At 41.6% G+C, this 230,567-nt stretch overlaps 1 protein-coding gene across 1 annotated transcript; it reads left to right on the forward strand.

Moving 5' to 3' along the window:
• Positions 1–4,081: 4,081 nt before the first annotated feature.
• BMPER (BMP binding endothelial regulator) lies at positions 4,082–150,506 on the forward strand (the record flags this gene model as incomplete). The annotated part of the gene is made up of 15 exons (XM_082479218.1): positions 4,082–4,193; positions 5,106–5,191; positions 28,693–28,792; positions 40,150–40,232; positions 41,764–41,854; positions 42,668–42,750; positions 78,917–79,016; positions 82,339–82,448; positions 83,074–83,214; positions 85,695–85,799; positions 91,277–91,322; positions 100,325–100,654; positions 107,323–107,659; positions 144,394–144,524; positions 150,281–150,506. 15 exons carry the CDS (start codon positions 4,082–4,084, stop codon positions 150,460–150,462), a joined length of 2,037 nt encoding a protein of 678 aa, XP_082335344.1. The 3' UTR covers positions 150,463–150,506.
• Positions 150,507–230,567: the final 80,061 nt, after the last annotated feature.

The following is a 230,567-nucleotide window of genomic DNA, read 5'->3' on the forward strand; positions in this document are numbered from 1 at the left end:
CGTGTTAAAATAATGCGTATCAACATAAGAGTAATAAAAGTGGGGACACTCCCAATGCTGATGTATACACGTTCCTATGCAGCATGTTTATTGCACACTTTCTCGCGTGGTAAGGGACCCTAAGGAAGGCCTGTGCCCGAGACCTAGAAGAGTTAATTTCCTAAACAAAAGAAAATATGTGTGAATTTTAGTGATTCAGTGCCTTCCTCCGCTTCTGGAAGAATTCTGTAGCCCATGAAGAATGGGCTTTCTAGCGATTTTGACTTGCCAGTAAAACTGATAATCATGAAGACAGATGTGAATGTGATCACCGCCATCTTCTTCACTGTTACTATTGTTAACCATAAAGCTTTTTTTTTTTTTTCCTTTTTAGGTGGGTGCTAAGTTGAACCTTTATTACGACCAGCTAATGGCTGACATTGTTTAATGGCTGACCGCTGAGACAGCATCACTGAAGAAAGTGCCGAATAACATACGAATTGGTATTTGTGAACAGCGACCGCTCTGCCAAGCTGGATGAGCCCAGGCTGACCAATAAACAGAACTAACGAACGTATCCTTTCAATAACAACTGATACCATGTAATGCTTATGCAAAAGAGGTAAGTTTTTTTTGATGACGTGACTTCTATTTTAACTGCTGGCATATAACAAAGTCACTATGCATATTCGATAGCAGGGGACAGTTTTCAGTGTGACCCTCTGATTTTGCTAAAATTACCACAGCTTTGGATGTTGCTTGGGAGAGTAAGGACCTCTTCAAACAGGGATGCAAAAGGGGAAAAAAACCTCCTTGAAACTGTACTTAACGTGGCATTACAACCAGAAAGGATGCCGATAAGGTAGACTTGGGAAACAGGGTAAGGGAGAGGTAAAAAGCTGAGACAAATACCATACCTGTAGCACTGAATGGGTGAAACTAAGGTGGGAGGATATTTCCCTCCCAGGCTGGGTTTTACTTCATGAGAGATTTAAATGAGAGAGTGATCTTCCTTCGTGACATGTCACCATTATCAGTATCGGGAGGAAACAGAGGCTGCTGCTAATGACGAGCATCTCCCCTCTTCCCCGATGAGAGGGGAGATAGGGAACCCCAGGGCATTGGGAGACTTGGAGACAGACGACGGCCCTCAGCAAGCTCTTTTAGTGTCTGTGAAGTGTGGCGTAGGCATGGTACGGGGAGGCTTAGAGTCCCATTTCAGCAGGTGTTTCAAGCAAGGAAGACGGACAAATTCCTCACCCCAACGCTGGCGCTACCATGAAAGAGTCACAGACCCAGTGAGCTCACCCCACAGATGATATTTTCATGCTGTAGATGTTGTTTCAGAGGTAAGTTTTAGGCCTAATCGGAAGGTGCTTTAGTGATGATCACACCTTTTATTTATTTATTTTCACTGGAAAAGTAAACGTGCGTAAGAAACCTGTGTGTATTGCTCTGTAAATGCCCTGCCTTAGGTATGATTTCTTGATATATTCTTATTAACTGAATGAGTTATGGCAGGGATTGAGCGTGAATTTCAGTTGCTGTCGCCTCTTGTCTTCATTTTATAAAGGACATGAAACTTTTTCCATTTTCAGAGTATTTTAGCAAGTTCCCCGCTGTTATTTGGATGCCTGAATTGTTATTTGATGCCCTCATTGTGATTTGTATGTTTCTCACATTGGGCGACGTTAATATTTAATGAATTTTAGACCATCATGAAGAGAAGATTTGATGCACGCAATGATATAAGTACTCTCCTGTGGTAGTTGTCACTTGAGAAATTATTAGGGTAGATTTTTATTTTTTTTTTTCCTACGGCTGTTGCTTTAGAAGGGCTGTGGCTGCACTGGAATTAGAAAAGGGAAACATAGCCACTGATTACAGATAGAGAAGTAAGAAAAAGCCTGTTTGCCAAAAGACTCAGTACATCTTTCCAATGGAAAAAACACTCGGACATGTGAAAAATCTCTTCTGGAGTACTGCGTAATGATATGTACCCCAACAGGCTCATCTATGTTTAAAATGCAGGGAATTGTGAAGATGACATTGCCCAGAAAAGAATATATCCAGGTTACGCACATTATACTTATGTACTGAATTTGTTATGCATTCTATGCAACGTGAAGCAAATTTTGTATGCCCCCTTTTTTTTTTTTTATTTTTAGGGAATATAAACCCCTTTTAACAGCATCTAGATTATATGCAGCTTCAGCCTTACGTATTGAGGTTGGGAGATAAGAAAAAGTTAGGCTTTCTTTTCTCATAGAGAGGGATTTTGCTAGTGATGTCTACAAGTTTACCGGTGTCAGTTTTCCATAGTCCCTATCATAGGTGCGATCTTAGATATTTTAGGACTTTTGCTTCCTACCCTCAAGGTAGGTGACAAATTGTGTTGGAAATGAAGTGTACCTATCTCACTTCTTAGAACAAAGATGCAGGCTTTCAGACGTTTGGCTTTGGGGTTTTATTCTTCAAATGAACAGGCAAATCTAATTGTCTTGCATCTTACTGGGAAGTGAAATGTATTTAGAGTAGTCCTGTACGTACCAGCCTGCCGTGCACCTGATTTGCCACTACCGTAAGCTTTCTTGAAATAGCAGTTCACATTCACCCCCGCAAAAGAAAGAAAATAAGAACGTGTATAAATCTGAAAATGCTTTTCGGCTTGTTGTCAGACTAGTTTATTTCAGACAGCATTCATTTCCCCGAAATGAAACATTACATTTTGAAGGAAAATGATTTGTACAACAGGCTTGGGAAGATCTGCCACAGAAAAACCTCCTGCCACCCGCCAGAAATGTCATCCCCGTCCAGACCGTACGTGCATTTGTGCGTGCAAAAAAGCTCGGTTTCGGTGATGTCTGTAGCTAATATTACCCGTGTTTACACCGAGGATAGCAAAGCGTGGACCTGGAAATGGCAAGTGTTAAGGAGGAGCTGCATCAAGCTACAGCCCACCGGGGAGCGATGGACCGAGGGACGCGCAGGGCAGGTCAGGCTCGGGGAGGGACAGCGCGGTGGCTGTCACCCTGCGGCTCCCCGGCCGCAACCCCGCCGAGCCCCGATGGGGAGCGGGAGCCCCGGGGCTGGGCGCGGAGGGAGAAAAGCCTCTTTCGGGGCGCAGCGGCTCCGGTAAGCGGCCGGCTCCGGCTGCGGGAGTTTTGTGCTGCGGCTGCCGTGAGAGAGAGGGGGCAGCACAGGGGACGAAGAGGCGGGAAGGGGATGCCGGCGGCCCGGCCCGGGCGGGAAACCGGGGAGCGGCGCTACCCGCGAGCAGCCTCCCGTGTCCGTGTGTCCGTCCGTCCGTCTCTCGGCGCTTCCCTCCTTCCCCCTCCCGGCTCGCCGACGGCCGGTGAAACCTGCCCGCAAGCACAAGCGGTGCCGAGACAAGCCGGGCGACGGGGACGGGGACGGGGACGAGCCGTCCGCAGGCAGCCGGCGCCACCGCTTCCCTCGCCCAGGTACCGGGGTTTGCGCCGCACCGGACCTCTCCGAGGATCCACGCTTCCTCCCCTCCTACGCGCCTTCCTCTTTTACCTTTTCCTCTTCTGCTTCTTTCCTCCTCTTCTCCTCCAGCCTCCTCTCCCTTTCCACCACCCCCTCCCCGGCTCCACCCGCCGAGCGGCCGCGGGCGCAGCCCCCCGACGCCGCCACCGGCGGCCCGGGCGGCGCTCGGCGGGGCCGGGGGGAGGGAGTGGCCGGGCATCTCCCGGCAGGGAAACGGGGTCTGGGGCTGGCAGCCTGTCTGTGCGTGTGTGCGCCGGGGGGGGAGGGAGGCATGGGGGCCGGGGGGTGCCGGAGGAGGGACTATGGGGAGAGGAAGGTATAAGAAGGGATGCGGGCAGGGGAAGGGGGGTGATGGAAAGAGGGGGTGCGGGGCCGAGGGGCAGGCGCTGACAGCTGCTTTCCCCGCACCCACAGTCCCCTCCCCCGCTGCCGCCGTGGGGTGGGACTCCCCGGCGGGCCACTATCTCCCGTCCTGCTCCCCACCCCCACCCCCCGCTGCTCCCCGGTGCGGGGGCGGCCGGGCTCCGCCGGACCCGACGGCGCGTCCCGGAGGCTGCCCCGCGGCCGGCGGGCAGCGGCACCCCCCGGGATGATGCCCCGGCTCGGCGGGGGTTGTCCGGCCGCTGCCATCGCCGCCGCTGCCGCCGCCGTCCTCCTGGGCGCCCTCTGCCTCCCCGGGTCGCTGGCCTCCTCCCTGCTCACAGGTAAGGGGGTGCGGAGCGGCCGCGGGGCGCGCAGGCTGCGCGGTGCCCACCTGCCGCCGGGACCCGCCGTCGGGCGCGGGGGCTGCCCGGCACGGCGCGGGAAGGGCGGACATCCCGGAGGTGTAACCGCGGGGTTTGGGGCAGGTGAACACCAGAACCATGCTTACCACCCCCCCGCCCCCGGCCCCTTTTTTTTTTACACCCTCCTCCCCCCCTTTTTTTTTTCCTGCTTCCCCTCGAGGGCTATATTTTCCTGCTTCCCCTCGAGGGTTATATTTTCCTGCTATCTGGGCTACAGACGGGGAAACGTTGAATCAATTTCTAGTGTAAGTGAGGAGCCGTTAGATTTCGATAAGTGATTCCAATAGGACACAATACCGGCTAATCAGCGTGAGGGCCATAAAGGGGTTTCTAATTTGATTCAGTTTGACAGTCAGCCTGCTAATTTTGAGTCATTTGCCAGTTGGCTGTCGTGCATTAAAAGGATGCTTGGTTTAGGGCTCGTGCTGTACTCCTGGTCCAAGTCCTCGGGGTCTAATGGACAGCTTTCCGCTGATTTCAGTGAGCTCTGGATCTGCCGTTATAGAAGTATCCTGCTTTGCATGGAGTACTCATTATTCTCCACACGTCATCGGAGAAGAGAAAAAGCGTCCTTCTTTGCTATAACTGGGGCACAAAGAAAGTCTAGGTTTGTGCGGCAATAAAAGGGCAGTCATTTCCCAGTTCCCTTTGGAATCTTATAGAAAAGCTTAACATCCTTGCTTGCTTAAAATGGGCAAATTAAGGCAAGATTTAAAATTGAAGGCTAAGAATGGAGCAGGGGTTAAATGTGAGTGCAATGAGGACAGTTTCCAAAACCAGCTGGGGGAACTGAAATATGTCAGTATTTAAAAATTTTTATTTCTATTTCAGGATCCGTTGCAAAATGTGAAAATGAAGGGGAAATTCTGCAGATACCATTTATCACAGACAACCCTTGTATAATGTGTGTTTGCCTGGTAAGTTTGGATTTCAGATAGTAAGAACATTCACGCCTGTACTAAAAAGTAACTTCACGGAGAGGGGAATATTTCACATAATCAAATCTTGGGTGCCACGGTCGCCTTTATGTAACACAAGGTTATCTCAGAGCTGAGCTAATGGAAAGTAATCCAATCCATGATTTGGCAATCATTTCTTTGACTTTAAAACTCTCGGGCACAAAGTTGTACGTGACTTTAATATGACATTGTGAAACCGCATCTACCATGTGAATTTGGAGGGAGGCTGTTTTTTCACAAAGTCAGGGGTGCACGTGAAAGTCTTTGTGTGTAGCTCAGCAAAAGAGGGTGAAAGGTAAGGTTTGGAATCGTGGCTGCTTCGAGCTCCCGCGTGCTTAGTTTCACATGCCAGCGGCTGAGGAGCTGCCCAAGGGTGCAAGGTGAAGGCTGCAATGTGACTCCACACGCTGTAAGGAGACGACAGTGAAAGCGCCAGTGATGCTTTCGTCAGAGCGCTTTGTTCCAAGGATGTCACTGCCTGCTGTGCTGGGAATTCAGTGGTTAATAATGTCCCTAGCTGATACACATTTTGGGGAGATACATTGCCTTGCCTTGTAACTCTGCTTTGGAGTTGAGCATTTTTGGGACCAGTTCAGCTGGACAAGCCAAGGCTTTAGGAGTTACTGAAAAACAGTTGTTCTAAATAAAACTTTGTACAAGATATTTAAAAGAAAGCCATAAACCTTAATTTGCTATTGAATGCGAAGAAAAGTATAAACCAGAAAGCACTACATTTTACGTTTTGGAAGTTAGAGAGTAGCTGAACGTACAGAAAGTGTTCTAATTTAGAAATATCAAGATACTCTCTCCCCCCTTCTATTATTGCTGTTAATATTACCATTAGCTGGCATTATTACAAGTCTATAAAAAACTTAAAGAATTGTTTCCGACTGCCTCTTAGAAGGCAATTTTGGCAACTGTAGGACCCTGATCTTGAGCCCCGCGAGGTTGATGTATATCACTGCATTGAGTTCAATAGATTTTAAGTGAGACTCAGTGATAACTTTTTAGCTAATAGTGATAAATAATTAGTTATTGATTCTTCTGAGTAGAGGGGGATGGGGAAAGGAGGAGCATGGGATGTGGTGAGTGAAGAAATCAAAGGGAAAACAAAAAAAGACACGAAGCTGTGTTTTATCATGGATCACCTTCCCAAATATGTCTGCCACCACTCTTGCTAATGGAAGTTGGTGTTAACCAGTGAGGAAGCAATTTATCTGTGAAGGAGCAGAAGTTCAGTCCTGGGCATCAGGGCAATAATGCATCAGGGTAAAATACTTGTATTTATAGATCTCTCTAGACCTTGGCTTTATTAAATCAATGAACACCCTTTTAGCGCGTGAACATGAAGAACTGCAAAAAACATTGGATGTAAGAACTCTAAATCTATGCGATTTGTAGGGTATTCTTTAGCGAAATGGTAACTGAGGGCATTTGGCTCCCTTCTGTGCAAGGAGGACGCTACGTTTTATTAAGAATATGGATTCCTAGCGAGTTACTGCAGTTACTTGCACCGGATACGCTCTGTTTTATTTCTGCCGAAGGATAAATGAGATCTCTCTTTCTTGAGTTGGAAGCTGGGAGACCTGGTAGAGGAGAAGGAAACCAGTCTGGAGATACTGACTTTAATGCTGTGCAGCATCCAAAGCAATGACTTATTGGACAGCCGGTTGCTGAAATCTTTGTTCAGGCCTGCCACAAGGGAAAAGATCAATTTTAAGAGGTCTGGGGAGAGCAGAAACAAAAGCAGCGATGTGGTGATTTGTGACCAGGAGGGAAGAGAGAACCAGGTTTCCTTACATCCAACTAGAAATATTGATTGTTTAATAGCAATTCAGTGAGGAACTTTCTCTGGAAGGCTGATCATACTCTTCAAGGGCAAACCTGATGGATGTTCATATCGTAAGAAGTGAGCAACTAAAAAGAGAGCTTAATCAGCTGTTCCAGGAAGGAAGCAATTGCTGTCCAGGAGCGGACAGAAAATTCAACAGAGGGCACTTGTGTTGAAAACACCGGTAAAGCGAGTAGCTGAAATACTGGTTTGGATTATGGCAGGTCTCCCTTAGCAGTGATACATTTCCATGACTCCAAGCTGCCATAAATAACTGCACAAGTTACAGAAATCTGAACAGCTCTGGGAAGAGGAGGAATATCTAAATAACTCCCTCCCAGGACTTTCCCATCTCACAAATGAGAGGAGACAGAACTGAAACGTTGGAACCGAATCATCAAGTGTTTGACAGAACTGACTGCAGGTTGTGTCCCGCGGAGCACGGGGCTGCAAGAGGGAGAGGGGCAGGCAGCAGAAGCAAAGCAGTCTCCAGCTTTCTCTTAACAGGCTAAAGCAGTTGGGAGGGCAAAGTGAGGGGTAGCACTCTAAGAGCAAACGTGGCAAAAACTGGAAACTCATAGGTTATGAGTAAGTTGCAATACTGCAACGAAGACTGCAAAGACCAGTTACAAACGCGATTCCTTATACACCACTGAGAAGTCTTGGTAGGAAGACCAAAACCCAAAGTTGTCTTTTCTCATTGGTTAGCAGAGACAGGGCAGGCTGATTTTCATGATAGGAACATGAACAGGAGCAAGGCAGACGGAGCAGAGACTGGCTTCTGGGGGCGCTGCTTTAATATAGCTTCTAGCTCTTGTTTGAGAGTTATTGGTGACAGAAAACCCTGAATCTTGAATACAAAAGGGAAGCTGGTGGGCATCTCCTAGAGACCGCCAAGTCTAGCTACCAGACAAGATGAGTTCATTCTTGAGCATCTGCTGTAACATGTGGAAAGAGAAGTCGTGGCGATATGGGAATTCAGACTGGGAGACATGTGCTGGAGATTTCTTATATAGTACACAGTAAATCATTCACTTCTAAAGTATAGGTAATGCTTTTCTAATAAAAAGGCACAGCACCCACCATGAGATAACTCTGTTTTGGGCTTCCCTACTTGTCAAAATGAAATGTAGTAGAGTGCACGGAACAGCACTGATGCTTGCCCTTAATATAAGGAAACAGGTAAGACTAAAATTATGTATGCGTGTGTGTAAATGTACACTGTAGCTCTGTATGCAAGAGCTACCAGCTGATCAAGCCACTATGGCTAAAATCTAGAGTTTCCTAATTTGTAATTTATATGTCGCTACTTTATGGTCTTAATAACACCCATAAAAATGGTCATTTTTAACATCTGTAGGACAATAGTTTCAATGTGAGCTTTTACAGTTACAACACTTTAGCAATGGTATATTGCTGTCCAACTAATCATCTCTAAGCACTTAATAAACATGGATGGATTTGATTTCCAAAGAAGTGGTCATTAATTACAGTTGTCTGCAAGAAGTGGCCATTTTTAATTTTTTTTAGAGAAAAACATCAAAGTCAAAGAAAGATTGTGGTTTATCCACAAGGAATTTCTTGTAGGACTGTGATGAAAGCTCAGGTCTCTTGACTCCTCATCTAATGGTTTAACTACAAAGTCATCCCCTCTCACTTCGTGCACTTTCACTTTACGAGTGGATGTGGGTGGTATAGTCGCAGTATGAACATACTTATTTTCTTTTTTTTTCTCTCTGACAGTGGGCAGGCTGCACGATACCAGGTTTATGGCGTGTCTGCTCTTCCGAGCTTGTTCTGAAGCATAATGGGCAAAGGCAAATTCAGGCTGGCTTCATGATCCAGAGGTTTTGAGAACTGTGATTTAAGAGGTGCTGTTGCTATCTGCAAAATGCTGTTAGAGCTAGTGGGCTTTGGTCTTCTGCCCACTTCCACTTTGAATGTCTGTGGTTGCGCATCTCTGAGGAGATACGCTGCCCCTGGGAAGCTACCATGCCACCTGGCTTTCCAGAAGGTTTGAGATACTGGACCAACACAAAGCAGGCTGAAGGCAACTGAAAGGATGTGCTTTCTTGTGCATTCACTTTCTGTGCTGTTAAACACAGAAGCTGGAGAAAGCATTGGCATCCTTAGTACTCAGAGCTAATGAGCAAAATAGAAATACAGATGTTGCACTGGAAAATTGCTGTTCCGAAGCTAGGTCACATAAGGAGTGCAGGTAGACCTGCTTGTGAAGTGCCAGTGTAGTACACCGTGGTTGACTTGCCCATTGCAACCATGCAAGTCTTTATAGCTAAAGACTCCTCTGGTGGAAGGGATGGAAAATGCTCTTAAGCTGCAGCAGGCTCTGTATCAGAGGAAAGTGAACAACTGAAAGGAAATGCTGGATGTGACAGGCGGTAACAAGGACCATGTAAACCAACGCTGTGAAGAAAAAATATTGTCAAAAAAAGGGAAGCTCTTATTTCAGATAACGACGTGGCCCCTGACAGTACAAAAGAAGATGTTAGAGAACATGTAGCTGTGAAATTATTTTATGCTTAGTGTTCAATAGTAAGAAGATCTCGTGTCCTGTTTTTTCTGAAAGTCAAAGTAGTGAAACTGTGGGTAATGAAGTGGACTGAAAAAAAGTTTGGGTTTTAAAGAACTTGTCTGAATTGGCATCATGATTATAGGTAAAAATATATAATCTTGATGGCATTCATAATGGAATTACATTGATTCACTTTGAGAAATGGATTTTTTTATTCCAGTTATTAAATGCTTTAAGGCTGCAAGTGATTATAACTACACTACATAATGCAAAAATTCTCTTCTAAAAATATTCTCACGCATCTGTGGGAAAACAAGTTTATTTCAATCCGTAGGAGCATTTCACACACCTTGTGCAGCTTGAGGAACCCAAATATGTCATGTATGGCACAGTCAGATCTTTATAGTTCAGATGTGAAAGTTTTAGGCTGAGGGTAGCGAAGGCACGAGTGAATTTCTGTGAGTAGAAACAAAACTTCATAAAAATGAGAGCACATTTTGGTAAGTTTTGGACTTTCTGTATATTGAGGACTTTTAAATGCTAGGGGGAAAATGCTATTAACAGAATATTGGAGAACTTTTGATTAGATTTCTTTTATATGGTGGTCAGCATATAAAATAGGCATGGAATATTTAAGTTCAACTCTGGTACAAGTACGGTAAATGATCAAGTGCAGCAGAGTTTTTGTTGGTACAGCTTTTTGGCTGGAAGGTATCTAGAACTCAAAATAGAAGTAGACTCACACCTGATATTATGGCATTTGCTTTCAAGAAATATATACCTCAACATACACGTGGAAAAGACATAAAAATGCTACAGTCCGTCGGAAATAGGTGAAATGAGAACCTGTGCATAATTGTAGGACGAGAACGTAAAAACCCTACAGAATTAACTTAGCCTGAATTAAACTTCTGAGTGCTGAGTTTTTTGAAGGTGAGATGAGCTCAGCAGTGACAACGATGACAGATGGTGGTGCCAGTGGTGGTGAGGAGAGCCATGTCTTTTCATGCTTATTTATCATCTTCTGCATGGACCCCTGAGCCCCTTGACAGAAGCAAGGAGAGATCCAAGAATAACCTATCCATTGGCCAGTGGTGGATGTAGTTTTAAAACTGAATGTACCAAAAGTACCAGCTGAAAGGGACAGGTGAGAAGCCAGGAACTGCAAGGAAATAGATAAGTATACCTCAGCAACAGTGGCATTCTCATTGCAAGAGCTTTGGGTTTTTTTATTATTTTTTTTCCAAGAGAATGAAGGGGTTTATTTTCAGTGTGTTCTTTGTGGGGAGAAAAGGTCTCTTATATTTTTATTTTTCCAAAATACTTTAGAACAAAGTGAGTTGTGTCAAGAAACAGCTGATAAAAGCCAGTAGTGATCTTGACAAACCACATCTAAACCAGTGCCATTTCCCCCACCTTTTTTCCTCCCCCCTTCCCTCATGCCTGCACCTCAAACTTGCCAACTGCACCTGAGGAGTGGTAATCATATGTCTCAACCTTTTATCACCTAAATCCAGAACAGAAGGAAATAAATGTGAGCCAGAAAGTGTAACCAAGTGTTGGAAACCTGAGGAAAGTTTGGAGACAGGAGCTCAGGAAACTAGAAATCAGAGCTTTGCTTGGCATAAGTTTTATTCAGCATGAAACATCATTCTGCAGTTTAAATTTCCGCTTTTAAATCCAAATGTGCAATGTAGAATTTGACCTTTGCTCATAAAAAATTATGTTAAATTTGTGTTAGAAGATCCAGTGTTCTACCTCGCTTGAACCGATGGAGTAGGTGCTGAGTTCAAGCAAAGGAAAAAATGGAAGAAATAACCTCTAACCTTGGTCCTCCACACGCCCCCCCAAAAGCCCCATCTCCTCCTTGCAGGCTAAAGCAAGAAAACTACTAGATTTGGGGGGGTTCTTTACCTATAGCATAGCTGATTTCTGTGGCACAATACACAAGTTGAAAGCGCGTAGCTAGCCTGAGAGCAAGTGTTTGACACATGTTCAGTGAAGATGGCAGTGTTCTAGTACATCAGGATTCAATTGTTGTTGCGTCAAGGTATAATGCGGCCCAGATGACTTTTAGTGGAGCAGTGCATATTAAAAAAAAAAAAAAAAAAAATCATCAAACAATTCTTTCATACCTATTTGATTTAATTTAATTTCAATAGTTTACATACATCAACTACAGAATCTACCAAGACTGCATCTTCTTTCAATTTCAATAGTCTTGATCTTTATTACTGTATAATATAATCAGCTTTCTCTTCACCCACAAAAATAACAAACAGAGAGACAAAAAAGCCCAAGATACAGTAGTGTACTGGTAGTTTTCACCCCCATATTACTGCAAAAGAGAATGCTGTTTTGATCGGTGTTTGAAGGGTTCCTGGAACACAAACATGCGCCAACATGATGAAAGTTTTATTAGTTTCTGCCCAATTTAAAAAAGATACAGATGTATATTCCATCTCTTAAATGAAAAAAAAAAAAAAAAACAACACCCCACACCCCGAAAACAAACCCTGAAATCAAAAACCAGTCAAAGCTCCATGTCTGGTGCAGCTGGGTGTCCCATATGTGCTTTGTTGCTGAGACCCGAGAACAGTGTATATATGTATGAGGGTGGTATTGCAAGTGAGAAGTGAGTTGAATCGAGAGCCGGAGCTGGTTAATTACCTGTTGTGGAGGTGATTCCTTTGGTAGGCTCTCCTGAAGGATGATTCAGGTAGATTCAGTTGCACTTGTTCTTAATTCGTGCAACACCTTTTATGTAAGACAGGACTTTGGCCAGTCTGAGAATGAAACACAAACTACTGATGGCAGAAGATGGTTACTCCAGCTTGATCCTCTAAGTTTCCAGTAGCAGCGTTGAGACAGTGTTCAGGTCAGTTTAGTGCCATATACAGATATGGACACCCTGGCCATGTACTACCATGTGCAACATCTCATCTCATTTAATTTTTTCCTCTGAGGAGTGAGTACGGATTGTATAGCTGGGTGTTGTCTGTGCCATCTGTGGACCTTTTGAAGTCCACTTTCTGCACTTTGCTTCACATCCCAGAGCTGCCTCAGAGTGTGGCATATCCCTACGCAGGTATGTTTGCCTTCAACTCGCTGTGCTTTATCGTCACATTTATTTTGGAAACATCATGCACAGTTGTATGTGACAGCTTATGATGAAGCCTTTCTGGAAATCTGCAGGCTTGAAGAAGCTATTTCATGTTGTTCTCAGACCACGTGGGATAGTGAAGAGTTCACTACTTGCACATTTCTAACATAGAGTCAGCTGCATTGAGCAAACATACATGTGCTCAAAGTGCTGAACTGATTATAGGTCTTGGCAAAACTCTTCTGGAAGAGAGCTGATGATATGTCACTGTAACGATGATGAAGATCCAGTCCATCAAGTATGGAAATGAGATTCTCTTTGGCATAATTTAAAGGATCAGAGAACTCAAATACAAAAGAACATATTTAAAATGTGTAAATAATATGTGGAAAAGTATGAAGGGCACAAAACCGCCATAAACTAAATGGAAAAATGTAATACAAGTTGCAAATGTCTTTGGAATGTGTCTACAATAAGTGCAAAATGGATCAGTCTAAGTTAAGGCACTTTTTTATTGCCAATAAGAAAAACATTATTAAAGAGCTGGTCCAATATCAAAATGACATTTTAAAAGCATACGGTTACCTGTATATCGTTTTTATTAGCTTTCAAGTTTCTTCCATTGAGTTGTTAACAGTCTTTTTAAGAATTATGGTCCTGTAAGTGAATGGTTCACAGTGTCAGTACTTCTGCTGTTCTGCTTTGTGCTGCCATATAAAAATAGATATTTTTTCCCCACCAAATATCTGGTTTTATTTCCCCATCATGTTTTAATAGAAATTTTTGAGGGAAGAGAAATATTAAGCAGCAACCAAAAAATCAAATGAAAATGCAACCTTTTTATATTGAGCTTATGGTCAAATAAAAGGCCATTGTGAAGAAAAAACAATATTGTATAAAAGCTTTTGCTTGTAATACTACTATTAAAATGACTATCATACTGGTACTTGCTCATATTGTACCTAATAACTGCTGTAATTGCTTCCTCTGAGGCCTCTTGGCCTCTTCATCTTGTGCATTAAGCTGCAGCGAAAAAATTCCTAGTCTGACCGTTTGTCCGATTGAGCGCTGTGCAGCGTTTTGCATCCAGCTGAATCAAATTCTGAGCTCCGGATCCAAGTAGAGCATGGACCTCATCCCCTGTCATCCCCAGGAGCTGACCTAGTGTGCTGAGACCTGGATTTCATATGCCTTTTTGTCTGTCTCTCCCATTTCTTTATTAGATTTTTTTTTTTTTTTTCCGTTTTACCCCTGTGTCTGGAATCCACTTGCTCTAGATGCTGTACCACCACCTGACTGAAAAAATAACATGTCTTCATGCATTATCTATGCTTGCATCCTCTTTACTTATTTCCTCATCCGTTCTACACATCAACCTCCTGGCTGTAGTTTTCATTTTCTGTATTTTATTTTAGATTTTTCAGAGAAGGAAGCTTTATATATTTGTGCTGTAAAGTGCTATGGCAAAAGGCAGTACTGTGAAATAGCATTAGAGTTGGAGATCTATTTGTTCTTGTGAGCACAAAGGATGGAAATGTGATAAAATGCCATTTGGAAAAATGATGCAAAAGATGTGATGTTTTTCCCTGATGAATTGAGGCCCCAGTGTTTCTGAATCCCCGCTTTAAGTAAACCTTTTTGCAGAGCTTCAAGGTTAAAGATTGAATCAGGTCGTCTTTAACTCTGCCTTAGAGTTGTGCTTCCATGGTTACACTGCGTTTTGCTCCAGGGCAGGTCTAGTTCACATAGGGCACCTGCGGTCAGTTGCACGGTAGCGATGCTGCCTTACGTACGTGTAAACCCTAACCTGCAGTGCTGAAACTTTCTGTAAATTGGATATTTAGTGCAAATTCCTCAACCATGTAGACACTTCCATTTCAGTTTTATATTTCTATGTGCTGAGCACTGCGTTGGCTTCAATGTCCAGAGCTGTGCCAGACTTGAGAAGTTGAAGGCTGCCAATTCTATTTCACACCGAAAACCAGGTATTGCTCAGCCCTGGGCTATTAGGGTGCTCAGCGTAACCCCAGGCTCCCTTCTTGGCTGCAGGGCCAGCTGCCCCTTTCTCCAGATGGCCATGGTATGGCTCACCTCCTCTTTCGTAGCTAAAGATCTCGCTTGAGGCATGGAAGCAGTAGCTCTGCACTCCTCCTTACCCGGGGGGTGCAAGCCAATGTGTCATAGAGCCCTGTCTGGGAAAATCAGATTTCTGACAGTTCATAGGCTAAAAGTTGTGTCTTTTGGGTTTTGTTTTCTTGGTGGTTTTTTTTTTTTTTTTTTTTTTTAAGCTGTTCTTGACATCTTTATATTCAGTTGTATTAGGTGGCTTCAATGGGAAGCCCCCATCAAAATGTATTCTGATGGCCAACTAGAGTCATACATTTGCATCTGTTTTTCTGGTTTGTTTTATGATTTATTTGTGGCTGAAGAATAACAGACCTTGATTGTCCTGAGGTTGTCTCCTCCTCCTTTTTTTTTCTGTCTGGGTGGTGATGTGCAGGTGAAGCATGGTTTGGCAGAGGTGGGGAAGAGCTGATAAACGACCTCTCTATAAGGCTACGTAGTGGTTATGATCTGATTGTGCCAGTTAGCGAAACACCTTCAGGTTGTGCCGCTTGGAAATCATTGGGGCAGGAAGGAGCCAGGCAGGGTGGCTGGGCTTGAGATAAGGCTATTAGCTGAAGGATTGCCTCTGGGACCTAAAATACTGATAAGAGCAACAGGCTTGGCCACTACAGGGGACTGCTGTTGATCATTTGCTTGTGACAGAGAATAATTTTTTTTCTGTATATGGCAGTGCACAGCTGATCATTTTCATATTTAGCCCTTTACCCACCCACCCCCACCCTCCCCAAATACTCAGTTCTGGGGAGAGCTGGAGCAGTTAACTGGGTTAGGTGGACTGGTGATTCAATCTGGCAAATGCTTTTGATTAAAATAAATGAATAAAATTATGTTGGCAGGCAGAATGCAAAGCATGCAAGCCTTTTAGCCTGTAAACCAAGGGTTGGTGGATGGGTTGTTTGTAAAAGCAGTGGATAAAAAATGCTGGACAATTAAAATCATTATGTATTACAATGTTGACGGTGCGGTAGTCTAAGAAACCTTTTTAACAGATGCATGCTTGAGGCATATTTTATCTATGATCTAAACGCATTAAGCATTTCTGGAGAAACTTGCTGATGTGGACATTTAAGATGCAGCGTAGTGCACTGATACTGAACCAGAGCTTGTTTAACATGAAAACACAGAGGAAACAGAAGCAGCATGCAATTTGTATCGCTTCTGGAAAAATGTCTGTCTACGTCTGATTTAACTTGGCAAGGTTTCCAATCCTCAAGCAAAAACTATTTGACCCAAACGTCAGTCTGAAGTAGAAATTTCAAACATATCTAGAACTCTAGCCCATGATAGTAAGAAATTAGAGTGAGTTTATGTAATTGTTGCTACACTAAGGGTACATATTCGGTGCCTAAAACTGTATATAATCATTTTAGTATAAAATGAATACCTTTGATGTCACCAGATTTCCTGGTATAATTAAACCAGTCCACGTATGGAGACGTACGAAGGTGAGAGCCAAAAAGTAAAAAAAAAAAAGCAAGCAAATCACCTACAACAAAAGGGAGGTTCACTGGAAGGCAGCCATCTGGAGAGATGAGGAGGCGGCTCCGGCCTGTTCACTGGGCATTACCTCTTACATACGAGACAGCACCAAAACTACTGGTGAGACACAGCTTTAGTTGAGAGTACGTTAATATGATGTGGCTTCAGGAAAGCTATGTATGACTCCGGAACCAGAAGTCTAAAAGGATTTTAAGGATCTTCTGGACACTTAATTTTACTACTGTGTGTTTGTGGATAACTTGTGACTTGTGGCCATAAGCTCCTGTTACCATCAAAAGATTTAGGTTAACCCACTGAGTAATGCTTAGGTTGGGCTGTTGGCCCAAGCAGCCCATGCTAACTGTCTTGTCTCCTCCATTGTGAAGACAACTCAGAACAGGGATTTCTTTACAGCCGACGTACCAAGCAGAGAGCTGACCGGAGCTGCTGAGTACAAGGCTATACCCTAGACCCCTCTTGTCTGTTTTGGGGCCAAGTGCCTCATTCTGTGCCCTTTAGGGTTCACTGCTCTGATCTGGGTGTCAGGAGCATCTCCTCTGATGTCATACATCTTAGTAGTTGGAGCCTGTGGGAGAAAAGCAGTTTATTCTAAAGTACATCAAGAGCCATTGATGCAGAAATCTTGGTTAGGAAATTTCCTGCTCTTCTCTAGGCTAGAGAAGTGTGTTTCAATTGCCCATGTAAAATGCAGCAGAGTGGCCAGGCTGGATGAAACCTCGTTCTTCTTCCAACCCAGGTTGGGCTGTGACTTGGCAATAAGAACCTTCTCTTATTGCAGGGGAAGGTAGAGTTAATAACAAATGAAGTTTCTAAGACCTCAGCTAGTCACTTTTTAGTTTTCAGCCCCGGGTTCTCATTTTTACGCGGCGCTTGAATCTCTCACCATAAAGAGCTCTTCTTATGCTAAAGGTGTGAAACCTTTGGATTTCAAACCATCTTTCCACCTCGCCTGTGTTTTCCCCCAGCTGCCCAGGCAGTAGGGTTGCTGCCTGAGTTCTTGGTCTTCAAAGAGAGCAGTGCTGTCCCGCACAATGAAATCATCTCTGGCTGCCTCATGGACTTCCAGCCAGGCATAATCCCTTTCCTGACATTTGGGTCTCATTAATTGGGTTAACAAGATGCTATCTGCGCTCCATACTCATGTAAATATAACCTGCTAGCAAAGATCTTAATGGCACCTGATATATCACACTGCCTTTACATTTATCAAGAGGTACCACTGCAGCAGTCACTTCCAAAAGCAGGTTGTGTTCTTGGTCTCATGGGTCCCTTTATAAGCTGTAAGAAATGCTGGTGGTCAAGGCCAACTGTTCAGATGTCTTTACAACGTCCCGCTGGTGACCAAAAATCGCTTTGTCAAGATGACAAATGGCTTGCACATACCCCGTTCACCTTATAGCTTTGCTCTAATGTCAGCTCCATTTACTTGTCAGAAACAGGTATTTTTTTTTTTACTTCCAGCAGTGCAAATGAGGCAGGGGAAAGGAAGGAGTGAAGGGAACACAGGCTGAGGAAAAATCTGCTTCCATTCAATGTGTTATTATAGTTGAGATTCACAAGCTTTGGACATACCAGAATCTGTTTGTTTATACATGTACAAAACAGAAAGAAGGGAATTTGCTTTTCAGAAGTGAGAACTGTCCCTGCAGGGCTACGATTATGCAAAGACATGTTTTAACCACTGGATTTTTCAAGCAGAAAGTGGTTGTGCAATATTAATTTCTTATTTTGGACAGCAAATTTCTTTCCAGAGCAACATTTAAAAATAACTGTTTAATTAACTGGGTCTACCCAGTACAGAGGGCATTGTGCATGTGTCTGCGCTGAGGAGCTCGGCTCAAACCTCTGAACTCGCGTGGGTGGTTTCATTGACTGCAGTGGTATTGTCATGTGGCTGAGCGATCACTGCTGTGAATGAGGGCTGCTACGTCTCACCCAAAAGCAGCCAGGGCCAGGCCACAAAATATGGTCAAAGTCAGCTCAAGGTCTGTGAAAGTGACTTTGACAGCTTTGGCTTTTAGTTTCCTCTCAATGACTTCCATATCGCTTTTGCTTAGTTCACAAGTCCAAAAGTACGCTTTTTCTCCTAGTAGCTACAGCGTTGGCTGAAGTTCTGAAAGTCACAATCTAAACTTTATTTGGCAATGGGGTTGATTGCACCAAAGGAAAGCTTTTTGCTCCTTCTCTCTGCATCCGGTGGAAGCTTTGCATCCATCAGTAGCTTGAGTGGGTATGAAGTAGAAACACGTAGAAATGAGATGTGTCAAAACATCATTGTGGCATAACTTTTCCTGACTAAATTCTCCTGTGGCCTGAGCCTTCTCTTGCTGGTAGCGACTGGATGAAGCTCACTTGAGGATGACTGCTGTCACGATCTGTCCATGATTTAGGATTCCTTCTTGCCCCTCTAAGATGTTACTAGCACAGAGCAGTTGCAGCAAAAAGGCGTAAGCCCCAGTGACTTGAAGGCAGCATTAAAAGACATTGAAAGCCCTTGCCTCCTTCAAGGAGTCCTGGCTGAAACGCTCTTGGACCTTGTCTCTTCCCGCTCCTCTCTGCAGAGTGACAAGCTGGTGGCTGCCCCTTCTCCCTGCAGACCGCCGTGACTAACCTCCTCTTTTTTCCTATTACCGCTGCGTAGCCCAGGCAAGATCACGTAAGAAAACAAATGCGGGGTCAGCGCTCAGTTTACTTGCGAGTTCATTAAAACAGCGGTGTCTGGAGGCCTTCTTGCCTAAATAATTTTATAATAGAAAACAGACTCTTGTTGCTTTCTTTTGGGCTACTATTTTTATTTGGTTGTTGTTCCTCAAGCATTTTGGTCCTATTTCAAAACTCGCTTCAATTAGAAGGGGCTTTTTTTGGTGCTTTCCAGTTTAAAAGCTGTGCTACTACTGTGAAACTTCTAGGAGTACTCTGGATTATGGAGCTGGGATTGACAGGGATTTTCCTGACAAAAGAACAATAAAGAAAAAAATCTGTAGATTAAAAATTTGAAAGAAAATAAAAAACCCTCCCTCTTCCCTCCCCCAGCCGAGATCTCCTGTTGCTGCTTCTGGCATGCATCACATCTTTGAGGATACAGTATCATGAGAAAACTGTCACTTGGTGATGTATTAGGGTAATATATCATGAGAGCATCGTTTCTTTAGAGGATATGGGCAGTAAAAGACATGATTCTGGCCAGACAGAGCAGCAGGGGACTTTGCTTTTTTTTCTTCCGTTTTCTTTAATCTAGCCCTGGTTTTGTGTTGTACAGAAGTGAGTTTCTTCATGGGATATGACTTGTTGCAGAGTAAGTTAGGAGGCCCATTGGGCTTTTTAAACTCTTTAAGAAGTACATGGCCTCAAGGGCTGCTTTGTTCTAAGTTTCTAGAACAGGCTCAAGCCCAAAACTGGAGCATTTGCCCACTGCCTAAATCTCCAGTGCAAGGGTCGAGTAAGCAGACTTCAGAGGGAGAAGGCAGTAAAGAGGCAACGACAGGTAACTATTGTTTGGATAATATATTTGTAGATTTAGCCCATCAAACTGTGATGAAATTATATGTATAAAAAACCCCAACGTTAAATGCATCTCTTTTAAATAAATGTCAAATGAAGTTTTAATTCACGACAGTAGAAGAAAAGTTACGATCGGTCAGTATTCAGTCTGTAATAGAAGATACAGTTATCTCCTCCAAAAGGAGGAATTCTGAACTGATGGACTCAGATTTTGATGTACTATTTTTTTGTTGTTTTCATGGGTTTGTTTTTCTATCATTGGCAATGCCTGCTGGAAAATAAGCTGAACACAGTCTGTAGGACCGGGATGGCAGTAGTTAAGAAAAAATGGTAGAGTATTTTTAGGACGCTCTTTTGATGGGACTGAGTTAATTTTTGAGATGGAACAGAATATGACACTGTGGCTTGATCTACAGTTTGTTGAATTCAAATGATTTAATCATTTATTTAAAACTTTTGGCTTTACTCTCTATGAAACTAGCTTGATAATTCATCAGTGCCATCTTCAATAATTTTTGGGGCTGGAATTTACTTAGTTTTCAGACCAGTTTGGCTTGGGGATGGTATGAGCAAACTCCTCCTTCCCCAACCCGTCTATGGCACTTAAGGGGGATCAGCAGCAGAGCAGCATGCTCCGGGAGCTAATACACCCAGGGCAGCGATGCTGATCCACATCTGCTGACTCCAGCTGTGTGCAGGATCAAGCTAAGGTAGTGGAAGGTTTTATGGCCTTAAGCTTCCTGTCCCTTCCCTGGGAGAATGAATTCTGCCCTGTTGGCTTCAGTCAGGGTAAACCAGGCTAGGCTGGACCACACTTCCAAGATCACTCATTTCGCTCAAAATGAGTTGGGCAGTGATCATCCAAAAAGTTTTGCTGGCTGATCTGAGTGACTGGGAACATCCAGCAAGGGGTAGGTAGATGGTAAGCTCATAGGCTTGGGTCAGTGAGCTGTAACCTTTTCCAGCAGCACGGGTACAGGTTTGCATCCTGTGCTTCAGATTGACAGGTATTGCCTGTGACTACTGTTTTCTTAGGTATTGGCATCAGATTTGTGTGACTGGTAATTTTTAATACAAATACAATACTGGTAATATTTAATACAAATTCTTTATTGACAAAGTAGAAAAACCATTCATTTGGGTTTTGTTTGTTTAAAAAGACATTTAAAAGTCACGGGAAAAGCCATGAATTTTAAATGCGTGCACCTCGTCAAATGCAAAGGTGTGGTCTCCCGCAAGAACCCCGGTGTGTACCCCTTTCCTGAAACCTGGCTCCTGGATTACTATAGGTAGCTTTTTGGACTACGGTACGAACCTGTGAAGACTGCGTCTCTTATTGATAGAAGACCATCATGCTATTTTGTTGACACGTAGATTTTTTGCTTTTAACTTTACAGCTGAAGGACTCCAGTCCGAAGTGGCACTTGGCGGTTGAGGTGGAGGCAAGGAGATTGAGAGCTAAGCAGTCTGGATCCTGCTCTGGCTTTCTCGCTGACTTAATCTGCAGTTATGGTCATTTTGCCTGGCTGTGCCTTTGTTGATAAGCTCACTGGAGCAGGGATATACTCCTTGCGTGTGCTTATACGATGTCTGATGTAATGGGACCCTGATCCCAGCTGCAGCCTCAGCAGTTGCATTAATGCAAACGAATGTAAGAGGAAGAAAGCGCTTTCTTTTCACCGCATAGTAGGCAGTGGGCTGCTGTCAAGGAGTGTTGGGATTGCAGCAGGCCAGCGAGGTCACTTTCCTCATGCTGGTGAACATCATTAGGCACAGTGGAAAAAAAAAATAAATAATCTGTTCAGTCTATAAGGGGTTTTGAGTGATGTGTCCTGAATGACTCGCACATACTCGTGCCTTCCTCACAGCGGTGGGGAATACCCCTGTGCAGTGAAATTCGGTGTCATCTTTCAGCGAGGTCTTTGTTTTAATCATCTTTCCTAGGGAGCGGGCGGGGAGAGCTCGAATTATGAAGGGGGATGGTTGATGCTGGCTGAGCACCACCGCAGGGAGAGCTGCAGCCTCCTCCCTGCTCGTCCTCAGAGAGGCCAGATAAGCTAAAGAGATTACAGGGATGAAGGGATAAATTGGAGGCTACCGTGTGTTCTGCTCAAAAAAGGAAAAGGAGTCTCTGTGGACTCTGTGTTCCTGATGAAATACCGTCATTTGTATCTAATGCAATTCATGCTGAAATCACGGTTGTGTTGTGCCATGGGCAAGGACCTAATGCTGAAAGTACTGAAGCATATGTTTGGCTTCACTCCTATGAGTTGTCCTGTTGAAATTGAAGATGTGCTTAAAGTAATAGGACTTCTCTGTCTGTGGGGTGAAGCGTATGCCTCGGTGTTTGTAGCTTTATGTGGGTAAACAGAGACAGCCGTATCATTTTGCAGAAAACAATCATTGTTTCATAGGGAAATATTTTTTCCACCTTGAATTTAAAAACGCACTTAGTGTGCTAGACCATATTTGTTACTGTACCCACAAAATCTGTTTCTGCAAGGAAAAAAAAAACCAACCCAGATAATCGGAGGGGAACAAGGGAAATGAGACCTTTTTCTCATCTCCCTCTACAGTGGTTCGAAATGTCTGCAAACATCTCTCCTTGGGGAGTGGTCTCTCCTTCCTGAAGCCAAATTGTATGGCTCTTGCTCAGGCAGGGAAATGCTCATGGAAGACGGCAGTCCCACAGTATTAGCAGGGATTGCTCGCTTGTATCAATTCCGCCAATTAAAGGGAAGTTTGTAAATCGGACCTGAGACGCTGAGTTCCAGGCAGGAGTGCCAAAGGAGCAAGGGTAGTATTTTTGGAAAGCGCCTCAGGATTTGTCTAGACAATGAGTTACACACGTGTCTGAGCCTGTTCTCAAGTTCAAGTTGGCCCAAAATTGGGGTTGTTTGCACAAAAGCATAGGTGCAGGCATGCACTTGGGAGCCTGGTGCTCTCGAGCTTTGCTGAGGGACAGAGCCCGTGGCCAGCGCTGGCCCAAACCTTTGCTCCTGTGTGGACTGAGTGTGGCTCCGCATGCACTCGAGAGGATGCTCTGGCCACGTAAAGCATGTGGCAGAGAGCCAGTGGCGTGGCTGGAGAACACGTGTCCAAGCCTGCCCTATGCCTTGCAGTGGAGGTGTTGCCTATGTGACTTGAGTGCACTTGTTGCTGTAATTTTAAATGGCTTTTTCTTCTCCTAAGGTCGTATGTGCACATTTGAAAGCTGCATCCCAAATTCCCTGGGAGTAACTTTTGCCATTGTTTGAAAATTGTTATTGTTTTGGAGGATGATCCCGCAGGCTTCTCCTGGCAGAAATTTAAGGGCACTCTGAACTGCTTGGTGAGTTCTGTCAGAGTTACTTAGGAGGACTGTGGTTAAATAATGGTAAAAAAAGAATGTTTTCAGGATTAGCCATTAATGGTAGTTTGTATTTCTACCTAATCTGTCCCTGTTGCTTTTATTATTTTTCTCTCCACAGCCTTTTTTTTTTTTGGTTAAATGAAAGTTTAAGCAACATTTTTCCTATTCAGTATAAATCGTTAATAACCTCAGGATATCAGAAATGCTGTGTGAGCCTCCTAAAAGTGTTTTCAATACAGAAAAGAAAAAAAAAAAAAAAAGTAGTAAAAGCAGACTCTCACAGTGGAAATCTAGCTTCCTAAGAACCTGCATCTGCAAGGTCTTCAGCAGCCAGCTGACAGCACAACAGTGGGCTCAGGGTACCACTGATGGAGGAGCTCCGGGTGCAGCCCTGAAGAAACAAAGCAGACTCCGTTTTTTTTGGTGTTTTTTATTTTTTTTTTTTTTCCCCTTTTCCAAGCCAAATCCAGGTTGAAAAGAGCCATCCTCCTGGTGGCTGCTGTGAGCCGGCAGGAGCCCAGTGGGGAACCCTGTAGAAAGTTGGCTGTGGCTTCCAAGCTGTGGTTTGGCACACGTCCTCTCCAAGACCTCTGCCAAATATTCAGATTTCTTTTTAGTGTTGTTTTTGTTGGTTTTTTTTTTTTCTTTTCATGTTGGCATTTTATTTAACTGTACCACATGAGTTTAAGGCTGTTAGTTTGATATATTTTGTCACCAGAATGGGCTATTTTGTTTAAAGTTCTTTGATAGAAGGTAAAAATACAAGGTGTACGTAGAAGGTGAACAAATTGTGTTGAGAGTAGGTTGTAGTAAAGGTAACATGAAGCAGTAACACTGGTATTAGGTCTGGTTAGTATATGTCTCCTGTATGGGAATTTGACAGCACCTTTGCATGCCAAGTTAAAGAAACCTTTGGTTCTCACTGGCAAAGCGTGGGAGAGGGGAGAAACATGGGCACGCAACAAAACTTTTTGATCTTTCCCAAAACGCATTAAAACGTGAGTTCTCTGGCAGTTGAGCTCAGTAAGCGCAGGAGATGAGTCCGGGGTGATTCTCCGGCACTTCCCTAAATTTTCTTTTCCTAGGGAGTCTGGGATTCCAGCGCGAACCATTCGCCGTGCCAAGCGCTGACTGGGGAGTTGCGTCAGCTGTGGCAGCATTGTTCTGGATCAGCCTGACCTCTTTTAAAAAAATACGGATTTTTCCAACACTAATAAAAACCTTAGCTGAGGTTCTCTCCCTTTCTGTGTGTGTGCCTGAGCACTAAATTAAAAAAAAAAAAAAATCCCAGATGTGAATCTATAAACCATCTGTTTAAAATAACTATTGTGCAGGACTATAATTAAAAGTTATTTATTATGAATCTTGGGATCCTATTATGGATTTTGACTGACTCCCAGGTTTCTGATTTAGCAAATGGTTTATGTATTTATGAGCCATGTGTCTCTTCCGCACTTCTCGGTGCCAGAGTGCATGTCCTTTAAACAAAAGGAAAAAAAATCCCCTACCCTCCCGTAACTGTTGGCTTCTGAATGTTGCCGTCTAAGAAGTTTTCTCTGAAGAACAGCAAAAATCAAAGTATCTGAGAGCTTTCAACAACTCCAGAGACGCTGTTGACAACACAGATGGAGGTTTGGTAATACAGCTCTCTTCATGCAGCTACTTAGTGACTTTAAATGTATAGTTGGGACAAGTAATGAAATGTTATGATTACTGGGGGGAGGAGGGGTCATATTTGGAAGGAAAGGATTTGTTGCTAAAGTCCATTTGCTCTCGCCCTCTGCTTTGCCCTTGTGAAATGGGAGGGAAGGAGGCAGCAAAATTGAAACAAGCAGATGGACAGTAGACATTAAGAGCAGTGTTTTGGGTGACAGGGTGAAGCAAAAAAAAAAAAAAAGCTCCCGATGACAATTGCTCTTTGTTTTATCTTTGTACTTTTACACCCAGTGGGCCTAGGAGATCTGCACTGGATAATTCCTGACTGCAATAGACTAAACAATGATTTACCAGCCCTGTTTTATCTGCTGCTGTCCTATGATTGATCAGCATGGTACATTAACCCTTTCCTCCACATCTGCTTGCTTCGTTTTCCACCAGATGCAGTGTTAAGATAAAACAACAGGATTTTTTGGAAAGAATTTTGGGATTAAATCCGGTCCTAGAAGCGGCAAGAGGCACTTGGATGTGCTTCCCTGGAGCTGCGCTCATCTCTGCATAGTAGAAGGGGGATTTTGCTATGAAGGCTATGCGGGGCAGTACGTTGCAATTGTGGCTCTACCATATGTTTGTTCAGCAAAAAGCCCCAAAAGGAGCAGTAGGGGCTGCAGCCCCGAGTGGTGCTGTGCCTCGCACCCTGGAAGACCAGCCCAGCCCCGATGTCAGGGAGTTAGGCACCACGGGGTGGCATCTGAGACAGCCACTTTGGGAGCCGTCTGGGGCTTGCCTATAATACCAGCTATAGAGGAGGAACGCCAGCTTTGCAAATCCCACCCTGCTTAAGTGCTTAGCTGCCCTTCTCCTGCTGGCAAAGATTGGCTCTGTTTACCTGGGATACACGGTCCTGTCCCTGAAGGCAGGAGGGTGCAGCTTCTCCTCCAAGGGACAGAGCTGATCTTGCTCTTTTCTTTAAAAAAAAAAAAAAGAAGAAAAAAGGGGGGTGGGTGAGGAGGCTGGTGAGTGGGGCACCTCCTGCCCACCCTTTAGCACCACGCTGTAACAACTCACCTTTGAGACAATGATCCAGGTTCAGTGCCCTCCATGTCCAGAGGCAATTCAAAGATTCATCTCCCATTTTCCCCACAAGCATCCTTGCTGTCAGGACTGGTGGCTTTTGGGAGTGTGAGCAACAAGCCCCTCTTGTGCTGAAGCTGGGCCACCGAGCGGCAAGTAGTTCAAGGTCTGCTGGGATAAAGAAAGGAAATATGAATCTGTAGCCTACTGCTTAAGATGCCCTCCAAGGCGGGGAGGACCTTTCAGTTCCCGTCACTGCACCGTGGGCCACTAACGTGCTTTACATGGAACAGCTGCTTAATGTAAAACAGCCCTTGGCACCAGGACATGAAGTCCTAAATCTTCCCTCTCACAAAAGCTCCCAGCCACTAGGCTGTACAGCCTGGCTCAGTTTTGCTTTCTCTTTCCTTCCATCCTTATCTATAATGCAGGTCCTGAGTTTGGGGTTGAGCCACCAGCGTTGTTCGTGATAAGGGAAGAAGAGTAAGATTCAAATTTGGCTGCCCCCATGGGTTGGCTCAATGGTACCAAACTTGTCACTGGCAGAGAATATTTCTGATTGAAGTGATTTGGGCCTTCTAGTTAGGAACGGTAACTAGCAAGTAGCTCCTGTGTGAAATATGTGTGTCGAGGTCATCCTTAGGAATATTTTGTGTTGCCAACAAGAAGCAACCGTGTGGAGATGTACCTGAGGGTAGAGGGATGCAGCTGGAGCTCGGGGGAGAGGGGGAGAAGCTGAGCTGCATGAGTCATTTGCCCCAGAAGTCTCTTGGGAATCAGGCAGCCAGAAGAAATATGGAGTTGCTTTCTACTTCTTGTTCCTCTCCCTGCCATCCGTAATAATGATTTCTCCTTTTGAAGAGGGAGTCCGATGGGTAGCTGCCTGGTGGACCCCTTGATATGGGTCCTGCCCAGCTAGGTTGGCCCAGAAGGGCACCATGCATCTCGCAGAGGTCCACGATGGATGCTGCAGCTGGGTAAATCATGTTCTCCAAAGGAACATACGCTAAACTGGATTTTGCCCTTCCTTCAAACCATTCCTTTCGCCATGCAGATTTTCCCGCAGATGAAGGTAACAGGGCTGCTAGGCTTATTAAACCTTTCTTTGAGCAAACTCTCATTAAAGAGAATCACGTCTTAGCAGAACCCTTTAAAATACAGACTGTGTGCAGTCAATTTGGTGAACTTGATTCGGCTGCCCTTCAACAGGTTTTAAGGTGGCAAAGTCGGGGGGCACTACGTTCATGTAAAGGGAATTGGGATTTCGCCCTGTGCATTAAAAAGTTGTTGAGTCAGTTGCACTGCTGTGCCGTGGCTGCTTTGTGCCAGTCTGGAGCTACAGACCTGCCATAAATTCAGTTTAACTCGCCAGTCAAATTGCATTTATGGTTGGTCTGCAATGCCGGAGTGACGCAGAGCAGCCAGCACGTAGCAGTGACCTGGCTTTTTACAGTAGTCATTTGTGTCGCTGCAGCTGCGCTTTAGGGCCTGATTCTCATTTGCTGATTTCACACTGGCTTGGCGAGAGCGATTCCTCATTTACACTGATAAGATTGAAGTGCCTTTATAGCTCCCATCAGATCAGGCAGTGACTTTGAAGAAAATAAACCTCTGATTTTAGACAAAGAGCTGGAGTGTAATAAAAGCTGCGTGTTACCCTTCACAGGCACCTTGAATAAGGCCACAGGGAGCAAAAGAAGACGACTGGAAAGCACAGTTTCTTTTCCTTTAGTTTTATGATTTACATTTTTCTAGCCCTTTGATTTTTTGGTCTCTAATTAAAGTCATAAGATTGGGTGAGGTGGGTGCTTGCATCTAGTAAATGGCCACCTGTGTCACTTAATGAACTGAGCTACTAATTATAGGTGGAGGTCACTTCAGAGGGCTACTTTCAGTCAGGAATTTCAAGTAGCAAAATTTTACTGAAAGAAACCCCCAAAGTATTTGTTTTCTGCCCTCATTTAAAGGCAGAGATAACCAGAAGGGCTGACACCACAGGGGCAAGCCAGGCTACAAAAGGAATGTTTCTCCTGCCAGCTGCTGCACATCCTCTATTGACATTCCTTAATGTGGCCGATGTGGTCCTTGGCCTTGGCCATCGCTGGCTTTTTGCTGTAGCGACACAACACTATAATGTACAGTGATTCTGACTGCTTGTGTTATTTCATCGATTCTCATAATTTTGGGGAGAAAGATGAATTATAGTAGTCTCTTTTCTAGTATAATATATAGTAGGTTCTTTTGAAGACCCTCTGGGTAGCTAGGTAGTACCACCAGCTAAAAATGACTTTCAGCGGTGGCAGAGAGGGGTTTTTTTGGTTTTGTTTTTTTGTTTTCTTTTTTTTTCTCTGAGGTTGCCACCTCTTCCTCAGCCATCTGTCCTTTTGTCACTGTGAGAAATGATTCTTGAGCTGTGCGGGTCATGAGGCAGCACCTCAAGAGCCTAAGGATATTTTAACAAGCGCATCATGTAGCTAGTTGTTCATTTAAATAAAGTGGATTTCTTCAGTGGGGCACATTTTCTGTACTGTGATGTGTAGCAGTCATGAATTACTGTCTGAGTGGAGTTTAAACACCATTTAGTTGGGCTCCTGGATAATTCAGAAACTTTTTCCACTACGTTCCTTCAAGGGGAGAAAGGTGTTTTGAATTACAGGGATTCCTTGTGAAGCAAGAGAGCAGATTGCCAGCTTCATGTGTTATTTTCTGAGTTGCAAGAAAAGGAGCCATGGATTTGGTTTGCTTGCAATAGCTTTTATCTATTTTATTTTATTTTTTCCAGAATAAGGAAGTGACATGCAAAAGAGAGAAGTGTCCGATGCTCTCCAAGGACTGTGCTCTCGTCATTAAGCAGAGAGGAGCTTGCTGTGAGCGTTGCAAAGGTGCGGTTCCCTTCCTGTTCTTTGACTCTTTTTAAAATGTTATCAGTTCAAATGTATGTTGCCAGGGACAGGCCAGAGTTGGAATCTTCTCAGCTGGGACTTGACTGTCACCAGAGGCTTGAAAAGGGCAGTAACAACAATAAAATCAATATGTTTAGCTGGTGGAGATGCATAAATTCATATATTTTTCCTGTAATTATAGCTCTTGCACAACGACAATCCTTTAGAAATACATCTTTATTATACTTCATTGGTATGTTGTCAGTCCTTTGAGAAATATCTCCTGTTATAACTTTATCAGAAATATTTTAGGTCAAAATCAATCTGCTGGTAGTCACCAGTCAATAGGAGTTCCTTTTTGTGTGGTTCAACAGAATAGAAATAATACTTATGAGTAATAAAGAGCAGAATAATTATCCATGACTATTTTTATTTTTTCCCATACTAGAAACAAACCAACCAAATTCTATACATTTTACTAAATATTTCTTCATTCAAATAATAATATTGTGGAGTATTTTATTAAAGCCAAAATGGGCAACAATCTGAACACTGTATATTTATTTATTGACCAACACTGTATCTTCCAAGATCTTTAGAATGATGTAATTATCAAATATAAAGAATTAATAAAAGAATTGTATAAGCATGTATGATATGTAACTACCATGCTTATCCACATGAAAAATGTGCAAGTAGTTGAAGCTGGAAAGGTCTTTTTTAGATCTATACAGTAAGTAATATGCTCTAGAACAATAATTTTGCTGAGGGACTGCTGATGCAATCAATGAGGTGGAGAATGTCAGATTCTGACAGCTTTACTTTTCTTATTTTCCTCTGTTTTTCAATTCCCCAGTGATGATAGAGTGGCTTTGGGAGGGACATAAGGTAGGATGAATTGTTGGGAAATGCAGGCTTTTATTGCCTTCCCAGAGGAAATACAAATGCAAGGAAACAGATTACACTGAAATTCAGATGGAAGAGACATATGATGGATATTTGTTTTTCCTGGATGGTTGCAGAAGTGTTAGCTGCTGTGCTCATGATTTGCGTCTCTGGTGCAACTTTGGAATAGGTTTGGCAAGCCTCAATTCAAGGATTTGTCTAAAAGTATGACATTAAAAGAAAAGGAAATGAACTGGGAAAAAAAAATAAAGCATTACTGAAACAGTAAGAATTTGTAGTTACAAGTTTTACATAAATGAAATGTAATTTATTTCTTTTTCAAATTGTGTTTAGTGTCAGCTTTATAGCAAAAGATTCCTAAACAGTGGTTTGTTTAGGATGGAGGTTAATTCTCCATTTCAATAAAGGAATGTGTGGTTGGTCAATTGCATGAAAATTTTACGTATATACATGTGCATATGTGCATGTATGCATACAAAATAATTCTACATTAAAGAAGATTAATGTTTCAAAGTTGAGGATCAAGATATTAGTGTGTATGGGCTATTATCATTAGATGGAAATATTAATTCAGACTACTCATAAGAAGGCCAACCATATCCTGGGGAGCATCAAGAGAAGCGTGGCCAGCAGGTTCAGGGAGGTGATTCTCCCCCTATGCTCTCATGAGACCCCACCTGGAGTACTGCATCCAGCTTTAGAGTCCTCAGCACAAGAAGGACATATGTGGACCTGTTGGTGCAGGTCCAGAAGAGGGCCATGAAGATGATCAGAGGGCTGGAGTACCTCTCCTATGAAGACGGGCTGAGAGAGCTGGGGTTGTTCAGTCTGGAGAAGAGAAGACTCCGGGGGGGGTACCTTATAGCAGCTTTTCAGTATCTGAAGGGCACCTACAAGAAAGCTGGAGAGGGACTTTTTACAAGGGTATGTAGTGATAGGATGAGGGATAATGGCTTCAAACTGAAAGAAGATAGATTTACATTAGATATCAGGAAGAAATTTTTCCCTGTGAGGGCGGTGAGACACTGGAACAGGTTGTCCAGGGAAGTTGTGGAGGCCCCATCCCTGGAGGTCTTCAAGACCAGGCTGGCTGGGGCTTTGAGCAACCTGGTCTAGTGGGAGGTGTTCCTGCTCATGGCAAGGGGTTGGGAATTAGAAGATCTTCCAACTCTAACCATTCTGTGATTCGATGATTATATGATATTCTGTTTATCCTGAATTGGGGTTAGTTCCTATGGAATATTATTAGTAGGCTTGAGCCTGTCATCTGCAGATTGATATGCTTGACAGCTCTGACACAAAAATTAATAGAATCTGTTCAAACATAGGATTGGGAAACACTTGGATAGTTGCAACATAAGGGAGAAAAATTATGTCTTATAAAAATGCTAGTCATTTGAATTTATGATACATATATGGACAGAGAGATCCAACTGATGATGTCTTCCTGGATTTCTATTGGCATCCAATGAGATCCCTCGCCAAAAACTACTAAAGAAACTAAGCAGTTTGTAGAGAAACTCTTCTCATCAATGTATAACTAACAGGTGGTGACAATGAATGGTTATTTTCGTCATGGAAAAATATTTCTAGCAGATCCTTGCAAAGATCTCAACCTGTCAGTGTTCTCAAAAATGATCTAGAAAAGGGGTGAAGAGGGACACAAAGACTGCTGCTAATGACTTGACCTTTATAAAGGAGGAGAGCTGCCTGCAAGAAGTTGCAAAAGGTTCTTGGAACACTGAACAACTGATGACAAAATGGCAAAAGAAGTTAATGTGGATGAGAATAAATGGGTGCATACAGGACAAAACAGTCCTAACTGTACAAATATAATTCTGGGCTCTGAGTTGACAATAACCTATTAACAACTGTTTCTCAGTGTTATAAAAGACACTTCTGTAGCAGGATCAGCTCAACCATCAGTAGCTCTCCAAAGGGAAAACGGACTTTTGGCTAGAAGGACATTTGGTCTGATCCAAGATGGCAGTTCCTATGTGCTTAAGGTGTAAGAACTGCTTTAAATTTCAGAATTTTTTAAAAAAGGGCTCTTGAGGGGTTAAATTTCAAAGTAAATGTGAAATTTCTGAGTAATTTTTTCTGCTCTTTCTGAAAGGTAAAGCTAAATATGCAGCTGTATAACTACAGCAGTCCCAACACCACAGACTGTCACCAGGTTGTTCAGGTTCTGTGGGAAGAGGACAATGGAGCCCCCTCTACACCTGAGGAGGCTGCTTGCTCTCCTGCCGCTCTAAACTCTGCTGAAGCTCCTGCTTCATTCTGTGCAAAACCCCAAATGAGTGTTCCGGGGGAGAGTATTTGGGGAATCAGGGGTGCAAATGCCAGCCTAGCTGTGTAGCACTTCAACTACTCCCTTTGGTGTCCCAGCAGCTCCCCGGCATTCCCTGCGTGCAGCTCAGCTGCAGCCGGGACTTGGCCCTGCAGCGCTTGTTCTCAGTTACTATTTTGTCAAGCTGCCAGAGTGCCCATGGGGAATGCAAGCAGGAAAAGGGAAACAGGGATTTTTAATTTTTTTTTTTTTAACTGGTTGCATTTCACCTAAACCCGAACAAAATGTTACGAAGAAAAGACATCAGAACCTGATGGCTTTTTTCTTGGATTCGTTCCCAAAGCCTAGAAAAACTTAATCAGGCCTTACGGGCTCTTGCCAGCTCTCTTTAATAGCTTCACGTCTTACTACCTTGTGAAGGAATGAATGAATGAATGAAAGAATGAATGGCTGCTGTCATTTGAGTACAACATCAGGGGGATAACATCAAGACCAAAGGGTATGTTTCAAGAATTGGCTTGTGTAGGAAGGAAACCACCGCTCGTGAGTCATTTGTGACACTGCTGCCAGGATATTTTATTCTATTATGAGGAGTGCATGAGGACTGGGTATGTAGGCCCAGTATCTGATAGCAAAGAAGTAGTCTGAAACAAATACTATATGCTGACGAAGGTGTATCCAGCTGAAATCCCGTGTTTAGAGCTTTGCATACAGGAGAAACTGAGCTGTTGGTAGAGAATTTTTCCTGCAAATGGTTGTGTGCTGAGCATAACTTCCTTGCTTCCGTTTGGGTATTTGTATACTACTTAGATAATCTCTAGCACTTTTTTCCTTTTTTTCTAATAAACAAAAAAATAAGAAACAGCAGCAATTATAGCTTTTGCAATCAGAAAATTCATTGTGGTGGAAACACGTTATCCCTAATACATTAAGAGATTTAGCTTTATTTAAGATTTTAATCCTCCAGACTAGCAATGTGTTTTAACGCTGTTCTTGACTTCAGGCTCTTAGGACCTCAGATAGTAAAGTCAGTGGGGCAAGGCTTTTTTTTGCTGTGTGTTTGTGCAAAGTCTGGAACGGAGAAATGTAGGCCCATGATTATGGCTCCCTGCTGCAAGGAGAATGCAAACAACTAAGTATAATAGTGAAAACTTTCAGTGAGATTATTCTTCTGACAGATACTTACTGTAGTTTATAAAACATACTGTATACCTCTAGCATACTATTCATTTTGAAAATATTAAAAAATTAAGCCCTCTTATTACTTTAGCATAGGATAAATAGGGCACTTTTCATCTCTCGTTTTATTTAATATGTTTAATGAAAACATATGAGATCATTGAGATTATAGAAATAGATTTGGCAGCATTTTCTTATTTAGTTGGATGGAGACCTGTCACTTGGATGTAGAGCTCTCTACACCTCTAATAATAAGTTATTTGCTCTCTGAAGAAGTGGTATTACCAGCTCAGGGCTGCATAAAGTTTGCATTTCTAAAATTGTGTATCATATTCTACTCTTTTATCCTAAGAATTTGAATCCTTCATGGGTGCGCAAAGACAAAACCAGTGGGTATTTGTTACAACAGATACGTTTTGTTGTTCTGAAGGTTCTTTCACTTCCCATGTGCCATTTTGCCTTTTCTGCCTGTGTTAACTTTTGAGAGTTACTGTGGGGTTTCTTGTTCTGTTTTTTGTTGTTTTTTTTGTTGTTGTTTTGTTTTGTTGTTTTTTAATTAATTAATGATCTTAGAGGTTCACATGCTGTGCTCCATTGATCTGGAGAGTCTACCAGAGAATGGAATCACAGCCCAGGCAACAGCAGCGCTAGTTCCCCTGAATATTGAATATCCAAAGGTATCTTAGTTAATTGTGCATTACTTGGAAAGGATATCAGATATTATGGTTGAGGACTGCAGCCAATTTCAACTATTAGAGCTGGCTTGCAAAGGAAGTTAGAGGGAGGTTATGAGTTTATCAGTGTTCTGGCTCTCTACTAATGGCCTGCAGGAGCCATACATATGTTGGGCACTTTGTTCGCCTCTGGACACCCCTAGTATGAGATACCTGATACCAGTTTGGTGCCCTGCTGTAAGCAGGAGGGTGTGTGTGTGGGGTGAAGATGCGTGAGGGGCTTTGTGTGGGGCCCTGATGGGGCACTATAACTTGCAGCGCATCCTCGTATGTCTTAAGGCAAGCTTGTAGAGACAAGGGTGCGTAGCACTTCATGATGGAGGGGTAATGGGCTAGGAAGATAATAATATATTTTCCTACTAAAATCCTTTTCGCCCTCATCTGAATAATCTGGTCCTGGTATCTGAGAGAGACTGGTTGTGGAAAGAGATGGTTTGGGGACTTAATCAAGTCTAACTTTTCTCTCAGCCTTTTTTCACTGCCTCTCAGTCCTTGGTAATGTGGTCCAGCTCTGTTTCTTGAGGCTGGAGGTACAGGTTCTTCTCAATGTTCATTCAGTTTCTAGCTTTGTATTTCAAGTAAAGGGTGGGATTTTGAAGAAGTGATATATAGCTACTAAGGATAGTATCATCCAGTATCATCATGGTGTCAGCCTCGGTTGCTTCTGGTTATGCCGAAGAAGAGGTCTCTATCTCTCCACCACTTCCTTTGAGTTAACTCTTTTTGCAAAGGTCTTAGCATATACTTTTCATATCTCTTGAATATCTGGTGTATATTATAGCATACAGTAGTGCTTCAAATTTCAGATTTTCTTGATACCTTGATTACTATAATTCTTCATTTACCTAAGAAACTTTTATGAACTGTCTTGTCATAAATACTTTTGCAGTCAAACATCAATTATCCAGACTTTGACTCTCAAAGAGTAGTTGTTCAGGACTCTTGTATTAGGAAACAGCACAAGACTTCTGTGGCGATAAGTAGATGCTCTTGTACCTTGTGTGTGGGCATTGTGTTCCAGTGTAGCAAACTAAAAGGAAATTGAAGATCAGGATGGAGGCTTTACGCAACATTCATGAGTAACATTTGTCTGGAAGAACACAGTAAACATTTTAATACACTTAAGACTGGAATAAGAATTTCTTATACTGTTTGACTTGGAAGCTGTAAGTTGTACTGATCATGAATTATTTTGCTGATGTAAGGAAATCGGGTATAAATGGCAAATAATTGTATCACCAAGCAACATCATTCATGACACTTGTCACAGCCTTGAAAGGTCACAGTTCTCCAGTTGCCAGGCTTGGCAAGCACATCAAATATGAGCTCAGGAACCAACAGCAGCTCTAACTACATGGCATTTTGGATGGCGAGGTTCTTATGGACCCTGCAGAGTGACTTTCAACCCCACTCCCAATACATTGGTGACATTTGAGAAGGTGAAATTCAGTTCTAGTGGGGTGTAGGGGCAAAACCAAAGCAACGGGAGGAGGTGATGTCTTTGTTTCTGCTGCTATTTGCTCAGTGACCGTGAGCTGTGTTGCATCACATGCCTGTGAACTGTGCAGTCCCAGCACAGCTCACCCCCAGAGCCATTTTACTCTGCTGTGTTGTACGCCCTTTATACGGCCCATCCGCCTCTCATCCCTTGGGTATTGTAATTGCGATGGCTCAGCTGCAAATAGGATTGATTGTACTCAATTACCGAGGAAAGAGTTGGATCTTCACTGTTTAGAGACTTAATAAGCATGGGAGATTTTGTATATATTTTCATGCTTCTGTGTTGACAAATGAAGACCAGGGTTACCCAATAGGAAATTTAATTTTCTAGTAGCTGTCAATGGTTTTACCATCATTAAGACATGAGAAAATCTATTTTGTAATAGGTGTATGTGTGAGTCACAGTTCTCTTAATTTGACCAACAGAATTCATGTCAGGAAAATATGCAGAATGTGCAAGTTATTGTTTTGGGTTTTTTTTGTTGGTTTCTGGGTGTGTTTTTTTGGTTCTTGGTTGGGTTTTTTTTTTGTTTTTTTTTTTTTTTTGGCTAGAACTGGTATTTAGTGTTAGCATGCCTGGATACTTCCCTGAGGATTAATTTATCAAACACTAAATAAAACATGTCTTCTGACTGTTTTCTTTTTCCTAATGTTTATTTTCCATGCAATAGAGAGGTTACTTTTTTAAATAGAAAGTGGAGGGAAAGCAAGAAAAAGACTTAATAGGAGAAGAAAGGTGCTGAAGAAATGAGGGATGGGGAGTTAGTCTATTGTGCACTAATCTATCACTTTCTCTTGGGAGAATACGGAAATGACTTGTCTATAAAATTCTCATTAGCCTAAAATAAGCAAAAATCTCTTCTGGAATCTTAATAGGCAACGTCAAATTGAGTAATAAAGGCTTGTTTTTAATGAACTCCTGAGGACACTGGTTGAGCTTTAGCACTACTAAACTGTCTCTTGCAGTCAATTTCTCTGTCTTCATGATACTGCTCTGTGCTGGGGTGTCTGGGAAAGCAAAAAAAGGGTCATTTAACAATGTTACTGGATTTGGAAAGACAAATGACTTCCTGATTGTCAAATTGTCCACATGACAATAACAAAATCTGCTATAATTTTCCTCTTTTGTTATTCCAGTCCAATTCCATGTGAGGATGCTTGTTTTGGAATTAAATTGCTCTCTTGCAAATTAAATCAGTCAAAGGTTAGTTTATTATGTTTGAAACTAAGGTGCTCAAGTAAGGCATGCACAACATTGAAACAAAGTAGCTAACTTAGTAAATTAGAAGGGATTTAACTATTTTATCATCATTTTTTATTCAGGAATGACTCAAGTCTAGAGGATCATTTTGCCCTTATGAGGTGACTAGAAGGTAATTAGCAGTTTCCACTGAATATACAACAATTCACCAACTTCAAAGTATTCAGTGGTTTGGTTCGATTCAGATAAGCAACTTTCAGCTTGCATGTTTATCCAGGACTTATCTGAACTATTTGGGCTGAAGTAGGTAATAGGAACAAAACCTACAACTAACTGAAAGTTAATATTTTACATTAATAAAACACCAACTATTCTTAAAGAAAGAAGCAGGAAAGACTAAAAACTTAAGACACACACCTTGACTGATATGGATCACCTTAGCGACATTAAAATTGATATAGATCACTGATATTTAACTTCCTACTGTATGTGGAATCCTACAGGTTTTCCTTATGGGGTATATGTCATGGGATCAAATTTACCTGTTCATGTTGAATCTTTTACTTTTCATGTACTTACTAGAACATTCTCAGGCTTTTTGTGTTCCCCTCTTGAGAACCTCCTCTGTAGCCCTTTCTTTTAAAGTTTTGTTTTAAGTATGTATTCAGGCAGAGTAAATGGATGGTGTTTAAGAGATTGCACTAAGCTCTGATCTTTCTTGATTTATTCTTTTCTCCTGCTCTCCCTTTCAAGTGGTGGATGGAGACAGTAAGTTAATGTAATATTTCCAAAGGGAATTAAAGTGGCTTTTAGGAACTTGAAGTATGTTCCGCCATACTTGGTTGCAGAAATTAGCATCGGGGACTTTGCTGATGCCTTTGGACATGAGATATTCAGTGACTGCTACTTTCCAAGCCAATTACGATGGACCTTTAAACATGGATGAGCTACAATGGCTCAACTGAGTTGGCACATGAAGGCAGGAAGGTTTCAACTCAGCTGAATTTCAGTGAGGCTCATAACAGGGACAGAAGCGGCTCGTGGGCAAGTGGAGTTCAGTTTCCCTCTTTGCTGCTTTCCACAGGGAAAATGTCTGGTGCTGTGGGGCAGAGGATTTTGTAGCATAGCTTGGATATGCACTTCAAGCAAGAGCAGTGTGACTGCACGGATGGAGCACCTTCCTGCTTTCTCAACCAGACTAATCCTTGAACTGAAAATTTCAGTTTAATATGCGCATCTGTACATGCAGATTAGCCCAGGGTCATTAGCTTTCTTACAGAGAAAGCACTTCAAATTAAAGAGCATAATTGGTGAGCAAATATGCAAGGTATTTTGCAGTCAGTAGTAGTTTCCAGCCTGGCCCTTGATTCTGCACAGTGCTGAAGACACCAGACCCATCCAGTAAAAATCACACAAAGATATTTAACAATACAGCTTGTTCCATCTTGAGAGTCAAGCACATGCGTAAACTCTTTCTTAGACTGGGACCAGTATGCCAGCGCACCCTGGGTTTCTACAACTTGAGGATGCCAAATTGTGTTGAGCAGGTTCTGCTATTCCTCAGAATTTGCAGTGGGCAATAAGTAGAGACTGTGCTACTGTATTTTTCAGAATGGACTTCAAAATACTCAAGAGGAGTATAGGGCTTTATGTTACTCTTTTGACATGTTGCCCTGCATGTATAAGACCTCATGCAGAACTTTATTGATATGGTGAGAATCAGAACTCTTGTTTTATTATTCAAAAACACTTCATGGGGACTTTGCTACTTAAAAAAAGTGAGATTCAGATGTATACTTTGTACCTTTCAATATTTGTGAAAGATTAAATTATCACAGCCAGCTCTTAGACTACTGATCAACTCTTAAAAACATACCTGTTTCAGCTTAGGTAAGTTGAATGGCCACATCGTCTGCATATTTCTCCTGTGTTGCTCTGTACTTAGCCTGGAAAAATGGCTGAGTCCTGCAAATCCTGAAGTGTGAGTCTTCTGTTGTTTAAGATCTTAACTGGAAGCAGTTAACATATTTGTAAATGATCTCTGTATGTCAGATTTCCTTTAAATTTGAGGTTGAATACAAAACAATTGCATCAGTGTTTTAAGTTCCTCAGCTGTGACATGCAAGTTTTCTTATACAGTGGGCTCAAAGTTTTACTGGTGTAGGGCTGATAACTTGCCTTTATTTTCAGAAGTGCACAAAATGTAGCCCAAAGCAGATCAGGACAGTGCACCCTACACAGCTGAGAATGACTTAGAGTAGCTGCTGAGGTAGGGTGTGGAAAGCGAATGGTGCCGTGGGCATCATTTGACTGATTGTAGTTTTGTGCTTGGTGACAAAGTCTCTGGCAAGACTCCTGTTGGTTTCATGGGCTCTTTGATCAAGCTCATTTTGAATAAAATAGACTGGGAAAAAAACCCTCAGAGCAGTAAATGGAAAATGGGCATTTTTTCCTGCAGAAAATGGGGTATGTGTTGCTTCTAAAATTTTTTTCTCAGAAACACTTTAGCTCTCCAAAGAATTAATTTTTAATTGAAACAATTTTGCATTAATAAACCAACTCTTTTAAATAAAATATTTTATTTCCACGTAATATGTCTTTTCTAGTTTTGCTTTTCTGGTAAGTTATTTTATTCTTTTCTTTGAGTTCCTTTTTGGTTTTCCTTTTTGCAAAATACCAGAAAACAGTGAAAGAATGGGAAGGGAAACTAGAAGGAACATGTAATAACAAATGTGAAAATTAACATGCGTGTTTTTTTTTTTGTTTGGTGTTTTTTTTTTTTCCAAATGGCTCAATGAAACTTCGTTTTGCACAAAAAATGCATGCTGATCCTGTGCACAGGCAAACCAACTTATTTTCTGCTAACAAAGTTGTCATGTAACACACAAAGACATATAAAGTCTTTTATATATAAAGATATATAAAGTTTGGAGTCCCAAACTCTGTGGGACTCCAAAATGTCCCCGCTCAGAGATTCACCACCCACACAGGAGAGCCTGATGGCTTTTAGTTTATGCGGATGGTGATCCCTTCTGTTATGAAAATGAAAAGGTACAAAGGAGCAGTAGCTCTGCCATTGTCAACGTACCCATGCTGATCTGCACTGGCTGCAGACCTCTCCTCCGGTGTTTGGTTAATGGATGAGGATAGAACAGCCAGGCTGGATGATGAACCTTTCCAGCTCTTCTCTTACACTCTCTCCTCCCTCTCCCCCCTCCAGTGCATGGGTGGCTGAGCAGCTCCCGAATGGATAGCAGAATAGCCACTGACACCCATTTTTAGGTAAATTGTCACTGATTTCGGTTGGTCTTCAACAGTCGTAGTTTGTAAGGAGTTTGGCCAGTCACGCACCAGGAACAGACATCTGGGAGGTGTTGCCGTCAGCCCTCCCGGGGCATGATCCCTCTTGTCAGTCTCAGCTCTACCCCTTCTGTTAACCCAGGGGACAGGATCAGGCACATTCAGGATGCTGTTCTGTGATCCTCATCAGAAACTTCCCACAGGATCATTGTGTTCTGCTGGACTGACGTGCTTCTGTCTCTTCTAGATTGCAGTTTTGGAGGAAACACCTACAACAGCTCTATGAAATGGCACCTCCCTAGCAACCCCTGTGTTACGTACCAGTGCCAGGTAAGGATGTCATCAGCATCATGCTAATTGAGTCGCAAGCTTTTCCCGTGAAATTCTGAGCCTTTTTTATCCAATCCAAATAAGCTGTAATATTCTACACCCAAAGGACAATATGGACTTTGCACTTAAAATAGTTTAAATCCACTCAAATGTGGCCAGCTATAACCAAACATTCAGAAGGATAGGTTTTATGACTTGAGTACTGTGATACCCAAACATTGCTGAAGGATAATTATGCAGCCGTGCCATTTCCTGCTGTCTTGACATTGAAATGAGTCCTCTTTTTTTCAGCATGCTAAGACTTTTGGGAGATACAAATTATTATTTTAGTAATTGGACACTTTTGTGTGTATGTGTCCATGGGTTTTACCTGGGATAGTCTTTAAGAGAAACCCACAACCTTTTCCTAGGCTCCTGTGCTGTTAACACTGTGGTTTTTTTGGCAGCTTGCCTATCTGCAACCATAACATTTGCAAGATTGTCCATTTTCAAGCATAAAACAAGTAATTATGTAGGGAATTTTAGTTTCTGTCTGTGAACAGATCTGCAATTTTTGCTGATAAATTGATCAGTTTTAATAATAACACTCAGACAGCTACTAAGAATCGCAGCTGTTGGAAAGAGGAGAGATGAATGAGCATGAAGAGCTTCTAGAAACAGGGAGAGTGTCAAGATTTTTGTCTTTTTCTGTGATACTTCTGCTCTACAAAACCCACCTGTGTTTTTAAAGACAAGTGAAGAAGAAGACAAGAGAAGACAAGAGAAGAATGGAGTTGGAGCAGCAGTATTTTGTATCCTTGCACTTAATGAATGAAGTTACGGCTTGAATTTAGGTATTCTGATCACTTCTAGCTAACTGAAATGAGCAACTCTTTATTGCCTGTTTCAGTGTCTAAATGCAAAACTGGGTGACCCTGTTTACCCTAGACCCACACATTTATAAAACAGGTTTCCCTTGCCTCCAAATGCAAAGCTGCAAGCAGCAAAAAAAAGAAAAAAAAAAAAGTAGGAGCCCTTTGAGCACTGATCCTCACACCCAGATTTGTTCAGGAGGACTCTTGACTTCTCCAACAAGAAGTACAGGAAATGTTAATTAACTAATACTTATCAGGCAAAGCATCGAAGATAAGTGTCTCCCCTCTACAGAACAAGATGCTTTTATCTGCTTTCTAAGTCTTTTTTCCTCCAAGGGGGAGGGAAGAGAATGCCTTGTGTCTGGCCTGTTTTCACCAGAGCTGCATGGCAGATTACTGAGGCTAAGGATTCCTGATAAAGCAGGATTCCTTTTCCTAAGAAGGTGCTTGGTTTCTTACCTGATGCATTTTAAGGCAAATATTGTGTCTGGAGTCAGGGAGACTCAAGTGGATCTTTTGACTGTGGATTAACCTGAATCCTGATACCAGGCAGCAGGTAGAGAAAGAAAAGAGGTTTTGAAATCCAGTGCTCTGCAGCATGTGCCGTGCTTTAATTGTGGATCTTTGCTTGTTAAAGCAACCACAACGCTAACAACGAACATCTGCTTCTTTTTCAGGAAGGAGTGATAGTAGAGTCAGAGGTACAGTGTGTTGTTCATTGCAAAAACCCTTCCAAACTCATGGGAATGTGTTGTCCTGTGTGTCCAGGTGAGATTTCATGGGAAGATGCTGTTCCACATGTGCAACTGTATTTCTAATGATAACCATCATGACTTGGAAGGTTGCCTCTAACTTCTCCGTTATACTTGACAAGTTACTAAAACGTGGGCCAGCAGCTCATGGTGCACTAAATGACACGAGAAGAGCATGCTTAATATTTTTTAGTAGAGGACATGCAGACTAGGGGATTGCCAGTGGCAATATCCACGTATGTATTTACATCATTTTTCAGAGGGTCTGTCAGCTGGGTTTGCCTGGCTGATGACTGGGATTTTGTTAGGAGGGGAAGTGTAAGCATAATCCTAAAAAAAGGAGACTCACTTTTTGAAGGGGAGTGGGAATGGGTGGCCTTTGTGAAGCATGGTGGCAAATTAACATGATTTTATAGGCTAATTTGATTTTAACAGAGGTTTTGTAGGTAAGCATACTTATATAAGGTTGTGATATAATGGGTTGATTATATTGTAATTAGTTTTAATTTCTGCCAACATCTAATATAAACTCAGGGAGTAAGAATGAGTAGTACAAAGCAAACAGCTTAGAAAAGTGTTTCAAAGCCACTTTTAATGGAAGACCTACAGCCTTGACTTCATCGATGCAAATTTATCTGCTGTAGAAAGATGCTTTCTTTCCCCAAAAAGATATTTGGGGGTTGTCAAGGCCTTTGTAAAGGCTTCGGAAGTGATTTGTATCAGAGAGGATGGTATGATTTACTTTTCATATTGTCCTGTCGTGGAGTGTGTTATAGAGAAGAGGCAGCGTGCTATCCTGAGCTAAACTTATTCAAATGCTGTTTTTCAGGTTGTATATTTGAAGGGAGACATTACAATGAAGGAGAAGAATTTAGGCCTGAAGGAAATAAATGTACCAAGTGCTCTTGTATTGTAAGTATTTGCCTTTTGGCGTTGTATTTCCCTGTATGAACTTCAAAAGGCATGTTATTATTGCCATAACAAAGCAAAAAATATAAGGAATTCAACACTATTATGCATTCTTCTCTTGGAGTTCAAGTTTCTATTGAACATTTTACTGCACTGTATCACTCCTATTCTCTGTTTATCGTCTTTTTTTGACCTCACACTGTGTGCAGATAGCGCAGGATATTTGGGAGGGGCTCAATGTGCTAAATTAGTGATGCTATTTTTTTTTTTTTTGATGGAGTCATTCAGGAGGAGACAGAAAGCTTTTGGGGTTTCGTCTATTGACCAACATTTATTAGTTGTTTCCTTAAACTATCTTTCGCAAGGATTCCTCTCAGCTGCACATGGCAAGGGCCTTTGCTCTGAATTACTGAGTGAAAGGATGAGGGTAGCTTCCTTAGGCTGTCCCAGGTGGATTTTGGCTTGACGCTTAATGAAAAGGTCATATCCTGAATTTTACCCTTCACTAGCAACAATACAGAGAGGAAGTAATAATTGCATCCTTTGGGTCATGAATACAGGCTTCTCTTTCACTTCCATTAAGTTAGAAGATAATGCTATATGAGTTGGGGCAGATAACTGACTTCGTTGGCGTGATCTGAGAGAACAGTAAAATGCAAAGTTCAAACCACTGCTTTGGTTGCAATCTACAGGCTGGTTATCAGTGGAAAATGTAAGACTAGGGAAATTTACATTTCAGTAGAATGCCAAGAGTTTTGTCAGTACCAGACACAGCTCTCCTGCATCATGATAATAAAATAAAAAAGGGATGAGAGAGGGATAGAATTAAAAAATTAATATGTATTTAGACATAGACAGACACACACATTTAATGAAGCTGCTGTGGAGAACTTGGACTGTTTTGCAGGAAAAAATCCCAGTAATCTGCAAAATTAATTTACACTAAATCCTCACTGCTACTGTGGAGAATTAGCCTGCTCAGGTGGGTTTGTTTTTTTTTTTTTAGTGGTGTTTTTTTTTTCTTTTAAAGTTTTAATCCTGTAATAATGAAAATATGCTGTCACACATGTCACGGTGATATACGCCCTGGGCTCCTGCTCTGCTGAATGCCTCCTGTCCCAGGCTGAGGAACATTGCTCCTTCTGTACTCCGTGTACTTCCTCTCACTTCAGCTTCATCTGTAAAGCAGTAGCTTTACACTCCGGCTTTCCTTAGTCATGTTCCTCAGGGGAAGGCAGGTCTGAATGGTTGAGAAGTCTGTGGAGACATGCTTGAGTCTTTACAGGCTGTGCTTTGCTCTTTCCTAAGTACTGTACAGATATTGCCTATTGCCCAGTTGTTGGTGTGCCAATATCTCCTTGATCAACTTTCCTTTGTTCCCAAAATAGCAAAAGCAACTGTGCTGAGAGGAGTACGTGTGTGTATGTGTATCCAGGGGAGAAAAGATAAAGAAACACAGGGTATATAGGGTCAGACCCGAGGGTCTTTCCTTGACAGTTACCAGTCCCAGGTAAGTGAGAGAAGGAAACACATCAGCTACTGATAGTAAGAGATTTAAAGCCTCCAGCAAGAAGCTTACGAATCCCTTCCGAGCAAGGCGGTCTGACAGTTTTGGCTGTTAATGACATCTGTATAAAATGCCCAGCTCTAATTTTGAATCTTACCGACAGCAAAGAAAACACCATCTGTGTGTCAGGCATACCCGACCTCCTTTCTCTCTCTCTGGGATGCCTTTTTTTACTACCTCTTGCCAAATTCCTTCAGAATTTGGGCCTGTGTTAATTCCTATGTAATTTAAATTGGAAGCAACTAATGGGGGCATCCTCAGGGCTGTGATAGTGGTTTTCTGCCTGCTTTACGTCCATTCCCTTTTGGGAATTGGTCCCCAGTAAATCTCTTATTTAAGCAGTTGGTGGTTGTCTTATTTAAAGATACCTATCTAGTCATGCGATGTGATGTGGGAACAGGCTTGTGTGTGATGTGCTGTAACTTGTGCAGGCTTTAAATAGATGAAAGGTAGCTCTTCACCCCAAATTAGATTTCTGCTGGGATTTGAGATTGTAACTATTTAGTTACAATTTAGAAATTATAATCAAAGTATTTTGGGGGTGGTGGTGTAAGGGTTCCAGACACCCACTTCAGGGTGTATTCTGTAAAGTAAAGAGGGATGGCTGGGGTTTGTTTTCCCAGAGAGATGCAGGGCTGCACTGCACTCACTAAATGTATTAAAATGAGGAATTACTTACAAAAAAGGAATTTTCCAGTTGCAAAATGATGCACTCAAATGTCAGCAGGCCTGGGATGCGGGGCCCAGTCTTCGGCAAGCTCTTTGGTGGTCCAAGTTTGTGGTATTTGCAGCTCAAAGCGGTGCCTACTAGATACTATTGAGGTCCTAAAGAATGCCAAGTGGTTGTTAAGATGGTTTTGTTGTTGTTTTTAACACACATTGCTTGTGCAAATGAGGACAAATCGAGAATCTTAGGAGTTGAGGATCCCTGTTTCAGCCACGGCATGGCTACAGGCAGGCGATTCACTCGGTCCTTACCCGCCGTGTGCTCAACTCATTAATATGGTTTCTGTTTAACACAACTTGTGGTTCTAGTTATTGCCTACTGAAAACTGGACCAAACCCACCAAAACTCATTTCATGGAGGTCACTGAAACAACCCATTAGCTAATGACTTTTGGGTTGCTACCGAGCCAGGCCGCGCTTGCAGCAGTGAGATGGAGATGAAAGGCCCTGTATTCCATTACTGCTCTCCTGAGCGAGCTGCTCCTTGGGGCGACTAAGATTTCGTGCTGAAAATGAAAATGTATCACCTCTCACTCAATGCATATTGCCTGTCAGGAGCGAAAGAGCCGGCTTTTAATGACTTGGTTTCTCTGGGGAGAGGCATTTGTGTAAGAAAGGTGGACGGGATAATAGGGATCTCCTCGCACCCCGGCTGAAACCCAGCTGTCTCGCAATAATTCATCTGTCTGGCCCATTCCTGCTTTCCGTGATAGGCCAGCAGCCTCTTCTAGAGAAACCTTGGATATTTTCCCTACCATAAGCACCTACTTAAATGAAGGACTGGCTGCTTTAATCAAGTGTTATTTCTCAGATACTACTTTTATGAGGTCGAGAGTGTGTTTCTGCTTGCACAGTGAGAGCACTTGGCTTACATGTTTCCTTTCCTACAGCCTGCATTAAAATAGTCAGACTGTGATTATCTTAAATGTTTTCATTTTCTCTTTTGATGTAGCACGTTTGGAAAAAAAAAAAATATAGTGCAGGGGGAAGGAGAGAGTGCCGGGGAAGGAGAGAGTGCCAGGGAAGGAGGAGAGGAGGTTTGGCAGGAAAGTGACCTTGCACGAGAGCGGTAACCATGGAGAAGGTTATCTTTAAATGGTAGTATCCAAACTCATAACCAGCCCCTTTTGACTCACAGCACTGTTACCCAGACCATGGGCGCTGTGCCTTTCGGCATGCGAGGCATGCGGCGGTACGAAGTACCACCATGCTGAGAGCACTCAGCACTATGGAGACGCTGCAGCCCAGGACCCGTCTTCCTCCACACCCCTGTGGGGAGAAGGGGAGTGGACCCGTGTGGGAAACGGTTGGAGGCTGGATTACAGCATTGCTGGGATGGCCGAGGACTGGGATCAGGAAGGGTCGTGCCGTCTGTCTGTCCTGCAGGGAGGAATGTTGTGGGGACGACCACTGGCAGGGCGGTCACGCATGTTTTTTCCCCAGGCAGCATCATTTTGCTTCTCAGCAGCTCTTCCAAAACGCTTTTAGCAAGTGAAACCCGAATGGCTGGAAGCACAGCACAGAGCTTTGGGGCCCTTGGAGAGCTGAATTTAAAAGCATCCTCGGCTCAATCTGCTTTGCATCATCGGGGGCTTTTACACCGCTGCTCAGGCGTGCTCAGAGGGACTCAAGACACACAGAGCTCCAGGTCTGCAGGTGTATGCGTGAGCCTGTGCAGGAAATGTCCTGTCGCTTATGTTCCTGAGTGCTAGGGTGCAAAAACTGCATAATGAAAGTTTTGCACAAAGAAAAGGAAATCACACCAAGGAAATCTGTTCCTAAATCAATGAGTAGCAGGCGTTGCAACTGTGATAAGTAATGAGAAACTACATATGTTAGTGTTTTGGACACTGAGGGTGGAATTCATCTTGTCTAGCTCCAGCTATTCAGAAGTAATGTGTCTGGTCTGAGCTACTTATCTGGGCTCCTCTTCAGTTAATGGAGAGAGAGAGATGTGGGATGGATTACTCTCTGCAGATGCCTATCTTCCTCCACTAACTGCAGGGGGAGCCTACCCGGCTCCCTGGCCTCTGAGATGGCTGAAGATAGCTGAGATGGATCCCGCCCCTGCAGTCAGCTAGGTGATAAAGCACCCTGATACTGCTGTAACGGTTTGGCTTTAACAGATATTGGGAGCTGCTGAAATATGTTCCCAGCACAACAGTCAGCGGGGGGAGATACTCCCGTCTACTGGGAAACTCAGGGGAACACGCAATTAAATGTATCCTTAGTGAAGGCTGGTAGCAGAAGCTATCTCCGAATTCGAATTTCCATCCTCAGTGCGATGTCAAACACTGACCTTCCAAAATTTCCATTGTACTCTAGCTGCTTTGATTCAGCTCCAAACTCCATCAGACACTGTCTGCCCCCACTTTGGGGCCTAAGAAACTTAGACAAAGAGTTGTAGTCAGGGGTGGAAAAGCAAAGAGTTGGTCTTTTGGTAGGAGGAGTGTTCACTTTCTCAAAGTTAGTGATGTAAGTAGAAGTGGTTGACGTAGGGGTGGATGTAAATGGAGAGCAGTAAGCATTCAGAAATGGGATGCGGAGGGGTGCTCACCGTGTCTCTCTGGGAACCCCCCATAAGTTTGTCTGCAAGGCTAGAAAGTTTGTTTTTCTGACTAGGTGGGTGAAGAAGTACAGCTGTGCAGGTAGGTGTGAAGAGCAAGGACTTGATATGTGCTGAACTTCAGCAAGAAATATAATGCTGCATAGAGACATAGACAGTGTCCTGTTATTTATTCTTTTTTTATCTGATTTTCTTCAGACTTCAAAAAGTATACCCACTTCCACAGGGATTGTACACTACATGTGCCATGTCTGAAATATTAAATTTATTTCATTTTGGAAATATCAAAGTTAAAAAAAATAGTTTGGACATTAAACAAAAAAGGTTAGAAAATAATGTGAGGGTTTTTTTTTCTCTCACTGACATGCATAGCCATTTTTAATCTTTATTTTGATTTCTCTCAAAAAGTGCAAAAAATTTTTCAGAAAATATGTCTGAGAAACAGTTAAAAATAATTTTAAAAAAAGTCATGGAGTAAAGTTAAAAATAAAATTAATCACAGCTTTTCTGAAATACAAGTAAACTCTGGAATAGCAATGCAAGTGGGAATAATTTAGTGTAATTGTTCAGTATAAATTATTCATATTCATAAGCACTTCAAATCTCAGACTTTAGAAAGCATCTTTCTGTGGAATGGTCTAATTTCCTTCCTCTGTGGACATTTGAATTTCATCCCACATCTCTCTTACCTGCAGAGCTTCCTAGCTCACCTAGTCTGAGTGTGTTCCCAGCTCAGGCTGCAGAAACCCTTTGTCATACTTTTAATTTTGGTGAGGATCAAAGGAGTCTTTCTGTGCAGAGAGAGTCTGTGTCCGGTTTGGGCACATTTTCAGGGGAGCAGAAGTACTGAGCAGCTTCCTGAAGACCTAGATGACTCTTTAAGGATCGTGGGTCCAGAACATGCAGCATCTTTCTCGTATCTCTTCCTTCCTCAGAGCCCTTTGAGTGCCCCTCCTGCCCTTCAGGATTCAGTTCAAATTTACCTTCCAGGCTCCAGCATGGTCCGTGCTCCAGCATGGTCCACGCTTCTGTGGCTGTGCAGTCAGGAGGGTCTACCTCCACCTGTTCTTCTCCCTTCTTCTCCATCGTTTCACATAGGTAGCACTACACAGTTGTTGTTACTTCTGAGATGACATCTATGGCCACCAGTCAAGGATGAGTGCCCATTGTGCTTTACATTAAAAGGACATGTATTCTTGTCCCCAAGAGAAGACAATGTGGGAGAAGAATGTGAAGAAAGATAAAAAGGTGATTTGACGGATTTTTGCAGGGAATTTTTCCTGCTGGAAATGGAAGGTGGAAACACTGAAGAATTGGAGGAAGGAGCTCTGCCTTTATAAGGCTCTTATTTAGACAGAGACTGTCTTTCCAGTTTGATGATCCAAGATGGCATTGCGATAATTAATGAATTAAGTGATACTAGAAGCCATGAAAGACTTAAAAGCTTCCTGGGTACCTGAAGGGCCTAAGTAAATGCTGATTAACACCACTGCCTGACTGCGCATTGCGTGAACAACCTCTTGCAGTACACAGAAAATGTGTCCAGGACTTCTGGACATTTAAAGGAAATGAATGCACAGAGCAGGATGGGCTTCGCATACCTAAAGCATATAAAGAAAAATATCCTGCAGGTTGACCACTTTTAAATGATGATAATACAGGCATATACCTCGAGTATAAGTTGCTGTTGTTTTTGACAGCAAAGGAACAGAGCTTGTGCTGTCAGAAGTCTGTCCCCTGTCTCGTTAAACTTCCTAATTAACAGGCTGAGATTGATTGTTCTTATTGACAAAGAAGAATTAAGTACATAGAGCTTTAACAATAAAGGAGAGCTGTTAACAGGCAGCCTCTGATGAGGGGACTATTTTTTATTGGCATTGGGCTGCAATGAAGACTGCAAACATCTCTGCTATAACTCACTCCTTGCAAAGACGAGGAACAGTCCTGGGGGGAAAACAAAGCAGTAAGATGGCAGAAAACAAAGAACCTGGTTAAAGTAAGCAAACAAACAAACAAACAAAAAGAACCCACTGGCCAGCAGGGGATGAAAGGGTCGCACGTGGTTTCAGAAGTGCCCGGCGAAGACAAAGGTTTTATGTGAGACGGCTGTAGCGCTTCTTGTAAGTGGCTTTAAATGGGAATGCGTGTGGCATCTCGTGGGAACGCTTGTGTGAAGAATTGATTTGGGTCTAAAAGATTCCCACAAGTTGTGGTAGGAAGCAGTAAAAGCAATAGCTTGTCAATTAACAGGGCTTTTGTTTGCCAAACATTTTATGAAGAGTCCAAGACCCTTCTGGCAGGTCTTACAACGAAGGAAAGGCTGAGAAGAGTAGGAGTGCTTGGCTTTCATGTTTGTCACCCTTTCAGTTTAAATAAACTTGGATGTCGCAGGTTTGGGGGTTGTTATTGGATAACAATAGTTAATGATTTTAAACTTGCACACAGCCCTCTGTGTCCTGAGACAAGATGTCTTAGTACACACAATGCTGCCAAATGAATTTACAGGAGAGGGCTTAATTAACTGTGCAACACCTATTTGTTTTCCTTTGTCTGATTTTCAAAAGTAAAAATTAGAAAAAAATATTAAAGTTTGGAGGCGATACATTGCTACATGTGGGGCTTTGTGTTTTAGTTTTTCCCCCTCTCTCAAGTCTGACCCCTGCATCACTTTGGGTACCATAACTTTTTACTTAATCCTTCTGTAGCCATTAACCTTGTTCATATTCAATGTATTTTGTAGAAGACATAAAGTGAAACTTGGGATCATTACGTTTGAATTGCTGTTGAGATCTAGTGTGATTGCCGAATTCCATCTTGACTTGCTATCAGTCTGCCTAAATTCTCCTTGCTCTGTGTCCTACAGCATCGCTTTTGTTTTCTCTCCTGGAAGCGTTTTGCATTGATAAGGGAGCCAGTTTCCAACCCTGCCTGATAAACTGTTTTCCACCTGGGATATGGGATAAATTAACATTTCTTACAGCAAACCAGTCATATAAAAAGTCTCTTTGGATTCCATTAACTTTTAAAATGTTAATGAACATATTACTTTCGTTGCCTTATTTAACGTTGAGAGACAACTGCTGGATAGTCAAGGGGAGGAAAATGATACACAGCAAATTATTTTCAGGATTGTGACAGGCTGTAACTTTTTTATACAATTCATCCTCTTAGGCTGAGAGCAGGATAGGCAGAATAATTCATTGGCTGTCAAAACAGACATGGGAAACAGAAAAGAAAAAAAAAAAGAGTTCTTTAAGCCGTGACAGTGATTTACTTATTCTGCTTTTAACCTGTCAGAAATAAAATTTGACTAGGACCAAACTATCATAACATCTTTGGCACTCTGCTGGTATATCAATCTGAAGGAAAGATGCAGGAATCCTTGTGGGCAACTCAGGGTAGAGTCAGCAGTGGGATGTAAGCCCCCAGCTTCCACTGTGGGTGCTTAAATATGAAATGCTTTCTAACTCTAGTGATAGAAATTGCCTGGATGGCTTAACTTTCTTCCAGGAAGTCACGCTCTCACGGTACCTAAACTTCTGTCCCAAACATGACTAGAACACCATTGAATTTGACAATCCCAAGCTTCATTGAAAACCCAAGAAGTTTTCCGCTCTCTGCCAGAAGCTTTGTAACGAAGCATTGAGATTTTCTACAGAAAGCAGATGTGTGTGTGTGGGTTGTTGTTGGATTTTTGTGGGTTTTTTGGGGGGGTTGTTTTTTTTGTGTGTTTTTTTTTTTTTTTTTTTTAACTGGAGTTTAGTAGCATTACTCAGGATTTTGTGCTAAAATAATTGACATGGAAATTTTTTGTCACCCCTACTTGGATGTCAGAGCCAATGCAATTGAAAGTGCAAAGTCCAGATTTCCAGCAGGCTCAGATCTGATGTTTGAGGTGTCTGAGTCCAAAAGCATTTGAGTAGCTTGCATGCTTTTTGTGGTTTCTTTTCCCTTTTTTCTTTTCTTTCTCCAGAACACAGTACCAGGAGTTTTCTGAGAGTAGGACGGAAGCTAATGTGCCCTTGCCAATAGTATCTTTCTTGACAGGAAAAAACAGAGCTGGCCTCAGCTCTGAGAGCATAACAATGAGGAGAGTCGTGTTCCTTTTACTGTCTTGCGCGTTGCACCCAAGTATTCAACGTGCTGAACAAAAATTTGAAAATGAGACAATGTACGTGAAAATAATTAATTCCAAGAAGCCTAAGGATTTTGTGCTTTTAAGTGCTCAGCCTATTCTCTGCCCCCTCTCCTAGTTGCAGCATAACTTTCCTTCTCCTGGATGCAGCTGAATAGCAATTCTTCCTAGCAATCTCAGTTGCTGATGCACTATTTATTCTTCCAACAGCCAACTGAACTGCCCTGCTCTCTGTCTTTTGAGGTCAGTTTTTTAATTCCCCAAGGTTCCTGCAATTACCATTCCTCCCCCATCTAGGTTTTTTTAGTGCTGCACTTAAGCAAGTATGGGTATGTACATGTCTGGGACCATGCAAGGAGGGAAAATCCTATGTTTATTATACCTTCTGCTATCCACTCCTCTTTGTAGTTGACGTGCACATGTAAAATATCTTATCAGCAGTACTTGCACAGCATCTGCTGCTATGACTTTGTCTTTTTGACTGCGAACCTGATTCTAACGCAGTGAGCATTTTATAAAGTAGCTAAATGGGAATAGGGCCCATAAAAGTTGACACCTGGTGGAAACCAAGCCAGGGAGGCATTTTCTTTCCCCGTGGTGTTGTTACATTCCTTGTGGTCAGCAGTAATAGCTCTGCCTCCTGAAGTACGGGCTGTGGGGTTTTACTCCGTGTTCAAATGGGCACCGCTTGAAGCTTTAGCTTTAGTTTATGGTGTTTGGAGGACACATTCTTGTTTTCTGAGTGTTCAGTGCAGCAAAGCTAACAGCAAGCAATTATATAAAATGAGCCATAAGTTACAGCCTAATTTGAGGGCCGAGGGGGATGGAGGGAGAAGAAACATGCTTGTACATCAACAGAAATATCGTCAACCTGTGTAGCTCATTTGCTGTTGTTCCCCTGAGACTGTTTTTTGCGGTATTTCTCTGAGTCAGACAAGAAGCTAATAAGGATGCTATTAATACATCTAATGACCCAAAGTACTTTCTGCAGGTTTCATAATGAGTGCCTGTGTTTCTAAATATCTTATCTGGTGGCCTCTCATTGCTCTCACTCTGTGGGAAATCCTTTTTCTGAGAATTTCTTCAAACTTATGGAAAGAGAAGGTGGCAAGGTTCCCAAAGTAGTGTTGGATTTTGCTTGCTTGTTCCCTGATACTGCTCTTCAGACTTAAGCGAGTAGCCCGTTAACTTTGTTTATAATAAATTTTTTATTCCTGTCTGATTTTTCATGTAGGGCAATGGATTTCAAACAGAGAGGATGTCCCCTTCTCAGAATGTGACAAGGTTTTAGGGGAGGGGAGCCAAGTCATGCTTAGGGAATAATTTTTTTCCTTCATGATGTAGTGGTTGCAAAACAACATGTAAAGCGCACGGTGCTCCAAGGGGAGCAAGCAGGGCTCAGACTCACTGGGACCCTGGAGCTGCTACAGCAAGGGAAAAATGCCAGCTTGGCCATGAAAACCCAGGGGTATCCAGATGATAAAGAGATAAAAATCTGCAACTTCCAGCTCCCCGCAAATTCCTTCATCTTGTCTTCATTTTTGAACTCTGTCTTTTTTCTGAATACTTATGTTTATTGAAGTGGGGAAGCACACATAAGATGTGTCCTGGAAGTGGGCAGATTAAAGCAAAGGCAAAAAAGGAATTAATAATTTCTGAAATACAGAATTTATGCAGTATTTTTTCTCTTGCAAGTAAAGCAAACCAGTCATACTGGGAGTAGGAGCTTTAAGTCAGTATTACAAAAATAATTTCTAACATCTGATTTGAAATTCATATCAACTTTTATCAGATGGTAGACTTTCTCCTGGGGTAACACTTGCCCACGGAAGAAAAACTAAAATAAAATGTAGCATACCACACAGCCCAGCCAACAAGCATATTTGTGGTTCAACTACAGAATAAATAACAATTTAATATTATTAATTAAAAATTATTTAAGCACAAAATCTCTGGGTAGTGTATGATATCAAATGTATTAAACTCTGCTTCTCCATTTCCCCAATGCTGAACAGCAATTTGGATAAAATTTAGCCTTCTGTAATAGCTTACAAAATTACCAGTTTAATAAATCAGAATCAATACGTTGAAATGTGTAGGAGTGTGACAATTTGTCTTCAACAGCCAGAACACCAGAACGAGGACGTGTCAGCCCTATGAAATATTATCAAGATGTTTCTCTCCAGCCTGTTGACAGTAATTAAATGATTTTTTTTTTTTTTTTGAGGACTCAGAGTTTCAACATTTCAGTGCAGAAAGGAAAGCAATGAAAAGAAACAGGATGGAAACTTTCAAACATGGTAGCTGATGATTGTGCTCTCAGTTTTGGCTTTCAGTTCCAAAATTTAAATGGCCTCAAATAAGATAGTGCTGAACACCGCCACCTCACAGTCGAGTGAGAAAGTCTTAACAGCACTGACTTTGAAACCCTGGCCTGAGGGAAGAAGTTTGTTCTAGCCCTTTTAAACCCAATTTCACTTAGACTCGATGTCTCCTCCTTTTATCTGAATTAAACAATGCCGAACTTAAAAGGTTACAAATATTAAAACGAATGTGGTTTTCTCTGATAAAGTTGAGATAACTTTGTTTGTAAAAATGGAATCCGGGAGCTGGGTTGGGTGGTATAAAAATGAGAAACTAATTATGTCCACTGCATAATTTTATCACCTATTGCTAGAGAGCTGTCAAAACAGCAGACTGCTGCCTTTGGAGATTGCTATGTGCTATCTCTAAATTTTGAAAAACAAAGCTGTTTTTAATGTAATCCCGCATGACCCGTGATTTCCTGGTTTAATTGGGTTCATTTCGGTGGCGTTAACTCGAGGATAGATTAGAGTCCTGCGTTTGTAACTTACTATTTTGATCCTCAAGAGCAAACACTGGCAAACTTTATGGTGACATCTTGCGTAATGGCTTGGAGGCCAAGTGAAAAACTGAGTTTAAATGGATTGTTTTGCCATATTGCAAAAAAAAAAGTAAAATGATGGGGGGGGGGGAAGGATGACACACGACGCTTTTTTTTTTTTTTAAAAACCAAAACCAAAACCAAACCTGGAACATCCCCAGTGAAATGGATAAGGTGTGGTTGTGTGTACCTCTATATGTGTAGGTGAGTGTGTGTGTTTGAATGTATGTGTCTTGCACGCGTCTGTGTGCGTGGGTGCTGCTGTGTGCGGATTTGCCTGGGCGAGTGCGTATGCGCTTGTGCCCCTGCCTGTGCGTGTGTCCACGTAGGTCCCCGTGTCTCTCGGTGTCCTTGTCCGCCTGGCCCCGAGTGTCCGCCCCCACGCACCCCAGCGGGTGGCTGCGCGGCCCCGACACGCCGCGGGGCGGCGCTGTCGGGCGCGGCACCGCCGGGCGCGCGGGCGCTCCGCTCCGCGCTGTTGCCCAGCGCCACCTGGCGGCTGCGGGGGGTGTGTGTGTGACGGCCCTTTTTAAGTGTTCACCTCAAAACCAATATAGAAATAGATTTGTAATTGCAGGTTTTTTTTTTTTTCTTAAAAAAAAAAAAAAAAAACCACCCAAACAAAACGACCGTGAGCCATAAAGCGGCCAGAGAGCTAAAACTTCACCCGTGAAGAATGACTTTGTTAAAATGGCTGGCCACCTTCAGGTCGGGCTGCGGCAGGGTCACCTCACCTCAGCTGCACCTTGGTGGGCTCAGGCCTAGTTGGGCCTTCTGAGGAGACGTGTTCGCACCAAGGTGAGCACCGAGATCCCTCAGCACGAGGCAGGTGGGCAGGCGGCAGTGGGAAATGGCCGCCACGTTCTCCCCCAGGCCTGCCTGGAGCCCCTCATGGGGCTGCCTGGGGAGCCCTGCAGGTTTTGCCTCGCTCGCCCACCGAGCCTGGCCGAAGGGTGTTCACTTGCCTGGTTCCAGCGGTACATGGAGCTGCAGAAAGTGAAATCTTAATTTGGGATGATAATAAAGGAGAGGTTACCCCACGTGGAGGTAACTTACCAGGAGAAAGGCGCTGTGGGGTGCTACAAGCAGCCTGACAGGCTGACCCCGAGTACAGAAACAACTAAGCAGAGAAATGGCCAGCTATGACTAACTGGACAATTAATAACAGACATTTAATAAGAGCCATATTCGGAGGCTACAGCGGATCTGTTTCTGCATGCAGTAAAAACCCAATTTAAACATAATTCCCTAGAACCTGAAAGTACTTGACTTTTTTTGTGTAGCTGACTTCCTAGCTGGTGGTGTGTTTGTATGTGTTAGTATGTAGTTGTTTGAGTGATGCCTTTTAATAGTGCTCTTGTTCCCTGCTTTCACCTCTCCTCATAATAATTTCTCTGGTAATGAAACTTGAGTCAGCAGGGTAGAACTGTTGGATTTGATTTCTTGTGACAGTGCAGTTTTTGAAATAAACTTTTGAATATATAGACTGATAAAAATTTATAATACTCAAATGACAGGAATTAACATACGGCTTTTGGGTTTCAGCCTAATTAAAATGATTGGAGAATACAAAGGAAGGAAATCTAAACAGTTGTGCTCCACTGTGGAGTAAAAAAGGCTGTATTGAGTTGGAGTCCAGTCAGCTGCAAGTGCTAAGTTCAAGTTGCTATTTATTATCAGAATGAAGATAAATGAAATCACCAGTCATTAGCTTACAATGTGTAAAGAGCTCTGAAATGTCTTTGCACACACAGCAGACTCCCAAGCTGCTGCTGCAGCTAGCACCACTCAGCACAGACTCTCTGCTTCCTTGCAGCATTTAACAGGACGCAGCAGCTTTGCTGCAGGGTTATCCACACTCGACTTACCTTCTCTTCGGCTAATTTGATGTGTGAGGCGTGCCCACGAGTAAGCAAGCTGACAACAGCATGGCACGAGTTGCTTACTGAGTAGGGTGCTTTCCTTAGGAGGTGGTGGCTGGTTGGTAGCCACGGTCCTGCGTGGCTTAGCTAGTCAGTGTTCGTATCACCATTGAAGTCAGCACGTAGAGGACAAATTTAAGCTGCAACTTTAAACTCGGTAACACTTACCCTTTTGCAAGGCTGGGAAGGAAGTAAGGGACTGGAGATGTTTGTAACCACCCTAGTAAACAGAAAATAGGTTCTCGGGTGATGGGCTCTCATCTTTTAGACCTAAGGGGCAGGAGTGCTAGCAGGCACCTAGTCCCCTTGTTCTTTTAGGCTAGCTAGCAGGAAGATCCACCCATGAAGTAAATAATTAGGAGGGCCTGTGCAAAAGCACTATTATTATTTAGAAGGAGAAGCAATCTATGCCTTAGTAATTCCTATTCACATCGTTATTTCCCTCATCTCTGAAAGGAAGGGCCTGGGGATAGTATACTAGACATGGAGAATAAAATGTAAACATTTTATTTCTTTTTCCCTTTCCTTTCTCTGCTTTTTCCTCCAGCACAGAATGACTTGCTAATCCCGGAAAAAAGCTGCTCGCCTGAGTTTCTGTTGGGGCAACCCTGGCTGCTGTGTGCTTGACTCCTCATAGGGAGACAAGAGGGTTCTTTTCTTTGTCATCACTGCTTCACTCACAGTTGACTATTTAAAAAGAAATATCTTGGGCTACTTAACCAGTGTCTTTGTGTTAACTAGGACTCATGCCTTTCCATTGTGCATTTTGCTACATTAACCTGTTCAAGAGCTTTGTATATCTGAATCCTCTGTTTGCTTGCTCAGACACAGGATCCACAGACTGAGGCAGAAGAAAGGTTCATCTGGGCAAGCGGCTTGTCTCCAGCAGTTGCTATAAGGAGATGTTAATTTAGTATTCCTCCAAATACAATATATAAAGTTTTACCACAATTTCTTCAAGTGACTGTAAGAGATGCTGAGGCGAGGAATGTGCTAATTAAAAAGCATAGTAGACATACCAACTATAAAACCTTGGGTAAGCCAGATTGACTTCATCCCTACAGCATTATGTAGAGCCCCATCATGCAGTTACAAGAAGTCAGAGGGTCCAAGGCATTTTAGCTTTGGATGTAGTTAGAAGAAGTGTTGTGAGTTTTGCTCTAGGCCTTCATGCTCCTCTGAGAAGGTACAGTGGAAGATGGAGGCCAGTGCTATCTCAGGTAGCAGAAGCTATAGAGTCTGTCTCCAGGATGCAGAGGGAGACTGGCTTAATTTAGAATTGGAAAGTGCCTGAGATGTTGAGGCAGCTGAGGGGGTTCATTTGTTATTTGTTAAAAGCTTAATCATGCATTTGGGTTATATTTTTTATTGTATCTTTACTCCGCTACTGCTAGTCTGTGCTTTTAAGTAAACATAGTCTCTTAACGTTTGTTTTCTTTCACTGATAAGGCTGGTTCTGACTGATATGGCACATGTTTACTGTGAAGTGGGGGATCCTTTGACTGGGATAATGCGATGCTCTCAGTAAGTGCCAGCTCCCCAATGAGCTACTGCAGGGTAGCTGGAGCATGGCATTGTTTGCCTCCGCAGCGCCTTCTTGGTTCACTTACAGAGATGACGTTCCAAAAACTAGGAGAGGAAGAAATGTCTTCCAGTGACTAGCAATAACTGAGAAAACTCTGGCATATGGCAGGCTTTGAAAAGCACTTATGGTTTTAAGGAGAGAATGTGACATACAGATGTTGGGCTAGCATTAAATAGCTACAAATGAAAACTGGACATACATGACTTGTCATGACAAGTTCTGGGAGTTTGCATCCTGTGAGCAGAGCATTGCCTAACATTGAAGGAAATGTCCTAGCAGATACACCAGTTGCAAGAGGAACAGGATTAAAAATTATATCTGATTTTTCTTGAGTTTAACTGTGAATGGTGGAACACAATCTTTGTAGCTGTTAAAAATGACATAAATGTTTTCATATTGCTTTAGAGATAGCCCTAATGAAGAAGAATTTTAGGAAGTAGGGAAAGGTCCATATGACTTCAACTACAGCTATATCCCTGGACTGGTAACACCTTCTCTGGAGAAAATGGGCATGTAGCCAGCCAAGCTTAAGTATGAGCTCACCTTCCATGGGGACTGCCTGTCCTGCTTTCTTGAAAAGCATTTGTATGCAGGGCTTATTCACAGTGCTCTTTCCTTGGTTGGGGCTTGTCCTGTTGGAGACAGAAAAGGAAGCTTGATCTGGCTTCACACCTTATCCTTTCTCCCCACATGAAGGCAGGCAAAGAGCCAGCAGGAGAGCAGCGAAATACATTTCATGCTGGAACACTTAATCTCTACGCATTTTCCCAGGGAGCGTGGCTTTTCCCTTTTCTTGCACAGTATTTTCATGATACTGAACATTGCCCATTAATCTGATATCCTTGAGAACTGTCAAAAATAGAACACTCATGTGAGTTGCAGGATTTATTTACCTTCCCCTAAAACATGGAAAATTCTCAAAACACAGGAAATGTATTAGAAGAACGAATCATTATACTGAGGAATTTGGTAAAAGAATGGTTACTTTTTTCCCCTGCTGCTCCTCCTGCAATACAGACCGTCAGGAGCAATAGCAGAGATGTGTTTAGCCAAGCATAGAAAAAAACACAGCACAAATGTGTTTATCTTTCTCTGTTGGTAGAAAGCACATAATTTCTGTGTAATTTGCAATAGTGGAAAGGGAATTGAGAGGTGCCCTGAGCTATGCGATACTGAGCTGAAGGGGAGGCGGAAGAGGCGGGAGGTGAACAGACAGAAGTGCATTTGCTTGGGTAGCTGGACAGGATTTGAAAGAAGTAGTAGTGAAGCAGCCAGGAAGAGAAGTAGCTTCTTGTGTTCTCAGGCAGGAATTCCCTCTCCAGACTCAGTTATTTGAAAACTTTGTTGGCTAATAAGAGCAAGACAGTCTCTCGTTGATGTCATGAGAGTAGGAGAGCCTAAAGACATCACCAGTAGGAATGTGCGTGTTGGAGTAAAATAAGAATTGATTGCACCTCGGAGTGAAATAAACTACTGTGAGAGACAGGCAGTGTTAGCAGTGATTTCATGCTGGGTGAAGCCAGCAGTGCCTGGGAGGCATGAGAACAGGATATTTCCAGACCAGAAAGATTCCTGATAAACGCTGGGTGGTAAGCGTTTCCCTCCTGCCTGATACTGTTCTCACTGTAGCAATGCTGTAACATGGCTTTCTTGGGCAGGATTGGCATGAGACTTAAGATCTGCTCTGGGGCTCTGAATTTCCTAAATCTGGAATTCTCCATGTCTTAACAAACATCCTTTGACTGTGGTAGCATTTTCTTCTGCATGATGCATGGGTCAGTGCAGATGGGGTGTAGATGACACTGTTAGCAATGTCTAAGAGACTTGCCAAATCCTCAACGGCGCTTCGGAGCAGGCCCCAGACAGTTCATAAACAATGGCTTTGCCTCTGTATGGGAGAGCTGCTGGACAACTTAATTACTGGGTGGAAAAAGGCTTAAACATTAAACCGTGTATCATGTTCTTTAGGAAGGAAAGTAGTCTGAGGGAATCACATCATTATTATCCAACATATATGTAGTACTGATCATGCTAAAATGTCGCAGAGAATATTCTCCTCAGTGCTGCTTCCTCTCAGTTTTACTGTGGCTCATTTACACTAAATCTTGCAATAAAAAAGTTAGGTGTGCTTGATGCTGTAGTATACTCAAGTTAGCTTTGATATCCAAAGCAATCTAGCTGTGGCAACACAGAGCATTGCATGGGCTAATTTATACGGTAGACAAACTTAACCACAGACAAGGTACTTTCATAGTGAGGGAGCAGATACTTGTATTGCCTGCAGATGAGCCTGTGGGAGAGAGCATTTTCCTTTGCAAAAGGAGACCTGGGCAACAGACAGATGTTCACTTTGCCGGCAGCTGTGCTGGTTAAGATTCCCCAGATGTTTGATATTCCCATCTTGCATACGTTCCTGTCTCCTGAGCTCCGCCAATGGAAGGGAGCCAGGAAGCACTTGCTAAATGGGCTTCAGGCAAAGTCAGCTGTGTAAGCTCAGGCGGCTAATATAGGTGGCTTGAGATAACCCGACTGCCTTTGCCTGAAGCTCATGCAACCCTTCTTGGCAAACCCCTGAGTATGGGATAGCCTCCAGTTGGCAACGCTAAGATCTGGAAGGCAACCATCAGCTGGTGGTCTTAGAGTCACAACTGCCACCCTTATTTACACTTATCCTTTCCCTTGTGCTGGTCAGGAATGAGGTAAATGTTGTTTTAAGCCATCTTTGTGGTCCTTATGTTTTTGAATTGCTGGAGGCCTTGTTCAGGTAATGAATCTCACTCAGGGCTTCTCTGAGTTATTCCCTGTTTCTTAGGCCCCTCTTTAAGATTAAAATTAGGTTCTTGTTTGCTCCAGTGCTCAAAGCAAAACTGTCTTGGAAACCTTAAGCCGGCCCAGCACTGGGTGTGGAGGACCCTGTTGTAGCAATGGGGCCTTGGAGGGGCTGGTTTTGCTTGCAATGTTTGACGTTGTGAATTCTCCACCTGAGTGACGTGTGATCCCAACTCACCTGCGCTCAGCCTCCCCTCCAGTGGAGTGGGTAGCTGCCTCCTGGAAAAGATTGGGCAGACGGTTGCCAAATTCTGGTTCATCACCGTAGGCATTTGGAGTTTCCCAGCAGAAATCTACTGTGTACAGGGAAAGCATTTTTCTAATTAAACCTACAGATTTCAGCCACCTCCTTGAAGCTGTCTAGCAGTCTTGCCTAATTCGGCTCCTGGGGAACAGGCAGCTGAGTGAAAGGAAACAGAGGTCCAATGTGGCATCGCAATGGGAGAACTCATTTGGGGCTGGCTCGCAGAGCTGTAGGCAGCTCAGTTCCCAGCGATCCTGTTGCTGAGGCAAGCTCTCCAGGAACCCACCAGTGAGAGGCCTGTGATGATACTGCTGCCAGATATGACGCTGCTACAGGTCGCTTGGGCTCACTCTGGATGAGCAGGTTCATAGCGTCTGTAGTGCAACTGCATTGGGGGGGGGAAGACAAGCCAACCGAGGGGGATTGGGTCTGTGACATGAGATAAAATTGGCAATTTACAGAAGAGGGAGGGAGGGGGAGAGAAAAGGTTCAGAGAAAGAGAGAGGAAAACGAGAGAATCGCAGCATTGCAGTCATGTTAGAAGTCATGTTGTCCTGACAGATCTCAGCTTTTAAGGGCGCACTGAGTGCTAGTGCCTGTGTTTCTGCTTGGGTGGTTGTTCTTTACAAGCAGATGAGCTGTGTGAACTTTGCGTTGCGCTCATGTATCTGTGAGCTGCACTCTCGGGGCTACATACAAGTGGCAAAATTTCTCCTTCCGGATTTGCAGTGGTGAGGGCCTTTATGTCCTTTGGATTTCCAAGAGGGATCAGAGAAATGAAAGGCTTCATTAGAAACCCTCTTTTCAATTAAGAGAAAAGCAGCAAGGATGAATCGGAGAGGAATTTTTGCCAGCGCCGGAGATTCCTAACAAGGAAGTGCCACACAGGCTGTTCAGCAACAAATTCCCAACAGCGTGTCTCAATTCAACTCTTTTTATTTTTAAAATTTAAGTCCAAATAAACTTTACTTAGAAAAGAGTTTACTCAGGGTTTTACATCCTTTCCATTCCATTTATTTCACTTCCATCTGATGAAATGCTCCATACAAAAGAATTATTTGTTAAACAGTCTTGGTGGATTAGAAACACGGAGAAGTGGAAGTTGCAAATTTCTTTTTGAGCATTACTGGTGGGAGCAAGAAAGGGGAGGGACTGCTGTTTTTCCTTTGGAATTTCACAAGCGAAATGTTTCCTTAAAAATATATTAACTGTTGATTTTATAGTGCTCTTGGTTCTGCTGATTTTTGATGGAGAGGGGCTTTAGTAATTCTCTTCAACATGTACTGCAGGCAAATCTTTTTCCTTGTTTTGCTGCACCTAAAAATAGCTGCAAATATTGGATTCCTGTTTCATTATATGTCACTCTAATACCACTCTGAAACCCTGCTTATAATTAAAAAGTTTCACTCTAGGGAAAAAAAAAAAAGTGCTTTTTCTCTCTCTCTTTTAACGAATTTGCAAATGGGACAAATACATGGTGCAATCTGCAAAGAATTTACACCAAAATAGAAAAATCCCTGTTTATGAGTGCCTGACATCTGTACAGGTTTTTTTTTTTTTTCTCCCTGCCTCTCTTTCAGTCTTTTAGGAACAAAGAGTGAATAATTACTTCAGAAAAAGAATCCATTAAAATAACTTCTATCAAATTCAGCTTTGGTAAAGGAGCTGCTATTTCACTGTGTTCAAATTGCCTTCACGAGAGTGGCATTACTTTCTTGTGTGTGAATTTGGACATAAAACATTACCTGACTACTCTGGAAAGCTCCTGGACATTTCTTGAGAAATCCTTGCATTAGGAAATATCCTGTCCGTGGTCTCGCTTACACAGTGTCCATTGTATCTACGTAAAAGTTCTGGTGCTTTTGAAAACCTGAGTTAATTTTTTTTGAGCTTTGCAGTAAGGCTGGAAAGAAGGAAGAAAAAAGAAACATAATTCAGACCTGTCTTGACTTAATGAGATTATTACGGAATAGGCTGATTCCTTTAGGATTTGCCAGAAAAAAAAGAAAAAAAAAAGCTACAGGAAAAAAAGAAAAACCAAACGTAGCATCTATCAAGTTAGTTGAGTGTATAAAATTACACATGAGGAGTCCAGAGTTTGCCTCAGATACAGTAGTTGCCTCATACTCTAGAGTGATAACGTGACTGATCATCCTTCCTTGCTTCCTCTTAGAAAGAGGGGGAGAAAGAGAAAAAGAGAGAGTAGTAATATATCTTCTGTTGCTAATGCTGATATGCGATCTATAGGGATTTGAGCCAACTTGGAGAATGCTTTGAAACCAGCAGTAAAATTAATTAAGAAAGTTTGAAACGACTACGGATGGAAGGGATAACACGGAGAAGAATTCATTTAGCTTTGAAGAGGAGCCCTTCCTAAGCAAGTGTTTCACATTTGGGAGGAGGGATGGAAGGAGGATGAAAATGCAAAATAATCCCTTTTTCTTTACATTTATTTTAGTTACTCCAGATTGTTTAAAACAGAAGTGAGTTGAGGGGGGAAGTCTCACACATGCGCAAATCACAGCGTTGTTATCTAGAGTGATGCATTTTCTTCTGTGTGTTCACTTAAAAGACAATCCTCTTGTTTCTAGTACATGCACTTTCTTAAATGTTATGGGAAGAGGAGACAGAATTTTGAGGGATGCTCCCAGCAGGAATTTCTCTTCATCCTTATTTTGTTTCTTTTGTTTCATTTTTTTGTGAGGAAGAAACCATGTCATGCTGCCTATGCCAAAACAAGATCCATATGCTGCCTCTCCTAGGACAGGTCTCCTGTTAATGTCACCTGGACAATGCCTGGCACACGGAATTTGGTGGCTATCCTTAACCACTGAAAATGTCTGCTAAACTTTCCCTTCTTGAAAAGCAGAGTAGACTTCTAAGTAGATTTCGTTTCATTTTCCCTTTGCATAAGTCCTAATCAGTGCTGGGTAAGACAGTTTGCACTTTCAGATTACCATTTGGACAACCTTATTGTGTGACTTTTAGAGAGGCCTTGAGAGAAATGGAAGTCTCAAAGTCAAAAATAACCTTTTTATCTAATCTTCTCAAAATACAATGTTTTGCAAATCCTAACCAGGACTTAAAAGTGTACAGGATTTGGCAGAGTTATGCTTGCAAAAAATTCAGACCTATCTTTTTCTGCAATCTGAAAATGCATGAGAGAAAAAACATTTCCTACTCAAGAAGTAATAAAATTATTTTCAAAATAAAGTCCCTATAGAGTCATTGAACTACAAATAAAATGGAGTTGCCAGTCAGACTCCCCTGGTAGTATTGAAAAACTACCAGCTTAATGTCAGTCAAAATAACTTTTTTTTTAAATTAAATGCTTGATCGATCCTAAAAATTTAGAGTTCAGGAATATTAAGCATAACCAATAACAGAAGTGCTTGTCACCCGCAGAAAAGAGAAAAATAGAAAACCCTTAGCAATGGCTACTCTAATATCAATTTAACTTGGACACAAAATTGCAGAGACCTCATGCAGGCTGACTTGGCAACACTTAACTGTCTTCAGTCCTCTGTTTCTATCACCCATCACTATTTTTAGCCCTGTCTGTAAAAATATGTTTTTGCCAAGGAGCAAAGGCAGGATAAATTGCAGAAAGCATGTAAGCAAACAAAGAAATCACTAAGCTTACAGTACAGTCACAGTTGCAGTTTTCTTAAGCTGCTTCCCATTTGTTCCTTGGTTTTGTGTTACCTATGTAGATCATAAAGCTGCTAAGGCAAGAACTTTGTCTTTTGGCTGTTTTGTTTATGCTTAAAGCCCACAGCACATTGTTTGTACCTATGTAAATACATTATTTAATCTTACAGGAGAAGGTCTGCATTGCCCCACTCCAAGGAGAACTGGGAAAATTTTTTTTGTTAAGTCATTTAGCAACAGCACATCATACAAGCACCTATAATGGATGTGGGCAGCTTCAAGTTCTGAGCTCATGGTCTGCCTTTTCTGGGATGTACTGCCTAGGTACAGTGCCATGCTAAGAGGTCAGTGTGGCCTGCAGGCAAGCCAGGAGCAATGTCTCATCTCTGGCCAGCCCAAAATGTTGAAATAAGGAGATTTTTCAGCACCTTTCTGTGCAGCCATGCTGAAGACTGTCACTAAAATGTCTGTGGTAACAGCCTGAGCATAGTCTGGAGTGAAGTTAGCCGGCTGTGGAGAACAGCTACCATTTGGGGTAGAACAGCTTTTAGTTATTCAACATAGGCATTTTTGTGCTGTTGAGTAGCACACCTGGCTGCTTGCTTTTTTGCCGGGAAGGTATGGGTCTCCAGTGGTAAATCCTTTATCATATCTTCCAGTGCTATAGAAATGTCTTGGATGGTCACTGGTCGCAGGTGACACGGGCTAGTGATGTGTATGCGAATTTTGCACAGAGGGACTTCTTAGCTAGTCTGGTCCATTATTACATCTCTAATTTACTCTAACTGATCACTAATTGGAAGATAATTTGTCTTGAACTGTTGATGGTTAGCAGCCACCTTCTAATTGCTGTTTGTTCATATATCTGTGCATGGTTTGATTGTACATAATTATCCTTGAGCAATGCTTTCTTTTGGCATGTGTTTCTCTGGCAGGCAATGTGAGTACCACAGGGCTCCCCTGTGATGTAGGGTAAAGGTGTAGGAGGTGTTCTTTGTGTGTATATAGTGAGTAAGGTATAGGCCTTCATCTGCTGTATCTACTAACAGTACAATTATGTACATGATTAAAAGCACAACAATTACTGTACTAAATATACGAAAATGAATTATAGCATGCTAGCTGTGTGAGCAAGAAGGCTTGACTGCTTGAATTCAGTAGAAAATTTTGCTTTTGTTTTTTTTTTTTTTTTCCCTCTTTCCAGTAACCCCAGGAACTACATACAGTGCTTTTGTATGGCATCTTGTAACTTTAGCAAACACCGGTTCACAGAAATGGAGTAGTCAGGTAGAGAATTCCTGTAGGGGAAGTGCAAGCCTTCCTCATTCCATGAGGAGCTGGCTGTGGAAACCAGCCACTCTCTATGTCTAATCAGACCTAAAACGTGTAGCACCGGTGACATGCTAATAAAACTGTCAGGCCTTGGGACCAGTAATTTACACCCGTGTTTTTAGATTCTCTATAAGAAAAAAGAAACTCTCCTTGTGGATGAAAAATGATGTGTGAATCTGTAAGGCTAGGCTGAAAAGAAGCAGATGCTGACATTTCTAGAGTTAATATTTTTGCCTTAAAAACACATCTGTCATCAGCCTCCACTTATAAGAGCGGAGGAGCACTTATCTAAATAAACATGGCAGCTGTTTTAGATGATGGGACTGTTTTTTAAATAGTAAAAAATATTGTATCATTTTGAAAGGTATAGCTGCCTTTAGTGTTAATTTACAATAATAGGTTGGAGTGTGTAGCTGTTCTCTGCTTTAGAATAATTTCAAATGACACTTTCTCACATTATCTGAAAACCTCCCTGCAAGGCCAGCACAAGTAGAAGGAAGGTTAATAACTGGAAGTGCCTGCAGCTGAGAACACTGCAAATGCTGAAAACTTGCTGAGGAGAGAGTTCTGGATTGTAGTCTCAGGAGCATGTTAAAAAAAAAAAAATAGAAGAGTAGGGAAAAAAAGACAAGAACTTTTGGAGAAGTAAACTATCAGAGTTCTCTGCCTGTGGGATGAGGGTTACAATATAAACAGTTCACATTTTTTTAAATGTCTTTGCTGTGCTAATTAACTTGCTTTTTGCCAGTAGTTCAACAAATCCTATGCACAAAAATGTATGATTCTATTTCCTACGGGAATCTTTAATGAGTCACTTTACACTGATTTTAAGACCACTTTACATCATTAGACAGGTACAAAGGAGACTTAACAGGGCCAAGGAGAGACCTGCACTTGAAACCAAAACCAAATTTTATTTGCTTGCTTATTATCTCACTTAGGGACTACTAGTGGCTTTTGATGTAAGGCAGTAAGCCAAATATAAGAATGCATTGTAATTTGCATTTCAAATTGTATGGGGTGTTATCCCCATTCTTAGTCTTAATATGCTGTAAGTATTTTCTGAAACGCAAAATGCAGAAAGATCTTCCTGTGTGAAAAGTCTGAGAATGTGAAAAATTCTTCCTTTGGGGTATGTGCCTTCTTCACTAGGCTCTAGAAACATAATCCTTCTTTCTAGGCAACCTAATGGTTTCGTATGGAACTTTTCATTTTTTGGCTGCTCAGTGGTGTTGCATTATCAGGATGACGATGAAGTGCCTTCCCCTGAGGCTGTGCCTGTATTCTGAAGTGCTTTGGTTAGCAGATTGTTATTGGAAAGGTAGATAACAAGTATTTCCACCTCCTCTGGCAGTGTTTTTGAATGAATTTGGCCATATGCTGTGGCCTGAACATGGCCTATGCATATGGCCTTGCAAAGAATTTAGGTATGAGACTATCCAGTTTGACATTCATGTGAGCTTAGCTTGGAGATAAGAGCCAAGATGGTTGGCTTGCTGTAATATTACTGATCCAGGGCAAGAACAGCAGCAGGCCTTTAGGCAGGTGCCAGAAGAGATGGACTGGCCAAAATATAGTCAGCCCTGGAGTGCTATAGGTGCCTAAATGGTTAAATCCATATTTCTGTAGGTTCTGCATCATGCCTAACTGTCCCTGAGGAACCTACGATCTTTATAGATCTGGCCATCAGCCTTTTACAGATGCATTGCTGCCAGTGAGAAGCGAGTAATTAGCAACAGGATCCCACACATAAATTAACAGTAGTAGCTGGATGTAAACTTTATTGGGAAAGAATGGAAGAAAAGGCCTGAGTGCATGGTCGTGGTCCATGCAAGGGTGTGAAGGAGGAATGGACTTTGAGTTTCATCCACCCTCTACCCATGCATGTGCAAATGGTTTGCAAGCCAGGAAGGAGGGGAAAAACTGTGATTCCCCTATCAGTCTTGCTAGCCAGGACTGGGAAATGTCAGAATTTGCTGCTGATGTTTCTGTAAGTCATTACCCCTGGAGGAAGGAGGAAGTGGTAGAGGAACTGTGACTTGTAAACGATTCCTAATCAAAGTGCTTCCCAAGGCTATTACTGAAGAGCTGCAGATTCCTCAGCAACCCTTGCTCAGGCTTGTGCTTAAGACTAAGATGTGTTACTTGGCCTTGATCACAAGCCGGAGTGTGCCCTACCCTGGAGTAAACCCAAGCAGTATCTCCGGGGAGGGACAACTGTAGGTAGTACAAAGTGGTGTAATTGTGCACTGAGGTATTAGGGATGTTACTATAGATAAGTACTGTTGGCCTACAGTGAGTCTAATACTATGCCATTTCAGGTAGACTGAAGCTACCCCTGTGACTCTTTCACTGTAGGAATAGTTTTGTAACCTACTGCTTTCATAAAGGTAGCCTAGTTTTCCTAAAACTTCATTTCCAAGAAATCCTCTGAATGAGCTTCAGTTAAGCAATTTCTCTTGCTGAAGTCTGCGTAACACTTTAAAATGTATTTTTAACTCTCTTTGCTAAGTGCTTAGGACAAACAGGATCTCCTGTTAATAAAAATCTTTGATGGATGCATTAAGGAAGCAGTGCGTATGTAATCCTATATTTCCTGAGGCTACCTCAGCAGTATACGTGGAGCATAACATTTAAGGAGGGTAGGTGCACGTATAAAGGTCTTTTAAAAAGCTAGAAGTAGCATCCTTACTACTACTACAACAGTATGATTTATTTTACCATGGATATTTTACAGATACCAGTGTGCTTTATCATCAAACCTTCAGGCAAGGGCATCCATAAATTGTAGAAACAGCCAGTGGGATTAAGCCTCAACCTCTCCAATACCTCATTGCCCTGAATCACTGAAGGAGATTTGTTCTCTTTGCTCGTGAATGGAACAGTGATTTGGTGTGGGCTATTCTGGCAAGTTTTGACCTAGTTACAACTTTTCCCAATTCAGGTGTGTAGGCACCTTCTTCTAAATTGTGTGCCTTTTTTGTCTTCCAAGAACAACCCTAGTCGCTTTTATTCATGACCTTGTTAATACATTTGCACCTCCAAAAAATGAAGCTTCAAACCATGCGATGAAGTGAAGTTCATTTTGTCTGCAAGAAAGTATCTGCATCGCTGAGAATAATGCCTTTATTTTGTATCTAAATGCCAGATGTCAGAATTTGGGCATTTTGAGATTCAATTCACTCGAGTCTTGCAATTTAGTCCTGCAGATAAGGCGAATTATTTAAAACTAATGCTCTAAGGTGAAGCTGTGTGGATACATCTGTAGAGTTTCTTGTTGTGACCAAGTACTTTAAAGAATGATGATGAAGTGAGAGTCAGAATTGTCACCTTTCTCAGGACCACAATGGTACTAGTATTCTGCGTGTGCAAGAAACACACTGGGGACACTGGAGGGATTTAATAACTGTATCTCTGCAAATGGACTGTTCAGGAGGAAAAGCTGTTCTCAGAAGGGAGGCCAGTACTGTGCTGTAATGTGGGAGTTGGAAGTGGGGGTGAAGGTAGTCGCCGATAGCTGCCAAAGTGTGGGGTTTATAGAAGTACCGTTTACTGCAGGACATAGCAAGGAGAGCTTGTAAGGCAGTATCACAAAGCTTATGCTGCAGAAAAAGAAAAAAAAAAGGAAAACCTTTGTACAAGTTTATCTTATGAAAAGCAAGCGCTATTTATATAAATACATTGTGGCAGTGACTATCATTTTGCAAGCAGTGGGTTAGGACTTTGAAACGTTATGCAAATGCACTGGTGGTGTATACACAACTGTACACCCACTGGACTGTGCTTCATGTGTTCTTGATGCCAATGAAAACAAAGCAGCCTCCAACTGATTCAGGGGAAAAGTCATGGCTGTAAGAAGCCAGGACCTGCTTTACAGAGCTACTGCTCTGATTCTAATAACTGAAGTTAGGAAAGTCCCTTGGATTTAACCCTAACTTTCTTTATCTGGGATGGGACGTGAATAAGATGAAGCAGCTTGTTAGTGGCTTTTAATAGTTTTTCTGGCCACAGACAGTTTCCAGCATAACATGTTTTATTGCAATTTTTCATAGAAACAGTTCTTTTTAGAAGAGAAATAAATAATCATGTGGCTCATGACAAAACTTCCATAGTCACTGGAGACCTCTGGTGTAACAGCTAAATTAATCATGAATAGCTGAACTCTCTCCTGCAGTGGCATGCCAGAATAATTTCCTTGCCAATATCTTTGCTTCCCTTCTGCTGTCCCCATGAAACTGCTGCTCTTTACCTCCAAGGTGCTGCAGAGCTCTGCCCCTTTCTGCAGCGTGGGGCTGCCTTCCTAGTCCATTCCTACTGAAGTGGTTATCTGGACTAATTTTTCACCATTGCCCTGTGCAACTTCTGGGACTGTTCAAAAAAGCTGTCATTCAAAGCAGACTGAAAATCAATGGAAAGACTCCCACTGACTTGTGTGACATTTGACGCAGTCCTTGCCTACATCCCACCTTAAAATCTACCTCTTCCATGAGGTGTATATCTTCTAACCTCCAGCAATATAGAAAGGCATTGTGCTGTAGCGAGTGCTGTATGGCCCTAGATCCATATCCCCATTTTCCCTAGCAGCATTCAGAGAGATGACTTTGCACTGTTTGAGTGTGCCCTGTGCAGCAACTGTCACGGAAATTGGAGGGGAAAGCACAGCCTATAGAAGGATGTCTGGTTTATAGGAAACACCAAGACATGTGTGGAGCGAACATGCAGTGGTACCTGTGGTTGCATCATTTCTGTTAATAAAGAGCTAGTTTCAATTTCAGAAGTTTGAAGCCTTTTGTTATAACTAACCGGCATGAACCATATAAGGTGCAGTGGCAGCAATCAGTTTAATGAGACCTGCAGCAAGGAAGAGAGTTTGATCAGTAAGTGCGTGAAATCGTAGCAAGTGATGGAGGTGATGTGAAAGGGTTCAAACTAGAGGAAAAGCTGGAACTGAGATGCTGGCCAATCATCTCCACGCTGAAAGCAAGAACTAACCTGCTGTGTAGCACTGAGCATTGTGGGTAAAGTTGAGAAAATGAAGATAACATTTTAGATACTCTCTTGCTAGAGAAAACAGTTCTGAGAAGTAAGAGATGCTCTCTTGCTGGGAAGAGTGCCTGGGGTAATTAAACAGCCTGCAAAGGTGTTTGAGGTGCAGGGTGAATCGAGACAACTGAGCTGTAGAGAGATACTGTTGATTTTTTAAACTATCACCTAGCAGGAGGAGGAATAGGCACTCGTATTACAGAATTGAAAGCTCTGGCTTCTGCATGTAACTTTAGAGACGTTAAAGAGTACCTAATGAAAGACGGAATAAGTTGTGGGACAAATTATTTCAGGTTGCAGGAGAGATTTGTTGAGAGAAACAGATCTACCCTGGGAAAAAGCCTGAGCTGTTGAACTGTCCAGGAGAAGGATCAATAAAATAATAGCTCCCAAAGCAGAACAAGCATGTGAGCTCCAGCTGAAAACATCCAGCACTCAGGGTAGTTGCAGTCCACTCTGGACACAGGTATCATGAATCCATGTAGGTAATGGGAAAAAAAAAAAAACACAGGAAAGACAGGAAGAAAAATGCCTCATATCATGGGAACGATGCAATAGGTATGAGACGCAGACCTGCCTTCTGTTGCCCTGCTAACCTAGCAATAGAAAAAACTGTTTCAGGAGCAGCAGCAGTAGTGAAGCTCTGTCTCTGTAGTTGTGCGGCCCTTGCTCTTTTATCTGCCTTGACTGCAATAATCTGAGCTCTCCTCCAGCCCCTCCATGACACAAGCACCAAGCAAAATGCAGGAGGTCTGGGAGGTGCTGCCTGGACGGCCAGCTGCTGCTTCCTGGAAAAGAAACTGGGCGCTCTGTGCTCTCTTCAGCAGCCTGGTTTTGACAAAACTTGTAGGAACTTAATGTCCTTGAGATCTTAATGTCGTTTTGATTTTTGCTATTTTATCCCTATATACCTTTTTCAGAGAAGTCCCTTGATCATTTGTGGCTGGAGCAGATCAGGGATTCACAACCTACAGGTGTGACTGGTTTGTGCCTGCATAAGCTTTCTTTCCTTAGGTAATCAGCCTGAAAAGGGAAAACTACACACCGCAATTAAACCTTTCAAGGCTTCCAAGTGAAGAGGGGCTATTTACAACATCACTTTCAACGGAGCCAAGAGCTCAGTGTGTAAGCCCTGGAGGGGAGAGGGCTGCTGGCTGTTCAGCTGCTAGACTCTGCAGCTAGGCTTTTGGGTCAACGAGTGATTTGATTTCAGCCAGATTGTGAAGCCAGATGCAATATAATCCCAGCAACACTTCTGCACAGTGCTATTAGACCGGGGAAATATGACCAAGTGCTGGTTGCGCTGAGTCCCCCAGCTGAGAGCAGAGCACTGTGTGACCTTCCCGGAGGAGCCCTTCTGCAGTTCCAGCAACTGTGAAATTTTAGGAGCAGTGTCTCTGCCTGTGCGTACTTAAAGAAGGCTACTGTGCAACCCAAGATTTCATTTTCCAGAACGTTCCCTTTCACCCAAGGCATTAAATACCCCGTTCCTCCACCTCCTCCCACAAGAGACTTGGTGCACATTGTGTTTTGAAACTTGAAAGAACCAGGACCAGCAAGTCTCCAGCAGTCTAATTTCAAAATAGAGAGCTATACCCCAGAACAGCGTATTTCACTCTCTAGGAGGATGCTGTGGTATTTCAGCAAACAAACACAGCACACCACACCACTTGCCTCTGAAAAAGAGAAAATGTCTTTTCTTCATCTAAGCAATCCCAGGAAATGTGGCTTTCGAGAAGTGGAATAGATGGCAAGATTGGTTGGCTTGGCACTTAAACGGGTCACTTTGTACCCATGGTATTTGGTTGATGGAAAGCATGACAGTATTTAGAGGCTTCATCCTACCCTAAATTACTAACTAATGGATAATTTAGTTAATTCCTCAGCAGCTGGATTCAACCACATACAGATTAACTTCCAAAACCGGGAAGCTTTGCAGTTCCTCATTTTAGGTCAAGATGTTCTAACTCTGTGACACTTTGCAATCACTCTTGCAATTTGCTAGGAGCTCGGGGACATGAATTTACATTAGTTGGAGGAAACTAATCAAACTTTCCTATTAATACATCTTGTTGATGACAAACTACACCTAACTACTTGTATCATAAGGGTGCACATGGAGGGAGAGGTGGTAGAGTCAAACTCTTACCTGCTAGAAATGGATGGAATTCTTTAGATTTCTCTTGGCTGTGTCAAGAAAAGCCTTTGCATCAGACTGAGAGAAAACAGTGGGAAAGGGCAGTTTTAAGAACTGTGCCTTTACTTTGCCCCAGAGTTTGCTCTAGAAGTGTATTCATAAGACTCTTTCATCTTACAATTTCTAGTCTGTACAGATTTTAGGTAATATTTAAGACAATAATTTATATCCACAGTGCTCTTCATGATCTGGTATTAAAATGCAGGTGAGCTCTTTAGATCATTTGCTGCGTATGCGGTTCTTAGGCCACCACTTTAGACTGTCATTAGGACCACTTTCTAAAGCCTTCCTATAGCAGTGATATCTCAGCAAATAGGGTTTGAGATCTAGATCCAGAGTTTAAAAATCTAGCACACACAAGGCAGTATAAATACCTGTTGTTTTGAACTGAAGCTCAAGATCTCCCTGTTCTGAATTTTATCCAATACTTTCTAAAGAGGCATTTTTAAAATCCTAGTCTAGACAATAGATCAGGCTGCAGGGATGTGGGAAGCTCTGGCTTGTCTGTCTGTCTGTTTGCTGACCTGATTGATGCGCTCTTTGCTTTTATGCTGAGAACTGTTTTGCTACTTTGTGCATTTCCTAAAAACTTTCTCCCTCCCATGACCCTTCCAGGGAGCTCTCACTGGGCACAACATGGCTGTTTCAGGGACCCTGAAATACTGTGTAAGGGTGAACTTACTTCCAGAGGCTGTCTGCAACATACTGCACCAGCATTCTTATAAGAACTGCAGTGTCTTTCATCTAATTTGGGACAAACCCCCTATTTTATTTCCAAATTAAAGCCACACTCTGAATACAGTATCCTCTCACTTTTGTGCCTGAAGTCTACTTATGTGACACATCAGGGACTGTATATCTGATTGTAAACCCAAGGTATGGGTTTACAAGCATGTGATTCCATAGGCATCTTGAAGATGTTTGCACAGTACACGTTGCTGGCTTGTTTTATGTATTTATTACACATTGGGAGGTAGTTGAAGTCTCTACTATCACACAGTAGTTATACGTCAGACAGAGCTCCTGGTAAGCAACAAGTGTATGCAAGCCAATACACTATCCAATTTATGTAGGAAGCCTTATGCACATCAGCGAATGTGGTGTAGTAAAATAGGAGTCCTGATATACCTTAATTTTTTTTTGGTAATACTCATCATTATCTGAATCTCAAATGATATATCTACGTCTTTATCAGCAGATCAATATTCATTGCCTTTATGCCATTGCTGTCACAAAACCAGATAATGTCTCTTACTATGTTCATGGTGGCTGTAGTCACCTGCACTGTGCTAGAGTGGTTGAAGACAAACAGTCATACAGTTGTATGTTTATTTGGCTTCTTTTGCCACTGGCATGGGGCAGACTTGCTCAGTAGTGACCCTGTTGAACTTTCAAAGGTATTTTTCATGCTGGTGGCATAAATTCTTTATTCATAGCTGGAGACAACCTTGAACATCTGTCTTAGTTCTTAGAGCAACCCCTGCTGAGGCTACAGTATGCTTCTGACCTTGCTCTAAATGTCTGAAATACATATCCTGGAGTTGAGAGAAATGTAATTTGGTATTTCTTTATAATTTTCCTTTCCCCCTCTGTGAGGATAGCCACACTGGTAGCAAATGAAACTTTTCACGCTTCTTCTAGAATGAAAGTTAAAAATAAATGCCTACAATCCACTGTGGGGTGAATCCTAATGCCAGCACTTAGACAAAATATTCTGCAAAATCAAGGGAAATTTTACTTCTGTTGGAGGATTAGCAGAGTCTTTCAAGCACAAGGTGAACAAAGGGCAAAACTAGGGAGGAATCTTTTTTGGATGATTTATAGCTTCACTAAAGCTCAGAGATAAAGCCTGAAAGTGAAATGGAAAATGAGATGCCCACATGAAACATGGTTCTTGATAATACTGAAGTTAACTTTTAACATTAAATAACATGTATATAAAATATTATTAAGTTTAGACATACTCTTTATCAGTAGCACACAAATTGGGAGTATGGAAACCTCTGTCCTGAGATTTCATGACTGCTTTCAAAATCTGCTTATGACAAGGGCAGATCTGCTGGTGGTGGTCACTGTTCTCACCCTCATGGTAGATGAAGCCCAAGGCTCTTGGAGATTAATTGCAGCAGGCTCCCAGCCTTTGAGGAGTTTTTGGACAGACAGTTTTTTCTGCAGACATTTTTCTCTCTGTCTGCCCTAGCACGCAGGCTGCATACATGCTGTGCACCAGGCATGTGGGTAGCCTGCCTAGAAACTGGACTCTAGCCTTCATCCAGCAAAGTCAGCTGCAGCCTGGATGGGTGCATCTCTCGACTCTGTCAAGTTTCTTGTGTCCTTATTGAACAGTGAAGTATCATAGTTGAGGTAGGAGCTAAGCAGAAGTGGAAGGATGGGTTGCTCGACTAGATCCATGCATTCATTTTAGGAAAGACTCATTGTCTGTCTTTCTCAAAGATGGGAGAGTTAGAAAGTGCTATTTCATCTTCCTCTCTCTTCTGTCTCTTGAGGAAGCTGCTGAGAAGAGATGATACCTCAGTCTGTACTGCCCTTTGAGCTGATACCAGGGAGCCTCTTGCTTTTTTTTGCAAGATAAGAGGTGGCAGCAGAAGTTACAGTGTTTCTGTTTGTCTCTGAGGTGGAAAGTGAATCTTCTTATTGTAGGCTGTAGTTTCTTACAAAATCTGTTACCTCCAGAGGACTGTGGTCTGCAGCAGAATCCCCTGATTAAGGCTTCATGTAACTATCACTCAAGGATTTATTTCCCTAGCTCTTGAATAGCATTTCTCACAGGAAGCAAATGTCACTTGTACTTTATTGGTCTGTGCTGGCTTCCAGTTCAGGTTTGGTTTTACTGGAAGGTGTTGCTTTGGACCTGGAATATTCTGGCTGCCTGGAAGATGTTACGCTCAACAAGGAAATGTGAGCTAAAAGCTGTGGACGTAATTGGGAGGTGGAAGAGGCAAGGTGTTTACTGTGCAGTTCCCACCCTGGCCTAGGCCATCCAGACCCAATCTTTTTGCTCTCCGGAGTTATTTTTTCCCTTGATTGTTTTGTTGAACTTTTGTTGCACTGTTTTTTATACATGGCTCTATTCTGTGCAGTTTAAAGCACTGGCAGCACTAGCTAATCCTGCTTTGAAAGCTGGGATTCTGAATGCTTTGTAAGTTTTGAATTGTGATGATTGAGGCTTTTAAGAAAATAGAAATATTGTGTAGGTTTTGACATTTCCTTGTAGTGCCTAATGAACTATGTAAGCTGTGTAGGGCGAGTAGAATTATGCTTACTTTAAATGGTACAGGTTGATTTGTTTCAGACTGTTTTTGAACATGCAATCTCACATGATAGACGTGGTGCTTAGGGACATGGTGTAGTGGTGGTTTTTGGTGGTGGTAGGTTGATGGTTGGACTTGATGATCTTAAAGGTCCCTTCCAACCTAGACGATTCTATGGTATTCAAGCCTGGAAGAGCCTATCTGGCACAGCAGCAAGTTAGAAGATATTTTGGTGTTAAAAAGCAGCATTACAGCTGGAAGCAGGAGTAGCAGCGGGGTAAAGAGAGAGATGCAATCGGACTTAGTTTTGTGCAGAGGATGGGCCCATACAAAAGGTAAAAAAGGGCTGAAATGAAATATTTCATATTATCCGTGGCATTTTCCATTTAAAAAATATATGCAAAAGGCTGCAAAGGCAATGTCTTAGTAATGTGCTAAGCCTGATCTTTGATTCAATGTCAGAGAAGCAAGACTCCAGAGCAGTTCAGAGAGACATAGGATACGCAAGTACTAAATACAGAAGCAAGGTAGCAAGAAAGGACCTGTGCTCACCATGGGTTGGAGCATTGCTTTATCTTCCATGGATGTATGTCTTATCCTGTCACCAGACTGGCTGAGGTCTCCATGCCCTACTTTCTCATTTGGTGAATTGTCACCGAAGTTTGAACTTTGTCTCCTCTTAGCCCTTTTTCCTGGGCTGAATGACAGCACTGCTTCAGAGAGCCCCTTTTTGGTATTTTCTCCTTCATTCTGCACCTGTGTCTCTTCTCACAGAGCTATTCCCTGAGCGTCATAAGGAACATCAGTGAAGAATTCATTTCGTTTTGTTAAGTTTCTGGTCTGACCCTTAATTTAGAGCAGTCATTTCAGTCTACAATAAACTCTGTGTTCCTGCATGCCGCAGTGAAAGAATTACGAGCAGTCCTTAGCCATGTGCATTCAGGATGCTTTGGTGGCCCCCTGGGACAGGTAGACTTCAGTGCCTGAAAACTTATTATAGAATGGGGGTACAGTCAGTAGGTTATTTTCTGTATAATAGTGTATATGTATGTCTACCTGTATGTAAAAGCTTTTTACATGATTCACTGAGGCCATTAGGAGTGGAATGGCATACCATCACTTTAGGCACAGAGCTCTTCAGAATGAGCAGCTTTTTCCATAGCCCCAAGAGGCATACAGCATGTAGGTGGGAGGAGACTGTTCATAAGTCTCCCATCGCAGTATCCAGGAACACAAAGTTTATTGTTGGGGTGAGCCTGCAGCTCTGAGTGATAAATAAGGCAGGGAAATTAGATGAAAAGGGCTGACTTCTCTTGCTAAGACAAAGGTGGACCGATTTTTAAAGTTTAACAACCTGGACTTCTCATGAGCATATGGAGCACATGTTGGTAGAGGGTGCAGACTAAACACGGTGAAGTAATCAGGCAACAGAGCAGAATGAGAACAAAGATCTCTTTTGACTGACTGAATCTTAGGCATATATTCTGTGCTTTTGTCTTTGTTGTGCTTTTTGCCTCTCTCTTTTTTTGTTATTCCTTGATACACCAACATATATCCAGTCCAGGTTGCTTCTTTTTTCTTTTTTTTTTTTTTTTCCACATTCACTCTCAAAATTTCGTATACCCTCTTGGTTTTCAGTCCTCTGAAGAAAGCAGATCTTCCAGGCTTACATAGTTGGACTCGGAGGCTAACAAGAATGTGCTTTCTTAAGTGATTTTGGCTTATATGGTTTCTGAGGTCATGGACGTAGTGGAAGAACACCTGCTTTCATCTTGCTTCAGTGCTTAATCCCTGTCCCAGACAAGCCTAGAAGGGCACGGCACAGGAGGTGAAGAATAATGTAAAAAATTGCTCAATAACTTTTTTGAACATCCGGAAAGGTTCATAGATAATAATTTTAGTCTCCCTAGTTTTCTCATATCCACACCAAGAAATAAGATAGAAAGACACTGTTTCTTCAACTACTACATTCATTGCTTGAGAGAATGAAAAAATATGAATAATCCAAGGTCTCTGCAAGCAATATAGAAAGTGTTGAAGGACAGTTGCACACATTCCTTCTATACCTGATGCAAGCAGAAATGTCTGTTGCAAATACTGCTTTGGCTAAGGCTTGTTACCAGTCTGTGTGGGTGTGTGCATGTCTACTTGACATTTTGTTTTATTTGTTTCTAACTGAGCCTATTTTCCTTCAGGGTGGCATGACACAGTGCATCCAAGAAGTCTGCCCCATTCTCTCATGTCCTCAGCACCTCAGTCACATTCCTGCTGGACAGTGTTGCCCCAAATGCTTAGGTGAGTGGTTTTTTTTTCCTGGGAATTTTGTAATTACTATGATATGTTTCTGTGTGGCATCTTTTATACCAGTATTTCACAGTAATGGTAAATTCTGGGAGGTGGGAGAGACAGTATTGCTCAGTGGATTTTATAATCTACAGGTTTAAAGAAGTACTTGGGGTCAGCGTGTAGGGTTGTGATGAGTGGTACTAAGCAAGCAGCCACAGAAGAGCTGCTTAGAGACAAATGTAGAGATGTTTCCCACCTTCATTACATGTGTTTTACAAAGGAGGTTGAGGCGGAAGGAAATGTTTCATTGGAATTTGCCACAGGAAAAAGGCCTCACCCTCTCATATTTTTATTCAAGTGTACATTTGCATTCTTGGTTTTGAGGAAATGCAGGTCAGAGGAAACTTTGGGACTGAAATTGCATTCTTAGAAGCTGTTGTCAGAGAAGCTAGTGACCTCGGAGTCTGGCTCATGGTTGCCTTCTTAAGGTGGAATCACAGTTTCAGCCAGCAATATTTTCAATTACGTTTTTCCAACACATTTTAAAGGAGTAAGTCAGAGGCCTCTATGAAGGGCTAGTTCTTCAAAGTCATGCCAAGGAAGGCAGTGACTTTTGAGAGTCCTTATTTTGCTTTTGCCATGTCCACAGATCCCACAGGTTAACATTCCTCAGCACGTGTCCCTCTGTTTCATAAACAAGGAGTGCTTAAATCCTACCAAGTAAATTAGCTTTCATTTGGTCTATGAGTTTATAACTAGGTTTGGAAAATTTTCAGAGCTGATAATTCCCAGTTCTTCAACAGAAACTTTTTGTTATTTTGACCTCATCTTTACTACTATCCAAAGTCTGTTTCCAGGGCTAGGTTCGGGATACAGAGAGGTCCGACCTTGGAGGCAGCAAGCCAAAGAGAGTTCCAGCTTCTCATACTACATGACATGTTTGACTGCTTGAAAGAAACCTGAATTTATTTATTTATTTGCTAATTGAGAAGTGCTACAGATAAATATCTGCCTCGAACATTTAACTGCAGCACCAGAGAGTAATACAGTAGAGGAATGAAATGGAGAGTTGAACAGTCCAAATGCTGAGCTTCTATTTAGGCTGAGGACATTTCTCCTTTCCTTCTGTAAAAGCCCCTTGTCCTCTCCACCCCATGCTTTTCCCAACTGATCCTTCCCCTCCTTGATCTAGGCATTCAAAACCCAGTTTTAATTTTTGACTACTTTGTGGAGATTTTTTTACAGAGTATTTTTCCCCTCTTAGAAATGTCTGTAAATGAATTCACTAATAATAATGATTTTCATTTTATGTGGTCTTTGCTCTAAAGCATGTCATATAGCTGTGAATAGATAATGTCTATTCGCAGGGCAGTGTTGAAGTTTTTGGAGCAGAGGTAGAGCCAAAGGATGTGTAATACACTGCATGGCAGCTGGGTAAGAGAAATGTTTTCAGGGATGCTAATGCATGTTTTTTAAAGTATCATGTGGAGGACCTCCCTGCAATTGAATTCCTGATACTCAGCGTATATAGCTTAGAAGAATGCAGTGGACTCTACTGGGACTTGAATTATTAGTTTAACTAGCGGTTTTGAGCCAGGAAAGCCAACCATTAAGCCAATATCTTCATCACCACATCTTTTAAAGTGGTAGCTCCTTTGTCAGTGGTTTTTTACCAACTATTTGAACTGAGTTGGCCACCCGGAATTGCGCTGGGTGGTTTGCAAGGCATGGCAAGAGGGTGTGAGAAAGAACTGGACTTTTGTTCACTTGTTGACATAAGTTATGCAGTTGAAGTCCTGGCCTCACATAGGGCAGTAGAAGTGTTGTTACAGGCGGGACTATAGCTAGGCTTTGCCCAGAAGTGGTGCATGAATATAGAGCAGTCCCTTTTAGGGCTACTGAGCATCCTCAACTGATTTCTTATGTTAGTCCTACAAAAGCATTTAAGCCTTTCCAGAAAGATGCACATTCAGTAAAATGAAGGCTGGTTATGCAAGCACAGATTAGTCCAAGATAACTAATTTGCAAGAGAGAGATGTTCAAATAGTGTCTAGCTGAACAATAGCAGTTATTTCTTAACTTTTATTTAACACTTATTTTAACATTAGATTTGTAAAAACTCATGGCTAATCCAATGGATTTTGCTGTGTGATTATCCTTTCGTTCACTTATATCTCAAAAGGAATTGGAACCTTTTTCTTTCAAGCTGTCTACATTTATCAAAAATTATTGAAAAGGGAAGGAATTACAGTGTGCCAAGACCAGGTGGTTTGAGAGCTAAAGTGTTGGCCTAGTGCTTAGTGACTTCTTGTATGCACTTATAGTGACCATTCCCTACATTGGAATTGATGCCTATTTAACATCAGACCTCAGAAATGATAAGCCGTGAGACTGGCAGCCACTCCCAAAAGATCTTATTAGTTGGCTGCCACCAAAAGTAAACAGGGGAAGGTATTCAATACCAGGAAATATAGTGATTTAATGTGAGTTTTTTGTAAAGAGCTCGTGGTTATGTATCATAATGGTCACTTGTTTAAAAAAACATACTAGGATAGAAGCTAAGGAATAAAAGAAGCTTACAGAACCGCAAAGTGTGTTGCAACTTGGATCTTAAAGTCCTTGCACGGTTGCAGGTCTTCAGGAAGGATTTGATATTGATGCTGCCTTCCCTGTATAGTGCTCTAAACCTTGCCTCGCTCTCACGAAACCCAGATATTTTATGGGTTATGGAAACTAAATATCTTTTGTTGTCCTCATTCTGTTCATAAACAATGCAAATGCCTGTATTTCTTGCAACATTGTGTGAACATGGCACACCAAGCTATCTTAATGAGACTGGACAACACCTATGGGGTTTTTTTTTTGCATCAGTGTTACTGAGTTGATTTAGTTTGGCTGCTTTGAACCCCTGAAGTAGATACGCTAAAACCAGTTAAGGCTGCTTTATTTGATAAGTTATTGCATTAAGTTAAAGACTGTTTAAACTAGTTTAAGTGTACCTACCCCAAGAGTTTGCAGTGCTTACTTTTTATTCCTTTAGCTGCACTGTGCACTTTATGATGAGAAGGAGAAGAAAGATTTTTCCAATATAAACACGCCATAAATCATATTTATATTCCCTCCCATGGTAGAATTTGTAGAGATGAATGTGCGCTAGAAGAACAGTGAACTGTTAAAAGTACATATTTTTTTCACACCAAAATGGAAACACACAGCAAATGACACATTGCACATGAATTTGGTCTGGTGACAATAAGCCCTACTATTTTTGTTGACAATATGGCATCTTTTCAACCACATTCTATTTCTATTACTATTTATTTATATTCAGGACAGAGGAAAGTGTTTGACCTCCCATTTGGAAGCTGCCTCTTTCATAGCAATGTGTATGATAATGGATCCTCATTTGTTTATGACAACTGCACAATGTGTACATGCAAGGTAAGTCCACAGTGCTTTGGTATTGTGTGCTGCTGGTTTTCTGGCTTAGCAGTTACTTGTAGGGCTGTGGAACTGTAAGCCCTGATACTCTTCTTTGGCATCTTGTGTGGTCCCTGAGAATCTGATCTGAAGAGTACTTGCAGTTGTGCTAGGAAAGTTTAAAAAGTTGTTGACTGCCTCAGCTGAGACATGATGCCTGACTCAGTGTGATGCAAAATAAAGTTACTCAGATGATGTGATCCTTTTTAAGTTTGCATTACAGTGGAAGAGGAGTTTCTAAGTGGTGAATTACTACATCACTGCTGAAGAGCAGTGATTTTTTTTTGGTGCCTCTAGCATGACTGTGACTACTTGCACTTTTGCACCTAGGCAAAAAAATGAAAGGTTTGTCAAATCAGTAAGATTTTGCAGGCCTACAGAAGTATAAGCTGGGCTTTAGCTTCACAGACCATGAAAGATTCCCTTAATCCAGTAAATAATTTTTATTATTTGACCTATTCAACCAGTTGGGCTGCAGCTTGGGTGGATGCAATGACTGAGCAAGCAGAAATGTTATGGTAAGGACACACAGGAGCACAAACATGTTTGTGATGATTTCATGATTTCCTTTTGTCCTTTTACCTAGGATTCAACAGTGATATGTAAGAAGAGATGCTTACTTCCTGGTGAATGCAACAAAAACAAAGACCACTGCTGTAAGGAGTGTGTCTCGTATATGTCTCCTGAGGAAGTGAAAGTGTGCAAGTTTGGCAATAAGATCTTCCAGGTAAAGTTTCAGGTTTGGGTCAAGAATAGATGCCATTGTAACAGCTGAAACAGCATGAGTTTACTTTAAATTAGTATTGTGGCTTGTTTTATAGCTGAATCCTCACCATCCTCGATGATGGAACAATGCAGAGAAAAGCTTTGCAAAATTTGCCATTTTTTTTTTTTCTGAGTTCATGTACATTCTGCTGATACACAGCAGTTAACGATCAGTTCCTCCTTGATGTGACATGTTGTCTCCCTCTCCGTAGGGAGATTTAAGCTGCTGTTTCATGATACATAATGACTTTTTAGTAAGAGATAGTAATGCTCTGCTTTCCTAAACAAACACTGATATTCACGGAGAAGATATTCTGAGTGGTATGTAGGCTTTATCTGCTGAGCCAAAAAGTCTCTTCCATAGCTGACTCAACAGGAGTTGTGTGAAGTTCATCTTGGCTGAAAGTTACTCATCTTGATTTACTACATTTCACGTCTCTGCTAAGGACAGCACCCCTGACATCCTATATTGGGATAGCCATGTAATAACTGTTACCTACTGCACTCTCACCCAATGTTTTCAAATCACAAGGGATTCCCTGCAGAACACTTCTGCTATTGCTGAGACCCTGTTTGTTTTTCCAAGTGTAGGGCTTTTTTCACACTGTATCAGAAAAAGACTCTGTCACCTCATGGGCCATCTGTGAATTAGAAGACCCTTGAATCAGATCAAATGTTAAATCCTTTGTGAATACTTGGTTTGCTCAGCCAGAATCGCTTCCCATTTATTCCATCTTTTGTGTACATAGCTGAAGTGTTTATTCTGGAAATTACATGTGAACCTACTGTACGCTGAGACTCTACTCCATCTGATTGGCACTTTCACACTGGTGCTATTGTGCTTCGGGAACAAATGCCTGCTTCTTAGGCACCCAACTAAAATATTCTGCTTCTTGTGAAGATTTTATTATATTACTAAGTATTATATGGAGTAAGAAAAAATAACGAGACAGTACACCCTTTTCTGGCCTCATGTGCAAAAAGGTAAATCCACTGTTGCTGTGTTGAAGTTAATGGTCTAACACAGATAGAATGTGCAAAGCAAATGTTTTTGCACTCCTGTGCACTCCTGTGCAAAACTAGCTGTGAGACGAAAAAATCATGGTAAGTGCATGCAGTCAGCTGTGATTTATTCTGGTACCTTAGCAGATGCTTGAAGAGTGATCATTAGAGGCCCACAAGAATGTGCTGCATCAGGAACACAAGGCAATTGTAACATGGCCTGGAAACAAAGGATAAGGAAGAGGCAGCCTTTAACTAAATTCTTTACTGTGAGGATTGTGAGACAGGTTGCCTAGAGAAGTTGTGGATGCCCCATCCCTGGAAGTGTTCAAGGCCAGGTTGGATGGGGCTTTGAGCACCCTAATCTAGTGGAAAGTGTCCCTGCCTGTGGCAGGGATGTTGGAACTAGATGATTTTTCAGGTCCCTTCCAAATCTAACCATACTATGATTCTATGATTCTGTGCTGCACTGAATAAGTTAGGCTTCTTGGCATTTCAGATTTAGTCTGTTTTTCTCTCTGGTCAGAACGTCATGTTGAGGTGGGCACGTAATTGTTCACAGCTGTCTGGTTGGACTGCCTGTTCCTGTCAGGTCTATCCTCACCCTTCCTTCACAGCAGCCCTGTAAACACAAAACATGCACACTTTGGCTCTAAGTGGGCTAGCACAAGACTGTAAGTGGGTGAGACAGAATGTTTTAGGAACCACACTTGGCAAATGCAACACTATGTAAAAGGGAGCCAGGGCAGTTCCACAAGCAGTCCTTCCCAAGTAGGTGGGGACAATGCCATGAGGGATACTTTGCTCTGCACCTAATACTTTGGGAGCCATACGTAGACTGTCTTACCTGCTTTGCATTTGTGAAGTTCAATACCGTATCTCTTCTAAACATTTTCAGATGTTTAGCAGATCAAGTATCTGTAAAAGTGCTGTAAGTAATCTAAATTAGAATTCATTATTCAACCATTCCTGCCCTAAGTCAAAATGATGCTGCATCTGGGAATAAATTCACTATATGCTGACATCTTAATCAAATACTTTCACGTGCAACAACTTAAAGATGTCACTCAACCCAATGAATCAGGTTTTTCTAATTATATGAGCTTAAATGAAAATTTGTGGTAGGTGTGATCACATCTCAGACACATACTGGAGAGAAAACAATGCAAATAATCAGGACACTGATGAAAAATGCAAATGTGATTTGGTTAGCCTTGGAAAAAAGAATTTCTGACCTAGAGGGCCAAAGGGAAGAAAACCCGCTGAATTTGATCTTTATCTTTAATCCGACTGGCCATGGACAGACACCTCAAAATAATTTAGACTAAACAATGACACAATGCCAACAGGGAAAGTCATTCTTTCTTGTGCAATGATACATTGCTGAAATAGCTTCCTGTTGCCACCCCAGCTGATACTATATCATGTTCCCCCTTGCAGGATGGAGAGATGTGGTCCTCTGTGAACTGCACCATCTGTGCTTGTGTGAAAGGCAAGACAGAGTGTCGCAAGAAACAGTGCATTCCAGTCAGCAGCTGTCCTCATGTGAGTTTTTTAAAAGAACAGAGCTTTCATCCCTTTTTTTCGCCACCATTATATTTTTCAGTGTTTCTTGGAAGTGTGTGCATGGCAGTGAGGCATGCAGATTGTAAAGAAGGGATCTTCTGGCATATTAATTTAGGCTATTAATTTAGGCTGGTGTTCCCCAGGTGTGCTACTGCTACCCTGCATATGGGCTTCCTGCCTCTGTCCTTGCTCTGAAGACTCTGTGCTCCTTTTCTCCTCCTCCCTTTAACTTTCTCTGTCCCAAGTATCTACACTGGAACATGTCTTTCACATATATTTAATATCTTTATAGAGTGGTGAGATGCCATGTTAATATTTCAAGAGCATACATATTGTTAAGGCAAGCCACAGGAGGTTGTTCTACTTCCATTTCTCAGTGCATACTTGGTTGAAAATGTAAATCGGACAAAGCAAAGCAAATTATTTCAATCAAGCCATGCTGCTTTCTCGAAGGTTGCAGTCTGAGTATTTTTTATTTGAAAGTCTGAAGTGAGCCCAAAGAGTAGTGTAATTGTAGCTTTACTTAATTGCTTCAAAAATTAGCATTACTTGAAACCTTAAGCTGAAGTCAGCCTTTGTTTCTCATATTTCTGTCACTGACAAATTATTTTGTTTTAATGGCTCAAACTTTCAGAAGAGGGAGCTCTAAATAGCACCTCATGTAGGGGCAGATCTTTGAACAGAACTGCAGAAGAGAGAGCCAAGTCATTAGCATTACACCTTCTCAGCGTTTCCTTCTCCATCCTGGAAGCCAGTGGGGAAAATATGAGTCACAGACACCTAGGTATAAAATTTTAAATGACAAACTCCAGTTTGTAAAATTTTATACGTGTGAACTTTTGACAGCCAGAAGCAGTAGAATACAGAGCCTATACCTTGGCGCTCCCTGTTCTGCTGTGCCAGTGGGCTGCAAGAGTGATGCTTGCATCCTCAGAAGAGAGAACGTCCTTTTCCTGTCACTCTGGCACTCACTGCGGAGGGCAGTTTTCCTATTAATGGGCCTCATGTGAGATGTTGCATACATCTTAGGAAGTGTGAACAGATGGAGCTGCTCTCCTGGGAATCTGATGTGGCTCATGGCAACCAGGTTTGCTCAGGCCATTCACAGTATAAGCAGGAGGTGAGAACTTGGACCCTTCAGGTCTCTTCAAATGCTTTGTTGGCCGAGAACCTGGCACACTTTTATATTTTCCCTGTGCTGATGCTTTTCAAATGTTTAAGATGCTTCTGAGGTCAAATAACTGATATGGCTTAATATAGATCTTAAGTAAAATATACCACTTCAGCAGTATCCATATCCATATCCATCTCAATTTGAGCATTGAGATGAACAGTTGAAGTGGCTTCTAAAATGAAAAAAAAAGTGGTGGGTAAAAATTCACCATCTGCGGTCCTGTAGCAGCACAACTGACTGACTGACGAACTCATTCAGTGCTGCTACATGATCTGCTCCAAGGTTAAAGTCAAGTCCTAAACTGCCCTAGACCTCCAAGTTGAGTCCTGAGGAAAGGTGCAATTCCTTAGGGCTGAAAAGACCATCTTTGTTACACTGCAGCACCGTTCCCTCCAGTATCTAACCAGTCAACCTGCTCCCTGCCTTAAAATGTAGTCTACAGCAAGCTGCATGCAAACCCACCCTCCTCCACAGGTGCACATTACATTTCTGCTCTTCCGAGCTACATTGGAAGGACAAGTAGGAGAAAGAATGTAAACTCCAGAGTGAGTTTCATTTTTCTGTACCAAGTGGCTACCAAGTAATTTAAAAGCAAATACTGTATGCTAATGGATTTAAATCTTTTACTTTTCATGTGTGCTCCACTCTCTTTGAAGAGACATTCTGTCACAAATCTATAAACATTGATTAAACAAACCACATTATTCAAGATAAAGATATATTAGTGACTCTGATAGTGAAAATCTGGGTATCATGCATAGAGTTATACTGTTTGCTGTCTCTGCAAACTGTAGGGGTGTGAACTCCATTTCTTTTCTCTCTTCACAATATTTCTGGCAGTAAGCAGTCTCTACTGACTATTGAAGACTGCTGTGGAATAAAATGCTGTTTAGTGTCCCTTAGGGTGTCAGGCCACATAAAGTTATCTCATTAAAACTGTGTTATGGTACACACAACTGAGTGTGAAAGGATTGAAGATTCACAAGGAACTTACAATATTGTTCCTCGACTTAAATGCTTTACCGTGCAGTCTTAATATTCTTTGCATGATGTTGTGTTTTTTTTTTCTGGTGATGGAATATTATTTAATTTATCAACATAGATTTTGGCCAATTATTTCTTGAAAGGGTGGTTTCAAAGTGGTAATTCTGCAGAAATTTCCAATACCATGCAACCATTTATTATTCAATGTGTTGGTGGAAGGCTGACATATTTTTGAAGACTGTTTCTGCCCTTTCTTTCATTTTCTTCATAGGGTTAGGCATATTTTTCTGTTTCTTTTATTCTTTTCTTTTTGGAGCAGTTAATCCTGTATCAGTAATTACAGGAAGTGTCTGTCTTAGCTTCTTTTCATCTGCAGCAGAGGCAATACATCTCACAAATTCAATCCCTCCTGTCATATTTATAGTAAATTGGTTCTCCTTGGGCTTCTAGTGAGCCTTGTGGCTTGTGGTTTCTGTTTCTTACTTTCTGACTGCTGACTCCCCGTAGATATTCCCTCTCTCGTTTACCTGGAGTGTCAGTCTGCAAGGTGCAGTACACGCTGGCCCCCATCCAGCAAAGCTATTAAGCCTGTGTCCGGTCCTGCTGAAGTTAGTAGGCCCTCCATGTGTGTTTAAACTTAAACACATGCTTAAATACTTCATAGAAAGGGAGTAATCTCAACAGTTGGCAAGACTGAGCTTCAGAGATCCTTTAGACCTTTTCTTACCTAATTTGCTATTCACTTGCCCTAGCCCTGCTACAGCCTCTTTGTTGCCTGGTGCCATCTCCTTTCTGATTACCCATCCTTCTCATTTTCTGTCTCACCCTCTCCTTACGGCTTTGCATTCCCCACTAACAATGTAAGCCTGTGGTAATGGTCAGTGGTAATGGACATGTCTCTTTTTGTACTGCTAGAGGAGAGCCTGGTGAATTTTAAAGCACACAGCCTTTTCTGGGTTCCAAGGCTGTGCAAAAGTTAATAGAATTAAATTCATGGCATGTGAAGACATTTGCAGTTTGATTCTGTGGGTAAATTTTGAACCCGTGAACTTCAAGTGAGTTGAAAATTTATTCAGAACACGTTCTCCCATCTCTAGCACAGACTGCATTTAATGTTATACACATCTGTTATTATTACAAACAAAAAGTTGCTGTTTTTACTCTAGTGCCAAATGAGGCACAAAAAAACAACAGCTGTTGCTATTGCACAACCAAACAACCCCCTTCCCCCCCGCAATTAGTCTTGCCTTAAAAAAATAGAAAATAAAAACCTCAGACATAAAATTGAAAACCTCATAAAAAAGAAGAAAAATCCCAGAAAATAAATAGACTCAAATGTGGTCTGCTTATAAATATTCATAGGGAAAAATGGGATCACATCACTTAGCCCACTCCTAAGGGAACCCTCAATGCTAACGAACTCTTGCAGCACATGTTAGCAATAATGGGTTTCCTTATTCTACAAGACAAAAACAGGATCTCGGGCCAACATGGTGGCTCAAGTAACCAGCCTCAGCAGGCTGCCTTGGAGATTCCAATTTCACTTGAATTCTTGCCACTTCCAGCTCGACTGATGATTTCAACTCTTTTATTGAAATGGAGAGGTAAGGCTCTGCTCTGCTGTGCAGTGTGTGGCATTCAGCTGCACGTCGTCCGTTTGTTCAAATAAGTGTTGTCCAGCTCCCTGTTTCCGTACAGTTTCAACAGTTCCTCCTTTAAGGGGTTTTGGCCTAGCACGTGCTTGGAAGGTCTCCCTCTTGCAGCCTGGTCATTAGCTATTCTCTTTGCTCTGGGGCCTGGTAGTCACACAAATGTCTAAGCATTGCCCACACTGCCAGTGGAACTATGATCCAGCCCTTTTCTCATGTCCAGATGTGCCTCAAGTCAGTTCACATGCAGTTGTACGTTCAAAGATAAGCTTGCACTTAACTTTTATGCCCTGTGGATGATAAGCCCAAGCGCACTCATCACCAAGCTCTCATTCATGCCATATGGGTACATCAAGCATAAGCAGGACAGAGCATGCTCCATTCCAGTCTGCCAGTGGATACTTGGAGTTCATTTCTCCCCATGCCCATTGTCAAAGCTTGGCAGTGCTGTAGGCAGAAAGCAAGGCAGACAGCAATAGGCCTTGCTGCCTGTGCCCACTTCCCTGCTCTCTGCATAGACCTGCCACCTATTTCTTGTCTGTTTTCATGAGCTCCTCTGCACTGATGAGTATGTTGAGTGGGCAAAATAGCACAGCTCCGTTTTCTTGCTCTTGCTGTCTGCCTCTTGCTCACCTGCTTGGTGGGGAACAGGAGCAGTGGTCCCACAAAAGGGACTTTCTATTCAATTACTGTTGGAGCAAAGGGTCGGTGCTGGGGAGCAGCACAGCTCCATATGCCTCTTCTTTCCCTGTATGGGAATGCTAGTGAGCTCCAGTATCACCATAAGTTCTGTTATAACCCATGCCAGCTTTTGCTTGGAAAAACACATTGTTCAGTCTGAAATTTTCCAGGTTTATCCTCTAGCTTGACGGTTAGCTTTAGGGAATTTAAGTAAAATTAAATTGAACATCTTTTAATTCGATGAAGACTGAAAAGGACCATAAATGTATGTACACAGAGGAATGCCTTCTACTTTTAGCTAGCCTTGTATAAGACACAACCATAAATAAAATTGACCTGGGCAGAGTGGTAAATAAAGACTCGAACCTTTTGTTTGTTTTTAGATGTTGCACCCCCTTGGATGCATGCCCATTTACTTCACTGGGGAGATTGGTCCATGATAGGTAATATGATTTGGTGAGAGATACCACAAGATTTAGCCATGAAAGAAATCTGGCCAAACTAGATCTCTGCCAGTGCCTCCTTCCTTCCTTCATTTTTGTAGCAAAAATGAATGATTTGGGGGGAGCGCGGGTGTTCAGGAGATTGCCTCTTTGTGGCGACTAAAAAAGGGTGTGCATAGGAAAAGTATTGTATGTATTTTGGGAGGTAGGAGCGATCTTGTTAACCCAATGACTAGTCTGCTTTAGATATCCCTGAATACATGAGTCCAAAATTCTCTCACACTCTCTCTAAAGAGAAAAGTGGTAACAGAGAACCCTTTTAGTATTTCATTTCTTACAAGACTGCCAGGAAGCTCTTTGAATAGTTCTGTCTGTTTTTAGCACCTGATATTTGAAGCTGTAACCAGGGCATTGAGTTCAAACACAACTTGAACTATTTTCAAAGGCTTATCCAGCCTTACAACATAACACAGTCATTGGTCCAAAAACTCTTTCATTAAATCGGCCTGTCTTTCTCCCAATTAGGGTAAAATCCTGAACAGAAAAGGATGCTGTCCTATTTGCACTGAAAGTAAGTTCTTTCTTCACATTCTTTAAATTCTTTTTTACTCTTTCAGAGAAAATAAATATAGTAGAAGTATGTTTGCTTTTCTGCCTTCTTTTTTAGAGATGGCTAAAGGGCAGGTGATTATTGCTGACCACAGATTTTGCCTCCTATAAATCTGTAAATTTAAAATAAAACGCCTGGGTATTATTTTTTTTTTTTCCAAATGACACTGTTTTTGTCAAATCTGAGGTGCTGCTTCTTGAAGAATATAGTTGGCCTGTGAAATTTGTAGGTAATAAAATAAACAAATGAGTAGAGTTGTAACTTTTAGGACTGTGTAGCTTTTATATCTGTAAATAACAGCCTGGCTATGTGTATATATAGTCCACCACCTTTGCAGAAGATTTGTGAGAGTTAAAAAAAGGTGTGCAGAAATCTGAAACATAGTCTGGGGCAGCAGTGGAAAGTACAATAGAAAGGTATCCTTCTATCTGTATGATGTTTAGCTCAACCATCACCTTTTTATCCCTTTACTCTTCATTTCAGGAATGATCATTTTATGATATCACTTGTGTTCTCTGCTAGTCAGCAAAGCACTTACACAAATACTTATCTTTAAGCTTGTCTGATTCAAGTCAACAGGGAGACCTGTCTTAACTGAAGTTAATGGGATATGGCGTATTTCCTTCAGGACGTTTAAGTATTTTACCATATAGGGACAGACTGCTGGAATGGGGTTTTATGATTTATAGGAAGGCTTCTGAAAGAAGGAGCAGGTTTTTAAGGAGAGTGTTTCCTATTCTTTTGTCTAAAAGCAAATTGGTTTTGCTGATCAACTCAATTCTGGGTGCTCTTGGATTGCACACATTCCTTATGCTAAATACCTGTTTTTCCACTCTACAGCTCAATTATTTTGAAACATGTAACTTGTGATAAAATAATTCTAGTTTTCAAGTCTTCTGTATCAAACTGAAATTAAATACAAGTGGCAACCTCAGAAATACTTGAAATAATACTGAGCAGAGGAAGAAGTGAAAGAGGATTCGACTGACCAGCAGTTGATTTCATGTTAGCTCAATTTCAAGGGATAAGAAATTTGCATAGACTTCTGCTCAAACATGACATATTGTTAGTGTCATGAATTTATCGATCTCTATCTTACCTCTGTTCTTATGTTTCAGTCCCATTCAACTTTTCTCATATGTTCTTTTGTAACATGAGAGAGGGAGGAAAATAATGGGGCCAGCCATTCCCCCAAATCACTGGAGACCCTCTGCTTTAAGGGGTTAAAAAGAAGACAGTACAGTGACTCCTTCAGAAATGCTGCCAGACAATGATGACTTGTGATAATTGTTTCATGGGAGAAGGAGGCAAAAAATAGATTTCTTCAAAGTAAAAGTAACTCATCTAGGAACTGCGTTACCTAAAAAGTCAGAACTTCTCAATGATATAAAAGGGAATGGTCATGACTATAACATGTGAAATTCAGGGCAGACCATTATTGCTTGTCCTCCTGCCATGCAGCTCTGTAAAGAGCCTGGCTCCATCTTCCCAGTAACCTCCTTCTAAGTACTGGCAGACTACTCTTAGGTCTCCCCGAAGCTTTCAAGATAAACAACCTTATTCCCTTAGCCTCTTCTTATGGGGCCCATCTGCATTGCATTGACTGTATGTGAGGCTGGGAGGCTCGTTGCACTGTCCCCCCGTGACATGCTCCTCTATTGCACGTGAAAAAGGGGTGTCCTTTTTTTGGAGAGGTGTCTCACTATGGACCCATTTAGTATTTGGAGGAGACATGATGCTGAGCTGATTCTAAGCTTTTATGATTAAAGGCCGTTCCCAGCTTTTATCAGGTAACGTAATCAAAGACCTTAAATATCAACTGTCACACAATAGTGGTAGCCATTATTATTTTAACAGTTGCCATTTACAAGGAACTAATTCTACCTTTGCATCAGAAGCACTGTAAATCTCATCACGACATAGGACGGGCAAAAGGCAAAATCATGAGGATTTCAGTGATGATCACTATCTCAGATAGTAATTAGAAAATTTGCTAATTCAGCAATATCTGATGAGATAAGATGTACATGCAGAGCCCTTTCCCTCACCCACCCACTCATGTAGATTCTCTCTCCACATATTAACACACCAGATATTTCTGGCGGTCCAGCAGATATTAATTTTCCAAAGTAAAAACGACATAGGAGGTACAAGAACATACTGTACACAGGAGAGCTTTGAGTACAGTTTAAATGCAGCCAATTTCTATGAAGTGGGTCAAAAACAGTCACGTTGTTAAAGGATACACTTTAAACTGAAAAAAAAAATCAAAGGATTATTTTTCAAAGGAGTTTGTTACAGAGAGAAAAAGTACCTCGTCTCCTAAAGGGCTGGAGAGTCTCCTTTGTCTACTCTTGCTGAAGTTAACTATGGTTAGTTTTGGCATGTTGCTGTTTAAGCTCCATGGCTGGTGTACAGTTATCACTAATTAAACACAGTGGTCATACCAGTGGAAAATTCAACAGTTTAGTTTATCCTGCTGTAAAAATGTAATGAAATGTACTCTTTTGGGCTTGATTTAGAAAAATCACCACTGACGTCAATTCCATAAATTAGTAATCCTATGTTAGACCAAGGTCATTTTCATATTAAAAAAAGAAAACACTAAACCTGAGTTCAAATAACATTAGTATGCTACTCTCAACTCCAGACAAAGATGGGAATTTGCAGTGGAGGTTAAATCTTTGTTCTTGACAAAGAAGAATTGATAGGCCTTACTGAAATTAAAGCATGCAGTATGAAAGCTTCCTATTGCAACCATGTCGAGATATCATGATCAGTAATCATAACACAGTCTTACCCAACTCATTGTGAGGCTTTATGGATGAGGTTTTTTCAAAGTGGACTGCAGTCATCTAGGTCTAGAAGTATATATATAATTAATTTTGCAGTGAAGGCCTGTTTTGGGGCAGAACATTTTGTTCATCACAAATCATTCTGCAGCTTTTTTAATTGACAAAATTACCAATGAAGCTAAAGCAAACTCCAAGGCATTTGGACCCAGCCTTAGGAGTAAAAGGTTGGTACTTTCACCTGGTCCTGCCTCCTTTTTACGTGTTTCTATAGAAATATTGAAAAAACTGCTGACTCTTCGAAGGAAGAAAGAAAAAAGAATAAAAAATGTGGAGTTATGCATTGTAGGTACCTATGAGAGCAGGGAGTGGGAGTGAAGGACCACATAGGTCCTTGCTCGTCCTGTTTCTTGTGTTATTTCCTTGCCATGGATAAATACCTCAAGAAGACTGCAACTGCTTATTCATACTGGAATGCTGTTCATGATTTACCTCCTCAGCCAATTCAGCCATGATGGTTTACTGTATAAATATGTATTTGGACAAATTGGAATAGCTATTTTATTTATGAAATAGACCATAAAGACTCCTGTGGAGTTTTTGACACCACACCTTGTAATGTGTATTATATCAAGCTGCACTATGCAGCAGTTATGAGGAAAGTACTCTATGGCTATGCATTTTTTACAGAAAAGCTAATGAAATTCTATTATGCGTGTTCTGTAGCTAGTTTGCAAAAGTTAATAATGTGTTCTGTTTGATTTAGGGCTTAATTCAGCACATGGGCTAATTGCATTCAAAGTTTCATTTTATTTTTAAAAAGCTGAGATCTTTTTGAATTATAGATGTGCAACCAGAACACCCTTAACTGGTAAACTTGTATTTTTTCCTCCCTCTTCTTACTTAGAAAGTGTCCAAACCAATTTTAGTTATAATTTAAAGTATATTTTTCTTGGCCACTCTTAACTAGCTACAAGCCCAGAAGAGTGTGACCAGACATCTGGACATCTTGGACTTCAATTGACTGCTCTGATCTCCTGAAAAAATAAAACAAGCTATTCCATGAGCACCAGAGCTAACAGAGCCTGGTTTCCTATGGATTTGTGTCCCATTTCCTTTATATCCCAACAAATAATAAACCCAGCTAGAGACAATATATCCTGTGGCTGCTCTGGAGCTACAAGTGTGCTAATTGCCCAGCCAATACGCTCATGCTCTCCGGCTGGTCAGGATGTGTGTGCTGACTGTCTGTCTGGCCTCCACCAAGCAGTATATATATCTCGCCTTTCTAGAAAGGCTAAATACTGTCTACAGGGGTGGGGGCATTGGGTGGAAGGCAGAAAAGTACTTTTTGGCAACCACTTATTTCAATAAGTGGTTCTTACCTTTACTCGGCATACTACTTACTAGAAATGAGTTGTATTTCAGACTTTTATCTGTCCGTATTGACCAAAACAGGTAGTCATTTAATAATCTCTCCCCCCCCCCCCCCCGCCCCCCCCCTTAGAATATGTTAAAACTCGGGGAATGCTAAAATGTTCTTTTCCTTGCTGTTGCTTTTTCAGCTTCCTTTTTCATACAGATAAATTTGTTTGCAAAAATGGTGCTCCTTGCCCACAGTTACCTTTCCCGTTAACTTCTCTAATGAAAGTCAATATTTCATTTGAATTGGGAACATGATTTGTAAATGCAAGGAAAGTTTGCCAAGAGTTCTATAGTATTCACTTTAGCACCTAAATACTATTATTATTAGTTTGCAAGCAAGCTGTAGAGCCTTAGGTGGGAGCTGAGAAAACTGCATGAATCACTCATGTATTTTAAGATTGTCAAATGTAAAAGTGTGAAGTCCATATTTAGTTGCTTAAAAAACAAATGGGAAAACTGCTGAGCTCCCAGAAGCTTTTACAAAAGCCAGAAGTTTTGAATGCTGATTTGGGAACCTAAATGCAGGATTTCCATAAGAGGTTTAGAGGTGTTTGCAGCCAGCTCCCAATAATGTTTAATCAGAGTTGAGTGTCTAAGGCACTTTGAAAATCACAGCCTTCTGAACATAGCTCTGGGCCCCTCCTTTGAAAAGCCTGTGTTTTTCAGGGACAGAGAGGGAGTAGATATATTTGCCTGTAGATGAGCAAAAGAAGACATCAAAGATCATGAGGTTCAAAACAAGCAAGGGGAAGTGGTTCTTCATGCACCTTGCCCAAGGATGTTGTGGATGCTAAAAACATTTTTGGGTTCAAGGGGAGACTGGAAAAATTCACACAAAAGAAGTATATCAAAGGTTACTAAATAAAGAGAAACCATGTCTAGCTCAGAAAGTCCCTAAGCTGAAAATAGTTGGAGGTTGGCAAAGTCTTAGGGGGAAGTATCGTATATAATTGCTCTTACAGCTCATAGAGACAAGGAGTGTCCGCAATAAGCTGGGAACTGTTTACTGTAGGAAAAAAAGGGAAGGTTCTTCACCCGTGCCTTGTTAGCACAAGCTATCAAAATTCATACTCCAACGTTGAGAACGTAGTTTTGGTGATGCAGCAACACCTCTCCATCTGTTATGTCCCAAGAGAGGAGCAAGTCACACATGATCCTAACTAGAGAACTGGTGCTTCCAATAGATTTCAAAAACAGCCAAGCAGAAAGACTGCTTTGTTTCAGAAGGGGGGAAAAAAAAAAAAAGGCGAAAGAGAAAAAAGCAGCAAACGGTAAAACATGATGTGATTGAAACTCTCCCAAAAGGAAATAAACAGCAACCCAAAACCTAAAAATGGCAGGAACTCTTTTCATGTTGCCTGTCTTTTGCAGTCTTGTTACACCCAGTATTTAAGGTTTATTTCTAGGCCAATCAGTTCTTCCTACTGGCAGTGCCTGAGTTGTCACACACACTCTTGCAGGGTGTAGATTTTTTTTTAAACCCACAATTTTAGCAAACCTTTCAAGAATGTTTTATGCAGTGATATCAGAGAATCAATTATTCAGGCTGGTTTTAGGTAGATTTTCCCTCCCCCGTTTCCTTGGTTATTAAAGAAAACAGTGAAATTTGGATCAGACATCCAGCTATCCAGTCCAAAATACATTCTTTTTTATTTTAACTGCACTGTATCAAGTTGACATATGATGTGACACGATGTAACATAACATAAACCAACATTACTCTGCATAACACATTAGAAATTAAAAATAAATATTTCCTTTGGATCCCATTGGTACTATCAATTTTACTTGCACATCTCTAAATTATGTTTGTTCCTCTCATGTCTTGCCTCTTAGCCACTTAGTTAGGTGAAGAACCAGCCTCCCCCTCCTGATATGTTAGGTAATAACATGTATAACATCTCCACATTCTTGGCCTCTAGAAATGCAGCCAAAAACCAGATATCCTCTGAAGTCTTCACTGATGTTTGGGCTGATGTTTTTGTTGATAGTTTCCTTGTTTTCATAAAAGTTGTCAGTATGTTTAAAGAAAAATTAAAGCCTGAAAAAATGAAATAGAATCTGATCAGGTAATAAAATGTATCTTAATATTCATTATGCAGATGATTACATGAGTACATAAGGAATTCAGAAACAAGTTGGTATGATTTAGTAATGGTAAAGTCAGCTGGTTTCCATATAAAATCTATGGATTTTTTTCCCATTGGTAAAAGTTATGTTGGTGATCAAAAACTATATGGTTCCTGCTGATTTATTGAGAATCAATTAATCTTTTTATGGACTTTGGAAAACAGTTCTTGATAGCCTCACTGGCATCAGTGAGGAAAATGAGACTCACAGAAGTGTGTATTTTTAAAAGCACTCTCTTATCGAAGTGTCTTGGTTTTCAGGCTCTGCTTAAAGTCCTTTGGGCCTGATTTCCAGAGGTGTTGATCAAATGTGGTTCATTTTGACTTCTAATGGAGCTGTCAACAGGATGTCCTTGAGAAATCGGAACTTTTGGTCCCTAATTGCCAGACATAATAAAAAGGCATAATAATGATGCCAAGACTAGTTAGTGGCTTAGCTAAAGCAGCATGCATGTGGCAAGTTAGGGGTAAGTACAAATCTCCCAGGTGCTGGGTCTGTGATGACACTTCACTATGTGGTGTGGGAGACTGAGGTTAGACTTTAGAAAGACCTTACTCGCAGTAAGGACAGATGAGCGCTGCAACAGGTTGCTGGACGCAGCTGTGGAGTTGCTGTTACTACTGCTCTTTAAGAGCAGGTTAGATAAACGTCTGTCAGGAATAACATAGGCACAGGTGATTCTGCATTACAGATGGAGAAGGAAAAGGTAATGTCTCCTGAGGTCCCCTTCAGCCCCATTTGCTGTGTTTCCATGTAAGTATCCTTGGATGCTTTTTAACTACATCTAGAAACACGCCAGGAACATTATAGCTGCCTTAGCATAGCACTCTGCCTAGGCTGAAAAGCCCTGCTGAGAAAAGTATATTGCATAGTCAGAGCTGCATTGCACTCCACTAAAGGAATTCCCTGCCTCTTCTTCATAACATCCATGTCTCTTTCTTTTTTGTAGGTTTGAATTTGCCTTTTTTTAGCTGCTTTTTCAGGGGAGCCATTATTGGATAATTTTTTTTCAGTTAATAAATTGTATTCCCTGTTACTCTCCCCTCCTTTATTGGTGGGTTTGTTTCTTGGTTGGTTGTTTTTTGGGTTTTTTTTGTGATTGATGCTGTTCACAGCTTTCTGATTACTGAGTCAAATTTTGTTTGTGCTCCAAGCCCTCCCCCTAAACCAGGCATCATCTTTCAAAAGCAGTTTCAGCCCATGGGTATCCAGCTGGCAGTAGCAGTGTGCATTTCTCTGCCTTGAGACTACTTCTTCCAGGAAGAGCAGCAATGAGATGTGGTTAGGACCTATTGTTATACCAGAAGGCTGCAATGCAAATAAATTTGCTACTCTCTTCAATTGCAAGGCTATTCAATCAAATGCTGGGTAACTGCAGGGTAACTCAGCATCATTGACATGAGTGGGGAAACGTTCTGCCTATGAGCTGCAGCTTCTCTGACCAGTGTATGGCTGCAAACATCAATAAGATTTCTCCCTCAGTTTGTAATGACGCAAATGATTGGTAGAGATACAATGCCCTTAGATAGTCATTGTGTCATGTTGTTCATGTACTAGTGGCTTTTAGTTGGTTGCATGATATCAACAACTGCAAATCAGTTGTGTATAGACAACGTATGATAGCTTGTAACACTAAATAAAGATGCTGGTTCTAGAGGTAATTTGGGGAAAAAACATAGATATACCTAGTTGATAAATGTAAAATATTTATAAGTGTGTCTAGGTAAAATATGGGCAGAATCAGGTCCCAGTGAAGTGGTCTGAGGGCTTTTAATTTCAGGGGATCACCCCTGCCTAACTGGGGACATGAAAATTATCCTCAAAAATATACATGTGATGTTTTGAATTCTGCTTCTGTTAGTGGATTAGGCTTTGCTCCCACAACACAACTTAAAGGTGGGAGTTCATCCCAGGGGAATTTAACTGTCTGAGAGGAACGTCTGTAGCCTTAGATACTTGTTTGCACTCCCAGAGCCAGCAGCAGAGAGACAGGCTCCTCCAGAGAGTAATTCCCCACGTATTAAAAGAGGTGTCTAGAACTGATGAGATGAAAGACTTTCTAGTCACATCTGTTTCTCTCTGACAGTGAGAGGGAGACTGGATGAATTGCTTAGACTAGACATTTCATGTTTGGAAAGCTGAAGCTAGGTAGGAAGGCGCCCATCACACATCTCCATAGACGTGTTGGCTCTGCAAGCCCAGGGCTCTGCCTGCTCTGATATCATGAGTGGGGCTTGTATTTTCTGGAAATGAAATAATTTGAAGAATTTCACAGGCATTGTAATAACCTAAACTGTTCAAGTGGTACATTATGTTTAAGGGACAAACACATATGTTGGAAGATGTGTCTTTGGATCCTAGCTACAGGTTAGCCTTCCTGTGCTGCCCCAGGGATCGATTGGCATTTAGTTCCCACTGGCTTTGGGAAAGACTTCTACAAAAGCCATGAAGCTTCTCTTTCTCAAAAATATATATTTCTGGTAGGCGTCAGCCAGATCTGCCCTGTAGGGCAGATATAGGTTAGGTGAGAGCAGCATCCTCTAAGTTCTTATCAACTGTTTTTTTCAAATTTTGTTTGATTCTGATATGGTGCTTTTGTTTCTCACTCACCTGCAGAGCCTGGAGTTTGCACTGTATTTGGAGACCCTCACTACAACACTTTTGATGGACGGACATTTAACTTTCAGGGAACATGTCAGTACGTTTTGACGAAAGACTGCTCCTCCTCTGCCTCGCCCTTCCAGGTGCTGGTAAAAAACGATGCCCGTCGGACCCGTTCTTTCTCCTGGACAAAGTCAGTGGACCTTGTGTTGGGCAGAAGCACTATCAGCCTCCAGCAGCACCTCACAGTGAAGTGGAATGGGACCCGCATCTCACTACCTTTCGAGACACCACAATTTCAGATCGATTTGGATGGTTATTTGCTGAAAGTGACAACCAAAGCAGGTAGGGCAAGTGTGCATGTGTGTGTGTCTTCCCCCTGAAGAACTCCTCAAGTGCAACATGCACAGCAGTTAGCAAAAAAGCATGATCGCGGTAATAAATGTAGTTATAACTCTTTAGACATCTGAGGAACCCAAAGTGCTTTCAAAATCCCTGCAGCCCACAAGCAGACAGAGATCCCAACTGTGACTTTGAAGTCTTTGCAGAACATTTGCTAAGCTCTGTTTCATACTGCAGCTGACAGTTTACTGCCTGCATAGATGAATGAGCCATGATTTTCTCTTCCAGTAATTTGCAAGTGTCTTATGCAGGGTCATTGTTTGATGCTTATAGTTAACAACAGAGAGGAGATCAGTTTTTAAACATAACATTCAGTTTTTTTCCCAGGTGCAGCAACATGCCTTACAGTCTAAGTCAGCAATTATATAAAATTATAGTTACTAATGGTGGGAATGAGTTTAAGTTGCCAAATTATGGAAACATTTCAGTGGGGCTACCGAGTGAAATGGAGGTCCTGGTTTTAAAACCAAGGCCTAATTTGCTGTTCAGTGTTGTCTTGTTGGGCTTGCTCTGTGCTTAAGTAAGAGTTTGTCTTCAAGAAACAGAGAGCCCACAGCACCAAAAGCAAAAGGAAATCAGAAACTTAAAAAAATCTGGTACCTTATTTGTAGAAACAGGGAAGGGAGAGAGCAGACTGTCAGGTCTCTTGAGTCCTAGAAAATACATTAATTGTCAAAATGCTAAACCAGAAGACTTACAATTGTTTTGATAAACTGTTCTGAAGCTATAGTATCCTTGCATAGATAAATACTGAAGGGAAGTTTAAAACTTTCTCATTAGCATGTGTTAGGTACTACTATAGCCCTGAGAGATTTCGCTTACACAGTGAAGCACTGTTTCAGTGAGAATACTATTTACTGTTGCTTCAGTTAAATGCCATGTGAAAGCAGTGAAACCAGTCTTTCTTATGAAGTGATATGGTCACAGGCGTGACACATAGTCATACTCATTATCTAGCATAATTTTTTTTCAAGGGAGACACTAGCACCCACTGTTGAGCTGAGAATTTAGACACCTGTTCGTATAGCCCCTGGAAATGTAAGTCTGCATAATGTGGATCCCAGCTCTGGGCTCATTCCTCAAAGTGGCAATGCAGATTTTTGTGGCTGTCTGTAAAATGCACACAAGTTGACCATTATTCACAACTTCTAATTAAAAGCATCTTGAGGGTTTCTCTTTGCAGCCAGCTGAACGCTATGAATACTGGCGATGTGGATTTCATTAGCCAACCACAGGCCAAGGAAAGGTTTTCAGTCGAAGATGAATGACAGCTAATCCTGCTGCTATTCCATTTGTCTCTGGTGCAAGCTTAATAAATGACTACACACATCCTTGTCCATGTGTTGGCAGAGGGAGTGCAAACATGGCATATGACAACATACCAAACAGTGTGTAATCACTGCAAATTATAGCCTAAATAATTCCTCCTCTTAACGGAGCAGGATCAGGTTTCTCTTGCTGAATGCAGCACAATGGGCCAAGTCCTGCTTTCCTCAGCACATAAGGCCTGGAAAGCAGCAGAACGGCATGGCTCCATTTTGCTGGGACAGGAGAAGCAGCAGAGAGGCTGTAGAGAGGAGGAATGTGCTGAGTAGAACTAGTTTAAAGATAAACTTTTTGTTCCACAGGAAATTCTGAGTGCTGAGGGGGAATTGAGAATTTTCTCTGTTTCAGAATGAAACACGGATTTTTTAAAAAATATATGCTTTCCCAGTGTAGGCTGAAAAAAGAGGGGGATGGAGGAAGTAATGAATAATAAGCAAAACCACTGCTCTAGAAGCAAAATGAAAAGTAAAATTGGGCTGGGAAGTGCAGGGTCTGGTGCTTACAGCTCAGCCAGCGTTCCCACAGCTTTTGGTTTTCCTTTTGCAGAGCTGGGAGCTGAGCCCTGGATAGAACAGGGGAGCCCAAAGCTTCAGGAAGCCTTGTGGTCCCTGGCTACAGGGCAATCTGCATGGCAGGGCTGTCCTGGAGTTGCATACCCTGAAAGTCCAGGCTTCCAGGCAGCCCACCAGGCGAGCCGGCAGGAAACCAGCTTGGAGCTTTGCCTGTGCTGTGTTGGAAGTTCATTGAATCCGATATGTCTCCCTGAAGAATTTCAGTTCTGATGAATTGGCATTTTCCAGTGAAAACCTGTTTTGTTGCTAAATTCCTCACCAGCTGTAACCCTGGATGCCATGCAGCAGCAATTCTGGCACCCTGCACTTGCAGGTACTTCGTCATGCGCGTGGTTGGGATGGTGTTGAGTCCTTGTCTAAAATCTGTGTGTTAAAAAGACGAGAGAGCAGAGGGTCACAGCACTGTTGTTACTTATCTATCCCTTTAGTGCAGGAGCATTTTTGTTGTTTTTTCTGTGCTGATCTTTTGCACAACGCTGCTTTGCTGGGGTGTTCTGTACCACTTTGGCACTAGATCTTTGGGGAATAGTGATCTGCCAGTTCTCGAGGATGCCTTTACCATGAAAAATCATGCAGAACAATTGATGGGAGTTCCCAGCATGGGGAACTCAGTGACTGATGTGCATAAATCCAGAAGGAATTTTTTTTTTAAATGCAGTAGAGCACATAGTGTGCCAAGTTAAGAAATCACGTAACGAGTTGGTTAGGCATTCTTCAAAGAAAGGAGAAAATTGGAAAACCCTAAAATGTAACTCAGAGAATATTCCTTTTCTGCACATCCCCAGATGGGACAGATGCTGCGTCCTTTGGCTTCACATCTCTTGGATTCTGATCCTTGTCCAAGTGAATGGGAAACTCATCCATTTTGAGGGGAAAGAAAGGGGAGTAAAGGCACCAAGAAACTCTTCCAAACAATTTCTGTCTGCCCAGGACACCATTTCAAACATTTCTCCATAGCATAATCCTATCTGTCACAGCTCTTGTTGGTTTACAAAATCCAACTGATTTTTCTCCTTGTGAACAAACAAAAGGGCAGACACTGCACAGTGTGATCAGGCTCCAACAAAATTATCATGTATAGGAGTAAATAGCCTTCCTCATTACCCCAAAAGGTAATAAGCTCCATTATGGACAGAAACCTTTAGGCTGTTCATCAAAGCTAGAAATTACCCTTCCATCTGAGCAATTACAGCAGAATGTAGTGTAATTAAACAGTACCCAGCTAAAGCAAAGTACATCCTTTTGTGGATGTTAAACTGTGACTTAAACTATGAGTCTCTTGAATCAAATCCAGTAATCAAAACAGGTATCTCTAGATTTATAAAGTTGCATTTTTATATGCTGAGATGAAAAGTCATAATTTTGTTATTCTTGCCTGCATACCTAGAGTTCACAGAGCAACGTGTAACAAGTAGATTAACTTAACTCTCACAAAGGACACACAAATATTCAGGATAATTTTGGAGTTAACTTTTCATAATGAATGTGAGTAGTTTCACTGAAATTCAGTAAGTCTTGGCTTGAGAAAAAAAGTTGTAAAAGGAAAATTAAAATAGAATCACTAGTCAGTCTTTTGTGACTCTGCTTAAAGTCAGCAGCTTCTTGAGGGAGTTTGTTTGGGGAAGAAGTTGAACACCGCCTTGAAAACCAGAGTTATTTTCTGAAGAGAACTGTCTGAGAATTTGGATCTTGATGCTTCAAGCTTTGAGAAAGTTTATATGAGTCTCAAGTCTGAAAAAAACTTAGTTTATAAGTTAATGGCAAGGTTTTTCTAAATGCCAGCACAGCAGTATTAATCTGGTGTCTGTAAATCAAGCTGTGTTTTATTTTGTTTGGTGTTGTCAGAAGCAAAGACAGCTGGAATTTGAATTTGTCCAGCAATGATAATGTATGAAGCAGCTTAAAAGGCAGCTTTCCTCCTTGCCACTGTGCTGGCCTTGTTAACAATTGTAGTCTTGCACAATTTCTCTGTTGGCTGGGTGTAAAGTGCCTTTGGAGGAGGACACAGTGGCCCTATCTGTGCTGGGTTTATTAGATAATTTGAAACTGCTTTCAGGCATAGTCAGCTCAGGACCTATTTGTGGTGTCATTGCTAACCTATAGTGATAAGAAAACATGATGCAATAGGCTAGTGTGTGGTGACACAGAATTATCTGCACAACCTTGCTGAGGAAATTGTTGCCCAAACTCTTGGTGACATGGTGTAAACCACACAAGCCCCAGGACAGTATGTACCGATGGCAAAGGACCCCTTCTATAGCCATAAGTACCATTTGAGCCTCACCCTGTTTCTCTGTGGAGCGGGTACGAATTATCATAGGAGACAATGGGATGTGTTGCTAAAGGAAGTGTTCCAGCTTTGAACTGAGTCACTGGTATGTTAATTACTTACATGAGGATAGGGCAGGATTTGGATCACATAGTGACAAGCACTGATTTACAAGAGGAAAGGGTGGTGCTAAGCCAGCCCACACAGCAAATGTAAAAAGCTGGAGTGAAGCCCTAGTCCAGCACCGCAGAGTTATGCTGTTTGGTATTCTTGGCCAGGCAGGGAGAAGAGGGTAAAATCTGGATTATCCTATTTAAAAGCAGGTTTCTGTGTTTATCCTTAACTAACTGCTGCACACAGGTATGTTATGGGAATAAATTAACATCAGCAAAATGATTTGTCACCTTCAGATGCAGAGTTAATGCAGAGATGTGAAGTAGTAGCATTCATCAGACATTGGAAATACTTAAAAGAAAGGCCATTTTTGGGTAAAAGTTAAGCAGCAGTAATTTTTTGGTGTTGCTTTTATCCCATATGATACCAAAATTGCTTTCCCTTATGAAATACATGTTTGCTCCTCAAAGGGTGGATTTCATTTAATTTACAATCACCCAGGTAAAAACTAGAAGTTTAGTCTCCACCTGATCTCTGTGCCCTCTACAGTATCACTGGACAGAAAGGCATTCAGAAGGTAGTTTATTCCATCTGCGTTAGACACCCATGTTGTGACCTAGAGCTGTGTATTTCTCTCCATGAAAGAGAGGGCCCGGGCAGCTGGCTTATGCTAGACACCTAGCTTTTGGGTGGGTACAGCCAGATAAAATGGATTTCACCCACAGAAAGCAATTTTGATTCTGACGTACTAGAAGTGCAAAACCTCACTGTAAAACAGAATGTAGCAGAGCACTTACATCCCAGCCACTAAATGAAAGTTAGATGTTTACCATCATTCTTCAGTGTTGCTGACTTACAAAGACGACTTCAAAAGGTTGGTAATTAACACCTTTTGAATGAACAGTTTGAATCCAGTTCAGAATGCCTTCTTACAACAGTTTTCCCTGTCTGACATCTTTTTGTGATCATCTTTTTAACTCTCTTTATCCACACAAAATAAGGTACTTGTATTGGAACAGTTGTGTTCACCGAAAAGAGTGATCAGTGTCAGCTTTGCAGGCAAGAAAAGGATGTTTTCCATAAGGTGGTCGCTAGTGGAGTCTCATGGTGCATGGACATCTTTGTATGCCCATGACCAAGTGCCGGGTCCTGCACTTGAGTCACAACAACCCCATGCAGCATTACAGGCTTGGGGAAGAGTGGTTGGAAAGCTGCCTGGTGGAAAAGAATATGCAGGAATTGGTAGACATCTGGCTGAATATGTGCCAGCAGTGTGCCCAGGTGGCCAATAAGGCCAACAGCATCCTGGCCTGTATCAGGAATAGTGTGGCCAGCAGGACTAGGGAAGTGATTGTCCTGCTGTACTTGGCACTGGTGAAGCCCCACCTCGAGTACTCTGTTCAGTTTCGGGCTCCTCACTACAAGAAAGACATTGAGATTCTGGAGCATTTCCAGAGAAGAGCAACAAAGCTGCCTGGGGGTCTAGAGCACAAATCTTATGAGGTGCAGCTGAGGGAATTGGGGTTGTTTAGCATGGAGAAAAGGAGGCTGAGGGGAGACCTTATGGCTCTCTACGACTACCTGAAAGGAGGCTGTAAAGAGGTGGGTGTCGGTGTCTTCTCCCAAGTAACAAGTGATAGAGGAAATGGCCTCAAGTTGTTTCAAGGTATGTTCAGGATCGATATTAGGAAAAAATTATTCACTGAAAGGATTATCAAACATTGGACCAGGCTGCCGAGGGAAGTGGTTGAATCACCATCCCTGGAGGTATTTAAAAGACGGGTAGACATGGTGCTTAGATACATGGTTTAGTGGTGGTTTTGGCAGTGTTAGGTTGATGGTTGGACTCTATGATCTTGAAGGTCCCTTTCAACCTAGATGATTCTATGATTCTATGACCTGTGCAATGAGTGACAATGGCTGAATTTCTCAGCCCACTGAAAAATCAGCTAGAAATTTGCCCTAACAAATTAAATTTGCAGAATTTTGCAAGAGCTCTCTTTCAATGCTGAGAGTAGCTCTGCCTTGGCTCCAGACTTTTTAGGATAACCCCACTCATTATCAAGGATGAACAAAACAAAACAGAGATGGGCATCAGTGTATTGTAATTGACTGTGATTTAAGAAACACCACACTTGCCAGAGGCACTTACTACTGGGAGGCATATAGAAATGTAACATTATCAGAAGGAAGCCAATGGCTTTGTTTAGGTTCCCAGGAACACTGTTTCACAAACATAAGGCACAGTTTGTTATCCTCAATTTCTTCTTCTCTCTTTTTTTTTTTTTTTTTGTGTGTGTGTGCATGTTTTTGTGTCATCTCTTTATTAGGCTTGGAAATCTCATGGGATGGAGACAGTTTTGTGGAAGTCATGGCTGCGCCGCATCTGAAAGGCAAACTCTGTGGTCTGTGTGGCAATTACAACGGGCACAAGCGAGATGACCTGATTGGGGGGGATGGGAATTTTAAGTTTGATGTGGATAACTTTGCCGAATCCTGGCGTGTGGAGTCCAATGAGTTCTGCAGCCGCCCACAGAGAAAACCTGTGCCGGAGCTCTGTCATGGGACGGTCAGGGTGAAACTCCGAGCTCACCGGGAATGCCAGAAACTCAAAGCGTGGGAGTTTCAGAGCTGTCATTCAACAGTGGATTATACCACATTTTACCGGTAAGTGTGACTTGCTGCAGAGGGATATAGTAAGTTACTGTGTGAGGAGAAAAACCACAGTTGGCCCAATTTCAGTAATGTTTGAGCACATGCTTTGAGCTGCTTTTGCTAAGAATTAATATACAGGCCTAGAGTTACATTATGATGAATTTTTCTGAGTCAGGAATCAGAGGAAGATGGTCCTGAGCTAAAAAAGACCCAAGCAGCCAACAGGGATAAGGGCAGGCAGGTTTGTGATCACCTAGAGAAAAAGTACTTTTTGGGACTGAGGAGAGTGGGGGAAGAGACTTCAAAACATTTTGGTAAGGTCTTTCTGATTTCAAAGTCAGCTGTAGAGTTGAGGCTGACTTTAATTGTGGTCCAGAGAAGTGTGTCTTCCCAGGGAGTGTTTTGAAAATTACTTTATTAAAGCAGAGATATTAAATATTATCCTCGGATTGTCTAGTTTCTGGGTCGAGAGTTTGAAAGGAGAGAGTTAACAAAAAGTTCAGTGCATGCCCATCCTGCCCTGGGAGCAAAGGAAGACAGACGAGGATCTAGAAGCCCTGTCTGAGTGAATTAGTCAAGTATTTTTATCTTTAAAATGCTTCCAGTCTAAACCACAGAGACATCATTTCTGTTCTTTAATTGGCATGAGTTTATTTGCCCCTTACTCAGTAAATAAAATTAGCTTTTCTTTTGATTGCCTGACATAAAAGATAAAAGCAAGCCTAGTCACAGTTGTATGATGGCGGATGGCTGCCTGATCTCTATGCTCCCAGCTTCCCCCACTTGTGCACATCTGCTGAACTATGGGGCTTATTAGGAAAAGCTTTCTACAATGACTCCATTTCCCTTATGAATTGCCTTTCCTTTTCTTTTATAATGAGACAGAAAGACTTTTATCTACCCCAGCAGAGTACGTCTGGGACTGGGATATGCTAGAAGAAGATACTCAGCTTGACTTGTAGTCTATGTGCTTTTCTGCATTTAGTTTGCTGGAGTGTATCCCCGTGCTAGGAGTCTGGCAAAGAGTGAAGATTATATTGTGTGCAGGTTATAATACTTTATCTTTTCCAATGGCTGGAGGCACAGCAGAGAGCACTAGAGATGCTAACACACACACACACACACATACATGCACACGCACACACACAGGGTCTGTTGAATGCATTTCAGCAACATTCCCATCTCACTTCCATCGTCCTCTGAAGGTAAGTGATGACAATGCAAATGGAAAACAGGCACAGAGAGATTTGTTTCATTTTGCAGTGGATTTTTTGTCCCTTTTTTAAAGTAGCTCGTGATTAATTTAGTGCAATACACTTCCTGACACCACAGCAGAAAATGATTTATATTTTGGCTACAGCAGCCAGAAAAAAAATATCTCTACATGCTTGCACACAAGAATTATTGTAGAGCATTTCTGTTCCTTTAAAATTATGTCTTCTATTTGTCTGATAAAAACAATGAAACCAAGCAAGTATTTAATGTGATTATGTCCTTTTGTAGAAAAGTCTACTTTTCCCCTAAGGAAACTTTATGTTGAAATGACCATCATATTCTATCAGAAGTAGGTGTTCGTTTGCTTCCATTTAGATGTTGCCAGCTCTTAGAATGCTCAGCTCCCAATACAGGAATCAAGGATAATATATACATTAAAATCAAATAAAGCTATGTAGTAGAAAGCTACTTCTTGTTAGAAACTAACAAAGTTGTAGCAAGCAATTTATTCAATGACCATGGCCATTTTTCATACTACAAAATTCCCGCAAGTAGATAATGATTATGAGACACACATTCAAGAAATTTCTGGGAACCTTTCTAACATAAATCTTTACATATATAAATATGTGTGTGTGTGTGTAAGTATAAATATGAGTACCTGAGAAATTTGCATTTTTCATTAATTTTTTTTCCAAAGAACCCATTGCTGGTGATGTACTTTTACAGAAAATTTAAATTACCATTAAAAGAAAATTAAATTAACATTTAGAGCTTTTTACTGAGATCTTTTAGAAAAGCATATTTAGTCAATGTTCTCTAATTTCAGGCTAGGTTTACCTAAAATGTTTCCAATTCTGCTTTTCTGACTATAAACAAGCTCCTAGCAGTAAGAGAAATGAAGAGGCAGAATGGTAGGGTCAGGTTCTTTCATTTTTCTATCCATCTGCTCTTTGAATTGAATAGCTTCTCAGTTTTTATTTTCCAACATTACATATTATGGAATTTTTCCATTTGAAATACTGCATTCTCAAGAGTTAACCTTTCTTGGTCATTCTCGCCTATATTATCAACACTGCCTCGTTTTCATTATGCTGCTCTGGTAGTGACCTGCTGTTAATAAGAATTCTCAGAAATAGAAATAAACTCAGCAGGAACATTACGAATTAGGGTGTGTTTTCTCCAAATACCAAAAAAGGCAGCGAACAATGCATTGCAAACATTTGTCTGACATTGTGTTACTGAGGAGATTTCTGTGAAGACGTCTCAAATTCATTATAAGTCTCATTCTTTTTACAGCTGTAGTTCCTCCTTTTGTTAGCAATCCAAAAAACATATACAGCAAGATTGTCATGATTGTTAGGTGAAAAGGATATGGTTAATGTTTTAAAGAGTAGAATTCTAGCTGCGTGGTTGTGGGGTGAAGAACAGCTGACTCTTGAGCTTGACCTTGATAGATCTGTGAGACCTTAGGAGAAATGGTTGTGCACCTTTCCCTTAACCCTTTTTTTGATGTTGTGACTTTGGTGACTTGTGTATCTCTGCAAAGTGGATGGCAGAAAAAAGCACAATATAAGCACACAAGAAAGGATTTTGAAATAGTCCAGACTGCAAACTAACAATCTTAGCATCTAATTTTACACCACTTTTTTAATTCTTTGTTTTGTAACTAGACGCGTTTTATGAGCTTTTAATTGCGGTTTGTTTTGTTTAGTTTTGGGTTGGTATTTTTTGTTTGTCTTTAATGCATTGCTGGTTGTTCAGTACTCATGAGTAATACTCTAAAAATAACACTTAGGGTTGAACTTTATGGAGGCAAGTTCATTAAGCAGTGAAACAATTATGAATTTCCAGGATATTTTGGTAAAGCCTGGGTGAAGAAGAGATTAGCAGTGACAGTTATCACCACTGCCACTTGTCTATTTTGATATTTTAATATGGCTAAGCATCCTGGATTACTCCTTGCCAAAAAAAGAAAAAGTTACCAAGGTTACTCAGTAGCAGGTTTTTACAGAGGATACTTTGGCCTTGTATGCCCTAAAGCTTGCACTCAGATTCCTGAAGCTGCTCTTGACTATAAGCAGCACTAAAAATAGGTGATACCATCTGAATTTCTCATGCTGTGGTTGCCAGAAAAGCTCTATCACATTATCAAGAACTATTATGGTACTATTTAAGCTCTTGGATGAAATTTTGGGGAGCTTAGGTGACTTGAGGAAGGAGAAGAGGGCTTTCTGTGCTCACCACGTGCTACTCCATGGATTGTGTGTCTTTGGGCTGTGATGGAGCAGGGGCCTGGAGGTGACTGCAGTCCCTGTGAGACCAGGGAGCACCATGGCGTGGGAGGCAGGTCCCCGGTGTGCCCCCATGCCCCTTTGCTTGGCCGTGGCTGATACCTCTCGGGACCCTCCTTGGGAGGCACAGGAGCAGCCAGCCCCAAACAGGGGTGTGTGGACCACAGTGAGAGGCACAGCAACGCTACTCAATACAGGGACAGGTTGGGCTGCAGGAGGTATCATAATGGAAGGCTTGGCATTAATACTCCTAGTAACACCTGATCTTATAAGATCCATGGCTTTCTAGTAGGTTTTTTTAATAGTTTGGTATCACCAATGGATTTGGAGCATCGCATCAATATGATATCAGTACATCGCCCATCTCTAATACACCTACACAGCAGCTGAGTTCATAAATGACTAGTTAGACATTGCTTAAGACTCTCACTACTGCTGTAATTTTGGGAAAATATTCAATGTCTTGCTTTTGTCATGCAGTAAATTTCCCCATTTGAGATTGGAAAATTTGTGCTTCTAATTCTTGAGAAAAGTCTTTTTATTATTATTACTCTTCCTATTATTATTATATATTTTTTGTTATTGTTGCTATTGTTATTATTGTTACATTTTTAACAGACAACAGCATACCAAATAATTATTCTTCTCTCTTTTGTAATTGTCCTAAGAGGTATGTTTTCCTCTTAAACACTTGAATTTCATCATATTCAGTACTTTATGGCAAGCAGTAATTAACATAGCCTCATTTGTTTGAATCTGTTAATCAAATACATTCAGAAATTGCAAATCTACTTTATTGCAATTCTTGTCTTAAATGTTGCTTCTGACTGTGCTGACATTACTCCATCTTAGCTTTCAGTTAATCAGTTAATGAATTTCTATTTCTGTTAAACAATTAACTTTATGCAGTTAACTACTGCAGTCTTGCATTTTTTCTAAAAATTTCCACTTAACTAGAGAAAATATTATTGTTTAGAGTTAGAGTATAAATTGCAATGCTGTGTAGTCCATCAGCTGCTTGTTATTAAGTTTGACAGATATGCCATGAGTGGCTGCAGAGAGCATGTGAGCCATAGCATCGCTAAGTTAATTACAAGCTCTATTTAAAAGTCGGGCATCAAGAGTTTGTGGCTTTGAAGCAGAAGGTTTGAAGGTTTTTTTCCCTTGTTAACAATGATGTCCTACAGCTGTAAAATTCATGTGGTTATGCCCCTATGTTCACTCAGCAGGATGGTGCAAAAGAAATGTAGGCTGAAGAATGACTTCAGAAAAGCCCGTTTCAAGTGTTAAAGGAATGGCTGGAACTGGGACCTCTGGAGCCCTCTGTGTGCTGCCAAGGGTGCGTATTGCAAAATTCTCCCCACAAGGTTTTCTGGTCTTGGCTGTGCATGTGGGCACAGCAGTTGCCTGTGCTGCTCCAGCTGAGACCGGGCTGCTCCAGGGCTTGTCTGTGGTATAACTGAAGGGCAGCTGTAGCTCTGACTGCTCACCAGGGTGGCTCCTGCCCCAGCTTCTGCTCCTGCAGCAGCCTCCACATCTGTCTCTCCACATGCCCTAGGGCAGAGCTGGCCTGTTCTGTCCTTCAAGATAAGTTAGGGATGTTGGCTGGAAAAAATGACTGACAGCACAAAGCCATGGTCAGTCCACTTGCAGACCCAACACAGAGCAGGGCCTGTTGCTCCTATTTGCCCTTGTGCTAACATAGGGATGTTCCTACGCCTGTCAGACCGCCTGCCTAAAGTTGGCCCTGAGGCAGAGAGGAGCTCAGGATGAAACAATTTACTCTGCTTCTTGGGCAAATTGTCACTAAGCAGCTGTACGAGCCAGGGAGCTTGTGGTTAGAAAAGAATTTAAAAATATTTGAAATAATAATTGTATTTTTTTTTAAGCAAATCTGCACCAGGAGTTTCCTATGAGCTAGTTGCTCCATTTTCCAGTCTTGAGTTCTGTTCTTGAGATGCTCTGTTCAGCATCTTTGAGTCTTCCATCTATTTGAAGTTACCACTGGAGCTTTAGTTGCTTGCATTATTAAGTGCTTAATAATTCAAGCTTTCTGTAGAGAAATACTCTGCTTTATACTATTCTACTTATATAAGGTGATCCTTTGCAGATCTGCATTGGAGAAATGTGCAAAGGACTGAGCCTAAATGTGTAGGCACTGGGAGAGCCGGTGTTCCCAACCCTTACGAGAGCACTGGTGCTTGGGAACATATTCTCCACACATATCTGGCCGGGCTACCTGCTACCTTTACTTCATGCCCCTGTATGAATAGTCATTATTCCCCAAACCACTTCTAAATGTCAGCCTGTGCATCTTATGTAAGGCCGCAATGAACTCACTGAAGTCCAGGTAGGAGGCACTGTGACTTACAGTGCTAACAAATCGGAGAAAATGGACTTGCAAGTGTTAGATGCACTTTGGGATTTTTAGCAGCAAGCATCAACCTTTGCTACCTATATGTTGATGCTAAGGAGTACTGCAAAAAATGCCACATATATATATGTCTATAGATCACCTCTGTTTTAAGCCTCCTGCCTGAAGTATTTTTCATCTGATAAAGCCAAGAGCGAGCACAAGCTGCCAAAAAAATATTGTTTAGATTTAAGGATTAGAAGTTTGGATTTGGACAAATAGGTTGAGTGGTCAGAAAAGATAAATCTGAAGCCAAGCTGAGCTCAATTATCTGCAGATCATAATTCCTCTTCATCTTTCCCCCACGCCCCTACCCCTGACCGGGTATTTTTCACATAACCAAGCCCCATCCACTTGTGTCTGTTTAGAAATGTACCTCAGGAATTTGGGGCTAGAAAACATTCTTCTCTTCATATCGGTGGTTATTACAGCTGTAAAACATTGAAGCAGTGCCAGAGGATTCACAGATGTCTCCTTTCCTGTTGAGGTATTGGGAATGGAGGGGAAGAGGGTGGAGAGGGCTCCAAAATCTGACAAGACCGTGGTGTTGGACAGACACCATTCACCTGGGACCATCCGTGGCTTGCTTCCATCTGAGAAGCGCATGCTTCCCCGATGACCCACTTTGTGCTTCCCTATATGGAAAGTTAATGATTTTTTTTTTTTTTTAACAAGGATTTTTTTTTTATAGGAAAACCAGATGAAGCAGCTTACTACTCTGTGATTAAAACCCAGGGAAGTTTCCTTTCCTTCAAAGGATGGCATGTCTGGAATGTGTTTGTTTTGCTTACCTAATTACATGATCACAACCCTACCTGACACTGTCCTTTTACAGGGAATGTGATGTTATTTCCTAGTGGCTGCAAGGGCAATATGAGGCTTCTTTTCTCTCTTTTCCAGGAAGGAACTCCATTTGTGATTATCACGTGTGCAGGTATACAGAGACTTATTACAAAAACCTGCTTCTGCCTAGTAAAACTTCATCTCTTTCTGGTTTATTACCTGGCTCAATGAAATTCAAGTCAGGTGTTTCATAACCAATACTGTCTTCCTCATTGCCCAGTGTCTGACAGGTATGAGACTATGCGAAAATGTAAGATCAGTTTGACTGAGACAAAAATGATCCTCAAGGCTGGTAGGAACTATGGGGAAGGGAGGAGAGGGGGAGACATCTAACAGAAAAGCATGGTACCATAACTGCCCTTCTTGCTTCTCAATAGGGACTGCATTCTCAGAACTTGTTGTTCCCGGATTACCTTTAAGAGAGGCTTGATAGGGTGGTTTTGTTTGTTTTGCCACAGTTCCTTTGAGTCATGGGATAAAATCGTGATCCGTTGAAGTCAATGGGAATTTTGCTGTATGTGAGCAACAGGTTTTCATCATTGTGACTGTTCCTGTACCATGCAAGTTTATTACGCTGATCTCTTGCATCAGTTAGTAATCCTTGGTTAACTTTCCCACCATTCACTATACCACAGACAATCTAAGAAAGCTGGTTCAGAGGCAGTGGGTCTGTTCTTTACGGAGTAGACAAAGTGAAACATATCATATCAGGGCTTCCAGATCTGGTCTGCTTGCCACTTTTTTTCTAGGGGAAATCTAAGAGGTGGCTTTTCAAGGCAGAAGACCTAATTTGTCTGGCCACAGGCAACTGATAGATCCTTTCTGTGTTTCACTAACTTGAGTTCACTCATGGTTCTTTCTTCTTGGCTGTAAGAAGTTTGTAGAAAAGTCTGCAAGCTCTAGGTCTGTTGTCCCTCACATTTTTCAAAGCTTATCTGATAGGCTTTTAAACATGCCCTAGGCATAACTTCTTTAATACAAGGTTCCCCATCTCAAATATCCTTATTAAAGTTGCAATCTTAAAATGCCACTATTTCACAGTAAACATGAGTGTGCCCTAGGACTATCATGCCAAAATACAGGCACATCCCTGTTGCATACACTAATAAGTATTTTTGGAAAGGGCCCTTTCCCTTTCTGGAAAACACCCCTGATGTTTCAGTAATATAGTAATACAATAATATAATAATACAATGCATGATTTTTAAAAAGAAGAGGAGAGCAGGTGTGGGGAGGAACTGGTAGAAAAGCAGAGTGATATTCTCCCTTGTGGAAATGTTTTAAAAGACTCCACTTGCCATTTGGTGCAACTTGATCCATTCCCAAAGCAAAAATACTTGCTACACTGAAGTATTCTTTTTAGCTGCGAAAATAAATCCCATTTTTTGGAGAGATGCTATTCAGAAAAATTGTCAGTATCATCAGAGGAAACCACCCTATGTCTCTGTCAGGTACCGTGGAATTTTAACTACGGCTGCTACAAAATCCAAGACCTCTGTTCGATCTCATTTTAATTAACCTCTAAGACATGTTCACAGCAGTGCTTTCTTTGATAGTTTGTTTTAATTTAATTTTAGATTTTTGTTTTAAACTTTATTGCAGTATTGATTTTAAATAAAATCCAGAGATGCTTAGCTAATGGTAATATGTCTATTTCTGTGAATAAATAATTCAAGAAACCAACCCATTGGATCTCATATTCTGCCTTGGGCAGAGGCTAATAAGTGTTGCAAGGAAGAGGAAACCCACCCATACTGTAGCTGGCCAACTGTGCCATGTCATATATGGTGGAGAAATCCCTTTCAGGCCCCTGAGATGATCAGTTTACATCGCATAGCATGAAATTTTAATTACCTTTCCTTTAACATGCATAACTGCAAAGCTACTATATTTCAGCTCCTATTTTAAGCCACCTGCAGTATATCCTGCCTAATTAGACACACAGCAGAGATGAACGAGGGTGTTTATAAGCAGGCAAATGAGACGAATTTGTGGGAAACGTTTTAAAAATAAGCTTAACCTAATCCTCCTGTTATTCTTATGAGTTCATTTATGCTTCTGGCAGGATAACCAGACAAAGCAGGACGTGAGCTGTGACCAGCACAAAAAAGTTTTCTGTAGAACATTTGCCTTAGGAAGGTTTTGTCAGCTCCGAACAGCTTATCGAGCTTGCTCTCACTGTTGTTTGGAGAGCTGACTTGTCGCATGCAAGGGGTCCCTTCTGGAGACTTTATATGGGTTAGGTTTAACTGAAGGCTTTCTTGTGGGTATTTTTAATAGCTGAAGGTTTTTCCCTTCGGTTTTGCTGTTGTTTCCTAAATCTCACAGGGCATCCAAAAAATCTGGGTTGTTCCTAGTCTTCAAGATCTCTGGTGACCTTTGCATTATGTCAGCTTTTTAGTAGCTGTCTGTGGTGTAACATAGCAATCTGGGGTAAAGGCAAATCTGCTCCTGTCCTGTCTGTCCCCGCAAGGGCTTGCTGTATCAGTAGGCATGTGAAAGTCCCATACTCCACACTTGCTCTCTCAAGTGTGCAAAGTTCTAGTGTGTAAAGCAATTAACTTCTGTTGATTACTCAAGCCTTGTTTTTTCCTTCAGTCTTCACAGCACATGAAGGAATCAGCACCTCACATTACTGGTGATTTACGCAGCCTCGCAAACAAGCGCAGCATAAGCTGTTTCGGGAGGCCTCTACTGCTGCCATTCAACCTGCAAAACTTTCTCTCCCTGTGCAGCGGAGCACCGAGAGCAAGAGCAGATGGAGCACCACACGCTGGCAGCGTGATGAGAGGCAGGCGCAGCGCTCCTTTAACTGCAAGCACACAGGTCCCAAACAGCCATATGCAGCAGGGCCAGTGCTGATGAGGGCTTGGGGCATGACAGCAAAAGCTCGTGACCCACCATGGCAAATCTCGGCACCTGAGGATTATTGTGCCCTAGGGCGTTGCAACACCAAAGAGCAGCCTTATGGGAAGTAAGGCAAGAATGGGTGGAGGTACTTGTGCTAATACAGGAATATGTATTTATCCATCTCAAATATTTACTATCACCATACCTAATCTTGGGTAAAGTACACAGCACAGGCTGCATGCATGGGTATGCGTGTCAGGTTCACCCACCCTATAAACTGTTGAGACTCCACTTAGAAACACATGTGTGGCTCTGCTCTCGTAATTAACTCTGTCTCTGAGGGACTCATCAGAGCAGGAGTAGACTTATGCTAATGTGGTGAGGTCTCAAGACTGGAGATTGCCAGTGCCATTCTGGAGCAGGAGTAGAACTAAAATGCCACTGGATCCACAATACAACATCACCAGTCCCTTCCTCACCCAAAGGGAGAAATAGGGTTATATTTTTACCTAAATGGAGAGCTCTGCATATGTGAGAACAGGTGTTGTGATTTCACCTCTTAATCATGATATGCAGAGGATGAGAGCATTTAAGTCTCTCCCTGACTCCTCCACTTAAGCCAGTTGAAATTAAAATTGGTGGGGAATGTGCTGGGAATACTGAAGGGAGTTGGAGCCATATGTTTTCTTGCATTCCTGGGTACTCCTACAACTAACATTCTGTTTATATAATATTCCTGAAACATAAAAGCTAAAATAAATCCAGCATGTGAAAATTAATAACAAGTCATTTCTCTTATGATCAGTCCAGAGGAAGCTGTCGTAAGTGTTAAGGTATTCAGACAGCTGATTTTTGTACATCAGCTCTCAAGTGAGGTATGTAGTTTACAGTGAGTAAGTGCTTAAGGTTATGTAGTCTATGACTACATGCAGTAAGAGGCTGTTGAGGATAGTGGATACCATAGCAGCAAGGAAAAAGTTTACAAAGTTAATTTCCTAAGTGCTCCTTCTTAGCACTTTACATTTTCAAATTGCAGTGTAAACATTTAATTCTCACTGCACCCTGGTTTAAAGTTGTTGAAATGAAGAAAGAGTTCTTTGCTGTGCAGGAAGCCGAGAGCAGATTTGAGATTAAAATGTGAAAGTACCTGGTTTCTAGCCTCAAGCTCAAGTCCTTCTGATGGGGTTTAAGAGGTTTCACATGCACAAGAAGTGTATTGTCTTATTTTTGTCAAAGCACAAATTCGTCTCAAATTTTTAGAAGAAAGCATTGCTTTTAGAAAGGTACTAAATCTTCTTTGCTCCTGTAAGGCCCAGTTAGATGACAACCTTATAATACTCTATGCACCAGTGTGTCTTTGGCAAGTAAGAACCTTAAACCAAGTCAAAACCTAGTAATAGATTGAGGCATGGACTATAAAAGACTTACTTTTGTAACAGGAGGAGTCGATATGCAAGAAAAACCCCATACTCTCTTTTCAGATATCAAGGATTTGGCTGAGGTTTGAAAGTCCATTTTTGTTGGGTTGACACATCTGTCTGTCTACGTGGTTTTTCTCTGTTGTAGTGATTTATCAGCCCATTGTTAATGAAAAAATTTCCATACTCTCTGGAGGGATATTTTGCGTCATGGCAAGGTGATGACATAGATCATAGATGTCCTACATGTCCTCAAAGGGTTACATAAACTCTCAATTATTTAAAGGTTTGCTGTGGGTACAGAAAACTTTTTCATAAAAGGCTTATAGACTGCATGGCATGAGGGATACACTTGGCCTTGTTTCCAAAGGCAAAGATGATATGTTGACAATATAGAGAATGATCACCAAAATATCACTTGAAGGGGTTGAAGGTTGTTCTGTAATCAGAGAAGAACTACACAGCTCCCACTAACAAGTGGCTGTTTTATCTGCCATCGAGGTTGTTAACATGCCCTCAGATTCTATACATGAATTAGGCTGTGTTTTGTCAGTGTCTGAAATATGTAGTTCCTGCTATTTGTATCACGATTCCTGAGTTTACAGAAGGCCCAGATCTTCACAGCAACCATTAGCAGTGAATATCTGATTTTAAAAATACCCATAAGCACAAAATTAAAATACAGTACACAGACATTTCAGCTCATCAGTAAGGGGATATTTGGTTCATCTTCCAGCTCTCCTTTAACTCGCCTGTACTGATGTCCAGATAGTTTGTCTCCCTGGTTAGTTTGATCTCTAGATAGTCACTTCATACTGGTGTCCATCCATCCTGTGCAGATGAAGAATGCAGTTAGCAGCCATCTGTGAAACGTGTACTCTGCACGGCCAGGTGAGATCACACAAAACACAATGGCAGAGAGGCAACGAGAGCATAAACTTCTCCGGCAGGGTATGTTCTCATGAGCCCATGCTTTCTCCCAAGATGTCTAGACTGCTGCCTGACTTGACATAATCTATTCCATAGCCATAGCCTGTGTTACAGGATAGCCAAGTGATATCCCTGGCCAGGATTCCCATCTGGTTTTTGAGGTGAGGAATTCACACTGCGTGGTTCTCTTTATCAGCTGCATGCAAACTGTGCAGCGTCTTGTAGCCCCCAGAATTTCCTTCACCTGTCTCTTTTATTTCTCTTTGTCTCTCGGTGCTGTTCATATTTCGTTCCAAAATGATAAAGTACGTGGCCAGGAATGCTTTCTGGTTATGGAATTCCACAGGGATTTTTTTCAACATTCCCCGTGTATAGAAGTTACAGTTTTATATGGGCAGAGGAAATTTAACTGTGGCACCGGAAAGAATAACTCTTGCGATATAAAAAGATGCTATTTATTATCTTCGTTGTCCTTGCAGCAGATGCAGGCACTGGGTTCAAAGTTGTGCCAAGGTTAAAGATCCTGTGTACATGCTTAGAGACTTGTTGGTGGAATACGTTTTAGTTCCATAACTGCGATGGGCCTGATCGGCAGTGGTCTATGCAGAATGTTTAAAAGCTTTTCCATATGACTAGGAAGTCAGGAGTTGACAAATTTCCTCAGTGTTTATAATTAAAACCCAGAAGAAGATATTAAACAGTTACTGGTTTCTATGTTGTGGTCAATATTAAGATTTATTGACTTGAGAACCAATATTGACTGAGAGGAAACTAAGCTTGATTCTTTCCCCTAAGGCCTACCAAGTCTGGATGTTGACTGAAAACAGAAGGTTGCATGGTAGAGACAGCCAATAACAACCTTTTGCAAGGATAGGAACTTCTTTCTTCATCTTTCAGAATGACTCCAAAGTTTGTTACAATATTTGTTACAGTGCTTTACAGAAAATAGAGTTGGGCCTTTTAATTGTGGATATGCCTCTTTGGCCTACAATTGTTGGGGTTACACACAGTGCATGAAAATGCTGGATTGGTAGCCTAATGGAATGAGTGTTGTGTGTTGAGTGGGTACAATACGAATAGCAGTAATAGGAGCTTCTTGTTGTGACAGCACAGCTTACCAAAGCCCACAGTTTGCATCATCCCTGTGTCTATCCAGTCGTTGACTACATCTCAGACTTACTACAAGCAATGTGGTGACTTTTACGACATGGATGACTCCTTGGTGGGAAGCAAAAAAACACAGCTGAACTCATTCCAGGTTGCCATTGCTGTTGCTTTTGTGTTAGAAGTTTTATCATTTAAAAACATCAGGTGCCTGAAGAGAAGAGAGTTTGAGCCAGGAAAGTCAGAGATCAGAGCCTGATCTCATAAACCAACATATTACGTGACTATCACTCCTACATATACAGCACATGTATTTTTGCCTGCTTTTGACTGTTGCCTGAATTATATACATTGCTAAAGATCTGAACACTACTATTTTTTTAACAGTCTCTATGAAATTAATTTCTTGCAGATGCTGGCTCGAGGCTGGCAGCATCCTTCATTTTCAGGCTTAAGGTACTAATAAAATTCTTAAATCTGCTTTCCATTCAGATGTGAGAAAGCGCTCCAGTTTGACATGAACCAACTCTTTGATTCATCTTTTGTCGAGTGGTGAGAGTGGGGCTAGTTTGGCTCTCAGGGCTCTAGACAGAATTGTATTTCACAAAGTAGCCCAATAACCTATTCAACAGTTAGACCCAGAGAAGTAGTTTAGCCAGGAGTTTTTGACACCTTCCTTCCTTGGCAGCTTGGAGCCTGTCAAATTACATGGTCAGACCGAATTTAGGCTTCTTGGTGGCTCAGCAAAAAGATTGTGTTGTAAGATGAGTGTGGAATGACCAAGAGAGGATTACTATGCTTATATGCAATAGGAACAGAAACGATTTTTGTGATATTGAGTGTCAACTGCAAGAAAACCAACTTTATCTTAAGATTAATGGCATTTCTGAAAACTGTTAGAGACCCGTGTTTTAGTTTTCAAGGCTTGTATTGGTTTTGTCTTCCTCTCTCGTAGCATCCACTATCCACTTTAAATGGGAACGTTCTGCAAGTGCGATGATGCCTTACTTGTCCTTTTGGCTCAGGAAAATACATTATACCCTGGTAGCTAGTGTTTCCAGAAAACAGTAATAACTTCGTACAGCGTCTACCAGAAGCCAGTTACCTCAACGTTAACAATTTTTAGTGTTCCCTTATATATTTTGTAAACATGTCTTTCTGTGCAGTAATCCAAATGAAAGTGCAAAAGAATATCTTTTTTGTGTGTGTGTGTGTTGACCCTTTGTTTTCCCCTTTTGCAGTACAGGTGTGACAGGGATGGAGGAACACGTTTACAGGGCTGTGAGGCTGCTGGAAAAAACGATCCCTCCCAGGGCTGTTCACAAAGTGAATCATTAGCCTGACTGTAACAATAAATACCACCACAGAGAACATGCAAGGATTTATCCAAAGGTCATATTCACCCAGAAGGTTTCTCTGCTGAAAGAAGCTCACAGCTGTGTTAAGATTAAAGAGTGTCAGAGAACCAGTGTGCGTGCGATTTTTTCACTCTCAGTAAAATATGAGCTGTTTGTCTAACAGCCCCAGCTGAGGGATGCTAGTGTCAGACTGCCTTGGGGCTGTCATATATATTTCCAGTGGGTTTTTAGCATTCAAGAATAATCTCCTCTTTGATGCATTTATCTGACACATCCTAAGCTCTTGCGATGCCCAGGAGGAGATCTTCCTCCCGCTATTCTGAGAACTTTGATCGTCACTCAGAAAAGGGAATTGTAATGGGAACAGCCCAAACACATGACTGAGGTCAAAGTTGTGTCCCAAAAATGGAAGTAGCCTGAATGAATCACTCACCTTCTCACTTGAATGTGCTTAGCATGCAGTGGGCCAGACTACAATGTGTTAAGTATTTTATCTGGAGCAACAGGCAGCTGCTTGGGTGAATACTTGTTGATGGGCTTCAGTGAAAATCCTTGTGTGAATTTTTATGCACGCGTATAAGGGCACAGTCCTGTTCAGTGTATGGAAACATCTCTATGGCTAATCTTGTTAACCTGCTTCTCCTTTCACTAATAATGTTTTTAAGTCAGGAAGAGTGTTCTGAGTTTAATACTGATTTGAATGGATAAGCAAGAGTTTTGCCCTTAGAGGTGCACTGTAGGCCATGATGTTTCCCTTGGTCTCTTCCTAGTAGATGGCATGGGTTTTCTCCTTCCCTACTGTAAGCTGGCCTGGCTCTCTCAGCTCAGGCAGGGCGCCTCGTGCCATTCTCAGCGGTTCCCAGTAGATGCTGTGGAAAAATGCTGTGGTGGCAGAAAGGGACCTGCAGTGTTGCTGTACTGAATGTTCCTTGGGAAGTAATTGTGGTTGTTGTTGCATCTGTGGACAGTAAACAAATTAATCTTCTGACGTTTGCGTTGCAGAAAACACCAGAGAATAGCCATGAGAAAGTTTAATATCATTTTAATTGCCCTTTGTAATTTCCTAGCCACAGGTCATTTAATTCTTTATCAGAGGATTCCACACTGGAAGTGCATGTGATGGTTGTGAGGGAGAGAATATCTGCTGGTCTCTCCTCCTGGGTTTACATTGTGAGTTGATTTTTCTGAAAACACTCAGTGGCATGTTTTTGCTCTGTATTTTAGAGAAGCTTCAAGTGATCACCTCATGAGAAGTCATCCCTACTGGGGCCTACACAACAGATTATAGGCAAATATTTTGACAGCTCAGCAAGAACTCTTTAGCAGCCAGTTAGCAGATCATGTATTTACAGCCAGTGGGATTAGAAGTGACCTTCAGACTGACAGCTCTCTCAGCAGTGTAGCCATGTTGGTTGTTTGGATCTTCTCTGAGCCTGGTTTCTGTTGTCATGATTCCACATGTTTCTTACGTGGGCTTGATTTGGAGAGTCACATAAATGATTGTGGGTTGTTATAAGAGATGGGTTTCAATGTGTGATAGCCTTCAAATATGGAAAGCTGCCATGAAACACCACGAGGAGAGAGGAAAACACCTGGGGCTGAACTGGTGTCATGTTTCTATTTTACTTCTGAAAAAACCTTAAGTCTATATCCAAATTGCACAAGACAAAATACCTTCAATTTGTTGTCTTAGCTTGTGCTGAGCTCCTAGAGGACCTTAGTCAAAGCAGAGGGGACAGATTTTGGCAGAAAACCCAGAGGGGTAATTTTTCCTCACTTGTTTAATACAAAGGTAATCCAGTCTTAATGAAGAAGAGTGGTACCCACTTTAATGTACTATTTCTCTCTGTTATTATGATATTAAATAGAAAACCGGCAAGCAGTGCGGTGATACACTCAGCTGTAGCCCAGTTAGATGCAGGAGAAGACCAAAGTTGCATTGCAAGGAAGCAATCCCTTTTCTTCAGGTTGCCAATGGCTTTCATTCAGAATCTCCAAAGTTTTTTAGTAAGCAAAAATTTTTTTTGACACCTTCAGAAGCTGGCTGGTGTTTCAGAGCTGGGTGAATGGGATGTGTGAGGTTTGGTCCCAGCTCTGCCCTGTGTCACATATGAACTAGCCCAGGGATACCTCAGTCAAAGTCTTAATATGTGAGGATGCAAGATAAAGCCTCGAAATTCAGAGTGAACCCTCTAAATGGTTGTCAGGCGCTACTGTAGAGTCTGTCCAACTCCACTGACCTTATGGTGCAGGTGGGTTATCAGCTGTGCAGAACATGGGCAGCCATTTAAACCACTTCCATGCTCATCAGTGCAGAGTTTTGCAGATTCACACGTTGTACCAAAGGCTGAAAACATGTGCCTGAACCACCCAGACAAAAAGTACTTTATAATTTATTTTGGATCTCTTTTATACATCCACCCTTCTTCTCTGCGACTCTTTGGTACTCTAGCTCTATTGGTGCATGCTTGCAAAAGAAAAACCATAACAAAATCTCTCTTTAGAAAGAGATTTTGAAGCAGTGACCGTCTTCTGAACTTTACATCATGGTTTCCGTTGGCTGTCATGGTTGGAGCAGTTTGAAATTTCCTGGTGGCTTATCCATTGGCTCAGCACTGGGGTTTTCACTTTGTCTTTGCTGCCCAATTAGTGGGCCCAATTAGTGGAGGGGCTTGCTGTGCTGGGTTGAGGTCTCCAATGGACCCAACAGCTTTGTTGACATCCATGTTCTCTGTTGAGCTTATGGCAACATTGCTGGGGACTGTGTTTTATGGAAGACAAGTTGGAGAGGCAGGCTGTAGAGGTTAGATTTGGCACCTTTTTTAGTTTGATGACTGGAGCGGTGAGGTAGCACCAGATTTCAGAGTCCCTGTGAGCTAGGGAGAGAGTCCAGTGCTGAGGGCAGCAGCTAGGTGCTTGATCCGCAACTCACAAGTGATTTCTGGTCTCTCAGTTCTCTGACTCGCATGCTGTGTGATTCCCATGATGGTTGGAAACAGCAATAAAAGTGGATTTAGAATGGAAAGGTTCAGTTCTGCCATGTGGTCTTTTAGAGTGCCATGGGTTTTCCTACGTAGGTTTCTGGGAAAAGGGCTGCTCCAGGGGCCAGAGGTGTTTGCTTCATGTCGTAGGAATTTGCACTCCAACCAGACTATAAAGCAGTTGGAAGTTCCTGGGAGATAAGACCGTGAGTATGACCGACAGTGCAAATGGGATGTCTAAACGGAGAGATTAATTTTGATGCCTTTACAAGGACTGTCCCTTTGTGGTGTCGTACATGCAGAAAGATAGAAGCACATATTGCTGGTTGTTACTGGCTCCAGGGGATGCTATCAGTACAAGCCCGTGGCATGGCAATTTCTATAGCTCTCCTCCACTTTATGTCAGCTCAGAGTCAGACCTTAACTGCAGTTTTCATCTGTCTCAGTGCAGATGAGATGATTTGTATGAGGCCACCCCAGAAATCGTACATACAGGTTCACGTGTCTATTCAGGATTAATAGAGAAGTGTGTTTTAAGCCTACCCTAGAGTGCTGTGCAACTGTGTGAAATGAATCACAGGGCCTGCAACTTCTGCTGCATAAAACAATAGAGCTATTTCATTTGGTAATACAATAATATTAACAGTAATTATAAATAATTATAGCAGTAAAGAAGCATTGCTCCTAGCCAAGATCTTATTTTCAGCCTTTAACCTGACATTTCCCAATTTGTTTCATGAATGGAAAAACATCTCTGGGTCACTCTATTACACACAAAACAGGAAAAAAGAAAATATGTGCTGGGATTGTCATCATGACTGATGGAGTGTAGTCAGTTTAACAGATTTTTCACAAAGTTGCTGGAAAACTGCTATAGTTTTATTTCAGATTAGAATATGGGACAGCACTTGTTTCTTCTGTTGTCAAGACAAACTCTCCATTTTGAATGTCACCCTCCATGACCCCATTTTTGACATGGATAACTCAGGCCTGATTAATCTAAAATGATGCAGCCAAGACCTTGGGCCAGGAGAGCATATGTCTAGAAAATCTGGTAAATACTGGATAAGTAATATGATAATAGCGATGAGGCAGGGGCATCTTCCACCTCTGCACATATTCCCCACTGCTTTTGGAACTCAGATGCGGCAGACTGTGTGCTATGCTTGCCCTTGCAGAGGATTGGGATTTGGAAAGGCCAGATAGCACATCTGCGCTGCTCCAGGCAGCATCAGAGGAAGCCCTAAGAAGCATGTGTATCCCAGAAACACAATTCATATATCAGTCTGTGGTCACAGGGTGTGATCTGTACATTTTGTTCATCCTCAGGAACGCACTGGAAGTAAAAATAAAAAATAAGAGAGAGGGTCTGCCTACCACACAGAGATGGTCTGAGGTGTAGGCTCAATAGTGATGAAGCTATATGGGGAGAACAACAGATGGGATCAGAGCCAGCTCTGCCATTCTCCCCCTGCTGAAGACCTGACTTGCGTGTTATGTGGGACAAATAATTTCCCAAATTGTCGCCATTCCCATGCCTCCCCATACTGGGTCCCTAAGGGGAAAGTGGAGGTTCCTTGGTTGGATATGTCCATTGCCTTGAACTTGCAAAGAACAAACTTAAGACTTGGCATCGTTTCTCTCTTCCATCCCCACAGATGTGAGATCTGACCATCAATGCAAATAATTTAACAACTGCCTCTGGTTTGAATCGAGCTGGGGACTCAAAGCTGTTTGCATTCAGTGAGCAGTATGCAAGTTGCATTAAATGAGATGGTGACTTCCCTCTGTTATTAGATATTTACATAAATAATTAGCAGCAGAAGCTATGTAAAGATGCTGGAGTCTTTCCCCACCTGCCCAGCAGGATCATTGCCAATACTCTGTGGAAATACATTGCTTCGCTTCACTTATTGTTAAATAGGTGATTTTAATACCAGGGCTCTCATCCTGCCAGTGTTTTGTAAATACAAAATTTAGGATTTTTCACAAGTTAAAAAGCATACAAGCTGCACAAGCTTAGCAGGAAACATACAGGGAAAAATGGCATTTCAAACTACTTTGACTTTAAAAATATTTACTGTATTAGCACATGAATGTAGTTATGCTTTGGGGCTGTAAATATTTTTACAGTGCATTGACTTGTGCTATGCATTCACTTTGGAGGCTCCAAATTGCCCATGTATTTGTGTGTGAAATGAAGTATGAAAAGAGACCATGGGAAAATTAAATGCTTCTGAGGCTTACCTGCTGATCTCAGACGTTCAGGGCTGCTTGCTATCATTGCAACTTCTGATTGGCATAAAACCCACCAAGTGGTAGGTTGGCTGTTACCCTCATGGAGTTCATGGCGCAAAACAGCAACGTGTTTGTGGGTGACCATCTCCCTCCCTGCCTTGCAGTTGCAATCTTGGGACCACGTCAGCGATGTATTTCTGATTTCCTCAACCTTTGGGTTCTATCTGAATGTAAAGAGAAGGGAGAAGAGCACTTTCTGAGGCAGGAAGGGGCAGCTGAGGCAAGAAGCAGGCAGGGGGACTCCTTTATCTGGCATCACCACAAAAGCAGTCAAATCAAAGCGTGAGGTTAGTTAACTATGAGACCACCACAGCTCCCTGCTGAGCCTCCCAAACTGCCTGACCAGCTGTCTAGCTGGAAGATGTTTCGACCCCAGCTCCTTGGTGCTGCTCGGCCAGGCTGCTCCACAGCTGGGCAGCAAGGGATTGAGTCTGGCCACATGGTCAGGCAGGCTTATGGGCTCCATTGTCCCCAGAGCAGAGGCTTCACCTTGCTATCCTTCTCCTCTTGCTACCATGTTTCATTTTCTGTTTTGAACATTGGGGGTTCAAAGCAGGCTTAGTGAAAGACACAGTTTTCATGTGATTTCTGAAGATAGATAGACTCTCTATGAAGGGCCAGATGGAGGAAGGTTAGGGGGAACAATCTCATAAATTGTCACTGGTGAGACTATGATCATACGTGATATTATTCCACTGCTGAAAACAAATATAATGTATTACTGCAGAGCCAGATTTGGAGCTAGGAAAGTTGGGTAGAGATCCTTGCCTGGGGCTCTCTGTGAATCGCAGCTCTTTCTAGCGAAACTGGACTGATTTATGGTTGTGTCTGGAAACTAGAAGTGGCCCAACGCGGATCCAGATCCAGAGGCAAATGTCCTTAAAATTGAGTGTTCCATTGTGCGTATGTGCGGATATGCATATGGGGGATGGAGAATGAGTTTAGTTTGTTACTAAATTGGAACAGATGTCGGATCTGGAATTGGAGATTTTGGTTCTTGTCCTTGTCCTGTGGAAACAATGCTATGCTATGCTATCATTTCAGCTGGCAAGTTGGAGCTGGTGTGTAGCTTAGGTCTCAGCTTTGTTACCCTCCAAGCTCTGAGGTTTATCCAAACTGAAACACAAAATGCAATTCAAGTGTTATGATCTCAGAAAACCAAAATGGAAGTGGATGTTGGTAACAAATGTTGATACTCCTATGGACAGAAACCTTTGAAGGTCCCTTACACTTTACTACTGTTGTTCTAAATAGGTCAGACTGTGTGGGCAGCTTGAGATCATATATCAAAAAGTAGGTGAACTACTTATCCTATGTGTGATAGAACAGAAAATGATATCTTTTTGTTTTTAAGACTCGATATTCCTATTCACTGTTTTGAAATATGTGTAAGGACAATCCTATATGGACAAAACCAGCATACAAGAGAAAAAATAATGAACTTTCATACTGAAAGGGAACATTTTATTCTCCCCAAGTAATTCATGCCATTTTATGGTTTATTTGAAATGAAGTAGTCAGTCCTGGCGGGATAGTGAGCAACTTGGCACATGTGTTCAGTTGCATCCATGGAGAAAAGAAACAGCTCTTTCTGGAAAAAAGTCAGTATGTGAATACGAGAGAACTTTTTCAGAGCTGGTCGTGTAGGATGAGACGTCAAAAGCAGATGGTGCTGGCCAACCGTACCTGGCATTACAGACAAATAGAATCTTACCCTGGGCTTCAACAGGCACAGGGTTATACCAACACCAAGCGTTTCTGGAAAATCTTAACTGTGAAAGAGCCTTCTTTTCTCAAGCCAGGCTGTGTCCTCCTGGAACCAGCTTTTCGGGAGAAGGGAGAAATTGGCCTGAGGTTAATCACCGCATGCCCAGCTGGGACCAGCTCAGACATGGTGAATGTAAAAATGCTTAAAATATACTCCTAGAGTATATTTTATATAATATAGCTAGAACTATTTGCTTAATACCCAAACACGCTTAACAATTTCTTAGAAATATAATTAGTCATTTTGAAGTCGTAGCTACACTTTTTATTTAACCATAACATCAAAAAGCCTTATTCATAGACTGAGATCCTAGGATGTCAGAGTCAAGCACAGCTCAGAATCTCATTGCTGCCCTCAAAAAGTTTAAGTTTTAAAGATGTGTTTGTCTAGCTTTGCAGACTTCAGGACAGTCAGTCCCATACAGTTCTGCCAGTACTGAGCTTCATTTGATAAAGAACCAGCCTGCTTAGCTTCTTCATGAAACTGCTTCCTCCACTAACATTTCAATGGGATCGAAAAGTGGGTGTATTAAGAAGCAGAGAGAGGAAATCATAATGGGGTGTCTGTAATATTTCCTATTTCCTCAAGTGTCGTATTCTCCAGCCTTTCTCCTTGCTCTTGAGAAACATACAATCGGGTCTCACTAACGCAGTAGAGTCAGGTCAGAATGCTGCTTGCATGGAGTACCTCGTGGGGCTGAAAGAGCACACAGCAAGAAGTTTGTTTTAGGACTTACTAGATGGCGTGCTGCCTTGGAAGGCAGTGCTGTAGTATAATCATCAGGATGCCTTATAAAAACAGATCTGAAGGAGTACAAAGGAAAGCTATTTGCAATGCACAGCAATACATTTTATTGAGCGTACACAACCAAGAAAGGTATTTTTCTGTACTTCTGAGCACATCTGTAGACACCCCTACAAGTATATATCTGAGGAAATTCTCTCTTCCCAATGTGAAATAAAGACCAAAGAGTAACAGTATGGGGGCATAAAAATTAATGTGACAGTTTGCATAAAAAGTAAAGGGGGGGTAATACTCTGTTTTTCTGAGTTTTATTTCTAAACATTTAATTCTGACCACCTCAAGTCTTCCTGCACTTTAACTACAGCTTTTTTGTCACTTCCCGTCATGAAAATTGTACAACGTTTCTGTGAGATGATAAACAGGTGTTACTTTTCATTCTGGTGGCAACGGCATTTTGGTGCAGGATGAAATAATCCTACCATTAAATAAGAAGCTCACAGTGGTGTTGTGAAGCTTAATTTGTTTGGAAAATGCTTTGCAGTATTCAGATGAAAGGCACTCTGGATATTCAAAGTATTATTACTGCACAGCTGGTGGTCTACACACTGCAGATGTTTCTTCCATGCTGTTGCATGGTTACTTAAGTGGCTTCTTAGTGCAGATGTTCATGAGTGAGTATGCACAACCTCCTCTGCCTATGTTTTTTGACACGGATTTTATTGCTGCTTGACTTTTGATCTTGAAAAGAATATTCCTCCACCGGTGAGGCTGGTGTTTTTTTCTCCTTTTTTTTTTTTAAGGCTAGTAGGTGCTATGTGAGTGTGTGACTACTCCTTGTTGGTTCAGCCCCCATTGCAAATGACAGCATCTGCAGATATTTACTGTGGGCCTTTCTCTTTAGCCTCCATTTCCTTCTGTGGCTTTTACTCATTCCCACAGTGTTTGACTCTGGGGATTCTGCCTCTTCTGTTAATACTCCATCACCATCGCTCTCTTCATGCAGACGTGATGATTCGCTTTGTACTCTTTGCCCAGATGGGATCAAGAACTTCATTGCCTCTTGATTCTTTCTTTCCATGGCTGCTGCTACTGTTACATAAAGGGATCTCTAAGAACTGCTGGGCTTGCCCTTCACAATAATATAATCTCTCTGAGAAGATTTCAAGATAAGACAAAATTCTAATTTCTGCATGTCTGGTGCTATTTTAGTGGAGAGAGGTAAGGTCTGACTGCAGCTGACATCCATGCAGAGTGTGATGAACATGCACACATCTCCATGGATGTGCTGTGTGATTTCATAAACCTATTTGGCAAGAGAACTAATGTTAAAATTTATGTTCCTCTTGTTTTGCTGTAATTGCAGCAAGTGGCAAGGTACCCAGTGCAATAGAAGGCCAACTGAGTAAACAAGGCTTTTGCCTAACTAACTGAAGTGCAACACGTAGCCTATTGCAGTACTGACCTAGGAACAGAAAAGGAGCAAATCTGTATGCACACACAAAGAAAGAGTAAAGTACGGGAGAACGGTACCGGTTCTGGTTAACATAGATCTTATTTACAAGACTCACACAGAAGACAGAGACCATTTGGTACAATATACTGGACTGTTTCTTCTGAAGTATTTTGAAGAACAGATCTCTCTCGATAGATATTCAAGAGCCACTGTCTTGCACCTCAGAGCAGAGGCTCAAAGCTGACTGCATCCAGACAAATAACTTCAGAGACCAAGGAGAAATCACATCACTTTCTGTAGCGCTTTCTGCGGAATTCGCCACCAACCAAAGCAGAAGGCTCAGTCTTTACCTAGGAAAGTTAGATCTGAATGGAGACACCTTGAAAAGACTAGATCCTGGCTACATTGTGAGGTGAATTGCATCTAAAAGACTTGGTCATTTGCCCCGATGTTTAGGTGTGTAACAAATTGCCAGAGCTTATGACAACTTCTAAATGGCATCCCTGGAGACCATAGCTACTTTTTATGCAGAGAACTGATATTGGCTTATGCAGATATATACAAGTTTCTTCATACTCCTGTGATCCTACTGAAGTGTCTTATCCTTTCTCTGGGTTCATCTTAGTTGGTATAGCTTTCATTCTGCACCCCTAATCTGTCTGAACTGTAAAAATTGCTACAGATATGTGTAACAGGATTTAATCCACTTTACTTCCCTACCATTGCCTGCTCCAAGGGGAGAGACTTACGATACTGCCTCTTGTCCAGACCCCTATCTTTTTTTTTTCCTCCTGGGCTCCTGGTACTGCAGTTATTCCTCTTCTTTCAGTGCAACTATTTCTAATATTCATGTTCCCTGCATCACTGAAATGGGAGAGGGAGCAGGGAGGGAAGGGAGGAAAGAGGGAGGGAAGGAAGGAAGAGCTTTCAATGTTCTCTCATTACTCAGTTCATATCCCCTGATTCATGACCAATACCTCCTCCCCTCTTCTGATACATTCCTTTGCTCATTCTGGTTAGATATTGTAGCTGAAATCTAGTCATCATATGGGTAACATTTGGATGCACGTCATCTCGTTCATTATGATGTGATCATTTGTGATTTACTATTGCTTGGTAACAAAAGTTTCTTTTGTACATGATAAAAATTGCATTAAATCACTGGCCCCAGAATAGTGGCTGAAAATCAATCAGGAGGGGCTTTTACTTCTGCCACTTTGGCTTGAGCTTGAAAAGTTTCATACAGTAGCTCTGCTAGGAATAAGCTGGGCTTCCTTACTAATGTAATAAAACGCAGACCATCCTAAGGGGATGAGGGAGTTGCATTCCAAAACTTGCACTGCAAGCGACCAAAGTTTAATGGAAAACTTTGAAAAGATTCTATTAAAAAACAATTTTCCTTCTATATATCATATGCTCTATTTCATGCTTTCCCTGCTCCCTGTTTTTTTTCCTTACTGGCATGAAAACAGGATCTTTGTTTTGACAGAGCTAATCTGCTCATGCTTTCATATGGGCCCTCGGGCTTCCCACCTGTGGAAAGATCCATGGGAGCAGAAAAACTACTGAGCGGGTGCCACATGCTCACCTCAAAGGGAAGAAATCAGTGGCCTCCCAGAGGTATGGACGGTAAACATTGTGGTTCCCAAGGACCTATGAACTATGAATCCTGCATAACCTCCAGCAACAGTTTTTCCTTCCGTATTGCCTTCTGGGATTTCCCGCTCCTGTCAGCTGTGCTTCTTCAGGAGACTTGCTATATGGGCTGCTTTGCCGCAGCTGTGCCGCCTCTCTCTTCCCAAAGACTGAAAGGCACACTCAGCGCTGACAATTTCTGCCCGCAAACTTCTCTGGTGAGAAAGGTTTAAAGTAGCTAGACCACTGCCAAGTTTGACAGCAAGCTTCATAACAAACTGGTACAGCTCTGAGATCTCTCTGCTGCTTCTGTGGGGAGGCCAGGGAAGATTTTATGGAGTGAAAAGTGATGGAGAGAGAATGAATTGCTTTGTGCTTCCATTAGGCAGCACACTCAAGGTGGCTAACATCGAGTGCTGATCTGCTCCATAGAGTCCCTGCCTAGCCAACAAAAAGAGGCAAAGTCAAATTCAGATGTTTAGGACTTTGTATACAAGACGAAGCCCAGAATTTTATCTTAGCATCTTTGCCACTGGGCATCATCCACAGATAAGCAGGAAAATAACCCGTGGTGGTCATTGTTCTGTGATAGGGAGGGTTTGCTCATGCTCACGGCCAGCATTTCTCTTTAAAGACTGTTGATTCACATCAGAGCTGTCTTTGTATTTAGCCAAGTAAATGACCGTGCCCAAACCAACATACTGAAAGGTAAGTTTGTCATGAAATAGAACAAACCTTGGCTTCGTCTGCTCGTATCATCTCATCCCACTTCACCCAGAATTAGGTCATTCTGACTTTATAACATCCGTTCCTGTGGCTCCCAGGCTAGGCTGATATGTTGTGGAGTTACTTATGTCTAGTACAGAAAAATGTAATTTATAGTGTTTTAATTCAGGAAGCTTGAATTTAATGTTCAGCTGTGTCCTGAAAGTGTCTGGATCCTTCAAAGCCTTGAAGTACAGAACTGAAAAAAAGGGCTGATGACAGTTCTGAGCCTTGGCTCCTGTGTTGTCAGTGGGAAAATCCCCATCAATTTCACTGGAGACAGCATTTCATCCACTGTATTTTCAGGCTCTGTATAGTGTTTTGCAATTGACGTCTTGCACTCAAGAAGGTTAAAGAACTGTGGGAGTACGCAGAGCATCTCTTATTCAAAGCTTTCTGCATATGAAGTAGCAGGCAAAGTCGAACTGACCAGAGACCAGAAACCAGGTCTCAGCCTCCTGGATGAGTCCTGTACCACAGTCAAACTGGTTATGCTCACCCTCTCCCTCTGGTCTATTGAAACTTGAATGGAACCACGGCAGCACTGCCACTGTTTTCAGATAGCCCTCCTCGCTGGGCAGGAGGACCTCACTGTCAGGGTGCCAGCTGGGCTTATGCCCGCCAATGCCCACGCGGTCTTGAGAACACACACAGCAAAAGCAGAGGTGCCTGAGGAAATGTAAAGGAAGGAACTAAGTATCCAGCAAGAAAAGGTCAGCCTTGCTGGGGTCCGGGCAATCAAGCCAAGACCGTACTTTTGCATTCAGGTGTTTGAATTCTGCCTAAATCATACTTTATGTGCCTATGTCTTTGTATGGGTCTGGGCCAGGACCACACAGGAAGCCATAAAACCAGGAACAAAGTGTTTTTTTGAATGTTTCAATTCAGGTAAGCCGGCTTGTACGCCACTTCTTGCAAGTCCTATTTTTAGCAGTTATCTTTGATTAAGAGCAAACAGGGACACCTCTGAGACGAATTGCACTGTGAGCGTGTGACAGGCTGGAAGGGTAGCATGCTCAGTGAGCCTGACTTTGCTGAAACGAGATTTTGACTCGGTTTGTAAAGGGAGCAAGATGAGGAGGAAAGCTGTTTTCTAAGTAGCGGTTTCCAATCTGCTCTTTCCCTTGCTCTCTTTCTTTCATATTCCATCTGGAGCCAGCAACTTTTTAAATGCTCTGCAGCCACCTAGAGGAAAAATATGCTTGATTGAAGTTAATTATATATGGGTTAAGCCAGGCAGTGGGCTCTGCAGAGTATAAGAATGTGAGTTTCTAAACTAGCGAGCCTGTTTATTATTATATCACAAGACCTCCTTGGAAATATATACAGTGAATCATCATCAAAAGCTGAAGATAACTTCAGTTTATATTTACACTTCAGAAATATTTCCTGCTTCGTGTTCTCATTGTGCTTGTTATTGGATATGACATATTTTTATGACAGATAGCATAGCAGGGCCACAATATATTTTGTTGGTAGAGAGGAGGAGATGGTCTGTTTTGAATTTTCATTTTAGAAGATTTAAATCTTGTGCTATTTTATATGTCTATTTCACGGCTATGGCAATATGCTATTGGTATATCTACATGGTTTATGTTTCTGTAGCGCCATGACTTCAGAACCTCTCAATAATTTTTGAGGTTCTATCTAGGATGTTTATAAGCTCCTGAAAAATCTCTGGTTTTTCTCAGATGAGGACTGTCACAAAGAATACGCTAATGGGCTCTCTGTCTACTAGAGTGAAAGTTGATGCAGTCATATTAGATTCATTTAGCCTGTGCCATGTTCGTTTGCACTGTATGAAACATAATAACAAAGTTGAACTGTTGATCGAAAGTACCACTTGAATGCTATGAAGTTAGATATTAAAACATGTCTGTCTTTTTGAAATTGAATTGAAATGACTGTTTTTTCCTCTCTAGATAAGATATGACAGTTCCGTCTCCACTTGTGCTTAAAGGACTGGAGACAGGGTGGACTTTTCTTTATAAAACAAGTCTAGACATGGAGAAAAAGATAAAATTTTATGTTAATTACATAATGCAAAAGCTCAAAATTATGATGGTAGCTATGCCAGAGGACACTGAAAATTCCATTACGATGGAGTGACTCTGTTATAAGGCAAATTCACATTAGCAGTGTAAGTGCTAAGCTAAGCATGTGCACACAGTAAGCTGAATGGAAATGTAGAAGTGCTAGTATGGATACTGAGAAGGTCCACTAAGACATCCTCCGTTTCTTTTTCTCTTATAAGAAAGACTTGATATACACATCTGAAATACCCGTATCATGTGGTCAGTTGAAGTAGCTTGAATACTGCTGTGTTGTGTCAGAAAGGGATAAATGACAAGGAATCTTATTGGCTTAAGAAATTCAAAATAGGAAGTTATGAAATGTAGGAATTTGTCTAGGTTGTGGCTTCTAAGGGGAAATGATGGACTTCTGGAAACACAAAGTAGATCAATCTGGTCAAAAGACTGCCACAAGGAATCAGTGATGAGCACATAGGCTGTATACCTTATGCCTCTGGGCCTATGAAAGACGGGATTTGTGGTAGAAAACCCCTTGGGAGGTGACTTTCTTTCTGAACATTAAATCCATAGAGCACCAAGAGATACAAATGCATGATAAGCTATATCAGGTAGCACTAGACGTACAATTACTGTAATCTTTACTAATTATGTGATGCATATTTGCAAGTGTATGACTATGGATATTAATTACCTGAAGAAATACATGTCTTCAGAAACCAGGTTCTAGCTTTTGAACCTTCACTGTCAGGTTCCAGGTGATACTCATAAATTTGCCTTTGCATCTTTTTGTTGGACCAAACTTTTTATTGCAAATGACCTCTTTATAATGAGCTTGGAAACCCTGTCTGTTCTAGAGCAGAGTTATTACGGTCCTTGTATTTTCCAGCCAGGTGTACAAACCACAGATCATACAACATACAAGCAGCCAAATCCTTTTTGCAGTGATCTCACCAAAGAAAGTAGAACAAATTGTATGTATATTCCTCAAGTGAGCAAGTAAAAGAGAGCAGTTTTTGATGGACACATTTCAGTGTGATGTTGGGCACTTGTTTTAAATGGGTTAAGAAACTTATGCTGTATGTCCTCTTTACTCCAATAATTCCATATATGAAGTTGTATGTAATGTGCACAGAGAAGTGGGTTTTAGCTGTTTCACATCAAGCTGTATGCTACGGATGAACTCAAACTCCAACCACTTGAGTTCTCATGCATACAGATATTTATTTCAAATGCCAGGACTTTAAAGGTTGAACTCTGAATGGCCTAACACCACTGAAACAGACGAAGAAGAGGTGAAAACTCTCTCCCGCTTTCTGAAAGCAAGTGGGAGTGCAAGAGGTCAGCTCTTCCGGGGCTCTGGATGGTGTTTCCATATTCTGTTGGAGTTTCTTGAGCAAAAATCCACTCTCTCTAAAGGTGGCAAGTCAGCTGCTCAACTGTACTGTAACCTTCAGCTCTAGGAAATATTCTGAGTCATACCAGATGCTTCTTGGAGCCCAGCGTGGGACTTCATTGTCTTCCTCAGTCATGGTTCAGTTATTTCCCCATGGATGGATTTTAGCCAACCATTCCATTCTCAGGACCAGAAACAACATTTAAAGCCACAGATACCTGTAAGGATCCAAGCACAAGATAGAAAAAGCCTACTTGACATATCAGTAGGAGAATTATCATGAAGAAAGAAGTAGGGAAGGCTGCTGTGCTGTTTCATCCTTTATTTGGTTCTTCCTCCTTCCCTCTTTTTAATTGCCTTTATCACTGCTCCTGCATATTCAGGGCAATTATAAATATGGTGTCAGGGTAGCGCTGTCCTTGGAACTTTAATTTTATGCAGTTTTAGAAAATGTTCCAGAATGTTTCATTGTTCATTTTGCCATATTCTTGTGGGTAATGTTGGTTAAGGCAATAAAATGCAATTCTGGCACAGCATGCCCTTTCTTTAAAGGTTAAAAATACACATAGAACACTCTTTTTGGTATTTTCCAAAAGCTTTTGGATAATACTTTTAGCAGCACGTACTATAGGCTTGTGGTGATATTGTGCAGCACAGTATGCTTTTTCAGAGGTCTACACGGACCTTCATATATTCACTGTCTGGAAAATACCATTTTTGCTTACCCTTTGTGAGGAAAGTATGGGTTCTGACTTTTTTTAAAGGAGCTATATATGCAAAGAAATCAGAAATTGAATTGCTGTCTGTCTCTGCTATGTTGGAAATTACCAACAATAATTACCACTTGCATTCAAAGCATCCTTTTCCCAAGTTGACTGAACTCTTCTAAATAACTGCTTTGGAAGGGTGCCTTGGCAAGGCAGACATGGATGTGGATATCTGTGATTCTGTTTAATTATCTCTGAGTGCCAAGTCTATATCTGGAGCAGGAACAATGGCACTCAGACTTAAATTAGGACTCTTCAATGTGTGTGTGACGTGACTGCTGTGCCCTAGAAATCTTAGATCACGTGCAGCCCTTGTCCTTTGGTGGAGTTGTGTATTTTACAATTTCTTTCTGCTTGGCTCCAGGAGGCAATACAGTCCAGGGTTTACTCAAATTTGCACAAAATTCAGGGATCAGGATGAAATTCGAATGCATCATTCAAATGTCTACTGCTGCAAACTCCTCCTCTGCAATCTGCCAAAAATAACTGATATTGTCAAACATTGTGGCCAATGCTCTCTTTATAGGAATGAGATTTCCCCATGGAAAGCATATGCCTTCAGTAGATTTGCTATGCACTGCTCACCAAAGATGAGCTGTGAATTCCCTTTCTGCTCCCACTTGTTTAGGGTTTTTTGGGGAGCCAGTTCAGCAGTGTGGGGGTTCCTGTACAATGGCGGAGTCTCCAGTACAAAGCGCATGTATGCTGCCTGCCACTTTTTCTGGGCACTTTACCACTTACTGGAAAAACTGGTCAGGGCACTGATGATCTAACTTCGTTATGCATGCTTTTATCAGATCCCCAATTTAAGGCAATGTTACCATTGTTATGATGTGTGAGAAAAGCACAGAGGGAGTGCAGATATAGTTACCTGTTCTTGGAAGAAATGATCCTTGAAAATTACTGCCTTTGCTGCATGAAACAGTCTGTTCCCCAGGCAAATGCTTTGAACGAATACTTAATAGATGTAAGGGCTTCTGTGTTTTCAGCAGCCTCCAAAATTACCTTCCTCATGAGTTATTTGCTGCTTTTGCATTAATGTTAGTAAATTCTGGAGAAAGAGAGAATGATCTCAAGCCTCTGATCTCAAGCCTCAAAGTCCTAAAAAGTCTCCAGCTCTACAAACCATGCTGCAGTTCTTCAATAAGATTAAACATGCACATACAGACAAGAGAGAGCTTGAAATAGCAACAGCATGAGCCTTTCCATTATACACCGGAATATGGCTCATCTTCTCATCTTCTTACCTTGTGAAATGACTTCTCTAGCTGGGGCCATAAATAATGGCAACTCAGTGGATCTTTGTAGGAAAAACAGCCCAAATTTTCTTGTAACAACATGACTACTGACAGAAGCCATTGACTTTTATTTTTCCTGTAAAGGAAGAGGAAGGAGGTCTAATTTTGGATCAAGAATAATAAATTCTATGTTGCTGCTGAATTGTGAGCACTCCAGTGTGATTATGGGAATCCAAACTGGCTGTTGTGTGGAGTATGACTCTTTTCATAACTAGTGCTAAATTAGGCCAATCTTGTACTAAAACTCTGATTTGGCATACCCAATAAGAAGTTATCCCAAAAAGTCTGTCTCACAGGATGGTGAGGCTGGAAATTAATTCTCCTTTCTAGGCAGATGACCCTTCAGGCTTTGGAGTTTGCAAGTGTACAGCTTGTCCCAGGTACAGAGGACAAACCTCTTCACTGCCTGATGACTCTTCACATACATAAAATGGATGTAGTCATGCACTGTATCTAATTGCTTTTGTAAAGCCTGTTGAGACCTACTGGTGGAAAGAGGAAGATGTCAGTGTTTTTTGTCTGCATAGAGCCCCTTCTTGAAGGTACCAAAATGTTTGAAAAATGCACTGCATCACACTCCTGTTCTGAAATGTGAAAAAAAAAAAAATGCAAAAAGAAATAGTCCCTCCTAAAATAGGTGGTTCTGGTTGTGGATTTGTGTGTACTGCAAAGGAAAAGGAACTGCTCATGTTCAGCAAAGGAACATCTGCAATTTCAATCCTGCGTGGCACGGACTAAGGCTGTAGGCTTCATTGCTGTGATCTTCTTCTTTTTAATAGTGCATGTAGCACAGGACTCGATTCTTTGCCCTTTGTGGGACTTGGAGACTTTCCACCGTTTAATGTGAAAAAGGGCTGTTGCTGAAGGATTGTACTCATCCAGTTCGCTTTGAAGATGTGGCAGCAGAGTGTGTGTGTGTGTTTGTCTCCTTCAAGGGTGTGTCCCACAGCTGCCGGATGCCTTCACTTTCATGGATTTCCCCTTGCAACAGTTTGTGATTATACACACCCAATTAGCGCCATCTCTGACACACACCCTGCAGGCAGCATAGACAGCATCAAAAGGAATCACAGTGAGGCACTTGGTACCAGTTGAGGACAGAGAGGTTGGCTGTGCTCCAGTGCTTATTCGGAGCAGGGACTCCAGATAAAGTGCACCATCACAGCTGAATATTTTTAGAAATGTAAATATGTCCTTAAAAGAAATGCAATTTTCTTTTGGACCCCAACATCATTGCATCTCTATATGATTTCACTGAGGGCAGAGCTAAGGCTGCCTGAAGTATCTTGTGTGTATTTCCATAGCTGGTAAAATGGCTTCATTTTATCAGTAAATTGCGCTGCAATCTTCCTGTCGGATCATTTCTATGACTGTAATGTTTTGTTGTTTAAGCTTCTGATATGTATTCTCAATTTTACTTAGTTTCAGCAAATGTTTTGGTCTTGGTAAAGAGTCACAATACCTTGGAAGACCCAAAATCTCCGTTAGTATGCAGTATGGTAACTTGTCAGTATAGCTTCATTATGGGCATAATTCCAAAGTTTTACTAAAAGTGTATTTTTCTATTGTTTGAACAGTCTACTCAGATTACAGTACAGATAAGCCTCTGCATACATGCAGATAGTGTCACCAAATCTATTTATCAGATTCAAAGGCGGAATGAAGAGGAGGCAGAATATGGGGTGGAAGAAAATAATTTCTGAAATGTATCAGTCACTGGAGAGGGTTAAAAAAAAAAGCTATGGGTGTACCAAAGATTTTTGCAAGGGGAAAGGATTAGGACAGCACACAAGAATCAGTTTTTTAATTTACTTAGTGAAGCATCCCGTAATAGCCCTCTAATACAGCTGTAACAACAATAACTATGAGAAATGTAATTAAATGCAAGAAGTAAACATGTTTTGAAAAAAATGCAGACCCAAAGTCAAGTCTTGCCCATGGGCCAGACTCCCCCTCACTAGCTAGCCCCCAGAGGACAAACGTCTTTTGCTTCCGCGTCCTTTTGCAGAACTGCCCTTTGACTCTTGTGGTGGCTATCAAACAAACACCTACCTGCTCCCTGCTGATTTCAGAAGTGATATAAAAAGACCCCTCACCCCTGACTGCCAATCCATCTAACTACAATTAATATTGCAAGGAATTTCATTAGAAAAAAAAAAGGTTTTCTTTTTATTGACTGGGCTTGGCAGCTGCACATATAGATTTCTTTACTAGCATTTTTCATTTAACCTTAATTAATTAATTAATTTAACCTTACAAATAATTAGCAATTGTAATTCATTAATAAAGCCACCACAATTGATGATTGCTCCTCAGCCAAGCCTAGGGCTTGAGCCCAGCAGCTGTCACCAGCATTAAACATTTCAGGAAAATAAAAATTACGCAAGCAATTAGGTGTGTAATGAATCAGAGGATTGTTTGTGTTGCACGTGGCTTGCTACCTTCCCTAGTGGACACCTGTGCAGAACACTGTGGCAAAAATAGTGCTGATCCCAGCCAAAGTGGAGGTGTTTCACTCTGCCACCTATCTGGGTGTCCAAGGCCATTTCGATGCCAAGGGCTAATGGTGTTCTGCTGCTCACATGCATGTAGGGGCTAAACTCTCTGCACCCTCGAAGAGCGTGGCTGCCCTCCTGCAGACTGGGAACAGGTGCCTTGTCCTCCCTGATCCCTCCGACCATGCCCAGGCTTTGTCAGGGTGTGTGCCAGCCTTGCATGAACATGTTAATGATGAAGAAGACTGGGTGATTGACGCTGAGCCTGGAGATTTCCTGACCTGATGTGACCGTCTGAGGTAGCTGTAGGGTAGCTGCACAGCTACTCAGCGCAGAAGGTGGTGTCCCCCTCTGAGTAATGGTAAAAAAATGTATTTGAGCTCTAAAAAGCAGAGGAAGTACCTCAGGTTTAAGATTTTATAATTTCTAAGGCAGGACGTTGGTGAACACAGAGCCAACCTGGCACTGGCAAGCATCCCTAAACACTGCAGGCATTAATAGTAACTAAATCTTAGTGGAGAGCAGTAAAATGTGGTTGATAAAGGAGGCTAGCACAGGAACAAAAAGATGAAATAGTATCTTGATAATGGACTCTGTCTGTGGAGATTATTACACACTCTCTTTGTGATAATAATTTGCTGCAGTAGCAAACAAGCATCTACACTGTATAATGAGACATACACCTCTTAAATGGCATGGGGTATATGGAGCAGTGCCTGCTGCAGGGATGCTTGCAAGAGATCACAAACAGGTTGTGGCCAAAGGAAACAGTGTAAAGTTATTTAGTGTGTCACGTAAAAATGTGACCCTTTGTGCTTATAAAAGGTCGTTTATCAGCTACCAACGTCAAACAATGCCAAGGGCGTTGTGTTAATCTGCTCCTTGCAGCCTATCAGCTGTGATACCCATACAGCAACATCTGCTACTGGGAAAGATGTAAAGGGACCTACCGCAGAACTAAATCGAAATAAAATTACATTGTCCCTAGAAAGTAATTTCAAATGAAAACCACTGGTCTGTAAATACAAACATGTTATATATTTGATCCAAAGCAATTCTATTTATCTGTAGTACATATATATCAGTAAATGCAGGACAGGTAACCTTTTTACATTAGCACTTATGTTGCTTATTTGTCACAGTGAATTTTTAGGTAATTTCATGTTGGGGGTCCACTGAGAGTAAAATGATTAAAAGCTCATGAAAATGTCAAGCAAAACTGCCAGGTTTAACCATATGAATGGTCATGGAAATAGCGAGCAACTTTGGCAGGGGAAGTACTCCTCTTTAAGGGCACTTCTGGATATGCAGAAGCAGGATTGTCTGTGTTCGAAGGACCGCTAATCCTCTCTCCTTTTGAATAAAGGGTTCCCAATGACTCTAAAGTATTGTATGGGCATTAGGGCTCCTGATTACTTTGACTAAAGTGCTTGCACCTTTTCTGAGCTATTATGTATTCAGTTTCTGGAAAATTAAACCTATATCCATTCTTTTCCTATAGACAATTGAATTTTTGGTCCACAGCAAGAGCAATTAACATGGAGAGCTCATTTTTTACTTCAACCCTTGGTCTTTTTGGAGGATTTGTACCTCTCAGAAACGTTGCTTTGTCCTCTCAGGAATGGAGAAGTCCCTGGACGTGCATGAAGCAGGGGGCTCTTGTCCACTGACACCCAAGGTGCATGCACAGAGCACACTCAGAAAGCAGAGGAACTGAGGGCATGATTTTTGGAGGGCCGAATATGTCTTCCCCACACCTTGTCCCTGCCTTCTAATGATTCCACTCAGAGCTGTAGATACTCGGTATTTCTGAATCTGCATTGCTGCATTTGCAGAAGCATTTAAGCATTTTGCATATACAGAAACTTCTGACTGCAAATCTGCCAGCTCTTGCGAGTTATATTTTAGGTCTGTGCCAAATGGGCACACAGTTTGGATGAGCTAACTTGAAATATAGTGGTGACATACGTAGTAGCAGTTTCACTTAGGGCCATGTTAGCATCTTTGCTCCCTGCCATGTTTTGTGGTGATTCCATCTTATGCAATGGAAGAAGATGGTGGTGTTAACAAGTGCCTGGGGGATTTCCTAACGTGAGAGCTGCTCAGTTATGCTGCATCACCCCTGCTCCTTTGGAGTCTCTTAAAGTCTGGCATTTAGTAGCGATGCTGATGAGAAAACAGGCATACAGCTATTTTGGGGCCTTCAAAGTGGGGAGAGGCTGGAGGTAACCTGGAAAGAAGGCACCGTTTCTCATCACTTGCATGGAAAGGCATAAGCTCATTACCTGCAGTCATCATCCACTTAACACTTCTGCTTTTATTATTGGTAAAATTATTAAGATATTACTTTCCAGAGAATAAGAAAGAGGTCTTTAACTTGAGTTGACATAAAGTCATTGCAAAAATGGGGTTTGCCTTCTCCCACTGTGGTCTCGGTCCACTCTACTTGACATTTCTTGGGTCTTCTTCTCACGTTCCTGTTTCTGCGTGGTTATCTCACTGGTGCACTTGCGACTTCTGTGCATCACAGCAGCACATCAAAAAAGAGATGAGCCCTTGGGACGTGACAGCAGAGACGGGTTTAACTTTCTTGATGTTTAGCACAAGTTGCTGTAGGATCGAACTCCAAACCTTGGGTGGATGTCTGCCAAAGTTTTCCTTGCTTATTTGTTTTGGGGCTTTGTTCTGCAGGTCCTGTGTGACAGACATGTGTGAGTGCCCGGTCCATAAAAACTGCTACTGCGAGTCATTCCTGGCGTACGCCCGAGCCTGTCAGAGGGAAGGGTTGAAAGTCCAATGGGTACCGGAGCAGAACTGTGCAGGTAAACATTTTTGGGACTGCTTCTTTGTAAGCCAGTGCATAGACTAATAGGCTGCTATCGTTTTACTGGTGGAAGAGGATCAAAAATGAACTGGCTAGAAAGGAATGGGGTTGCACCTGCATTCTGAGTTATGGAGAAAGACCCTCCCAGGAAAGACTGTCAACCATCAAATATTAGAAATGTTTATTTTGCTGCAAAACTTTTCACCTCTAATGCTGCCTATCTTAATTTTATGTACTTCCAGGAAGGAGTACATGCCTTTTTCTTTCAGGATATGTAAACATTTGATTACAGATAATGTTTAAACTCCTTTGACCTCCTGTTAAAGCACAGTTATATTTCCAGAGACAACATGCATATATGATTGCAGTAGGTTCAGCAAGGGAAGAAGAGAGAATGTATTTAATGGGAATATTAAAATGCAAACCTGCATTAATTTTGGTACTTGGACCAGATTCCCCATATGATAAGGACTGCATTAATTGCAAGTAATTGTGAGTAATTGTTTCCATGAGAAGTGGTGGCCTGTGGTTATGGGCACTTGAAGTAAAATGCAATATTGCAGATGAATATTTCCCCTGATGGTGGTCTCATTAATTTAGGACATTCTATAATGGCATTGGTTTGCCTGGAAATATATTCAGATTTATATAAAGCAATTGACAGTAGTTGGGAAAAAAAAATGAGAGAAGGATACTCAGTGCTGGTCAAAGAGCTATTACTCTGTGGTCCATTTTGGTGATTGTGTGTGGCTCAGGGTCTACTCTCTCAACTTCAATTTCCTTTTCTATTGAAGTCACGATAGCAGGGACAGGTGAGTGACAGAGCAAATTGTCTTTGATTGACTGTTCCCAAAAGGCTCTTTTTTTTTTTCTTACAAAGCAATAGAACAATCCAAACAGGGTGTCACAAAGTGAAAGCCCTATTCAGGGATGTGGTCTCAGACAGCACTAATAACATATGCAATTTTAATCTATTGCATCCATGCAGAATCTGAAACAAGCATCCTGACTGCTTTTTTTTTTTTTGACCAAAGCACTTCAGACTGAGACCTCGCTGTGGCAGATGCTGTAAAGAGAATAAAAACTGCAGTCCCTGCCTTAAGGAGTTTATAAAAGTGTTGGCATATCACGACTTAACTAACTGAGGCTTCTTTTCACAATTTTTTCTGGCATTTTACCAAAGACAAGAAAAGTTTCAAAGGCAAGAACAGTCCTTGAGAGAACATTATGAAGGAATTTAAACACACATCTTCCATTAAAGCTAATGAAAGAAGTGTTCAAATCCACCTGAGTTTTTTAATCTCAATGCAGACTTCTAGAGGGAAAGGGGAAATCACGTTAAGCAGAAAATATAGATATGGTCAAGTACCCTCAAAACACTTACTTAAGCATCCGATGTCAAACAAGTACCACCATCTTCTACAGTAAAGGTAGCATTAAATTAAAGTGCATCCACTGCACTCCATATGTTACTGGTGGCCAGCATCAAAATTTTAATCTTTAACTTACTTTTTTCTCCCTCAAACTTGTAGTTACAATTATTATGTCCTAATTACGGATAAAAGTTCCTGGGTATGAAACAATATATCTGTAATAAAACTTTAGCATCCTGTGACTTTCATTTCCTGCTTGACATTTCATAGCTGGTGGGATACTTGGAAGAGCTGTGTTCTGATGAAAATGGAGTATACTTATTAGTAAAGTCAGGTTTTAATTATTCTTTTGTGTGTTATAAAACCAGATTTTGTGTGGTTGCCAGTTCCTCTACCCTGACTGCTGTACTCTTAGCTCATTTTTATAATCTTTAGAAAGCTTGTGTTGTCTGGAGGGCCAGCCAAACAGGATGCTCAGGAGGCTGAATTACATGTCCTGTTCCCTACGTGCTCTTCCTCCTCTCCCAGTACAGCAGCCATGTCCTCCTCTAAGTCCTCCGCAAGGTACTGCTGCTCAAAGTTTGCTGTCCCTTGAGGTTGTCTGGGTAAGCGGAATGTCAGCTGTCATTTAACTGGAGGGGTGAAGAGCAGAAGCTGATGAGTAAAGAAAATGGGTAGGGTAGGGAAAAGGTTGGTGAGATCCACATGGGAACTGAGAGGGTTTGGAAAGCAATATGGGTTTCCATGGGAAGTACTGGGGAGTGAGACCAGTTAGGATGGGCACAGGAAGAAATATGAAGTGTGAAGGAGAAGAAAAAAAAGCAGGAGAGCCAGTGTGAGGGAAAGAAGAAATAAGAGAAAGTGATATATGTGAGAGGGAAAAGAAAGGATACAAATGGAAGAAAGAGGTTTGAAAAGGAAAGGAGATAGAAAAAAAGATTTTTTTTAGCCCAAGAAAGGCTAAGCAAGCAGTTTATAAAGTTCACTTAAGTAAACTGAACTGGTGAAAGGCCTTGGGCTATAGTAATTTAACATGAATTTCTGAGGGCACTGAAAGAAAGAAGACTCAAGGACGGCAGATGGCAATAGCTCCCTGCCACGGGCATGACTACACAAGAAAGAAGAAAAAGCAGATATGGACTATAGTAAAGTGCAAAGTGCACATCGTAGCACTGATGTGCTGACATGCTCCAACAGCCTCATAAAAACTGAACAATTTTCTCATTTTCCTATGTGATCAGTTGAATTAGAGGAGGATGAGTGTATACCTGATTTTGACTCTTCTCTCCTGGGTCCCCTTTTATCTGCTGTGGAATTTTCTGGACAAAGTCACTCTCTTTCCCTGTTATATGTTGCTTTCCTTTAATCGCTTTAATCCATGTGATTATGTTTCAGAAGGCTATTGTGACTTTTCAGTGGAAACTCATTAAAAACTGAAAGTTGAAAAGATTAACACAAGTGTATCATTAGGTCATTCCTCAGATCTATTGCCTTCTACTATGTTAGAAGGAGATTTGCAAGCACCACAAGTGACATTCAGTTTGAAAGTCCTACAAAACACCTCGAAAGCCCAAACTGTAGCTCTAACAGAAGAAGCAGGATGATTCATTGATGCACAAATAGTAGCTCAGAAATTTCTGAGGAATCTGATTTACCAGATATCTTCCACCAAGGGAATCCTTCAGCAGTTCCATGTTAGGTATTTTGGCTTTTGTGTTGGGGAACAAGAATTCCTCCTAAATAATTACGGCCATGTCTACAAAGACAGGCGCAGACAGATACAAGCCTTCTCTGTGAAACTGCCAGACTGGCTGGAATAAACCAGCTCTGGTCTGAAAACTGTATAGCCTTATTAGGCAGGGTTTATTAGCTCAGGCACAGTGCTGTATTTATGTGACTATATGGCTTCTGGACTGGAGCTGGCTATCATCCCGCCAGCTCAGAAAGTGGTCTGAGGAAGCTCACATCTGTCATGCCAAACACATGTTCTAGAAGAAGAGTGGAAAAATCCTGTTGGGACTGGTAACGTTGCAAAATGCAGTATTATTAGTAACTTTTGTACTTTGGGGTTGAGTTTTTGATTTTTTTTTTTTTGCTAGTGCACTAAGAAAGTTATTACTAACAGAGCTCAGTTCTTTAAGAGAGGAATTTGCCTTAAAAGACGGATGCAAAGGCATCACTTCTGTTTTCCATGTTTACATGGTACTGATTCATTTCAGCAGTCCCTGGGAAGCCTACTGCAGACTGTCTTTATTTTTATTTTTTAAACTGTTGATGAAGTGGAATGTTCTGGATCAATCACACCACATGTTAACAACTGAAACACTCAACAATAAAAGCCATCCAGGGAACTTAAACAGCAGCCATTGTACTTTTCTGATTTTTCCCTTGACGGCAAGTTAATAATGCCATTATAGACTGCCTACAGCAGAAAATAAAGTCATCATCTTCTACATGGCATCATCTGAAGGAGAAGGAGGTGTTTTGACATACCACATCCATGTGTGGTGGAGTAGAGCTGGGGAGTACTTACAGATGCCATGGCTGCCAAGGGCGGCCTGTAATATATTCTCATTTGCTCTGGGGCAAAGATGAGGAAGTGGAAAGGAGACCTCAGCCAACTTTCCTCAAACCCACCAGCTAAGGCATCAAACAGAGCTCCGATGGAATGAGCAGGCCAGCTATTACTGCAGTAAAGCTTTGTGGCATGAACCCTGTGCAGCTTAAAAACTGAAGCTCACAGACCTTGCTATATGGAAACTGTGTGTACTGAAGCCTAATGTTTTGGTTTGTGGTTGATCAATTAGAGATCCTTTGAAGGGAAGCTCATTTTCAGAGAGGAGGGACAAAAGTTTCTGGTAAACAGCCCCCTTAAGATAATTCACGTTGTGTGTGGACAATCACTATCAGTCTTTTAACATCTTGGTCTACATTTCTAGACAGTAAGTACATTGTTTGCAAAGCTCCTGGGAGCTTTGCATGTTTTCATTACTCTCTTAGAGAGATTCAATCTCTGTTCTTAACACACTGTGTAATTGCAGAGTTTGTAGTGAATCTAACATTTTACTATATGATCAATATTTCTTGCGTGTTTTTCCCACCTTCTAAATTTCCCCTTTCATTTTAATTTCATTTTAGTTACTCCTTTTGTTTAGCCCCTTCTTCAATGTGCATGAAAGTTATCCTGCAGAGCAAGATACAAATGTAAAGCTGGGAAAAAGTTCTCAAAAGATCTATGCCCACAAGCAGAATAAGCCTATCTTAAACATTGTTGAAAGATGATTTCTGCCTGTTTTCTCTTTATGAATAATAACAGTACTGTAATGGCACTCTAAGGCAAATCCTCACAACAAACCAGCATTTTTCTATCCAAAGCAGAACTGTTCTTTAAAAAAATCTGGACCTTCAATCTCCCTCGAAATGGAAGAAACCTTCTTAATGCAACCACCTCTCTGTAAATAGCAAGAGATGATTCTGGATGCTTGAGAGTCCCTTACCATCTATAAACTATTTTATCAGTACTTGTTTTTGCCGTCAGCACAGCTGTTAGAAAGAATAACAGGCTTTTATTCGCTATCGAGCCATGCATTTATTCTCCATACTAAAAAGGCAGGATATAAAATATTAAGAGTTTAAATATTGATCTGGAGGGGGTATAGTGCTTTTAGCTGAGCCCTCAGTGGTCTCTTACATTGGAAATGCATTGAACTGTCAACTATATAAATCAATGAATAGATACTGGAATCATTAAGTACAAAAATCCTCATTCTCAGTGATCCCTTGGTAAAATAGCATAAAGCATGGAAATAATTGATTTTTTTTAAAAAAAAATTGTTTTAGAAATGGTGCTGCTGAATTAACAGCATTGTTTGATTTGCTGCAATATGCAATAGTGAAAGTATAATCTTAGGAATAGAAAGTCTGACATAGTGAATGACTCTCCTTTCTCTTTTTATTTCACTAGGAGTGGGACTCGTAATAACTGTCTGTCCTTGTAAATGTTTCAGGAATCTTTGATAAAAGGCATTGTAACAAATAAATAAACAATGTTAAGCCTTAAATATAAAGCATAGGTCTGCTCATAGATAGAAACCTTGCCAAGGCTTTATATACCAGCAACTGTGTTAAAAATCTCAAAAAGTCCAAGACTGCTGGGAACTTGATACCTTTTTATTAGGAATTTTGCTACCTTTATATATGTGATGTAGTGTTTCGTTTAATACAGTGGAATCTCTTTACAAGTATTTTTTTCCATGAGATGATTGTTGTACCAAAATGTGCTTTTTGATATTTGCAGTAGAAACCAAGCAAACAGGTACGTAACTTTCCTTGTGTGGCTCTGTGTAATATGCATATTTTGTTCCTTTCAACTGCCTTTCAGCAACCCAGTGTAAACATGGTGCAGTTTATGATACCTGCGGTCCAGGATGCATCAAAACATGTGACAACTGGAATGAGATTGGCCCATGCAACAAGCCCTGCGTTGCAGGGTGCCACTGTCCAGCAAATTTAGTTCTTCACAAAGGAAGATGCATCAAGCCAGTCCTGTGCCCACAGCGATGACATTAGTTCTCTTTCTGCGGACACAAATGTGGGTGTCGCTGACCCCGTTGATGCCCACAGCCGGTGAAGGACTCCAGCTGTTTGTGTGCAGATTCTGCAGAGTACACATCTACTCACGGAGTGTAAATATGCTCCTGTGTGTGTGTTTACGTGTGTTTATGTATACACACATGGCACCTAGAAAGATATATAAATGTATACTGTGTGTATGCAGATACACATATCTATACATAAATGTCCTAAACGTAAGTACAACCCATATATTTATATATATGTCCACACTCACAAATATACATCATTTCTATATATCATAGAAGGATGAATTATTATATGTATATTTTTTGCTATAAAGTTTATGTATTGTTATTTCTAGGACCCTGATCTGTAAGTCATTGTATAAATAAACCAGGTGTTTTTAATATAATATAGTGGCATGAAAAGATTGGATGACTTTACCATTGCATAAGTTTGTCGTTTCCAAGGAAACTTTTCTAGGGCCATAGCACTGCCAGACTGGATTAGTTTCAACACAGAACCTGGATTTACAGTTGTACAGGAAACACATTTCTCTGGAGATGGAGGATTTATCTAGGAATATTTCATGCGTACCTTACAGCTGCATAGTGATTGGTGACAGTGCTTAATCAGGCAGAGAAAGCTGGGGATCGGCTTTTATGCTTTACTGAAATAACTGTGCAGAAGGATTTCCAAAGCTGGCTGGCCAACTGCCAGCATAGAGATATTTCTTTCTGGAACGGCACCAAGGAGTCAGGGGCCAGATTTTCAAAAGTGTTCGGCACCCAGCAGCTCACTTTGAAAATTTGACCACTTCCTATTTCATATCCTAATACCCCGTCTCTGTTGTTGTGTTTGGCACAGTAGCTGTGAATACACAATAAGGAGCTTGAAGAAAATATTCATGTACATATTAGCCCCTTTAACATGTTTGAAACTGCTGTGTTTGTTTCATATTTCCCCCAAATATTATGCAGAAAGCAAATCCCACTGTGAATTGGAGTGTTTGATTTCAGTGTGCCTTAAAACATGAAATAATGCCGGGTTTAATAACTTCTTTAATTTATCAGCATGGTTTAGAAGACAAATTTACCCCACCAAAAAAACAGTAGAGAATGTCAAATGCTAATTGGGGAACTGCAATTTATTTCCTTACTGGTCTGTTGCTTGAGGTTTATGAACATGTGGGCTCTGTGAAGTTTGCATGACTTTTGAAGTCTCCCAGGGGAGAAGCAATAATATGGGATTTCATTAGAAACTGTTAAAAAAGCCATACAACTTTCTCAAGCCTGAAGGGACAGGGGGCTATTTTTCTTCCACTGGAAAACCTCTCGTAGAGCCTGATGGAACAGTCTCTGGAGATGACAGAAATCTTTGGGCATCTGATTTAGGTTTATGATGAAGTAATATCCTCCCACACAGCTACTTCCATTATGCCTGGCATTGAAATTGCACATTGTAATGCTTTGAAAATTTTTCTCCTTTAATTTTTCATTCTCCAGGAAGTTTCGCAGGGTCTGAGTTTGCAGTGAGTGAGTGGGTGCAACGCACTTGGGTTATACAACCTGTCTGCGATCCCATCCTGGAGAAAGATGCTGAGTGACCCTGGTTAGCTTAGGCATCACACTATCCAAAATGCTGCGCCACCACAGTGTTCAAAAGAGCTGGGCAAATAATGCCAGGAGCGTTCCACGAACATTTGTCCAAATCTTAAATAAACTCAGCTTGATCTTTTTATGTCCCCTTTGTGTTCATTTTCTCGGAACAATCAAATAATTTGGTTTTACTGGCAGGGAGTGTTTCGAAGCCACATACACAAGTGCACTGGGAAGCAGCATTGCAAATGTGCACATCCCATCAGAGCAGGAAACGAGAAGAGTTTTATGTGGCTCATGTGATAATTGAATGGCGAAGCTGAAATTTAGAACAATTGCAATTGGTCCAAGGAGTTAAAACATAAAATGGCAGTCATTAAAATAATTTAAAGCACCAGTTAGACCAAAGAACATTTCAGCCTGTGAGCTTTCGATGCTGAGATACAGTTTCTGAACCATTAAAAAGGTTATTTGCCCAGCTCTAGTTTAGGATAGATTTTCATTACTGATAGATTTTCATTACTTACTGCTCAGTGTTTCTGAAACAAAAATACAGGCAAAGTGAATTGCATACATGAACGGTGTGCAGAACTGTCCTTCCCTTTTCTTCTCCTGACTGGTGAAGGTGAGTGAAAGGTGAAGGGAGAGTCCTCCAGCTCTCTCAGTCCACTGATCGCATTCAAGCAACACTTAATTGACGCCAGGTGAAGAGGTGACTCAGTCGATCTGTAGGATGAACTCTATTTTTAAATCTTAAGATGGTTCAGTTTGAAACCTGACCTACAGGTCATCTCAAAATGAGGACTCATTCCTCGGTTTAGCTTTTTCACATCTGCCTAATTAAGGGTAGCCCCCTGCTCTTTGCTCTAGTGATGTATACTGTGGAGGAGAAGAATGAGGTTTTACCTCTAAGCTCTCTGATTGTGCCTTTATGGTGCTGTAGAGCTTTTTGCTCCCAACTCCGCAGTTTTCAAGGCAACAGTAAGGGCTATCATCTGCTCAATTCACACGTACAGTCTAAGGTAAAGGAGTTCTACTGTTCTAGAAATTGCCCCCAAGTTTCAACTTGGCACAGGTTTTATACCTGTATCTGTAGTTACCCTGTGTCCAACAGAGCTATTCAGACCAGATCAGTCCCAGCTGGGGCTGTCTCACTCCGCTCTCCCGTTTGCCTCCTCCAGGCTTTTCAAAAGTTGAAAGTCTAGCCCAGTAACATCAATAACAGCATTACCACTGGTCTCATAGAGTTTGGGTTGCAGCCCATCTTCCTCCTTAGTGCGACATTATTTCTAATTCTGCTGTCTTGGCTCATGAAATATTGCCCCTAGGATGCTAGACCTCGAAACTTCCTGCGTATCGCTGGGGATTTATTTCTGACAAAGTTCACTGATAATCCAATTTTAGTATGCTAAATGTGTTTAGTATGCAATAATGTGGTTTTAATAATAGCGTAAGGTTGATAATCCGTATGGTATACTTACCATGCAAAACTGATGGTTGTGTAAGTTTTGGTCTTGATTATGCTTATGTCAATCTGTGCATATAACTTTGTGCCAGTTTGTAAGGTGAAATATATTTGAAAGAGCAGAGGTTCCAAGCAAAGAATGATCCAAAAGGAAAGTCTGAGAAACAGCTCTGTAATCCAATGGATGGGATCAAGGAAAGACTTGGATCAATAGCTTCACCATTAACCTGCTATGTGTTCCCTGGCAAGTCATTTAATATTCTGTACTTCATTGGGGAAATGAGGCTCTGGGCTTATGCATCTTTTTTAAGTTTGTGGATAAAAAATGCCATATGTCACCAAAGGAATGTCAGCTGGTATTTTACCAATCTACTCAGGTCTGCTTTGCATCAGATTGTCCCGTATCTCCCATATCATCGTCGCTTCAAAGTCAGCTTTTCCTTCCTCCTCGTTTAATTTCAATTGTGTCTATTTTTGTCATATATGTTGAGTTTTATAAACCATGGAGACAAGCCATAGCCAAGAGGAGCGATTTGAGTTGTAGCCCAAGACTCTGTAGGTACTCCCACATCTTCCAAGAACACCTTTCTTCTATAGAGTAAGGTATGCTCTTGGAGCAAAAAATGAAAAGATTCTTAATATCCTACCTGAAAGTGACCCCATCCTTGCATCACGTAAATAGTTTCCAGTAGATAACCTAAAAGAAGTTTATTCTTGTCATCAGAGACTTTTCTTCTTCTTTTGAACACAGGATTCAAATATAGTTTGATACTGTTTGGCTTCCTGCTGTCAGAACCTGACATTTGCAATAGCTGGACTGATCTTGAGTGACTGTACAGGCGTATTTTTTTGCCTTCATCAAAAGTGGACAAGATTATATCAGAGCTAACAGATATGAGTATAACAGCCCGTGCATTTTCAGCTGGACAGGGTAGAAAGAGAGGCAGTCAACAACATTTAGCACTGAAGTGGTGAGATGTTTCATGTATTTCAGGAACAGTCCCAACTAAGGGGGCATTATGCCAAGGTCCCAATTTGACAAACAGGAACTTTACGTTATGCAATGCTGATCAAATGCTTGTTCTGCTATCCCTGATTTTACCAGTCTAGAAAGCCCTGTGGTGAGAGAGAAGTTTGTGCTTCCTTATAGAAACATTTCTAGTTTACGACTGCAAATTTTTCAGGGCAAAGGCCTAGCTGTGCTGCCATTACGGAATTCCTTCTCTCTCTGTGTAAAGGTTGTTTCACAGGTTAGTCTTTCTAGTGCAATAATCCCCACGACACCTCAGCACCAAACAGAGTCTGTAACAACAAAATAAGGTTCTCCTATGAACACAAGGTAGCTCTTGATCCCTCAGATGGCCATGGCACTGTGTTTGAATGAAGATGGTATAATAATGTCAGGAAATAAAGAGGCCAGATGGCAAAATAAGGGTAAGAAGCAAATGAGAAAGGAGGAACAGGATATTTTTTCTATGTGGATATTTTCCCTCTAAATGGTAAGAACTAAACCAAAAGTGTTCTCTGACAAAAGCAAAGTATGCCCATACTCCTTGAGCAAAGAAATTCTCAACAACCACCCAAAAAACCCAAACCAACCACAGCATAATAATATGTTGAGATCTGAATAGAATAGGTATATATTGGTAGGCACAGAAATCCATAATTAAAATTAAGTTATGAGCTTCGGTTCCTACTTTTCTCACAACCCTTAAATCACAGAAGTCACCAAAGTTAAGGAAAGGGATCTTATTTCCTGGGCTGAGATGAGGCAAACATCTGCAGAATTCGGTTCTCGTGCTTCCACTAGCACAACAAACCTGTTTCTGTTTCCTCCAGGGTACGTGTTTCAGTGAACGTGCATCATTTCCCAGTCTACAACTGTCAAAGGCTACAAATGCACTTTTATAACTAGTCTTGTTCCTGGCTTTGAGATAAAATTGCAAGTACTCCTTACTACTAAGACGGCACAAGCTTTCTTTTTGACAACATTGCTTTTACCAGGCAACAGCGTTGCTCAGCATCAAGCAGCATCTCAGAAACTCTAAGCAATGTTAAATACGTCATGTAGCATTTGCTGTTTGCGTGACTTCACCCTTTTCATTGTGAGTTATGAACTAATGCTCGCGCTGCGTACGGGAGGGAGTTGACTCTAATGGAGGGTGTATGTGTGGTGGGAGAGGGGTGGCATTGTATAATTACCATTAACATTGATGGCGCTTTGTATTTCCCTTAAGGGATGCTTATACCTGGGCATCGATGTAATTTGGTTTTGCACATGCGAGTGAAATGATGGGAACATAGGAATTTCCTGCCCAGACAGACCCGCATTTTGTTCTTATCCAGTGGTGGAGAAATGCTTCAAAGCGTGCTTCAAAGAGCGCTGTGCGAGCCTCATAACGGACAGCTATGCAACAACCTGTTCATGGTGGTAATTTAGCCTTATACTCTGGCAGTAAGTGGTTGGTACTTTAATGACCCAATCGCTCAAAGCACTTAACTATGTGCTCAAACTTTGAATAACCTCGTTTGCTTCAATGAGGCAACGTGCATGCTGACTTCTAACCACATGCTTAAATGGTTTGCTGGGTCAGGGCCAGAGAGTTCAGCATCTGGCAGGATCAAGTATTAAACCTCATAGCGTGGTATTTCTTACTTCTTCATGATTTCTATGCATAGATCTATTTTATGATCATGCTGCTATCTACTGCTAGAACATCATAGCAGCCAAGGCTTTTCGAAGCCTTTTGTTTTAAGACTTAAGAGGATTGCAGAAGTTTTTTCTATTGATTTCCAATGTCAACATAATAATGTCTTACATTACACGGTAATTTCCTACCCTATTTTTATTTCTTGTTATTGTTAAAAGAAAGTGACATACTGGACTTAATATTTTTTTCTTTTGCACTGGTAAAAGTAGGGAACAATTTCAGTGAGTTAACTGTTGCTAGCTATACAAGTTTTAAACTGGTTTGAGATAATACTAGCACCATTCTGGTTTTATAGCTGTGGAAGTAATCCACAGTCTTGGTGTGGCTGCCCCCAATTATTAGGCTTTTAATTGCTTCCAGCTATAGTTCAGTATAAAACTCAGATAACGTTGTATTAGAATAAAAGCGTCTGCAGCCCAAATCAGTATAAATAATTTGCTACAAGAGATTACAGTTTATAAATGAAGGGGTAATTTGTTTTACTTACTTTCACAATAATTTTTATAAATGGTACTAATAGGAAAAAAGGAAGAGTGAATATAGAAACTGATGAAGAAAAGAGAACTTGGAAACTAAAAAAAATTTTTAATGCTTAGTTCAAGTATTCAACTTCTTTAACGAGTATAATTGAGTGTTACTCAAAACCCATAATAAAAACCTGATTGGGTTCTACAGAATATGGATCAAATTCCAGAAGTGGATATGTGCTGATGCAGTTCTTACAGTTAAAATTTCACTCTGTCTTGCAGGTAGTGAAAGAAATGAGTAGAATTTGGAGGAAATTTTTTCTCCCATCTTAGGCACCTGAATATTTGTTTGCGAGTTTGATGTGTAAATATGCAGGTGTTTGAACCCCACCATGTCTGCTACATGCGGTAGCAGCATGCCCTGACTTTCTTCATACTGGTGTGCATCAAGAGTAACTCTAGAGGAACCCACAGAATAATACTTATTTCAAAAGACAAGATGTGCTTCCCCCCTCCCGCCCCCCCCCCCAGTTCTTGTTCATTATAATTAACTGTTACACTGCAAACGATCAAGGGGAAGAAAAGCTGCAGGGAAAATTACAGTGTGTATCACATATATTAGATGTTTTAAGCCATTAATGTATGGATGGGTTACTTGAAATAATTTATATGCAATTTGTGGAGAATGCTCTGTAGTGTCAAGAGTATCACTGCAGAATGTTTACATTTTAATGTTTAGAATTGCTTTGCTTACTCATGCTAAATTTTTAACAGATTTCACCTGAGGTGCATTCATGTAAATATGAAATCTATTTAAAATTTTACGAAATTTCTGTCTTCAGTATGTCTCAGTTTATACCTTTGTTGAATTTGAAACAATTATGTAGTTTAATGTGTCTTACAGAACTGCAAAACTGTGCAGTAACTTTGACATGGCTTGTCTTTGAGTGTCTATACAGTTTTTGCAAGAATATTGTACTAATATAATTTTGTAAAAGTAGGATTGTGATGGGTATGTTTGTAAAGACATTATTTATTCCCTTATAAACTTACTATTTATTACCTTCATACAGATAAATATTGATGCCTGATTATTTCATAGCTATCAGTGAAAACTGCTGTTCTGATTTGCAAGGTCTGACTCAGAAAAGCAATGTCTCCCACACAATGATTGATACTGTGGTCTCCTCAGAACTGATGTTAAATACTGTTATTTCTTGGAGGGGAAGGAGGAGCCACGCAGACTGTTTTTCTTTACTTTTACCCGTGATTTTGGAGCTGGGATTTTGGGACGCTTTTTCAGCTGGTGATTTGTGTATGTGGTATCACTTGACCAAGTTACTGCACTGCTATTTGCCTTAGTTTTCCCATGGGTGGAACAGAAATGATAATTCTTTACAAAAATCACAGAAATTTTGGGAGCAATGAATTTGTTAGAAATGAACTGATCTGTGTTTGGGCAAGGCTTCTGTTAATATCTGTTGGGTTCCAGATCAGGCCTCAAAATTGCCAAGTATTTTTATTTTTTTGCAAAGAGGAACCTGCCCTACTTCTGAAGGGGTAAGTAGATCATGAACCCAAAAAGCCAAGGCTGAGAGCAGGTCTTGCTCTGCGCTGAGTAAGATGACCTTCTTTGGTGGAATTCTCCCTCCTGGACTGACACGAGTAGAGCATAGCAGGTAAGAAATTCAGGACTTTGTTTGCTTTAAATTCATAGGACTACTGGTGCTGTGTGCTCTGTAGCTGTGGTCTGTACTAAGTATGTTAAGTCCCCAGTGATAGGCTGCTTCAGTATCGTGAGACACTGAATGTTCATTTTGGGGAGGGCAGGCTCATCTCACCAGTCTTTGTTCCGATACTGGGACGTGAGGGCATGGCAGAGGTGGCAAGGTCTGTAGTTCAAAGGCCGGGTGATCTGGCTCCACATGCTAGCGTGCCAAGTGACTACCTACATGGTCATACATAGCTTTTACCCCCAGTTACCACTCAGTCATGACGGTTACTCCGTATTATTCTTCTCACCCATTTTGGATGCAGCCTCCTCACCAAGAATGCTGCGATACTACTTTTCCTCCCAAGCGGTGTGCAGTTGCAGACTTTATCCTTATTTCCCTCTTGCCAGACCTCGCTTGGCCCTTGGTGTAATTAAGCTCAAAAATAATCAACGTTTTGTCTGCCCAACATGACGGTTTTACAGACTGGCCTTTTTCAGAGGGCTTGCACTGTTCTTGGGGGCAGAGTAGAGGTCCCATGGGCACCTCTCGCAGCTACAAGTGTTCTGACCCCCAGTGTCTAGGGTACCACAGATGTCCAGCTTTACACAGGAAACCTCTAGAAAAGACCAAGCTACAGTCCACAGCTTCAGAATGGTGTTCAGCCTCGACCCCCCCAAATGCCACTTCCCTGCTGTCCCTGCCTCACCCACTGCCCCCTCCAACATGTGGTTTATGGGTCCTGCTGTTGATGGCCTCCAACCTATGAGGCTGCTGGGTAGATCCAGCCAGGGAATAAATACCTGGTATGAAAATGAAAAACTCTCTTAAGGCATGATGGGCAGAAGGGCAGCAAGGGAAACGAGGAAGGGGACAGGGAGGACTGGAAAAAGAGGACAAGGAGCTCCAGCAGAGCACCTCTGAGGCTCAGGGTCCTCCACTTCTGGTGTCTTATTCATTTGGGCAGCCTGTGCCCTGCACATCACAGCAGCAATTCTTCCCACCCTGCTCCTGAGTGACCCATTCTGAGCTGGACAGCTTCTGACACTCATTTTTTTTTAATTTTGTTTTCATTAAAATGCTCAAAGAGAAAAGTCATCTTTAGGAAAAATATGGAAGAAAGGCCTTACATGGAGGCTGAGAAAAAAATGTGGCTGTTCCTCATTTAAATATTCTCCAGGTTTACTTACGCCTTTCAGGCCATTCACTTAATTCAGACTAATAATTGGAGTACTTTTCTTCATCACTTACAGTTCACCATCAATACAGTTGTGATGTTTGGGAGTATTGGTAATGATTGTTCTGCTAATTAAACCATACTGAAAAGCTAATAATCCCCATTTAGGATTCTGAACCGATCCATAGTTTCTGGTTTTATCATCATGTCCTGCGGTTACCACACATTAAACTTGCCCTTGGAAGACGATGCTTTGTCTTCCATTGTATTCATCCTATTTTATTTAGTACATCTGGAAACCAGGCTCAACATCGCTATTATTTCCCCATCTTCTTCCACTGTCCTATTCTAGGACGTGGTTTTGTAACGCAGTTTCTCCCCCAAGTGTCTGTCCCAGTCTGTGGTCTATATGTAACTGTACATAGATAACGCAAGTGGAGGACTATATAAATGCAGTTTTAACATTCTAGACCTGAAATGTATTTGACTGTAGACAGAATTTAAATAATTTTGATTTGATTTAAAAACTGGAAAGACAATAGCGATTTTGGTTGCTATTTTCTGAATGTACAGCAGATGGTGCTTAACAAATATGCTTTACAACCAATGTCTGAAAACAGCAAAGCCTGGCAATTTGAATTTTAATCATGCTTTCTGGTCTTTTCTAAATGAAAAAACAGCAATTTGAATGGAAGGCCCCCGAGAGAATTGACTTCAATATACACAATGTGCACAATGTTTGAAGGATGGCGACACAGCAACAGTTCTTCCAAAACAGCCTCTCATATGCTATAAGGAACTATATATTTGGAAAGGAATTAGGCATAAGCAGGATTGTTTCTTTCTTGAATGTTGCCCCTTCCCTCCAGCCTCATCATGGTTTACTTAACTAAGGGGAAAGATCCAAGCTCCCAAGTACTACTTTCCACCTGGACAAAAGAATATGAAGAAAACGATGTGATGAGACCTAGTCTGATGCTCCTGAACTCTCATTCGTATGCCTGTCAGCAAAAGAAGTTTTTTTTTTTATTTTCTGCTGGCACCAACAGATGAGCCTGTGCTGTGGCTCTGGGCAGCCCTTTCCCAGCCTAGCTGGGACCTGTCTCAGGACTAAACCAGAACTTGCGTCACTGTTTCCCCTCTTGGTTTCTTATTAGCGAGATAAGAAAGGTGCTGTGACTCCGAGGTGCTATTTGCATTCTACAGTGTCAAAAACTCAAGATTTATCTCTAATAAGGCAGCTGTGATTATATAGAAGCATAAGCTACCGTGAGCCAAGGGAATAATATGAAGGGGGGCAATGAGTCAGAAAGCTAAAGAGAATTTACTGACACACTCAGTGAAGTTTTAACTAAGCCGTACTCTTTTTGAGAGTTTTTCTTTTTACATAAAAAGTGCATTTTTTTCATTACTGATGAAAGGGCTCACAGTGAACATCTCAGAGAGGGGCATTTCTCTTGCACAAATATTGATGAGGTACAAACAGCAGGAATATAAGCGTTTATACCAGTCTTCAGTCATGATGTATCAACCCCAACCTCACTTCTTAACCCTGAAAGGTATTTGGATGTAGACTGTAAGATGTAGCAATGGCCATACAAAACCCATTGAGGAGAACTTTCATGTCTTCATAATTGGCCTACAATCTCTGGAGTTGCACTGATGTAAAAGAATAGAGCATTTTTAGATGGTCTGCTTGCCTGCTAAATAGCCAGTCGTGCCACAGTGCTGCCCCAATTTCTTTAATTTAGGGTCAAAACCTGATCCCCTATTAGAAATGAGACAATTGGCCGTGTGTGGAATGGGATGGGGAACACATACATCTTATGGGCAGCTGTGGGGGATGCAGTCCTTATTCTTGCCTGCAGCAGTTTTAAAGGCAAGCCAGCCTTTAAGTCAAGTTAATGCAGCTGCAGGCCTAGTGCCGGTGTTAAGACTCCTTTAAGAGCTTGAACACATGAATTGGATGCTTTTCCACCGCATCTGTATAGGGATGCACATGATGACCTGCCAGTTGGACTTGGATACAGAAGTCTGACATCTGCAGTAGATTTACTAGGATTCAGAACCAGAGTGATTTCAAATAGGGGCCTGATCAGATTAACTTTGAAAATACATGGTGCCATGAGACGTTATGAATCATACCCGCAAGTCTAGATAGGGAAAAAAACCCATCAGCTTTGCTGATTAAACCAAGCCAGAGTCCAGGTTTTAGAGCAAAGGTGAGCTGTTCATTAATGACTCAGAGCCCCTGGGACCTGAGTGGAAAAGCTGCCACCAATTCAGCAAAGAGGCTGAAGATCTACGGGGACCTTACACGTGCGAGCTGTGTGAAGAGGCCCTTGTTCCTTGCTCTGGAGCTGAAGAGGGAATGAGAACGCATCTCTCTGGCATATGACAGCACCGATGTTTATGGGCAATGGGAAATGATGTGAATTTATCTGAGGCGTTGCCAAACAGGAATGGCCAAATTCTCTCTGAAGCCATTATAACAACGGACAATTAAAGGAGCCTCTGTTTAATGATCCTAAGAACATTTTGAGGAGTAAGCGATTACAGCCAAGATCGCTGGGAGCCTGTGTGCAACTGAGTGTCTGTTTAACCACCATCTGCAGCTGTTGGCCCACCTTCTCCCTTTGTTTAAATTTCTACTCTCCACAGGCCGCTGCGAGCAGATCACAGCACTGCTGAGGCAATAATCAATACTGCTCTCATTTTAACTCGCTTGCCACTGAGAAAGCCAAGTTTAATCTTAAAGTTTTTGCAACAAATTCGAGCAACAGACTGTGTTGTTTAATTTGCAAATTCATTGCAATTATAAAGCTGTAGGAAAAAGGCTCACTGGTATATTAATTTGTCATGAATGTACAGCATCTACTCCCCTCTCATCAGTCCCATTTTGCAGAGTACTGGGCAAATGCCAAAGCAGACTGAAAAAAAAAAAAATAATCTTTTACGGGCTGCAGTGAGAAAGCATTATTTACCCAGTCCTGAAAAGGGTGTGCTCTCGGGCCTGGAATCAGATCACTCTAAGTGTGTGCACACATGTGGGTTGCATGTGTGTATGAAGGTGTGAAGGGGGGAAGTCACAGAAGAAGTAGGATCACTATGATGGTATCATATGATGCAGAACGCATTGTCCATTTTAATGGTGAAGGTAATTTCTCCATTCCTTCCAAAATCAGAATATCGCTTTCTGGTATGGGGAATGACAGAGTGTTTCTCTGTCCTTAAGTCTTAATGTATTCAGGAGAGAGTTGCTATTTGAGCCAAAGTCTTCCTGCCTCCTTCCGTCCCTGCCACAGCCAGTAACATCCTACTGCAAGCTGATCAGAAAGGTGGATCTGGCCCTCCACAGCCTCTCTTGAAGGGATGGTAAGAGCAAAGTAGCACTAGAAGAATCACTGAGCAAATCCCTGATGAATCTGAAAGGAGCAAGTTTTACCGCTCTATCTACCAGTACCTGATCAGAACTTGTGCTCTAAAATTTTCATATTTAGCAAACTCCAAAGCTGCAATCCATCTAAAGGAAGGTGTATTCAGTGTCTCTGTTTCCAGTGGGGAAAAAAGAAAAAAAAAAAGAGAAACTGAAAATGAAACCAAGGTAAGTCGCAGCAATGTAGCAACATTTCTAGTCTAAAACATGTCTTCTTACAAAGGTGTGTTCAGACACTGTGAGATGGGAAACTGCTTGGCTGCAGGTGAAATTTAGAAAGGAGGTGTTAAAAGGAGTTTTGTTATTTAGAAGGGAGGTTTCTATTATGCTTGCATAAATACAGCTAGATTTCACAAGTTTACCCTATTTTCTCAGAAGTGAAAATGGTAACTTGGAGTTGGGTACAATAAGGGTGTCCCCAGGAGCAGAAGGTAACCTGTATCATTCAAAGACTTAAGAGTTGCTGTTTCGTATCTTTGGGTTTACCTCTACCACTCTGAAGTGCACCAATCAAACTGAGAAAAAGTGACTTACACCAGTGAAGTTAAGCAAGGGTAAGCTCCAGCTGGCTTGGAGACATAATATAGAAATAAATTCTTACATCTACTACTTTGAACACTGAACTGGCTCTTGAGGTGTCTCATAAGGCTGCGGGCGGCTGCAATTCAATCTTGGCTTTCGCAGACACTAACAGGTATGCCATGTACTTATTCAGAGAACAGAAGGGCAATTACATGTCTTTGTTTAATGTCATATGAATCAACAGAAATCACCATCCACAGGCACAGAGCAGCATGATTAAGGTCTGAGAAGGAACTCTGCTGTGGGTCCTCTCAAACTAGCAGCAAGGACAGGGGCTGGGGCACTGGTTTCATTGCGGTTGTGCGTGACAGGAATCCAAAACTGAGTGAACAGCAAGAGAAAGCAGTGTGAGAGTGAGCTGAAGAGGGTAAAAAAAGCTTTTGGTGCCCATGGGAGACTTCATAGAATCATAGAATTGCTGAGGTTGGAAGGGACTTTTAAGATCATCAAGTCTAGTCATTAACCTACCCTGACAAAACCACTTCTAAACCATGTCCTCAAGTACCACATCTACCCTTTCTTTAAACACCTCCAGGGATGGCGAATTCACCATCTCCCTGGGCAGCCTATTCCAATGTTTAATAACCCTTTCAGTGAAAAAATGTTTCCTAATATCCAATCTGAACCTCCCTGACATAACTTGAACCCATTTCCTCTTGTCCTATCACTTGTCACCGGGGAGAAGAGGTCAGCCCCCACCTCTCTACAACCTCCTTTCAGGTAGTAGTAGAGTGATAAGGTCTCCCCTCAGCCTCCTCTTCTCCAGGCTAAACAACCCCAGTTCCCTCAGTCGTTCCTCATAAGACTTCATCCACACTAGATGCTCAGTAGCATAAAATTGCATAATCTGTTTCTAGCATAGCTCCAGTGAAATACTAGAAACTCTACCAGCCTATATCAGCTGACATAGTCCTTCAGCTCCTTTCATTATTGACCAGCAAGCCATCTAGGGCACTGCCTACATCTCATAAATGCACTTGACACATCAAAACAATGCTCTTCTCCCTGCAAGGTGTACATTATGACCACGAATCATTTGAAGAACAACAGTTACAGAGCTCTGATGTTCCACATTCAGCTCCTGCAACCCTCCCAAGTATAGAGTTTCCTTTCACAGGCCCCAATGCTCACCTCCTTTTGCATGGTCTGTCATCAACACCTACTGCTGTGACTTTGTATTTTGGGTTTACTGGCTGTGGCTCGGTTTGAGAGGAGGAAGATGGAAGATTAGCTCGGTAGCTCACAGTTCTGCTTCAGGTCAATGCTATGGTATTGTGTTTACCGGAGGGTAGAGATGATGGCTTTGTACCAGTACTTTCTGAAAAGACTATGAAGAAACTTTTCCAGACCCTTCCTTCACGATTATCTATCAGCAGGGGCATCAACAGGACAGAAATGAAAGTCTTTAAGGTTCCTTTTCAAAAAGAAAAGGCCTCCAGTTTTCAGAAAAAAATCAGAGTTGTTAGTCAAATAATCTATTTGCATAAATCAGTATTACTTCTGTAAAGCAGTATTGGCTAGTCTTGAAGCAGCATTGACCATTCTTGACATTTCCTAGCTCAAGAAGCAGCATTCGATTGAGACGGAAAGCGGGTATGACTTTGTCTTTAAAGCAGCCCAAACAACAGAGCCAGATCTGGACACTGGTCTGATGAGAACTTAATGAAAAAAAAACAGCTTATACTGTTGCGGGACTGACTCCATACAGTTTCTATAGGCAGCTCTGAAACTGAATCAGGTAGCGTAGATCCTGCTCCAACCCCACACTTTCAATGAGCCAGTTTGCTTTCTAATACCCTGCTGCTGTATCACAGGCAGTCATAGCACAAACCTCAGATTCTTCTTAAAGCTGAGCTCTTTATTAAAAATATTAACTTATCAGCCATAAAAAATATATTCTAGAGCAAGCTTGTTCTTTTTTGTATTGTGGTACTTCCCAGCAGCCACACTCAGCTATTCTGACACCTGAGACTATTCCAGACAGTCTAGAAAGTCTAGTTCCAGACGGTCTAGAAAATCAGCCCCTACTGAAAGATGGGACAAAGGGCTTTTCACAATTCCAGGTAAATCCATGAGAAGAGATTTCTGAAGTTTATTCCAAGCGATGACCGAAAACTAAGACAACACTGAATGTTCATCTCCATAGTGGAATGAATAATGACTATGTTATCAGAGTGATTTGAAATCTTGGCTATGACTGCCTTATAAATGCTTTTACCCCTGTAATTGTATCAGAAAGTTTAACTGAAACTTTACACAGCAGCTACAATTTTTCTAAGAATTTGTAACTATACTCTATGGAACCTTTAATAAATTACCTATACTAGCACGATTTTTATTTGGACTGTAAGACACCAATAGTGCATTTCTAAAAAGCTATATACACTGTTTATGGCATTTAAAACAAAAGTAAAAATATTAAAGGCTTTTTGCTTATTTTGAAGACAAGGAACAACTTTGCAAATTATTCTTTGCAAATGGTTTTAATTAGCTGTAAACCAGTTACATAGAATTTCATCCTCAGGCATTTAATTGTAAAGAAAGTTTGACTAGAGTATTTTTAGAACACCGTTAGTCCGTGAATTTGGTTTTAAGGATTCCTCTACTCATTAGCTAGAAAAAACAACAGGAAAACACTTTAGAAGGGTAACTTTGTATCTGTGTGAACTGCCTTTATTAGCTGTAAACAATCAGAGATTTTGTTCTGAATACTAAATGGCAATTTAAATTCTTCCTAAACCAATCAGTTCTCAACAAGTGGTAACAGTCCAGGGAGGAAATTTTCACTACTAACAGATTAAGGCCTAACTTTTGTGTTTGTTGTTTGGGTTTTTTTTTTGTGTGTGTATGTGAATATCTTCCTTCACAAGAGATTAATACATAAAAGGATTTTACTTTGAAGGCTGTAAACTTAGGAAATCCATTTTGAACTTTGTACCCGCAGCTATACATCAAGTGTGTAAGTATTTTTCTTCTGAGGACTGTCCAGCATAGATGTCCACATCTCAAGAAGCAGCAGCTCTCAGTTCGGCAAGCATTTAATTTCAGGGTTTTCTACCTGCAGGTGCAGGGATGCTACAGGCAGCACGGTAAGTCTGCTGAAGGAATGCTACAGGCCGTGAGCAGCACGGCAAGTCAAAAAATGCCCTTCTCATCAGCGGTCTTAAGGTAGCGGTCACAGAATCATAGAATGGTTAGAGTAGGAAGGGACCTTAAAGATCATCTAGTTCAAATCCCCCTGCCCTGGACAGGGACACCTCCCACTAGATCAGGTTACTCAAAGCCCCATCCAACCTGGCCTAGAACACCTCCAGGGATGGGGCATCCACAGCTTCTCTGGGCAACCTGTTCCAGTGTCTCACCACCCCCACAGTAAAGAATTTCTTCCTAATGTCTCATCTAAATCTACCCTCTTTCAGTTTAAAACCGTTACCTCTCATCGTATTGCTACACTCCCTGATAGAGTCCCTCCCCATCTTTGCTGTAGGCCCCCTTTAGGTACTGGAAGGCCACTGTAATGTCTCCCCGGAGCCTTCTCTTCTCCAGACTGAACAACCCCAACTCTCTTCTCAGCCTGTCTTCATAGGAGAGGTGCTCCAACCCTCCGATCATCTTTGCGGCCCTCCTCTGGACTCTCTCCAACAGGTCCATGTCCCTCTCATGTTGGGGGGCCCCAGAGCTGGATGCAGTACTACAGGTGGGATCTGGAGTCATGGGATGACTGCTGTGGACTGGGGTGTCCATGTCTCCCACCGATCCCAGACAAGGTGTGCACATTTCCCCCCATTAAATGTGGCTGGCGATGGCATCAAGCCGCTTGCCATGGCCACAGCATTGCCCTGACGGTAGTGCCAGACCTGGGCCCACCTCAGGGAGGGTGGCCACTCAGTGATGGCACACTTCTTGTAGGTGGTGGCAAACAGCCACACTGTCTGCAGCATCTGCTGGCACATGGTGGTGGCCCAGTGGGCAATGAGCCCTCGGGGCTAGGGTGGTCAGGGCCTGCTCACTGGGCTATGGCTGCTTGGGACGCTCTGGTTGGGTCCAGGAGGTGGCGGCGGTGGCCTCCCCTTGCCTCAGCGGGCAGTGGGGTGGGCAGGGTGCATGGAGGGCTGTGGGGCGGCAACCAGCAAGGCCGACAGAAACATCGACCCTGAGACAAGGCGAAGGCTGGTTGTGCCGGTATCTCGGTACAAAGTAGTTTGCAATTCCACCGTCTCCTCATACAGAACTGCTTCTTCCCACTGTGCTAATGCTTCCCCTCTCTCTCCCACCTGTCCTCAGAGCTAAAAGTCATCATCTTCTCTCTTGATTATTGCGATCTGCTTTGCTGCGATCTCCATCAGGGTGTGCAAAATAATTATCAGGCTCGTCTTCACCCGCTGGTCTGAAAATACAAGCGGTTTCTCCCAGCTTGCTTAGGATTCCTCCTTCGTGTTGAGCTCAACCATTTTTATTTCAAGGCCTTGGCAAGAAATGAACAACCCCTCCTTTACCCAAATTTTCAGCCAGAGTCAATATTTTAAAAATTCCAGTTATGCGGAATAAAACTCATTCTTCTCTCTTGATCAATAAGATTTTATTTCCCCATGTATTCGCAGTTTGATTTTCCAGCTGTCTCTGTGGGTTTCTGGTGCTGTTAAGGTTTGAAATTCTGAGCCTGAGCGGATGTCTCACAGGGGAGAAGACCGAGCAGCTTTCTAGACAGACAATGTACTTACGATTTTAGTTTCGGAGTGTTTTGACCAGCAGTTGTAAATCTACCTGCTACAGCACCGTTTCATTTTCTTTTGGCTCAGGGTCACTGCAAATATGCATTGCAGTGTGAGTTGCTGAATGTTTTTCTTCAGGAGGAAAAGTTTGTATTATACAGATGGACAAATTTTGCCTAAGTGCTTCTGTAGAGGTGGAGGGATGTTACAGCATTTCACTGTGACCGATTTTATTTTCAGTCAAAAGGCTGTTCCTATTTGATACAAAGCTGTTTGAATATGTATAGTTGGTGTGTACATACGGTGTATATAGGAAAACATAACAAGTGTTCCCTAGATATAGTAGAGCACTTAAATATCAAAACACTTGTAACTGTTACGAGAACACAAGAAATTCACCATCCAGAATTACAGTTTATTTCATTTGCGATCAGCAAAGAAGGACCCAGTATGGCCTATTTATCTTAGTGTGGAGTTGTCATGGTTTAGGCCAAAATCCACTACTGGGGACCTGAGGGACCCCAGATGGGAGCGACAGATGTTCCCCTCTACCCCTCTTCAAAGAGAGAGGCAGAGGAGGAAAATTTTCATTTTGGATTAATCTCTCTGGGAATAGGTTTTTTAATTCTCTCTGGCATTTGTGATTTGCGTTAATATATGCAAAGCATTGTAACAGCATACTCCTTCCAAAAGCAGACCTCTTCAAAATTAAACGGTCCACTTTGACAAAGGGAATTAACTTTTGTTTTTAAAAAATTCCTAAACGTGAAACTTTTCTTTAACCCACAGTACCCCTAGCTTTTACAGCAAAATACACAAAGCATTTAGAAATGCCAGTCTAAAGGGTTTAATTTTGCCTGTTATTAAACTGGATAATTCCTGCACAATATATGCATTTATGCTGGTTACATTGGAGTGCCTATGTACACCCAGTACTAAATGTATAAGTGAGTGTATATATATGTGTGTGTGTATGCATATATACACATATGTATTTTCTACTATTCTGTGTAAGTGGCAGACCATGATATTATTTCCTTTAGAGAATCAGGTTTTCAGTCCTGAGTTTACTACTCAGCCTTTTATTTATGACAGTTTCCTATTGGTTTCAGTGAGATTTTTGCTCAGTTGCAGTCTGAATAGGAAATTGATGGTGTCTTCACGTTGCGGTTTGGAGATAGTTCTGAGTGACTGTGATTTGTTTCTTGTGGGCTTCAGAGACCTGGATGCCCACATGCTGTCTCACAGTTGTTTCTATCCAGTAGTCTTTTTGTATTGTTTGTTGGGAAACCCTTCCAAATCACCTATTTTCAGATCTCAGCATACAGTCAGATTGTACAACGCTGTGAATTCCTGGATCACAAAGAAGAATTAAAAATTATTCAAAGATCGGGTGGAGACTGTGCCATGCTTCTGTTTTGTCTGTTTAATATTTTTTTTTCAGTCTTGAACCTCTTAGCTGTATACATGTCTTTAAAAGGTCAGAATAATGGCCATTTTGAAAGGTAAAAAGTTATATGTAAGACTGTATCACTTTCCTTTACATCTTGCTGATTGTTTAGTTTGTTTTCTGTGACTGAAGGTCTCAAATTCACCTTAGCATTTCCCACACTCTCAGCTCATGAAAGAGCCCCATGGCCTGTAATTAGTGAGATATGCTATAAATGTCACCACTTTGCTCGTGAAACAGTTCTATTTTTACTTGATTCTTGACATTCAGACTTGTTAGCATGCTGACGTGTGTTTTACAACATTTCACTAACTTAGCATCTTGACTGCGCAGGCTAAATGTCAAATACCTTTTCATAGCTTGAACATGTGCTATTTAGAAAAAGATTCTTAATGGTCTATCACATTTTCTTTGTTATTAGGTTACTGAGGCTTTTTTAGTCTCTTTGGAAGTTTAAATATATCCCTCTTCTGGTGTCACTGTTGCTAGAACTCCATTATGGCCATCAGATCGATTCGTCTCTGCGGTTTAGGACATGTGCACAGCAGTGCCTTCCACTTGCAAGTGAGAGGAGCAGTAGGTCCTGTAGCCTCTGGAGAAAGAGAACCATGCTGAGATGCTGGAAGTAAAAAGATTTCCCCCCCCCTCCAAATGTTGAAAGTGATCTAAAGATACTAAGATCACACAAGGGTAAGCTGCTTCAACACATTTCTTTAGTCTTAAGTGGGTTTTCTATGATAATGCTGTGCTAGCACTGAAATATAGGAGAATCACGGAATCTTCAGAGTTGGAAGGGACCTCTAGAGATCATCTAGTCCAACTCCCCTGCTAAAGCAGGATTGCCCAGAGCACTTTACTCAGGACTGCATCCAGGCGGGTCTTGAAAATCTCCAGAGAAGGGGACTCCACAACCTCCCTGGGCAGCCTGTGCCAGTCCTCTGTCACCCAAACCATAAAGAAGTTTTTCCATATATTTGAACGGAACTTCCTGTGTTTCAACTTGTGCCCATTGCCCCTCGCCCTGACACTGGGAACCACTGAAAAGAGCCTGGCTCCATCCTCCTTCAACCCACCCTTTAGATACTTGTACACCATAATAAGGTCTCCCCTCAGCCTTCTCTTCTCCAGGCTAAAGAGTCCCAGCTCTCTCAGCCCTTCCTCATAAGGGAGATGCTCCAATCCCTCAATCATCTTAGTTGCCCTACGCTGGACTCTCTCCAGCAGTTCCGTGACCCTCTTGAACTGGAGACTCCAGAACTGGAAGATGAATATGTTCTTGGTATTGCTATTTTTTAAAAGTAGCCTGCAATTTTTCCTATTCTAAAAGCTTGTATTAAACCTTCTTAAACTGAGCATCTTTTCGAGATGACATTTCAAACTATTCAGTTAGCTGGAAAGATGTTTTCAACAGAACTTTGGTCTAAGCCACAGTTTTACAAAACATGGGAACAACACGATGTATTCATAAATAACAGCTGCCATTGCTTCATCTGGTAGTGATTTACATGCAGAAGGTCTCTGTTCATGGGGTGCTTTTCTAGTTCTTTTCCTATTAGAGGGGAAAAGAACCTAAATTTTGACTCGGTGTATAAAATGCTCACACAAATCAATACTGTGCTTCCAGTTAGTGGGTTTAGTTTTGTATAATTTTCCTCATCGTTTGCTCTTAATGAGAAGGCAAAGATTTCAGTGACAGTTTTGTCATTTACTTTGATCTGTTGAACCAGTCGGAATTTCATCCGTGGACGGAAAATCTGGTCAAGGAATACTTCCTGCTGCTCGGTGGGTGGGTGGGAGAAGGTGATTTTTTCCCCTCAAATCTCCTGCCTTCAGATTTTGGCACTGAAGGTCTTCTAATATACTTTTGTCCTTCTCTCTTTTTTTTTTTTTTTTTTTTTTTTTTCTGTGTTATGCCAGTAAAACAGCAAATAAACCAAAAGGCAAGCCAGAGCACATGCTTCCTCCTGCCCAGCCTCTGGTGTTTGGGACGGACCAAGGCAGGGAGGAGAGTGTGTGTGTGTGTATGTGTGTGTGCGCATGAGGGAGAGGAGCACCGGTGGCTTTGTGAAGGGCAGTGCAGGGATGCGGGATGCACATCCAAAGGAAACCGGTGCCTGCAAGTTCTGCTTCTTGTGGAACAGTGTTTTTCTGTATCTGGCTTGCTGCTGCCGGTTGCAGGAAAGGTCTAGTAGCAGTTGTTGCTGCCCCCCCTGCAACTTCAAAGGAAATGAAAAGTCCTGAGATACTTGGCAACACCCTCTTTTCTGATAGCTGCAAATGCTTCCATGCTTAATTTCAGAGTAACTGTCTCAATAATAAAATATTGTCTTGGGAAGTCAGCAGGGAATATTTGCTTCATTTCGGACACCCACTAGAGGGAGTAGTGATAATGTTTTAACGTTGAAGATGCAAAACAAATAGCATTAGTAGCTTTCATGTAAATCTGGGGCACTAAGAAAAGATTTGGGTTCCTGCCTTTCCTGAAAGCCCTATTATAAACGAAATCACGAATCGGAGGGTTTTTCAGTGCTCTGGAAACAGTCTGGATAAACGGTTTTGAAGAAAGGCTGATGTTTCCTGTCTAACTTGCATAACTGCATTGTTGAAAGACTGCACTGAAGAGCATTTTCAATGACAAAAAGGAGCTTTAGTTACTCTCAGGAATGACTAAGGGATGGAATGTAAGTTTTTGTTTGTTTTCATGGGTAACAGTGATATGTAAAAGTACTGTCCTGATCTTCAAAAGCAGTGTTTTGAAGCTGAACTTTGAATTTAAAATTATGTTGGCAGTTAGACATTTATTTTTTTTTCTCTCCAGGTTTGAAATAATTTGTATTTGGGAGGAAGAAAATATATTTCAGGTGAAATATTTCTTTTCTTTTGAATTTAGTTTTTTAGCAGACAGCTAAAAAGCTAAGCAGCTTCCAGAGGGTGCCTAGACTGACAAAGGGACTTGGGCATTACAATGCCTGAGTATTTAGTATGGTTATCTGTGCACCCAACCCAGTGGTAGAACTGACGACCCAGTGTGGGGTATCTACATTCTACATACAGTTAGCGGAAGAAGTGATGCATCCAAACAGGATCGGTAAAAATCAGGGCACTGAACACGAACCACTTGGAGATCGTTGTCTGCGTCCCGGTGGGATGCATATGAGTAGCTGTTACAGTATTTCTCCTTTCACTTGGCCAAAAACCTCATAGCAAACATCTTTGTAAAGGGTTATTTTTGCTAACCGATTTTTATTTCACTCCACTTCTTTCCCTTCCCTCCATCTCTTGGTAATTGTGTGAAGCGCGGATCCTACATACCTGCAGCTGTAACGACAATTTGAGTATATTCTGTTCTTTCTTTTTCTCTCTTTTTATAATCCCAACCCTCTGAAATACGATTTTATTAGTATAATGCTGAGCCTGAGTAATAGCAATAAATGATTTCACAGGACAGGCTTTCACACTGTTTCGGGGCTGCTCTCCTACAGCTAGCAGTCAGGGGGAACAGTGTAAGTAGTGATTTACTAGTATGGAATTATCTCTTTAACCTGTTTAAATTATTCCCCTCCCCCTGTCCCCATCTTCTCTTTCTCTCTTAGGATTTCTGATTCTGGCGGTTTGCAGGCTGGGTGAAGGGGATGTGGTGCTACTCGTGCAACGCTCAGCCTGGCAGACCGGGTGGCCATTCTGTCGCAGTCGGAGGTGGGACCCCAAACGCCGTACCCAGAACTGGTTTACAGAACTATCCCAACCCCCTGAAATGTGGAGATAGCAGTCACAAAAGTGGAAGTTGACATGATGCAGATTTTCACAGGCAATGAAAGGAGAAAGCGAGAAAGTGCATGTCCAAACATTTTTTGCATTTAAATTAATAAACTGCTTTATTTTATTTTATTTTTTTCTGAGATATGGGGCAACTTCTACATTGTTACTGGTCTATTTCTAACCCTGTATCACAAGTTACTGGTACTGAATGCCACAGATAGCAACAATTAGTATTTCTTCATACCAAGGAACTTCACCTTCCTGGTTAAAAACGGAAGCAGCAGCAGCTTGCTTTTGACAATTATTTCTTTGCAGAGTTTTAATCCCTCAGGTTTGCCTTTGTCAGGGTTGAACATGGACGAGTCAGCAGATCTGCATAGCATTGCAGAACCATATAAAAGTCCAGATTGTCAAAGACCTCTGGAAACTGTATGGTCCAACCTTTTGTTGAAAGCAGGGCCTTAAACTAGGTTATCCAGGTCGCTGTCATATCTTGATTATTTACAGCAAGGGAGATCCCATAGGGCAATCTATTCCAATATTTATTTTTTCTTACAGTGCAATTTTTTTTTCCTTATCCATATGGAATTTCTTCTGAAGCCATTTGCACCCATTGCTTCTTTTCTGTCACTGTACATCCTTGTGAAAGGGATTCCTGCATCACTTCTGTAATTATGGTTCAGGTGTTGGAAGAGTGTGATTAGATCTGCCCTGAGCCTTCCCTTCTCTAAGCTGAAGAGACTCAGTTCTTTCAATCTTCCTTCTCCTGTCAAGTTCTCCAACCCTTTCATCATCTCATGGTGGTCCTCCAGTGGACCCTCTCCAATTTTTTAGTGGCTCCCTTGTACTAGGGAAACCAAACTGAGACCCAGTATTAGAGGTATGTCCTAACAAGTGCTAAATGGACTGGAAGAGTCACAGCCCTTGATTGGGCGGCTGTGCTCTTGTTGATGCAGCCCATGGCAAGGTTTGCCTTCATTGCTGCAAGGATGAACTGCTGGCATGCATTCAGGTTGCCATCCATCAACCCCCCCCAAAGCTGCACCCTGGACAGCCAGACATCATTTCTACTGCTGTGTGGGATTACTGTATCCCAAGTGCAGGATTTGACGTTCATCTTTGTTAAACCTCATGCAGGTCTTTTTGGCCTGCTCTCTCAGGCTGTTGAGGTGGCTCTGTGAGGTGGCTCTTTCCTCCAGCAGTTCTGCCTCCTCTCCCAGTGTGGTGTCATTTGCGTATTTTGCAACATGCGAATCGCATGTCATAGTCTGATATGTGAATACATACCCTGGCAGGAGGGTGTCTAGAGGTGAAGGTTCAGTTGTCTGAGTGAACAGGCAATACCCAACTGGCTCAGACAAGAGCTGTCTCAGGCGATACTCAGGTGTGAGTTTAACTCTCAGCTTCCATGAGAAACAGGAGAAGGAATACAGCATTGTGATGGAGGTATGAGTAGCCAAGTAGATATTTTATTTTCAAATCTGATCTAAAATGACTTAATTTTACAAACCCAAAACACTACTCGATAACGTTTGTCTTGGAGAATATACTGTATCGGTGTAGCTTTCAAAAAAAGTACGAATGGATGCCATCTTCCAGGTGCCTTTGTAGATGTACGTAACATCATTCCTATGTCAAAGACTTATAATCATAAAAGGAGAGAACATGATAGGTGGAGAAACCAGCACTTAGGCATAGTTATAATTTGAAGACTTGGAAAAAAAGTCACTGACATGAATTGATTGTGTGCCCAGAACAGTTCTGATAAGTGAAAACTGATTTTAAAAAAGGATCGCATAGCTGAACATATGTTTTTGCAACTAAATCTAAATTTTGACACAAAAAGTGAAGCCTTCTAGAATTAAATGGCAAAATAGCATTAAAAGAAAAGTGTTACTTTTCACACAGTTCTAGAAGGGAACAAGAGAAAATGAGTCTATATATTCAAGGCTGCTTGTGTCAGTAATTGTTCCCTGATTGTAAACCCAATCTGAGCTGAAGGGACTGTAATCTGAGTGTCAACTCTGTGATTTGTCAGTATTACTGTATCTGTTTTCAGAAGTGGAATCCTTTTTGGAGTGTATCTATCTGGTGTGTCCTCGTTACGGGCTGAGCATACCTTGTCAAGCGGAACGAATGGTACATGTACCGAAAACACAGGCTGCTGTTAATGTATGGCATCTTGAAATATCTACCGTTTAAATTTCAGATAGATAGCCTGGCTGTTCTTGAATATTTCTTTTTTAGTCTGGATGATGATGTGTGTGGACAGCAAGCAGGCTGTTGCATTGCCAGATGGCATCTGACTCCCTAGTTTCTTATCAGTACAAGACGACTGCAACTTTGTTGGATGAAAAAAAGCTGGTTAAAAAGAAAGAGAATTATTATGTATTTGGAGAAATAAATCAAGATTAAATACAATACAACCATGTCATAATTATTGAACTAATGATGCAATAAAATCTCTCTGAGAAATCTTTGGAGTGGGAGAAGAGGGAGTTTCTAGGACGTCGGAAGTTTAAAACGGAATGAGAAACACTAATATGTAGTAATTGTTCTGCAGCCATCTGTGCATAAGCTATATTTTTAAGCCTGAATTTATTTGCTGTGGGACTAGTCATGCACGAAAACACTCCCTCTCATCTATTTTCAGAACAAAACCATGAGACTTATCAAATGTTTAACACTGATGCTTTGTGCTTAAACTAAAAATTCCTGCTGTTGTTGCTTTCTTCTTTCCCAGTAGATTTTGTTGCTGTTTTCCACTTTTCCTTCTGAAGAAATGTTTTCAAGGTTTTTGGTTGCTTTAAGATACTTGCTGTTCTAACAATAATTTGTTAGTCATGGTCTCCTTGAAGTTTTGAATGCTTTCGAATAAAAATGGATTTGAAGCTAGTATGGGGTGAAAAACTCTCGCTAAATGTAATGATTTTGATGAAGAAAGAAATGCAGTCTGAATTATTGAGTTTTATTATTGAATGTTCAAATAATCCAGCAGCTTGCAAAATTTTCTCCATTCGGCCTCATAGGCACACAAGTGACCGCTCTTTTTTCCTCCCCCAGATTTCTCTGCAGCCCTTCATAACGCTTCTCGCCATTGGCTGGGTCTTCTTAAAGACTTTCCAAACTGATTCTTGCCAGAGCAGCCTCCTGCCCTGACAGAAGACCAAGGCAGCACAGATGCACGGTGGTATCTCCGTTTGGAAACGTGCATAACGTGATGGTCTTTATCACAAAAATATGTCTTCCCTGATGCTGCAGTTTCTTCCTGAGAAGAAAGGCCCACCTTCTCATCTCATACAAGATAATACATTTAAAATAAACCTTTTAAGGCTGCTGATATCTGTCCATTATGCCACGAGACTGGAGTTTTGAGTTTATAGAATACAACAGTAAAATTCTGCCAAATACCAGTTGATATTTATCTGCTGTCTTAATTTAAGAATAGAGGATTTTTAAAGGCATAGTGAAATACCCCATAGACAGCAGCGAAAGGCATAAACTGTGCTGTATGCGGTGATGAGACCGGGCGGTAAATAGATCTTAGATACTTCCTGGATCTTTTTCTCTGTCTCATTTTGCCTCCAACGGTATTTTAAATAATGGTAACAAAGAGACAAAAAAGAATTTTCCCAGAGGAGTACTAAAAAAATCTACAGATCCGTCAAATTACCACTGCCTTTCATACTGGAAGAAGAAATCTCAGGCTTAAGACCCCCGATTTATGAATAACATTTCTTGTCTGACTTTGGCTCTAAGAAGATAACCCTGAAGGATATGAACAGGCATGCTGAAGGAGCACATTTCTCGAGCCCATATTCACACAGCTTTTCAAGCAGTTTCGGGGGTTTTTTTCCCTTGTTTCTGGTGGAGGAAGAGGGTGGTGGCAGGGTGTCTGTGCTGGGTTTATGTCGTGCATGGGACTGCAGCTTTCACAGGTGACTGACATGTCCTGAGCAACACTGGGAAAGGTATTCTTGCACAATGAGAGAAAAAGTACTGTCTAATCTCTCAGCCTTAACACTAAGAAAACGTTTATGCAGAAGAATGGATTTTCTACCAGAATGGCTTTAATGATCATGCATTTAAATTCTCAAATTCCCAATCTCAAGAGGTAAAGTAATTATGATGTCATTTGTAATTGCGATTTTTTTTTATTTACTCATGTAGATTTAACACCGATGAGATGAGGATTAGGTGTACTACAGGCTTTACTGCCTGATCCTCTTGCATTGAGTAATAATATATAACACAGGGGAGAGATGCAGCTTTCCTCTATGTTTACTGGCTATAGGTATAATTATTATAATAAGAATAAATAAATATATAAAATAAATAAATAACTTTTTTACATGTACGTATAGAATTTTAACACAGGAAAAACTTTTCACTCTGAGGGTGGCGAGGCACTGGAACAGATTGCCCAGGGAAGTTGTGGAGGCCCCATCCTGGAGGTGTTCAAGGCCGGGTTGGATGGGGCTTTGGAGGTGTTCAAGGCCAGGTTGGATGGGGCTTTGATCAACCTGGTCTTCTGGGACGTGCCCCTGCCCATGGCAGGGGGGGTTGGAACTATACGATCCTTAAGGTCCCTTCCAACCTAAACCATTCTGTGATTCAATGATTCCATGTTGCAGGCCGTGTGCTCCACAACTTGCTGTCTCCATACAATTCCAAAAGCTGAACAAGAATATTTACCTTTTGTCTAACACAGTTTGTGCATATGCAACTTAAGTGGTTTCGGTAGTTACCCTTGACACGCATGAATGTTAATTAGAAGACAGCTAATATAATAGTTCTTGCTCAAGGGTTTCTATGAGGTAGTAATATAAACTTGTATGCAAATAGAAGTAAGTGGAAGCAGACTGAATGGCTTTCTGCATTGCACTTGGAAAGGGTTTTGTCCATAGCACCGGCATGTCTGGCTCATGCTCCTGGCTTGCGAGGACTGGTGGTACAATTAACACTGAGAGCATAAGAAAGCACAATTGAATTGTGCTGCACAACACTCTTCCAGCTCATACGATTAGTCTGTGATTGATAACTTGGCCCCAAAACCAAATTCACTTACCTAGGAGGAGTTTGCTGGCAGTACTCGGGGCTAGATCAGCTTATGCCAGATGTGGAGGGTGCGTAGTTTATCAATGTGTTAGGACTGCACTGGCTCGTCATGGCAGCTGAGATAGCTCGATCCTACAAGGTTGTTAATGAGCTCAGACCAAGAGGGGATGGAAAATGAAGATTTTTGATTTGTGAAGTTTTAGATGTTAAGTGCAGAGGAATTCTGGATTCTGTCCAGAAGACTAAATGGCTTCCCAGAGACTTAACGGGCTACCTACAGTTAAACTGCGGTATTGCCATGTACTGATTGGAAGCATAAAAATCCTGTCTTTGTTCACTAAAGTCATCCATTATTGTCATCTTCCCCTAATAGTCTCTTGAATAAAAGAAAGCACTATTAAAGGAGGAAAAAAAAAGTTACTACATCTCCTGTTTTCTGTTAGACACATTTGAGGAGGGAAAGATGTTAACAGGTAGATCAGAAGATGATTTATTTTAATACAGATTTTTGGCAATTAAAGGGGTGACATACCTCCTTTCATAGAAGGTGAAGACATGCCCCAGACTTACTCCCCTCTCCCCTGTGACCTGAAGTTGGGGTTCCCATTAAAGGTCTGTTAAATGTCATATGGAAGAGGCACTGTATTCTGCTGTATGCGAACACAGGTATTTGTTCCCTACGTGGAAAATTGGATGGGGATCAGAGAGGATGAGACCTGCTGGACATGGAAAGAGAGTTCTCAGTGTGAGAGCTGTCTGCTATCTAAGGGCTTTGTAGCTGCTAACATCTGAGATTTATATTTGGAAGGATTAAATGGCATTGTGATGGGGACTTTTAAAGGCATTGACAGGTTGGTTAGCCCCCTCCACCACGTGAATAGTTGACTCAACTTAACCATCAAGCCACAGGAGAACCCCTCTGCAGAACAAGATATGAATTTCCTGACAGCTTAGCTGATTCCTTATTAACAAAGTAGATCTGGAAAACTTGCTCTAAGGAGAGGGGCTGGAACTCGATCTATGTTATCAAATCTTATTGAAAAAATAAGATAAAGTAAAGTCTATTTTATAAAACATTGGTAAAATGCCCACAGAAGGCTTTTTACCCTGTATTCAAAGGCATCATGAAAATGATTTTTAGACACAAGAATTAACTGAAAGATACCTTTAGTGAAAGCTGTGATAGAGTCTATGCTAACACTTCTAAAACTGCTGGTCATCTCTTCTAAGATAAACGCCATCTAACCCAGAAGATGCAGATTTATTTCAGACACTGATTAGATGGGAAGAAGGATGGTTTCCAGTACGTAGTGCCAGGGATTAGTCCTGGGCACTGTAGGTTGACTGTGGTACTGTTAACTTCTTAGGAAGGTCCTTGACAGCTATTGGTGGCGAGCTTAATTACTGAGCAAGGCCCGAAAGCTAGCTTGGGTCAGCAGCCACTCTCAGTAGGCAATTTAGATGGGGCTACCTTGCTTTGGATGGTAGGAGAGATCAGGAGCATAAATGCAGACTGCTCTGTGATAATTGACCTTATTGCCAGAGGGTGCTCCTCTGCACGTTTGATCTAATAATATTTGAAAAGAGCTGACTTTCTGCCAGTTTTCCTTGTGCAGCACCACGGGCTTCACTGGATTTTGCAGATCTTTGGGAAGAGACAAGCTTCTCTTGACAAGATGTTGGAGCCAAATGTATGTTCACTTTTATCTTGGATATAACAACAACAACAATAACAATTACTATTATTAAGCAGTATGAATAAACCATAATGTAAATTTTCATGACATAATTAATTAAGTTTTTTCTCTTACATATAAGAAATGCTTCAAGAAATGTTATTTCTAACCACGAAACAATCCAAGTTCTTTTGCTCATTTCTTTGTTCTGGCATTACACCTGCACTGCAATCTTTAGGGAATTGCTTCATCCCCTCAAGCAGCTTATTGAAATGCTGTGTTGTGGCTTCCAAAATGTTGCAGTATTTGGGTAAAAAATATATCTTATCAAGAAATAGTTTTATTACCAGTGAGTTGCAGGGGTTTGTTTCTCCATTCACTGACAGCTGGTTCCACAGGGTTAGGCATTAACAATTCTCTGCATGAACAGATGTTGAATTTCTTCCTGTTAATGGAGATTGTGCATGTGATTTGACACATGAAAATTCTGAAGAAAAGTGAAGACTTTGGCTGCTTTTGCCCTCGACCTTTTTCACTATTTTTTCTTCTTGACTTTGGCTCCAAGGCTTCACTCGGTGCTTCTGCAGACAAGAGATGTAAATCAGGTGCCCTTCTTGTACCCGTGTGAATCACTGTAGCATATACTTTTTCTTCTGGTTTTCATTCACCAGCTAAAAGACATTTGTTGAAAGAGGAAATCTAAATGTTTTGAAATACTGATCAGTTTAAGCATCTCTCAGTTCTCTAGCTGTTAAAAGAATCTGTGTGTTTTGCTAAACTTTCAGTAGCCCAACTCTCTGTAGTATTCTGACATTTCATATCCAGAAATCCATTTAATAGAGGCCACTTATAAGAAACTCTATGTGGATTTCCTTCTGACTTTTGAGTGAATTCTTTATTCTTCATGCAATTTCCTTGCTCTTAAAGATTTTGTGCGTGTGTGTGTTTTATCTTTTCTGGTATTTTTGAGGATTAAATAGATTGTAGGGTGCCTTCACTATGAAAATATCATGTGGATGATTATTAATTGGCAGTTAAAGTGGTGATAACTTCTATTCTGCCTGACTAAATGAGTAAGCCTGACTGATGTTCTTCGGAGCAATGTATGATGTGAATGTTTGTCTGCATAGTTTCCATGTCCTTTTGTTTTTGAGCAACCTGAAAATGATCTGAGAGACAGAAAGAAACAAAAATAATGTCCAGGCAAAAAGGACATATGCATTGAATTAATATATACTGTGATCTTTTTAGGTGAGAAAATATTGCTTATCAGAGCTGTAGCATTTTTACAGCAAGAGCATTTCTACTTACTGCTCTCCTTACCATGAGAACTTTGTATAAAATTCCTTTTTCTGATTTTTCCTCTCATCCATAATCTCGGCTAAACTCTCATGCATATTCCTTTCTCTGCTGGTTCTGGGACATAGAAATGAGATCTCTGTCATACCTGTGGTGTTACGTGCCAACGGTCTGATACAGGATACTGAAAGGGTACCATGGCAAAGGTGATTAGCAAGATCATGTCAATGTGTGTCCACAAATACATGAGGCCATTTGGCATAGACGAAATAGGCAGCTGCCTCAAAGCATCTCCCAGGCTGTGGGAGCAGCAAGCCCAGCAGCATCTGGCTCACATAGAAGTAGTATCCTTCAATCAGCTACTTGAGTGTTTTATATTATTATCTATGAAGTGTGTGATCAGTGCATATAAATGTGTACTCTGAGTAGCAAAACTGTAACGATAATTATTGCTTTCGTAGATCCGTGATTTCTGTAATTGGATATTTCATCTGAAATATATGAAACCCTAAACTGTAGAAAGTGTGTGCCTATTGGAGAGTCAGGCACTGGGAGAGGAGGAAGCATGCTGTAGCTGTTGAATGGCGTTTCCTTCCCTTCCATCCACAGCTACTGTAGCTTTTTAAAAAATATATATAATTTTAAATAGGAAAAGCAAGTGTGTTGGGTGGATTTTTCACAACTTGACAACAGAAATTTGGTAGTTGACAGCATGCCGGCATTTTTAATTGATCTTCCAGCACCAGGTGCACAGCCTCCAGTTGACAAGTTGAGTGGTTGCCAAGAAACACAGCTGGAAGGTACCTGCTGTTAACAGTGCTGCATGTGCAAAAGCAGATGGAGCCATGCACTCTTGGAAATTAGTGTCTCTAAGCCCACTCATGGTTTACTTGCTGGCCACTACAGGCAACTTCTGGGTGGCATCTCTCTGTTTGTAAGTCTGGCTACTGCCAGTTTCACTTTTTTCTTCTCTGTGATGGTGTCTTGATTGCCTATTGCCTGTCAAATTCAACAGGAGATGAGTTAGACTAACCCTTTTAAGACTCAGGTTCTTGTCAGAATGGGACAGTTCTGAGAGAGAAAATGTCATCTTTCTGTACTTTGCTATCATTTGACTTTTCCAGAAAGCCCCAAGGCATGTCTGCTTATCACCTGCAAAATCCTAATTATAGGGCTGTTAATACTCAACAACTATTCTAACAGTGCACACATTCACCAAACATTTAATTAGAACTGGTTTGTGCATATCATTTGTTCATAAAAATTATTCTTACGGTCCTTGGCAAATTAACAAACCAAACTACTATGTATTGCAAATATGGCAACCTGATTGAAGTCCCTTCTAGAAATGCAACAGGGAAGGCCCATGTATGTTTTATTACTGTATCTACATTTTAACATATAGCATGTTTTTACCATTGAATTTTAACTTGAGAAACTGTTAATAACATGCAGTTTTGCAGAATAATTCCTGATGCTATCAAGCTTTGAAAACAATTATACGAAGTGCAAGTTTATATCTTTCCCTTCTACTAATCTCAGAACACATCCAAAACCATTTTAGATGACAGTCATGTATGAAAATGTTGATTAACTACTGCAGTCAGGGTCTGTGCATTTTACTGTCATTATTGCCTTACTCGTATTTACAGTGTTAAAGTGCCTGAAATGCCAAACTGAGATTTTGGGGAATGGATGAGGAAACTCCATGACCTTCATGAAACCGCCCTGTGATGCTGTCATTAAACAACACAAAGTGATGTTATGCAGCTGTTTGGTAAGTAATTCAGCACTTCTTTGAATTGAACTGAGCATGCCAGTTTGCTTGAGCTTCTGTTTCATTGTATATAGCTGTACCATTTTAATTGCCTTAATGGTCCAGGATAACTTTCTGGACAGAAACATGCATCGGATCTGTGTCTTGCATAGGTTTGACAAAGCTTGAACTTGACATAGACCATTTTGATCAAACATGATCAAACTTTCATCAATCTTTTGTATTGGTTTCAACTAGAAAACCATAGAAAAAAGTTGGCAGCTGAAGGTGTTAACGACCAAATAATTGATAATCCGTAATTCAGATTATGGCTGAGATTCAGAATTAATTTACAAACATTAAGGGTTTAGGCCAATTTCGTAATAGAGATATGCCTATCTGTGTAGGTATACATGTATGTATATGCTTGTGTATACATGTGGATACAGATAAAGATATAGGTATCTTGTGTTCCTGCTATGGTACCGTGAAGTAAGTGTGCGCTTCTCCATGCCTAGGTAGTGTGGGTCCTTCGGATAACATAATGTCTCACAGGAATGTTCCACAGAGAGGGACCTTCAAAGACCATAAGCCCACAAAGTAATGTCTCCCCCTAACCCACAGAGGCAAAAGGACAAAAGGACACAGCAGGTGGAAGCAAGGTTATCAAGGAGAGGCTGCTTTTCACACCTACCTCTCATGGGTCCATGTAATAGCAACCTCCATTTGCACTCCAGATGGGGACAGCAGTAAAATCCATGGACTCCTGCTATACCTCTTGTGCGCCCACTTACAGCTCTTTCCTTTGGTCAGTGTTGGTTTTCCTTGGGATTCACGGCTTCCAAAACAGACAGGTGTGAGGAAGGATTGCATTGTGCAGGGGGCTGAGATATGGATTTAATTTTGAACACAAAAAGGCCGGGTACACGTCTAATACCTTCCTGCTGCAGTTTCCCATCTGAAAAAAAAAAAAAAAAAAAAAGAGATTGTGTTGTTCTTTCATTTATTCACTTGGTTTAGTGGGATTTATATATCCTTACAGAATTATGTGACTGGTTTTTATTATTTGAGAAACACACAGCTACTTCACGGCACATGGTAGAGTTGGTTGTACGGCTTACAAGAAGCCCCTGAAGTCCCAGTTTTGCTGTTCCATGACTGCATTACACCTCGCTGCCTTCACTGCCGGGGAACTTCCAGACACATGGCAAATGGCAAATGGTCCTGTGCTTTCTACGTGGCTTCTGCAAGGCCCATGGCAAGCATCTGATCTGGGATAAAAGGAAACGTGCCACCCATTTTCTCCAGTGTCTTCTCAAACAGGGACTGTGCAGCCCTACAAGGTGCACAGCGCCTTCTGTTCCTCGTGAGGCTGATGGATGCTGTGAGTACAGAGATATGGGTGGCATCAAGTCAAATCCACTTTGTGAAAGAGACCAGCCCATCACAGCCTCTGTTCACATAATCTTCAGCTTTGATTGCTGCAGACTTAAATGTTTTTTTTTTACCCTTTTGAATTTCTTATTAGTTTCCGATTTCAGTTGAAAATCAGCATGTCAGGAGAAGCTCCGATTTTCTCCTGCCTTTGGCATTGGCACAATAAACTGTCATGGGCTTGGAATCCTGCAAAGAATCCCAGAGAAAATCTTGGACTGGCACACAGCCAAAGGATGTATGGACTGCTGATCTGCGGACACCATTTTTGCACAGCAAGAATCAAAACGCCACTGTTTAGAAATTGGGTGGGGAATTCATTACCGGGTACTGTGATAATCATACTCCCTTTGGTGGTTTTCATCTAGGCTCTTAAATTTGTATGAAATTAGTGGGGGTCCTACCGATGTTGTTGGTGATGATTAAACTGCCACCTTCAGCTGCAGTCCCTGCCTGAGCCTGGTTCCTACGGCATTTGTGTTTGCACAATGATGTAAGGGACTGGAATGCTGGGTTTGCAGCATTTGTCAATCAAAATCACATTGCCACCGTCAAGTGTAATGACACCCTCTGTCAGTCCCTCTTTGTGCTGTTCTGTTGTCTCCGGTGTTAATTGCAGAACACCCCGTCTCTGCTCACTGGCGCAGAATAAGAGTGATAAAATGATCGCTGCTGTTTGCAGCCAGACCGGCATATTCCGGGTGCCGTACCGCTGGAAAGAGCTGAACTTGCTCCTGGAAGAACCTGAGGAGTGGCGGAGCCGAGGCTGGGGAGGAAGCGGGACCATACGGGCAGGACCAGGAGGTGATGAGCCAGAGTGCAGTAAAGGGGATGCAGCATCGTCCCCTTTTGGCAGCAGGTACCCCCTGCCCTGGCTCCGCTGCCTGCCCGGCCCTGGCCTGGAGAGGTGCAGCGAGCGCCTGAGCCACTGCAGGAGAGAGATAGGAGGGCTGCGCGGCCAAAGCGGGAAGCGAAGGCCCTTTCCAGTGGCGGTGGGTATCTAACTGTGTTAATTTGTTCAGCTGGTGGTCTGGAATTTTCCCCAGATTCTCCCTAGGCTCAGGCAATGTCATTATCTTAAATAAAAGAGATCTGCAACAATTCTGAGCTCAACTCCAATGAGCAGCTCGCTCTCTCTGTTTTCCATAGCAGGAAATGTATGTCCCTGGTTCCTAATATATGTATGTACATAGCAGAGACATTTGTCAACTGTGTATTCATTATCTCCCTATGTCACATCTGTCAGGCAGATTTAATTAAGTGAACATGCTTCCAGCTCCAGTGAGGCTTTCTGTGCATCCAAAATGCATCAGACCCCAAATATGCTTTTGGCAATCATAAAATTGAGGAGAAAGAGCTAGGGGGAAAGCGGGAGGTAAACAATGTTAGTATTTCCAGGTTTGCTAGCCCAAAGACTGTGTCTCCAGGTTTTTGGAAGTGCTTGCAAACATCAGGTTAGTACAATGTTGTGCAAAGAGACCGTGCTGGAGACCAATCGGACAGTTGGAAGCATTTCACTACTTATTATCTGTTATTTCCTTCTTTTGGTAATTCTTTAAAGAAATGCAGCTTAGTCTTAGAAGTTTTCTCTATTAATCATTAAATGTTCCCCATCTTTTTGAAGCCTGAAGTGCAGGCAAGGTTTTGCATGCATGTGTGCGTTTGCTTTCTACACTTCACAGCTCAGTGTTCTTACAAACCATCATTAATATACAAGGTGGCACTCCGTCTCCAGAAGCCTTTTCCAGTCGTCATGAAAGTGCAAACAGCCTTTGCTCCCTCGCAGGGAAATTTATTGCCGGAACGAGGTGCCCTCCTCTTGAATCACCTTCGACTGAAAATGTGGTACTAGAAACTTTAGCATCTGAGTGAGCAACAGACACCGGAGGATCACTCAGGAGGTGTGACGGAGACGCGCCAGCGCGCACATGTTGCATGTGATGAGCAGCGATGCAGAAGCGGCTCTCCACACCTTCAACGAGCTCCCTGCTTGCTGCTAGGGGTGGCCGGCGGCGCTTGCCCCTGGTTGCAAGTCAGAGCAGCCTGGGACCGCTCTAGATTGTAGCAGGTAGGTAATGAAACGCCTTGATTTCTTACTAAATTAACTTCTGCCTTGAACTCTGAAAAGAAGGAAATGCAGCCCTGAATGTTTGAGGAAGCAAACGAACCAACAGGAGTCGAAGGTTCAGTTCCCGGATGGATTTTACATGTTTTGAATATCTGCCTGTGCTCAGCGTTATCGCTTTGAACCATGAATCCTTGTAGTGAAGCATCTCAGGGTAGCAATCCCTGATAAGGAATGACCTGGACCTGTAGAGAATAAGAAGGCAGACTCCAGACTGTTTGTATTAGGAGCTTCTGGAAAGGAATTTGCATTATCAGTCATAGACTAATTTAACTCTGCTGAAATCCAACAGTTTGCATAGGTGAACAATAAAAATAATGGGAAGGATCAGTCCTAAACCGACTTGCATTTGTGCTCATTTAAATACCTTCCTTGGCTTGGCTTCTGTATGAACAAGAAAAAGGTTCCACATTTCATTAGTTTTTACATTAAATTTATTTGAAATGCTGGCGGTGGGGGTTTTGTGTGTTGAACAGTCTAACTCAAATATAGATGTTCTGAAACTCTTTTGTAAAACTAGATTTAAGATCTAGAACTGCCAGGAGTTTATGAGTTCAGGAAAAAGAATTTAGCGACAGCTCATTATAATGCAATCTTAATGTCCTTCCTGGACTAGATAACAATTCAGTGTTTGGCACAGGAACTTAATTAAACAGATTTTCCCACTGGATGAGTCACGAAAAAGTTGCTAATATCCAACAGAGACGTCTCTTTTGAAGAGGAAATTTTGCCTGTCTCATTATTACCAAGAAACTTCTCCTCTCTGCCAGGACTGGGGACTGAAGGGCAGAGGGGTCCCCTGATACAGTAACAGTGCTGTGTACAGTGCTACGTCAGGAACCCAACCAATGTCGCCGATGGTGAACTGACTTGGGTCTCTTTTTTTTAAAATCTTCAGTCATGTGACGTTTGGTGTATTATTTCATGATGCTGTTTTTAAAGTTCTAGCAGCTGGATTCATGCTATTACATGAAAATCACAATTGTAGATTAATTTTATTTTAAAAATTGCGAAAATAAAAAAGGTCTGAAATTGGAGCAGGGACCTAAAACCATTACCAGAGACTAAGAACTGCACTCCTTTCATAGATTTTACCATTTACAAATGTTCCCACTTCCCAGAGCTCTATGCAGTTTTATGCCCCCAAAAAATGATGATGACTCTTGAAAAATAATGAGAGTTTAGCAGTATTACGGATTTCGTCTCACCCAAATCACAGTGGGCAGAGTTTTGGCTCCCAAACATATGTAGGGTTGTGCTCCTCACGCCTGCCCTCTTTATTATGGCACAAAGATAATTTCAGTAAAATGCCCACCTGACAAAAAGCTCAGAAATATTGAATGTCCAAAAAGAAAAAAACCTGTGGAACAATCCCGTCTGTGGTCCTCCTGTGTCATGGTCCCGGGGAACTCCCGTCCTTCTCTTCCCTGTCTCTGCCTGCCACAAGGCTCTTCTGAAAGCCCACCGGGGCTTTTAAAAATAGCTCAGTGCTCCTGAGTGGTTCCGTGTACATCAGGAGAAGGAGATGACCCATCTTCGGCTGTGATTTTTAAGTACTTGAATGTATTATTAGGTAATTTCAGAACAAATGTAGCAGACACTTGAAATCAATTTAAGTAGCTGCAACAATTTGAGCTATCTAAGGTGTTTTGATGTCTCTCTCTACTTCTTGTGTGTCATCAGGAGGTTCAAAGGCTTAAAATGTAAACCCCAAATGTTTGTTTGTTGTAGGAGAAAGCATGTGTTGTACATACGCTCATGCTTTTATGTTTGCAGCTGCAGCCCTTCGTAAATCGCTGTTTCTTGAAGTCTCCCATTCATGGTCATGGTGGTAGATTACACATTTCCTTTCTGGAGGGCTAATTAATGTCATCCAAATTCTGAACAGTTAATTTCTAGGTAGTCTCGAGGCAGCTGCAACATCTATAACCAAAGAAACACTCTTTACTTGAATAAATGGCCCGTACGCTCTTTTATATTCTCTCAAGCTAATTTGGGAAAGGCAGACGTTTAACACTAAGATACTGTTCTCTCAAAAGGGGTTCATCTGGTCCCTGCTGAAATCAAGAGGATTCTGCTTAATTTGCAAAAATGCGAGGTTAAAATCACAGGAGGAGGTAAGCGAGCCAGTCAACCCAATATTTTTTGGTGGAGGTCTTCTCTGGCAGCTGTTGTTCTTGCTGTATGTGTCGGGGAAAGGAGTCGCACTGTCTGAGCAGTTAAGGGGTGCCAACAGCCTTCACGGACACTCGTAGTGTCTGGGCTTAGCGCTTGGATCTCCATGGCTGCTTCAGACTACGGAAGCGAACCCCTAATGTGAGACTTCAGCTAGACATCGGCTCTTTTTTTTCTGATTTTAAATCTGCCTTTTGGGAGAGGGTTTCCACAGCCCGTTTCCTTTGGCAGATGATTTGCTTCAGTAGAACAGCTACATCATTGCGGGCGGAAGAAAACATTAACAGCAATGTGAGCATATTTAATGTTTAGATTTAATTTTAAAGTTTTAAAAATGTGTATTTTTTATGAACTCCCCTTGCATGCCGTCTGTCATCAGATTCTCCTCTTTATTTCAGCACTGTCTTTATTTCATGCCTTCCTCTTGACAACAGTGAAATATCTGCTCTTTCTCTGGCTTAGTGGACCACAGTATTTTTCTTTTCTCTCCCTCTATCAATATTGTCAAGGAATAAACAGGAAACCAGAAAGCAGCCAAGCTGTCAAGTGGCCTTTCTTCTAGTAGGTAGTTTCACTCCTGTGTTTTCCAGCACTGCAGCTGAGAGATATGCACAGTAGCTATTCCTTTTTTTAGCTGCCCTGGCAGGAACGAGTTACTGTGAGTCCAAGGAACGGACTAATCTTCTTCAGCTTAGCACTTAAAAGCTAGGTGTCCAGTTTTGAGTTGTCATCTAGACTCTCTCTCTTGGCTAGACAGAGAAAGGCAATTTCAAGGGTGATCCAATACACCCCAGAAAAGGGGGAATTTTTTTTTCTATAAAACTCTTCACTGAAAACCAGCTGAATGACTGGTTTTCTTAGTCTAGAGGTTTCATTTCTTATCAGGCTAGAATTAAGCAGGATGAATGTTTTTTCTGCTCGGGAGCCAGCATCTCCTGGAAATGGAAATGTGACCCTGTTCAGCTCCTTCAGTACTCAAGAGAAGCCTTGTTAGGCTAGATACGTCCTAGCTGAAACAAAAAGAGAAATAAGTGAGACAACTTGATTTACCTCATTAGTGGAAAAATAAGCATTACATCAAAGAGTGACAGAACAAAGGAATGTTCACGATTTTCTGTTCAGGTTTGTCTTGAACTCGCACCACTACCTTCATTAGTGCAATCAAAATAGGAGTTTGTATAAACTCGTCAGTAACAACGTCACAAAAATCCCTGCAGCTCAATGCTCTGAGCCTTTCCCTCTCCTTATCTAAATGGTGGTGTTAGTATTTGATTATTATTGCTATTTTGGGGGGTAAATCCAATACAACAAAGCTTGTACTTTCAAACACAGACTATTAGAGATGAGAAATCCACTGAGTGAGATTTTCTTTTTTTTTCCAGTTTTCTTACTGTACAGTAAAAACTGGTTTAAGGTATTACTGATATGTTAAAGTGCTACTTTAATACAGTGTAAGGATTGGATTTCCTGTCTGGGATACCTGCAAGAAAGTAGACATAGATTGTTTGAGGCTGTCAAAATATTAAATAGCAATACATGAGAGGAAAATAGTGGATCTGATAGGCTGCTTTACAGAACTCTGCAGATAATTTCATCCTGTCTCATGAAGGTCTTGGCTGTAAAGATACAAAAATTAATTCAGTCAAATCAGCAGATTTCCACATGATGATGCAGGGCTATGGGACAAGAAAACAGGGATGGATTTAAAATACGGAGCATGGAAAGAGTGCTTCTTCAGCCCTCGTGACTCTGGGAGTTAAATGGTGCTATCTCCATGTGCTTTCATGGTGGAGGTTTGGGTCCAGGACACCTCAGAGGTGAAGGGACAAGTGCTGAGTTCAACTGTAGAGTTAGTTTTCTTTCTGCAGTTCACTTGTTGGATTTCAACATTTGGTTTCAGGTCAAACTTTTTCTCCCGGTAGAAGACACTGTAGTGATTAGTGGTTGCATGGCAGTCATGAAGGTCCTAAGAAAGGTTTGTATGAACAGGTGAAGAGGGAAAAAAGTGGAAAGGACTTTTGAGCACACAAGCCCTTCTTTTACTTTCAGAGCCACAAATCTCAAGCTAAACTATTATAGGAGAAGTTGTTTTGGGAATAATTTACTTATGGCAGGAGACCTGTGGACATCTCTGGCACTGGTGTAAAGCAGGAGTGTTAGCAGTGGAAGAGGGGAAGTCTTGAGGCCAGCGGGGTAAATGAAGAGACTTAAGAGCTTTTAAGCATAGATCTGTACAAGCACGAGGTCTGTACAAGCAGAGGTGCAGATGTGCCATAATGTAACGAGTAGTTGCATGGGACAATGAAGGTTTTTGTTTGGTTCCCTGATATGCTGCACGTTTCTGTTGCCCAGCACAAGAATACTTAATCTGTCTCTATATTGGTCTCCCAGTTGTGAAAGGGAGATAGTTTATATATCCCTCCAAGAGGTGTGAATTTGGACTTGCTAAAGGCTGTGAGCTACGTGCACTGGAACGTTTCGGATGGATGGTTTTTAAAAGCCAAGGTCAATGCAGAGGTAGTCAAGTAAGCTGCTAAGTCTCTGAAAGGAAACATATGTTCATTTTATGTATTTGTTTTTCTCGATATGGTGAATTCATGCTTTGTTTTGCATTGCAGCTTACACTGTGGCACATGCTTTACTGATTACAGGAAGCTGAGCCTGCAAAATTCATTACCTAACCAGGGAAGGATATTTGTAGCAAAGGTAAGAAAACCAGGATGAAGGGATAGATACCAGGTTAGTTTTAAATTTATCTCACTGCAAGAAGATTGAGTTGATTGGGAAGTTCAGAGAACAAATCTGAACCTATTTATTAGCAAATCCACTTCCAAAGGCCGAGATAAATATTTTTTTTAAGAGTCCAGCCTCGAAGTTCTTTGTTAGCTAGTAGAGCTGTGCAAATGTTGGAGACGCTTAATGCTTCTAGGCAGGACTCACTGGGCTGGTCCTTTGCCAGTTAGACTACCCTTAAAGGTTCTGCAATGAGAAAGCTAAGCTTTGACCTGGGTATGAGCATCTAGCCACCACAGAGGTATATTGTTGGTAACTGTTCTGAAGTAAGAATATTGCGGCCATTTGTGTGAACTGTTCTTGCATTTGCTAAGTTTTTGAGCCACATGGAATTGTTTGGTGCTGAACTCTTTGCTTATGAAAAGTGGCAGTGTTCTCTTGATGTTGGGTGCGGAGAGGAAAGTGACGACATTTTGGCAACAGCTCAGGAAGGTAAGCTGATGTTTTCCAAGACCAACTTGGGTTGGTCCAAAAAGGGTTACAGTGCCTATAGGTTATTATGGCATAGCTGGAGCTGCTGTGCAGAAGCAGTACGGCGCTCTCAGAGCAGTAGCTGCCATGGGCAGCAAACATCTGCAAGTTGAGCTCTCAGTTCCTTCTTAAAGAAAGCTTAAAACTTTCTTCTCTGAACTATGTGATTAGCCTATTAGTATCAAACAACATATTAGTCTTTCTCTTAATGAATGAGGTAGTATGAGCGTTGTGCACTATTTGCTTGCTTCTGGGTCAGGCTAGAAAGATGGGTCTCTAGAAATTAGCATAGCCCTGCGGACAAGGTGTGTTACCAACACTTCGGTATTACAAGCAACCCCACTGAAACCTTTTTGCAGCAAGGTGTTTTTTGTTCATTAGAAATAAATGCAAATCTGCCCCCCGAAAAAGATTTCCTTCTTCCTTTGTCAGGGCTCCATGCTGGTGTAATTGAGCGTAGGCAAATTAGAAGTAAACTACCTTCCTCAAGTCGTCCTTCTGTAATGTGACCCAACAACCTGAAGGTATGTGTCAGTGCTGATAATTAGATAGAAAGGCACAATTAATAAAATTACCAGTGGAGTCCGGGCAATCTGCCCCACTTCAGACATTAGAAGTAGACCACCAGCAGGTTATAAGACAGTGGGCCGTGGGTTTGGGTTCAGATGACACCCCAGAATATTGCAGGGCTGCTGCAGGCAGGATAATGAGGCAGGGGGAAAGGTCTGATCTCTCTGCCACCTTTGCTGATTGCAGCATGCCCTGAGGGCATTGGGACGGGGCAAGATTTCATTAGGCAAGTTTTTGCTGTGCTGCTGCTCCATCCCACCTTCACAGCTCTAATTTAGAGCTTGCTGTTCCTGGCATTTGGTCACTGAAAGGACCGATGGGATCAACAGAAATAGCATCACTTTAATTAAAAACAAGAATGGTGCTTGGCAGGAAATGCGAATAGCTTGTGTTCACTTCAGCCCAGATTTTAAAGGTATTTAGATGCTTAAAGATATAGGTAGGTACTTGGAAGTTTTATCCAAAGTAGCTATATGCTCAGCTCCAATTATTTTTAATGAGACTTATGTGCCTCCTGATTTCAAAGACACCTGATAGGAACACATGTGAGTCCTAAAGAACAGGAGGGTCTTTACAAACCTGCTATGATGTCACTATTGAAAATGAGATGTCATTATTTAAGCATTACAAGACTGATTTGACATTAAAATGATCTGTAGATTGTATTGAAGCCTTTGACCTTTAAGTGGGCTTATGGCATTCTTGTTGACTCGTCAATCTGGAAAATATAGGATTTTCAATTTCATTAGAAGAATAATTATGTTACAGATATGGGCTGGAATTATGCAACTGCGTAAGTGTGAGGGAGGAGGAAGGGAAGTGCATATTGTAGAGTTTAACAAGAAACACCAGAGTTCATTCTGAGACTGCTGCAGGGACCACTTGAGCTATTGTGCTACTGTCAGAGGAGAAGTAGACCTCAGGTTTGAAGAGTCCCCTCTTGGTGGGTAACGTGGCCAAGCACATGGGGCATGGGACTTGGCACCAGGAGAGCCAGGGTTCTGCCCAAGCACCTGAGCTGGCACAGGACTGCAGGTACCTTACTCCTCTTTGCCAGTCCAAACTTTGGAAGGTATTTTGAGATGTCCCAGTGCATGAAGCTACTAGCAAAGCGTCACCCTTGCATGGCAAGCAGTGTGCCACAAATATATGGGCCCAGCTGTGTATGGGTCAGGAGCAAGAATAGGCAGTCAATGGAAAGAGGCACATTGTCAACCAAAGGGGGCAGAAAGGTCTGGATGTCACCATAATCAGGGACTGTGAGAAGTTTGCTTGTGCTCACCCATATTCATGGTTCCTTTTACACCCATACACACACACACAGACACGCGCACATCCTTTTCTCTCCCTGGGGAGCTCCCTTACATAGGGTATTGCCGCTACTGCAGAGAGTAAAACAAATGTTGGGCTGTAAATATGAATTTTAATGCTAGACAAAAATCTGTGCTGATAATGATGCCAGTAAATGCTATGGCTTCTTAAAAGCATGTTTTTTCAAATGATAAATGATAAGCAGTTATGGCAGTAGGGAGGAAAGGTAGTTAAAAGCAAACTGTATTGAAAGAAGATTAAAGCGTGAGCATACATAGGAAATGATGTGCATTAGTTTGGTTCTAAGTCTTTTGGAAGAAGAAGATGCAGAGAAAGAATGTACTGAAATCTGAAACTGAGACAAACATCAACGTACAGCTGAATAGTAATGCAAATGGTTACAAACAGTATGTTGATGATGGTAATTAATGAGTTCTTAACCATGATTATAATGATTTCTTTGATTACTTATGTTGTTCTGATGTGACTCTGAAGTCACGTGCGAGGTTTTGACCTCAAAAAACTCTTTTCTCTCTAAAAGAGTGAAAAGCGTGACTGAAATACTGTAATCACTGTAGCTAATTACTTAGTTGCTAGGTTGCCATGGGTGCAAGATGTGCTCCCAAAGGGGTGGCAAGGTCTGTTGTATTAGTGTATTAGCACTGGATGTATCTGTATGGAGTTTGGTGAAAATTTTGGGACAAATAGCCTTTTCATTTTAAAAGAAGTGTTCTTCCAGGCTGAAAGAATTTGTGCAGAAATCAAGGAATAGTTTTAACAGTAAGCAAAAAGAAAAATGAAAGTAGAAGAATTGTGGATCTTTTTAAATCAAAGTATTGCGATACTTTGTTTCAAAATTACCTTCTTCTTCAAAGCCTGTCCTAGCGTGCACTTAAAAAGTAGTACAAGACCCCCTCATCATTAGGGAAAAAATTTGGTTTTGTACAAAACAAAATATGAGTAATATTAATATATTTTTTACAGATTTTTGTCTTGACCAAAGCACAGAAATCCAGACTCTGTGTGCCAGCGTGTGTGTACACAATAGCTGAATTAAACCAAGGTAATAAAGAGGAGCAGTTTTGAAAAGGAAGATAGCAAGAGTAGAAGCTCATGATGGTTTAGCTGATGCCTTTTGTGTTTTGATTCCTTTTTGACATTTACTACAGACCAAACCCAGCAATTAGCTATTCCTGGTTTGCTCTTTTTGTCTGTTATCTCACAGGGACTGTCAATATATTCCTTTGAAATTCTACAATGCAGAAAATAATTTTCTACTTTTTCGGCTTGCTTTTTGTTTTCATATAATTGGCATTTACAAAAAGTGCAAAACATTTCCATAACAACAGTCTGGTGCATCTCCTTAATTCCAAGCACAAGGGCACATCTCTTCCAGTTCCAAAGCAACTCTGCAACAAATCATTAAGCAAAGGTTGTTTTTTTATGTATACTTATGCAGTAGTTAGTAGCTTTCCATATAGTTAAAACCGAAGACTCTGGGCATTTGAAAACAAGTAGGACACTGGAGATGAGCTAATCTTCAGGTAGTATTACCTGAACACACTGTGAGATAGTGCAGATCACTGATCTGTTATGTACTCACCAGGAGACGGGTCTAAAACTTAAAAGATATGCGGTAGTTTACAATTTATGAAAGAAAGGCATTTGCACGTTCACAGGATAATAGCATCATTCCCAAAGACAGTAATCTCTGCTGCTTGGCAAGACGGAGCAATAAACTATGTAGTAAGAGATGTATTTCCAAAATTAGACCTGAGCCCATAATCATCTATCTCCATGCCAAAGAAGGGTGCAGGCAACACATTTTGAGATGTGGATCCTTACTTCTGTCTAATGCTGCTGCTTTGAGTGTCCTTGACGCTCATCCAGACAGGATGCAAACCCACCACCCTTCTGCTGTGAAAGCAGAAAGTTCACTTCCTTCTGCACAGGAGTGAATGGTCCCTCGTGGCCTTTACTGACTTTGGGATTTGTTGCGGTTCTTATGGAACTGGGAGGGACTTTCTGGTAGTGGTCCAGCATTGTAGGCAGCGACATCTAGCAATTTCCTCTAGAAAGTGATAGAATTTCGCCTGAAAATGTGTCTCCTGGGTTCTGCTGGAAGCTACTTTCACATTTCCAGTTCCCCAATGTTTATAAATCTCTTGTTTTTCCAGACTCTATTTACTCGCTGCCATTTTGTGTCCTTTTGCTCTCGTTCCAATGTCATCTTTTACTTTAAAAGCTTTTCTTTCTGCTAGAGAATTAGATGCCCCTTTCCTCCAGTGTGATTACTGAAAGTAATCTTATTCCCTCCAGCTGTGCCCCTACAGTCTTTAAATGCTTGAAATCAGGTGTGATTTTTCTATATAAAGCACAACCGATAGTCAATGTAATAAATGACAAGAAAAAAAGTTGGACAGCTCGGTGGGAGAAAAGATATATGGTACCATTATGACCCGTTTGATTAGTTCTTCAGTTCTTGGCAGCAAGATTTTCAAGTTGGCCAGACTTCTGAGTGGATTCCTCTTTTCCGTCCTCTCTCTCCTCTACCCTTTCTCCCCCATCACACTGTCTATCATGGACTAAAGCTGCATTTTGGTATCATCAATTAAATACTGAGGGTGCGCTTAGATTAATGTTTTCATTTGGATCGGAGTGCAGATTTGAAGTGAACCTCGTGGTTGCCCACGCTTACTGTGTTTCATTTTGTACCATGAAGTGTTCTCAGAGCTCGTGAGCTGCGTTGTTTTAAGAGGAAATTAAGGTGGAAGTCATGCCGGAGTACAGCACTTCAGCCGCAAGTGGGCATCCAAACCAGGAGGCCAGAGTAGAAATAGTCTGGAAATAAAAACGAGCACAGTCCAGTCTTGAAAGTGGGTTCTCAGCAGCAAGTGTTTCACTCTATAGGTCTGCTCCCATGGTTCACGTTACTTGCTATTGCAGATGTAGGCTTCTGCCTGGCTGTCTGAGGGGGTGATATAGGTAGATCATACCTGCATGAAGCTTTCCTTTGCTCTTATAATGTCTTTGCATTCATCTGTATCACTTTTAATCTTCTACAGAGTGTTTATCCTGCCTTTAGGCAAACAGACGAAACTACCCAGCGGAGAGCAAACCGGCTGTTCCTCCCGCCTATGAATGCAGTCTTGCAGAAGCACATCACTGGTAATCAAGATTAGGAACCAACAATGCATTCACCTCATTGAAACAGATTCCATTGGATGGTATCCCTTGGTTACCTACTGACTCATAAATACCAATTTGGGGATAAAGCAGACTATTGTACTAGTAAAACCTACCCTGAGATAGGCTTAAGTTAATATGGCAGATTTAAACCCTGCATTTGCATATATTGACTTTTCTTTCCTTGGTGCTGGAAGCCTAAAGATTTGTCTTTAAATCTTGCTTATTAGCTTAAAAATGCTGTCTTTTAACAGAAAGTATAACGTACAAACTGGTTATCTGCCTTCTAGTCAGGTGCATTTACCAGAGCTTGGAGTAGGAATGGGTAACCTTTTTGATGGTTGGTGATCTCATTCAAGGTGAGCTTTGGTTGCAGTCCCAGGAGAGGTGCAGGACAGGGTTCATCTGACTGCGGTGGTCAGTGCTTAGGACCTGATGCTGCACTTACTGTATTTGAAGTTCTCTGACTTAAGAAAGAAGGGCTACATTTTGAAGGAATATTTGAAAGACAGAATATTTGTATTAGCAGCTGATTAGTTAGTCTAACACAAGCCATGGCCTGTGCCTCCAGTCCTGCAAGTTTTTCAGCTTGCTTTTCCTCTACCTGTCTGAAGGATTTGCAAGGCAGCGTTTAAATGGAGGTTTGAGATCTTGGTGTGTGGGCAGGAGTTGGAGCTCCTGTAGCAGTAATGGCAGGATTGTTCCTGGTCTTAATACAACAGCGAAGACAAGCCTGAAGCATTTTATATTTTCTTAATCTAGCTTCATTGTGGAATGACCACCACTTCCAATGAAAATGAGTCCCGAGTGCAGTACATTGCTGGTTGACTGCAAAATTATATTATGCTAAATCAATCCTTCTTTCTTTCAGTTTATTAAGTTTATGGACTTGATTATGAGAGGGGAATGAGTGATTGTGGGGAATACGAACAAGGAAGCTGTATACCTCCATGTATACTCCTGTTCATGTAACTTCTGCTAACGTAATGTATCCTTGCAGGCAGAGAACATAAGCTGTATGATTGTATGGCTCTCTATAAAGTATCTTGGTTACAATTATTGCCCAAGGTAACATCATAGTTAATTTTTAGACTCTTATACAACTGTGTTTTTGGACAGAGTATGTTGTGTTTGGCATACTAAATCTTTGCAGATTTTGCTTCATTGTTAAAGACACTTTATATAGGAGGAGGAAATACTCTCTCTTGCTGTGTTCATCGCAGGGGCTTGTGACAAAGGCTGAGATATAAATTTTTAAGAGCTCTCTGCAAAGTGGGTTTAAAAAATAATGAATCAAACAGAGAGAGTTTGATTGGTAATCCCTGCGAAACTGTTTCTTTCCACTACTTGATCCAAAGCTTAGGTATGGAGTCTGTGGTATCCTACCTTGGGTGAGTGGTTTCACCTTCTGTAAACTCCGAATTATTTGTAAAACTTGATGTGAATATGCATGCGTTGAATGCCATCGGGACAGTATTCTTCTTGCTTGACTGATGCACCCCTCCCCAAGCATCAGTTTGCACACCTTGCTGACACCCAGAGCCTGCAGGACAGGCCCCATAGAAAGGGCAGCACTGGTGGGCACTGCGCTTTGGGAGCCTCTTGCCTCCTACGGCTTCTGAGCACGAGAGCATCGGTATTCACTTCCAAAGGGAAGGCAAGGGGAAGAGGGCGCTGGTACAACCCGGTTCCCTCCTTGTTGCCAGGACAGAAGGGGTCCAGGCTGGTGGGTGCTGTGCAGGTCTCTCTGCTCTCCCATGGGTTGACAGGCACAAGGAGGGACGTGGGAAAAGAAATGTTTCTCCTGTCACCTATGCCTGGTCCTTATCTGGTTGGGAATGGCTTCATGGGAGCTGCACGGGGTTGTTAAAGCAGAGACTGGCACGTTTTGCCCTGGATACAGTTCCGGTTTAAGCTAACTTTCACTCTTTCTTGTGTGCTTTTTAGTGCAGACAGTATTAATTTGGAGACGACTCTTTCATGAAATGTTTCTCTGCTTTCCGTTTAAAGGCTCTTTTTCAGCTACTATAATCCTGCCAGATACTGGCAGTTCAAAGGACAGCTTATTTTCTTGCCTTCAAAACAGGCTGATGGATATTTTCTTCGGGGATACTGCTAGGAACTCCCTGAGAAAAGCAGGAGGCAGGGGATGGGGTGGGGGGATGGAAGAGAAAGCCAAGTAACACGTCAGAGGTGGTGTCTCCAACAAATTCTATCTGCCCACAGGCATTCAGCTACCTCTGTGCTGAGGTTGCAGACTTGGCATGGGAAAAGTCCTCTTGTTTCTTACACCAAACCACCATTGCTTTGATCATTGGCCGTTTAGAAATGTCTTCTCATAAAAACCTACCTATACTTTTTTTCCTGATTACATGCACTAATTATGACAGCAGAATGGTGAAAAGCATTGACCAAATATAAATTTTGAGAGGAAACCATATACAGGCTAGCTCGGCTTTGATTCCCAAGAAGTCTTTTAATATGTTCATCTGTTTCACCACTTACCGAACCTGATAATTTGATCCCAAGCTATATGTTTTCTCGGAGTGCATCTTACCACAGACTTTGTAGAAAGCTTTGCTTTGTGGCAAAGCTCATGCGCAACATTCTGGCAGACATCCTTCCTTTTATTCAAAAGAAATACAAATGGACAATCTTTACTGAGCCACCATTTTAGTAGTGTTACTCGGTGACCCTATGTGTGTCTCACCATGTCCTGGAACTACGCGTAGTCACTCTTACGTTATTAGTTGAAAAAAATACTCTAAATAAAAATAAAAAATACTCTAAATTGATGGTTCTGCCATGCAGAGGGTGACTTTGCTTTTGGCCCTTATGTGTTGCTGTTGTTGACAGATAAAAACCAGGAATTTCAGAACTGATGAGTGCTTTCTGAATGATGTGGGTTGCATTTAGGATGACATTTTAAAAGGACCTAATTGTGAACATTTGGCAGTGCTTCTTAGAGAATTAGACCATTCCCAGGTAGCTCAGGCTCAATAGGGAAAACAGAAGTATCCGGTTTCCTACAGGTTTCTCAGACTGACATCCAAATTTCCTTTGTGGAAAGCTTTCCTCTCTCCCTTGTCCTTATACAGTGACTTCTGAGAAGTGAGAGAGACATTTTTATTTTTTCAGTTTTTTGGATACTTATTCTCAGCTGGATGATATTTGGTTGGACCCAGTGCTTTGAATTTGACTTGTTATGTTTTTATTTGCATTTCCAATGTTTTGTAAATAAACGCACGCGTTTCTTTTTAGTGCAGCTATTTTAAGAAAGTTTATCACATGCTGCACAAAGGGACACATGGCCCTGCTGTGCAAGTAATCTTGCAAAGATGTACTAGCAAATGCATTTATAACAGCGGTATTCATGGAGGACCCTGAGAGCTGTGCCAGGGAGCAGAAGTCATCCATATGAACCATCTGGAGTGAGTCCCCAACTGTGAGTGATGAGCAGCGATGGAGAATACATACAGGTCCCAGTGTGCTGCCAGGGCGGCTGCTTGCTGGGGCTGGGGCATCAAGAGGATGCTCCAGCCTGGGGCACTGGGCGCCTCCATCAGGATGGGGAGGGGCTGAGGCCAGGCTGGGACATTAGCCTATTGGTTGGGGACAGGGTCAGTGGGTCCCATGGCCAGGCAGGGCAGGGCTGTGGGGAGCTGGAGACTGGCACTGCTGCACACTGGGGCATGGGGTAAAATGGGGTCCTGGGCCAGGGGCAGGGGCAGGGGTAGGGGTGACCCAGGAGAGGTCAGGCAGGGACAGAAATGGCTGTTCATGCTCTCAAGGCCCTGGTAGCAGCTCTAATGTTAGCAATACTCACAGACCCATCAATAGTTTAAAATTTATAGATGTTTTTGGGTAACGTACTGGCAGGAAACAAGCTTGAAATTAGATAAAGAAGTTGGCCACTATTAATAACTTCCCTTGATCAAATTAATGCATTTCAGGATGATAGCACACGGTATTCTCTCCTTGGAGACCATTCTTGGCAGGAGATAGATGCATGTAGCCATTGTCTGTATGTATGTGTGTCCACACGCACGTGTGACAGCACAGGATGAAATAATAATGGTGAGCTGCTTATATGTGGTTATATTTGTATTCCCTTGCTTAAATGAATAAGCCCTTACTTCTGCTTTGAATTTGGCATATTTGTGGTATTAAAAGTGCCTTATAATGCTGCCTTTCTCAGTCTCTCTTCTAAGCATTATCAGGCTGTACTGCTTGCTCCCAGCTGTTGCTTTTCGCTGTACACTACTGAGCTGCTGTACTGCTTCACCCCAGAAGCTGCTGAACATCGGTCTCTGATACAAATATCCCTGCCATGGTGAGTACTAGTACCCACCAGACTGTGTATTCATCCCTCTGAGCCTTGTGGTCCAAAAAGTGACACAGCACAACTCAAAGGATGCTCAGAGTTGTCCATAAGTGAATTGGCTCATTTAAATAGACCCAGTCTTCCCAGTATTTGAAGACTTCAGGCTGATCTTTAGCAGTTCATGGTCATGCATTTTTCAGCTGGGGCCAGAACATGAGCAGGCTTAAGCATCTCTAACTTTGCTGTGTATTATGATTCATTCTATCCAAAGTGACACATTTTCGTTGATTGAAGGATGTTAGTTCAGTTATTTCCATGTTATTGTTTTGTGTTTATTCCTTTTTCTCACTGGTTTCCAGCCAGGCATGGAAGAAAAATGGCTCAAACTGCAGAAGAGTCTGCATTATGTTACCTCCAGCAGAAACACCACATTTCTGGCAAGTGACAATAAATAAATACATATAATAAAATACATGCAATATTTTTAGCCCTGTTTTGCTGCCTTAAGAGGCACAGATGTGTTTGAAGAAATATCCAAATATTTCGAGGCACAGCTGAATTCCAGCCCTGAAAACTTCTGAAACTTCACGGCCACGAAACTAAGCAGTAGGAGTTGCCTGAGAAGCCCAACTTTTGGGTTGACCTGGGCTGTCCGCCTGCGTCAGTAAATACAGTGGACCAGTAAGGAGTGGATCTGTAGAGGAAAACAGCTGGCACTGGAGATGGGACATCCAAGATACACACATTCCAGGGGGATTTATTTTGGATTAGTCTAGTCTGCTTCTGTGGAGTTCACTTCCGTCGGCGACTGGAGTGCCATAAGGGCAGTCGTGGAAAGCTTCTTCTAGATAATTTTCATCTGAAAGACAGCCAGTTTGTCTTCTCCAAGACTGCTCAGCCATGTGAACCAAAACGTGGTAAGTGGGGGACAATCGGGAGGTTCGCTTCAAAAGGGCACTCTTGATCTGAACTATAAGGCTAACATAGACACATCTTTCCCAGTCTGTCCTGGATTTCTAGTAAGTAGTTTAGGAAGCTGCTCCACAAATCTGAAAGCTCTACAGAGGGCTCACATTTATTTCTCATCACAGTTCTGATAAAGGGAATATTTTTTCCTGAGGTAAATGTCCAGTTATGGCTCAAGTAGTTTATTTAACTGGTGATAAAACCCCTTGTGTTTGTTGGGGTTTTTAAAAAGGGCGATTTGCTGCAGTCTAGCAGCCCACACAGACGGGTTGCTTGAAAGAAAATGTATTGTTTTTATTCAAGTATCATTAAGGGCATGTGAAAACCGAAGAAGTTTCTTAAGATACACAGGGAAGAGAATCTGCATTTAATGAAATTTGCCAGCGGAAGAAAATTATGGCTTATGTTTTTTGTGGCGCTGTTTCTGCAATGAAATTGCCAAGGGGATCTTATGGAACTGTGATCCAGAAGCAAATGTATCAGCTTTAATTGTGTTTTCCTGTGGAGCAGAAGCACAAGCTCAAACACTTACCGGCGTTTCTTGAGTGAAGCTTTCATGTGTTTTATACTGTGTCGTTTTCTTTTTCCCAGCTGAAGGTGAATAGATGTGAAGTACAGTCTTTCAAAAATGTAAGAGCTGAGGGAGGTGAATGGGATACAAGGGAGAATGTTTTTGTGCCGAGCTTGCCAGAGTTTTGTGCATGATTACAGAAGTTGTGTTCCTTGTGCGTCGTTGTCTGGGTGGTGGGAGGAAGCTGAAGCCACTGATCAGGATCCAGAATGTGAAATCATTTCCCTACTGGAAGTTCAGCGGGGTTTTGCTAATGACATCTGTAAAGCCAGAATTTCATGCGGAAAATTTGGATGGTTCAGTCACCCTATGGTGATTTGAAAAAGGTGAAGTTAGCTGGGAAAAAAAGCAACTAAGATAATTAATCTACTTTCAGGAATGGCTTTTCAACAAAGACAGGGAAGGAGCTTGGGTCATGGGGCGAGACGCTGTAAAACCATAGCTGGACAATTGTATAAACTTCCAGTCTTTCCTCTTGAAAGACAAAGTCTGAGTGGAACAGTCACAGAGGGGTGATGAGGGGAACAGGGAGCCTAATGTCCACATAGAGGACATTAAAAAAACATGGTTTGGCTGGCCAAATGAAATAAAAACTTGTTGGAACATGACGGCTGTAAATACTCGAGACCACTAATTTCCTGGGCAGTTAGAAGGACAAATCTAGAGTGAAATGACAACAGTGGCACATGAAAAAAATGGATATTAAAAAGCCATGAATAAACTAACACGCAAATTGGACTCCCAGCCATCAGAAGCGTGAGTTCTGGACTGGCCTTCTGCAGGTAGTGGGTACAAAAAAAAAAACATGTCTAAGACAGTTAGGTAACATTTTGTGAAAGGAATAGTATGATGTTGTGCCTGCAAGAGGAGGGGACAGGTTACAATGACCCTTCAGGACATCCCTTCAAGTTCTGTGTTGTGATACAGAGCTGTTGGAACACATGAAAGAAAACAAAGATAAAATTCAACTAGCATAAAAGCAGGTATTTTTATAAATAAATAAGTAAATAAATTTGGGTTCTTCCTTAGCATCACGTTGTAATGCCAAATACCATCAAAGTAAAGGCAGTGTTGTATTCTTTACTGATAAAAGTGTGTTATCCAATACAGAGGTCAAATAATGATTATGTTCTTGCCTGTGAATTAGGTTTGGATGTATTGCACCCATTTTTACTTGGCTGGAATTGCGTTTGAGATATGTACACGCTGTAGCAACGCTATGCATTCCTGTAAACAGGAAAGCTAATTATTATAGCAATACGGATGAGGTAATGGAGTGTGACTGTCAGGAGTGCAACTAGTGAACAGGCAGATAACAGACTAACGACTGAGATTTTGTAGCCTGTCAGAAAACCAAGAGTTCTACGTGAGAAGCCTGCAGTATTGTGCGCTGGGGATGCGAAGGCTGGAAATGGCCAAACACAGCAATCGAAGACACATGGTTTAAGTTGAACACAGGCTGCTGGTAATGACTGAGGCTCGACTGTATGCCTAATGAAACAAACCCTTTTAACTAATAGGAAAGTACAGGATGCAGTGTTTGAAGATTTGATTAGACATATGCAGACAGAAGCTATGATCTGGCTTCTTCTCTCTTGAGTAGCTACAGCTGGACCCACCTAGATGCTCTTTGATCAACCAAACATGCTAGATGTTGTCCAGACAAGATCTTACAGGTGAAGATGGTCTCGAAGGAAGACTGTGGTTAAAGGGGTCTGAGGACGTAGGATCCCTTGTCAGGGAGAGGGACAGATAATTAGTCTACTAATTGTGACTCTTGAGTAAGCACTTGTGGAACAGCCCATATTATGCAGCTTCTGTGGCTCCAAGGACTCCAGAGCACCAAGATACACTGTAGAAGAGACATATATATTCAAAAGGACAACTTAGTACTCATTTAGTTTAATAAGAGTAGATTACTGTAAAGGATGGCTTTCCTTCCTGCCCCAAGATATGGGCAGTGTCTTGCACTCTTAGTGTCTTAAAGGAAGAGCAACTTAAAACACGTGCAGTGCAGAGAAGGTTGTACAATATTAAGCTATGTTGGAGACGTCTTTCCATGATCAGTACCATGGAAAGAGTTAAAAATAACTGTTTGAAGCAGGATAATAGCCTTTACCTCTGACACTAGAGGAAATACAGTCTAGCATGTTGCATTGCTCACAGATAAGACTTGAGTGACTTAAGGACAACACAAACCAACTCAGTAAACTTGTGAATGAAAGCACTCCTTTGATTAAAATTGCTCAGAAAAGTGATCATGGGGAAATTTTAATGGGCAGCATGGCTTGTAAAAAGCAAACAAAAAGATGCAATGCTTTAGTCCAGTATTGGTTTCAGAGGAATATAGTGCAGGACCTCAACAGGTACAAGTTTGAATATGGTAGCATTGTCCCAGTAGAGCTAATGCAGCTGTCTGACTTTGACAATATTAATATGATATTGCAGCAGTCTTTGTCTGGGGAATGCTCCCTGAGGCAGGGGGACAGAAGTCCCTTGAGGGAGTGTATTCCCAGAAGGCTGCTGGAGAACCCAGAGAGGGAAGACAACAGCTGGAGAAAAATCCAGGTGGGGGAACAGTTTGGGCTGTGCCAAGAGCCTCTGGGCCAGGAGGAACATTGCCACAGAGCTCCCAAGTACATCATCTGGGGGAGGCTTCTGCGAGCTGCCCCAACCACAAAGGGCGTGCTGGCTGCTTAGCCCACTTTTCAGGCTTGCCAAAGACTGGGGGACAGAGGAGGGTGAGTGTTTGTGGGTCCTCAGCAGGGCAAAAGCGGAGCGCTCCCTGTGCATCCTGTATGTTGGTGGGACCCCAGGTCCCTCTGGGGAATTCCTGTGCTGTGGAACAAGAGACACCCCTGTGAGCAGGCTGTTGAAGTGAGTCTAGGCTGTCCTTTGAGGAAGATGAAAATGAGGGCTGTTAAGGCAGCAAACCTGGATATATACTACCAGCGGAGCAGGTTGGATGCTGCATGGCTTAGTAAACTGAGAGTTTGGAATGCTGCAGCTCAATGTGACACTCAGCAAGCTGCCTGCAGGGCTCCCACATGCCGGGGGGAGGAGGTGGTTGTTCACCTGAGATAACCTTGGGAAGGCTGCTGAAATTAAAGACCAACCCTTCATCCAGGGCTCAGTGAGTCATGGCATGAGAAGTCATTATGGAATGCTCTGGAATTTACTCTCCAGCAAAGGGTTAAAGCAGAAAATCAGTGGGAACGTGTGCTTTTGTTTGGACCATGGCAGATCTGCCAAATCCAAACCAGAAAGAAACAGTGTGTGTGTGTGCGCACGCACGTGTGTGTGTGTGTGTATGCAGGGAAGAAAACCTCAGATACGTTAAAAAAAAATCCTCAATACTATTTTAGGCCTGAAAGTGGTTTTTAGTGGTTTGTTTTGTTGTTTTGTACTTTTAGTTGTTTTTTTTTTTTTTTTTCTTTGATAACATCTAGTGAAGAGTGCTTTATACAACTATGCTAGCAGTGACAAATAGAATGGGGGTGATGTAGAAAAGCACATGGCCGCCTTTGCCATTTAGGGGCAGTGAGGAGAGCATTTTTCACTCAATTCAATTCCTTGGCCATGCAAGGGTAGGAGAAATCTTGTGTACAAGCACTGGCTTTTCAAGTGGAAGGACCATGTGCAGATCCAGACCACTGTGCAGCATCTCAGACCTCTTACTGTTATTTTTCAAAAAACACGTTGCTATCCTTAATTCAGTTCTGCGAAAATGTAAGCAGACATCTCTCCTGTCTCTGGTTAATTCATAAAATGATACTTGCAGTGTATGTTACAGTAACAGTTGAGCTGTAGTCAGGGAGAGAATGGAAAAAAGCATTCCCCAGGAATGTTCTTTGAGGTATGACAGTGATAAAGTAAAGAAACAAATTCAGTGGTTAAATGAGGGAACCAGAGCAGCAGTCTGCCAGTGTGAAGACTCGCTCAAGTATATCAACCTGAAAAATCTGCTGCACTTGTCTTTCTTTCAAATCTTAAGTAACTTCTTCCTTCAACAACACATTCTCGGTTAAATCCATATCCAAGAAGGCTACTGCAACACAAGCTTTGTATTTTATGATCTCTTCTTTTTATTTCATAGTCAGTACTACAAAAATTGCAGCAAATGACCTCCTGTGTCCTCTCCTAAATATGGTTGCTCTAAGTGTTTACAAATCAGTATCCTGTAAAATAATTGACCCTATACTGTTAGGACTTGAAGCTTTAACTAAATGCTGAAAATTACTAAGAAGTGAGATGTATAAGAATAGTGACAATGGTCATTATCATCAACACGAATTAAGGGAAGAAAAATTTTATTGATTGAGCATTTTGCCTCAAGACCAGAAGGAATAAGATGCCATAAATGTGCTGTTGCAGGACAGAATGTTCTCTGGGCATTAAAAATGATGCATTTAAAATAAGAGGGATGTGTTCTTCCTTTTTTTTTTCAAAGTTAAAATTAGTACAGTCTCTCCTATAATTCTTGAGGCATGATATGTATGTGTCCTTAAAAAAATAATTGTGAAATACCATACCATATTTGCTGCAGTGGTCTCCTATGTTCCCTTCTGTCTTTGTGCACCTTTGGCTGGGCAGAAGCAACCATGTACGATAGATTGTTCATGTGTCTTGGTGGCAGTTGCATGTGTTTTGGAGGCTTCTGTGTGTGCATGCCTGTGTGTATATTGGGTGGCCTGTTGTTGCCCAGGAAAATGGAAAATCATTTCAGCAGAAAAAAAGCATTCTTTGTGGCACCTCTGTAGGGTCACCAGTGCTTTCTGCAGCTGATGTGCGTGAACTTGTAGGATCTCACTATCCTGGGCACATCCAGCGCTCTGCCACATGTGACTACAAGTTGCCAGCGGACTGAAAAGTTAAGGGGAATTGCAAAGATAGACATTGTGATTACATAGGTTTTGGTTTTTTAGAAAAAGAGGCTAAAAGCCCTCAGTTCGTCCTACTGAGTGACACTCAAATCAAAGTATGTTTAAGCAAATCTTTGAACCCATGGATTTCTGCCACCATATAAAACATCTGACTGTCACATAAAATGACCTGAAGTACTTAACCTGAAACAGAAATGAGCATGGGATACCACTGAAGGAATTATGATAGTGCTGGAGCCTGCTAAGACAACACCAGATGCTCCAGTCTGAACAGTGGTATGGGGAACCTCATGCTATTTTATTAAAAGGTCAGCTATAACCATTGGGTTGTTTCTTCTTCTGAAGCTTTATAAATGTCATTGAAAAAAAGAGGAAGAACAAACACTGTATGAATATATGCATTTCATCAGATGTGTATTGTGGTCACAGATAGTAGTCCTACTCTCATATTTGGGTAATCGTAGCATAAAGTTTTGTTTAATTCACACGTAAATGAAGAGAGATGTCCTTTGCTCAGAAAACAAAAATAATGACATCACCAATGTCACAACATCATCAATGTTAAACATACCTGACCTTGAAAGGACAGATGAAGAACCGGAATTTCTTTCTTCCAATTTTAAGATTTCATGAACTCTACAGAGATCTGGATGGAGGAATGCTCTGAAGAAGAATGCGACCAGTGCATTGCAGATGGACCAAGCCTCAGTAAACAAGAAACCACACTAACTCTCTGGGGCCATCACAGAAATGATGTGACTCAGCTGTATCAACTGGCAGCCGTCTCTTCCAGCTAAGTAAGTACATGATGCTGAGGTCTCGAACAACTACTATCTTATACTAAGCAAGTAAAAAAATATGTTGTATCAGGCTACTTAATTCATCTACGAATTTCTCAAATACATTTTTAGTTGCAAAAGTCTTGTAACTCATGAAATTTAAAAATAGTCAAAAGAAGTCTAATATTTCCATTTTAAGTTCCACCTCTCTTTGTTGGTGTATTGAATGGGGACTGAACCTGAATCCACTAAACATGAATGAACTAAATCCTGAGCTGAGCCTAGATAAATAATGAGTGAACTCTTTCCTCAATTCTGAGAGGCTAAGCCATATTTTATAAGCCCAGGCTCCGGATATCCTGGCTCAAGACATCCTGACATCTATCGCTCTCCAGTGGAAACTGTTTGCATCATTGACTTTAGTAGAGGTAAGATGCCTCCTGCGGACTGCACTTATGTAGTGCCACCATACAAAGCTCTCAGAGCACTTAACAAACCTTGCATAACTTTCACAAAAGCCTTGCCCTGTCAAGCTGCTTAAACTTTGCTTTGCATTTTCACTGAAGTCAATGAGACTTTATGTATTTTGAGATTCCATACGTGTAAGTTTTTTGCTCAATCATATCTAAGAACCCTGTGTATGAAAAGGGTTTGTTCTTCCATTTTTTTAATTTATTTTTTTTTAAATTTGGGCTTGGAAAGCTGCAGAGCTCTGCAGTCCAGGAGGACATCCTGTCCTCTTCCCTCCAGCTTGATTGTACATTGGGTAATGTAGAGACGTTTTCCCTCTGAAAGCCTGAGACAAGTGACTCAAAACTTGCACAATCCCGGATCATGTAAGCACAACTAGTTTGGTAGACTGTGGCAGGAGAAGGAAGGAAGTAAACTCTTGGAAGACCTGACTCTGGTTTCTTCTAGCTGGTAAGGGAGCAACATGCCAAAACATTGGTCCAAGAGTAGGAGCTGTTGACTTAGTGTTAAAGAAATGGTGACAGACTAGCAAACATTTTTGTCACGCTCTTTTGCCCATATTAGGGTGGGAGGAGAAAGAAATAGAGGGGAAAAAATAGGAGGAAAAAAGCAATATTCCATTGTAGAGAAATGATGAAAAGGTTGTGTTTGCATCTCAGCAATTTATTTCAAGATTGATGACTAGCTGGAGGGGAGCTGTTGACTTATGGCGGTATTTGACTATCGCACTGAATTTATGTTACTTGGCAACAGTAGCACACATTAACTGAGTGCAGCACACCTCCTGGCTGGTCCAGCCTGCATCCCTTCAATCATGCAGACCAATGTGTGAGGCAGAGAGTAGTATCTGTGGCCTCTACCAAATTCCTTGTAAAATTTAAGTCCAGCTGCTTCTCACAAAATTAAAGGTTATTTTAACTATATTTCTTTTCCAAAAATGCTTGTCATAACACAGGGAGGACCCTTGCTTCTTTTTCATGGCCATGAAATGCTCAGCACATCTGGTTTTATTATCCTTCTCTGCAGGGCACTAGGCACTGTGTTGCATAGACTCTGTCAGGATGGAGCTGGGCTTTGATGTGCTTTTGCTGCCTTCCAGGACTTTGTCCTTTCCATTGCAGGTGGGGAGTCAAGTGTTTCTGTTGGTGTTAAGGGAAAATCATGTATCTATAAAGAAAGTCACAAAAAAAGAAAGATAAAGAATGCTAACTAAGAATAGCTGATCTTTACCAGTTTGTTCAAAAGGTTTGTTCAATGAACTTGACTATTTTTGTTTCAGACCAATTTGCTTAGACTATACCTTTTTTAATTCGCTGTCTAAAGAAATGAACAACAAACAAGCTAAATTTTAAAAGACCCACCAGCACATTTGCAGCTTTACCAGGCACTGCTCAGAGCAAAAAGGAGAAAAGGAGCCCCACGTGTCATGGGATGACTCTCCAGGTAAAGCAGGATCCCTCCACCACCCCTCCACTCCTCTCTCTATGAGTGGTGGGTTGACCTTGCTGGCTGCCAGTTGCCCACCAAGTCACTCGTTTATTCCCCATCCTCAGCAGAACAGGAGAAGATACGATGAAAAAGCTCATGGGTCAAGATAAACGCAAGGAGATCACTTACCAATCACTGTCACAGGTAAAACAGACTTAACTTGGGGAATACTAATTTAATGGCCAATTAATAACGGAGAAATAAACTACAACCACCTTCCCCCCACTCCCCACCTCATTCTTCCCAGGATCAACTTCACTCCTGACTCTTCCACCTCCCTCCCACTCCCCGAGTGGCACATGGGGATGGGGAATGGAGGCTGTGGTTGTGGATAACTCTTCATCTCTGCTACTCCTTCCTCCTCACACATTTCCCCTGCTCTAGCGTGGAGTCCCACCCACTGGAGACAGTCCATTGCGAACTGTTTCAATGTGGGTCCTTCCCACAGGGTGCAGTTCTTCAGGAACAAACTGCTCCAGCGTGGGAGGTCTCCCATGGGCTGAAAATGCTGTCAGAATACTCTCTGAGCAGAGTATTTAGAAACAGCCCTTGGAAAGCTGTCGGAACGATGCACCCTTCTCTCTCTCTGCTGATGGTGAGAATGCGCTGCTTGAAAGGACAAATGAGTTACATCTGTCACTTCAGACTGGTTCAGTGTGGCATTGAGGGCTGTATTAAAAACATGTCCCCTTGAACAGAAGAGGAGATAAAATTCAGGAACTTTAAGCAGTGACAGTTTCAGCAGCTGATGGCATCCATGTTGGAAGTTTAAAATGAGTGGATAGAGGGAATAAATACCCAAAAACCTTCCATGAGAGGAAGAGAAGAGGTGCATTGTCTCTGAAGCAGTCCTCATTTGAAAATTTTTGAAAGCTATTTAGTAGAGTTGCGAACTAAAAGAGGAGGAAAACTGAAGTTGAAATGTAGCAAGGAGTGCAGAGTGTTAACATTTCCCTCTCTCGTGCCATTACATTAACATATAAATAAACTACCTACTGGTTGATTTGTTTTTGTCAGTGAATTTGGAGGAAATGGAAAAGGAGAGAATAATGACAAAACATTTATTTTGCATTTGGTTTACAAAAAAAACCCCACCTATGTTACAGCTTAATAAAACATTGTTTCAGTTATAATTAACTAAGCTAAATATGCATGAGAGTACAGTGCAACTTGAATGGTCTGCTTATACCTATAACATTTCAGAGAAGGTATGCTAAGGCACTTGGAGGACAGGGAGGTGATTTGAGACATCCAGCATGGCATCACCAAGGGCAGGTCGTGCTGGACCCACCTAGTGGCCTTCTACGATGCAGTGACTACATCAGTGGAGAAGGGATGAGCTAAGGAATCCATCTCAATTTCTGTAAGGCCTTTGACATGCCCCCCCCCCCCCCTTCTTTCTAAATTGGAGAGATATGGATTTGATGGGTTGACTGTTCGGTGGATGAGGAATTGTTTGGATGGTCACATCCAGAGGGTAGCAGTCAATGGCTCCATGTCCAGATGGAGGTTGGTGACAAGTGGTGTCCCTCAGGGGTCCGTATTGGGAGCAGTACTGTTTAATATATCCACCAATGGCATAGATAGTGGGATTGAGTGCACCCTCAGCAAGTTTGCAGACAACACCAAGCTGAGTGGTGCAGTTGACGCACCTCAGGGATGGGATGCCATCCAGAGGGACCTGGACAGGCTCGAGAATTGGGCCCGTGTGGACCTCACGAGCTTCAACAAGGCCAAGTCCAGGGTCCTGCACCTGGGTCGGGGCAACCCCCAGTTTTAATACAGGCTTTCTCAGTCCTGCTGAGAAAGACTTGGGGGTACTGATGAATGAAAAGCTGGACATGAGCCAACAATGTGCACTCGCAGGCCAGAAAGTCAACCCTGTCCTGGGCTGCATCAAAAGAAACATGGCCATCAGGTTGACGGAGGTGATTCTACCTATCTACTCCGCTCTGGTGAAACTCCACCTGGAGTACTGCATCCAGCTCTGGAGCCCTCAGCCCAGGAAAGACATGAACCTGTTGGAGCGGGTCCAGAGGAGGGCCACAAAGATGATCAGAGGGCTGTAGCACCTCTCCTACAGTTGGGGTTGTTCAGCCTGGAGAAAAGGCAACTCTGGAGAGACCTTATTGCTGCCTTTCAGTACTTAAAGGGGTCCTGCAGGAAAGATGGGGACAAACTTTTTAGCAGGGCCTGTTGCAATTGGATGAGGGGTAATGTTTATAAACTAGAAGAGAGTAGATTCAGTCTAGATATAAGGAAGAAATTTTTTACAGTGAGGGTGGTGAAACACTGAAACGGGTTGCCCAGAGAGGAGGGAGGTGCCCAATCCCTTGAAATGTTCAAGGTCAGGTTGGATGGGGCTCTGAGCAACCTGATCTAGTGGAAGATGTCCCTGCTCATTGCAGGGGAGGTAGGACTAGATGACCTTTAAAGGTCCCTTCCAACCCAAATTATTCTATGATTCTTTGAGAAGATCAATTTTTTAAAAGGCTAAGTCTAAAGCTCTACAGTTACACCGAGCCAAAGACACAATGGCAAGGCTACTCGGTGGAAGTTTTCTGAATGCCATTTCTATTGCTCATTCATTAAAAATTAGCTTGCATTAGAAGCAGGACTGACTGAGCAAAGCATGTAAGAAACCAGAAATCTGATAGTTCAAGCTGAGGGACTGAATTCTGAGAATTTCCTGAGTTTTGCTTGGATTACCCCAGGGTAGGTTTGGTATGTCAGTTTAACTTAGAAATTTGACTATTTTTACAAAGAATAAATGTTTGCAATTTACTTCTGTGTGCTTGACTTTATGAAGATCCTCTGTAAATAAAATAATAGGAACAGGACAAGTGTTGTGAAACACTAGTTTAAAAAAACATGGCTTTTATTCCCTCCAAGTGAACCAGGAGTACAATGTGAAAGAGAAAAAAATGGGAAAGTAAAATCCCTCTGAAACAAATGTAACAGTAAAAATCTGAAAGTAATGTTCTTATCCCAACAAAGCTGGTGGAACGAGCCTTGGTTTGAAAAAAATATTGAAAATACAATGTGATTAGACAGAATCTATGTAGATATTTTTTGTTTCTTTACCGCAGAAGGGTATTGCTATATAGGTTTACCTTAAAATTTCTTTCCATTTCTAAGCTTCTGAAGAAATTCATTAAAAGGAACTGGTCAGGAAGTCAACTGAAAGCATAGTGCTTAGCGATATTAGGTTTAGATTAAATTTTAAAATTACAACTAGGTAGTTTTTAAATTAATGGCAGAAATGCAGTTCTGGTTTAAAAATGCAGTGCCTTTTTGTGTCAATACTGTTTCCATTGTGCTCTTTCTGACTGTCCCTCTGACTTTTCAGAAAGGAAAGGAGAACAAAATAGGAAAAAGCTGAATAACAGTACACCTTGTGCTTTGGGCAAGGTAAGTGTGAGAAGTTACACACTGGCTACAGAAATAGGCAGAGAAAAATTGTCAGGGACGTGCAAAAATCACTTGCAAAATAAAAATTTAAGAAATGCTATAAAAATACTCTATTTTCTTTTTAAATTGTATTACATGATACACTGCTGATGTAACAGCATTGTTATTGGGTTTCATGACAAATGAAAGATCTTTGACGAAGAGCTTCTAAAATTGATGTGAGTCCTGGGGAGACCAAAATGCTACTGCAGTTGTCTTTTTCCCAGTCAAAAAACTGTACCTGCCTACTTGCACTTCGCTTGCGGACAACTGTCTTTGGCCACTACCAACTCTATAGTAATGACATTATGGCAGGGCAAAGGTTAGAAGTTAAGACTTTCTGATGTCTATGCCAAGTTGTTTTGGTGTGGGATGTGCCCACACTAAGGATAATAGATGCCAACGCAGCAGTAGATGTATACAAAGGTCTTTAAGGGGGTCCAGAGTATGTGATCACGCTTACAAAAAAAAAAAAAAAAAGTGAGATAGCAGGTCAGTGTACAAGGATACCTTTTACAGCTGTCCAAGTACAGAAAGAAGGGACTCCCGGACTCCCTGTATCATCAGAGAAGGTGTCGTGTTATTACTCTGCAGTAACTGCATCAGGTGAAGGAAGAAGAGGAAAGCTGTGACATGCACAGTCGTTGCTGTAAACAGTACATTAACTAGTATAAATAGTGGTTCCAAATATTTTAGTGTTGATTTTGTTTGGTTTCTGGCATGGGAAATTAATATTTCTCTGGCCAGTGCCTGTTACTATTTTAAGTTAAAAAAAGATGTACATGGATATGTGAAGAAATAAAATCTGGGACTGTTCATGGATGTGAACCAATACTAGAAAAACTGCTGTCCTTTTGGAGGATGAAATTGTCACCCTACTGAATTTGGTGGGAGGTTTTCCATAGATCTCAGCAGGGCCTTTAAATTTTTCTTTGTTTGCAGATAATTCATGTTTTTATTCTAGGTCTCCCATGAGATGTAGAAAAGAAAAGCAAAAAAAGTCCCCAAACTTTACCCACGAAAAGACCAAGAAGAAGGATGGAGCAGTTTTCTTAAACAGAAAAGACCTAGATGGTGCCATGTGTTAAAATACCTTTTTTTTTTTTTTTTTTTGTAAAGAAGGAAAGGAAGTGGTTCTGAAGGTGAATTGCTGTAGCATAAAACATAGCTTGAAAGATGAAGGATTTAAGAGCAGAATTTATGGCTTGGATATGAACCTGGAGGTTTGCTGCATTTAGATTCTGACCCAATATGTGAATGGAAAATCTCTAAATTGAGTAAATTTGAAGTGAGTCCCTAAAGACGGAAGGGGGGTTAGGAAAGCACATCCTCTTCAGTGCAAGACAGAAAAAATCAATAAATAAGGATTAGTAGCCCATCATATTTTTGCTATTAACAATATTTCCTCTAAAAATGAAATATTTCTATAATGATCTCTAATATTTCTGTGCTGCTTCTGGGTGAAAAAAAGTCAAATATGTACATAAGTTGTGGCATTTAAATAAAATGGAACCACATATAAAATATATCCTGAGATATAGCTGGAGAGAATTACTATAATATTTTTCCTACTGGAAAATAAACCACTATTTATGAAATTAAAATCAGGATGTATCAGGTATGCCCTACTTGCAGGAAGGTCAACTGCTGAGTACAGTGTCACTTCACATAGATAATTTCAATCCTGTTAGGACTGCCAAGCACAGATCATTTTTACAGCTTGGCATAAATAATAAATGGGTGGTTCAAAGCTCCAGATGAGGACACAGCAAATCTCATTGTCTTCTCTTTGCAGTCTGTTGTTTTGTGCAGCTGTTCAAAGCCCGTAAATACAGCTACCATACGGTCCTGGCTGTGCTTTACATCACTTCTGTAGCATCAGTGTAATGGACTGATCAAAGTACCAACTGGTGGAGAGACAATGCCCAATACTTGAACTCTGGACTTTTCTGTTGATTGCAAAAGGCCTTCTGGATGCTGAGTTGGATTATTTCTAGAGTTGCAGACAAGGTTTCAGGCATTGGTGGCCCAAATCCTACAGGTTTCCACACTGAATTAAGCAAACTTTGCTGAAATAATTTTAAAATTGGGCTAGTTGTATTTGCAGCTGGAATGAGTTAACTAGAGAAGTACCTACCATAGAGCAGATGTGCAAAATTGGCCAGTATTTATTGGTCTTTAGCTGTTTGTTCACAGCAAACTGAAAACATGATAAAACTGCAAGTAGTTGGTCTTTATTCCTCATTGATATCAATACCATTGTCTTCAGTTCCTATTGGAACAATAGCCTAAAAACCTTCTGAAATTAATTTAGTATGAAGACATTGGAAAAAACCTCAGCAGAAACTTTACTCGGAGCCTTTTTCTGCTCTGAAATACACATGTTCTTACATCCTTTGGTGTCATATTTTTAAGGGGAAAAGGTTGTTCATTTTAGATTATTTACACAAAGCAGGATGCACTTTTCTTAATTGCAACCAGAACAACTAGGTAATTACAAACGTTTTCATGCAGGCTTGTGAAGAACATCTTTTTTATTCCCTTTTAAACTTCACTGGATTCAGGGAATTCACATATGCCTGTGTTTTCCAACTTCTAAGGGATCAGTGGGAGTACTAAGCAAACCAAAGCTATAAGCAGAGGCTTAAATTCACTGAAGACAATATACAGCTTCACTGGCAAACTTCTGTGGAGTCTTCAAACTGAAAAAGACCAGCGATTTACATCAAAGACTAGACAAGAGTTTTCTCCTTCTGGCCATTTCTCATCTGATTCATAAAGTTCTGCTTTATTTCTGTGCAAAGGAGGCTGTATGCTCAGATTCATCACACAACTGAGTTTGAAACTCATTTCATGACTCACACTTCGATGCTGACCTCTGCAGCTGCTCAGGCTCTCAGTATTTAAAGAGAGAGTATGAGTCAAATGGCTTTCATTGTGAAGACACTGTCATATTATTATAGACTCAGAGTGAAACTAATTTAATGAATGAAGATGCTCTTTGCATCAAAGATTGCTGCCCACAGTCAGATATATTACTTTACATCACCAAAGACCAAAAGCAGGAGCTAGTTTTGCTAAGTCAAAGCATGTACGTATGTGAAAATAGGAATAAAATCTATGGTACCTCTTAAGCAAAGAGCAAAATTCCAGTAAGAGACAGCAGGTGCAGTTGCATTTATCTTAATAAATTGAAATTACCTAGTGGCTGCAGATGCCTGTTAAGCTATCTGTGGGAAATGCCTCAGCCTGTGTCAGCCCCATAGGGTGTTTGGTAGACTTTAGGGCATCTGAGCAGCTGATTCCTACTGCTGAGGTGATAAAAATGTGTGCATCATAGAGGGGTACTGTGGGAACCACAACTGTCAATGTAGCATCCAGCTCTTCAGTCTGGCATGGAGAAAATAGAATGATTTCTCCTCCGTTCTCCTTTTCTCTAATACTTTCTACTCAGCTTTTACCCCAGAATTAGAAAAAATACAGGTGAACGGCATGTGAAGAGATCCGTCTCCTGCCCTGGTCACAAGACAAATTTATTCCTGCTTGATGGATGCTTCATTAGCCAAACTAGAAAAGCCCCTGGGATGGGCTTCCATTACATCCCCAGGCAATCTGTCTCAGAGATTTCCCTTCCCTTACAATTAGAGATTTTTTTTGTTCCTAATGTCCACCCTAAAATCCTTGCTGCAATTTATGTTCCATCATGTCATGTCACATCCCATGTTGATGGATTTGAAGACCGGTTCCACGTCTTTCTTCACTCATTTCCTCTCCTGATTAAACAATTCTTTTGTGTCTTTGCATAGGCTGCATACCCTAAGCTTTTTTTATTTTAAATCAGTGAAAAAGTAATAATTAGTAATTGTAAGTAATAAAAAGTAATTGTGCTAAGTATTGGAAAGACCAAATCCTAATGGCTTGATGAACAGCACTTTTTTAAAGAAAGTGCTGAATATGGTGATTTCTGTGGATGAATGTTTAAATTGTTGTTTAGGGTAATACATAGGCACAAACACATATATACACATATTAAAGAATCCCACATATATGAAAATCATAGGCAGTCTGCAAAGACAGAGACGAAAGATATGAATTCAATGTTTCATTCCTGTGTTTCTTGAAATGTTGCCATAGCGCTGTGCGAAAATGATGGGTAAAGCAAAAAGGTTTACCTGTAACAGCTCCTAGATGTAGTTAAGCCTCTGAAAGCAGTTTTTCATGAGCAAAAGCACTTTAGTGGAAGGTGAAAAATGAACGCTTACAGGAATGCCACTAATTCAATCTGAAACGAATGCTAATAGAGTTTATTCTGTCAGTGATATTTGTTGTTATCGACTGAGATGTGCCTATGTGTTTGATGGCTTTATGAATTTCCCTGAAAACATTGTTTATCCTGTAGACTTGGATGGAAATCATCATAAATGCCATCCTGCTTTAGACTCTGACTCAGCAGAGCAGTTGAGAACATACTTAATTCTCAATAAAAGCTTAAGTTTCACTACTTCTGTAAGAAACGTAAGCATTAAGCACATTTTAAAGGTCTTTTGCTAAATCACAATGTTATTTTCAGGTGGCTTCCTTTTCTTTAGCATTCAACAATTCAGTGCTGTCTGATTTATTGCTTGTTACAACGCATCTTTCATCGCTGCCTTTCATGCTCCTTTGTTGTTCAGATGTGCACTGCTGCTATAAATAATGGTGTTGTGTGAGTATGAAAGAAGAGTTGCCTCCAGCAAATATGGTTGCACGTTGTCACTACGTTTGTGGAGATTAAAGATTAATGCTTAAATAAGGTACTTAATAATGTTCACATTATATATCCTATCTCTTCTATTCACTGACTTTTTTTTACCTCTTTTGCTAAGGGAAGAGGTGTTATTGAATAAGGATGGCTGCAGTAGCTATTTGAAAACACTGACGAGGGCAGTTGCTTTATAGCTGCAAAGGCTTCGGACTTGTAAAGTTTGGGCCTTTTACTGAAGAGATGATGGGCTTGTCTTGCTTTGCTGCTATCTATCACCTAGCTTCTCTGGATGGAGAATTTGTCTGGTTATGTGGGAATGCTGTGATGCCTACCTACAGCTAAAGGAGGGGCCATAAATTTCAAGCTTCTTGCAGCTGAGAATATCGAATTTGTAAATGTAGCTAGGGTGTAAGCGACACACTGTTTCCTCTCAGTTGGCTCAAGGGTTCCCTCATTCTGCTTGTTGGCTTTTAGGCTCTTTGCTCTAAGCACTTAACTCTTCTGGCTAGACGTGGAGCCTACCTGCCTGGGTGTCATACAGGGTGGCGGAGAAGAGAGGTGCAAAGCTTAATTCATAATTGCACTGACCAAGTTGGTTTATCACTGCATTGAGTGGGATCTGATGATCAGATATTACCAGTAAACCCCTGACCTAGGAGGCACTGCCTTGTATGGCACTGACATATTATAGACAGTAAAAATGATCATTACTGACTGAGAGGCAGAACTTGCTGCTGGTGAAGTAGGAGGCAGGATTCTTTTTTATCAAAAGGCAGCGATTTATTTGAAGTATTGGATCTCACACACATCAGGCACACTTTGCTTTTTCTGAATGCCAGGCAGTTTCTTCAAGAACCACACCAGACCTTGCAGCGTCTCTGTTTGAGTGTAGGAAACTGAAAGCTCATGGATTTTTGGCTCTCAACAGACAGCTGCTCAGAGAAGAGCCCTTTCAGACCTTCGTACAGAGGTCAATTTGTACAAAAGTTTGGAAAGGCAACGTGGAAGAATAGTGATTGTGGGAGTGAAGGGAAGAAAGTTTCCATGAGCTAGAAATCCTGCTTTTTATCTTCCTCCGCTTCAAGGTAGGATAATGAAATGTGTCTGTGCAGCAGCTGGGAACACTTGAAGGTGTAGGTGTGCTCATGGATACGAGACAATGGAAAATTCAATTATATGGGAGAACTGTGTAGTAGTGTGATTAATACTGGGGTGAGCTTTATGCAATTTGTCAGTTGTGTCCTTTCTCCAAGTTCTTGCTAGAACCGTGTAGTCAGGACTGGTGTGGCAGTCACCTGTAATCACCTTGAGAAACCCAACCTGCTGCCTCCTGCATCTGTAAGGAATTTTCTGCTGGTTCCAATAGGCAGCACGTGGGGCTTCTGTTGGGCATGCTGGGGTCTGGCTAGATGAGTGCTGTTGCTGATTTTTAAGTATCAGCATAGTTAGTTTCCATTTCTTGTATCCATGGGTTCCTGCGGTAAGAGTCATGGAGTATCAGGTCTTCCTCAAGACCCTCCCTGCTGTCGCTGATGCTCTGTCAAGCCCCTATTAACCGTGCAAGGCAACCCATAAAAGTTTACCTGAGTTTTAAATGCTGGCTTTGTCCTCAAACTCCCACCTGACTTTGGAAACACGCGTGATGCCTCACACATAGGCAGCAGCCGATTCCTGCCTTTGAAGGTCTAGTCCCTGTACTGTGTGCTTTATTTTCAGAGAATACATGGAGTTAAAGAGGTCTTTGAAAAAGATATTTGGGGGAAAAAAAAATTGTCACAATACTGCAAAATGCAAATCTGATAAGCCGCTTGCAAGCTGCTGTATTCAAGGTTTCTTATACTGGGCAGTGGTGTAAGTGGTATGTATATCAGCGGCAGTGTGCTCCCGGGAAAGTCACTGATTTGTGTAGCATCGATGTAACTTACGAAAAAAGGCATGCCAGAGAACAGCTGCGCTATTGAATTTTTAATATAGTTATGGGACAATGATTGTGTGCAAGTGAAATTTAGCCCTGCCTCTTCAGGCTGGGGAATCAAACTGAGCTTTCACTGTGAGCTGGGAAAAAAATCACATTCGCTTTGGTCTCCAGACAAAAGCCAAGTGTCAAGGGGTGCGAGTCTTCATTTTATAGTTACACAGTGTTGCCTTTTCCCCACTGCACAGAGATATGGGATACACCAGAGCAAACCTGGAAATTCACCTCCACAGGCAGATTTGGTTTGCTCGGACCCTCAAGCAAGTTGCCCGTCCCAAGAGAGTCTGCCCTGCTGCAATTGAAACCCTTTCAGCAGCAATCAAATGCAACACGTTCATTAACAAGGTGTCATTACGGAGGTAAATCATCATGAGGAGATGGCCACTTGGGCAGTGCAGTCACTTCATAAGCTGGCTGCTTGAGCAGGTATTACCTTGGATGGCCTTCAGGGTGCTCCATGCTGTGAAATTAACTTCTGCTCACCTCTTTCATTTTTATTTTTGGTGTTAAATTGTCAAGTTAACTCTTCCAATTGAAAGACAGCAATAAAGGCACAGAAATGATAGATAGCTGAACACATTATTTATCCACTTTATAGCATTCAGGAGGGAAAGTCCAACGTGGTTTAATGGTCTATGCTGTAAAAAAGCACCTAAAACCCCAGACATTATGTTTATGCCACAGGTAGTGGTCAAAGCCTTAACCTACCTGCCACTCAGAGTATGTCCCTTACCCCGTACGTATGTGTCCCCCAAGCCGGAAAATGAGAACCTGTGGGGGGACACCCAGGACTTGAGATGAGCCCTTTTACAGGAGCCAACCTTAGGTGAGGAAGGCAGGAGCACGTTCCCCTCTCCTTTATCCAGCTATTCTTACCCACTGGCTTGGCTGGAAACAGAAGGGAGGAGGAAAAATAGTCTGCCTCTGTCCTGCAATGAAGGGTGGTCCTCCTAAACAATGCAACGCAGCTAAGATCTGGGTTTGACTGCAGAGAAACCACTAGGAACCAGTAAGAGGTCAGCCCAGTAAAGCCTTATGGCTTTTTGCCTTCGCAAGTAGCATTCAATTTAGCAGAGTTTCAGCCAAAAGAAAAGGTCAGAGAAATTACAACTTCAGCACTTTCCTCATGGAATATTTAATTTTCTTCATTTTGCAAGTCTTGAAACAATATAGCTCCATCTACACTTAATTAAACTAAAAAACCTGTTACCTGACCTGAAGCAGCAAAGCTGAAATTTTCAATTCTCATTTCACTGTGTTAGTGAGCTCATACCTCCTCTCCTCATCATTTATTAGCATAGTTCCAAAAAGTAACGTTGGAGAAGAGGTATAAAAGTTGATACGTGTACCCAGTCTCAGCTAGACTAAGCTATGGATATGCTATGATGTGATACAGTCTCAAGTTAATTTTGTACAAGTACCCCAAAGATTTAACTATAACTTATTTAATGTAATCACTAACCTAAGACTGAGTATCTAGAGAGTTGGGGATGAATTAATAAAATATACATTCTTTTTTTCCCAATTATGAAAATGGAATGAGAAATTTTGCATATATATTATACATATGTAGAATTTACTGTTCAGTCTTTGAACTCTAATCTATTTGACAACCTGGAACAGTGATTTTAAATTCACCTATTCCTAATTATTTGATCTGCTCCCTTGACTATCTTAACCTTCTTCAAACAGAAGAGATTTATCTTTCGGAGCACGTTAGGGTTTGAACAGAAGAAATCAGACGCTGACATGACTTTTTTTAGGTACGATTAAAATGCATGACCAAGTCACACTTCCATACCTTTAAAAAAGCATTTTATTACATTAAATATTTAATCTGGGACAGTTAATCCATATTTATCTCACAGGACCATGTCAGTGACTGTAAAATTGCAGGCCATCGATCCTTTCTTGAACTCCTTGGGAAAGATCTATAACAAAATTATGGGCTAAGACTGCCTTATAAAGTTCAGGCAAATACTTCTCGAAGTTGAGCGGTGTTTAAATCAGTAGATGAGGTCATCTAACACTGTGTTCCACTCTGTCCAAGAGATGTTGGTCCCTGGTATGCTAACTATTTGGTAATTTCTCGGGCGTGCTCATCAGTAGGAATATTGCCTGCTTTTTTTGTTCTTACCTGCGCCATACTGCAGGACAGACCTGAGCAAGGAACAGAGATGCTCATCAAAAAAGGTAGCAGGAGTTGACAAGCCTTTGCCTTAGATATCTTACATTTTGGGATTGAAGAAATGAGCCAGATGCAAGGCATGAAAATCCAGTTGAGGTCCCAGGCTTTTACGGGGAGAAGCTGTACAGTAAAGTTTGTAAAGTTCTTCATTAGAGCCTTCGTTCTTGATTGCTTCTTTAGATCTTACTCTCAGTTTGCCATTCATCACTTCTTACCCTTGTGGTATGGGATATGCATCGATTGCACAGACTTTTTTTGTGATGTAAACTAACTCTGCTTCCCATACCCATTTCTTGGATGTCAAATGAATATGCAGGAAGCTTTGAAATTTGACCTAAGCCATTTAAATATCTACAAATTATATATATATATATATGTATAACATAAATGTATGTATAAAATTTGCCACATATATAATCAAAAAAATGGGTACAGTTTAAGGGTTGCTGGTGTTGTACACCTCATAAAAGGGAAGGTGTTACAAAAGTAATAAAAAAGAATAATATTTACAAGCATAATAAGAAATTATTCTTGTAAAATAGCTTTCACAGAAATGCTTGTTTGGTTTGAGTAAGATTAATTAGTTTGGGGTCAAATAATTTTGACAAAAAGGTTAAGAACTGATGGTTTAAAACAGATATTTTTAGTTTGTTTTAAAATGCTATTTGTTCAGTAAAGTATTTCTTTTAGACTTTCATATCAGTGCTAGAGAGAATTCAGTCATGTCTACTGGTTTTCTTATCATGAAACAATAGTGGATGATTTTTAATTCCTTTTCTTTTTTTTTTTTTATTTCACAGCAACTGTCATGGATTTCTGCTTTCTAGAGAGAGAGAATGGAGGGGGCCAGGAACCAGCAGGTTTCCTGTGAGATGCGCTAATTTGTGTCATTCCTGACACAAGGTGGTGAAAGACTTTTCCAGACTTTCAGACCCTGAGGCACAGCCAGATTGGTTGGATTTTCATCCGAGTTCTCTAAAACACCAGCTGCTAAGGTCTGCAAATATAATTTCATACTCTTCTGCGATTTATCGTAGATTCCCGGTTTCGCATCTTTGTGTAAATTAAACAGAAGTTGGTGAAAAGCATTCTACCTGAAAAGATTTCACCAAAGTTCAGATGCTATTTGTAGTGCCTGCTGCTAGCTGTGGTGACAGATGGTTGATAGCAAGATGACTGATAACATGAAATGCATCTTAGAAAACCATATATTAAGATCTTTGGAATGGAAAATGCAGATTAAGGAAAGAACTTTTTCCATATTATTTCCCTATTATTACTAAAAAGACCAATTTTCTTTCGTTCATTCAGCCATTTAACGAGCAGCAGTGTGGACAGCTGAAACTCTGCACAGGGGGACGAGTAAGCGCAGAAATAAATTCTTGGTTTTTTCTTCCATGAATGCCACGAGAACAGCCAACAAATGCTAGAAATCAGCGCAAATGAGTAAGCACCTCCTCTCAGCAGCCTGTCAGTGTCTATCCCTACTTTTTGCGTTTCCTTAAATTGTAAGTATTTCAGGATGAGCATCCTTTGCACGTGCCTTCAGTTAACTGAAACATATGGGACACTTGCACGTTGCAGCTGTGCATTCAGAGCAGCCACAGCAATTCATATAAAAAAGTGTTCCAGTTAACCTGCAAACGGGCATATAATTCAGCTGGAGAGTGTGTAAACAGCACTTTGCTAAGACAAATCCCACTGTGAAAACGAGACGTGGGTACGCTTCGTCTAATTGCTCAGGGCTTTGGCTGATGGTAAGTACGTTGTCATCGCAGTTGAATATCAATACGTGGACCAAATCCGAGCATCAGAAGATGATCTCTAACTATCTGACTTGGATGATCCTTCCAGGGTGTTTGCTTATAAATAAGCACACAAACTTGAACTGTCAATTCACCTGTGAGCCATGCTTTAAAGCAGACACTAATAATGTACCTGCATTTGGATAAAAGTTTCATTATTTTTTTGGCAAATGTTGCAGTCCAAATATCAGGAGTTTCTGTTCTCTTCAGTTTGCTGAAGGGACAATAAAGGTGCAGGGCACATAAATGAGTTGAATAAAGTTAGGCACTAAACTTGTTCCAGAATTTATTAAATATAGGACTTTGTTAGTCCCCCACACCATTACAGCTGAAATGAAATCACAGCCATGTCCAAAAACATCACACCATTCTTATATCAGGGTTCTTGTCAGATTCAGCAAATAATCTGACCTGGTAATAACAGCTGTGCATTAACAATGAAACAATCCAAACTGCACTTGAGCCTGAAAGAATCTGACAGCAGATTCCTAGAATTACCATGTAAAGATGGATGAAAGAAAAAGCCTACTGAATATTATTTTGATGTAGCATTGGAATTTTTTTGAAAACACATATTTTTCATGGTAAACATCTGGTTTCATTAGAAAAAAATTACATCACAAAAGTTAAAACCTGAAAATTTTTACCAAACAAAAAAGATTTTGTGTGTGCACTCTTCAATTTTTTGATGACAATCAGGGTCTTCCGTGAAAAGAGTAACAAAACCTTTCACGAGGCAGTCATGGAAATGGGAAAAGCAGTTAGGTCTCTTAACGAGCCAGTAGACTTCGTAACCATTTCACTATTAAACATGGAAAAAATGAAACAACAGGACAGATTATTATTGACGTTTAAACAGTATTTGCTTAGCTCCTAACAACAGATTTTTGAAGTTTTATAAAGGAGACTCCCATGAATCAATTTCTTTTGACATTTCAAAAGCATGTTAAAATCCCTTCAGAAACTACTATGAAAAAAATTTTAAATTATTCCTTTTCTTAAAGAAAAAGAAGTGAAGTAAGAAATCATCATACACGTTTTATTTCTGTAGAGAAATAAATTAAAAACTCTATATATTGAAATTGTTTCGCTCATCACCTTCCCAAAGTAGAGAGACTTTAATTAATCCCTTCTGTGAGAAAGATATTAAATCCTCATCTAATCCCCAAGCAGCAGTTCATATAAAGTCTAGAATCATTTTGCATGTTCATAACCACAGAAAACACTATTTTCTCCTAAAAAAAATTGTGCTACAAAACTATGAATGCTTTAAATGCAGAGATGTTTCACTTTTCCTTTATTTAATCTCTCCCTGATTTGATACACATGTGGATGCATAAAAATATTTTTTTTTTCTTCAAATTTTCTTTCTGTTCCAAACCTAAGGAAATCTTCAACAATGTTGGCCTTTTTAAAAGTTCTGAAAAGTTGGCTCTGGGCAGCAGGAGCAACAAATATCTCCCACGTTGATTTCAGGTGTGTTTCTAATGACTTTAACAAATTAGGTGTTGTATTTGCTATTTTATGTATTCTGCCCACACCACAGTTATGCACTGGAAATGTTTTGCACTCCCTTTTCCTAGAGGATACTTATAATTTTATCCTGTAAAGCTGTATTACAAGAACAATATGACTTGTTTCAGAGGTATGTTCAGGCAAGGACTGGAAACTTCTTGCCTAACTAATGGAGATTTTGGGTTGTCTGTATAAGCAGTAAGTCATGTCTGCTTATACATATGAAGAAATCAATAACCTACTCCCAGGCGGAGTGAATAAACCAGATTGTCAGCTCACATACGGGGCACAACCTGTGAGCTGCAGAGATTTGAGCCCATTTATTTCCATGAAGATCTGGCAATACCTGTCCCTAACTTACTGCAAATAAAGCGGTTGTCCCTGGCTAGCAGATGCTGCCTAGATGTAACGTCATCAATTAGGCAATTATACCCATTCTGAAACCAACGAACTATTTTACAGTTCTCTGAGCATTTGTATGATAATACTCACATTTGCAATGGTGAGCAAAGAATCATTAGCATAAGATATCCAAATCATTGTGCACATCTTATTGAAATGGCAGTGGTCTAAGAGCCACAAAAGTATACTACAATGTGGGGACACAAAAATACTGGACTGAGTTGCTTTGCCTAGTTACGACTTGATGCATGTTCGATCACTGGGGCATGTGAATACTTACATCAAGTATATACAAAACCTTGTGCTGCTTGCTAATTTTTTAATTTTTCTTTCAACAGCATTGTTTCTTTGAACTTTCCTTTTTGGTTCCAAATCAACACGTGGAGCAGTCCTGTTTTAATCCTCTTTCTTTGTTGGATCAGAACTGTAATCAAATGGTTTTATTTGTGCAAAAATGGAAATGATAGCAGTTAATTTCCCCATTTTTTAATGCAAATATGTTTCATAATGTGATCAGGGACATTAATGTACTGCTTTGATATTCTAAACAATGCCAGACAATATCCAAAGAAGTATGCCTGAAAAATGTGGTATTCTGGAAATGAAGTTTTGAATCACACAAGACTGAGTAATTTACATCTATATTCCAGTCTAAGAAGAGCTGGCTTGCAGAAGACTTTTCTGTTATTTGTCTAATGCTAAAAAGAAAAATAATAATTGTTGTATGATGTACCAGATCTGCATTGCTCTTCTGGCCGATATATGTTGTTAGACACACTGCTCATGGCAATATGTAGTGACACATATCAGCGTGAACAAAGTGAACTTTGTCCACACAAGCTCTCTGATGAAGCTGAGACAGTTTCTTTGGTGAGTATTTCTTCACTTCTCTCTGGTTCCTCTCCCTTTCTCCTGCTTTGCAATCCAGTGAATTCTAAAGAAGTGCTAAGACAAAGCTGCTGGGATTTGAATAGCACATCCCTCTTGCCGTCTGAAAATATATATCATCCTCCTTTAGGGAAATGACCTAAACTGCATGTTATGGCCAATATTATCTTCTGACCCCCCACATACCAGTTCTGACCTGGGACATATTTCACCTGCTAACAATTTCCGTCTGCACACTGCTTTTGGAGGGGAGAGCAGTGGGTGAAGCGTATCTTTTTCTGGAGATCCTAAAAATCTGAGCTTCAATAATTGAAGTTACACCGTTCAAATTGTCCTTCAAGTGGCTGTTAGTAGTAACAGTGCAGTACACTTAATTTACTCTACCTTAGGCTTTATTAAAGGGAAATTGGGTGTAACTTGTTCGCCTTTTTTTATTTCTCTGTGTGTTTGTGTCCATGTGCAGGCAGTCATAAGCACGCTGTTACTGCAAAGGATTTTTCCTCTAGCTCTGTATAATTTCTTCAGCCTTTCTATAAGTGGAATTAAGCCTAAGAGCAGTTCGAATTCGACTGGCTGCTACTATATTTAATAAATAATAACCCTGCCATGAAATTGTAATTGGCAATAAAAAGTCCTGAAATTCATCTAACGGCTTTCCACCTCCGTTGTAAATCTGTACTTCCACTCTTCTGCTCATCGCCAAAAGACAGAGTGTATTCATTACTTCAGATACAACTTCTTCCATAGAAAGGAGAACTGGGATGCAAGCATTTTAAATTCTTTCTTCCCACACTTTCTTTTATTCTCCTACCTCCCTGTGGGCACAGAGTTCCTCCGTTTTTTGACCTATATTGTGGTTTGTGCTGGTCTTTTCCAAAGCTTTTAGTGTTGATGGATTAGACTAATTTCTCTAGATCACCCTCTTCTCTCTCTGTAGCATCTGTAGTACCATTTGATTGGCAACTAACGCTGGCGATATAGTCTTAAAATATGTTCTAATGTATTAATTTTGCCGGTTTGTCATATTTTGAACTTTAATTTTAAACTTTACCTAGAATTGTATTTTTTTTAAGTCTTTTGCCTAGCAGAAATTCATAGCAAAAGTTCCGTTTTCTGTGAAAAGAACAGCTCACTTACTTCATGGGTTTGCCTACCCCTGCTTTGCAAAGGATGCTCAGCACACTTTCAGTTCACTGCTGATTTAATCAGTTCAGCTTTGGCATTCAAGGACTGAGGTGCTGCAAGAGCTCACCCTTCTTTAAACAGAAGGTTAAGTTCTGGTTAATAGAGGCTCCGTCAAAAATTATAGTTGAATGTTCAGGTGGATTCTCCAAGTGCTCTGTGTGTCCACAGAGACAGGATAACTGTGCAGGCAGCAGAGACCAGGTGGATGAGGAATGGCAGCCAGAAGAGCGTGAGTTTGTGTCACCCCTTCCTTTTATAAAGCTCTTCCCTATGGCAAAGGAGGTCTCTTGGCCAAGGTCAGAATGGGAACATGCAGAGGAGCAAGGAACTAAATATCTTCCCTGAACTCCAAGCCTGTGTCTTAAGTGTTGGTTTATTCTTCATCCCCTGCAGAGGAAGAGAGAGGTTTATCAGATCCAGTCATCTTCTGCACTCTAATGGGGGAGCAACTCCTAAATCAGTGCAAGCTTGAGTGAAAATAATGGAAACAACATCTTGTGTGCAACCACCAGAGGTAGCAGCCAGGATGAGTAGGGAGGGGGAGGGAAGGGAAGGGAAGGGAAGGGAAGGGAAGGGAAGGGAAGGGAAGGGAAGGGAAGGGAAGGGAAGGGAAGGGAAGGGAAGGGAAGGGAAGGGAAGGGAAGGGAAGGGAAGGGAAGGGAAGGGAAGGGAAGGGAAGGGAAGGGAAGGGAAGGGAAGGGAAGGGAAGGGAAGGGAAGGGAAGGGAAGGGAAGGGAAGGGAAGGGAAGGGAAGGGAAGGGAAGAATTTTCAGTTGCAAAGGGACATACAATGATCATCTAGTTCAACCACCTGTTAAATTAGTTTTAGTTCAATTAAACATGGGCAAAGGGAAGAAAAATGCTTTTAAGCAACCGTATGAAAACTGCGTTGAAAATAATTCCTATTTATATATGGCTTGCAGCTGAGAAGACATTAAATGCACAACAGGCTGCTGATGCCAGTTGTAGAGAAAATGGGAACCAGTACCTGTGTCTGCACAGCCTCTCTGCCCCTCTCTCAACGTGCATTAGTTCTCATTGTAGCTAACCAGGACCTTAAGCTGAGGGAGGAGAAGGGCAGGACATCCATATGGCTGGCGTTTTGTTCTCTGCGGTCGCCCCGTTAATGAGCATATGGTCTGCTGGGTGATGCGGTCGGGCAGGCTGGCTGCACACCTGCCGGGCGTGCTGGGAGCCGGCCAGGGCTCACCTGAAGCCGCCTTTCCCATTTGGCAGCGTAGCGTTATTTCTGAGCTGCTTTCCCTTTCCAGCTGCAGCGGGCACGCCGGTGCTTTGAGAAGGGCAGGCAGCGCCCTGGCAACTGGAAGCGGAAGATTTTGACGGAAACATCTTTCTGGTGACAATGTGACTTGTGAATTTATTCTACCTACCTACCTACCGGAATCCCTACACATAAGTCCTTGCCAGGACCTGATGGCTGCCATACATGTTGGCTACCTGTTCAGCTCCTTCAAAGTAGGAATACTCCAAGTGACTGTGTTGCCTGCCTCAATATTTTATAGGAATGCACATTTA

The sequence above is a fragment of the Vanellus vanellus genome (genome assembly GCF_965231255.1).
Source record: "Vanellus vanellus genome assembly, chromosome: 2".
NCBI classification, from domain to species: domain Eukaryota; kingdom Metazoa; phylum Chordata; class Aves; order Charadriiformes; family Charadriidae; genus Vanellus; species Vanellus vanellus.